A 267242-nucleotide genomic window follows, 5' to 3' on the forward strand; every position below is an offset into this window, starting at 1 on the left:
GTAGTAGTGTGGAGAAGGAGGAGAACAAGTGGTGCGGAAAATTTTGAGGTGTGTGGGTTGACCCGATATAGTAAGTTAAGCGAGAGGATGATGACTTCTTGGCACCTATTGTACCTTCTTTACGGCCAGCCGTATTCCTTTCTCGAACCCTTATTCATCCTCGGGAACTTCCCCAACTCAAAATCCTTAAACTGATGATATTGCGCACATATCCTAGTATACGATACTACCATACCACGTTATAGAATAGTTTGATCATATGGGATGGGAACCCCTCCAAGAGCCTTTTAGAGGACATTTGCGTGAGGCTGTGTTCACGCTCAAGTCGCGAAGGCCGTCGTGGACAGTGCCGCATCCCATGCCTGTATTAATAGTTGGTAAAACTTAGCTGTAAGCAGGAAAGCTCCGAAGAAAATTTTCACCGGTCTATGTTGCTTGTCTCAATCCCTGCCTTTGGCTTTCTATTATTTAGTAGAAAAGGCGACAAGGCTAATTTCTCCGGCTTTCCCCCCTCCTATCTGTCGCTTTCCGAATCTACAGACACAGACTATGATAATTAATGTCTTCTTCATCGGGTGTAAAACTAAGCGTGAATTTCTGTTATTTATAGCCCGTACCTTATGATACAAGGCTGTTATTGTAGCTTTTAGGGGCATTACTCACGAAACCCGATACCGACGAAGTCGTTCCAAGTACGTTCCGATCTCAAAGCTCACCAAAATCGGCGCGCACGACGGCTATGAGTTATGGCATTCATCACCTGTTATGGATTCTTATACGCTTGTCGATTTTTGCGCGTTCTCTGACATCTGGGGTCCCAAGATAAGATGGTATGAATATTGGCTCGTATAAACGAACTTAAGGATTGAGATTATTTGGTAGAGGCCTTAGTCACATTTTGGAAATCAGAAACGCGGATTGGGATAGTAGCTGAAGTTTGGATGACAAAGTTGTCCAAGCTTATCCTGGATGGTATAACGCCAACATTCATGGACTATGACTAGTTAAAGATTACAAATTCCCACTTCCTGTAGCTTCTTTAGGGCGCTACTGAGTGGATCTAGGGTATAGCCTTCAAACTCTCTTGCTAGAAGTGGTGAGAATGAAGAGGATGTTACATAACTTCTAATATGAATAAGGGCAGGCGATTGTCTTCTTCCGTCGAAAGCTAGCATACAGTACGAACAATGCCTCCTTTGACAAAGGCCGTTATATCCGAGTTTTTCCATCTCAGAACCAAGCCGATATCATTGAGTTCTGATCTTGCGGATAGATAGTCAGGAAGTCTTGGTTGTGTGCTGATCCTATTCGCCGTGGAGCCTACCTCAATGCTTCTAGGGACTTAGGCACATATTAGCTTTGAGTTGGCTGGAGACAGGCCTAGCATTAATTGTACCATAATCCTAAATCCCGTTCAAGATGTCCTTTCATCCCCTTGAGGGTACTACCGGAGCATATAGCAAGCTATTAACTTTCCAGCATACTCATCCTTCAACTGCCCCCCTCTCATCATCTTCAGGCCAGAGTCTAGAGTCCCACATGCTAGAGGATATTTCGCTAGATCCTCTAGATAACTCGAACAACAGCCGAACGCGTCAGAGCCGTTGGATGCCCTTTAAAGAACTTGGCCATTGTCTAGTACGGGGGATATGAATCGGCATTACGAAGTGCATTATATCGAATATTATCTTTTTTGAAGACGGTCTTCAAGGCCTTCTACAGCATTATCAGCCCGGTACTACCTTTTCATATGAAGAGGTATCACATTATAGGTAGCATCCATTAGTGCCTAGTGCTTGCTGCTGCCTTGGTTGAGAGGCGAGGTTGGACATTGCGGTACAGTAGAAATTATCTTACGGCTGGTATACTTGAATATTGTCTTCTAAAGTTAAGTTTCGATTTAGGGGGCGGCATGATCTTAGCAATGACAGTAGAGTCGCATTCCTACGGAACCTTTTGCATATTCGGACCTACCATGAACATTAAACAAGCGGGCTGATCTGTCGAACCGCTTGCTGGAAGCAAGGGGAGGGTTAACGGGATGCATATTTCTGTCCTAAATTCTCTTTACAATATTCCACCTCAAGTAACCGAATGCAAAAGATAGTTGTGATGCTGAATGCAAAGTTTGTATAGAGATCATGCCATCTATTTTTCGGGAATGGCATGTGAAGTCGCATCCCTATCATATTCGTGCCTTACCATAGAACATTAGCAGGACATATTTAATCAGCCACGCCTCTTGTTAGAGTCAGAAAGGATGTCAACAGGATGTAAATTCCTCTCTTACATTACCATAAATTAATGTTGTTGACGGACTTTGATAAATGAGCTGGTGCCACACATCGGCTCCGGCCCCCTTCTTTCCGAGATGTATGGCGCCACGGCAGGCTCTCACCCTTCCTTCAAACCCCGACGAGCAACCTCTTCACCACCATGAATGACCAGACCTCGTCCACGGCTCGGATCGAAGATGATACGCCCCCGTCACCAAAGCGCAAGAAAGTCCGGGCAAAATACGCGCCCAAGGCATGGTGAGTCGTGCATACCAGCTCGCACCCTTCCCGTCGCTAATTCCGACCGTTCCGCGCGCCGATACTAATGGATGCTTGCAGCGTGTCCTGCCGACGCTCGAAACTCAAGGTATGTCATTGCACATGAAATAGGAATGAGAGGTGCTGATGAAGCGCGTGTAGTGTAGTGGAGAGAACCCATGTTCGAGATGTGTAGACGGCAATCGCAGATGCTTTTACTCGGAGGACCAGACGGCGGCCGAGGCGCTGCAGAACCTCAGTCGACCCACACCCGTACAGCCCCCAATCAACCTCAACGGGAACGGAAATGGCGTGCAGCGGAGGAGCATCTTACCACGAAATGAGAGTATGGAGCGCAGGGCCAGTGATGCCAGTTTAGGGGGCATTTCTATGGAGGCGCGCATGGCGAGAATCGAGGGCATGATGGAGGCTTTGATCCAAGAACGCGGCGGGAGCGGCGTGTCGACGAGAGGCAGTATGGAGAGAGAAGATATGGCTGGCGATGGCTTCCAGAGCGATGCTGCGTTCCATGCACCCATGGAAACCTTCAGTGCGAACCTGGCCTCTGTCAGGCAACAACTTGGCTTTATGCAGGAGATGCCCACCTACACCGAGACCCGCTCCAGGCCCTCGGTATCGGCAGCTAGCCCCTCGGGCAATACTGAGTCTCTTTCCAGCGTCCGCGTCGGTTTACGCTGTCTCGCTTTTCCGAGCCCGGCCGACTTTCAGAAGTACATTGATTTCTTCTTCGCGGACATCAATCTGTGCCTCCCTTGTGTAAACGAGGCAGAGTTCCGAGCACGGAGCGAGAAGATGTTGATTTCAAGAATCATACACAACAGTGACATCAGCTTTCTAGCGCTGAATTATATCATCTTTGCTTGCTCAGATGTTCTGGTCGATACAGCACCATCCAGCGTAAATGGCAAGCCTGCTGGTTGGAAGTGGTTTCAAACCGCCGATGAGCTCGTCGGGAAGAGGAAGTTTTGTGGAAGGGGAGATCTGAGTCTGATACAGTTTCTTGTTTACGAGGTATGGCCAACTACCAGAGGGATTCTGCGCCGGACTCATGGTACTCACTTGTTGTAGGCCTTCTATCTCATCCATGCCGACAAACCCAATGCAGCTTATAATGTGATCGGTCTTGCCTGTAGGCTTTGCTTCCAGTTCGGCCTGCACCAACAGTCCTGTTGGGGAAATTGTAGTCCCTACGCCGTGCACGTGCGCCAACTTATATTCTGGACAGTATACTTCACCGACCGGCGCATAGCACTGAGCTGTGGGCGTCCGTATGGTATTCGAGATCTTGACATCGACGTTGAGCAACCATCCTGGATATACGACAAGGTACTCCGGTCAATTCGTTCCTATGGGCCGGACTGACAAAGCACTTAGGAACTCTACCCCGATCAGCCACTCCCCGAACCTAACGTTTCCCGCTCTTCTAACATGTACCTCACCTGTATGGTCTCGTGGGCTAAACTCGCCGGCGATGTCTGGGACCAAGTGTTTGCCCCTGGAGCCGCCCGACGCGGTGTAGATGGCGAGAACGCGGCAGTCCTCGATGCAAGGATCAAGCACTGGACTGAAGCTGTTTTGCCCACGATCCCGCTCCTTCCTACTGATCAGCCGCCAGAGGTCAGACATCTACGGCAACATGTCCTCGTCCACACGCGGTTAAATCATCTTAGGTTGCTGCTAAGGCGAAGGACGATGGTGAGATTGAAATACGACGGTAGCACAGGACGACTCTGCGGTGACCTAGCCATTGACATTGTGCAACGAATCAAAGCGCACACTCCTGAAGCCAAAGCCCCAAGCTCCTTCCGCTTCCACATGACAGCTTCGCTCGGTAGTGCAATTCTTATCCTTGCAACACTCCTTGTCCGTGACCTGGCCTCCATAGGCCTGCAAGACAAGCAGTCCGCCTACGCAGACAGCTTCCGCGACGGCGTCTCGATTCTCCATGATATAGCCATCTACCTTCAAGCTGCACGCCGCGTCGCAGACGATCTTAAAGATATCGTACATGTCGTCACGGCTGTCCTTAGCCAGCAGCAAGGACAAGATGGCGTGATTACGCAGAACGTGATTCCCTTGAATATCGATGATCTATTTCCCTACAGTACTCTTGATTTTGCGCAGCAAGGAGGCTGGGGCGAGTATCACGGTAGTCTGGGGATGGCGGGTTGGAATGGTACAGGGGGAACAGGAGCGGCTGGAGGTATGGATAACCAGATGACGAATTTAGACTCTTGGGATTTTGAGTTGCAGCCTCATAGCGGAGGGCATGGGGTGCCATGGATATGACGGGATTATGGGTAGTGCACTGAATGCTGGGAGATTTGCGGCCAGCGAATTTCACGGCGGCCATTAAGTGAGTCGAGTCGTTGTTCTATGGTTGCAAGATGTTAACCCACTCTTTTAGTGCAAATCACAGATTCTGGGTTCAGCTCAGGTCAAACCCAGAGAACGCACTGTTGAAATCCTTGCTGTCGGCATGCCTTTATACGGACGGCTTTATCCATGCCATAGCACGCCTCATCGGAATTCAGATCATTTAGACTGATATGGGTGGGTTCATGGGTGGACATTGCCAGGTATTTCGCGGAAGTCTATCACACAGTCAATCAACGAAGTAGGTCTGTCTGACGGGATTTAGAGAGATGTCACATATTTTTTAGGACATTATTATACTTATACCCTTCCTATATCCAATTTCATCAGATTTTCTCTAGCAAAGTAGCAGGGGTATGTCTGGGTGGACGAAGAATTGGTCAAATCAACCCCTATAGTTTGTGTCCACTCCGCTTGCCGAAAGTGCAATGGTTGCCCTAACCTTCTAGCTAGTTCTCTATCATATCTGGGTCTCTGAATCTCAGAACCTCCTCCAACTTCAAGTGTCTTGGGTCACATCCACTATGGCTGGTCCTTCTCCACACCCACACCAACAAATCCTTTCATTTCCTCCAGCTTCTATCCTCAGCGCTCCCTTAATCCCGAAGGCTCAGAACTCCGCAGCGGGGCTTTCTGTACTCCATTGCATTTTCCTCTTTCTTGCCCTGATCTAACCTAACATTCAACTCGTAATACCCGAAGAAACCCAACCGCATGCAGACACTGCGATGTTATTTAAACATCGCAAAACCCTCACATCTGATCGTTTTACAGACTTCGCCCTCGACATGTCGGATGTACTCAGAGCGTCCTCTGGCGTAACAATATGCAGTCAGATACCCATACCTACACAATATCCACTCTACTTCCAATATAGTACTATCTTCACATGTACGCCTCCAGAGCCTTGTGGTGAAGTAGCCGCAACCAGCGGACCTCCCTTCTAGCAAGGCTTTTTCTCTGCGGCCTGTCTGACTTACCATCCCAGAAGGGTTAAAATGGCGGGCGAGAGTCCTAAGGCAGCGGGCTGGGATGGGTCATGCCGCCCTCGTTCGAGCAGGCAACTTGAGACAGGTTATTTCGCAGAAAAGCTGTGTGCGAGGAGGCTCATGGTGTCGGTTAGGGCGGTGAGCAGAGCAATCCTGGAGAGTTTACGGCCAGGGGTATGAGCTCAGAACTAGGGTGTGGAGGGTTCTGATCGGTGAGAAAGAGGTAGCGAAGGGGTTTAGTCTTCTGGGGTGGATCTGGCGCATGGGGGTTCGGTTACTAGGATGGGAGTGAGGAAGAGGCGGTTGGGGAGGGTTGGGGTTGTGGTGGGAGGAAGGAAGCGAGTCTCGAGTTGGCGGGAGCTATTTTGCTCGGGCTTGCGTTGGAAGGGCAATCGAGTGGTTTAATCAGGGAAGTTGGGTAGTGTGACCCGGGTTCGGGAGACATGTTCGGCGAAGAGATGGTGGAGGAGGGACGGGACGCGACGCGACGGAAGCTATCTGACTCGGCTGCGGGCTAAAAAAGCAACGGCCGTTGCCCTATATCAGGGAAGCCGAGAGAAGGGGTGCCAGGAGCAGCAGAGAAGGTTTGAGATGGATATCGGTGTTTGTGGACGAAGGACCTCTTCCAAATGGAGAGACGTGGCGGAACCATATTTCCCAGTGCATGAAGAAGCAACCCTGCATATCTCAGGAAGCCCAGCGCTCTTGAAAATTGCTAATGCAGAATTCCATCACTCACGGAAGCTATCCAAGCCACGTCAACTGCCCCACCAACCCCATCAACATGTGGAAGCCTTCTCCGTCAGGAATCCCATGCTAGACGCCCCATAGTCGACACCACCGCATACTCGAGCGCCTCAGGCCGCCTTCTCATACTTCGGCGACTCCAGTACACCAGGATTCCAACTCTTTGGTCGTCTGGCTGGCTCACTGGGGCTATCGACTTCTAATTTGGGGATGTGATGCGATGTGATGAAGGGCGTGGGTCCGAGATCGGGTCGGGTTGTCACACCACCATCATGTTAATCCGTAAAGTCGGACTTAGTTTCATTACTAACCTCGGCGAAAGGATGAGCTTGCTGATTTGAACAAGGTTTTGAAGTGGAACAAGAGGCGAGAATTGTGGCGCGTGGGGTACTTGTGGCGGTTCGGTTGAAACCAATTTCATTGGAAGCAGTGTTGCGCGGTGCAAATGCGGTTGAGTGCTGGTTATCTGATTGTGAGTTGCTGGACCAAATTGTATCGATAGAAGTGGAGTGAGCTGTATCAGCCAGTATTCCCAGAAGAAACCTCCAGTCTCCAACTTCCTCGAGTTGATGGATGGCATGGAGAAGAGAAGAAAGGAAAATCACTCACTCATTCCTCAGGCTATTACTGAGGGACCAAAGCGTGCCAATCTCAGTTGTGTCTATATGGTATGGCTGGTATCTGAATGCATTTTTAGCAGCCAAATTAATAGAATCGAATTTCAACTTTTGAGGTTTTGTTGGTAAAAGGGAGTTGCGCACTATCCAAGAGGTGGTTGAAGGAACTGGTGTTAAAATTGCCGTTATTTGGCGAGTGAATAGCCCGAAAGCGGAATCAGAGGAAGGTATTGTAAAATGAATAGGGAAGGCTAGTAGAATACAGAGTTCTAGGTTAGAGAGATTGGAAGGGAGGTTCAATTCCTGCCTTAACGGCCATCAAAAAACTCCATAATGAAATGAGAGCAACATCTCATAAAATTTGATTTAGGATGTCATCAGAAGGCTTCCGTTATCGTTCCGTCCTATCCGACGATATTCAAGTGAAGGGGAATGGTTTGTAAGCCCCAGGAATACGCTAGCGTCGATCACAGTTAGGGTTTCTTTCCAATTCTGAACGTCATCACCGGCATACTTCTCCATTCGTAGACCCACTACCATAGCCATCCAAGCGATCTACCCCCTCTCTCCTGGTTTCGCTCTCTGTTCCTTCAGAAGCATATAGAGATGTAGCAGTGAGTCCATAAGAAGGCAGATCCGTTGGGCTTCTGACTCGCAGGCTCTAGACCGGCTCCCGACGTCGATATCAAAACTAAAGCGTCTACAGTAACATCTTAATGTAGAAAGTAGCTGCTAGATATTAAGGGGAAGTTAATTTTCCTTGTCGGTTCCGCAGTACAGCGCACTTTCCTGCACAAGGGGGAAATTCCGCTGATTCGGGAGGGAGTCTTGCGTTGCCTAGAGATATTGAGCTAATTCCACGTTTAGAAATACTTCTTCGATAGGATCCTCTTAATACAGAGGACAGCCGCATTCCATTTGAAGACCTAGAATCCAGTACGAGTTAGAGTCATTCCGACCCTGATTTTCCAAGCAACCTTTGGTCTGCTCCAGGAATAAGAATTGGAGCGTTATGATCTACATGAGGCTCTCAAGAAGCCCAATGGAACTAAGTGTCATGTCTCTCGAAGGGATATCGTTGAGGATGCTGAGGTTAGGTCGAACCCTAGAATTCGCTCTCCGACACCTCCAGAATGAAACTCACACTCGAACCCTGTGAATCGACCAGTTGTTCGTCAACCAAGACTATTTAGAGAGACGAAGCCATCAGCTCAGCAAGATAGGGCAAAGGCACCACTGCGTTAGCACGCTCAAGCACCTCGGAAGCGAGTTTCTCGTTGCGAAGGAGAATTACTATATTTGGGCTCGCGGATGTACTGAATGGGCTTGGTACGTCCCAAAACACCGTTGCGTTTCAGTTCAGCAGTTTGAACGGTAAAATTTCAGGCAGAGGTTCTTATCCGGCAGAGGCTGGGAGCAACGGTGTCCAGTGTGAATGTATAGACACGATAATCATGCACCTAATCAACCTGAAATGCCCATTCCAATCACTTCACACGCTGGAATCTTGCCCCCCCCCAGAATCTAGAAAAACTAGTCTATGCCATAGGCGAACCAAATTGGATATGCGAATTGCCACTTTATATGCAGTCTTCGAAAACCTGGCGTTAAACAACAGCTCTCTATAATAGGTAGGCACGGCAACTTTTCTGACTCTTTACTGGTTACAGCAGCATTATATACAAGGAAAATTCTGCACTCTCCGAGATCAGTATATCAGAGCCAATTCTTAAGAACGGTGGGGTAGTGTCCTCGTGAAAACAGCTGAAAGCTTCACCGGAATAGGACCGTGTGCAACAAAACCAGGCGTGTGGTTTCTTACTACAGAATGATGTACCATTTCCTGGACAATACGATTACATTTTGACTTTCGTGGAAAAACCTAGCATCCATTTTTGCAATACTGGCAGAGAAAAGGCGATACCGTTTGTGTTCCGCTGGGTTTCTTTCTCCTAATCTTCGTGCGAGAAAGAGAACTAGGTCTCTACCAAGTAACTGGTACACTCTACATTCATAGTTAGGGAAAATAGAAGGAATATTAGAGTTTCGTCCGCCTCTATTAAAGACCCAAATTTGGTGCTGCTCGGGTACCCTTTGCTTCTAACTTCCCCGACGAATCAACAAATGAGCATAATCTTTGAAGACCTAACCCGGAAACCACTACCTTCGGAGGGGTACTTAGTAAAGGAGATTAATGCAACAATTCACGCCACAGATTCTAGGAAATTGCTACGGGAGAAACCAGTTTGATAGATTCTCGTTTACGCCTAAGGGCTTTAGAAGAATCAAGAGTAAAATTCCAAGGATTCGCTCTCATTTGAAAACCTCAGAAGATAAGAAACGGGCCTCGATCATCAGAATAGTAACCTAGAAATGGCTTGATGGGCGATTTTCATACATTAGACTAACATTGTGGCTTCAGATTGTGATGCTTTTAGTTGATCTTTCTATCAACATGTTTCGATGCAGCCTTCGATCTCTACTTACCATTATCTCATTAATAGTAAAAAGGCTAAACGATCTCTTACCTACACAATCCTACAGCAGCTACTTCTAACAAGAAGCTACATAGGGTATGGGCGGTCGATCTCCAAACAATGCCTCATATAAAAAGTACAGGGAACCTCGAGCGGGATGCAAAAGCTGCAATTACCCTCTGGATCACCTCATACCCTTCCTTCTACCAACTCCTTACAACAGCCACCCAAATTCCTAAAAACTTTAACCAAGCCTCTGAACACGCGACCTCGGCACAACGGATCGCTCTCTGCTTAACTACCGACGACCCTCGGATCCTCCGAATCCCAAATCCAACAAACCCAAACCCAAACCCAAACCCAAACCATCTTCTCAGGGAATCAAACACAAACACGAGCCCTCGTGATGCATCCTTCTAACACCTGTCCGGCGTGTCAGCTGAGGCTCATGTGTCACGCCAGCTAACTACGCTGTCGTTCCAGCCCTGTGGTAAGGCTCAGCGAACTCCGTTCGTGGCTGCAGAAAAGGCCGGGTTCCGCCCTGGAGTTTAGAATAGCAGACTGCAGAGTTTGGAAGAAGGGAGGAAGGGAGGTGTGAGATTACGGCAGTGTTGTGTTGTATTGCATTGCCGCCCTCCACCATGCGCGCTATCATTTAGATGGATGGTCGAAGGCACAGCACAGCAGCTTTCCTTTACAATAAGCCGAGAACGAAGATAATTCGACGGTTAGACTACGTTTTGCTAGATGTGGAGGTGGATGTGGATATGGGGGTAGATATGCAGCCCTGAGTCGCGTCAAGGTGAAGCACCTATTGCAGAAGGAAGGAAGTCCAGCTCGAACATGGAGATGCTTGTGAGAAACCTAGCGAGAAGAAGGAGTCGCTTCCGACAGTTTGGAATCCCATAATGCGGCTTTCATTTCGAGTGCCCGGTTGAGTAAGAAAGCCTTATGAAATGGGTGGGTATATCCGGCGAACGAGTGCGTGGGACCTAGGCAGTGCAGTGTGCACGTGTCAGTGAAAGCACCGAATAGAGGCATTACCATCGAGAATAATGCCGAGAGAGGGCTGGTTGGAAGGTCGTCCGTGAGTATAACCAGGACTGGAGAAGTGGGGAGCAAATTCGGACCCCGGTGTTGGATTATACAACTAAACGCCGACGTCTTACTTGGAGTGCTCGCCGACCTGAACCATACCTTCCCCATAGAAATGCAGACCGAATTAGCGATGATTATAATCCTTCCTCTACGCCCTTCATTGAAGGAAGCCGTTATCGGTGAGGAAGGAACTGGTTCCCCTTCCCCCCGCCGCCACCGTCATCCTCGCCATCAAGTCAGAAAACTGATCACATCTGCCACCCCAATCACACTCTCCACGCGTCGCTCACTAATTCCCTTCACGAACGCACTCACTCTGATCGGTGAGGGAGCATCCGCAGCCCTTGGGTCGCCCCGAGACGCCACTTGAATCCTGCTCGGGTGAATCGGTTCAACTACCACCGAGTGCAAGATTCTGAGCGTCAGCATTTCACTCGTTTAAGATGGTTGAGACTTCCGTGCTGTGCCTCGTGACTCGATGCGAGCGAGCGAGCGAATCTGATCCACGAATGTCGTTCGCCACTGAGCTTACTCTCGTCTGCGCAATTTGCTGCACTGCGCCGTGCGGCACAGCGCAAATGTGCAAGATTGAGGCGCTGCGGCGCTTGCCTGCGAATCGCGGACTCGGGAGCCAGAAATCCGCAGATTAAATATGCTTTATCCAACCAACCACAGTGGCGCGCTGCCCTGAGAATTGATAAAATTGCATGTACGTAACAGGCTTTTGTCTCTTTGTATTGTTCCTTCTCTCTGTCCATGCATGGATTCCGGAAGCGAGAAGATATTGTTGGGGTATGTGACAAGAATAGGGCCAACGCATGGAAGAGGATCTAGAAGGTTTGGAAAGGCGCATGGCTGGCACACATGGGGACCTCAAGCCCTGTTTGAGCTTGAGCTTGAGTGATCCTGGAGGCATAAAAGGCTGGAGGGCTGCATGTAGTGGAGGACACGGACCGGGAAAGGGCACATCACCGTTGATGTTAACGCAGATGTTAAGGATAAGGGTGGTCCGAGTTCTCCAAGTCTCTGAGACTGAAAATCCTCGCTCTCGAGGCTATTTCGACCAGTGGTTAACCCAGATGGGAATATGCGGGTACTTAGCTCCGGTCTGTAAAGCGTAAAAGCGTGCGTGCGGAGTGTGAAGGCTGGTGTGGCAGCTGAAACATTCAGAAACGTGCTACCACAGATACAATCCAAGACAAGACCCCAATTCTCACGGCGCGTGATCTCTGTATCTGATCCCCAGACGGGATCAGCCCTGGCGATCTCGTTGCCTGCCCAGCCTTACGATTGTGGCGGTCAGCAACGAGGCTGATGCCACCCCATCTGATGGGTTCGCGCGAGCGGCCTTGAGCCTCAGGTTACACAAACAGGTCAGAAGATTGGAATCCTTACTGTCAGCAAAGGGCGAAGTTGGGACCAGGGTATGAGGAGAAAAGCGAGAACGAGGAGTGTAAAGGATCCGTTTTGAGGAACGCGACGGGACGGAGCGGGTGCTTCGCCGCTTCGCCCCGTCCCTTTTCTCACCGTTCATATCATAGCATGGCGCTTCAAAGATTTGATGATATAGCACGTCATGTGAAACGTAAGCAAGGTACATATCTCATTTCTCGACTCTGGTGATATTGCAATGGGTAGTGTAATATCATGCGTGTGATTCCAGAATTCTCAGGGTTTTTGGTTATCATTTGGTGTGTCATGGACGAGGTATAGCGGGTGGAGAAGAGCGCGGAACGGAGGGCGGTGAGATGCTATGGTTCGGAGAACCTGGGGTAAAGAGCGCGGAGTATACGGAAGCCTTCTGGATCTGATGCAGGAAAATGTTGCGTACGTGGTGCCAATGTGCCAATCAGGGATGCCCGGGAGGACTGGTGGTCATAGCAGCGCTATTATAGGAGGAGGTTGTGTTGAAGGAGGTGGCAACGGGGACAGCGCTGTTCATGACAGGTGCTTGGCCAGGTGGTGCTACGCGACATGCACTCTCGAGCAGTCAGCTTGCGGCGTGACCTAAGTGTGCCTCGCCAAAGCTACGTTGAGAAGAACGTTGAGAAGGTTGAAGGAGAAGGGTCCGAATCCTTTCGACACGGGTATATCCAGCCATCAGAAAGATCGAATTGTGAAAACCGGGGCTTGCGAAACGGGTGGTTGGTCGAATGTTATTCGGTAGGCTGATATGATGCATTTATCCTATCACCGGGGGAGCGATTCGCTAACTTCATTGGAGAGTCTCTTCGGCTCGGTACGTACTGTGAGATGCTTGCTCTGCCGCATCTGCACATCACTTCGGGCCGTGGCCGCATGTGTGGGCATCCATTGTGCCCGAGTGGTCGTGCTTGGAGAACACAACGGGACGAAGAGAGTAAGACGGGATCCGTTCTCTCGGGCTTCTCGAAATACTACGACGAATTTGAGAATACGGAAAGCGGTCAGGACCAGAGATTACAGAGTACGGCACGTTCGTGATGGCGCGAACCTGGTTTTGGGATGCGAATACACTACCAGCACGGAGGTCTCACTCTGCAAGATCCAGGAAAGCCCTGGGGAAGTTATTTCGGAAGTTGTTTATCCATATGAACAGAACGAACGGTGCTGCCACGCGGATAAAATTGGTGACTGGCGAACGTCAGCAGGGTCCGGAGAGTCGGGTTTGACATTCTGTGGTGGCCTATGATGCGTTGTGTCCAGTTGTCGGGGGTGACATTTAATATGGGAGCGGAGCTTATAGCCAAGCGCTGACCACCCTCTCGAATTCAAAGCAAGGAACGAATGTCTGGAACTTTTGAAAGAAATGCGTGTCCAAGGACTGAGTACAGTATATTGAGCACAAATGCGCAGCTGACGGATAAGCACGCAGTGTCACCAAAACCAACGCGAAGAACACGAATAGAAAGTGGTGAATGTTTCCTGAACGAGATTGTGCGGAACACAAATAACGAGCTGATTTGAAACCAGATAATGTATTTTTGAGACAAGAAAGGAAAACATGCGATGAATCTACGAGAAGTCATCTAACCTATCTAACTGCCGTGCTCTTCTTCGTGGCTGGGAGGAATCTTCACCGCTTCAACCGAGACAAGAGAAGGGAGCAATTGGACGGCAAAGAAAGCATTTACTGACAGCCCAAAGTGGAAGGAGCTCGATGGCGAGCTATTTTATCGTGACTGTGACTGTGACCTTTGAATGCTGTTAACGTAAACCGGTTTCTTTTCGCCTTTCCCTGAGCACTGTGACGGAGGCGTGCCAGACATGGTTGGGTAAGGGAAGCTGGAGACTTCGAGTCCTACCGCTACTCTTCGGATTCTTTAGCAAAAGAACCCATGGCCATCGAATGCATGAAGCCGTCAGCCGTTGTCGCGGAGATGCCCATCCCGCAGTTCGTGGGACACAACTGTGATAAGCACGTGGGGGATGCACACCTCCATTTTCGATGCCAAGCAGGGGCGTGTCCACATGAGCATCTGCCCTGGCATGCGACATGAGTTTCGTCGAATCCTGTTGGTCTCTGGCCACAACTCTGGGAGAGTTGGAAAAGAAACATGTTGGAGCCTTGCCGACACCATTTATTCCTGGTAGAGATGTCACCGCCATGTCACTCTCTACAGTGCCAGCGTGAGCAGCTCTACCCAACTCCGAATGTCCTTTGCCCTCGGCGACCGGGGATTCTCGCATTCTCCATTACCGACCAAACTGTCTGTGCAGAGGGGAGGTGAACGATGTGACTGTTGCCCCTGGGGAAATTGAGTGAATCCACGATGCCCTGAATGCTGGGAGGACCCGGGTCCACGAGAGCGGAAACGATTGCTTTTCCTGTCGCCTCGGGGAACTCAATCGGGGAACAGACGATACTTGGCGCTCAAAATCCACGCGACGAAGAAGAGCCTTTGGCCCCGAGACTCTGGCCTGGGAATTTGATTTGCCAATCGTATGAGCGCCGGAAGGTATGCCGCGTCCCGGTGGCAGGAAAGCATCCACTTCTGTCTCGATTCTCAAGACAACTGAGTCGCGCAAAATGAGGAGAGCAGGGTTGACACATGCTCTGGTGTGCGGAAGCCAGCATCGAATCCCCCCGTGCACTAAGCACCCAAAGGAGTACGCCTCACCGACGCAAAAGGAAGGCTTTCATCTCATGGCAAGGGAGGCTGGAGCCCAATTTCGGGCGCATGGCAACGGTCGCCCACTCTTCGGCAGATGGGACAGCGAGTCTCACGTCTCATGCGGGAGCGAGCTCGATTCATGCCGTCAAGCAGCCATGGCTGAAACGCCTCGCTGCACTGTGATGAGGGGGGTTGCATCTTGAGAGGGATCATGAGGGCCGACGAATTTGCGGTGAGAGGGGCATTTCCCTGCTGCACTGCGCGAATTTCCGGACTGATAGAGCCCAACGGTAATAATTAGGGAAGATGGAGCAGTAGATGGAGTGACCATTTCATGCTGCACGCGGCAGAAAGAATTGAAGTTGGTGATTCTGGCCCGCTCCGAAGAACAAGCAGCGACCCGACCAGCAGCCGCAACGACCAACCGAAACAACAGCGACGGGCTTCCGATCAAGCACCGCAGGGGCGTGGGGCGTGCGATTGGTGATGGTTGACGAGGGGTAAGCCACGCGATTCGTGCAGCGGCACACGTCCCGTCAAAGTCCCGTTCCCAAAGTGGCCAAGGCTGACGCCGGAGCCGTAGTGTCGGGCCCCTGGCGCTCAGCCAAGTGTCCGGTGGTGTGGCACTCTTACGCCGCGTTCGTGGGTGCACTCGTCCCCATGCTCAGCTGCGCTGCACCAATTTGTGGGGTGTACGCTGTGTCGCTGTGGTCGCTGTGCTGACGCGAAGCCCTGCAATCACATCCACATGTAGTGGCCGTCGTGAAGAAGAGGTTAGAAAACAGCCCGATTCAAGCCAGTCTGCACGCCTTCCTGCGCGGGGAATGTCTTCCGAAATGAGAACTCGGCCGCGATGACTAGAGGAGTGGATGTTGGTTGCGAGTTGGGTAGCTTTCGTCAGCAGAGGACACGATATCCATCTCACCCGATACTTTTTTACAGGAGCTGGTGAGATATGGTATTGTTGCACCCAATCTTACAAGACGACTTGTCATGTTTGAGAGGGGCGAGAAAAGTAAGCAACGAACCTGTCCGATCGTATCAATTTAATCAATAGCCCCATATCGATAGGAGAGCGGGACCTTGACGTCAAGCCATGAGCGTCCTCAGTGTTGAATATAGAGGAGGAATGATATTGATGGAACTAACATACCCTAACAGCAGCATTCTAGTAGCCATTCACCGCATGCAATTGACCACATCAAGATCTCCGCTGCACGACAAGGAGGTTTTGATCGTCATTTTGTGGAACACCAGATGCTTTCTCCAGCCCTCCAGCGCCAACAACGCATGCAAACTCTCGAACCCGGTTGTTCCGCAGCGAGCGCCATCGGAACCGTCACACATTCGGAGCTCCCTTTGACCTGTACTTTGACTCCCGACTGTGACGCAGCACATCGCTATGAAGTGACACGTTTGCTAACTGAAACAGATGCAAGGGCGCAATAGCAATAATACATGATTGGATGAACGCGGAACATGAAAGGCGAGGTCAAACACCTCAGGACGATCATGAATCCGGGGAAGCTGGGGTGACACCCGGTTTCCGCACGTTAATCGCTGTCCTTGCAGTCTTAACAGGAGTTCCAATTCGGGAACTTGCATAGAGTAAGAGTACATAAGGATTCATGTGCGCTGGAAGCGATTAACAGTACCTCGTCCATAACGAGTACCATTTTTGGACATCGCATGTGTCGATGGTCAGCTGAGGAAACGTGAGTACTTGTGGAACTTGGTGGAGTCTCGACCATGAGGCCCGTCCTATATGTTATCATGCTCAGCGACAGCCTTCAGGCATCCACTATGAAACCACGCGCTTTCTTTCTTGGAGTCAAGACAGAACAGCCATTTTTGGGGGCTGAAGTCATGTTTGTCGTTACCGGGTATTTGTGGGTTTGTGGGGAAAGACACACGACACTTCTGCCGGACCCACGGACCGTGAAACGGTGGGGAAATACTTTGTTCTGTCGCGAGTTACTGATGGCAACCAGCCTTGGAGGTTTGCAATTCCTACGAAATTCGGAGAAGGTCTGTCGAAGTTTTGGACGCTCCTAAGGCAGCAGGTAATGCAGCGGATCCGATGTCGGTCGAAGGGTAGCTACTTTGGATGAAGTCCTTTGATACATCGTGTGCTGGATCTCTTTAAACCCGGAGCGTGGTAGCGATTGTCAGGCGCAAGTGCTCAGGACGCAAGTTCGTTGGTAAAAATGCCACGCAGTGCTCCCATCACTGCCGAGCGGAGGTCATAGATTTCTTGCAATTTGTACAACACATGAAACCGGCTCATCACGCCGCTTCCAGCAAAAGAGGACGTCGCACATGATTCTTGTGCGGCACAGTGATTCGACGCAAGCCTTCAGATGACCTCGAGGAAGTCCCTTTGTAAACGCTTGACGTAGCAGTATTGCTAACCTTGCGGGTAACTCGAACGGCAACGGAGGCATTGTGCGCTACTGCCAGACAGAGTGACTCGACACTTCACCACGTCCGAGCTGAAAGCTGGGGAAGATTATCTTCAAGGTCGCTCTGTACGTACCGCATTTAGCCTTCCTTGTCCCTCGTGCCATGTACCCATGCGACCATCTCCACCGTGCAGAACATGACCAACAATCTTCGAATCTCACAGACGGTTGCACGCATACTGGGGGCAGTTCGTGGACAATTAAAAGCCCGATAGTAGCTGCTCGCTGGCTTTTGCTGGCAGTCCTCTGGACGTGGAGCATTTGGTGGCGGAAACAGCCTTCCAAATGGGGCATGTCACTAGAACCCGGACACTGCTCTGAGCGCCAGCGGAAAAAGTCGAGGACCATGTGATGCCCTGGCCCGGAGCGGAGCGTTTCGCACTAACAAGGCCATATGGAAGTGAGGCTCCCAAGGCCGTCAGGACTCAATACTCGATGATGCATACTCTGGTACCGATCGTCGTGAGGCTGTAGGTGTGTAGTTATCATATGGGAGTGGAATTGTGATGACTCGTCGCATCGCCTGGTCACAGAGCTTCTAGGGTCTAGAATTTCCGTGACGCCGTCCGGTAGTGACCAGTACTGCCGACGAGGCGACGAGACGCGTGCCCCATCGGGCTAGATAGGGTATTCACAGGGTTTCCGGAAGAAGCGAGAGAGGGAAAAAGAAATGCGGCGGAGAGGCTGGACTTAGAACCCCTGCAGGTCTCAAGAGTCAAGTCACATGCCCCCACAAGCGTGTATTATAACGGCTGATTCAGCGGTATTGATCCATGGGAGGCGCGTATTGCTGGAGGGCGAGACGTCCAGGTGACAGGAAGATGTGCGACACAGGCCGTGAACGGACGCAACCAGTCAACGAGCCGTCCGAGGGCTCACGGCGGTAACTCGCGCGCTCCATGGCAGATGGGCTTCAGCTCGGCCAGTTGTCGCGGCGATTCATAGGCATCTGGAGCGAGGGGCCTGACCTAGGAGAGTGACAGTGGGCGGTCGGTGCGACGAGTCAGCCTCTTCGTCGGGGGTTCTGGAAGAACAACCTTTTGGCAGCCCTCGTGATGTGTGCTTGTGTGCTGCTCCCCACGCCCAGACAGCGAGTCTGTTTGAGCCAAAGGTCGTTTGCAGGGGCTCCGTCGCATGCCCCCCGCTGCCACGCGCGGGCGCCGACGACTCAAGAAGGTCAGAAACGCAGTACTCACGGTGGCGGATAGGGTCACTTTCGGCGAGGGGACCAGTCTCTACTACACTGCCATCGATGCGGCGAGATGAAAGGGTCATAGCCATAGTATCAAAGGAGTTAGTAAAGCATTGTCACGGCCCACACGCAGAGAAGTTAAGTCGAGCGCGGAAAGCAAGGCGCCAGTCATCAATCACAGAAGAACAGAATGAGCAGAAGAGCAACGGGCAGATTGGGGGGCGTCCTCCGGCTGGCCAGGTTCGAGCGTCGGGCTGGGGCTGCTGGAGCGCTGCCGACCGACCCTCACCTGGGGGCGTTTTTCAGGTGCAGGGGTGAAGTCCCGACGTGACGGCTCGCAGTGAAGGGCTTGTGGACGTGGTGACTAGGGTGTGCCCCCCAGCAGCCAGAGGCCCAGTGCGTCCCACGGATTTATTATCTCACTCGCGCTGCCCCGTCCCGACAAAGGCCGTTTATACTGCTGGCCGCTGCCACACATACACACCCACCACCAAGCACACCGCTTCACCTGCCCATCCTCCCCAGGCACGACATTCTCCATTACGCTCTATCTCTACGACGACAGCAGCATTCCGCCATCCTCACCCCGCCGTCACCTATGTGCGCCGTCGACACCCGTTGTTGACCTCGCTGCGGCTCCGATCTGTGCGGCTGCTGCCGATCCGGTGTTGACGCAATCGCAAGTCCAGCACCGCCGACGAAAACGGCACCCCGACACAGTCTCCCCCCAGTTTCTTTACCACGACCGCAGCAACGGCGCTGCTCGCTGCTGCCATGCCTCTCCATACGGAGCGCCCAATTGTGCGCGTTGAGCCCGGCTCTATGCACACGATAGAGACGCGGAATCCGGAGAACTTGTTCGGCCTGTGGTCTGGTGAGTCTTCCCTGTGAGCGCTGTGGGTTCCATGTGCTCAGCAGCTTATGGCTGTGTGCACGCTCGCTGCCCTAAAGCTTGGGAGCCATTGTCACTGACGCAGCATGCATGCAGTCTTCTCCAAATGCTCTCCCGCAATGGAGGACGGAAAACGGTATGAGAATATGGCCTGGCGGCTCTGGTCCCGTGAGACCTTCTGCTGCGCCCCCGATCACATCTTTCCCCCTCGTTGGTCATTTGGACGGCGTCTGTCCAGCGACGCCGAGATCCCAGAGTTGTCTTCCAGCGTGGCCTCGGACGACTCTAATTCGGAAACTGCCATCACGGCAACTGCCAGCTCGCGCTCGAACTCGTCTTCACGTCCAGACATCCGCCGCCACGACTCCACGGACAGCAGGAATCGCGGTCGGGAAAAGCACATCACCCCCATTGACTTGGAGAAGGTCGTAAGCTCAATACAAGAGAAGAGACCCATCGAGCCGCTATCTCCCCTTCCACCACAGCTCGCCCAACCGCTCCCGCTTCACCAGAAGAAGCTCAGCGAAGACACCACCCCTCGCCCTTCCTCCCCCCCACCAACGGCAGCCCGCTTCGTTCCAGAATCATCAACTTCAACAGTAGCCACAGCGCTCGGCAGCGATAGCATGAGTCCGCCCGTTGGCTCTGATGCAAGCACGTCCACAGACCTGAGCTCACACAGCATCGTCCGTGGATTCGACTCCTCCCGTATCTCTACTTCAATGCGTTCCAGCACCAACCTGAACCCTACGCCCATCCTCAAAAACTCCACCCATTCTAAGCCTGAGCCCACCAAGGCCGAGCCAATGAAGAAGAAGCAGCCTATGTTCACCCTAGGTGGTTCGTCTGACGAGGACAACACCAGCTCGTTCGAAACGTCCATGTGCATGGCAAAGCGCAGCTCTCTATCAGATGGTTTGAAGAAGCCTGCAATTTCGCGTAAGACAACCTCCTTCAAGGAGGAGGTCACCACCCGGACCATCCAGGATGCCATTTCTTCTGAAGAGAGCGAGGAGGCCATCGAGAGCGAAAGCGAAGAGGAGGACTCAGACAATGCAATTGAGGACTCGGAAGATGAGGACGATTGGGAGGACGAGGACGTAAGTGGGCCATCCAGCATGACCGAGAAGGATGGTCCCATACATTTCCCAAGAGTGGATTCGAGGCCCGAACTCCGCTCCAACCGTTCCCTCCTGACCACGCTCATGCATGAAGGTGAACGCGCACAGGGCTTCCAGAGTGCAGCACTCCAGAATGCAGCCTCACGGTCCACTCCCCTTATTCGACGATCTCGAACCTCCAACGGGCCATCCACCGGTAACTCTCCCCAAGAAGATAGCGGCCTCATGATGAGGACCCAAGTAACTCGGTCGAAACCAATTATCATGACTACCTCCAATGTACACCCGCCTGCACTTTCCCCCCGTACCACACGCCGCAATATGCTGCAGACGGAGCTCACTCAGTCCCTTCGTCAAAACCTTCTCTGGGAACGGCAGCAGAAGAATGCGACGACCAACGCTGTTAACAAGCGTCAACACTCAGCGGTATCGATACCTGCCCTCCGTCGAGCTGCGACCACCAATGACATCAAGGGTCTCAACGCATTCCCCCAGCAAGGGGTGAACAAATCATTAACCTTCAAAGACGCCACTAAAAACAACAATTCATATAACGATTACTTCGACCAGGGCCTTCAGGAGTATCACCAGAAGGGATGGTAGCGGGGCCCGTTCTTTTAGCATTACATTTTCCAGCTTCAGCGGCATTTACGGATGGAGGCATGGGTCGTTTTGGCGTTTGGTCTTTGTTCAGTTTCTACTTCCTCCAGTTCCATCCTCGCACTGGACGGCCGACTATGGGTAATGTTCTCCTATAACCTTTTTGATACCACGCGGGCATCGAGTATGCCTATGAGGCTACGAGTTTCCTTCATTCCTCTTCATCACATCGGACACTGGGCGGTTTACTTCGGCTTCCAAGACACGTCACCGGCTCGCGCCCTGGTGGTATGGGTCTCACTTCTTCGTCGAGCATTACCCGTCCACGGTCTGTACTATTACCTGCATTGTACTTTTATGGGGCTTCTGCGTGGAGCCATTATACCCTGTATGGGCAGCTGACGCCTCAAGCGTCGTAGTTGCTGCTCTTTGACAGCATTACCTCACAATAGGTAGACAGGTAATCAGTTTAGGTACTTAATTCAAAACAAAAAACAGATTAGTTCAAAACAGCCATTGGCTTCGTTCATTCTGTGATGGTGACAGCCGGTGAGCGAATGCAACAACGTGGGATCATGACAACTGGTGCTCAGCCATTGTTTCCAGGCCTCATGGGCCTTCTCTTCTCATCAGCTGCGCCGGGATTTCAGTTCCCAACAAGATGCACGATTGATACGAGAGCAGGCAGCGTTCAGCAGGCCTCCCTTTACCGCTCTTCTGAATCATCTCACAAATTTGGATGCCCAGGAAGCGCTTATGCACGTTGTGCTGTAGTTTTTATGCATGGCCCGGCGGCACCAATGGCGGATGTTACTTAAGAGTGCCGGCTTATAGAGCAGGCGGACGGCGGCGCGAGGGGACCATTATTCTCGTTGCATCTGCCGCGAGTGCTTGATTCTGCGGCGAGGTCGTAGTGTCACGATGACCTTTTACATTTTCGCTGTTATTGCTGAGGCTGGACCGGCAAATGCAACGATATTGCTCAACCGGACGAGCCAATATGCCAATATAGCGCTCGTTATCCAGGCTCGTTTTGCCCTCTGCTTCCCTCGGGCCGGCTTCCAGTGCGCCATGAGCCTGTGATGGCCTGTGAATTGATGCGTGCCTGACGACTTGACGACGTGACGACGCCTCCTCATCACAAGGAGAGCCACGGCGCGGCGGTTGACCGAGGCGGGCCGGCCACTGAGGACATGGTGGGGATAGATTATTGCGCTCGTGAGACAGCTGGCCACTGGACTGGCCATATGCGTCGGAGCAGGCGTCGCAGCAGGCGTGGTCGGCGCGTCAAAGCCGCTGCATCGTGAAGATCGTCGTCAAGTGGTGCAGCGAGCACTCAGCCTTATGAATCAGGCATCGACACTCACAAATTCACACGTCCGTATCATTAGGTATCCACTACGAACCCCATGACATGCGCAGGAGTCTTGGAGTAGGCCTTATCGACATCCATTCACCATCACGGCTCTTCCTTCGCGGTGTTGAGGAAGCCGCCACCAATGCCTGTTTTCGCGGCCTCATTCTCTCCGCATCAGCTTTGCTCACCACCGTGCACTGCACACCACCTGACCACGGGAGTCCTTCGCCAATCTGCCTTCCGCGACATCTACCCCGGATTACCCAGCTTCTCAGCACCAGTCTAGGATCTGGAGCCCCAGTGTCGCAGCACAGAGCTGGTCCAGCGCGTTTGCAATCATCCCATCTCAGACTTCTAAAAACAACCAACCCTCACGCTTTCCCCGGCTCCTCAATGAGCGGCGACGCTCCATCAGGCACCGGCCGCCCCGCCCCCTTCGACCCAGTCGGTACGTCGAGTCGATGCGCTGGCAAGTTAGCGCTGCAAAAGGGTCATCTGCTCATGGCGCTCAGGGCTTTCCACCTGTGGTTTGGCTGCTCCTCAGCCTCATCAACAAGGAACTCCGCCACCGCGGAGAGCTCGCTGTCGATATTTTGGTCAAAAGTCCGGTAATATGCTGACGCCTCCTATCCTGTGATCACTGTGATATCGCGACTTTGCTTTCCGTCACCTAATTCTCCGAATCCCGTGCTTTCATTTGTTGAAGCCGTGGGGGTCTCCCATCACCTGAACCACCTTGCCTCCCCAAGCATTGTCACACCTCTCATTTCGCGAGCTGCAAATACTGACTTGTTCTTTTTCGCCAATGCTGCTAGGGTGCAGATCCGGCGCTGCCTGTCCTTTCAGACATGAGGCCATAGATACCGCCCAGCAGTCAACTGCCACCGTGCAGCAACAGCCTTCACGCAGATCCCCGCCCTCGAGACAACTCGAACGAGCCGTGGGTGCGGAAACAGACCCAACTGTCCCTTCTCGTAGCACAAGAGGGCGCCAACATGCTCCCGTCAATACTTCTCGCATTACCCAGCGCCCAGTTCCCCAGTCGCAGCTCGCAGATCCTAGGGAGTATCAGCTTTCCCAGCTTCGACGGAGATTTACTCCGGAAGAACACGACAAAGATAGCGCCACGATACTAACATTCCACCTCCGACCGTCTGACCCTGATTTCCCCTTTGATATGGACGCGCTGGACTGCACTTTACACGTTCCATTTGATTACCCAGATGGGGGCCAACCCACGCTCACAGTGACGAATCCTAGTATGGAAAGGGGATATCAAATCAACATCGAGCGTGGTTTCGATAAGATAGTTGCCACATCCGCATCCTTGAATCTTCTTGCTCACCTGAACTCCCTCGACAGACAACTGGAGAGTTTCCTATCGTCTGAGAAGGCGGACACTGTCAAGATTGTGTCTCACAAGCAGGCAGAGAAGGATGAAACCCAACGTCATCTTACTGTGGGGGGTAAACGCCAGGCACCACCCTCACCACCAGCCTCACTCCAGAGATCTGCGGATCCGCTCATTGTTCACACTTCTGAGCAGAAGTCACGAGCGAAACAGTCCCGCGACGCTGAAACGAAGCAGCTTGAGGCTCGCATGGGCAGGCTACCCCAGTTCTCTCGATCCTCAGATGGTCTCACCTATACAGTCCCGTTTGAGCCACGCAGGCGAGGAGACCTTCCTATCGAGCTCCAAGCTGTTAAATTGGTCAAGCTAGTTGTTCCCGAGAACTATAGCCTCTTGCCATGTCGAATTGAGCTGGTAGGTGTTACTGGTGACTCAGCATCAGCCGTGCAGGATTCATTCCTCTCCCGGGCTGGGAAGTTTCCTGAGATGTCCCTCCTCAGCCAGATGAATTATCTTTCACAGAATATGAATTTAATGGCTAAGCAAACGGCCGAACCTCTAGAGAAGCCCCACGTAATCAATCCTACTTTAGCACCAACGTCGCCAGAAGGGTTGAAATCCGGACCAAGTTTTAGTGCTCTTGAACCAATTCCTCTATCCAGACTACCTGATCGTCCACACCAGGTCACCATCCCAACGCCTCCAGAATGGAACACTGGTAACGAAAATGATGCTGAGAGCTCGGATAGTTCGTCGGAAGACGACGAACGCTTTACTACTAGCAACGACGCTAATAGAAGCGAGCATGATGCATCTGGGTCTACCGAAATGTCATCTACTGAAATCCCATCTCAGGAAAGGGGAATTCTAATTTCCTTTCCACATATTGATCTACACACCGTTGAACTTTTAGAGATTGGAACGCTAAACATTACAGTGAAATGTGACCGTTGCAAAGACACCAAGGATGTCGTCAACCTTCAGAACAACATCCAGGATTCCCACACAAGATCGGATTCCTGTAATAAATGTGCCAATCCGTTCACAATTGGTACACCTTGGCTACCCTAAGTCCCACTGCAAGACCCGCTAACATGTCGAAGGGTTTAGAGCAGACCTCATGCATGCCAATTCAGTTCGCGCCGGCTATCTGGATCTTGATGGATGTAGTGTCGTCGACATGCTACCAAGGTAACAATTACAACTGCACCGTCTTCACTCTCATCTAACTACAAACTCGCTTCAAAGTTCCTTCATCCCAACGTGTGCAGAATGTTCAACGGTCTACACACGGGTAGGAGTTATCTCTGTTAGGGGAGAGACGTCAATGGCGTTTTGCCGCGAGTGCCATCGGAAGATGTGTAGGATCACCCGCTGCTCAACAATCCGGCATTGTGATAGCCGGCTTGCTAATTCGTTGAATTTTCGAAGCTTTTCGGATACCAGAGATCAAGTTCTTGAGAATCAGCGCCAGTACAGGTAAGAGCGAATGACATCTGTTCTTTGGATGGACCAGCAGTCCGGAGTTGTCGCCGACCCATTCACCTCAACATTAAACAAGGAGACACGAATCCCTATGAATCAACACCAAAAATTTATCTGAGACGAAACTGACTCTTCTCTTCTCCAGCCCGCACCAGCAAAGCGCCCACGCGGAAAAAGGTGCGTACAGCTTTCCTAGGTGGGCTTACTTCGACACCACGCATCGATATGTGTCATAAGCTTGATTGCAGACAGCTTACCCCTGCTTCTCCTCATCACACCATGCTCTGACGAATCTGCCCAAGAGCTTCATCGGATGAGCGAATCCTTGACTGATGATGATAACAGAAATTGGAAAATTTAGGCATCGTGGTAGGGCAAGAATTGGCCAACCAGGGCAGATGCTCACATTACAAGAAGAGTTACCGGTGGTTCAGGTGCGTGGACGCCTTTCGTAATTGAGTGACATGTCTCAGTGCCTCACGCGCTCTGCTAGGTTTTCGTGTTGCCAAAAGGTGTTCGCATGCGATAGGTATGTAAGGCGCTCCCTCCCGCATCCGCGAAATAGCTTTATCACGGAGGATGCTCAACAATGGTACCCTTTCCAGAAGCTTGATTGTTGACGTCGGCGGCTGCAGGTGCCACGACCAGGTTGCAGACCACCCCATTGAGCATGCTAACAGGATGCTATGGTACGTGAATCTTGATCCCTACCCTTCGCATGTGAGCTGGAAGAAATTTATCATCACCTGTTCCACACATGTTGGTGGAGGAAGTTGGCCTTGTCCACCCCGCAGAACAACAAGCACTCGCTTGTGAATTGTGGTCAGATTCCCCGCTGTCGATCCCTGCACATGTTGCGCCTCATCAAAAACCTTCCGCATGTGCAACAACGGTTCATCGCTCCCCTTTGCAAACGGCCTGTTCTCGGGAATCATGCTGACTTTTGACATGCCTTTAGTGGTTTCTGTGAGTTGATATTGCCTCGTCTATTCTTGTTCGCGCTGCCCCACCCGGGTGAACGTGGACGCTGTGTTGTTCCGCTCTGTCATAAGAGTTTCATTGACATGTGAACCCGATAGGTTCCAGAGAGCAAAATTATCGTCCCAAAGATTGTGGGATTTGCCACGCCTGGCTTACCGTGAGACCTGGCAAAGGTTTTTGGGAGGGCGGTCAAGGTACGTAATGTTTCAATACTGTTAGGATCTGGTTCCTTGATTGCACATGTCACCTTCGGCCCGACTCTTTCAGACGAGAGAGCCAAGCATGTTCAACAAAGAAGAAGCTCCAATGGCTGCTTAGCCACATGGTAGTTGGCCTTATTGTTCGTCATGCCTACCAGAGTCATGAAGCTCGCAAAGTGACAGCCCAAGCTTGGTGCCTGAAGGGCGACGTCGGCCTATCCGCTTATCCTCCACCCCCTGTCTCAAGTGCTTCTCCACGATTCTGCACGAATCATTGCTTCCTAGCTTCCCCGACACGGCATGAAAGTTAATTCCAGCACGGAAACTCCTAAAACAGCGATGACTTCCCGGGAGCAGAAATTCGCGATTCGAGCCATTGTCAGGGAAGGCTAGTACTTGAAACGGTCATCTGCCTCGTGGAAATATCCTTTGCCCCGGATCGGCGTTGCGCATGTGGCAGTCGATTCGAAACATCCGGGGTAGGGCTGACACTTATTTCCTCGACTCGAGGTATCGGATCGACAGCTCTGTGCCTTTTGGAGTTTCCATGCCGAGAAATCCGGCACGCAAGCCCTAGATTTGCCGTGAATCCGCGATGTTTACGGCAATCTTCTCCATGGATTCCTCCCTGATCGGAAGGCCCCTTACCCGCATGTTGTACTGCATTTGGCGTGAGCATGACTGATGATCCACGTTTTTATGCAGGTACGAGGGACACGGCCAAGATGTCGCGAAAAGGTATCCGTCCTTATCTCCAACACTCTCTCGTGCATCACATCTTAAACACCATCGAAAGAATATCCTAACTGCATACAGACCCACGAAAATACAAACGTAGGAAGGGTCCGCAGTCACATGTGTAAGAGGAAATAGGGAGAGGTGGGTAGATGTTGTTAGCACAATGTCGCATGCCGAATTTTTTTTCTCTCGCAAAGTGGATTCGAATGGGGAGTGGGAAGACCTTGCGACTGAGTTTTGCGCACTAGTTTAATGAACAGATAACCATTGCAGCGATAATCGAGATCTATGATTAGATTAGTTCCACTATTGAGCCCACCAACAAACGGTACACATGGTTCACGTCGTTCGGAAACTAGTAGTTCACCAGCCATTCTCTTTTTTTGAAACTCGCCCCTTTCCCTTACATATAAGCGACCCTCTCCACATCTCTCTTCCTTTCCTATTCAGTGAGCTAATTTGAGAACAACTCAAGACGATCACTTCTCCGCCCAGCCTCTGCAAAGAATTCTCTAGAGTGCACACACGACCAGTCGTTTGGAACCTGATCCAGAAGGATCCTCCACGAGAGGAGAGGCTAAGCTTTGAAAGATCGACCGGTGATTCGCCGACTAATGCAGCATTTTCTTAATCTGGCAGTTCGCTGGACGATGTGCTAATTTCCGCATGTCATTCACATGTCGAATATTGGCACACCGACGGCGGACACCCTTCTCAACAATTGTCCTGTAATCAACACGTTTACCAACCATGCTTCTGAACAGAGCATCCGGAGACTGGTAGAATACGATAATTAAAGGTACGAATCATACGATGTAGAAATACTTTCAAAGGTGTGAAGGGGGTGTGAAAAGAGCCACGGTAGCTTGAGGAACATGCCGAACAAGCCTGCAGGACAACGTCGGGATTTCCACGTGCGAATTTAGCCTGTCTACTTGCCGGTGCCAATTAATACCCAACCAACACGAGCAGCATTCCAGCTTTTGGGCTTTTTTTTAAGCCTCCGACTGGGATACGGTTGCATTTTAAATATCCGGGATTTTTTTTGGGTCGGTTGCGCTTAGCTGCTTTACATGGGCGTGTACAGCGTCTACAGTTGAAAAGTTAAAATTTGTAAGGTGAAATGGAATGCAGCGAGAGCTGAGACAGAAACTGTTGCTGTAACTTGGAGGCGCCGATTTTCCGCCGAGTACTCCTTAATCGGTCGTACGTTTCTCCGCTCCTTCTCACCTCTCCATCCCCACACCAGCTCTTCGGCCGCATTCTTCTCGTTTGGCCGGTTAGTCATTCCTCACAGTCTTAGTTCTCCACCAAAGGCTTTCCCCGTGAATGCCCGAGATTATCCATGCTCACCCTGTCCACAAGAACTAGAGTCTTGACGATGGAGCGTCTGCATGCGTTGCTGATGTGCGGACCCGCCGGGACGCATAATGCGTTACTTAGCCACAGCACTAGCCTCGCGATCATGGAAGACATTGTCAAGGCAGCTCACCGCCATCTGCTTGCCACTTCATGTGAAATAGAGGTAGGAACTGTACCAAAGCTTGTGGTCTAGCGTCTAGACCTTGCATTTCTAGAGAAGTCCCACTTATGTTGCGACCGGCGAGAACGCTTCAGGGGTTGGGTTGTGGGCAAGACAGGATGAGTGGAGATGAGATGCGGTCTTGAGGTTATTGCTGTGTCGGCGTGGCTGTGGGTTTGATGGTGTAGCTTGGCGGGAAGATGGTGTTTGGGACCGAAGTGGTAGCGTTGTATGTAAGGTCCAGGTAAGTTACGCGATTTTTTGTTACAGAAAGACACGGTGGGAGCGGGAGACTGCGGGTTTGCTACTAGCTGATCCTAGGTCTATGGTGGACTTTCTTGGTGGTGTGGCTGCTAATGTGCTACAATGGCTTGGGCAGTAATTGGCAGGAAGAAGGGCCTTCCCTCTCAAGGAGAATTGTCAACTCTGAGACGCTACTGTCATGTTACTCAGACATCGTCCGAGTTATCCTTATTCCTGTCTAAAACCTGGACACCAATTCCTACATTTGCTTCAATTATCCTTGCAAACGATCGTGGGTTGAAACCTTTCTTTCTCTTGTCAAAGAATCTTGAATGTTTCTTGACATAGCGTTAAGTTGTCTTCCATCTCGAGTCTTGAGAATCCTGAGGTTGTCCTGCTTGTCGAATTTACTAGATCAGACGATTACCATAGTGCTAGACAATTAAACCCTGCGAATTTCTTTCCTCCTTCACCAGCAATTATCTCAACTAAGCTCCGCCCATGCATCCAATCTAAGTCTCCAACATGGGCAAACCCACCCATTTCCACTTCCACCCCGGCTCTTTTCCATTTCCACGTGTGTATCACCTCGCTCGTGGACAACGCAAATATTTCTTCCCACAAATCATCCCTTCCACCTGAATCCGTGCACCTGATGCGGGGCTCCGGACCTCCAACCCTCCACCTCGGTACCCGCAACAACATCCGCTTCGGCATCCTGACCCTCACCAGCACATCTCGTATACGGACGTCTTGTGTCAACTCTTTCCGAATTTCTCCGACCAAGCTTCCAAATCAATCATCCTCCGATCTTCGCCTCAGCCCAAACCCCGAATGCGAATTCGAGCTCTCTCAGAGTTTGATGCTGCCCCAAACCCTGCCCTGTCTGCCTGCGCCGATTGAGCAGCGCAGTCCCGGTTAGCGTGTGCATTTCCGAGTTCCAGCAGTACGGTAACGGGGGAGTGTGTTGTCTCTGCGCCTGTCTGTGCCTGCAGGACTTTGATCGAAGGGGAGGGTGCTGTCTGTGGTCGATGCGTTTGCGGATCTGGGGTCAACAGTCGTGGAGAGCGTCCGAGAGTTCTCCGGTCGTGAGACGGTCGGACTACGGACTTGTGGGGACCTCGAACCGAAGAATTGAATGGTTTGAGAGTGGATCGGGTGTGGTGGGGTTTGTATCGTGGTTGCGTTTGTTGATGAGTGATGGATGGGGAGATGTCTTAGTGGAGGTGGAGAAGATGGGGTGAGAAGGGAAAGCTGGGGCCAGAGGGAGTGCACGTGGAATCGTGAAGGGTTTGAACTAAGTTTTAAGAGCTGAGTGGGGTAATGGAAGGATGTGGGTGAAAGTTAGACCAATACTCGATTCTATCCTCTTAAGAAAATCTTGAGTTGATCACTTATCCTAAACCCCTTATCATCTACCATCTGTTCTTTCCTTCTCAAGTATACGTAGTGCAAAGATGCTCGACATTTATGACAGATCCCATTGGCTGGCCTGAACTCTAGGAGGGCAACGACCATGCCACTATACTACGCTGGGTAGGTCTCGAACGATACCATCGTGTTCAAACGTGGCTTGTCAGTACAATTCTCCAAATTCACTTAGATAATGCTGCTGCCATACAACTCCCTTCGCGTTGATATTCTCCATACCTTTTCCACCCGGCCCTCCCCCTTCCAGAAATGTACCCCCTTTTCTGTAGCAAGCTTCCCTTCCCTCTCTGCTCCTTTCCGCTCCCCCTCTCCCTCACCACTACACTCCCCTGTACTCCCTTTCACTCCCCTCTGTATAGCCCATAATTCCAATTTTATACCATCAAGGCCGTGAATTCCGTACAATCAGCCAGCTCCCCTTGATTCGTACAGAGCAAGTCGTACACACATCAACACCTCGTCTCTACCGATCTCTTGCCCTCGTCTTTCATATATCTCTAAGATCTACTATGCTCGCTCCCAGGCTATAGCTGCTCGAAATTCCGCTCGCTTACCTGTCCAATTTCTGTTTTCCGTTGTTCCTGCATCCAAGCGCCTCGTCCCCATTTGTTCGAAAGAGGGACTCAGGCAGGTAGTTGTAGGACACAGCTGCAGACTCTTACAAATTCACCCTCGGCATTGTGCTGCTTCCTAGATTGTATGACACATGATATAGCACAGTGCATAGACATGTTGTCGATATCCGTGGGTGAGAATTCAGGGTGGCGAATGTAACAAGGCCGACTTCATCTACCACTTTCTATCATGTGTACGCTTGCACGATTAATGACTTCATCTCTCCACGCAAAGGGGGAAGTCAGTACTGGACTTCACATCAGGCCATCCATATCTAATTCGTATCTCGTCCAACGCATCTGGGTACCCGCGCCTGGTTCCCTGTCCTATAGGAATAAACCTTAACTTCGGGATGCCTCTCTTAGGAAGTTCCAGACTCCGGCGCAGCGCAACGTTTTGATACTTTCAATTGTTTAGACTGCGTGCATAATACCAAACCCATTCTCTTATCTCATTGCAAAGTCTTTTTTTTTATTGTCTCTCCGGTCTATTGGTATCTTAGAAATAGCACAACAGCCGGCCTTCGAATTCCGACGATGCAAGCTATCTATCCACCTCCACGCCGAAATGTCTTACCCATCTCTGACGCATCGGTGCCCAGTTCGCATGCACTAACTCGGACCGGGCAAGCATTGAACTGAAAAGCTGCGTGGGCAAAGCAGATTTCCGGTGCCGCTAATTACATCGATGAAGAGTTCGGACGCGACGCTGTGCCACCACTCCCAGCGAGCCGGGTGTTTAGAACTCGTTTTCGTCGCTGCCGGCGATGATGACGTTGTTGACCTATCCGATTCGTTAACATTACCTCAAGTCTAACATGCAAGGAATATCAAAACTGCACGACATCCCAAAGCGAGCTAAGTACAACGAATTGCGAACAAGGGACACCCTCGTGAAATCCATACTCCTCGTAGTGTGCACACCCCCATCGTTCCCAATCGCACGGCTTGAGTTCACCGCAAAAGAACACGTCGTGTTTGCATTCCGGCTTGTGGAACGAATGACTTGCATCTTCGTGTGTATAACACTTGCAACCTAGCTTCCCCGCTCCCCGCATCAAGGAAAGCGTACGTGTGTCGCCGCCACAAACCAAGGCCTCCGGAAGGGAGGGTAGGAAGCGGGACGCAAGGGGAGCCGGGTGTGATGGATACTGGATGGTGGGACAGAACAGAAGGGGCGTGTGACCGAGTTGGGGAGTCCCAAGAAAGGGGCGCCAGATGTGAGGAAGGGAGGGAGATGTAAAAAAAAAGGGATGCGAGTGAAATAAAAAACAAGATGAAAAGGAAGAGTAAGCAGGGACACGTACCTTCAACACCATTCTACAAAGCTGTGTTGCTAGTAACAATTGCTGTCTCTTGGAGATTAACGGGTCGATAACGAAATGCTCCTTCATGTCTGTAATGCGTAACGAGTTAGCACACCGATCAGACGAGCAATTTCCACACCGTCGCATCTACAACGCGTGTGCAGTGACAAAACGACATGTGCTTCTTTTCCGTACTCCTCGATTCCCATCCTCGGTTGCGATTGTTAATTGTTTTGGTGATGGTCTAAAAAGCTTGACAAACGCGACGCGGTGATAAAGCGTGGGGGCTTGGACGTTCAGAGGGACACTAAGGCAAACGAAGGCGTGCGGCACGGGGACTCTGCATTGTGCGCAAGGTGCCGGCGTGCCGCAAGGCCCAACGGCGGTGAAAACAAAATCAACAAATGGAATCGCAAATAGTGATGTCGTGCTGATAACGGTGGATGAGGGAGAAAAGCGAACGGGAAGGAAGAGCACGGCACATTACATGCACACCGGTTTGGAGAGATCGACAACATAAGGAATCATGTACGATGTACATACCGTTACTGCCCGTTTGCATACAGTCAACGCCTAATCTCGAGTTCTTTTCTTTGGCTTGACGCGACTTGATGTTGGCTAGAGTTTCGATGGGGCTAAGACCTGAATTTTCAGCGAGAGCCATTGGGACACAGTCGAGAGCGTCAGCAAAAGCACGCATTGCGTACTGTTCCAGACCGGGACTCTGCAAGGTAGTTAGAATTTGTTGAATATGGAATTAAATGTCGGATGGAGGGGTAGCCGCTTACCTTGACGGCCGCGTCTTCCACAGCAAGCGAACATGCGATTTCTGCAGCTCCACCCCCGTAAACAATTCGATTGTCTTTAACGAGGTTCCGGACAACACAGAGTGCATCATGTAATGATCGTTTCGCCTCATCAATTATCTGTAAGGCATCCTGCGTCAGTAGTATTCTGGACCGTGCAACATGCATAGTAATAACCAATCCCAGGATTTAATGGAACAACACTCCAATGGGAAAAGGATATGGTATCACGTACCATTTTGTTGCTTCCTCGGACAAAGACAGTTACCGCCCGAGTGTTTGCGCACTCTTCAATGACCAGCATCTTATCTCGAGTTGTGCCAAAGCTCATCTCTCGAACGATTCCAGCTGTGCCCAACTTGTCTGCACTCAGATCCTCGAATCGTGGCACTATGCGTCCGTTCGTTGCGATAGCAATAAGCTCAATCTCGGGGCCTCCGACCCACCGCACGGCTGGGAGTTGATTTGTAAGGAGGAGATGGTTGGCCTCGTCATCGAAACCCCACTGACATATTACAATATTTGCTCCAGTATCTTTGATCTGCTCAATCATCTCGGTAAATTTGTTTTGTTCGTAATTTTGCAGCTTCTTGAATTCCTCGACCGAGGTGATGTCTAGCTTGTGCTTTGTCTTTGGCTTAGGAGGCTCGAAGGCGCAGGTGAGGATGGCGAGCTTTGCATCCTTGACCTCGGAGGGCATCTGGGGGTGGGAAAAGTCCTTGTCTATTATGACACCCTTCACCAAGAGGGTATCCTCTAATGAGCCACCCACCTTGCCATCGACCTTGATGAGTTCGAAGTCGACATCCTTGCGGGCGAGGTCTGCAACGGACAGAACGGCATCTACGGCGATGGTGGCGAAATGGTCGTGGGCCTTGGACACAATCTTGCTTCCCAAACTCGTCTTGGCCACCCTGAACAGCTCCTGCGTGTTTCCGGGAGAGAACTTGATCTCGTCACTGATCTCATCTAGCCTCGCAACGGCCACCTCGCAGGCCTCATCATATCCATCTGCTATCCTTATGGGATGAATGCCCTTGTCGATGAGGTCCGCGGCTTGTTCGAGGAGTGCTCCGGCGAGCACAACAACGCCCGTGGTGCCGTCGCCGATTTCGTCGTCTTGGGACTTGGAGAGCTCGACAAGGAGTTTCGCAACGTGGTTCGATATTTCCATCTGTGCCTCGTCAGACCAACTTATTCTGCCATGGGCCATTGTGCGCACCTGTGAGAGGATGGTGGCGCCGTCGTTTGTCACTGTGATGTCGCCATCGGGGGAGATCAGGATCTTGTCCAGTCCTCGCGGACCCTACATGTCAAATAAGCTTCTGTCACCCGCATGCAGCTCTGTGCCGTACCAAAGATGTCTTGACGATGTTTGCCACGGTCCTCGCGGCCAAGATATGTGACTTGACGGCGTCGTTGCCGTGCTGCCTCTTCTTCTTGCCCTGACTGCACACTTCATGAGCTCTCCGAAGCTTTCGAAGTTTGGGAGGGGCCTGCCACATACTCTCTCACAATGATAAACGGCCGTCCCGACTCATCCTTCATGACCTGGGCTGTATTTTTGCCGGGTTAGCGACTGGTGCGGCGGGGTTGCGGGGCGCATTCCGAGACGGAGGCCAAAGCGACGTACCGTTCGACATGTCGAGTTCTGTACGCTCAAAGCATTAGCACAGGGAGCTTTTCCAGGGCTGAGGAAGTATGAACGCAGAATTTGGAGCTGTGTTGGAGCCTGCAGCACTTACGCATCGCCATGCTGATAGAGGACCCCGCACTGGGGAAGTTCCAAGTACTAGAGAAAGCGAAGAAGCTGGTGCGAGGAAAAGGAGAGGTGAGAAGTGGTATTCAAAGCGGGGTCGTGATGTTGAACGCGTAAATGGGCGTCGTCGAACTTTTGGAAGTCGAAATTTCTAGACGCGAACTCTCATCGGTCGCCAAGGCCGAGCACAGACCAAGCATCAAACGCGCCTGCCCAGAGCTTCTCCAATCTACCTCAATTTTACCCACCTTCGCCTCATCACCACCGCTGCCTCTGCTGTCTCTGCTGCCTCCACTGCCTCCACTGCCTTACTCATTGCGCTTCGTCTCAATTGACCTTTCCTGATATTCATTCAGCTATCTCAAGCTATTACTACCATTATATTCGCGTCCACCAGCTCCCCAGACACTCTCCCGGCATGCCTCGTGAGTGCGCCCCTCGCCCGGAACCACCACTCTATGCGCGTCTTTACTGACACTTGCGCATAGCTGCTCTTAGCGACGAGGAGAACGACGCCTCTTCTGGCGAAGAGGAAATTCCCTACCGCGGGAAAGGCAAAGCCGCACCCGCCCAGGAGCCAGAGGAGGAGCAGGGCGAAGAGGAAGAGGAGGGCGAAGAGGACGACGATGAAGTGTAGGGCCATTGCCTGGATTTTGTCTAGCGGGCATCTAGCTAACAATGGGACAGATTTGTTGTCGAGAAGATCCTGGGGCATATGTTCAACGACGACGTAAGTGGGTCTGGAGCCAGGACGGCACAGCAGACTAAGAATTGCAGGGCGTCTGCATGTATGAGATAAAGTGGATGGGCTACGACCGCAAGAAAGACCGAACTTGGGAGCCAGAGGACAATCTGTAGGCCTGTTTCCACCATTCTAGCTTTGGGCCGAAGACTGACGCGACCATCAGCTCCGGCGCAACCGACGTTCTCAATGAATACTTTGATGAGATCGGCGGCCGCCCACAGCCCGGGGAGTCCGCCAAGAGCAGGAAGCGCAAGGGCCGGAAGTCCAACTTCAAGTCCGAATCAGGCACCCCCGCTGCCTCCAGCGCAAAGCGCCCGAAGCGAGAAAAGGACTGGTCGCCTCCACCAGGATCCTGGGAGAACGATGTTGAGTACGTTGACACTGTCGAGGAGAGTATCGACAACAAAACTGGTCAGCTAGCACGATTCGCATATCTGGTCTGGACCAACCAGAAGAAGACACAGCATCCTCTCAAGCACTGTTACCGCAAGTGCCCCCAAAAGGTATGCTTAGTTGTAAATAAATCCTTCAAATGAACATGCTAACCTTCCCTTTCCAGATGCTGGAGTATTACGAGAGCCACCTGTATGCCCCCCCCTCAACAGCTGGCCTCAAAAGCAAGAACGCATGACTGACAAACTGCGTAGAGTATTTACCACTCACGACAATGCCATAAATGGGGAAGACAAAGAGGACATGCTGATAAAAGGAGACGACATCTAATTTACCTTTCAGTGCTTGTCATTTTACGGCCCCGGAAATGCCACAAAACCCACTCTCTTGCTCACTTAGGAATCAACCTCGCCTCGGTCCCATCTTCTAGCCAACTCTTTTGGTTGCTCTGTTTCGGATTGTTTCATCTCATCCAGTGGAATTGCTTTTCAGCATGGCGTATGAGGCTTTACTTCCACGCACGTACGCTAGGTATGCCTTGAATAGGTAGCAATACGCGCATACGCAATAGGGTCAATTTCAAAAGCGGATGGCCTGGCCCTAGAGCATTCGGTCGGTCGATCGATCAGCTACGCTGGGGAAATACATGTATTCTAGAGGAAATTTGCGGGGCGTAATTTGAGTACTGTCTTGGCTGTGCGTGATAGTCCGTACGCTCGGTAATGTGTTTTGAGGGAGTGAATCAGAGCCTTTTATATATATATGGTGAGGAGCATTGATTTCCCTTTTCTTCACGTCGCTGTCCATTGCAGTGAACAATGTTTTGCAGATATTAGCCTTTACGGCTTCTCCTCAATGGAAGAACACCCATCTGACCATCTACCACTACTCAGCCTAGCCTCCTTGTAATCTAGCCGAAAATCGCACGCGACCCATCGCAACAAATGCAATAATTGCACAGGACAGAAAATGAGAATCAAGGGAGAATATGAAGAATTGGATCACGGGAAGCCGAGCAGAAGCTTTGATATTCGAGATGTAAAACGGAGCTGAGCTATATGTGTATTCTGTAAGAAGGTGAATCTGAACGCGAACGCGGATATGCGTTTCGGGTATCCAACCAGTGCGCAGACTATTCGTCTGAGTATTAACCAATGATGATGAAAAGCAAGAACGCCGAACCGCTATGCCATGCGAATCCCAACCCCAATCCCAGTCCCATCCTAGTGAAGGATCCTTTTTTCATATCCATATCCATATATACAGCGTGGGTATGTTCTCGATCAATCGTCAATCATGATGTTTCTTTCCATCGCCTTCTTCCCCTCGTATCTCTACTATATTAGAGAATACAGTTACACCTCTGTTATGTCTGAGACACTGGATGCGGTACCACCGACTGCCATTCGGGTTTGCAGGTAATAGATTACGTAGGCGATGAGGGCGATGAGGATGAAAAGGATGAGGACGATCAGGAAGATGACGATGTTGCGCTTCATTTTGGTGGATAGGTGGGGAGGCTGATGTTTGTGTGGATGACACGAAAGAGCTAGGCTGGTTTCGTGAGATGGAGATCGCGGTGGTGGTGGGAGTCGGAGCTTCGAGTTAGGTGCTGAAAAGCGAAGCACAAGGCTAAGGTTTTGTGAATCCTATTACAAGTTAGTGAATTGCTCAATTAAAAGCTTGCATAAGCTGTACATACCCTTTTAAATTTTCGTTTCCAAGCTCAACGGCTAGATATTCAAAGCGATCTTCTGCTGCGATTGAATTCGTGTTGATGAAACGAAGCGTGCCAACAAAGCAAACGTCTAAGCTCAAGCTCAAGCTCCTTTCGATCGGTTGGCTGGGCAGTGTCGCACGGATGATGTAAAATCAGGAGCTTGGGAGTGTGGTATGGATTGCGACTGGAGTAATAATATGTAGGTAGTATGAGAAGTGGGAATATGGTGTGCAGCGAGCGAAGAGTACTTTTGTAGCTGCATGTTGAATGCGTGGGGTTGGGTTTGGTGGGGAGGTTGGCGTGGTTTGAGTGGTTGGGGTTGTTGGGTGGCTGGGGCTGGGAGCGAGCGTCAGTGGCTGGGGAGAAACGTGATCATTGTATTTCGCGATGGATGATGAAGAATAAATAGAGCAATGTTCTCTCTTTTAGAGTCAAGATTAATACTTTATAAAGTATTGGAAGCTATATTCTAAGGTTGAACAAGGGCTTGGAGTCACGTGAGTTTCGTTTCTACCAACCCCCAAGACCCTTCTATGGTTGAAAAACATAATACCAACTCCATCATTTTAAACGACAATTTTATTCTTGTTCTACAGATTATTGACCCGCTGTGTCACGTGTTAGTTCCAGGACTTTGCATAACCACCAACCGATGCATGTAGCAGCCTGATGAGTGATTCCCAGCGTCTGCATTCCCTCTTCCCGCCACACCCTAGTTTTGGATACTCATCTTATATCTCTACCATCTTCTCTATGCTGTACAGAGATTACTCCTCCAATGTCTATCTACTACTGCTAATCAGGGCCTCGCTTGCGAATTCACGAATGTTGGCTGGCAAATTCTGACCTGAGGTTTGCCATGGCCGGAAGAGTACAGAACATCTTGAAATTATACAAACAGCCCTGGCCGGTCTCATTCCACTACGTACTGTGCGATCCGTGCGAGCAAATGATCGAGTTTACCGATAACCACGATTGGCACCTGCACTGCCCTACTTAGGAGGGTTCTTGTAACGGCTGCTAATGTTAGCTGTTGTATTGTGTATTACTGCTCGATCATGCGAAAGAATATGGAACATTGGAGGCTCAAGAATTGCTTGTTCACCTAAGGTTTGAATATCAGTTTGAAGAGTTCTTCTTTGATTAGCGAAATCTACATCAGGACGCGGGCTCTATTGTCGCGACATTGGCGAGATTTTGCCATCATACTAGTTGAGGGATCAAGCCAGCACCCACGCCATTACTCCTTCAAACGTGCTCCTACTGAGGTGTTTACCCTAACGCTGGGAGTATGTTCGTTGCCGCGCTTGCGTTATCCTGGTTAGACGATTGCTCTTCTCTCCATAAAGAATGCCTCGAACCCCTCCAATTTGTTATCCAACCTATGTGCTTAACCTAACTTGGGGAGATCCCCGCCTTGTAGCGTGGGATAAAATTACGAGCGGGGAGATTCCAGGCGCACCATATGAGACAATTGAGCGCTTTTTGGGGACCATGTCCAGACTTCGCATCCTTCAATCAGTCGAAGAATGTGTCCACGATTGGCTCATCATAAGACTGAGATGCGTCGTAGCTACAGGAATTGTTTCGTCATCATCTCTACTAGTCGTGCAGCAACCGCCATGGATGGACTCTACCCTCACTGAATTACAGTTCATATCAAACCTGCCATTATAGACAGGTGTGGCCACGTACCAATGCCATTGAGTTCGCACATTCCTGCGATCTAGATGTGGCATCACGAGATTTCGTCCATATACCCTTAGGCCATCATGGATAAATTTTCCAGAACTTCTATTATCACCACGGATTATCTATTTAGGCTCACCCACGCGTTTTAGGAGTGTTCTGGGGCCCAAAATCAATGCAACATCTTCCCAGCAAGTCCAAGTCTTCCGATGCTTAAACCCCCCAGTCCCCGCTTCGAACTACTCTCTGAAGATATGGCGTCTCTTATCTCGACCGAAGAATTTAATATACATTTCCTTTTCCGCCAATTCATAATGTCAGTGCTTGGAGGTTTTTAGATTTTCAAATCCTCCAAGTGGTATAGAGCTTCCACCAGGCAAAGATGGGGTTCACTGAGGTTGCTGCGGGGTTCAGTTTGGCTGCGAAGAGATCAACAAGGGCCCTTTGGCGGCTCCAGACCCAGGACTTTTATTGGCTGTATTTGGGAACGAGGTTAATAGTTGATGCCGTCACTGCCGAATATTATAGAACTGCTGTTGTATGCTGGATTCCTGAACGAAATAGTGCTGTTGGGGCTGTTTGCGGCGATGTTAGTAAATCCATATTGCCATCTCGGGACCCTATTGCTACTGCCGTCATAAGATAGACTTTGGCTTGTTGCCCGCTGCTGCACTTACCGTATAGCTAGACGTACATGTAACTGCTTGCTAGATGTTCAGCCTTGATGTCCAAATATATTCCAGGAGTTGTTGCCTGTAGCGCTCATGCGAAGTCTCTAATTTGAATGGCACTCTGGAGCCTGCAGGAATTAATTCTGTTGTGAAAGTATGCCACCCCACCTGATATGTATCTGTACCAGCAATTCTATGGAGGTTAAGTATAGTGTTCATGAAGGGAGATTATTTGCTCGAAGACAGTCTGTTCGAAGCCCCTTCTTTCAGATTTGATGTACTAAGGTTGATTGCAGTGCTAATGCTGAGGAGCCGGCTAAGTGGGGTGAATTACGGTTTGTGGCTGATGAATAGCCAGTGATTGTAGGATCGTCACCGACGTTTAATCGTCTTCTAAATGGAGTCCCGTAGGGATTGTATACAGGAGCTCAAGTACGTCGTGAAGCTCTAGGTTGATCATAGGTGATAACCCCATCCTTACCTATTCCCATGGTGTTTAATAGGGCGTAACTGTTACTGTTAGTAATGTTTTAGAGGCGTTACTGGCGGCAATAGGGTTTTGTTCTTACAGAAAGGGTGAATTAAAACAGCCTTACAGGCAGTAACAGTTACTGCTAAGTTAATTAATAGTAAAGTTACTGTTTAGTGCAGTTACTGCAGTAACTAGTGTTACTAGAGGCTCTAGAGGGCTTAATTTTAACATAATCTTGCTAATATAGTCGCGGAGATTGTTTAACTCTAAGATTGTAGAAGGCGATAGCTGCAATTAAGCCTTTTACATAATATCTAAGGCCCCTAGGTTTTAGCTAGAGGTCGCAAGTCTAGATATTGCCCTACTTAATGTTAAAATTTAGGGTGTTGTTAAGGCAAGAGTCCTTAGGAAACTTGTAAGAATAAAAACACTAAAGGATAAAGCCTTAATTATAGAGCTCTAAGAGTTCCTAGAGGCAGCCCTTAACTTCTTAAGATAATAAAAGGTTGTAAAGTATTAAACTAGCTACAAGCTGCAAGTGCTACATAGAGTTTAGCATACTTAAGGAGTTACTTTACTGTTCTGTACTAACAATAGATAGTATAGGCAGTTACTGCAGTAACTCTAGCCTCATTAACTGTACAGTAACGGAAGGCAATTCACTTTCGTTCTAACTGCCAAGAGATTGCTACTATCAGTAACAGTAGGAACAGTACTACGTTCTATTATACACCATGCCTATTCCAATCTAAGACGTACGGCTAGGCAGAGACGAGATTTTCTCCAGATATTTCATAAATGACTTTATGGTCCCCAGGAGACACTTCGCGTACTCGTCGATGTTTGTAGGGGCGGAATAGATTTCATCGATTTCTTGCAATGGCCAACCAGTCCGTCACCGAATTCTCTCTCCAGAAGGTTTGTTGAGTTACACGATTAACAAATACTCTGGTGGAGAAACTGGAGCTTTGCACAAGAATATTGTGGAGGATAAAATAGCCTGGCAGTAGCTGTTCAGAAGATCGGATGAAGTGACTCTGCTATCTAAGAGAGCTGAAGGCTCTCCTTATATACACCGAGCTTCGGAACATAATATCTCCAGATCCCGAGCTGCGTCCCAGGCTCTGAGCCCCCAGTCCCAGGCTCCGAGCCCCAGTCCCAGGCTCTGAGCCCCAGCCAAGGCTCTCAGTATACGCGACACACCCCCCAGGTGAGCTGCGCAGCAGCTCACCTGCGTTGAGCGTCAACTTGGCTTGTTGGAGCAGCGCTGCGCGTTTACCCTGTGTTTGTGCTCGTTGCCCCAGGCAGCGCGATGCTCGTTTCCCTAGGCAGCGCAATGCTCGTTTCCCTAGGCAGCGCAATGCTCGTTTCCCTAGGCAGCGCAGGTCACGTGCGTGCCGTGATCGCCGCAACAGAGGTAAATAAATTCTCCTGCTTCTTAAGCTTTTCTTCTATAAGTCTAACTAACATGCTGCGTGTAAGTTAATACTTTTAAGAGCTTTAAAAACAACTTTAACCTATCTGCAATCTCCTTATAGTTTAGGCGTTTTATGTTTTCTGTGTTTTTGCGCATCTTATGTATTAAATCCCTGCTTAAACTCTATAGCATAGGGGAGTGTCCCTGCTAGTAGATAGAACTCTTGTTCCTAAGCAGTGTAGAAATGTCCCTACTATTAATAATTAACACTTTCTCTCTTTAGAAGCTTGTTTGTGTGTCTTTAAAGTTAAGAAGCTGCTTAAAGTGCTTAAATTACTGCCTTAGTAGGTGCTTTATAAGCCTATCTGCTAGCATGTTACTTATTTTAATATAGCGCACTTTAAAAGATCTCTTTGTGTGCTCCTAGCGCAGCCACATGTTCTAAATATTAACATAGCGCAGGCAGGTAGTTATCTAGGCGTTCTCCTCTACTACTAACCTAATTGTCTGCTAGTTGTCACAGTAGATCTACTATAGTGTGCCTAGCTCTAGGGTAAGCTCTTTAAAGAAGTGTTTTAGAGCTAGCAATTCCTTTATAATGTGCGCTAGAGCAAGCAGCTTAGCCTTTATTATAGACGTAGTTACTGTTAGCTAGAGAGCTACTTTCTATAGAATTAGTCCTTTAAAGAGTAAGATAATATATCTATAGAATAATTATCTAGTCCTTATGTAATTAGCAAAAGACACGTCTCTACACATAATAAGTTACACACCTTCTAGTGCTCTATACTGTATACCTGTATACCTTATGCAGTATAGGTACACAATTGCCTAGTTTACTGCTTAGAAGTGCTGCTTTCCTAGGTTTGTTAGGTAGTAGGAGAGCTAAGATGCCGCAAACGCCACATTAGGGCGCACTATAATTGCAGTGTAGAGTATTAATCCTACACGCTCTTAGTATTTCTTAATTTTATGCTTTATTACTAATCCCTAGTTGCTTATAAGCTCTTCTAATAGTAAAAGAGTTCCTAGGAAAAGCGCGCTTTCTGTAAAGTTAAACTTCTTTACTACTTTCTTAATATATGTGTTATGTACTAGCTAGATTATTCTAGCCTTTCTATTCTTAATTATTTTAATCTTTAAAAACTATTTGCACAGCCCTTAATCTTTTAGCTTGTACATTTTCTTAATTACACTAATTAATTAGTAAGCTTTTAACTTATTATTATAGTAATAAATATAAAGTATATTATCTACATAAAAAAGAAGTAAGATATAGTAATTACAGTTAAAAAATAAGCATAGCTTCTTTTTAAATAAGATAAAGTTAAGCTTCTAAAAAGCCTATAAAAGCTTCTAGTACTACAAGATTAGTAAGTTGCGTAGTCTATATAGGGCTTAGAGAAGCTTAACGCATATGCTAGGCTTTATAAAGCTTTTTAGAAGCTTACATGTTACTTCTAGCTTACCTTTACAGTGCGTGTTTAGAAATGTGCTTATAACATTATATTACTTAATCTTTAGGTTAAATTAAGCTGCTATTACTATTACTGTTTAGAAGGATCTAGCTGCAAAAGTAGCAGCATAGGTTAACTAGAGCAAGTCCTTGCTCTAGAGATTACTGCGTACACAAATGCAAGCTTTGCATTTAGCAAAATACCTATCCTAGTTAAATTTATATGTAAATACCTACTTTAGTAAGAGCAGCTTAGATGTTGCTTTAGTTTATATAATCTCTTTCTAAGTACTTTTTTTAAGTAGGGTAGCTATCTCTTTCTATGCTGTAATCTTAAAAAAATTTTTATATAGGTGTTTATATAAATCTCTTTATTTTAAGAGTTTTTTTAAAAGCTTATAAGCTCTTAGTTAAGGCTACCTAAAAAAAGCAGCTGTAAAAAACACTATGTAGAGCATTTTAAGCGCTTTATTATTATAAGTAATAAATGCTCTAAGGAAGTTTATTTAGAGGTGCTCTAGATTAACTAGAGCTAGGCGTATACTGCTCCTCTCTAAGAGTGTTGTATATATACCTCTGCTTCCTGCACTCTTAGGCTTACCTAGGTTATTAGGATTTTGCCTCTATATTCTTTAGCTTATGCGTGTAGCTAGTCCCTAGCTCTTTTTATTATACATATGTTTAAAAGGTGCCTTACCTGCTTTAACTAGAGCTACAGAAGATAATGTCTTAGCATAAAAAGTAAAAGTTAATTTTTTAACTAGTAAGTTAGCTGTTTAACTTAACAAGCCTAGTAAATCTGCTTCTCTAGTTAAGTGCACTTGCTAGGGATTACTAGTATGCTTGTGCCTACCCTATATAGGGCGTGTTGTAGAGCTATCTACAAGCTCTAGCTTAGGAGTTAGCTCTAGGGTAATAAGTGCTATATGTTTATTAGGAACTGCGCAAATTCTTAGTAACTTACTTATTATGCTTGTTACCTACACAGTTACTTCTACCTTTAAGTGCTAATTCTCTAGCTAGCTAACCTAAGTTCTAATAAGCTTTTTAGTTTCTACACTTCTAAGCTTACACTTTTAGGGCTTCTAATTTAGTATATTACTTTACTGCTTATCTAACTTTTAAGGTAAAAGCTTAAAAGCTTTTTTTGCATTATAAATCTTACTTTACTTATTAAAAATTTTAATAATTTTAAAGGCTTTTTTCTAAGAAATTAGCTTATTACTTTTATTTTTATAAAAGTGTGTCTTATTAAAAGCTATGTTTTTTATAGTAATTACCTAGTTAAGCAATAAAACTTATATTCTGTAGATATTTAAAGCTCTGTAGCCTACAAGATATTTTATGTAGCCCTATAAAGTTACTTTAAAGCTTTGCTTCTAACGCCTAGCTGCTTACTCCCTATTAAGTGGGTAGGCGCGACAGCTGTATGTGTAGGTCCTGCTCTAATTAGGCTTTAGATTAGCTGTAGCACTCTTTACCTGCTCTAGCTTATAGTATTTAAAGTAGTTAGTAAACTACGCGTCTAAGACTTTATTTAGTAAGTGTAGGTTATGTGCGTGCAACAGGCTTATATTGTACAGCTATGTTGCTGCGTTTACTACTTCTAGCTAGAGCTTTTTAGGGAGTCCTGCGCTGCTCTTTATCTTAATAAACTTTATAATTATTTTTTATTTAGCTCTTTCTGCAGCTTTATTTAGCTTATAAGTGTATAGTAAAAAGCTTTTAATATTAATGCCTAACTTTTTTACTTAGAGCTTATACCTTAACTTTTTATGCTAAGGGAGCGTAGCAGCATTATTATTTTACTGTATTTTACTAATCTAGAGCTTATATTAATTAAACACTATGCTCTTAAAGTTCTTTATTACTTTTTAGATTTCTAAGAGTGTTTTTACTTAAAAAGAGTATAAAAAAATTTTACTACTATATTTATCCTTAATAATTATTATTTATAGAGCTCTACTGCGCCCTAATAGTATATTAAACATGTCCTATGTAATTCTCTAGAATAGGTAAGGAGCTTGCTCTTTTAGTCTTCTTAATATAACCTGCTTAGCGTGTGTTGTTGCGCAGTGCTTACAGCGTACTTACTCTATACCTGTTATTTATACGTTCCTTGCGCTTTTAACTAGAGCCCACAGAGCTTTAGGGCCTAGGTGTCCTGCGCGCGCATGCTAGAGCTCTTCTAAGTCTAAGTGTAAAAATATAGTCTATAAGCGTTAGCAATCTAGGAGCACACTTTACACTAGTAAGTAGAAAGAGACAGCTTTATATTTAACAAACATAAGGTTATGTTCTTAGTAAAGTGTTATAAGTACTCTATTCTTTTCTAGCGTGCTTATGCGCAGTGTATAGTTAAGTTTTAAATACTATAGTCCTTTTTCTCTTAAATAAGCTTTTAAGATAATATTAATGTAAAATCCTTCTACTATAACTACCTCCTATAGTGTAAGATCTTCTGTGCGCTCTTTTTATGCTTTATTTAACACCTTTCTAAGCTTTTTAGTTCCTGTTCTCTAGATTAAAAACAACTAGGTGCTAGCTTCTACTATGTGTAAACCTTAAGCTTTCTTAAATAACCTAGGTATAAGCAGCTTTATACTATTTACTAAGTGCGTAGCACTTCTATTGTCTAGAATTATGCTTATAAAGAGTAGGTAAGTGTTAAAATCTATAGTTACGTGCATCCCTAGTTTTACTAGAAGCGCTAGGTTAATAAGTGCAGCAATAATGCTTCTTAGAAATGCTAGCTTGTCTAATTCTTTAATAGCTTTTAAAGTAGGGGAGGCTTTATTTAGAATTATGTAGCCTTTTTTAAGCAGTACAGCTTTTACTTTCTTATGCTATGCTTACTTAAGCCTTTTAAAGATCTTTTAATGTGCAGTTTTACTAAGCTTCTTTAGCTTTCTAGTAACTACTAATATAAGGTCTCTGCAGTCTGCTGCTTTTTATAAATAAAGAGATTACTCTAGAGCTCTGCATAGGCACAGGTAGCCTAATTAGGCTAAAATAGATTAGGCTAAATTATTATCTAATTATCTACTAAGTGTTGTAAATATACCTATGCCTTAGTTGCTTACGCGCAGGAAGTGCTTTTAAAGCATTATTAAGAAGATCTTACTAATTTCTTAGATTGTTAGAGGTTTCTTACTAAGTACGCTAGCCTCTATAACCCTTTAGTGCATAAAGCGCGCCTAGTCTAGTGCAAGCTTTAGAGCTAAGGCGTCTAGGAAGTCTTGTGCGGCTAGCTAGCCTTCTACGTTAAGAATCTTGTAGGTCCTTGCCTTAGTGTATAAGAAGTGCTACTGCTAGTACTAAGCTTCTAGGGTTATAGTGCTATGCTTTACCTTAGTAAGGTAAGCTTTGTACTCTACTTATATAAGATTCTTTATGCTTGCGTCTATTAGTGCTAGCTCTTGTTTTAAGGCTTGTACAAGTGCCTATAGAGTGGATTAGTTCTCTAACATAAGCTGCATTATTGCAGGTCCTAGGAGCTCTAGTGCGACAGTTGCATTAACCTAGTTCTAGATTGTCTAAAGACGCGTTGCGCAGGAAGCCTAGTCGCTTAATTAAGCTTAGTACTTAGCAATATTAGTCTAGTACTGTACGTTAGCCTTCTCTAGGGGGTTCTTAGTAGTGATCACTCTAAGTGTAAGCATCTCTAGAGCGCTGTCCATAGGATTTAGAGCGTCTAGTCTATCTAGATTAATCATGTCCTATAGGTTTTTGCTAAGAGCATAGAACTAGAGCTAGATAAACTAGAGAGGCCAGCTCACATAGTCCTTAAGCTAGTATGCTCCTGTTAGGAGAGGAGCATCTTAATTAGCTATAACATAGGCTTTAAAGGTAATAAAAATTAATAAGGATAAGAAAAAGAGCTTCTAAACAGCTTTTACTAGCGCTATAGTTATACAGGGAGAATTATCCTAGGTTCTTAAAGCGCTAGGCCCATAACTATAGAGGATAAAATAGCCTGGCAGTAGCTGTTTAGAAGATTAGATAAAGTGACTCTGCTATCTAAGAGAGCTAAAGGCTCTCCTTATATACACCAAGCTTCAGAACATAATATCTCCAGATCCCGAGCTGCGTCCCAGGCTCTGAGCCCCCAGTCCCAGGCTCCGAGCCCCAGTCCCAGGCTCTGAGCCCCAGCCAAGGCTCTCAGTATACGCGACAAATATGTATTATAGATTGCTAAGTATCTAAGTCTAAAAAGGAGACGAAAATATTTGTATGCATCCTTGATAACACTCTTCGCTTAGTCTGTATCCCTCTTGAACTCCCCAGAAACCCCGAGAACTAAAAAATCGTTATCCCTTGTACTCTGGTAACAAAGAATCTTAAACCTCACGGGTCGCCCCCCTAAACGATCCAAATTCTTGCACGCCAACATAAAAACATCTCTCCTCAATCCACCCTCCTAACAACCCCATCAGCCCCTTTAACCTCACCTTCTAAAAGAATCTCATGCCCATCACCATCTCTGACAAACCTCGCCGCAACACTTCCTACCACGGCTACACAGGCCAACGTCCACCACGCTAATCCCACAACTCCGATATCTAATCCCCTGCCAAATATATAACCCCCTAGAATCGGCCCAAAAGTTCTTGTCAAACTACTTACCGACTGTCCTAGGCCATGCACAGTTCCGAGGACAGAAGGGTGCGGACAGCAGTTGTTGATAAGGATGGTAGCGCAAGGGAGGGCGAAGGTGCGGGCGAGAACTTGCAGAAATAGAACAACGGTAATGCAAAGCCAAATTAGGATACCAGAGACACCAGCGGGGGGTTTGGACCAAGTGGGTACGGTGCTTAAGAAGGGAACGAGCGTGTATGTAATCGGGAACAATAGTAGGAAGAGTCTGTAACTCTTCGCCGTCCCCAGTCTATGCGAAAGCTTCGGGTAAAGAAATAACTGTAGCGTGATACCAACGAAACCTAGGATCGCGAGGGCAAGACCTATTCGCGGAGGTGGAAGGGCTAGGCCACCTGTGAAGTGGATAAGTCCATGTGGTTTGAAGTTCTTGGGATGAGGGTGTACGGGGTCGTATCGTGGTGCCGAGAGGTAGATAAACCAGAGGGAGTTAAATGTTCCAACGTGCATTGCGAGGAGGCCGTGAGAAGATAGCGTCATGATTAGATTTGGAGTCCATATCCGGCGAAAGGGAAGTTTCCTTCGGATCAGTGGTTTGTCTGAGACTATCCCCAGGGTTTCTGGATATGCGGAGACGGGTGTTTGCTGGAGCTCTACATCCCCTGGTTCATCTACCGCGAGGACAGTATACCCGTCGGCGATGTTCTGGCGCAAAATGTGTCGTCGTATCCATCGTCCAACGCGGAGGCCATAGTCAGGCCTATGCTTCGCCATCTCGCTAGTCTCTTCAAGAAAGAGGAGAACACCGCATACGGATATTAAGAGGAAGATTGCGCTCATAAGGTTCGGCAGTGCGTAGGGCCATTTCCTCATCCACTCTACGCCATTTTTGCCCCCAATAACTGATCCTGGACCGAAGATGCCTGGATAACTTCCTACAGGGTCGGCTAATATACCACCTAAATTGAAGTTAGCAGTGACTAGGTGATGCCGCTAGCATCGATCCTACCCAATATTGGCCCTATAATGACTCCAATATTGAACGTCATTGGAAGAATGATGAAGGCTCTTGACTGGTATTTCTTCTCTTTGATGATCTCGGAGATCATTGTCCTCATAACTCCTATGTTGCCATTCAAGATCCCACCCATACATCTGAATAACACAGCAACGGGGAAGCTGTGGGAGAATCCAAATCCAATGACCGAGAGCATTGTCCCTAGCAATCCAATCCAGATGACTCTCTTGCGACCGCCATACTCGGAATCGGCAAACCGGCCCCAAAGAATGGCAGTAAGAAACTGTGCTGCAGGGAATGCAGCCTGAACAACACCTGCTTGGAATGATATCGTTGAATCCGGCGCACTCGGATCAAAAGACTGAAGCTGGTAGAAAAGATAGGCTCCCAGTGAGGTCTGCGTTAGTGGCTCTGAAAGACGTGATAGGGTCAAGATCAAGAGCTGGTCTTTCCGTGGTAGCGAGCGCCATGATATCGGCTCCTCCTTAGTGGCTTCGGTTTGCTCTGTGACATCGACCTGTGGTAAAGCCGTGCCAGCTTGTACATTGGTCGTGATGAAGAGCTCCCGTTCATGCCGATCTCGGCCCGAATATGTGAGATTGCGACCATTACTTGAATCAGGGACATTGTTTTCTCTAATTAAGAGGTCTTGCTCTGTAAATTCGAAGCTCTGGCTCGGGGATGTCTTCTTGCTACTTCCTATCGATAAGGCGACGTCGGAGTCGTCTGATGACGTCGAGGGGGACCTCGGTACATAGGTCTCGGGCGCATGGTTTGCGCTCATCAGAAGAAAATAGATAAGCAAAAAGCCGCTAGATCTAGCAGCAAATAGAAGTCTGTTAGGAGAAGAGACGATAGAGAAGCAGTCTTGGAGGGTACGGAGAGGAAGGGCACGCGACTTATCAGGCGTCAGAGAAAAGCGCAAAACCTAGGTTCTCAAGCCGGGGAGTTCGAGCGACGTGCAGACCAGGTAGAGAGAGGCATAGCCACGATGCCTTGGCCATCCTCATTGGTGTTGAGAGTTGCCTGACCGGGTTTCTTTGCCTTCACCTGCAGATGTTGGGGCGCGAGAAGCCGGTCGAGCCGCGCGAGGTTAGCGGGGAAAACGCCACAATGGCCAGGGCGGACATCGTGAAGCAAATCGGAGTTGAGATGATTGGAATAATGAGAGGAACGACTGCCTCGACGCGTTTTCGTATATAAGATGTATAGTGGGACATCGAGAGTATTCGAGACCTATCAAAAAGCGATAGCAACTATGAAAAGTCGGGGAAAGTGACTCTAAACTGGCTAATGTCTAGAATAGGCATGCCGAAGGGGGGCTGAGTCAGCATGACCTACCTCAACAATGTGCGTTCCTGTAGCAATTGAACGAGAAAGGGAAGCCTGTCATACAAGCACGATATTGTCTCTCCGGAATTTGTTCATCTTTTCAAGAACTTTGCTTTTCCGTAAGTCCTAGTATGCGATCCTCCTTGGTGCTCTAGCAAGCCTGAATTCTCGTCCTCATCTGCTCTCTTCCATGCACACAGTCAAGTTCCTTACCCCCAGTATAGCTACGAGAAATACTCCGTCCCGGGGCCTAAATAAGTCTTCCTTCCTGTCAAAATGGACCCAAGGTTGTGTCCACCTCCATGTCGCCGCAGCAAGTTCAATCCGATAACACAGCTCTTAGAAGTATTTCGGCATATTTAGATGGTACGAAGTGATTGGAGGGCGGTACAGGTTCGCCGATGTAGGAACTCAGTGGCGTTATTGGTGACTAGTTATCCGGACCGTCAATACCTTGGTGGTACCAGAACGTATCGATCGCAACATCTGCAGCAGCCTAGCTCTGTAGCAGGGCTCTGTATGTGATATTTTTAGGGTAATGCTAAGGTGTTCTATCCAATTTAATTCGCCAAAGAGGCGCAATCGGTAGGTCATGACTGAAAACCTAGCGATCTACTCGCAGTAAGGAGAAGCTTTCAACATACATTCAGTTAGGCCTTCAAACGCTGTGAATTTATCTTCGTCGGGCCGGGTGGGTTGGAATTCGGAATAAACGTCTATAAGCTTCCTCTAGTATCTAGATCTTTGAATAGTGACTCCTGGGGTCTCTTGCGAATGAGGGGTAAACGGACCCTTGTTCCCAAGAGGTATCGGGACCCCCCAAGGGAATTTTCACAAGCATTTTCCACAGAGAGGTCAGAGCGCTCCGTAGTGCTTGGTCCAAGCCGAAGATTAAATACCAATAGAGAGAGCATCCGTTCATGGGAGCTCAGCCACGGCACCCGGATGGATTATTCCGATGCACTTAGGGATGAAACTTAAAAGAAACGGGGAAAAATGTCTTTAACTCGGTCTAAGAAGGTGTCGGATAGGGAGCTTGATCGCAAAAAGAGCAACACGTTCTGGACTAGTACACCAAAGGTAGCCCTTGGTTGCCCTGGTTTGCGAGCATGCGCATAGATAGATCTCATTGAATTGACATTGTATAGAGCCAACTCTCTTTATTGCCATAGCCTAGTTGAATGATGCATTGTGAACCAATCCAAAGATGTGTAGTTCAAAGAGACGGACAAACTTGAACAGCGTTACGGAATTTGAAAGTAGATCGACATTCCGTATCCCCCATGTATGAATAACTCAGACTTCTTCACGGTAAGAGCGAGGAACAGGGGATTCGGGCCCCCAGTAATGATTCAGGGTGGCATAGTGATCAGAAAGTGCGGAAGATGATGGATTTAGGAGGAGCTGGAGCGGATAAGTTAGGTCGAGAAACCGTGGAGATTCGCACCCAAAATTTCCCGTTGGACCGCCGTTAGGATGAGTCTCTGGATATTTCGGGGGCCAGGGAGGAGTGAGTTGCCTGAGCGCAGACGCTACCTTGGAGGTAGTAGTGCTCCTATACAATAAACGCTGTAGATTGTCCTCGGTATCAAGCCCAAAGCTTCTCTCAACATTTTCAAGGACCATAGATAGAGCGAAGGCGAATTCATCCGGTATGTTGAAAATTTGAATTTGAGGGGAAAGGAGAGGAGGCAGAAGACTTCTGAATCATAGTCCCACCCCCACGTCGTGCAGGAAATCTTCGATTCGCGGCATAATCTAGCTCCGGACCCGACCATCTATCAAAATTGCTGCACAGTGAGGCTCAAGTAGAACACCTGTTTGTTGCGGTGGTTCAGAAGCTCTCCAAAATGTCGTGGTGGGCTCCCGACTCGTAGCCGACTCCGCCGACTATTGACAGGCCGTGCAGGCGTGACACACCATCCGGGACTATTGGAATCGGATTGATATGAATACCTCTGGCTTCTGAGGCCCGAGTGGGCTGGACTAAAACAGGAGCGTGGGGTTGAAGTTCGTAAAAACGGGCTGAAGCTTCCCGAACGTTGATATGCAGATACTGCCAATTCAGCCTTGGCCTTCGATCTCGTTTGAGCCCAGCAGCGAAGAATCGGGGCGCAGTACACTGATGATTTCACAGTGGATGAAAATGGTAGAACTGAGGACAGGGAAGTTGATCATTTGGAGAGGTTATAGCCGTACAGGGCGCCACCCCTACTCGAAAAACTTAGGACAAGTTGCACTGACGGAACTTCAGCGATGGTCAAAAAGATGCAAGTTCGATGACACTCATGATGACGCAATTCCAAATACGACGCCACAGCCGAAGCTCAGGTGGCCCAAGCTCCACGCCCCGCCTCACTGATTCCTCATCACCAAAACAGCCACCGTCTCAATTCCAATTTCCTGTCCTCGAAATACATACATATACCTCATACCTCCCTTCATGCGCATTTCATTCATTCCAACCCTTATTCGAGCACTCTTTACTGTCTCTAATACTTCTCTCCAAAACCCACCAAAAGTCGTCTTCCGCACTCTCTATCAAACTCCTCAGCGCCCAACTGTCCTCCGGTCTATGCCAAACATCCCTTTCCTTGGAGCACTTTTCGGTTCCAGTACCAAAAATATGGCGGATACGAACTTTCCCGTTCAGAAGACCGAGGGCGAGTGGCAAGCTGTCTTGAGTCCCGGTACATTTCCCTCCCACCATCCCAAGGGTATCCCAACAAACTGTTCTGACATCCATGTCCCCAGAGCAATTCCGCATCCTCCGCCAAAAAGGCACCGAAATGGCCGGCTCCGGCAAGTACGACAAACACTACCCTGACGCTGGCATCTACAAATGTACTGCCTGCGAGGCGCCTCTGTACAAAGCGAGCCACAAGTTCAACTCGGGTTGCGGGTGGCCTGCCTTCTGGGACGCGTTCCCCGGAGCCGTCGGTCAGCATACAGACCGCAGCTTTGGCATGGAGCGGACGGAGATTGTGTGCAATAACTGTGGCGGACATCTCGGACATATTTTTAAGGGAGAGAAGTTCGGGAACCCGAAGGATGAGCGGCATTGTGTAAATAGTGTTAGCATTAATTTCAGCACGGAGGCAAAGAAAGAAGAGGAAAAGTGACTGGATAAGTGTATTCAAAGAGGAAGAGAGGTGGAGTTGTGGGTATTATATGTGTGCTGATGATGATTCTATGAGGGTTACGAGAGTTAGAATGGACTTGTGCCTAAATTCCTTTTCGATTTTTCAGCCGTCGTCTTGTTGTAAGCAATACGGTCCGTTAGGATAGTTTCACCGATGTAGGATCTCTCTCTAAATTTTAGGTGGTTGAGAGGAGGGAAATGACATGATTCTTCCGTACGGCTTCAGATTTACCCTTTCACCCTTTCACTCTCTTCCCTTCACACGTTGTCGCGACTGTGCATCGTCCTTCAGACCTTCTCAGCTTTCCATTTTAGATCGGCATAGCCTTCAGCTACCAGAATCCGATAGAAAGCGTCGAACGCATCTGCAGTAGCCCTGGGTAGGTCTACTCTTCTGGTTTGAGTAGGTAGCGCAGATCCTCTGCGTACCTGTACGCCTCATGATTCAGGACCGTGCACTTCAGATAGATTTGGATGTTTAAAATTGTCGGTAAAAAGCCCTGGAGGTCTTTCCTTCATTGCTCTATTCCGCCTTCCTCCAAGCGAGAACGAGGATGTTGAGAGGGCGTCGAGGACGTTATTCGTGGTGTTGAGGAGCATCGTATAGCCCATTTTGAAGGAGACCGCTGTTTCAAGTGGGGGGCAACGTCCTCTAGAAGGGTCTCTTCAAGCCATTTCGTTAGCCTGGTTACACTCGGGCAGGCAGGGCTCTCCCATGTCTTAAAAGTGTATTAAGAAAGTCACCTGACCCCTCTTCTAGCTTTGTAATTGAGCGGTTCATGGCTTCGAACATTTACTGTATATCATACATCTTATTATCCTTCTTAGTAACCTCGTCCATGGTCTCGTGGTCGCCACTGGCAGCGGCAGAGGCAGCAGAAATGGATGCAATAGCCACTATCTAACTGATTTGAGCGATGATTGACGCGAGATCGGTGAAATATCTGAACATGCTAAGCAGACTAGATTAGATTGTGAAAACCATCTAGCTTCTGGATATCCATACTAATGTCCTTGATCCTGTCTTTGGAAAGATTTTTAATCTGCTGGGCGACCCGGAGAGATGTGACAATGTATTGCTGGCCGAAGGCCTAGGACTTCTCGATCATATAGTTCTGGGACCCATCGCTGCTCTCATGACCCTTGAGGACCTGCTAGGAAGGGAAGGCTTACTGTGAGGCTATCAAGAGCACCAAAGCTATGAGGAACTGAGTTGATTGGTCAAGGAGTGTACCCAGGGGGAGATGTATATACAAAGGGGCGAGCTGGGCAAGCAGCGGTTAATGGGTACGAGCAGGTGGTGGGAGCTCGGCCGAGATCCTGCGAGCTCTATAACTGCAAAAACTTACTAATCGACATCGAGAATGTCTTTCTTTATCACGATCTAATTACGCTTCAAGGTTGCCGCTGGCACTTGGCGAAACTCTAACTCCAACTCCAACTTCTAGCGGAGGATGTGGCTTAAGCCGCCCTACAGTTGAATCAATGTGCGTAGTCATGGCCAGTGGATGTCTCGATGCTAGCCTTTTATCGTGAGATATGGTGCCACGTCGCCTCCTTGAACACCGATAATTACGGACATTTCTTTACACCGGATGAGTGTGCTCAAGACAATTCAAGCCATTCTCCTGGCGATCTCTCCACCCCAGCTATTCAGCGCTCTAATGCATAGTGTATGTAGCACAATTGCAACTTCGCTCGTATATCCTCGCTCGAGCCTCTTTTGCACATGGATAGGATTTGATTTGATCTTCGCGTAGGTTACATTCTCAAGAATGAATTGTTTATCATGAATATCACAACCAGAGGTAGTGGCCACCTTAGACACCGAAATTACTCACTAGCCGCTCTCATTTCTTATTTCAGTGGCAGGATACGTCGTTCCAAGCTGAGTCATGATGAAGCCGCTCGAATTTTCGGTCTTGATAGAGGATCTAAGGCTACGCTAGTATCCTCTCCAAGAAAATCGGATTCACAGGCGACCTGTGCTACAGCAAGCTCGTAGGGTCAATTTTGGTGAAGACAAGAGATGCTTGATGTTAAATCCTCAGCACCTGTGACACGGGGTGATCCAGGGATGCAATATATATGCAGGGCGGTAAATTTCGGATACTTACCTGTACCATAAACCATTACTCCGAATTCTGACGTAAAATCACCTCTGTTTCGACTGTAGCAGGATTCTAACAAGCATCCTTGAGAAAGGTTTCTTCGAGAACACTTACCCAGTGAAGAGTGAAGTCTCAGTCTGCTCAAAAATTTATGAAGATGAGGTAAGAATCACATAGTCAACAACAAAATTTAAACAGAATGTTTCAGCTTTATACTTCTACATTTATTTATCTCCTGAAATAATTTAGGTGTTCCGTTCTCCCTACTCTCTACTTGAAGCGAGCCTACTACCACATCTTATGATTTCATTACGTCTGTATTAGCTGCCAAACTACCTTCTAACCCTCTTCTTCCTATCCTCTCCCGCATCCCAAACCAACTTTTCCAAGCTCATATCAATTTTACTTATCAGGAATCTCTCGCTCCGCTCATCATTCTGTGCCTAGCGCTGAGGAGGTGAGATATAACGTCTATTTTTGGGCCTCAACTTGCTCGGTGTTTGTAGCTCGGACGGTGACTTTTCCGACCAGGCTTCGGCCGTTCCCTGAGATGATACCTTTGAGGGCGCTGAAGTCTGCGCGCGGCTTCTTCTCGCGCACCACTGGCGGCCCCCCGGGCGAATCGTGAGTGGGCTTGGATTCTGGTGTGGCTTGGAATGGTAGATTATTCCTAGAACCTTCGGATTCTGGAGTTCTCGTGGGTGGTTTTGTGTGCGTATGGTTTATAAATGTGGGGGCTGGCGGTGACGAGGATAGTGAGAGCGATTGCTGACGTTTCCTTTTTTTATCGAGAAGATAGAGAGAAGGTTCTGCAGGATCTCCTTCTCCCGTACAGGCAACTGGCTGTGAAGATGCTAGTGGTCGTGGTGCGACCCTCGAGACAATGTCCGGGTTGTCAAGAATGATATTAGGAAGTATGACATCGCAACCTCTATCTGCTGATATGGGTGCATATCCAGGCGCAGCCGGCGACCGGTTCGCGCCGATAAAAGGAAGCTTGTTGATGCCTCTCAGATCAGGTGGAAACTGCATTGAATGCACAATCTTGTTGTCATCGGATTGGACGCGAAGTACTAGACCGGAATTCTTCGCATCACTTCGACGGGCGCCAACCATCATCGACGATTTGGCCTTGGCGAGCTTGATACCCTCGATTTTGTCATTAGGACACAGTGTTTGGAAACCAGAAGACTGATATTTCGAAAGAGTGGGCTTTGGTTCGACTATGCGACCCCGTGGGAGATGGCCGACAAAATGATCCGGGGCAATGTCAACACCAAACCGACCAATTGAATGTACACCCAAAGCGGAGTTAATGCCGCCACAGTAATCTTCCCAGTCTTTCTCATTATTGAGTGGTGCTGTTAGGAACCAGCTATGTTGGTAGAGAACCTCGGGTAGATAAGCTCTCTCGTCTTTAACCATTGTGGGATTGTTCTTAACCGCTATTGTGTAGCTTAGGATTGGTGCGATATTTCTAGCAGCGGTATGTGGAATGCCTTGCTCTAAAAATATGGGCTTCTCTTCTGTCGGTGCTTCAGTGATATCGTGTCCAGCCATGTTACAACATTCTTCATAGCTCATCATCGTAGTGTCCGAGACTGGAATGATATTCGTGCTAGGAGTGAAAGGATTGCGCCCCGTCACAACGACAGAACTCCCTCCTGTGGTCATTTCAGGAGTAGTGGCTCCTTCGGAGAGGGGGAGCGCGGAAGAACTCGTCTGCATTTCTTCTTTGGTAGAGTTCGTGTCCGCCTTAAGTTCACGATCGGAATTCGAGATATCGAGAGAGATATTAGCCTTCTGGGCGTAGGATATTTTTGTAACCCCCTGGCTGTCCTTGTGTGTGGAGGTCTTCTCTTCAACGTTCCTTTCACTCTTTCGTTCTTTGACGGGGGATACTTTAGCCACACCAGAATCGGCAACTTCCTCGGAGGAGTCGTGCCTCGTCGTTGCAATCAAGTCTTCTCCTACAGCCTCTTCCGATATTTTTGCCTTCGTGTCTTTCTTAGAATCCTAAGCTTTGGACTCACTGGGGCCGCCATCACTCACCTGTACTTCTTTTTGCGGTACCTGTACACGTGTCTCAACCATTGAGTCTTCATCATGAGCGGGGACTACATCGTTGATAGGATCATGCAGAGTGCTGCTTTCCGGGATCATCTGAGTGGCCTTGTCCGTACCAAGGATGTCATGTTGAAGGTCGATAGGGTCATGCATTGTGATGTTCTTCAACTTCATCTCAGCGGCCTTGTTCGTCTCGGGGGCGTCTTGTTGACCCTCGGCAGCCTTCACGGTGCTTTCTGCTTCTTGTTTGCGCTGGAGGAGTATCATAGGTTCCATCTCGTTTTGTGGGCTCTGAATAACTTTCAACTCTGGAGGTGGAGCTGGGATATTGTGGAATGGTAAGGTGAAGATCTTATCCTTGGCAGACGCTGTTGGGGTAGGAGCGGCAGGAACAGCAGAGCCGATGTATATCTTGATCTTGTTCGAATCGGCTCACAGTAAGGCGTCGTCGCCATCGCCGTGACTGCGTTTCGGCATGGTTGTGGAATGTTCAATATAAAGCATATGCAAGGGTACACATAGGTAGAGTTGGAGAATTGAGGATTGGTGTTAGATAGTATGACGAAGTGGAATTCAGGAAAGGGATAAGAAGTCAGTCGGAGGTAAGTTGCTGTTGCTTGCTGTGGCCTGTGCACCTACATCACGAAGCGGTGAATGTGTGATGTCGCCGTAATTCGCGTTATTCACCAAATATGCTTATGAAGGAGGAAAATGCCCGAAGCGATATGGATAGATTCTGTCCCGATTGTGCCTTCAATAGCCGCAGGCTCGGCAGGCAAACAATACCGCAATTTTTTAGAAAGCATTCTGCGAAGTCCTGGAAATCACGTGATATATTAATATACTTCAGTGACGAACAGGAGGATGGATTCTTCCGGCACCTTTATAAATATAGATCTAATTACTATTATCTAAAATTCCACTTATAATCATTCTGTGCAAGGAGTTGACACTCTTTACGCGTTCTCGTACATGCCTCTTTTCCAATGGCAAGGCATTTGGATGAAACGCCATTTATGGATAATTTGGGTTACCTTCTTTCGACTATACCAAATGCGATGACATCCGAGGCATATGCGATTTTTTAATGCCGATGAGATCGAATATGGACTCAGCCCCCGTGATTGCCATTTTGGATGCACACCTGCAGCATGCATTTTATATGCTCAACATAGTCAAGATTACTAGAAACATTTCTGTAATCGTGCCCTATTAAAGGAAATGCATATCCCCGTTCCAGATACCAATATCTATTATCTCGGCTCGCAACCTACCTTGCCGACAGCAAGACTTCGAGCAAGTCTTGCGAGACAATTCTAAAAGAAGAGGCTTGTCGTAGTGCAGTGAGATGGTCGCGTCGTGCCTTGGAAGCAAGCATTCGTTAGCGAGGATGTTGGAGAAATCCTCGACGTTGACGACTGCCACCCCTCTTCGTACCAGTCGTTCATGAAACCCTCAACCACGGGTGGTGAGAACAAATCATGCAGAAATGTGTACCGCAGTTCGACCTCTTCGACTGGCACCGGGAGCTAGGGAAGACGTGACTCAAAGGCACCGCGAACAATGCCGTACTCGTCACGGATGTGGATATTACTCTCCATGATGGAGGTATATCTAGGAAGTTCCACGCTTAGGAAAAGATCATCGCGTCCGTAGAAGGCCTCTGTATTCAGATGCCAGTTACGCCCCACCAGGCCCTGAAAGCTCTAAAGCGGTCGACGAACACGGGTGACAATGTCTGGTACGCAGGTCGTCCAGTCTTGCTGTCGTTGATGATCCGGAACATGGGGCCGTTATCGAACCTCGCTGGGACTTGCGATACCGGGAAATGGTAAAACTCGTCGGGGATAGACGACGTCAAATTCACTGACTCACCATGGTTCTACACGAACTTGTAAATGGGACTCGGCTCCTCAACCTTAACGGCTCGCTTGACTTGCTTCTGAGACGTGAACACGTGCCCCACAGAGTCGGGGGTTCCTCCCTCAGATTGAAGGAAGGAAGGAAGGGGAGAATGGGCCAGCGCGGGCCTGGATGATGTAGCACAGGATAGGGATGCTAGAATCCAAGTCCATCCAGGGTCTCGGAACGACTGTATACAACGAGCATCAACCACGGAATGATAGAGCCTACCAGCTGGGATAGGAACTTGAGAGATCTTCCGCTTCTCACCGGTTCCTTGGACAGCGACCTTGCCTACGAATAGTGTCAGCAACTAATAAGCCAGTTCATTGAAGGGAAGTCGGCATACCTGATTGAGGTTTTGAGCTCCTCGATTTTCGAACAGTGACAGAAATCGACGGTCCACTAGTTGGAATCTAACAGTCGCTGACTTATGCACAGTCTTCTTCGCCAATGCCCTTTTCTCTGAGATGGCGGCGAAGGATCTAGCCTTTTCAATGGTGCTCTTCTCACCGACAGAAGCAAAGGGTCGTACCTTCTTAACTGCGCACTTCATATCCGTGGCGAGGGGTCGGCTCATTCTAGCCCCATTCTTGACAGGAACCGACTTCGGTACATTTGAGATATTGGTGGGAACGACCCTTGTCGTTGTCCTCTTCTTCTCCAGAGTGGCGTTCATAACTGGTAGGGTCTTGGGAGGACTAGTTGCAAACCGGGAGGCTGGAAGGGGTTGGCGAGTCCTAGCCAATCGTGCCGCATGGCGGCCACCGACTGATTTCGTCGTCGTTGTCGTCTGGTCTAGCGCTCGTACCGGAATTGGGCGAAGTTTCTGGATGGAAATAGGGATCTTGCACACAAATGCGGAAGCAGCTGAGATGACAGAGGTGGTCGCAGTAAGGGAGAGAGGATTCAGCCTTGCCGTAGTGATGAAAACTAAATCCTGACTTAGCACGTATAAGGTCAGCGAGATGTTAATGGGGGTACAACCTGGCAGGTTACCTACCAGATACCGTAGGTATGAAGAAGAAGAGAAAGGACGCAGTAGAAGAGGCGGCTTATATCTCTGTACACCGTAGCTCCTCCCAACGGCGGGCAGAGTCGTGCAACCGCTTGGCAACGGGAATTTTGAAGGAGATCATGAACAGGTTTTTGTTGACGATCAAACAGTATAAAAATGAGACTAGTGATTAATAATTTGCCAAGGAGACTCAGAATGGTGATAGACGGGAGAAACTCACAAAACGAACGCGAGTTTAGAGGAAGCGTCATTCAAGGCTCAGTACCAAAGAAAAGCCTCGCCCTATTGGTGCTAGATCACCTACCGCGGAGCAAAATTAGAATACATGGTCTCTTCTTCGAATTTTGCCCAAGCACCTAATGAATCAAGTGGAAGCTATCCAGTGCTGATTACTATCACCGCCAATTCAATCAACTCACCACGGAACCTGAGGCTAGAGCACGCATTCTCAGAGAACATCGCCTATCTCTCGATCCTAGACTCCCTCCCTAGACACGCTAATCGTATACCTTGTGTTGTTTTTCACGCACATAACCATCTCACTGACATATGCGTTCCGGGAACGAACATATTTAAATCTGCTCTACAGAATTCTGCACTCCACCATATTCTGACTGTTCGATTTTGACACTCGAACCATTTTGATGTGCTTGGCTAAGTTGCATGTCCAAGCTTTGAATCGATTTCAAATCGTCGCACTATGAAGGTATATCATCAATCATGATAGCGCTAAGCGCAGGATTGCCTAGTCAAAGACAACTTTCTTCCCCTGTGGCTTCAGATCCATCTTTTTCTCCTTTGCAGCCTTAGCTGCTTGCCAACTCGGATGTAACTGACCTACATCATCTCTCCTCGTAGCCTTCCTCGGCCCCAATGGCAGGGCATTCTCGCCGCTCCTCTCGGGTCCTCTTCCACTAGGTTTCATACCACGTGTGCGGCCTTTGCCTGCGCTCCTGCTGGAATCCACGGCCCCCTTCTTGGTGTCCCATCCCTTGTTCCTTTCCTGCTTCTGCACATGCTTAGCCTTCTCGCCGAACTTCTTCTCCCAGATCTGCTGTCTTGCACGTTGGCCCCTTCGATTTCTCCTGGGTGCCACGTCGATGTCGAGATCAGAAGCTTCGGAATCGGTGCCAGAGTAATAGCCGCCCATAGTAAGGGAGGGTAGGAATGTAGATTTGGACGCTGTGCCATGATCCTTTGTTCTTGGTTTTGGTTTTGGGGGAGGCATTGAAGAGCCGCCTTCCGAATCTGAATCTGCGGATGAAGTAATATCGGATGGGGACACTGATTTTCTGCTCTCATCGTCAAGGCTTGCTAAATCCGAAAGTATTGAGTCTTCGCTGTTGTCTTCGGAAAAGTCGTCCTCACTGTCCTCAACACTTGGCGGACGATGACCCTCTGACAAAGAGTCATCGCTATCTTCTCCGGCCGATGATGGTGCAGCAATTCGAGCATCAAATGCAGCGAAGGTCTCCCCATCTTCATCACTGAGGTCATCAATAGACTCCTGATCCTTCCGTACCTTCTTCTGCTTTGAATCTACCTTATCTTTATGCGCATCAACCTGCGCCTTCTGAATGCCAGCCTCCACGCCCAAAATCTCTTTCAGATCATTAATCGCATCGTTCACAACCTTCCTCACGCCATGCACCTTATACAGCCTCGCACATACGTTCAACGCCACCTGCTCCTTCACTTCCCTATCCACCTCGCTCACACTCCTCGGCAATGCCTCATTATCCCGGATACTCTTTACCCTCTGTACCGTCTTCCGCAAATGCTGTTCCGCGACCTTCGCAAACTCTAAGCTCTTAAGCACCGCGTACTCGGCATCCAACCGCACTACTGCCTTCTCGTCGTTCTTATCTTTCGCAGCCTTGCGGCGTCGACTGTATTTTTGTCGTTCGAAGCCGGCGCCGAGACGGAGGGCGGATATTAAGGCTTTGGTAGAGGTTTCAAGTTGTTGACTGCAGAGCTTTTTTTGCCGGCTTATGAGGCGTGAAGGGGAGGAGCCGAGGGCGGGGAAAGAGGAAGTGCCTTCGCAGCGCTTTCTTTTCGGCATGTTGGGTAGTTAGAGGCGGGCGTGGCCGTAGTTAATGAGAGTGACGTGTGTGTGGATAATTTTGGAGAGGTGAGTTGCAAAAAATCGGGTAAAATTGCCATTCGAGATGTGGCCCGTGCATACATATCATGAACGCGAGTTACGCGGCTCCCGAGAGTCTTACTCTACTGAGACGAAGAGGGGCGCGTGCTGAATTCTCACTCTTTCAAGCGACTATCATCCAGCTTTAACTGCCTATATGGAATACCCCAATACTTCGTCTGCCAGCCAGTAGCTCGAACAATAGCTTGAATCTGTCGTGGTACGCTGGTGATGAGGTCATTGATCATTTCCTCAGGAATCTCTCTCCAAGCCCTCTGGGCACAGTCGACAAAATACTCTCTATCTACTCACCTAAATCCTTGATCCCCAAGCTCTGGATACAGTGCAACTGTCTTCTGCTTCAAGAGCCAGTGGAGATGTTCAATGGGGTTAAGATCTGGTGAGAACAGTGGCCAATCTATGGCCTCGGTTTCATAAGCAGCCGGCCATTTGCATGTTGCACCAGAGGTGGATTTTGGCGTGTTATCTAACTAGACTTCCGACTTTCCTCAGCTTTGTCGCTCAAATATTTTCCATTTTATTGTATCGCATAATACCTTGCGAGAGAAGTTGAGGTTCCTTGCAATCCGAGTCATGATCACGCGGTTTTTAACGCACTGCGCACGTGGGGAGGGAGCGCTTGCTTCGGCTGTCTGTTTCCTACTATGTCTAACCATAGACGACGCATTGTTACTTGGCTGAATTAAGACTAGTTGGCTCTCTGTTTAGGTAAACCATTTTAATTTTTAGTGGTGGGAAAAGTGTCACCAAACCAATATCTTGGCGCCGTAGTTGGCTCAAATTGCAAGTTTGGAGTAATTTGGTTCAAACCCTAGATCAACTTCACAGCTTGGCCGACACTTGTCCCGCGACGTCCGGCAGGCCGATGTTCACAACTCGCAATCTCTTCATTCAAGACGCATCCAGAGCAATATGTACCCCAGTAAAACCTTCCTCAGCTCCTCCCGACCCAAGAGAGCTTCCAAGAGCCGAGCTATGCTTACCAAAGCCTCTCGTCGAGAGCGACCGCCGGGGGTTCCGGCCAGTGCTGCCCCTAATTGAGGGATATACACTCGGCCTGGAATATACTCTCAAATGCGCGCCACCCCTGAGTGTTTGCCCGCCGGGATACATACCGTGGTTTAATTCGCCTGGATAGAAACGTGATCTGCCCTGCGAGACCACTGTTGCTCCCAGGCCAGTAATACCTACCTCTATAAGGGAGCGACTACTACTGCTGCTGTTAAAGCTGCCGAACTTTGAAGGGACGCAAGAGCCCACTGCGTGCAATGATGCGTAGGATGTCGCGTTCTCCCATTCTCCGGGCCATGTTTGCCAGTGTTTTGTGGAATTCGGCGCCGGATGATGTGCATGAGGACTGAACAGAGTGTTTGCTAGGAAAGTTGCCCGGGCCAGGCTACCATCAAAGGTGTTTACTCCAAGGTCTGCTGGATTTCCGCTACCTAGCCCTCCTTGAATCGGGATCGTGTATCTAGCTATAACGCCCTAGTTGCATTTCTGTGCTTTGAGGTATGCCTTGCCTCCTCTCGAGCCTCTATTATTGGGGGAGCCTAGGTCGAACATCTAAAATTGGTTGTTGAAATCAACGACTAGCAGAATTTTTGAGGGAATGCAGCAGCCCATATTCGGAAGTACAGTGGAATGAGTGAGCGAACGGAAATTCTAGTGAAGAGATAAAAGGTCGAGAATGAGAGGTCCCGAGGCCTACGCGGGAAGGTGTAGACTGCGATAAGGATTCCGAAAACGGGCATGTGTAATTTGGGACTTTCTTATTCCTTAGTGTATGGTTGAAGGTGGGTTCGGAGATGGTGTTTCCTTCGCCATCTGATAATTGACATTCAGTGGTTGCCTACTGTGAAGGCCGCTTCACGTAGTCTTACCTTCTGGGGACACGATCTTATATCTTTCCTCGTATGAAGGGTATCGTAACAAAGTACAAGAGCACTCTATCCGTGGCTCGATACGAAAATACCGATCCTATGCTAAGGGACTTCCAGTTCTGTGGGAATTCAAAGTGTTGGATGCGAGAAAGTGGGGCAAATATGGCAATGGCCATTTTGAGACTAGTCCAGTTTTCGTGGGAACCCGGATCCTGAGAAAAGAATGTTCTTCGAAGCTTACATCAACTTCAACTCGTACTGAATGGTACATCCTCGTTACAATGTATCTCCGTAGGCTTCGTTAACCCTCCCCATGTTTTCTTTACCCCTCGTCTTGCTCCCGAATACCACGTCGCTTGCCTGGGGGGGCAAAAAGGCCAAGCATCAGCATCAGCGTCGGCAACCGCACCCGGCACAAGAAATCAAATATTTTCAGTCCTGATAAAGCTCTACTAAGCAGCTGGAAAGAGAGGACTAACCCCTCTTCTGCTCGGAAGGAAGGCGATTATGTTGAAGACCGATTCAAGTTGGGAAACGGTCATCGTGGTCAGCTGTCACAAGGGGTATAAGTGGCGTAGCCGGACGGGCGGATTCCAAGGCGAGGTGTTCTCAGGTTTCAATTTACCCGCGAAGTACGTCTCGAGTTGCATTTTGATGAAGACAGCAGCCTTGGAGTAGTATCTCTGTATGTTTGGGTCGAACCTATAGGGATTGCATTTCCCCACATGGCACGGATCATGCAGGTCATTTAATCGGCTTGGCAAGATATCCCTCTTCCCTGTTTCGCATTTTATCGGACTACGGTCCTAGCGGCCGGCTAAAGAGACACAGGGTACGAGATTATTCCAACACCAACCTCCAATCAATTCTGAGCCACATCCAACACTAAGTCGTATTTCCTTTGTCACGTTCTCATCATCTTTTCCCTGATCTAGCCCTTTGGTCGAACTCCTCCGATTGCAACCATGAAGTGACTGTGTTCTTCATTTCAATTCTTGGCATGCATGTGTCCCCTTTGGTCGGGGCTGCGTTCATGTTTATTGCGGCTAATGCTGGGGACGAGCCGGTACGCGGGGTCACTTTGACTGCCATTTACCTGGGGACGATCGCTAAGTTCATCCAAATTTGTGGTCATCCCGGGACAAGATAGATTACTCGCGCGAGGCGCCAAGCAAGGATGGATTGTTTCCCGGGACAGATAAAGATGGAAGATTCCCCACCTTCTTCGAGCCTCCCCCTCAAGTCCCTGGCTTTCCTCGTTCGTTTAAAGGCCGTTCTACGACTTCGATAAAGAGCCCCCAGTGTACCCGGCGTCATGGCACCCGCGCAGACTGCCCACACGGCAGACCCAGTCTTAACCCGTTTGGTCCAGCAGGACACCGTTCCCTGGTATAAGAAAAAGAACCTCAGAGTTCTCTACTGTCTCTTGTTGCCAACATGTATCGGTATTGAGATGACATCTGGATTCGATTCGCAGATGATCAACACTGTGCAAATCTCCAGCAAATGGCAAAAGTGTGAGTACCCTGTGGTCTTGGTACATGACTGCCCCTAATCCTAGCAGACTTCAACCATCCTGAAGGATCTTTACTTGGTATAATCTCTGCAGCCTACAACTTGGGCGCTATTTGTGCCCTGCCGTTTGTCCCGCTCGTTAACGACAACTTGGGACGTCGGTGGGCCATCTTCATTGGCTCTTGGATTATGGTATTCGGTGCAATGCTGCAGGGGTTCGCCAATGGAGGTACGTTTCCAACGATCTTTTTGAGTTATATAAACCTGACAGGCTATAGCTGCTATGTACGTTATTGCACGTTGGTTCCTCGGCTTTGGAATCCCCTTCTGTATCATTGCCGGATCTTCCTTGATGGGTGAACTTGCTTATCCCAAAGAACGTCCCATTATGACTTCGCTTTTCAACGCTCTGTACTTCGTCGGCGCTCTTATCGCAGCTGGAATTTCATTCGGTACCCAGAAACTCAACAGCGATTGGGCATGGCGGATTCCCTCGCTTCTTCAGTGTGGGCCTTCCCTCTTCCAGATAGCCTTCATCTTGTGAGTATTAATTACCGTCAAATAAATAGCTGCATGTGCTAACAGACAGCAGCTTCATCCCCGAGTCGCCTCGTTTCTTAATCAGTAAAGACCGCGCGGATGAAGCTTTCCAGGTCCTGGTCAAGTACCACGCTGAGGGTAATTCTGAGTCTGAGTTTGTCAAGGCAGAAATGACCCAGATTGAAACCACCCTCAAGATTGAATTAGAAGTCTCAAAGCGATCATGGTGGGAGATGGTTGCGACGCCTGGAATGCGCAAGCGAGTCATCATTGGTTCCTTCCTTGGCCTGTTCACACAATGGTCAGGAAACACTTTGATCTCGTAAGTTTAGCTCCTCCCGACACCGATGTGTTACCAAAGAGGCTAATGATGTGACTAGATACTACCTGAATGATCTTCTTAAGCTAATCGGATACACCGACCCTAACTTCAAGGGCAAGCTAAACATCGGCCTTAACAGCTGGTCGCTGGTCAACGCCGTCGCCATTTCTCTCGTCGTCCGCCGGTTCCCCCGCCGAAAAATGTACCTCACTTGCACTGTCGCTCTCTTGCTCTGCTACATTGGCTGGACAGTGTCCATGCAACAATTCATGGCGACTCACGGAAAGGTCGCCGCAAAGGTCGTCATCTTCTTCATATTCGCGTATTCTCCTTGTTACAACATTGGATACAACGCTTTGACCTACAGTAAAGCCTCCCTAATCCCCTCAATATCTAATGAATTAGACTGAAATTATCCTAGCATATCTCGTAGAGCTCTTCCCCTTTGCCCAGCGTGCCAAGGGAATTACCATCTTCCAATTTTGGGGCCGTGGCGCTGGATTCTTCACCACCTTCGTCAATCCCATCGGCCTCAAGAACATCAAGTGGAAGTGGCTAGTAACCTACTGCTGCTGGCTCGCTTTCGAGAACGTCTTTGTTGTAAGTACTGCCCATGCCTGATATTTTACCAGCCACAAGCAACTCTGATGCCTGATGTAGTACTTCATGTTCCCTGAAACCTACGGCCGCACACTCGAAGAATTGGCCTTCTTATTCGAAGACCAGGCTCTAGCAGACCAGGCAACGATGACTGTCGAGAAACAAATCCACCATGATGACCCAGGCAGCCCACATGAAAAAAGCATTGGCGGACACATGAAGGAGCTTGTGTAATTACAAAAATTCGTTGGTAGTCACATCACGTCGGAAGTATGACGCCGGTGGACTATACATATGGTGGGACTTATGGGCTAAAATCTCACAGACCTGAAAGGTAGCTTGGAGAGGGAAGTAGTATGCATTGCATTTCTGTCCATATTTATCTAATTCCAACTCGGAATACTATGCGAACCTTGAAACTTTGCGGTCATTGGCTGGCTGTACGTGACAGGGATAGCCGTGGCAATAATTGCGAGATAGATGAATAGAGCTCAAGTTCATCTATGTTCAGCCTTGTGGATACATTGCCAAGCATTTCGATATTCCGTTTGCGAATCCGATATTGCGCTGGTAGCCCCCCGGAAGGGTTCAGATGACATGGACTCAGCATTGCCCATGGAGCCGGAGACCTGAGTTTCATATGCGCGTTCTGTACCCACGTGGACGGTGGTGCATGGTCCAGGGGTTGATCGCTTGAGGCCTAGATTTAGCTCGATTTGGCGCGTTTGAACTTCACTTGTCGTTCCACTGCCGTGCAAAGTCCAACATTTGTGACACCCACTTCTCTGAATTGGCGGCGCCTTCAGCATCATATCCCCACAGCCGCACCTAGCCCTAGGACCAGATCTATCTGCTCTATGCGTCTCCTTTGAGTTTGTAAGTAGGCGGGAGCTGCTATGAAAACTACCTCGAACTCCGTTAACGTAATCACCTCATGCATTCCTATCTATTTAGAAGAGGCCTTGGGCTTATTGCTAAGCAGGTGGAAGCGGGAACGAATGATTTTGATTCATGTGGAGGAAGGAGTGCTGTGATTTATTGCGTGACGTCCGCGTCGAATGCGGGCAATAGAATCGCATATCGGGTTCAGGAAGCTGTTTGCCTACTCATAATATGAAGAAGTAGTACTGTAGGCCTATATCCATCCACGATCTAATTAGCTCCCACACCCAACTTCAAATAATAACTTGAACCCCGCTCGGGAGTCTAAGGCTATGCACAATGCCTGCGCCATAATTAATCCCCCTTTCCGATTCCCAATATTGACTTCTTCTCCGCTTAAATTTATCTCCTTACCACATCTTGCACCCCCCGTAAACTGGATGGTAAAGGATAAGAATTTGCCCGATGCACGTCGGAGTTTCGTGAAGCCTGACCGAGCGCGAGAGGTACACTCTGTGAGCGATTGCTTGATTGCATCGTCGAGAACTAGCGTTGCGGGCGCGGCTGGAGGGCAAGATACTGAGGGAATTGCTGTTGACTGAGATATGGTGTGGTGTGGTGGTCGGATTTAGGATATTTCACTCTAGTAGGTTGCATCGCTAGCTCAGGGAGCATGGTATTGTAAGCTGGATACCTGAAGCCTTTCCTCACTCGATCAACGTCCAGTTTTTTTTTTCTAGCGATTGAGCTCATATTTTGACCTCCAGTTCCTCTCACACAGAAGAAACCATCTCTCATAATTCAAAAACTCTCTCCCGTTCGCATTCTTTCATACTGGAAATTTCGCAAACGCGTAGGACGAAGTATGATCGAACACTGAGAGGTGTAGTCGTAAATATTGTTCATTCAATGATGTTGCCTGTATATCTGATGCAAAAACGCAGAAGTGTGAGATAAATATCGAGGTGGTTGGCGGGCGATCAGCGGTGTGACTTTGTGGGGTTAGTGACTACCCAAAATTCACAAATTTCCGAGATTGTCGTAATCGAATAAAATAATTTCAAATTGGGGATTTTAGAAACAAAAGAGGTTAATACAGATATTAGGGAACTGCCAGGGCAAATGTCTTCGCGGCCTTAGACGCCGATAATCACTGAGCAACTATTTCTTGCAAAGCACTCCAAGGTGAAGAACCATGCTTGCATAGTGTACGGCACTTGTGCACACGTCTGAAGTAGTATGTATTTTTAACCCCCGATTTAGAACTCGAAACTCTACCATATCTTGCGAGGAGGTCGAAACGATGGTGTGCAAGTTTCTCACGCAACCATGTAGATTTTCTCATTCACGTATGGATCAACCACAACCGCATCATCTTTTCTCCTCAATTCAGAGGTTTCCGATAGTGCTAATATATAAGCTCAACCTGTCACTTTAGAGACATTAAGTGTTGCGCATGTGCACAGAAGAAAGACGAGTACAGGTGGAATGGAAGCTTTCCAGATCAAGAGACGAGTATGGCGTGAGAAGGGGGTAATGATGAAATCAATAGAAATCAGGATCTAAGAGAAAGTCTTAAAGATACTAAATGCGAACTAAAAGAGGCATTCTGCAGCCACCACCAGAGAAATAATGCTGACGACCTTCCTTAGGTCGAACAATTGCGTCTATCATGGGAGCCTCCAAACAACCTACCATGTAGGAGACCTTCCTTTAGACATGTGAATCCCTAGATCATAGTTTTAGGGTCCCATATAATTCACCTCTCCTTTACATCCACATGCCAATCCAACAATTCTCAACCCTGCCCCACTGAGTCAGTTCTCAGGACTCTGAATGAACGGCAGCAGTGCTTGCCTTGCTCTCGGTTGACCTATTGCATTAACCGTCGTAATTTGGGAAATTGGGCTGTAAATAGAGTGTGAGAAGTATTTTTTTTCCTAGAGAGTCTCATACCTAGTGTGGAATTCTTCTCGCTACCCTTGAGTAGAAGGGGAAAAGTGGATGAATTGGAAGTGGAAGAGTGAGAATTGGGCTCAGGTTTCTACCATGGTATTGTATGTAATGTTTGGTAACCACAAAATAGAATGGAGCTGTGTTCGGAGCCTTTCGCCTTCAGAGCATCTCATCCACTCATTTTGAGTATAGCTTCCCGGGGTACCCACTTCTGAAAAAAAAAAAAAAAAAACCTCCGTGAAGGACACGAGCTGTTCCTAACACATATCAAACCTTCGCGTTTCAGACTTGTAAGTAGGATCACCCATACGCTTAAAGTCTATCAACGATACACCTCTTGATTCGATATACAGCTACCCGCTTGTACACATTCATCACTCGCTGTGCCCTGGCCATTATGAGAAGAGAGAGGAGACTGAGTTTGGATGGAACATTCCTAGTCTGATGCATCGACTACATCTAGGCGACTTCGCCCATCTCTGATCTTCTCTCGTGAAGGGTGCCTAGTAACATGGCGATAATCGAGGAGCAAGTGAGTGGATCCCAGGAATATTTATTGTGGCTGTCCCATTTGGGTTTCTACTATTGCCTTACAAATATTTGTGCCATGGGTTGATAGTATTTACTTGATGGTAGGCATGGACCACCATGTCATTTCGCCCTCTCAGAATTCAATACAAAGTATTCACTGAAGGCGCTAGTTCATCCTTCAACGATTGATATCGAGTTTCAACAACTCGTGGTATCAGCGCTGGGAACCATACGGAAAGCATAGGTACGTCCCAATAAGTACGCGATGGCTAGTCATATAATGTGAAACACAGTGCAAGCAAATTCCTTTTCTGCCCTTGCGATATTCCCGTTACTCCATGGGTCCATCCATCCTTCCAGAAAACAGGTACCCAAGACTTTAGTCATCTCATGCTCGCCTCTAAGCGCTATTGGATTCGAGCATCCGTAAGCAAGGCAAATGTGATCTCCACAACGCAAATAGCTTCCCAGCGCAAATCGACCAGATCGTGTCATCCACAGAGTGCGGCCACGCATGACTTGCATCATGATGCGCTTTGTCGATGATACATTTTCTGTGGAATCGGATGGGCAAGGAGGAAGATGTTCATCGCTCAGTGCGCAACAGCCTTCTGCAGCGAGCACCTGGCACAGTCTCTCCATTGTAGGTATCGGAGCAAAGCTAAGGTCAACGGTGAATTCAGCAAGTCCAGTACTTTTACGTTTATGTCTTGACGCTGAAGGGTCTTTGTGTTCAACAGACCACTTTATCTTATTCCAAGCCTTGATGCAGCGCTTCAACAATGCATTGAGATGGGTCTCAATAGTTGTTCGAGATGATAGAGAGCCTATTTCGGTGTCGACATGGTCGAGAACAAATCCGTGAGCCTGTATCATCCGCTTCTCCTCACCAGCGCAGTAAATCGTACCACGATAGTATGTGATTTGAGTAGGGATGAATAGAGGACACAGCTTGGGGAATGATTTGGCAAGTTGTCGAAAATTGGTATTTGATCGTTTAAACGGCAAAACGAGGGGCTCTTCTCGGAAATCTGGCGTCCAGGTCGGAATTTCTACGTTGTATATTGTATGCTCCACAGCCCTGGGAATAACTTCGAAGAGATCCAAGCTACAGGTTCCCTCTATTATCGAGGTGGCGGTATCGATCATAGCCACCTCTAGGGAAGAACTATACGATGGTGTCAGATTGATACAGGTGTCGAAATTAAGCCCGAAGAACGCATAAAGTCGATCGAGCCGCTCTGATGTTTTCGCCCGGGGTGCCAAGAGAGATAACGTCTGCTCAATGGGCGAGCGAGGATGATCATTTTTTCTGTGCTGTTCACTACAACGACGATACATGAAGCGTATGGTGTCAACCACTGCGTCGGACCCATCTATACCCATAGCTTGGAGATTGACCATTGTATGAAGTTCCGAAAGAGATATAGTAAGCGCTTGATGCGGAAGCGTCGACATCGTGGCCAGGATGAACAGTGCTGACGGGGGTAGCACAACTTCCTGGAAGACCCATGCTCTTTGGAACCACGGTGACTGCAATATTTCAAGCCAGAAACTTCCTGTAGAGGATCCACCAGATCCAGCCACCTTGCGCAAACGATGTATGAGATGCCTCATGGTTGAAATTTTTGGGACCAATATGTCTTTTGATGATTGGCTCTGCTCAAGATCGTCTACGAAAGAAAGTTCAGCGTCGAATTTAGTCATTCGACCAAGCCATACAAGAACACGAGAACACGAAGTGTATATCTGACCCATAAGCTTAACTTGATGACCTCGCTCGTTCCTGTCGTCTTGGTCAATACAAATCTGATCGATCCACAGATATTCGGTTGAACATTGTCTTTCCACGAAAGCTAGAGCTACTTTCAATAGCTTTGTGATGCGTAGAAACTTGCCGTCCCTCAGTGTCACCACCTCACTCCGATCAGTCGTACCCCATACATAGGAAAGAGTCTCGTAAGGGGGAGCTTGATTGAATGTTGTCTGAATCAACGAGTAGTGGCACGGAGCGTTCGTGTCATCAGGACGTTCAATTTGCAAAAGTCGAAAGCTCAATGGTGTTTCCAGCCTCTGATAGTTATAGAACAGATTCTGTTTCGCTTAACACAGTCGCTTTATCTTGACATAGGGGTTGATTACCGGATGAGCCCACTGGTGGTTCACCAGATATGACACATGAGGATCTGGTGATCCGTGGTCAGGCTGGGACATGTTTCAGGAGAAGTGGCGGCAGCTTGCCCTCGATTCTTGGGGTGAAAGATGGTAATCTGGAGTAAGTCATGCACGTTGCTGTGCTGGAGTGATAGGTGGACTCGACTGCGTGACATGCTTGAACGGGTCAACGTCTGGGTAATACAAGAACAACGCCAAGGCACTACTGAGGTGGACCATGTACCGTAGCTTATCAGCTAACGCCTAATACTATTACCTAACGCCCGATTTTCCCACATCAACGCGTGCTCAACAAGTAAGCTCAGCTACCTCGAAGCTGTGCATACGAGAATGTTGCGCACCCTGCTAAATAAAGTACTCTGTACAGAAGATTAATTATTTTAGCTAGTTACGCTAGTAGTTGTCATCTAATACACATATTTGAAAGACTCTTAGCTGCTGCAGCCTTAGTAGCTATTTAATAGTATTTTCTAACTAGTTACAACTTTTTAGACCTCTATAGTCTTGAATTTATAAATAGCCTCTACTACTACATCTGCACTTATTAAATGCTAATTTAGGTTAATTTAACTATGTTTTTAAACTCTTATAAAGCTATAGCTTTGTATTTAATAGTAAATATGTTTTTATACAAATACTAGTTAATAGTAACGTTATATTTAATATACCTAAGTTAAACTTTTTATCTTCTTTAGCTTGAATTAGTCTACATAGCTTATAAATTAGGCATAAATATTTATATTAAGCATACTTATAGTTAACTAAAAGAGGAGATATATAAAAATAGTTGTAAGGCCGCTAGTCTAGTCCTTACAAAGGACGATAATGCATCGTAAGGCCCGAAGGGGCTTGTACGACGGTCCTTACGAACGACAGGTATATATACTATTCTGTACGCAGAATCAACTGTTGGTTGATTATTCGCATCTTTTAGTTGTATTGGAGCAGTGGTACAGAGCTCCGTCCTTATAATAGTTACGTTAAGCAAACTATAAGCTGATTTTACTATAGTTACTTAAAATTTACCTAGTAGTATATAAAAACCTACTAACGTTAGCACTGCTAGATATACCCTTAATAATAGACAAAGATATAGTATTAGACACTGAGCTGGTATTTGATTTGTCGCCATTGACGTTTACCGCCTCCCTTCCATCACCAAACAGCGCACCATTCGAGTGGTACCATTAACAAAATTCAGAAACATAACCTTGGGTTCGATGATATATGCCTTTCCCAAAGGCAGAGCCCCGTCCCGGAGACTCCAGCTAAGGACCCTAATTCTCAGTCCCCCAACCACAGCCTCGAAACACAACAAGCATCTTTAAAGCCCTGTAACTCCCTGGAGACGATTCCATTGAATAATGATGAGTTGGATCTCTTTCAGCATTTCACCCACGTTGTCAGCCCGATACCGGACCTTTTTGGTCCCTTAAGACTTTTCTCAACATTAGCGCCTCAGCTGGCTGTGCACAATGTTGGGCTTCTCAAATCTATGCTTGCTGTCGCAGCACGCCACAAGGCTCTACATCTCGACACCCTACAGCACCAACCCTCTAATTTCAATGTCTAAACTCCTGGGTCCAATAATAGCAACCACAATGGGTAAACCAACTGATCCACTATTATAGGCCGCAACACAGTACTATTACGAGACGCTCTAATACCTATCTCAGAACCTCTTATATCGTTCATATAGCCGATCAGCTGAGATTATAGGCACTGCCATATTGATTTCTACATATGAGATGTTTGATGCCAATGGCTCCGCAGAAACGGCGATTGGGAGAGGCACTTACGCAGAATATTTTGGATTCAAAGATTCCAAGACAACAATGGCCAATCGGCTCATGGGCTTCGAAGAATAGCGTGGTGGGCATGGCTCCGTCAAGACATCTGGGTGGTATTTCGAGAGAGTCGACCCACGCTAACAATATGGAGGCTAAGCAAACGGCTCATAGATCTCACCCCAGATGGGCTTGCTACCAGGATTCTATACATCACGGCACGATGTGTAGATTTCGCTGCGGTTGAGAAGACTACGACATGGCGAAACGAATGGAACAGGGGGACACAATCCTTCAGGCGTTTGAAGACCGCCACCGGATTTTGCCTCCTAATTTTCAGCCGATTTAGCCCCTGTCATACTCTAAAGAGTCAGGGTCATTTTCTCCGATCTGGAACCACCCGCCATCCTATGCTACCGCTACTCAAAGCTTTCATTTTGCTAGGATTGTTGTCCTCACCAACTAGCCTTCTGCTGATAGCATGAATGCTTTTCGACATAGGCAACGGCTTTTGTTCAGGCAGTGTATACCGGTAAGCTAATACCCTTCAAAGGCAAACGTTCCGTTATATGCAGAGGGCTGCGATACTGATCTCCTGCCCAGCTGGTCTTTGCGCCCAAACGCCGTCGAAACAAGCGACGATCCTACAACTTTTGGAAAGATTTTAAATGTGAGCAAGTTCCCACCGAAGACTTTGCTGAACGACTGGGCAAATTATTGGAAAGAGGAGCCATGAACTATTGTATCTTTCCCCATTCTCTGCAAGCTGGGCACCTATTTGAAAATGTCTAGATGTATAACGCTCCAATTCCCGTCCGTTAGTGTATTTCTCCCTAGTATCCCTACCAAAGTCAAGAGAGACCTTTGGTACTCGATATCATCCCGAAAGCGCGCCTAAGTCCCCTTACCATCGGAAGCAATCCGAAATTAGGCTCGAAGATCCTCAATCCTCGACCATTGCACCACAAAAGCCGCGACAGCAGACAAAAAGTATCAAAACATAGCAACATGCATGAATCATAAGCTTCTCCGCCACCTCATCGAATATCTGGAACTGAGTCGTGTTACGCATGTGGGAGAGTGTGCAAGTGAGGGTCGGACCGATGATCGAAATCAGGCCAATCACCAGGCTGAGATGCCTCGAGACGAGGGCATAGTTTCAAGCATCTGCCAGTTCCGAATGCGGCAAGCCGCGATTCCGTTGTCGGAAGGGTTCCGAAATGCATAATTATGTGCCGACATCACCTCACACCCAAACAACAACGGCTTTTCAACCTCTACGCAACTTACACAAGAATACCCGCACCAAGACGCAAAAACCCATTTCGTTTCGTCAGCAATGCAACCAAACCGGACACTCCAAATTCTGAACAAGGCAGCGAGAGAAAAATATGGAGTGCTTGCAGCAATTGCGTGAGCTTACTCTACATCCCTTCACAGCTATTAGAAAGCTTATATTACTCAGATACAACATCGAACAACTCACGGCCCTAGTCCGCGCCGCAGAATCGAAACGATCGCCCTTAATCCTGCAATTATTTCCTTCTACGCTCAAACAGCTCCCGACTCTTGCTCACGCCGCTGCGGTTGCTGTCAATTCCGCCACAGTCCCGATATCTCTACACATAGACCATGCCCAAGATGAAGTGCATATCAGAGAAATCCTGACGACTCTTCCAGTAGACTCGATAATGGTGGACATGAGCCATTATGAGAAAGAGGAAAATTTAGAAAAGACAAGAGTACTTGCAAAGGAGTGTCACGAGAGAGGAATTGCAGTGGAGGCAGAAAGCGGAAGAATTAATGGTGGAGAGGACGGGATTGCTGGTACCGGGAATTTAGAAGGTACGATCACCTCAGCTAATCGAAGAACAGTCGGTGCAGAGCAGGCCAGTGCTGAACTAATGTAGCTCTTTTCACAACCCCTGAAGACGTCGAGGACTTCATCAAAGCCGAAATCGACATCCTTGCCCCTTCGATTGGCAACATTCACGGCGATTACGGACCTCAGGGTCCAGCACTCGGTCAAATACATTTCGATCGCCTGGAAAGCATAAACAAGCAGACCAATGATCGTGTGCTGGTCTGCTTGCATGGAACGAATGACTTCACGGCTGAGATCATGAAGCGGTGTATAGAAAACGGGGCGATTAAGTTGAACGTGAATAAGTTGCTGCTGGAGGTCTGGAATGAGTTCCTAAGACAAAATGCCTCGAAGATGCCGCTAGTGAAGCTAATTGATATGGGAATTGAGATTTTGCAGAAAGAAACGGAAAGGTGGATGGATATTTGTGGGAGTAGTGGGATGGCGTGAGAGGCCGGCATGTTAGAGGGATTTGGCCTAGCTGGACAAAGGGTTGTGTGGCCGAAGTTCGATGATACAAGCAGCTGTAACATCAAATTAACATTAGGATCACGAAAAGGGTAGAAAGGTCTGCAAACGACAAAATTCCCTTGCACTACATGATCAGATCATCCAGCAAAATAACACTTACCACTTTCGTCCCCAGCTTTGGCTCCAAATAGCTCCCGTGTAAGAACAGATTAGGTATCTAATTAAATCCAGTCGCAATGAACATCAAATTCAGAAACAGAATCACCTTTTCGCCTCCGCTAATCTCGCAGCATTTATCCTAATCCAGGTCTTAACAGGCGCACAGACCACCTGGTCACATGATCTATGTTTCAACCCCCGACTCAGCCCCCCGAACTCCGTCACTAACCTAAAATAACGCTTATTGGCAACAATGACCGAACTGTGCATGATAGATTTTCATTCATGGCGTTGTTTTGCTCTTCTCACAGGCACAATGGTCAGGAACAGCCTGCACCCCACGTTTCAGCTGCCCACTCCGAAATTTGAAGGATCCATGATGTCAGGTCGTCTTGGCCCGATCGGAAGGAGAGCCTGTCCAACTAATTGAATCGAAACGAAGCGTGAGCATAGGGCAGGCAGGTGGCAGGGACGTGCGCGACGGAGTGAAAGACTGGAAAGTATTTTTGGAGGGCTCGCGGGATGGAACTTGACTGGAGCTTCAATTTCAGCTTCAGCCTCCTGTGGCGAATGTATAAAACGTAAGTAGGTGCCGTGGTTGGCTCAAACACCAGTAAACACCTCTGTCTTTCTGCAATATTGGGTTCTTTTCCCAATAGCCTCTCGTTTCATCTCATAATGAAGTCTGCGCTCTATGCTATTGCGTTGGCAGCAACTGCCTGCTCTCTTTGCTGTGCCCTCAGCATTCCACAAAATGACAATTTTGAAGTCCTGAAACGAGGTACCTTGCATTCACTTCTCACTTTCTCAAATTCTCACTCAGTATCCACTAGGCACCACCAATCTTGGTCTTCCTTCCAATGGCCTCACAACAAATTGCATCTCTATCGGGTTCCTCCCCTCAGAAGGCGACTCTGCTTCTCCGCGCTACACCATGTCCCAAATCAACGCGGCACTCGGCGCAAAATCATCCACTTACGGGTGGTACGCACAAATCAAATCCTCGTCCTTCGACGGGAGCCAACTTACCGCTATCATGGACGATGTGAAAGCCTCAGGGGCCGTTTTCGTTGCATCTGTTATGCCGTCCATCAACTTCAACCAAATCTCCACTAGCGTGGCGGACCAAGTGGCCGCTGTCATGAAGAAATTTACAGACGAAGGGATAGAAGTCTGGCTACGCTTTGGCCATGAAATGAACTGGTATGTGCAAGATGGAACATATCATGGTACAGCCGCGGACTTTGTCACTGCGTGGAAGAACATTTACAACGCGAATTGCAAAGGAAATAGCAAGGTGAAGTGTTTCTGGAGCCCGAATTGCGCTTCCGCAGCCTCCCTCTCCTCCTGGTGGCCTGGGAACGAATTCGTGGATATTGTGGGAATCGACTGCTACCCCAAGGCTGGTGCAGATGTCTCTGGGACTTCTCTCTTCCAGCAATTCTATGGCGACTTTTATAACACGTTTTCGAAACCGTATAATCTTCCTTTTGCGATTGGGGAAACGGGCGCCGGCGGATCGCAGAAGGAGGGGTGGTTGAAACAACTTGTGGCTCCGGGATTGAAGAAGCAATACCCGAATTATGTGTCTATGTCTTGGTTTGAGTTTGATAAGGAGGCGGATTTTAGGATCGTTATGACGGATGGCAATACGCTTTCACAGACTAAACAGACGTTACTTTCGGGCTCGGGGTCGTGTGGGGGAGGAGAGGAGGGGAATACTACGGTGACGGTGCCAGTGTCGACTGCGAGTGCCACACTCAAACCGACGACGACGAAGACTTCGGCCCCGAAGCCGAGTGCGACTTGTGATTGGGGGTGAGTTAGATTCGATCCATGTAAAGGAGTATGTGCTAACTTTTAATGTGTAGATGCTGGGGTTGGGATTGCAGTGCTTCGGTGCCCTGCCAGTCTCCTTGGACGTGTAAGGGCGGGTACTGCAAGTAGGCTTCTCAGCTGCCTTATCACAATCAACGAGCTTCCTGAAACCCGAGCATTTTCTTATCCATCCTCATTGTTAGCTTCAATTCGAATTTCTAGACTTTATTCATGTATATAACTCTATGTCTCTAAATCTCCCCCCTGTCTCAAAGTCTCGCCTCCCTCCCCTCCTCCACAACAGCTGCTAAAGTCCCCTCGCCCACTTCCTCTCCATCCTCTACCCCCATTACCCATGTCACCCTCCCACTCCTATGCGTCCGTACCTCAAGCTCCATCTTCATCTGCTGCACCACACAAACAACATCACCCTCCCTCACAACGTCACCCTCATCCACTAACACCTCGACAAGCTTCCCAGGGAACGGAATACTGACATGTGATGGATCAGACGGGCTGCTGCGACGGTGGTGTGAGGTTGCTGCGGCGGCGCTGGAGGTTGTGCTTGTGAGGGTGAGAGTGTAGGGCATTGTTCTTGGCTGTGTTGATGAGGAGGTAGACGGCGATGTGAAGAGAATGTCAGCGGAGAGGGACGTCGGGAATTCGTTGCGGAGGACGCGGGTGAGTTCGAGGTGGTGGGGTGGTACTTGAGTGCAAGTACTCTTCTGGTCGTTTGGAGATGCGAGCGTAATAGACCATGCATCCCCTTTCCTGAACAATGTATTCGCGGCTATAATTGCGGGAGCTGAAACCCCTCCTGTAGAATCTTGCTCGGGCATGCCAATTGAACTCCGTGATGCGGAGATCTGCAGGCCGGTGTTAAGTAGCTCTTGTTGTTTGCTTTCGAGCCACTGCGTATCACACTTTCCGTTCATGAAATCGTGATGTGCGACAATACCCTTGAGAATATCCAAATTGGTTTTGACACCGGAGATTTGTGTGTCGTCCAACGCCCTCTGTGCTTTCATTACTGCATCCGGCCACGACGATGCCGTGATGATAATTTTTGCCAAGAGACTATCGAAATCTGCAGAAACGACCGAGGGATGGCCGTTGATAAGATGAGTGTCTACTCTTATGCCATTCCCGGATGGAAATTGGAAGGATGTAATTTTGCCAATGGAGAGAGTCCAGTCGCTCTGGACATTTTCGGAGGTGATGCGGAATTGGATGGAGTAGGCGGATGGCGGATGTTCTGGTCTACGGAGGTCATCTTGGAGGCCACAATTTGTGAGGGTTGAGCCTTGGGCAAGGAGGAGTTGAGTTTTGACGATGTCAGTCATAGATATGGATTCTGTGATTGTGTGTTCGACCTGAAGGCGTGGGTTGACTTCTAAGAAATAGTATTCTTTCGTTGTAGGATTTAGTAGGAACTCAAATGTCCCGAGGGAGAAGTACCGGATCTAGATACAAATCACATCATATCAGCAAGTTCTCTTCCAAACTGTAGAGATGAGAGCTTACGTGTCTCGCCATCCTTAACGCATCCTCAATAACCCGGGCCACCAACTTCCGATCTCCCACCAAACTAGGCGCTAACTCCACGATTTTCTGGTACCGTCGCTGGATACTACACTCTCTTTCCCAGAGATGTGTCACACTACCCCGGCCATCTCCAATGATCTGGACTTCTACGTGACGGAATCCATCAACAGCTGCTTTCTCTGCGAAAAGTTGCTTGGAAGGACTTTCCTCGACGGCACGTTTGACAGCCGCAGGAAGAGAAGCCTCACTATGGATTAAACGTATACCTCGGCCACCACCACCATCGACAGCTTTTACTATGATAGGGTAACCGACTCTTCCGGCAAACTTCAGGACGTCTGTGGGGTTTGATGTAGAAGTCGACAATGCGGGACATACAGGAACATTACCTTCAATCCATTAGTTCCCACAGTCTTTACAACCATACATATCCCATGGATATCCCCCCCCGGAATAAAAAAAGAGAGGAAACACAGAGATACTCACACTCCGCAGCCAAAAGCCTCGCCCTCAGCTTATCCCCCGTACTCGCCAGAATGCCCCAACCAGGCCCGACAACCACAGCCCCAGCCTCCTCCCACATCCTGCGCGAGAACTCTTCAGATTCAGATAAAAACCCATAACCGGGGTGCACGGCATCGATTTGATGTTTCTTGACAAGATCAATGAGAGCTTGAATATTCATGAATGTTGCCGCGGAGGGCAGTGGGATGGCATGAGCGGCCCTAGCAGCAAAAGATGTATCGCCAGAGGTGTAGATTGCGTAGGTTTGGATACCAAGTTCGCGGGCGGAGGAGATTATTCGGGTTGCTATTTCGCCTCTGTAGTTTGGTTAATGGAAGAAGGTAGGGGTGGGATTGGGGAGATGGAGGACCTGTTGGCGACTAGAAGCCGCTTGATGGGTCGTTGTGGAGGTCGAGACATGTTATCGTTTATACTTCCTATGCTCAGAATACTTTGACGCCTTCGATGACAACAGATATACAACCATCAAATGTATAGATGCAGATAGATGACTCGCAAGCAAGACTCGCCAAGGCAGATATCCTCGAAACAGCACACGACAAACCCAGTGCTCAAGAGTTGCAAAGAAGTAGGAACCTCGGCTTAATATCAATCAAGCTTAACATCAATCCACATCCCTTTCACAGGCGAATTGTACAATATCTGTAATAGCATGATGAATTACCCCCTTACAGCGGAAGATGTCAAGTGGAACGAGGTCCGATGGTGGGGCGAGCTCCAAAGTGCCTCGGTTCCCAAGCTTCCCCAGACTCCACACTTCACCCTATTATTAGTATCCTCTACGATGTGAATTCCACCCAATTGCTCCCTTTCTGGAGCTCCAGTAACTGCCATCCCTAGTCCTAAGTCCCCTCAACAATGGCTGGCGACGAAGATATACCGTCAACTTTCAAGCCTCTGCCAAACTCGTCATCCAACTCCGCAAAAGACCGTCTCGCGCAAGTCTCGGGCCACATCTCGCCCACGCCCAACACGCCCAAACGTCGTCGGCGTAAAGGATCCGAGGAAGACCTTCCGGCAGACTACTCCGATATTCTCGGGCAAATTGCGACACTCCGCAAAATCGCAGCGACGCCTGATCCGGATAACAGAGGTTATGTGAGGCAGAAACAAGCTGGGAAGCTGTGGGTCAGGGAGCGGGTAGAGCAGCTACTAGATCCGGGGAGCTTTCAGGAGGTAGGAAGCGTGAGCGGGACGGTAACATGGAAGAAGCTGGGGCCCGTGAAGGAAGAACCGGTCGAGTATGTGCCGTCGAATAATGTGCAGGGTGGGTTCCACTAATGGCTATTGCTGGGAATTGCTGCTGATGCCGAATGCAGGATTCGGAAAACTCAGAGGTAGGAAGATCGTCTTCACAGCTGATGACTTCTCCATACGCGCTGGTCATGCCGATGGCGCGTTAATGGACAAAACCGTAAGCCTCTAGCCATCTAGCTCTGTCCATCCATACTATACTTATGATTTTCAAGGTGTACATGGAAAAGCTCTCCATAGCCCTCCAAATCCCCATCATTAAACTCGTCGACGGCTCTTCAGGCGGGGGCTCCGTCACCACGATCCGTAAAACCGGCTTCTCCTACGTCCCTCCACTCCCTTCCTTCACACAAGTCGTTCAGCAACTCAACATGGGCATTCCCAACCTCGGTGCCGTCCTTGGTCCAGCCATAGGTCTCGGAGCAGCGCGAGTAGTCGCCTGTCACTTTTCCGTTATGGCGGCCGACATTGGCTCCCTATTCAACGCTGGACCGAACGTAGTCAAGAATGCCACTTTCGAAGAAGGGTTGTCGTTTACGGATCTAGGAGGTCCAAGCATGCATTGCACCAACGGCACCATTGACAATCTCGCACCCGATGAAGCTGGATGTTTCGAGCAAATGCGTACCGTGCTGAGCTACCTTCCCGATTCCGGCACAAAACTACCACCTGTTGTTGAATGCACCGACCCTATAAACCGCACCTCAGAATCTCTCCGCTCGATAGTACCGCGGGCTAGAAACCGAATGTACAATCCTCGCAAAATAATCACTGAAGTAGTTGACGCGGGTTCCTTCTTCGAGATTGGCGCACTCTGGGGCACAACCGCTATCGTGGGCCTTGCTCGCTTCGGCGGCCGCCCCGTCGGCATCGTGAGCCTGAATTGCGAAGTTAATGCTGGAGCACTCGATGCCCTAGGGTCGCAGAAAGTAACACGGATGTTGAAATTCCTAGATGTATTTAACATCCCGCTTATCCAATTCGTCGATGTCCCTGGATATGCTATTGGAACGGTTGCGGAAAGAACAGCGACTATGCGTCATGGAGTCACGCTTGCCACGACATATTACAGCACCACTATGCCTATATTCTCCATACTAACCCGCCGCGTCTACGGCGTCGCCGGCGGCATCATGCTGGACTGCCGTGATCCCAGAATGCGCGTCGCCTGGCCCTCAGGCATGTGGGGATCGCTTCCTCTCGAAGGCGGCATTGAGGTCGGGCACTCGTTTGAACTAAAGGAGATCGAGCGGAAAGAGGGCCCAGAGGCGCGAGAGAAGCGGTATAAAGAGCTGGAAGATGATTACAGGAGGTTGATGAATCCGGTTCGGACGGCGAATCATTTCGGCGTTGAGGAGATCATAGATCCGGCGGTTACGAGGAGAGTCTGTGTGGAGTGGGTTAGCCATGTTTATGAGAGTTTGTTGCCGGAGAGGGTTATGGAGAGGGTGGCTGGGAAAATTAAGCCGAGCTTTGCGTAGTAACGTATGTAAGCGTACATTGTGTTTGACAACAAGCGAATAGACGTGTATGCAGGTTTCTGAGTGGTTCAATCGCTTCAAGGACTCTCCAGAAATATGAGAGTGTGACTGCAGCTACAAAGCTTAAAAGATCTCTAGAGCACATGGCGTTACCACGTCTTGGTTCGAGAGAATAGCAAGCACGGCACCTCCACAATTGTTTTTATATCTCGGAAAACGGGAATTGGAGAGAATAAAGACAGCGGCCTGGAGACTGCGGTAAAGAATGGGTTTCGGTGCTTGAAAGCTAGGGTGGTCGTCGTGACTGGTAGCATTAATCTTCGGTTCCTAAGCAAGGACAAAGTGATACTACCTGTGACTTGCATCGTATAAATGCCGAATATTGGCCATAGAGGCCTTGTGAGGCATGGGGATCGAGAAAATAGTGCACCCACTTAGATCCAGGAAAATGAGTACTACTTTCCCAAACGATGTTGGCAATACTACAGAAATAGATTTCTCAAATTCTACGTAGCGTCCAACCAGCCTGAAAAGATCCAACCTCCCCTGTATTCTGCTCGAAGGCCTCTCGTCGCTATCTATACACCGAAAGTTCGGTTTTGCGTCGCGAGTGCTCAGAGAGTAATTCCATAAGCCGAGAGCTGCGTATATTTCGGGTAGACTTGCAGAATTCCCTCTCTCGATTCAAGACTTGGTTTATCCTTGAGAGAGAGAGAGAGGTTGAGTGCATGCGACGTAAGTTACCTTGGGAATAATTGGCGTAACACTGTGCGGCACCACTAAATGAATCTACTAATATGGGGCTGGTTGGGTCCCAAGGTGTGGTCCACTACTCATGGTGAATGTTGATGGTGTCGGTGTCGCCATCATTGGCGTTGTAGTTCTAGTCGGTGGTCCATGCTGGAAACTTGTGGGGAGGAGAAAAGCTTCGGTCTTAAGACCAGGGCGCTGGGTCTTTATAGTGAAAAATACAAGGTTCCATTCTACCACGAGGCATTAGAGCCCAAAAAAATCCGTGCACGAAGGAGGCAAGGCGCCATCATCTGCGACCGATCAAACACGAGACAGGCTGCCTCAATGATTTGAGACGCTGAATTGGCGGGCCTAGAATGAATATGAAGAGATTCTAGAATGCATCAGGGAAGTGCTAGAAATTTCTAAAGGACATGGGTGTGTGGTCAGCACACCCGATAGCGAAGGGATGCGTCGCTGGTATAGACTCGAGAGAAGGAACAAAAGCAAGCACAGTGAGGAAACTTCGCTGTGAACAGCAAGGCCAAAGGTCGGCGACTGGGGTTTAGGGGAAGTAGTGAGTTTTAGAGGTTGCAGATGAGTTTTCTCGATCAAAGGAAGGTGCTACCTGCCACAGCTGGACAGGGCGATCACGTGCTCAACGCCATCGTCGCCGTAGGGTCTTCTTACAAGCAGCAGAGGAATTGCAGATGGTTCCTTATTGCGAGTCCTCCCTGGTTTATTTTTAGTAAATAATTAACCTCCTGTTGATATCTTTTTAATAGCTCCTAGTTTGCAGTTGATAGTAAATCAATGCCTCAAGGCAGGCTAATTTCACAGTAGCTAGGAATCCTGGGATCACATTTTCTCTACGGAAGGTGACTCATAGCTAGGTACCTATCGTTATGACTTAACTAGCCCAAACATACCGAGCTAAGCATTGATTCTCTCGATTAATAATCTATGGTTTTTTTGATAGCATCGTAAACCCCTGTGGGCATTAGCACCGACAACAAGTCTTGGGGAATGTCGCAAACTTACTGGTCACATCCGGAATGATAAACTTCTCAAATATAAGCCCTGTATGTGTCGCCCACCCCGTAACCCTCTTAACTGGAGCTTCTAACCTTAGGAATGCGTGTTCCTGTATAGTAGCAGCTACTTCAGCCCCAACACCTGCATTCATCATGCTCTCATGCACAACAATCGCCCTCCCCGTCTTCTTGACGCTTTCCAATACAGTCTCTCTATCCCACGGGTATATTGTCCGCAGATCTATTAACTCTGCGCTGCACCCGAAGTCCTTCTCTGCTGCTGCTATCGCTGCTGAACAGGTGTATAATGGTGTGCCGTATGAGATTATCGTGACGTCTTTGCCGGTCTTGAGGATCTCGGCCTTATCGAGCGGGAGATGGTATGCACCTACAGGGACTTGCTCGACGGCAGCACGGTAGAGGACTTTAGGCTCCATGAATATGACGGGGTCATTTGTTCGGATAGCAGAGAGGAGGAGCCCTTTAGCCTGGACAGGGGAGCGGGGGATTATGACGCGGAGACCGGGAATGTGGGTGAAGAGGGACTCGGGAGATTGAGAGTGGTAACTAAACACGCAGAGTATTAGTATGACCAGAGAAAGATTGTACAAGTGGTTCGGATTCTTACAGTGCACCATGCCCTACGACCCCGGAGGGCATTCGAATCACCAGTCCTCCACAGTTCACATTTGTCGTCCCCGCTCGGTACCTCAGCTTTGCAGCCTCATTCACAATCTGGTCGAAAGCTGGGAAGACGTAGTCTGCGAACTGCACTTCTGCTACCGGCCTCATGCCCTCACTAGCTGCACCGATTGCGAACCCCACAAGCCCCTGCTCGCTCAGCGGCGTGTTGAACACGCGTTCTGTCCCAAAGTCTGTAGCTAAGTTCATGGTACATCGGAAGACCCCACCAAACTGTATATCCTCCCCAAAGACAAGCACACGTTCGTCGGTTTGCAGGGCATGGCGGAGGGCTTCGTTAACGGCGGTGTAGAGGTTTATGCGCTTGGTCTGGCCTTTCCGGACTTCCGGAGGCAGCTCGGGGTTTGCAAGGGCGGACCTAGACGTGTGATGCAGGAGAGACGTGGTGTCATACTCTACGCTACCATTGAGACGTGCACCGGCCGCTGCGGAGGAGTAGGACTGGTTCTGTGACCGATTTGGACACCGTGAATGGAACGAGGCTTGCGGGCGGAGGAGGTAGCGCGATAATGTACGGATCGAGGGGGTCTTCGAGGGCATGACTAGGACATGAAGAGAAATGAAGAAATAGAAGCAAAGGCTTGACTGTGCGCGCGAATGTATGTACGGAGAGCGGGAACAGGAGGTGATGGATGTTTGTGGTGGGATTGGCTTTCGGCTAGCAGCGGCCATTGTTCCCCAGATTCACGGCGTTTACGAAACACATCTCCGAGGTTCACGCGCCTCACGTGCCAGGCAAGTCCCTGCTGCACGATGACGATCCCCATCGCCTTCGTTTGGTCCAAGGCGGAAGCGAATAATTAGCATTCCGCCGCACTGCACATGGAAGAAAGGCTGCGCGCGGGCCATTCACTCTCTCTCAACAAGCAGAAATCTTGGCCTCCAGAGCTGAGTCCCTGACGCCAGCGGTTCCTTTCTGAATTTTCCTATTTCAAGAATCTGCGGATGTAGCATGAAGTCTAATAATAAATACTAATATAATAATAATAATAACGAGACTCTCTAATGCGCTCAGAGATAACAGGGTGCGCTTAAAGAGCGGGCTGCAGACCAATTTTCCTTGATGTCATAGTCAGCTAGGTTAAACCCTTCTGTCCAGGCGCTAGAAACTGTAAGTGTGAAGAATCGGAACGACAGCAGAGTGACAGATGCGACAAAGATCATTGCTTCTTGGCAGATACGTTCGTGCGCCCGTGTGCAGCATCTCTGGCCCGAGCTCCCAGGTTCATCCCGCCGCGCTCAAGCCGCGTTTCGTCTACTCCCACTCTCTCTCACACAGCCAACCCTTTCCTAGGAAACTGTGCTCTTGTATCGTCTACCCAGCCTCATTTCAAGGTGCCTCGCTATGGCGGACGCTAATTGCTGCGTTCCCTTTGGGGTCGGCAATGGCTTGTTTTCTCTCAACGGAGCTCGTTTCGCCCTCATCTTGTCAACGCTTCTCACCACTTTTGCGTCCCTCGTTAAAGCCATCCCCGTTCAACACTCCGAAACCATTCTGGTAGCTGCAGAGCCTCCGAAGCCCGCAGGCGACCTAGGCCTGTGGGCATATCTGGGCACTGCGGTCGCTCTCGTTTTACTTGGAGGGGCTTTCGCCGGCTTGACCATCGCGTTCGTCCTCCTACTCTCTCACCTCTGCCATGCGACACGCTAACACAACACTTTGCGCAGGTTGATGGGACAAGACGAAATCTACCTCCAAGTCATTGCCACTTCGGGTGAAGGCCCCGAGCGCAAGAATGCAAAGAAAGTCCTCAAGCTGCTTAAGAGGGGCAAGCACTGGGTGCTGGTGACACTACTTCTGAGCAACGTTATCACCAACGAAACTCTCCCTATTGTACTGGACAGATCGCTCGGAGGCGGTTGGCCTGCTGTTCTCAGCTCTACCGTCCTTATCGGTTCGTCTTTACTACATCTTCTTAACTCACGTAGAACAAAAACAGGATGGAGCCTATCTGTTGAACCTCTTGCTAGAATAAGGAAGAGCGTCAACTGGATACCAACTTCTGTCCTGACCCTACTCCCTATCATGTTCCACGTTATGTGACAAGATGCAGTGTTCTCACCATGTCGCCATCGTGTCTGCTGACATCTATAGTTATTTTCGGCGAAATCGTGCCTCAATCGATATGTGTTCGCTACGGATTGCCCATCGGTGCTTGGATGTCCCCCCTCGTACTCGGCTTGATGTGGATCATGGCTCCTGTTGCTTGGCCCACCGCGAAACTGCTTGATAAGCTTCTAGGCGAGGACCATGGAACAACATACAAGAAAGCTGGCTTAAAGACCCTCGTTACGCTACACAAGACGCTAGGCACGAGTCCAAACGACCGTCTAAACCAGGACGAGGTCACCATCATCACTGCAGTGCTGGACTTGAAAGAGAAGGCTGTTGGCAGCATCATGACGCCCATGAAGGATGTTTTCACCATGTCAGCCGACACTGTGTTGGATGAGGATATGATGGACACGATTCTCTCAGCTGGATACTCTCGGATACCCATTCATACACCGCAGAACCCCAAGAACTTTGTCGGCATGCTCCTCGTTAAGATGCTCATCACCTACGACCCTGAGGACGCCCTCCGCGTGCGAGACTTTGCCTTGGCGACATTACCCGAGACACGACCTGAAACCAGCTGCTTAGATATCATAAACTTCTTCCAGGAGGGGAAATCACACATGGTGCTCGTTTCGGACTATCCTGGAGAGTCCTATGGCGCAGTCGGTGTTGTTACCCTTGAGGATGTTATTGAGGAGCTTATCGGAGAGTAAGTGATCACATAAACGTGGAACATTACCAGCACAGACTTCACCTGTTATATCTCTTGTTGTGATCTGGTGGACTGTCAAATGATGCAGATTTCTGCTTTGAACAACTCCCCTGGATCTTATTTCACACCAAGTCACATGATACAGTAATTCTAACTTTCCCAGGGAAATCATCGATGAATCCGACGTCTTTATTGACGTTCACAAAGCTATCCGCCGCATGGCGCCAGCGCCTCGGACCCGCATCCCCAAAGGCGACATTATCGCTGATAGTTCCCGTCCATCTGAACTGAAGCTGGAGGCTGAAACTACGAACCTGCTTCAGAAAATCTCAACCGCGCCCGAATACAGGAAGTTGTCAGTCCCAGAAAACACGAGCGATGGAAAGATACCGACCACGTTCCTCATGCGCCGTCGTAGCAGCGGCCAAGGGTCCATCGACCGAGGCACCGTCGTTTTTCGAAGCGACGACCCTGAAGTCATGCAGCACCTAAAACATCTAGGCCCATCCAACGCAGCCACTAGACCAAAACAAACACGAATCAACACGGTTAAGATCAAGCCGGGTCTCGTCAACAACATACCGAACACCATTCCAGAGAATACGCAAGCTCAGCTAGAACCAGTGATCGTTACTCCATCCCATGCCCCTCAGGGCGGTGCTGGTGAGGGGCTGCTCGACTCTGCAGGTCGCGATGCCAGCGATGGTGTGCATAGCCTCGCCGTGGGGTATGGCACTATGTCGACCGCCTCCAAGGGAATGTCGTGGGGATCACCAGACTCACACTCAAAGACTCAGAACAAGGAAGAACGGACGTCACCAAACTCCCAATCCGCCAACCAGAACAACCAGAATGGGAAGATTGTGATCGATCTTCGTCCGCAACAGGACCGTCCACCGTCACCGAGCACAGTTGGCTCATTGCATTCCATTCGCTCCGCATCTGCACCTGCACCGATGAAGAGGCACACGGCGCGTAGCGGAAGCATCTCAGAGAACATTGTGGATCTCAATGGAGTCAAAAAGATCGTTCTTGAGACTACTAGTTCGAGCGAATCTGAAGACAAGACTACTGGCGGCGAAGCTGACGTTTTCCAGGATCGCCGAACGGACGAGGGGTTTGATGGCAAGAGCGAGGACAAGAAGAGCGGCAAGAAGAGGCGCAAGAAGAGGGGTAAAAAGAAGCCCAAGAACGGTGCTGGTGAGAGTAGCGAGTCGCAACCGCTGCTTGGGGGTGACAATCATTAAATTAGGAAGACGAGGGACAGAGTTGAGTTGAGCATGCTTTTCTTGTATGAATACAGCCTAGGCGTTTTTGGGTGGCGTCTGCCTCTCGGCTGGAGGGTACTGTTTAGCAGGAGTTAAGTTGCAACGAGGCGAAAAGCGGCGGTATTCTAGGTACTTAATTCCTTAAGCAGTGTATAGAATAGCTTCTCTCTAGTGTGCAATCGAAAGTAGCAAAGGCTCTTCCTGTCCCTCTGACTGAATCTACAGCATGTTATTATATAACGACGATGGCTAGAACGGAGTCTATCTGTTAAACCTCTTGTTAGAATCAGAGAAGATGCCCACAGGGTGCATGCTTCTATCCTAGATAGCACTTGCTTCAGAGGTATTGAGATGCAGGAATGTGTACTGTACCGTATTCTATGTTTTTCTAACTGGTGCAGACAGCTTAGCCGATTAAATGTACACTATGCTATTATGCAACACGCAGGATGATAAGAATAGTATCTGCTCATTAAAAATCTTTCTGGAATCGGACAGAGTGTCAATACTAGTCTAGTAATAACACGACCCGCCTCCTGAGATTTTCTTGGTCCACCCACGTGACTGTGGGCTTGAAGTCAAGCTTGGACCACATCTCTTCTAGAGGGTCTAGTCGCCTGTGTAATTTTTAGTGCGCAGATAACTGCAGAATTAAGTTACATTTAAAGTATCTTAACTTACAACACAAGTTTACATGTTTCCTGCTTGTATACTATTTTAGCATGCCCTTTAAGAACATTAATAATTTATAGCTTTTTTTCTTTAATGTAGAGAACCTTTAACTAGTTTCTATTTTCTAGCTATTATTAGCTTAACAGTAGTAGATAAGCTTTAATAACTAAACTTACACCTACTTTTTAATAAAGCTATTACTCTGCTTAAAAACAGTACTAGTTATAACTTAAAGCCTAGTTAAAAACAAGCCCTTAAGAACTTATATAATAATTATAATAGTATACTTATTACGCAAACTAGGTATAAGAAGACGCATGTTATTATAAGGTATTATGCAACACTAGATCCTTAGTTATAGCCTATTACTTTTATTATAAGTTCTTTAAAGGCAATTAAATAAGGACAGGCATAAGAGGCTTATAAGTGCTACTATAGAATTAGTGTTCTTTTTTTTATTCTAGACAGCAATAGCAATACTATAAAACACTAGCATAATATTGCCTAAAGCAGATATACTTATGTCTAGTTATTAGCTAAAATTATAGTTAAGGAAGCTCTAAATAAAAAAAATGTTAATTTATTAAGTAATTTTATAGTTAGCTATGCTTTTATAGGGTTTGCATAAGTAACTATAAGTTTACTTAATAATTTAGCTTTTTTAACTAATATATAGACTTTTTTACCTACTACTTTACATTCTTAGGATTTATAGGTAAGTAAGGCATGTAATTTACTAGCTAGCTACGCTAATAATTAATAAGTGTAGCTATCTATTAATTTCTACTTTTCTTTATAGCTAATTACTTTAGTGTCTTTAGATAGCACTCTAACTTTTTATACACTAACCCTTTTAACTGCATTAATGTTTTAGCCTACTGCTCTAACTACACTAAACACTAGTTATTATAGAAAAAGCGCGTCCACCTGCGCATGTAAACTGCGTGCGCAGCGCGTTACAGCTTTACTAGAGGTTCTAGAGGAGGTAGTCCCTAAGAAGCCTAGACAGACTAAGAATGTACTAATAAAGGTAGTAGTTATAGCTTAAAAGACTACACTAATAAAAATGTTTAATAACAGCTATGTTAATAAAGGGAAATTTAAAAGTGTAATTAAAAATTTTAAGTTTAGGTAACACTACTAGCTAGTTACTATTAATAAGCTACATCTTTATGCCTATAATAGCTAAGAAGGGGGCTTCTGTTCTTATTATAGGCAGATATCTAAGCTATAAGACTAACTTAAGGACTATACTTGCTAGTTTAGTACAACAGCTACTCTTACACACACTAACTTCTTAGATGTATTCTAGTCTACAGGCTTCTATTATCTCTGCAAAGGCGCTCTTATTTAAATAGAGGTATATTACAGTAATGTTTTTATAAAGCTAGAGCTTACCTTCTTAAGTAAAATTTATTTGCTCTACTATAAAGTCTTTTATACTATAGTTAATAACACTCTAGCTTGTTTTAATTATATGTTACTAAAAATAATATTTTTTATCTACTTTATTAAGAACGCTATAGAACTAGTAGCTAGTATTACTTACTAGTTAAATAATGCTAGTTACACAAACACTATAAATTAAATTATGTAAGTGTATTATAGATAGCTTATGCTAGACACTTATATTAATATTAAGTGTTGTTTTAATAGTAGTAAGCTCTACATACTTATTACTACATTTATGTATGCGCTAAGGGTTAACCTACTAGGTGTAAAGTATGTTACTTAGTTTAGTTACTGCTCTCTTAAGAATGCTTTATAGAAGCTTAAGTAGGCAAACTATAGCAACACTTTTAAAGAAGACAAGGCTGTCTTTGTGTAGGCACTTAGTAATAAGGTTATTTGTCCGTACGCAGCAGCAGCGTCGCGGCCTGGATACGAACGATCGCGCACGAGCAGGATCACGTATCTATGTCACATGATGCTCGTGCGCGAACCTCTGTGCGCGAACATCTAGATATCCCCTTTTTCCTCTGTACAGAGAAAAGACAAGAGCAATAGAACTAGAAACATGTTGCCCTTACCTTACCTACCTTGTACGCTGTGCACACTGTACACTACTCTTACTTTTACTACTTAAGTGCTTATACTATAAGCAGCTAGCTGTTAAAGCCTATTTAACACTAATTAGTAGTTAATTTAATTAACTATAAATTAGTAAAAGTAATAATAAAGTACCTATGCTTTATAAGGTACTTTGTTTTATTACCTATCCTTTAGAAAGAGTAACAGCAGAGTACCTACGCCCTATAAGGTACTTTATTTAGTTACTTATCTCTTAAGATAGCAGATTAATCCTTTACATTATATAGTAAGCTTTGCTACTATACAAAGTAAAAAGAAGATAGTGTAAGACGCACACTAAAGCTACTAAAGCTGTACAACCTAGTAGCTAGACAATAGCACATTAATCCTTTACATTACACAGCAAGCTCTGCTACTGTACAAAGTAAAAAGAAGATAGTGTAAGGCGCACACTAAAGCTATTAAAGCTGCACAACCTAGTAGCTAGACAACAGCAGTACCTGCGCAATCTACTAGAAAAGTAATTAACTATACTATTATAATAAAATCTTATTAGCAACTAATAACTTTGCGTAATAATAGGAAGAATAAGAAATAATTTTTATTATATAAATAACTTACAAAGAACATAAGGATATTAGAGGTAACACTATAAAACAAGACTAGCCTAGAGTACTAGAATAATAAGATTAACATGTTAGAGGCTCTAACAAGCCTATAGACTTAATTATACATAAGTTGCATAATTACTAATCTACACATAATAACTTAGAAAGGCGCTACTTTTCTAAGTGCGTACATAGAGAATTTTAAAGAATAGACACTATAAGACTTCTTAGCACTTAGCTGCGCGTTTAAAAGGGAGCTTATATAAGTGCTAAAGGATAAGAGAATTACACTATAGCTAGGCACTAAAGGTACTTAAGCCTAGAAGCTGTATAATATAGCATAAGGAAAAGCAATTACACTAAAAAGGCTTTATATACAACCCCTATTACTGTATAAGGCTCTGCACAGAAGCAGACTAAACACAATGCTGCTATTAACACTAAACGTACTAGCATCACCTGCTCCTACACCTTAGCTAGCACTACACCAATCACCGTACGAACAATACATGCCACCCTACCCAACGCCTGCTCCACACCCTTAATCGTACACACCACCGCCTGCAGTAGTGTATGCACCACCAATACCACCTGCACAATCTATACTACATTATAGCCTGTACAAACTTCCACTCTAGAGGGAAACTGCTAAAGAAAAACTCTTAGCAGATAAAATTATATAATTTTAAAAGGCATAAAAAAAAAATAATAACTATATAAGTTAACTATATAATATTTTTATAAATAAAATAAAGATTTTTATTAATTTATGTTAATAGCTAGATATTTAGAAAACTTAGTACACAGACATCTTTCTAGATATTCTAGAAGGCTAGGTAAATATGTACTATATGCACAACATAGGCCCTAGATATAACTAGAAGCATTTATATAACACCTTAAGCAGTTACTTTAACACTAATGTAAACTATAGCTAGTACTAGATAAACTAGACAATAATAACTTTTATATAATACTAATAAAAGAACTTTAATAAGAGTTTATATAAAGTTTTTAAAATAATAATTAACAAGCTTACACTTATATAAAAGGCACTAAAAATAAAATTCTAAGAGAATGTTCTACTACACACTACTATTATATAAGCCTATTAAGGATAACTAGAACTAGAACATGCTATGTTTACTATTAAGCTTTTATGTAAAGCTTTATTTAGTAACTTATAAGCATTACTTTAAGTTACTATAGACTAAAAAGTAAACTAATACCTCTAGAAACTGCCTAATGTATACTACATAGACTGCTAATACAACTCTGCATAATAAGAGTCTACATAACAAGAAGAAAGCTTCCCTTTATGTAAAAGAAGATAATATAGAAGATTTTTATCTAAGTTTAGGCTACAATCTAAAGACAACTGCATGTAAATAAAAAAGTGCTTTATCTGCTATAAAAAAAAATGTTAGTTATTAAACTACCCTTATAATAACTATATATAAGCAAAGAACTAGTATGTTGCCTTATATAAAAATTTTTATAATAAGACCTTATTACATAAAGCTATTACCTTATATATTTAAAACTTTAAAGGTTACTTTAAGAAAGAAAATAATTTGCATAATATAAAGAAAATAAAATAGAAGAGTAAAAATGCTAAAAAAGCTGTTAACTACCTTACCTCTACTGCCTATTTACACTGTGCAATAGGAGAGGACATCTACAGCATTAAACCTAAAGAATATGCTAAGCAGTTTATCTTTAATAACTAATATTATATAGTATACTAAGGCAAACTATAAGACATAGGCGTAGTAAAGATCTCTACTGTTAGTAAGTTTTAACTTAAGGTGTATATATAAAAGAACTTATGTATAAAAATTAATTAAACACTTAGCTAAACAGATATTAGCTTTAAAAGCTAAATACTAAAGGGATTAATTAGTACTATATAAATCTAGAACCTAATTAGTCTAGTTACATACTACATTCTAAAGACTCTAACACTATTTCTGCTATTACTAGTAGATGCTAACTAACTTAGAGTATACTTTAACAACATTTTAAATATTATTATACATAAAGACAAAACTACTATACTTATTATATAAAAATAGAGACACTTTTTTTTTAATATTAGTAAGAAAGAATTTATGTCTTTTTTTACTAAATTAAAACTTTACTGCTTCTACTGCTAATTTAGACACTCTTGCATAGAGAGACTCTAAAAGATGCTAACTAGCGCTAGCTACAATGTTAATGCTGTAGTGCTAGAAGAGATTAAGAAGTTCTGCTACTTTTGCTAATTATATAACTAGGCCCTATAAAGATTTAAGTTTATAATTAAGAATAACACTTACTTTAACTATAAAGTTATTATTAATGTTATATAAATTAATAATAAAGATGTCTTACATGTTATTAATATAGACACATTATTTTAGGCTGCTATATTCTTAAAATCTATGTCTACACAAAATACCTAGAATGCACTATGTAAATGCTAGATTAACACTTATTAAGGACCTCTAAACTATATTATGCATAACTCTAGTATAAACTTTGCTTTAAAGGATTTTTAAGCTTATGCAAAGATTATAGAAGCTACATGTAGGCAGATGCTAGTAGAAGCACATTAGGTAGTTAGAAAGGTTAAGCGCGCGCACACACCTCTCTAACAAGTGTTTAACATCCTAAAGACTAAGCTAGGTAACTATATAGATAATAAGGCTATTCTGCAGATAGCAGTTAAAGCTCTAAATAACATAGCTAGCCTACATAGTTTAGTACCTACACTACTAGTCTTTAAAGCATACCTAAGAATTAACCTAAACTCTCTACTATTACTAAACATTATTACATAAGTAAGCGCTGTACAAAAAGTAATAAAGATACTTTAAAAGAACTATGTAAAAGTAAACATTAATTATATAATTAATACTTATAATAGCCCTATAATATATAAAGTTCTTAACCTCCCTCTTAGCTTAGAGATTATAGCATAGAGAGAGAAGAAAGGCTAGACTAGCCTATACAAGATTAAGAGTATTAAAGGAAGAGACATTATTATTAAGAGAAAAAATAGCCTACTAAAGCTCTAATGTACGCAGGTTAAACTATACTATAAAGAAAAAAAGAAAGATAACCTACTTATAACAGATAACCTAGATAAACTAATCCCTATATAAAGGGATCCTCTAAAGAAGAGAAAGAGAGGACAGCTTTATAAAAATGTTATAGAGGCAGAACTAGAGCCTACTACAAACTAAGCCCCTTAGGATAGCAATGCCGCACTAGTGCAAAGGGAAGATATAGATACTAGAAGAAGTAAAAGGCAAAGGAAACCTGCATAAAGTCTAGACTAGGTATTCCTAACCTAGAAGAAAAAGGATAATTAGGCCTTATTTATTAAGCTTTATATAAATAGTGTAATTACTACACTTAAAAAACTATTTAAAAAATTAGACTATATAGAGATAAACACTCTAATTACTAACAGCACTTTTAAGGTTATAGCATATAACTTAATAAAGTATAAAAGTTAGATTTTTAACTTTTGCCTTATATAAAAAGTAAAAGGCAAAACAACCTAACTATATAAGAAATCCTGCCTAGTGTTTACTAGCTACTTAGATAAAGAAAAGGAAAAAATTCTTACTTAGTTACTAACTATTTAGAGAATAAGCTAAAAACTACTTTTAGCTATAAAAGCAAGCCTAAAAGCTACATATAGAATGCATTTTAAACTATGTAATATTACATAAGTATACATCTAATTAACAGATAAGCTTATGCACACACTATATACAAAGCTACTAAAGAAAATGCGCTAAAGCTTTCTACTAAATATAATACTCTAGGTTGTACAACCCTTATATAGAGCTACTAAATTAGGACTATATTAGTTTAAGACATATTATAACTACTATAAAGAAAAGCTACACATGTACATCTTTTTATATAACCCCTACCTCTTAATTACTAATAAAGAAAAGCACACTTTTAGTATTACTAGCTTATAAATAGATAACACTTTAAGTATTATAACAAAGAATTTTATGTAAAGAGAAAAAAAAAAACTGCAGAAGGTAAAGTTTTATATAAAGAGTAAGACTATTTTAGTAAAAAAGCAGCCTATTAAGTTTAACAGCAGAAAAATTAAGCTTATGCATAATATAGTAGTTTTTACTTAAAAGAAATAAGTAAGCTACTTTTATATAATTAACCTAAAAGACAAAGATGCTGCATAATAATATGTTAAGTAATATGTAAAAGAGGTATACATTGCATCTATATGTTAACTAAAGGCAGCATTTAACCTTTTTATTACTGCATAAACTATAGACCTTTTACATAATAACATTAATACACTTAACATATAAATCTAATAGCAGATAGATAATAGTAAGTGTAGTCTTACCTTTCTACTATTACAGCTTAATTATGCAAAGCTGTTTATCTTTATAGATAGATTATTTACTAATAATAAAAACTTTAGCTTATAGCTAGAATTTTTAATTATATTAAGTAATAAAGACTATATAAAGTAAAGCAACTACTTTAAAATACTAGGTAATATTATACACTAAAATTTTACTAAGTGTAAAAGAGTAACTAGAAGTGTCTTTACTAGTAAACTATATAGAATAGTTAGAGAGTTTAATAATGTAATTACTTTTAGTATAACTCTATAGTAAATTATATAAACACTTAAACTGCTACTAATTCTAGTAGTAATCTATATAAATTTAAGGTTTCTGTACAATTACCTTATTAAGCTAGGCACTACTAGTAAAAAGCAACTTATAATTAATATTATGTTACTCTATAAATTATACAAGAAAAGGGAAATTGCTAAGATAAAGTAAATTAATAGTAAAAACAACTTAGTAGATGCATGTATAAAAAAAACACTAAACTAGGCTTTTTAATTATTAGTCCTAACTAACTGCCTCTCTGTCTAGATAGAAGCATCTGTGGACTAGCTAGATTCTATGCGCAAAGATGCCCTAGACTAACTAGACTAATAATGCCTTTATATAAGGCCTATCTTTTTTATTTTTTTTTTATACGCACTTATTTTTCTTATTACAAGATTAGAAGAGAAGGATATATAAAAAAGATAGTCTATTTGTCTAGTATATAGAAGAAGAAAAAGCCACCACCCCTTACATATAGTAGTTATAATGCAGACCACAGCTCTACTATACGCATAAGGTGTAGGCATTAGCCTAGAAGTTAGCTAACACATAATACTTAACAAAAAAAAAGGCACTAGTAGTGCTACTATAATAATAAGCACATAAAGTTGCTAGGACCTAACTGCAACTTTAGACTAGGACTGCACAGAAGTACCTTTTACAACGCACAACCTTTGCTGCCTACAGCTATAGATTAGTGCTAGTAGGTAAGACAACATTAATATTATAAAATAGTAAAGCTACTACATACTGCTTTTTAGCCTATCTATAATTAGCATTTTATATAAGAAAGAAGTAGAAAAGCTAAAAGATTTATATGTTTATACTAAGATGCTAAATAAACTGCTAATTAGTAGTAGAACTAGTTAGAAGGGTAACACAGATGCGCCCTAGGCTGCTAGACTGCACAAGGACGTTAAAGACGCCCGCACTAACAGCGCTAGAGGTAGAGGAGGAAGGCTAGAGAGACATCTCTCTCTCTCTCTCTCTGTGTGTGTGTGTGTGTGTGTGTGTGTGTGTGTGTGTGTGTGTGTGTGTGTGTGTGTGCAGGCGGGAGTATCTGTCACTGTTAGCACTGTACAAAAAGAGAAAAGAGCTAGGGAATAGTACAGTAGGGCTTAGAGAGTAAAGGATAAAGAAGAGAAGGTAAAGGAGGAGGGGAGACCTTATTATATACACCTCCCTACGCACCTGCCTACGCAAAGATCCCACACCATTCTGGCACAAAACCCCGCATAAAACAGTTTGTACACTGCTAAATTACTTATAAGGCAAGCGCACAAAGGCTAGATAATAATAGCCTAAAACGCTCTACACTATTTATAGAGCTATCTACATAGCGCAACTAGCCTATCTTAACGTACAGCATTACTAAGGCAAGTCCTAACAAATAGGGTAGAGTAAAGGCAGAACATAATTAGATAGACCTACACAGATAGAAGGGAGGTAACACGTACAGAAGGCAACTCTTTAGACAAAAAGAAAAGTTGCCAGTGTCTGTACGCAGCAGCAGCGTCGCGGCCTAGATACGAACGATCGCGCACGAGCAGGATCACGTATCTATGTTACATGATGCTTGTGCGCGAACCTCTGTGCGCGAACATCTAGATATCCCCTTTTTCCTCTGTACAGAGGAAAGACAAGAGCAATAAAACTAGAAACATGTTGCTTTCACCTTACCTACCTTGTACGCTGTGCACACTGTACACCACTCTTACTCTTGCTACTTAAGTGCTTATACTATAAGCAGCTAGCTGTCGGAGCCTATTTAACATTATTAGTTTTTTTTAGTATTAAATCTTTATTAAATAGTAAACACCTATGCTAGCACTATATTCTTATTAGGTGTAGGCTTTAAAGTTTCTTAGTAAACTTTTTTTAGTTAGTGTTAATAAGCTTACTAACAGCTTTTTTATTAATAGTAGGCAAAAGCTTTACCTACTTAATTATAAAAAGCCTCTGCCTAAGAATGCGCCTAATAGTATTTAGTATAAGCACTATTTATTAGCATCTAAGTATAAAGTTTATAATAGTAGCTACTATTAAAACATAATTTTAAAGCCCTTTAAAAAGATTTACACTAACTTTTATAATAACTATTCTAGTTATGCTCTAGAGCAGCATTTTATTATACTATTAAATAATATTAAGGATAAGGACACTATTAATTCTATAATAAAGGCTAAAGTTAAAGATGTGCTACTTAGTCTTACTATTACACTTAGAAATAAGAGGGGTACTAGTAGCTAGCTTTAGTCTATCTGTCTAGATCTAAAAAAGTGTGTTCTTTAGAAGAAAAATTATAATTATATAGCATCTTTATACTTATAGGTTGCAGAGGGTAATTTGTTTTAATAAGCATAAGTAAAAACATATAGAAATTATGTTATCTTTATAACTTATGCTACCCTTAGGATAAAACCTATTACGCCTAGTAATTAACTTTTTATAAGGAAAGCGCTAGTAGTTTTTATAAAGTAGATTGCTATTTATCTACTTACTACTTTATTAGTTGCCTCTTTAAGCACTATAGCGCAGAAAGCGCCTTTTTAAGCTATAACTCTAAACATTAAGCTTACTGCCTATAGTGCGCTATTAGTAGTTAAGCATGTTAAGAAACAGCGCAGAAAGCGCCTAGCATTAGCAAGTAATTAGAAGAATTGTACGCTAGCACATAGAAAGCAGGTTAGTGGCCAGTTTGTTGCAGCACATAGTGCATGTTAATATACTGCAGTAATATGTAGAGCAGCTGCGCTTATATTTTATTAGCGCAGGTAGCTGCTACATTCTGCAACTACATATATATGCATACCTGTAGAGTTTTGTTAAAAGTACATGCGTAGTTAGAAGCTTAATGTACATGTTAACATAAAAGGTCTATTCTTATATACTATAGCTAGTAGTAGAGAAGTTTGCTTAGTGTATAAAGCATATTAAATTAATATTATCTTATAACCTTACTTTTTTGCTGCGCTAAAATAAGTAGTCTAGCTGCGCACATAAAATATGTGCGCAGCTAGCTGCAGAATTTAATATATAACTAATAATACATAAATATAATATCTATATAGTTATAGCTTATTATTTTATTAGCTTATTAATTAATAAGTAGTAATATAGTAAGTAAGTAAAACATAAGGCATTTACAGTAAAAAAGTAAGACATAAAGCATGCATTTATGTGTTAATATATAGTTAGCTGCGCTTATAATATGTTAGCATAGGTAACTATAAAATTACTAGGTAATACATGTAAGCATATATATTACTAAGTAGTGTAAAAAGATTATTATTAGGTAAAAGCTTTATATTATTATACATAAAAATTTAAAAATATAAACATTAATAATTTTAATTACTAGAACTAACCTTTTTTAAGTAACTATATAAATTCCCTGTCTTTCTAGAAGTTAGTAGCACTAATAGTTACTTAAAAGCTACTAAGTAAAGCTTTCTAGCACAATAACACTTTACACACTAGCCTTTTATGTCTTTTTTAGGGACACAGAAGCTGTCTAGGTAGATAATGCAGCGCAGAGGGCTACTATAATAAGTAGCGCAATAAGTACACAGCTCTGTGCAACTAACTCTATAGTACTTGTAGATTAGTTAAGCATAAGTAAGGCGCTTATAGTAACTTTCTAAGAGTTACACAGCACTACTACTAGCCCTAGGTTAAGAGTTATTAGCTTTAGCCTACTTAAGGTTATATCTTTATTTACTAACTATAGTGTTATAGTTAGTTGCTTATTCTAACTAGATCTTCTACTAAGCAATGTTGTTGTCTAACATCTAGGGGGGGAAACCTTTAGGAACGTTAGCTAGTGTTTTTTAATGTACCTATATATATGTCTTATAAAATGTTAAGTAAAGAAAGATAAGTTTAAGCCCTATAACTAATATTAGTAGCTTTATTATATATTATTACATAAATATAACAACTTACTAAGTAACTAGAGCTAGGCCTGCTAGAGCAGAAGCAACACTAGGCACTAGCGCCAGCGCTAGCTCCTAGTCAGCAAGGGCAGAATTAGGGCTACATAAGTGTTAATATAAGGCATACGCATAAGCAGCATAATAGACATACTTAGGGAGGGAGAGGGGCGTGCAGGGCGGGGAGGACCCCTAGTTAGGAAGCAGAGCCCTCCTCTTATTATTATTATTATTATTACTGCTAAAGATAAGCTAGCTAGACTTATTTTTAACTATAATGTTATTATAGTTATAAGAAGAGAGCTAGCTAGGCTTCTTTTTACTATTCTTACTTTATAGCTTAAAGGCTACTAGCTATTTAGGGTGGCTAGGCCCTAGGACTTAGGCAGGATCTACTGCTATATGTTAGTTACATGCTTATTTAACATATACATACTCTAAAAATAGTAGGAAAACTTTAAAATATAATAAAAATAAAGCTAAAAAAATTATTAGTCCCCTACGCACATAAATTATAAGTGTAGATAGACATTAAATATACTAGCTTCTAACTAAACATAATAAAAGACATAATAGATTAAAAAAAGAGTAAAACATAATGTTTAAAGTAATAAAGATTAGTATATATATAGATTTTTTTAAAAAACTTTTACTAATTATACTTACTAGCTAAGACCTAAGAAGTAAGTTTAGAATATATATAAAAAAATAGTGCTATTATGCAAGAAGTTTAAATACAAGACTTACTATATAAATCTAAGTAAATAGTTCTTTTTACTATATTATGCTTAACTGCTGTTACTATAGTAATAATATTAATAATAATAATACATTTACCTAGCAACTATAACTATTATAATTAGGCACTAACCTACACTTGCTATTAACGTGTGTAGGAAGTAACTCTATTTTTAGTACTAATCTTAACACATGGAGGCGCAGATGCATGCCTTGCTAGAGATATTGTGCATTATAAGTTTTTACGCACAGACTATAGTGTTAGAAAGCCTACCTCTTACATACCCTAAACACAGTGCAGACACTGCATATATATACAAATAAAACTCTACAGTAAGCTGCGCACACAAAATATTAGCACAGCTGCCTAGTAAATTCTACTTATAACTTTATTAAGTGTAAGTAAAAGAAACTAAGAGTAAAAAGTAAAAGTAAGCAGAAACTTTTACTACTACTATATAAGCTATAATGTAATACTACATAGTAGAAAAACATAACTTAGATGCTATAACTTTTATATATAAAAATTATTATATCTGTACATTACCTACGCATGTAAATTACGTGCGCATTTAACTTCTAAATTACACTAATAAAAAGAACAGACTTTATAGCATAACCTTAATATTATTGCACTTATTAAAGAACTTATAATTAACTTTTAGTAAATAAAGCTACTTACTAATTAGCTTAGGGTTAGCTATAATATTAAAGACTAGAGCTATAACATTATTAGTAAATTTAATAGCTACTACTATCTTATTCTTAGCATTTTTATCTGCAGTATATAAAAACTTATAATTTAATACATTTATAGACTTATATATTACTTTTACAGCAGTAGTTAGATTAATGTTAATACTAAAAATAGTAGCATTCTTTTAAGATAGATCTAGAGCTATTGTTGTACTTAATGCCCTTACTAGCAACTAAATAACAGCACTGCGCTAGACATAGTTATGCTGCCCCTAAGCGTTTACACCCCACATTCTATAAAGCGCACACCTAAGAGGCGTAAAAAAAATAGTGTTAAAAGTGTAGTACTTAAAAAAATTATAGACAGAAGTAGTTAAAGTGCGCTTATTACTTTACTAGTTTTTTATATTATAGTTAAAGAACTTATTTATAAAGTTAACTAGAAACTAACTACCTTTCTAACTAGTTAAATTAATAAGTAAAGTAAAAGCTATAGCTATGTAAGCAGCTAAGCTGCTATAGTTACTGTTAATAAGGCGCTTTAAGTATAAAAACTCTAGGGTGTAAGCACGCTTTCTAGCGTAAGCATATAGTTATAAGACCTTAGGGATAGCCACCTTTAGCAGGCTAACATCCCTATATTTAATAGCCTAAAAGAGAAGCTTATACGCATAGTAGTTCTAGATAAATATAAAATTAACCTAACACTTATAATCTTTTATATAATTCTTAGAATTTTATAGTAAATCTACTGTTTTCTTAACTAAACTAGTAAACACTTTTACTATTAAGTTATTTACTACTTTTACTATTACACTTAGTAGAGACTGCTAGTTTAACCCTAAGCTATGCTATTAATAAGTAATTAGATAGTAATAAAACTTAGTAATAATTTAAGCTTTATAGTTATCCTACATAAATGTTCTCTTATAAGTGTATATAAAGGACTTTAGCGTAATAAACTTTTAGGCTATTTTACTAGCAGAATATCTTAGTGTAGTAGGGTAAACCTAGTTACCTGCTGCTAGCTTATCTCTAAAGTATAATTTAAGTATAGCTCTAATGCTATGCATTTAGGCGTAGAATAATCTAGGCAGAGGTACTACATAGCTTAGCTTGTTGTACGCAGTTATATTCTCTACAGCGCTAAGTTTAGCAGACTACATCTAATTTAGCGTCTTATTATTACTAGTAACTAGAAACACTAGCTTATCTTTTATAAATAGCTTATTAGTAAGACTTATCTATAACTAAAAAAAGTTTTAAAGTATTTTAATATTATTTACTACTATACTTTTATCTAGCTAGATAAGCATTATTAAAGTTAGCTTCTAGTTTCTTAGGGGCAGCATAAGTAAGTAGTTAATTCTTAGCATCTTTAAGCACTTCTTAAGCCCTTAACTAATAGTAATAAACTTATTAATAATAGCGCTATAAGCTTTATGTATAATGCTAATAGTTTACACAGTATAAAAGGCCTTTATAATATTACTATGCTTAAAAGAAGGGTTTATTTTGCCTATGTCTAGTAGGATTGTGCTATTAAAGTTTAACTAACGCAGATAGTAACACCTCTAATTAGTTATAACACTATAGAATCTATATATTAGCCTAGTAGTAATTAAAAAGGTTATACTTTTTTTTATATAGCTTTACTTGCTAACACTAAGGTGCATATTATAGTTATTATATACTAAAGCGCATAGTGCTAAAAACTAGCAATAGCAAATAACTTCTTGCGCAGTAGCCTTAAGCGCACTAATTAAGCGCTGCGTAGAGTTATATAACTCTATTAACCTTAAGAACTGTGTTACTTTAAAAACATGTTGTTTTACGCCTATAGAGTAAAGAAGAAGAGATAGTAGAGATAAAAAGTAGTTTAATAGCTTAAAATGCTATAAAAAGTAGATGTTTAAGATAATAAATATAATCTATAAATAGTTTTTATTATTAAGTGTTCTTATACTTAACTAGTATAACTAGAACAAGAGATTAAACAGGGTGCTAGCATACTAATAAATAAGCGCTGTAATGTTAGACTAAGTACACTAGATAAAGGCACTTAATGCTTATTAAAAGTATTATCTAAACAACATTATTTTTAACTGTAACATATTAAGCTTAGCCTTAAGCTTTATAATGTAGTCCTAGATAGCAGCTTTAGGTGTTATAATAGACTATAAATGTAGCTTTATAGCACTATTCTTGTCTACCTTTTTAAGCAGCATAGCTTAATATTATAAGGCTTAGAAGGCAAGCTTAATAAACTTAAAGAATAAGCCTCTCCTCTAGCTATTATTATAGCAAACTCCTTTAACTATAGTTATATATAAAGTAAATTACTTTTACTTCTTTGCTATAAAGTCTAGCTTTAGTAGATCTTACTATGTAAGTATAAACTTTAATAATTTTAAACTTTTAGGCTGTCTAACACTATGTACTAGCAGCCTTAGTGTAGTAGTAGCAGCAACAGGTAATGTGTGCTGCTCTGTTTTATAGAGCTCTGTCTTATAGGAGAAATCTACGTTAAATAGCAGCAAAGAATGCATATTAGTATATAATGTTAAAGTAACATTAGCTGTACATAGTTAGCAAAAGGACTATGCAGCTTAAGTATAATTAAGAATATAACAGCTACCTACGCATATAAAACATAAGTGCAGCTAAAAGAGGCTTTTAACTAGGCCTTTTATAACGCACTTTATAAAGTAAACTAAACATAATACAGCATAAAGTAAAAAAATATGCTAAAAAGATATTTAGCTAAAGTATAATTATAAATATAATAACTACCTACACATATAAAACATAAGCGCAGGTAAGGGAGACTTTTAGCTAAGCCTTTTAATATTACTAAGATAAATTAAAATACTATAACTAGCTATATATATAATTTATAAGTGCAAGAAGCTAATAAATTTATAAAGAGTTTATTATACCTTATATATGCATAAGAATTAAGGCAACGCGCGTAGCTGTATTATTGTCCTTATATAGTTAAGTTGCTAGGGGTGTGAGAGAATCTATCGCACAAACGCTAGGCCCCTAAGGTAATTAATTAAACATAGGGTTATCTCTGTAACCTATAGTGCGATTTTGCTAAAAAGTATACTAGTTAACGCAGAATTAAATAAATTAATTTATTCTTACACTAAGCTAGGTAATAGAAGCAATAGAGAGATAGTAGGTCGCGTTAAAGTTAGAAGAAGGTGGATTTTCCTATACAAATCTGGGCCCCTAAGCTACCAAAAATTACACGGGCGACTAGACCCTCCTGCGGAGGACCCCTCACAACACGTGACCCCTCACGGCACGTGATCCGGGCACGTGACCCGTGACTCGGGCCAAGACAGGGGGGTTGGTTATTACTAGACTATGTCAATACGATGAATATTTCTACTCTAAATTAGCCACTTTCTGATTGGTGGCCATCGATTGCGGACCCCGCGATGTCATCCTGCAACCCGCAACTCCAGGTCAACCTCACAAGTGCTGACGTGAACTTCGACGAGAGAGAAGTCACTTCAGCATCTGGGTCTTGACTGGCGAATAACAGATGATGGAATCTTCGGAATCGGTGATTTGATTAGTGAGTGCAGACGTTGATCTGACGACTTGGGTGCGACTTTATAGGAGACACTTTCATATACTGCAATTCCTCTCAAACTCACTTACGTTCAACCAACTCCGGACTTCGTTCAAGATGCTGCTCTTCCTCCATTCGGTCCCCGTTCTATTGGTCAGCTCAGCGGCAGCCATTCTTCTCGGGACGATCGTATACAGACTCGTCTTCCACCCTCTCGCGAACATCCCAGGACCGAAAATCGCAGCAATCACGAGAATATGGCTGGCATACCACTCTCGGAAGGGAAATAATCATGAATTTGAACCTGCGCTGCATAGAAAGTATGGGCCGGTTGTTAGGATCTCGCCGAATGAGGTTATGGTTTGTTCGGAGCAGGGGGTGAGGACAACTTATAGTAGGACCTCTTCTTCTCTCTGGCCTTAGGGTTCCCCTACGTTCTAGATTTGCAGATTCTAGCTGGAGGTATAGTGGAGGGTTTAATTGGTTCGAGTTCAGGTGATCTGGATGCTAATACACGAATCCCACAGGTGCAGGAAGCCTCTTCATAAAAGCACCCTGGTACCAAGTCTGCGCAGCCCCTGATTCCCGCCGCAAAGGCGTCGAGCGCTTCGATCTATTCACCGAAATGGACAAAGAGCGTTACCGTTCTCAACGTCGAGCTATCGGACCTGCATATTCGATTGCCGGCATGGAAAAACACGAACATCTCCTCAACACTTACCTTGCCAAATTCCTCGCCAAGATGAGAAGCTTGAATGGAGACTGGATAAGTCTGTCAGAATGGATGCATATTTTTGCTCTGGACGCCCTATCTACGTTTACGGTGAGTAAGAGTGTTGATTATACCAGTCAGGGGAATGATGGTGAGAATATGGTGGCGAGTGATAAACATTGGGGGTATTTCACTGTTGTCGGCTTATTTCCATGGATCGTGTATATCACGCAGCGGATTCCGAGATTTAGCATGATCCTCATGGTACCTGTCAGCTTGGTACTAGGCTTGAAGATCCCAACTGGCTTGCCTATTTTCCGCTTTGTCGTCCCTAATATCATCACCAGACTCTCGAAACTCGAATCCACAGCTAGCGCGAGAATGCCGGCTGATCGTCCGGGCTTGGAAACTTCGAGTTCTGTTTCTGAACCTATAAGTGGAAAGCTCGTGGAGGAGAGCATGGAAGACGCAGAGGGAGGAGGCGATGGGCCAAAAGATTTGCTAGCCAGTCTAATGCAACTTCACACCTCTAAAGGAGCGCGTTTCCACCCATCCTGGGTACTCGGCATCGCAATCACCAACTTCGGCGCTGGACATGACACCATGGCCATCACCTTATCTTCCTGTGTTTACCAAATTGCCTCGAATCTCGTTGCGAAGGAGAGACTAGTAAAAGAGCTCCGCGAGGCGGGAATTGGCCAAGGTACTGGATACACCGAGACCGTAAACCGCATCCCATACCTCTTGGCCTGTGTCAAGGAAGCTATGCGTATGAACCCAGCCATCGGCGCCTCAATGCCTCGAATTGTCCCTGAGCCTGGGGTAACCTTCGCCGGCCACTACTTGCCCCCTGGTACCACGGTTGGTGTGAATCCTTGGGCGTTGCACTACGATCCCACCATCTTCTCCTCACCCGAAGAGTTCCAACCGGAGCGCTGGCTCTCCAATGGCACTGAAGATGACAAGAGCAGAATCGGGCGCATGGATGCTTGTTGGTTGGGCTTTGGCGGCAGGAGTCGTAGTTGTCCAGGACAGTATCTTGCGAGGTTTTTTGTGGTCAAGGCGCTTGTAGGGATGTTTGGAGTTGGCGGGTTTAATGTTGAAGTTCGCGGAGAACCAGAGTTTAAAGGGTGGTTTAGTGTGCATATGAATGCAAGGACGGAGGTCAGGTTTGCGGTGAGGAGATAGGGGTGAATTTTTGGAATTTCGGATGCGTGTGGACTGGGGAATGGTGATACCTGGACAACTCAAGGCAAAGATATTGAAAGGCGGAAAAAGGTTGTCAAAGCTTATAGCTTATAGCTTTAAGCTAATAATTGTGATTTGTTCCACGCACTCACTCCTAGTACTCGACTGAATTTCTCGGTCCCCCACTGCGTAGAATTCAGCACTAGGTTACTCACCCTAGTCTACTTTCGAACTCGGAAAAGTTTGGGTTTCCTTCGTCCCCTTGCGTTTCAAGAGCCTCATATATCAGACATCAATTGTTTCATGACGTCATGAAGGCGACCTCTCTTCGCTTTTCGACCACCTGTCCTTTGTAAACAGTTCGCCGCAGACGTTTAGTAGAAGTCTATCTTTCGAACCCTCATCCGGTCCAATTACTGGTTCTATATACTGCACCCTCGTATCCTCCTATTCCCAAGATGTCTGCTTCCGCTTCCACTGGCTCGCCAACCAACTACCTAGGAACCATACTCTTTCTTTCCCACATTATTATCACCTTGCTATTCACGACTCATATCACCCTATCTCTATACCATCAATACCAATCCCACAACCCCAAAAACGCCCGACCGATCAAGCCCCTCAGATCCCTCATCCTCCTCTCTGGAACTAGTTTCGTAACCCTCTCATACCACATGCTCATGTTCCTGATAACATCGTACCAAAACTGGGACGCGAATTCAAGTCTACAAGACTCCGAGAGCAGAGTGTCCGTGAAATCAATTTGGAATTGGATGCTCTCATCCGAACTCTTTGGCGACTTTGCAAAAGAGCTTGTGAGCGATGGGCCGAGTGTGTTGTGGACGCAAATTGCAGTGCTTGGAACATGGTTTTGGGAGATCTGGATTGCGGGGAAAGGTATGCTAAGTCCTATTATTCCTCCTCACAATCTCTCATATCAATCGTGTTTGAGAAAAGTTGGAGTGGTAGCATTGCTGATTACTAGATATGTAGCACACGAGAGTGGACTATCTCCACGAAAGATGTTTCCATTTTTAATTTTAGGGCAGATGTTGCCGATATCTTTTACTGCCACTCTCTTTATTCTCCACCTCCGCCTTCGACTTTCATTCCCTCTCGGTTCGAAATTCCAGCAACCCTCGAGATCACAACGACGTCATCAATCCTCAAAAGCCCAGAAATTCCGGCAGAGCCCCTCAAACCCCCAAAATCCATCCCAGTCCTCACCTAAACCCTTCGCAATCCCCCTCACAATCCCAACCGCTTTGCTAAATGCCATCCTCCTTCTCCTCCCCTCTCTCCTACGCTCCCGACACTATTCTCACTTCTTCATTCCGGGTCTCCTTCTCACGCGTTTAATTCTTCTGCTCCCTTATTCTGGTTTCGTACTGTTGGCAGATGAGGATATATTAAGATGCATGTTACTCTCAGGAGGCTTTGTTGTAGCAAATATGAATATTTTGACGAAAGGTTATGGGATTTGGGATTTGACGAAGGGATTGTGGGAGAGTGGGTATGCGGTTAGGGCGATGGGATGGGATGCTGTGGTTGGGGTCGTAGTTGCAGCGGTCGTGACAAGGGGCTTCTACGCAGGACGATAGAATGAAGACGGGCATAGAGCGGTAGATATAGCCGTAGTGCTTAAGTAAAGTGATCTATATTAAACGGGGTCCTGGCACAAAGACGTTCCTCGCATTCTGCCATATGGTATTTCCGAACTGAAGTAGCCCAGTCCTAGGGTCGCATATCGAGCACCAGGACCACTACATACAGTAGCATTTCGATGAAGTTGCCAAACGATTGCAAGGATCCTACGCGGCCCATGCACTCAGTCATTCATGCGGGCCATTCTTAAAGAGAGCATAAATCAGCGACTTGGTCTGAGCTTCAAGTCAAACCCATTGAGCTACCTCGGTCCCAACCTTCCTCATCAGAATCCTCACTGTCACAGACAAAGTCACTATCCGAAACCAGATCGATCTCACAAAATTTCTAACCTTATAGTAGCAACTTCGACTAGAATCCTCACTCATCGCTCGTGGAACCGTCGACGGAGTCAAGCCTATAAAAGGACTGAAGCACAACAGTAACATCAGTTCCCTAACTATACGAAAGAAATGGATTTCTAAAGCACTTAGAAGCTCCTACTTTCCAGAGTTGTCAACAAGCAAAACAATCAAAATTTTCAGCTCAACTTGATACGAATTAACCAGTAGAATTAACTTAATTGACTTGATAGATTTTAGAGCTGTATTTAATTGTAAATTGGTTATTTGATTGATAACTAAATGCCAAGGAGATCAGGTGTAGTACATATTACAAAACGTTCATATCCTAGCCGCATCCTAACATGTGCACGTGTATCACGTGATACCATACCCATACACTGAACTATTCACCAATTAAGACTAGCTCCTTTCTCGTACAGTATACTGAGGCGCTTAAGCAGCGGCTGCAGTGCTGTTGCAGAGATGCTTAAGGTCCGTACAGACGATATTACTGTATGCAACCCAGCATAGCTCCAGAACGTCTTTCGCTATCAATTATTCAATCAAGTCAATCAAAATTCTGAGCGCAGCTTGACTTGATTGAATTGGTAACAAGCCATCAAAACAAGCAAAAGCTATCAAGCTTCTTGCTTGTTGACAAGTCTGCTGCTTTCTTGTAAGCCTCGTCGAGAATGTATGCGGTCATTGCTTGCAAAAGGTTCGTTTCGGCATTGATTACCCCTCCCGATAGTGAGGTGTAGTGCATATTTTGCATTACTCCAGTGCCACGGGTTACGTATGAAGTTTGGTAGAAGGGTTTAAGATGCCAAAGTACATCCACTAAGCCTATGTTGATGGTATCTTTCAGACGGTGAAGACTTGATGCTTCAAATTTATCGAATAGAGAGGTAATTTCCGGGTGGGAGAGCATTGCGCGGAGAAGCGCGCGGGATAATTGTTGTGCTTCGTAATTCCTCCGAGCGTAAGATCTGATGCATTAGAAGGCTAACCGTAGAAGCGTTCGTTTCGCCCCTGAAATAGCCGCTTCGCGTTCGCTAGCTTAAGGAATGATAACTAAGCTACGATATTCCTTATCAATCTTAAGACTGACATCATTACCGTCGTTGGTGGGTAATATTAGGCAGATTCTCATATATGTAGAGCTAGGAAGGAGCAGAGTTGGTATAGTAAAGGAGCCAAGTGGGCTTGCAACAGGATTCCTCTAAAATGCGGATCAAGCACGAGAGCTTTTTGGGGCTCAATAAAAGGGCATGATTGAGTTGTGCAATGAACCCGGGGATGTCAATCTTATGTGACAGTTGGGAATTGTAAGTGTGAGATTAAGATCCAAGTGTTGGGTAGCACAGCATCCTAAGCAAGAGGTTGTTGTGGGTGGGGCTGAGGCGTCGAAACGCCTGGAGTACAGCGAGAGACGGCTAATCATAGGATAGGGTATCCGGGAGCGATAATACTTTTGACGACATTTTGGTTGTCGTTCGAATTGGTCAAGATCATGGCCTCGCCCAATATGGAGCTTACTCGAGGGGTGACGAAGATGCAGAATAGGCCTGCATGTCACTAAAAAGAGACTTGAGTGTCCATCCCGAAGAATGACAGGCAGGGTCGTACGCCAGTGCACCAGTCCAGAACTTCTGTTACAGAGATGGGGATGGAGACTGCGATAATATTAAAAGGAATTTCCCGCCGGTACCACCTAGCTAGCTTTGGCTCCATCCATCTCAAGTGGTCGCAAAGGCCGTCCTGACTCACACCATAAGCCATCAGTAACTGTAGAAATGAGTTTATACAAAATTTATGCATCTAGAATAGGGCTGAAGCCAAGGTCGATATTCTCCTTCAAATTTGGACCATTCTTGTCGCACGGTTCGAAGATTCCATGGGCGAAACTCAAAGGTGCCGATCCAAGGTAAGAATTTTGAATTGCCCCAGCATGAGGGGGTCTGAGACATGTGTAACGTATTGGAAGTGAGGACCGGTTCCACTCGCAGTACCTCATCTCTTGGAACACTATTGTGCAACACCTCGGGAGTACGGCTGAAAGGAAATTTGACCTCATACGATTTTCTCGGCTTTATCATGACCCGTGGCAAACTAATGCGTGGAAACTTTGACCAGCTACACTTCAGAGTCGGAGAAGGAAAGATATGTGTTTGCATTTACGGAGCTTTCCGAGCTCCACCACCTGCTCGTATTCATCTACCACTGCCGCCTACCCTAGTTATATGCTGCATATTTGGCATCACGGTACCTCTCTCACTCTCTCGGGTACATTTGGTCCACAGGCACGCTCCTTTAGCAATTATCTCGGTTCCTCATGATCATAGCGCTCCTCAAAGCTTCATAACATACAAGGCATATTTCTGCAATCTCGAGGTCCGTAGCAGCTAAGCCAAAATGAGCAGATGATAGATTGTCGCCAACTTTTTGAGGAAACCCCCAGCACAAGTATTGCTGAACGATATAGTGTGCCAAGGCAATCCTCTGTGGTCCCTGTGGTAGATTGCTAGATTGCCAGAAATGGTAATAAGTTTTCGGCCTGCGTTGGATGCCCCGCGCTTTGAATAAAGGTGCTTATTAGTATTCCGTAAACCGACTGCCTCTTCGAAGCTCATCAATGCGTAATGGGCGTCGAGAGCGTATCATCCACAGAAAAACTTAATCAGGATTTCGACCTTACGTGCCCCACTTGGTCTCTTGTAAATCTTCTAGAATAGTTGTGAATAATTTTCTTCCAAGGGTCTCTGAAGATGGCGTAGAGACCTCCGAACCACATCCTCAGCCAGGGCTTCCAACGAGGCGTAGTACTGTACGATTGGGCGATTTTGAGGCCTGTACGGGTGAGATTTTGTGTACGTTCGTATGACAGGGAGGAGGAGAGGTAGGTGTACGTATCGTAACTGTTACAGCTCACGTGATCTGTACAAGTAGTACAATTTAATTAAAGTACGCTGTACTCTAGTTAAAACAGCTAAGACTATAGGTCTCTAGAGACGCAAGATTAAGGTCTAATTAACTATAAAATAACTAGTTCTCCCTAGTAACAAGAGCAGATAGGACTAGATAAGGCCTGTAAGGCAGCAAGAGGCGTAGTGTAAGGGGTATTAATTAGGAAGCACAGGTTACAGAGAGGGAATGCAGGATAGGGGGTAACAAGAGTAAACCTTAGGGTTAGAGGTAGAGGTACAGAGGCCGAGGAGCCTATATACCCCGTGCCAAGCCTAGAGTACTTAGGGGTTGGATAGCTGTAACATAACTGTGTATACAAACTTCCTAAAAGGGTAATACAATCTGTACTACGTACTGTACCTAGGGCATCATTAAACGTACGGTACGGCTCACGAACTCGGTATGTTCGTACTGAACACGTGACCGTTACGGTTCACTTTGTACGGACCGTAGTACGGCCCGTTGGAAGCCCTGTCCTCAGCAGGCGCCTTGCAAATTCTATCGAGCCTGAACTAATCCCAGAGAAGCCTTAAGAAATCAACAAGTCAGCAGTAGACTATTGACTGCACTCAATGACTACTCATATTCTATTGGCTCCATTATTAGAGAATCTCTGATCTCTTACTTCGAGGATAGGCCTATTTACGCAGTACTTAACTTTGCCGTCGCTATTCAAAAGTTTATTCAACACATAGGGCGATACTCCTCTCGGCAGGTCCAGTGAGCAAGCCACTACTTACATACTACTTTAAGCTCTCTCTTATCAGTGGCCCCTTACTACGACTAGTCTAAAAATCTTGGTTCGTAACTATTCTGAACTTCATTATCAAGGCTTAACCAACTTAATCCAACTCATCCATCCCACCAAGGAGGTCAAAGATCTTTAGGAAGTTCCTAACCAGGCGAGAGAGAAACTCCAATTTTTTCCGATATCCGAGGGCTTCGACCTCACATCCTCAAGTGGCTGTTGAAAGTCTCGTCGAACCGGTCAAGGGGAGGGAACTCTAGAAATTGTTTAGCAAGGCTTGCGGTCGGATACGCTGAATCCAGTGATGCCTGGTCGGCGAAATCGCAGTAATAAAAGCATATTATGGACTTCAGTTCTTTGGGTGGTGGCCTTAGATCGTCGATTAAACTCGTTACTAAAACAGACATTCTTGATTCGGGATTTTATAGGAGTACAAGAAATTAGAAGCGGGAGATGAAACTAAAGTTTGAAGGCAGTTTGTCAATTTGATTTCGTAGCACCGTACAGCTTCTATGATATATGCAGGGTCAACCTATTCTTGATCCTTTTCTGGCGCAATCGAAAGCTGGATTAGTAACCATCGAAGTTGTGAAGCTAGGAGGAGCACCAGAGGCATGAGGAACTGGATTGATTGCTAGAGGAGTGTACCTAGGGTCTATATATATGTAAGAAAAGGGGTAAGTTTTGGCAACATGAGATCATCGTGTGAGCAGGTGACTATCCTGTGAGCCATGCGTGAGAGCCATGTGTGACTACGGCATACAGAAAGGCTTCTGTATTCATATACGAGCAATTGATTCAGGCACTAACATTCATAAGTACAGGGTTCATTGCCTAATTTCGAAATCATCTAACCTAGAGTCATCCTGGCTCGAACAAGCAAGTCCTTTGCTTGATAACAGGATTTTAAATGTCGAGGCAATGATCAGAAAATGCTTGGAGAAGCGGTTCATAATTGCGGAAATGGCTTTGGTGGATACAAAACTGAGGTAATGTGTTTGCAGTAGTCACGCATGGTTCACACTATAGTCACATGCGTCGTCACCATGGTCGTATTCATCTCACGATGGTCTCATGTTACCAGGACTTACCCACTTATTTCGCATATATATAGACTCCTACGAGCACTCCTCTAGAAATCAATGCAGTTCAGTTTCTCTCATCTCTGTACCCCCACAAGCTTCACAGTTATGCGCCCGTCAACCGCTTGCTAGTCAATCGAGCTGTTTTCAAACCTATACCAGGGGGAGAGCTCCTTTGACATCCTACGTACGATTGTGACCTCTTTGTCACGCCCGAACACCTCAAAGTCGCTCTTTTGCAGCACTTTAGGTATCTTTCAAGACCAATCGGTCACCAATCTTGACCTCGTGGTCCAGAGAGGCGACTCAGTCTCTACTTTATCAGTCGCATCAATCGCAACCTCTACAATCTCCTGGGTGCGCTACCAGAGCTCTCAGTCGAGTACCTCAAGGACAAACCTGCCCACCACAAGGACAAACTCGTCCACCATTTGCAGTTAATTACGACTATCCATAGACATAATTGTGACAACCGTCGACGAATCATGCCATCAACATGACAGATTCTACCGACTTGCTAGTCTCAAAGACTACGATTATACTCAATACAACTAATAACTAGTTCAACTAGTTCGTCTCCTAGTCTCTTCACCTCAGCTATTGTGAGGTCTAGATTGCAGTATTCCCAGACAAACAGATGCTCCGCGGTCAACTTCTAGAGGTAGATCCAGTTGTCCCAGTCATTAGTTGACTTGAGTATAGTCGTAGTCTTTGAGACTAGCAAATTGGTAGAATCTGTCATGTTGATGACGTGATTGGTCGACGGTTGTGACAATTATGCCTATGGATAGTCGTAATTGACTGCAAATGGTGGACGAGTTTGTCCTTGTGGTGGGGAGGTTTGTCCTTGAGATGCATACGACCATGGTGACGACGCATGCGACTATCGTGTGAGCCATGCGTGACTACTGAAAACATAATGCGTCTCCGGCGAACTTGTCCACAAGTTTTTTTCGAGACTTTCATAATTCGCTTACAATCTTGCAGAGAAATTCGCAGCAATATGTCTGGAAGAAAAGCACCTCAGAAGTAGCACCTCATACAGGAGTTCTAGGTGAGAGGACTCTCTGGACTGCTATATCAATAGGATTCGCCTTTATGGAAGATGACCTGAATGCTTCCCTAGACTAGACACATTATCAGCCCATAGGCGTTCGAAAAACACATATAGCGCTTTCCCCGTACTCTCCAATTCTATTTACCAGGGAAGAGATCTTTTCCTGCATTGCAAATGTTTGGCTACCTTGAGCTTGCTTTTCTGAGTCGCACTCGCATCAGAGAATAGGCTTTCTAGCGTTGCACCTTCAAATTCCCGTGCCCCTTTCTGATGATAGACCCTCAAGGAACTTGTTCCCCGCGGCCTCCTAAGGCTGGGCTGGAAATGGTAGTCTCGTTCAAATCGCGCTCATCCCGGTGGATTTAAAAACATACTGGTATCAGGAGAAGCATTTAGTTTTCCACAGGAAGGTGAAGAGCAACCTTCACAGGTCGCTGATAGTTACGAGGAAGCGATCTGATTATCTAGCAAGAAAGAGTACGTTGTTAAGTCCACCTTATGGGCATCCCTCATAAGGCCGAGATTATTGCCTCAGTTTGCAATATCATGTGCAAGCCTCATAAATCCTTTACTAAAAGTGAACCTAGCAGTAAACACAACCACCTAGATGCTCGCATGCAGATCTACAATCTTTAATAGCTAGGTCACTCTTGTAGAATTTGATACCAGTATGCACCAGCGACAGGGCCTCAGGGCTTTATGTGCTTTGTGAACTCAGCCCTGATTTGATTCCACTCTGTCTCATTCTCACTCTGTTTTGCCCACTGGCGCACTTTATCAATGCCAGCCAGATCCTCCCCCATATGCTGAGTGGATGTCGTCCCATTTAACACTACGATATCAAGATCCATAACCAGAGCGTAGAGTGCAATAGCTTTATTAACTTTCGCCGACTCCCCTAGGGTGTTCACAGGCTGCGATCTCAGTAGCTTCGGATTTCCCGTCAAGGTCCAGAATGACTGATACATGATGTCATGCTCCAAGCAGAAGGAGCGAAGCGGTACGTCATATGAAGTAGCCTGATAGAACCTGTTTTGCACTACAGAGGGCTTGACATTGGAGTGTTCGTAAATGGCTTCGAGAATGGGTAATGTGACGTTGGATACTCCAAGAGCCCCTACCTTGTTGGGAACATAGGCTTCGAGGGTCTTCCAAGCCTGAAGGGTTTCCTCTATCGTAGGAAGAGGGGAGTGGAGGAGAAGACAGTTGATGAAGGAGTCTTCTTCCGAGCCCTCCTTGTGGCGTAAATTATTGAGCGATGAAGTAACGGAAGCCCTGATTTGGGTTTCCAATGGGTCTAGAGGGCAATATGGCATGTTGTTTACATCCTGGCCCATGGGGGCGGTATATTTAGTTTGCACCTGTCGCCTATTAATCGTATAACAAGGCAAAATTCGGTTAGATTTACATATATATCCTCTCTCTTAACAATCCCCTCCTCATAAGCTTCGCGTAGCGCCTGCCCAACCAGATTCTCCTGATAATGTCTCGGCTGGGCTGCAGTATCAACACTTCGGAAACCGGCAACGAGGGCCTGCTTCACTAGTCTCGTAGTGTGATCCTTCTTCCAAGCTGTCCCATAGATGAACAAAGACTTCGTATGTTTAGAAATCAGCCTTGAGGATGCCGCGGTTGAAGACGCCATTGTTCGATTGGTTGATAATTAGGAGCCAATGCACCATGCACGACGTATAGTAGCCAGCGGGAGCTCGCTAGGGGAACTCGACCCGGAAGAAGCACAAAGGTTCTGCCAGGGGTATCCCTATGCATGAGCTTCATCAAAAGTGCAGTGACAGCGTGAATTGCATGATGATCTGTGCCTGTGCAGGTTGACAAAGTAGTGACGTCTGGCAGAAAACGGGGCCGCTTAATAATAACTACTGTTCACCGCCTCTGCCCCACTAACCAGATGAGCACGAGCTTCCGCCGGAATTCCGACCCTACCTTGGAAAGTGCTGGAAGTCATGGAAGCCTAACTCGAAGTGCAACACCAAAGTTATCATCGCTAATACAAGAGCGCATCCATCCGCGGAACTCCCCCAGACGCCTCGTCCAACTTCCCCAGAATGGCCCGCCCCAATGGACCCCGCGATCCAATTGCCGGCCCTGATACCCCGCAATCACCGTTTCCGCTTAAGTTACGAGGGCCAGTCATTAAAGGTTTTGGAAGAGGAAGCAAAGAGGTATGAAACTTCAAGTTACGTACATCCTTGTGTCGTCTATTCAAGAACACATGGCATTCTCTTATCTTCCTTGCTATTCTGAAATGCCAGACTACGTGTCAATTCACCGCCATTGGTGCCCGCAAAACCCAGCTTTCCTCCCATGCTGCATTTGCATTCTTGATACACGATGCAATAGCTGACGTCCAATACGCCTAGTAGCTCGGCATTCCAACTGCCAACATACCCATCACGGGTCTTAACATAGGTGGCCATGAAAACCTCTCCTCTGGGATCTACTACGGCTTCGCCTCGCTTGACAAATCCACTATTACGCAGAACACGTCCGCTTCAACCGACACTTCACTTCCCACACGCTCCTCCAACCATGCAGTCGCAGACCTCGAACCCCCTTCCTCTACCCCCTCCAGTGCCGCTCCATCCCGGCCTCTAACCCCCTCCCAGGACGCGGTCCAAAAGCCCCCGAGAGTCTACCCAACCGTGTTAAGCATAGGCTACAATCCCTACTACAAAAACACGCACAGATCCATAGAAATACACCTCTTGCATACCTTCAGCGCCGACTTCTACGGCGCCACACTCTCGCTGGTAATCCTCGGCTTCATTAGACCGGAATACGACTATGTGAGTAAAGACGCATTAGTCGAGGACATTCGACAGGACATCCGGGTTGCTCGGCGAAGTTTAGAAAGGCCTGCGTATGAAACATGGAGGGAGGATACGTGGTTATTAGGCGGTGAAGCCGGGGGTGAGGAGGCTAGGTCGAATGGAGACGTCACGGGCATGAGCACGGGCGGGGCAAAGGCGAAAGAGGTTGGACAGACGGATGGAGTGGGGAAGTGCGAGATGGAATGAATTTTTGCGTGAATTAAATCATTGTGCGTGAATTCTTTGTGGTAAAGTGTTCAGGGGCTGTTGGCGCGAAGGAAGCTGAAGGTTGAGGCGGAGGGCGGCACAATCCGACGGTCGGGAGAATTCGGAAGGAGCTGAACGACGAGGCTGAGGCACACCCCCCAATAGCCATGATCACAAACACAATGTTGGAACGCACATACGATCTCCCTTGAGTGTCACCTTCCACGTGAAACGCAAGATGGGTAGACTTAACATCACGTGCAATGGATCAACCTACTAAGACAAACTTCAAGATTCAGATGCAATAAACATATTGTGACTAGTCGCATAAATCCTTATGTTCGCCAGACCATCCCATTACACCCCAAACACCCACCCCATTACCCCATTACCCCAAAATAAGCCATTCAATCGGTATGCTATCGTCTGTAAAGTACTCTGTAGCCATAGGTGCTTCTGATGTAGAAAGAAATCCTAGAGTATGCCTATCATCCATCCACGATCACTCTAGGATATGGTTAAGCTCAATCACAGCGTACAAGTACAACTGCTTGCCGCTCTCCTATTTTCCATCACCGCGCTGAGAAGTAAAAGGAGAAATGAAAGCAACCAGATGCCGCCTAGGTGCTGCCTTGCTGCAGTCTTGGAAGAAAGAAAAGAAACGACGAAATCAAATAAAACCCATATATGCAAATGCAAATGATCCAACCACTGAAAAGAAAATTTTTATGCGTTTCCAACGTCAGCTCATCTCTGCAGTCTCATGGTGTAAATCTTCGTTCAACCGAGATCCGTTTAAATAAATGCAATGCACAATCGTAGGAAATAAAGATGACAGAAAATTGGGTGTCCGAGATAGGACAGGGAGAGTTCGAGGGGATTCATAGGCCGAGGTAGAAAGTGGCTGTGGCCGTTAGAGGTGTTTAGCGGCCTGACGTCTCATGCGAGAACAGGAAGAATCTAGACATGTGAATAAACAAGACGTGAAGCTGCGGCGACAGATGGTACCTACATTCATAACCACCAGCATCGGCATATCAAAATTGTCCCTTTTAATATGCCAACAAATCATGCAATCCACCATACCATCCCTCGCCCCAAGCATCCCAATTCCAGCTTCAGCATGGATTGCGTTCTCCATTTTAACTTGTGGCTCAGGCTGGCTAGGCTTGCCATTCGCAACCGCATTCGCCTTGATCTCTTCAAGCTTAGCCATATCCTCTTTGGTGCGATACTTGAGCATCTTTACTCGGCGAGTCGTAGTTCCTCGTGAATTATCGTAGGCTAGCTCTGAGAAATCTTCAAACCACTGAACGACGGAGTCTTCATCCATGAGATCGACAATTGAGACAGGGTGTGGGCCGGTATCTGGCTCTTGGCCCGTCATCATGGGCGTGGTGCTGGTTCGAGAGGAGAGACCACTGTCACTTGAGGGGTCGCGCGTTGAGGGAATGTTAACGTTCATGTTTGTCTCTTTACCAAGAAGAATATCGCGCTTCCAACCGGTCAGAATGCTAAACTCCTTGCCAGACAAAACGACTTCTCCAGAACGCCGGCACACCAGGACTGGAGTGCCGGTTTCCGCAATCATGTCTTCGAGTGTGAGCAGTGAACGTTGGAGGTTCTTCTCTTGGTGTATGAGGTCGGGCGTATCCAGCTCTGTGGCAGATTTCAAAAGAACCGGTCTGAACTTGCTGAGATAGTATCGGACCTTCCTTGCCTTCTCAGCGGGATACCGTCTCTGGACAGAGAGGGCGAGGCGGTGGAATGCTATTGAATGATCGTATGGCTTTGTGATCCCTTCGTAAATGTAGCTCGTATCTCGGCGACGTTTTCGAATCGCATTCGACTGAATGGGTTGAAGTGCAGTGTTTGCGAGAGCTCGATTTTCAAGCTGCAAGCGACTTACCGTTGGTGAATGTTGGGCCTGGGGTGGATGTGCATTTGCAAAGAAAGCTGCAGCAGACATTGGGTTTTCGTTGTCGTACCCTGAATCAATGCCAGTCGATGCGGGACTGGCGCTCGAGAGGCTGCTGGGGCCCTGACCGATAGCATAGGCATGAGGACCATTCAGGCTATCGTTCCGGTGTCCATTGTGATCTATGGTAGTAGTAATCGGAGTGTTGTGAGGGGTCTGGATCTGAAGGCTCCCATGTCGCGAGTGGGCACCTGCATTTTGCCATTCGGCGCTAGGTAAGCCGTCCGGTCCAAAGGACATGTTCGGAGGTATGGCGGACGGGTCGCTGTAATGCCCAGAAGGCATCTGAGGGTTGAACACGTTAGCAGCTTGGTTCAGAGGATTCAGCAAGCTACTGTCGCTCGGTGGTGTGTCAGCGGCACCAGAAGACATGTGACCAAGTATTCCCATCTCTAGCGCACCGTAATGATTGCCAAAGTTCAAGCTCGAGATATCGAAGTTGAACAAGGCGGGGTCGCTAGGGTCAAAGAGAGGCCCGCCAAATTGATGCATTTGTGACGGACCTGCTTGCGACACCGTGCTTGGAACATTCGAGATCGAGGCCGGGTTCGTTTGACTGTAAGGAGGCGAAATAGGTGCTTGTTGGTTGTTGAACGCATTCATGACAGGGGCTTCTTGGACTGTAGGGGGAATTTGGGCTTGGGTTGAATTCTGCGCGTAGTAGGTTGTCGAGGGAGCCTGGGTATAAAAGCCACCTTGTTGGGACATAGAAACAGCACCAGAATCCTGAGTAGGAAGACTCGTGGCGTGGCCTCCATTCAGATGAGAGTAATTACCACCCACTCCAGGCATAAGTGCGCCGTCAGGAGCGTCATGAAGATATTTGGCCTTCTTGCGGACGCCATCCATGCAATGATCTTGAAGACCGCGCTTGATACATCTGTGGCAGGGCCGTTCGTCGCCTATATTTCTCAAGTTAAATATGTTCCAAGCGGCAGCGTTATGAAGTCTCCACGTGAGTTTCCCCCCGTAAAAGCTTGTAGGAACGAATTGTATACTCACCACATGTAAGGTGCGCCCGCTGACAAGCAAAGCACGCTCTCCTCGCCTTTTTTCTCCGCGGTCTTAGCGGGTCTTTGGCGCTTGAAGCGGGTTTCTGGCCGTTTCCATTCCGCTGTGAGGGTGAAGCATCGTCCTGAGACTGCTCAACCTTCCGTTCGGCCATGTCGCTATCGCCGCTGTAGTCCGGCGAGGGAGCAGCATCGTTGGCGTCTGGGGTGGTCATAATATCCCTTCTGCGATACACACGCACAGTACCGCAAAGCACGGATCCTATTACTAGCTATGGTACGGCTGCTGTAGACGCACGTTTATTCTGCGTGCAGCCTTCAATGTTTCCTTGGACACTCTCCCAACGCAGTGGCTCAACCAATGTGAGTAGAGCACCGGCTAGCAACGTCCCAGCTGCGTGTTTCGAGAGTGCGATCACGCGTGCGCTGGCTGCTCGAACGGGCGCTGTTGTGGGACAGTGACAGCTCCAATGGCGGTCGGTGATGCGCGAGCCCAATGGATAGTGGCGCCTTGACCTGCTTTCAATCCGGCGCGCAGGAATGGATCAATGCAGTTGTGATACAGGGCCGGAGTCCATGCAATCGAGGGAGCATTCCAGGAGCGCGCACACTCATCATTGTAGACGCAATGAAGGCCCTAGCATTCGGTGCTTCCCATGCTGCCGGAGGCGAGCTGTAGGTGCAAGGCGGCGAGGGGGCAGCCGAGACACGGCTACTATCAGAGAAGGCACGAAGGCACGTCGGGGAGCTCTTGCAGCAGAGAGCAGGTAGGGCAGGGCCGACGAGTGAGCGAGGTAAGAGCGGGCAGGCAGGCTCTAGCAAGCTCTGGCAGGCGCTCTCTCGTAAGGCAGGCGCGAGGAGCTAGAGGGGGGGGGAGGGGAGGGCGAGAGCCGGAGACGCAGAGCCTGATGCTGTGGTACGGTGCTGCTGAGGGCTGCGTGTCTCTTCTGTGTGTAGAGGAGAGGCCGAGGAAATGGGCCGGGCGAAATCTAAGCGCACAGCGGAGATGCTGCAGCGGGACCGCACTGTTTGATAGCCGCAGGGTTTGCTGCCGAGATGGGGGAGATTTGCACGTACACGATGAGCCTCGCTCGATGTGTCTGTGGTGGTGAGTGCGCGCAGCTCCTGGCGTAGCCCCGCAATTGATGGTGATGCTTGTGCGAAAAGTTGGAGCCAGACCTTCGCACGGTGGATGTCTACGCCTGCAACTGCTCCCTCGGTCAGCGCAACCCTGATTGGTTCCCAGGGCCGATTTACCGAGGCGCTCCGACCAGCGATCTAGCCAGCGCGCCATTTGCCCTGCACCCCTGTCCTATCACAGCCCCTGCACCCTTTCACTGCTGCCGTCCCTCCACACTCGCTCCGAACCGATCACTTTCTGTCTCCAGGGCCCACTTCGCGTTCGCATTTTGCAGGACCAAAAAGCAAACATCGTCACAGAGACAATATCTCTGGGCTTGCATGCAATATGTGATCAGAAACGCTTGGCAACCCTCTTTTAGCTCTCCTAACCCCTCGCTTTACCTGTCCTATTGTCTATCATCATTAATCTCTTCGACCTCTCCATCAGCGCCGCCTGTAAGCTTTGTGTTTGTCTGGCTGTCCGGCCACGTTCCCTCACGCCGGCGCTGCCTACCCAGCCAACGGTATCATCCGCAACCACTTCCATCTTGTGCCTCCTGTATCCCTCGAGCTGGCGTGGCTTTCCTCGTGGCGTTCTAGCCTGGTCGTACAGAAGGATTGACCAGTGTGCTTCAGGTGGTATCACGTGTGGAAAAAAAAAAAAACTTGGATTCAATAAACATGATAGAATGCAAATGCTGTGCAACCACCCTCTAAACTTAGCCTCTTCCACTCGAATCCGCCACAAACTGCCCTTCTGTCTCGTTTCTAATTCACGCTGACGCAAAACGACTGTTACCCCTGAGTCTTTTGCCGTATCGATAGAAGAGAATTGGAAACCTGTCGTTCCGCCCCGGTTAGTGACTATCACGACCAAACTTCTGGGACCATCTTACGGGGCCATGACTAGTGCTAGAAATGCTAGTAATGTTGATGCCCACTGGTAACCCAGATCTATCATCATCATCATCATTATCAGTGACCGCCTTTTTAATATGACATGCGGTTTTAACGCACTGTTGTACATCTGTACACCAAATAGCGGGAAGGCCGCTGCAAAGTAGCTCCTGGCAAAAGAATTGGCTGCCAAGGCTGAAGCCGCATACAGGGGGTACTAAAGCCAGAGTCAGAGCCAACTATTCACTTATCCAGGAGGGCCGATCTCGGAGTACTCACACAATCAACGAGAAACGTGAAGACGCCGCTATAGGTCCAGATTATGCTACGTCAGAGATAGTGGTCAGCTGGCTGTGAGTTTTACGGCACCTCCGCACCAAGAAGGGGCATACCCAATGCCAAAGATAGTCGAGAAGATTATTGGAACTGCGGTACCAGGTGATCAGCTATTATTACCAATTGATTATATGCGGGTTTGCTGCCGTACCTATCCAATGCACCTACAAGGACCAGGTTAGATCAAATCTGAATCAGCCATCTTGTAAGATCCATATCTCACATGGGAGTACGTAGTCCATCCAAATCCTGCAGGGATTATGGTAAGAAGCATGCCAGCCGTCAATTCCTGTAAAGACTTACCAAACAGTGCAATTGGAACGAGGAAGGCGCCAAAAATCGTTGGTGGGAGCCGAAACTCCGGTTCAGTGCCACCAGGTTCCCCCCCTTGCACCTCCCGTTGCTGCACAAGCCTGTTGTAATTCATCTTCCATAGCGGGTCGCTTGAGATCCCTAGGAGCATGCCAACAAATAATCCTAGAAAAGCAAGCCCGACCTGGGAAATGGTAAAGCCATGATTGTTCTGGAACACTAGAGGGAACGCACCAAAAAATAAGTACAGAATGCCTAAAAGAATTGCAGACAGTATGCATAGGTTGAGACACTAGCGCCGATCAGTTAGTCCGCCAATCATTCGAACCGTTCAAGGAGGTCTTGCCATTGGCTCCCAGAAGAGGAGTTGGAAAGGGCGGATGCATGACCACAGGACCGTCTTCGTAATCGATCTCGATAACTTCTCAATTGGCGCTATCCACCTTGGATTGCTCGTTTCCTTTCGTAGCCATCTTGCTTTGTTGCGTAGAAGGACAGGATGATACGTCTCGGGGACGAATAGGACGATCAGGGCCAATTGGACCCCAGACCAGATCAAGAGGACGTAGAAACACCTATCAGACATGAGCTTCTCAGGGGAAGAGTGAGATCTTGCATCTCGGTACTAACCATCTCCAGCTTGTATTCTGCACGATGAAACCACCAACGAGCGGTCCGATCTCAGGTCTTTGGCTATTAGCTCCTGAATGTGTATTGGGAACGCTTGCAGGACAGTACCCAATGAAAGGACTCGCCGTGTAGACCATCATCGGTGCGGAGAGCTCCTTCGATCACGTCAAGAGTTGAATATGAGTTTTAGCTGCATTACTAACGTGCTTGGCGAACATATCGCCCACTGTGCCTCCAGCCTGCGAACGGTTACGGTTAGCAGTTGCGCACAGTTGTTGTCTTAGTTGGCTTCGGGAGTTTCTCACGTACCACACTCAAAAATGCGCTTCCAGCGAGGCCATCGAGGAAGCGTGACACAAGCATAGTGGTAGTGTTGCGGGCAACTGCGCATGGGATAAGCCAGATAAGAAAAAACGAATACGAATAAATATAGACCGGTCTGCGTCCGTAGAACTTGTATACGTTAATGATGTCATTCAGAGGCTGAATGAGATTTTGCTTATCTCCATTTGCTTACCTCTGAAAGAGGACTGAGAACCATTGGGCCAGTCCCAAGCCCAGCAACAAATAGGGATAAACCAAGTGTGCAAATCAAGCGTGAGGTATGGAATTCAGGTATCAGCTGACTATAGACACTGGTGTAAAGCGATGAGGTGCATGTTCTGGTCCCAATCTGTCAGCCTCTGTCATGTGGGTTTTTATCTAGTACACTCACACACAGAGGGAGCTAGCAGAGACGATTACTAGTAACGTCAGCCCATACATTCAAGAGTTCTTAACCGGCCTACTCACGAACTATCGCCCAGCGTCTAGCCATTCCCATAGATCGAGGATTTTCTGGGTCGCAGTCCCCATCCCATGTCACTAGGAACTCCCCATCTGCATCACCAGCAGTGTCAACGGGGATGTTCGGTCGTTCGTCATTGTCACTGAAGCAAGTATACCCGTCTCCTCCAGCATATGAGCGGTGGCTGTGGAGTGAGCGCAAGCTTTTTGAGTGCGGCAACGTGCCATTGTTTGAGTGCGTTCGACGGGCAATTGTGTTTTTGAGTTCCAAGTATTCAGCACCGTCGAGCCCTAAGACTTTCTCTTCATCCAGGTCCGTGGCGAGCGCCTCTCTTTTCTCGAAATCTGCAGAGTCAACCTCTTGTGCTACGTCATGACTCGTGCTGGAACTCCTTCTTGCTAAGTTATTCATCTCGAAGTTGTTTTGAAGCCTTTTCCAGATAGTTTCTGTTCAAGCAGTAGTGTGCTTTTATATAGAGGAGTGACTGCCTTCATAAACTCTAAACTTCTTTAGCTCACTTTAATCGTTCGAAATTTTCAGAAGTCTCCACACGGACTTAGCCAGCTAGGGCCGCAGATGGCGAATATTCGATGACAAACGATATCGGGGTTGACCCTTGAGTCGATCGAAGTTCCTAAATCGTACGCGGATATTTTTTCCGGAGACGCACCACTCCCAATCTCACTAAATCGAAATGAGAGCAAGGAACTGAAAGACATGGCGCGCGAACAATGGATTTCGTAGCATGCGGCGAAAATTTCCAAGTAGGTAAAGAATGCGGCAAGTCTGGCGGATGAAATCTTATCATACGCCCATCATCGGCAACCTCATTTGGTCTCACGCGGCTCAATTCCGTCAACACCGGTCCCATCCGACATCTCCATGCTCTTATCCGAAAAACATCCTCTTCCCACCTCCACCGCACAATACTGTGATATTTCTCATGCTCACATAACCTGCGCCTAAGCCATCGCTTCGGGTTAAGGAGAGTGAGAGTGCCTTAGTACCGTCTTCGCGGCGGGGAACCAATCAGGGTATCATGCCACGCCGAATTGCGGCCTCTTTCGAGCAGACCCCGGCCATCACTAGAGAGCTAGATCGTCAAGTGGACTATTAAATGACGAAAAACAGCTTAGTTGAGAGTAGGTTCTCCGATCAGCTTCCCTTTACCCCCTTTGTTGGGACTCTCCTCCATGCGATTCTGTCTTGTTCTGATATACGTCGACCGAAGACTCCTTTTCATTTCCCCCGAAGCCAAAATTGCTCCCTTTGTGTGTTTTGAGGACGTTGGGATGACTGGTAGTACGAACGGCGGGACGCGGCGCCTTTCCACGTGGATATTTGACTTTAGCTAGCGATTCGGCAGCCGCTCATTGCTTCTTCGACGTTTCACTTGGCGATTACGCTTGCGCTAGACTATCTCACAAGGCTCGGACCGTTTGCAATGCGGATGCATGGCTTTCTCCATTCGTGGGTGCGGATCGTTGGACCAACGACTATGGTAGCCGACTTCGCGCAAGCGATCGCGCATACCTGGCGCTACAAGTAGTATTGGACAACAATTTAAGCTCATTCGCAAGCTTACAGCCAGGTTTGGGTCAAATTTCATCACCATTACCACGTTACTTCAGCAATCGGTGCCAACTTCTAGCCGAAACCCTTTTTTTAACCCAGGCAATTCCATCCAGTCTCCAATCCGCACTTCCCCGACACCTAGCTCCTCACGTTGCAGATTAACAGTCGATTATTGAAACCCTCTCTCTACCGCAATAGCATCTCTCCCACAGTTTGGCTTTTACTTATTTCACTGACTTGCTACATTCAATAGCCGATCTTGCATGCTATTATGTTCATGATTAGCGGCATGTCTCCTTCACTTTGTCTCCTTCCCAAAAGCCTCAACTGGCGATTTCTGCCCTGGTAATTCGGCTAAGCATTCTGTACCCCCGGCTTCCAAATAAAACGCATGGCGATAGGGACGACGAAAGTATTCATCTCTACTCTCATCAGTGACTGTTCGCTGGCCCACGCTCTTCCTTAATCGTCGTTTTCTAAGCCTCCACAACACGAAACCCAACGTGACGGTAAGGAAGACAGAGAGACCGGTACTAAGTCCTATGATCAGATTCTTTCGTGTTGGCTGTCCATGATCTAAAGGGAGTTGTGGCGGGATAGTAACAACACCTGTCTCCTTTGTTGATGGTTCGGTTTGTGGTGGTAAGTTCAATGGTTGTAAGGTTAATGACGTCGACATCACCCTCGTTTCCGGTGTCGTTAAGTAGCTTGTTTGTACAAAAAGCTGCGCAAATGTATACACAACCGGTTCCTCAGCCTCAAATTCCAGGTTGCTGATATTACAACAAGTCGTATTTATTCTGTGCTCTGGATAAAACTGCGGGTTGCCGGTCGCACAACACCACTTTCGCCGTCCCGGACACTGGAATATAAGATGATTTGGTTGTGCGGAATCGTCTGCCTCTATTACTCTCATTATTCCCTGTCTTTTTTTTCCCGCCCTTTCAACCTAGGACTATTAACTTACCAACATCTGCGCAATACTTAGGGCAAGTAGTGTCCTGAAAAGTTCGATCTGTACATCCTACCCGCCACCACTCATTGACGCCAGACATATCTCCCCCATACTGACACATGCCATTTGTTAAGCATTTATCGCCCGGTGCACAACATGCGGAATTCTGGCCTTGCATCACCGCCGTCCAGTTACAAGGGATGTACGTGAGAGGGTCATATGGCGAGAGCAGGCCTTTAAGAGAATAACAAGAGGAATTCATTGTTCAAGAAAAGAGATGAGAGTCATAAATCTGCACAAACAGGAAGATAAATAGGATCCAAGGGATTTAGATCTTCATCGCTTTGTGTATTCCTCATTCCTTTGCCGCCGTCCGGATATCGATCGTTGTCCGCACATCGGAGCCGCATCCCTTTCGCATTACATTCGACCCGCTTTAACGTTCGGAGATATTGATGCTGTGACACTGTCAGCATTGTTTGTGGAACTCTCCCTTTTCCCTTACTGGCGAGTATGGTGTTTCTGACACGAAGGATTGCGATGCGAACGACCCCTAACCCCCATGCGGAGATCTATCTAGCCACACCAAACGAATCCTTTCCGCTGGCGAAACTTTAAAAGGAATTCTAAGATCGCGAAGACACGCGATAGATCATGCGAGATTGGTATTTGACACCTGGCAAGATGGATGGTTTCGCTGATTACCTATTCACTAAACGCGGGTTCAGCAAATCTATCAACGCATTGACTTCTACCATCAATTCTCTTCGCCTGAGAGCAAAACCACGACAAGGACCCCTTTATACTTCCGGGACCCCCCAGTCTCACTTATTGCAACCTGATGAAGATCCTACGGCTCGGGCCGCCGAGAAGGATCTATAGCCGTCTGTAGTCTACGTCCTCGTCATCTAGCGTCTCAATGAATCTGCACCAGAATCCTCTCACTATCAAGCCTGCTACATTGGAGATGGCTGTATGGTGACCTGTGTAGCTTCTTGGCAACCTTGGAATGTATCATGTATCCATCGCTTTCCTGGGAGGATTGCCAAAGAGCACTCCCCTGAGACTTTGATTTTAATTTTGGATTTGGAAACAATTCTCTTACCATGTCTCTACTACTATGAACTAGCAACTTCAGCGTCAATAAGCCGCCGAGAGCGAGAGTGATTTTAGAAGCAAACCACGATTGCTTTTCTTTTAAAAACGAAGCAGGAAGACAACTAGTTAGGATCAGACCCAAAGTAGAAATCTAGTTACTCCATCGTCTGATGCTCGTTTCAAGGAAAACGCATATCCCATTTCTAGAACTATTTTAACTATTCATTGTGCAGACAGTCTCGTCACCCAAGAACAGTGGATCCGACTACGAAATCTATAAAATCTCTACCTCGAATTAACAACTGAAGTGAACAATTCGGTCTTTGATGTGTGTATAGGCAACCTAAACTCCATATAGCCATTAATCTCGATGCTGTCCGCCATCCACTTTGTCCTGATCGACCTAAGTATAACAGAGGTCTTGACATAACCCTATATTCCCAAAACGCCTTGAAGGGTATGATCTAAAAAAAAAAAGAAAGGAAAAAGTGAAAACAACGATTTGCACCGAGTACATTTGCGCGCATTCGCTCGGTACCGAAAGCGAGCCCTAAAACAATGAACGCCTGAATATATGTGGTATAAACCGAATATCATTTAGCCATCCTATTCTCCGGTTCCTCTTCTTCTACGTCCAGTCTTTCGCCACCATTTTCTTCTTCCGCCCACCCCCACTTAGGCTCGTATCACACTTTTAAACCCGTTACGCCATTCCACTTTCCCCACTATTTCCCCCTCCTCCCCGTCCATTTCCCCTCTCATATTTCCCGTCATAGTAATCCGAGCTCGGTGCTGAAATCGCACCCCTCCTCCCACGACCTAGGTTGTAGGTCCCATAGATCTGGCCGGTGGCGTTCAAATATGCGATAGGGGAGATATCTTGGCCAAGAAGCGCCGAATAAAGATTCGTGGAGCGAAGAGAATGGATGGATGATGTGGTTGTGGATACCGAGTTTTGTGATGATGTTGATGAAGAGGAGGAAGACAGGGTTGAGGTTGTGAACGAAGGACGTCTGGACGCTGAAGATTGTGCAGAAATCGAATTTCCAGGTCTAGAGGCCGCGTCGCTGCCTTGACGGGATGTATGGGTCGAAGTCGGAGTGTTCTGATTCGTCGATGACCGACAGTTTTCCAACCCCGTGATCGAGTGTAGGGGTGATGATGGTGAGTGCATGGGAGACGGTGGTGGCGTTGGCAATCCTTCCGCTTGGTCTTGATTTGCTTCTGGTCTAGATTTCTTGCCCATGTTTCAGATCTGGAGTTTGCTGTAACTTCGTTGATCTGGGGTTTTGGGACAGTAGGCTGTTGGCACTTTTAACCGAAAAAGGAAAAAAAGCCCAAATGCTGCAGATGACCTCCCCAAGCGCGTATCGCGGAGCTTAAATAAGTTTTGTTGTCCTCCTATCCATGTACTGGTAAGGCCAGGATATTCAGCCGTGGCGTAAGGTGAGTTGTGCCTCAGACCTAGGTTGTGGTGGCTTGTTGGTTGGACAACGTCAACGAATAATCTCCCAGACGTGGACGACTGCTAAATAGGCGACTCAGAGTTGGGTTACACCTTGCGTGGGTGATTGTACGACAGCTGTGAAGTAGCAAACACGCGGTTCATATAGTTCCCAGAAGGCTGGATGGATCGGGAAGGTGAAGGGGGCTGTGAGATCGAGCAAGTTAGCCAGGTGCACATGGAAGGTATGAGTATGTTCGAGTTAGATGGTGAAGTGGATCTTATACACGGGTTTTTTTTAGACTGGCGAGACGAGGGTCGAAGAATATGCAGATTGTTTTAGAAGCAGAACGGAAGGCTGGGCTGAGCTAAGAGTGATTGAGAGATGACTGGCTCTGAGACAGGCAGCTGCGAGGGTCGTGCGCTGGTGCCTGGTGCATAGCTCGGATAGGACTGAGCGCTGAGCCAAGGTCTATGTACACAAGAGTACACGAATAATTAGTCGTTTTTATTCACATGTTACGAGTGTTGAAAAATTTATGGTGCAGAAGAGAAGTATTCCTTCTCCCTGAGTACGCTAACACGATAGAAGAAAAAGAGCAACAATACGGCAATCCTACACCTCAAAGCTAGCTAACCAAATAATACTAAAACCGCGCATGCACTCGGAAGGTAGTTAACACTCACCGCGAGGCACTTCCCAAAAGTGACTCTCTAGTACGGCTTCTCTCCCGCATACCTCGCACCCGTCACGCAGCACTCGGTGAAAGTCACCATGCTGTCTGAAGCAATACAGACACAACGGATGATCCTTCCAATCCTCGCCATGCCTGTTCATGTAGATTGACTTCTCTTCGTCGACGAGATGAAGGGGTCTTAGCCAGCTTGGTGTTGTGATGGAGCTTTGAGATGGACTCGTGAAATTACGAGCAGATGTTGCAGAGGGGGGCGTGCCTGGCGGGATCGAAAGACTGGATGTAGAGGGTAAAGTGACAGAAGGCACAGTGAGAGGAATGTTAGACGCTGGAGACGACTTCTGAGTGGGCCCGAGAGAACATAGCTTTGAAGAAGAGAAGGGAGGAAGCCTGTCGGTAGAGATGGGGAAACATGGCGAGGGCGAAGTGCTTTCAAAACTATTAGACTTAGGGATGGCAGGTACGGAGTCCGAATAAGAGGACCTAAAGTGTCTACTGGTGAAACCGGAAAACCTTTCGAGACAGGGTCGTTTAGAGATCTGTTCGGGAGACAGCGGTGGGCTGTGGACACTCTTGCCGACTAGAAGTTGACTCTATTAGATTCCCGTCAAGACACTTGTTCAGTTCTTGATGTGGACGCACGGCTGATTTCATCTGAATCTACAGAATGTGGAGAACTAGGCTTGGCGCTTGAGGATGGACCAAGCTCCTCGCTAAGGACTGGTGCAGGGCCTGGCGCTCTCCAGATACTGCATCGACGAGTAGCATGTTGGAGGCCGGTCTGTGTAGAGTGTCGCCGAAGCAATAATTGTGCAGGAGCTTCATCTCGCTTGCTAGAGCTGCTCCTTCGAGACCTGTTCTTCAAGCGGGCTTCATCTGCAGCTCGCAGATTATCCCGGGCATCTTCATCTATAGAACCCCCTGCCACCCAGACAGAGCTGGAACGAGACCGTGGATGAGGCAGGTTTTGAGAAGTCGGCTGAGGGCGTCGGCTAGTTGGGGCTATATCCAAATCATGAGAAGCGGACTCTGTACCATTGATTTCCTCAAGGAGCTGCTGCAGGACAGACTGAGACGGGCCGCGGTGGGTAGGGTGAAGCTCGTTGCGCCTCGGGGGGGTATTCATGCTGCTATTGAATGCAGAATGTAATGCAGAATGTAATGCACAAACGAAGATGCTCGGTAGGCAATGCAAGTAAAACGATGCAGAGAAACAACCTGTGATCTAGTGCATCGGTGAGGTGAGAGGTGGGGGGATTGAACATAGCGAACATGGCTCAAGGCCTTGAAGCTCGAGTGTTCAGTGGAGGAAAGCGCGACTGTACGGAGGAAGAAGGAAAGGAAGGGAGCTGTAAAGATCGGGGCCAATGGCTGAAGAAATTGCGAGAGCACGAACACGTGAGAGAAAACACGAGAACATGAACGGGAAGGTAGGATGTGGATGTGGAGAGCGGCGGACGTGGGCCCATGGGTGAAATTCTGTTCCAAAAATGCTATGAGAATCTCACCTAAAACGGTATGCTACAGGCCGCTTGACCGGTCTACGCCAACGCCTTTGCCACCCGTAAGATACAAGTTCTATCACCTGTGATCATCATTCAGTCATTTCCGTATCCTCGGCCTTGGCCAGGCCGTGCTCTTTCAACAGAGCATCAATCTCATCAGCTCCCCAGAGGTGGTGGTAGATGGCGCCTGACTTCGTCTTTCCCACCGTTGCAAACTCAACTAGGGCAATGTTAGCTAGCCCAAGCGGCTGGATTTCAAGGCGGAGCATACTCTTCTCGCTGCTCAGCTTTGTCGAATCCATGGTCTTGCTCAGCACCTTCACGGCAAGCCCGCAAGCCTCTTTGAGATCGCACTCTTCCTTGTAGTCCTGCTTCAGCAGACTCTGCGCCGAAGCGTTGTTGGCACCGACACTCGTTGCTTTCCAGCCACCGTAGTTCCCGCTCGGGTTGCTCTGGTACAGCTGGAACTGTCGCTGAGGATCCCACCCCGCGTAAATGAAGGAGACGCCGAAGGGACGGAGACCCCCATGTTGCGTGTAGCCTTGCTTGAGGTCGCACAGACGGCGCACAAGCTGTTCGCAGGGGATGTCTTCGTTGTAGGTGAGGAGGTAGCGCTGCGCGGCTTGGCGGGCGTAGTTGATGAGGATGTTGGCGTCGGCTGTCATTCCTGCTACGGCACAAATCATGTTGCTGAAAGCAAGGGATTAATTTTCAGCTGGTACGATGGAGGGAGATAGATATTGAGGCATACTCGTTCAGAATGTAGAGCTTCTCCGCCGACGTGTCCTGCTCCAGCAGTTTGCTAGTTACCTTCCTCTCTGCCGCAAGCACGATGCCATCCTGCGCAAGGATGCCTAATGCAGTTCCTGCATGTGAGATGGCTTCCAGGGCATATTCGACCTGGTAGAGACGTCCTTCCGGGGAGAAAATGGTCGTCTAAGAGCCGGGTTAGCTGCAGTCTTCTCTGAGGTTTGAAGGTGTGGGTGACCCTAGAATCGTATCTCCGAGACATGGCTGCGAGCTGCTTGAGGTATAGCAGGAGGTTGCAGGGTAAGGGAAGGGTAAAATTTGGGAGTGGCAGTGGGTTGCGGAGTTGGAGATGAGCCGGAGGTGAACTGGAGGTGAACGCAAGGTAGAATTGGTGTTGATCAAAGCTCCAGGCACAAGCTTCATACGCGTCGGCGAAAGTCAGTGCCAAGCCCGACTAACTTTTGCCATGGACAGAGCCGCAACACCAACAGGACATCACCACTCTACTTCGCCCAGCAACAGCGTGCTGCACCCCGGGCCGGGTCGAGCTGAGATGGCCGATTTACCAGCACGACCAACCCCAGGGCTTCCGCCTCTAGCTCCAGGTTGGACGGAGCACAAAGCACCTTCAGGTAGAGAGCTCAAGCCCGCAGCTTCCAGCCGAACTTTGCTAAGGTGCACCATAGGTCATATGTACTATTACAACAGGGAAACTGGAAAGTCTACCTACATGCGCCCGATCCTCGAAATAAATTCCTTCAACAACCTACTCGCCGCACCAGCTGTTCCTCTCGGTCCCCCAGGCACGTTTGCAAATTACCATCCCTTCGATCCCCTTGCTGCGCCGACCCAATTCAATCCAGATCCACAGCAACAATTTTTCCAACATGGTGGACATCAACAACACAATTTCCCCCGCGGCGGGTCACATCACCGAGGCGGGCACCGAGGAGCCCACGCCAACTTCCCAGACAGGCGGCGGCAACCAGACGATCGACCAAAGCACCGCCAAGACATCCCAAAGTGTGCGCCTTGGGTTCTCGTAAAGACGAAGCTTGGTAGGAGATTTGTATGGAACAGGGACACCAACGAGAGCTTCTGGAAATTTCCACCGGACGTCATGAAAGCCGTGGTAGATTTCGATCGCATAGAGCGGGAAAAGAAGGAACGGAGGGCGCGTGGAGAACCAAGTGATGACGAGGATTCCACAATGGTGGAGGCGGAGGCCGAGATTGCTGCTGCTGAGAGAGATATTGAGGTGGAAATGGCTGACGCTGAGGGTGATGCGAACATGGAAGGCGATGACGAGTATGAAGAAGTGGAAGTCACCGATAATGAGGGAGACCATGTGGAAAGTCCTTCCAAACGACAGCGAACCGAAGAACCACCCGAGGACCACCCCTTAGAGATGGGCGAGGATGACATGGCTTGGCAATTAGCCGCAATGGAAGGTGACTATGAGGATTACGATGAGGAAGAAGAGGGACTGCCTTTGACAGAAGATGACTGCAAGGCGTTGTTCATGGAATTGCTAGACGACGTGCACATCAACCCCTACACCCCATGGGACAAGATTCTTGATGATGGTATACTATACGACGACGAACGCTACAAGGCCCTGCCCAACATGAAGGCCCGCAAAGAATGCTTTGGCGAGTGGGCCAAACAAAAAATGCAAATCCTCAAGGAACAAAAGGCAAAGCAGCAAAAACAAGACCCAAGGATACCGTACCTGGCATTTCTGCATCAACTTGCCAACCCAAAACTCTACTGGCAAGAGTTCCGTCGAAAGTATAAGAAAGAGCCGGAGATGAAAGATCCCAAGTTTTCAGACAAGGATAGGGAGAAGTTGTATCGAGATCATATCAAGAGGCTCGGCCTTACGCAGCAGGAATTGAAGTCAGACCTCTCTGCCATGCTGAAGGCGCAGCCACTTGCTGCACTCAACCGTTCTACCACGCTCGCTTCTCTCCCACCATCAGTTCTAACAGATCTTCGATTCATCTCTCTCCCAGCATCCACTCGTGACCCTCTTGTAGAGACATATATCTCGATGCTACCGCCCGCTCCCGAAGGAGCTGCAGAATCTGCCGAAGAGGAAGCGGAGGTTGCGAAGAAACGAGCCGAAAGGGAGAGGCGAGAGAAAGCTCTCGCGGAGCGCGAAAGGAGAGTTAGGGAGGAAAAAAGAAAGCAAGAGCGCGAGCTGGCGTTTGGTAAGGGTCGACTGCGAGAAGAAGAGATAGAGATAGAGCGAGCAATGAGGGTGGGGAAAGACGGGCTTAGAGGGCAGCTAGATTCATTCGAGGACGATAGACAAGAACGATAAAAATGCAAGGCTCAGCGAGACTGAATCACGATTGTCTCGCTGAGTCTTCAACCTAACAGGTGAAAAATCTCCAATACCCGCATAGGCACAGCATCCATGATTCTCTCTAAGCTCTATGTTTCCACTACAGTCTTCTTTAAAGTCCCTGTGTCTCATACTAACAGCATCAAACTATCGAGCACCCTAGGACATGTGTCACTCTTCGCTTATCTCGGAACAATGATGTATGCTGCAATGTCAACTTCTTCGCATTTCATCAAGACGTTAATTGCCAGCCATGCTTTCAGCCACCTTGGGATCGATATTCGCTAGAGTGCTCATCACTGCGGCACTAGCAGCGGCTCTTCTCGGCAGGGAGTCAGACAAAGAAGCTATCGTCTAAGATATAAAAAGGAAACATTTCTCCCACTTCACTGTCGCTTGCGAGCCCAGCGCTTCCAACGAGCCGTAGTACTGTATGATCAGGCGATTTTGATGCCTGTGCGCGTGAGATTTTGTGTACGTTCGTACCGCAGGGAGGATGAGAGGTAGGTGTATGTAATGTAACTGTTACGGATCACGTGATTTGTACAAATAGTACAATTTACATAAAGTACGCCATACTCTGGTAAAAACAGCTTAGATACTTACAGGCCTAATCTAATTAATTAGGTATCTCTGTTGTCTGCTTTGCGCAGTCTCTTACCCTGGCTGCAGAAGTTAAGAGCCCTCTATACTGCGTCTCTTGCCTCGTCATGTGGTAGTACGTTGTCTATAGCTGAGGACTAATCGCAGCAGGGGAAGGTAATCCACCTCTAACCCTACTCGCTAGAGCCCTCCTACTCCCCTAGAATCGCTCTACATCCCTCCTAAGAAGGTAATATGATCCGTACTACGTACTGTACCTGGGGCATCATTGAACGTACTGTGCGGCTCACAAACTGGGTATGTTCGTACTGAACACGTGACCGGTACGGCTCACTTTGTACGAACAGTAGTACGCCCCGTTAGAAGCCCTGTAGGAAGCCGCCCAAAGGCAAGGCCGATAATGTCTATTTCCCTTAGACATTGTCGTCCAAATGAAGACCAAATGCATCAGGGGGCTCGCACAAAAAGAGGAGCCTGAAGAATGGGTTACGGGATTGTTCGATGGTGTCATGAATGAGAAGCTGCTCTCCAGTTGTCGAGGTGGAGTTCGAGAGTTCCTCCTTTAAAACACATGAGCGACAGGCTAGTCAGGAAGACAGAATTTGGTTATTCTACCCCGTACACAGACGCCTCCAGGTAAGCGTTGCTGTAAGAAGTTAGGCAAATATTCAATCCTCCAGGAATCCTCCAGGAATCCTCGCTTAGATACTGCCCAACGTCATCTAGGTTACTAATTTCAACTCCCGGGTTCTCTTCCTGGTAGTGCTGACCGTGCGAGCATCTTGGCACCCTTGTTATAGGCTGGTTTGTACAACCTAAATCTCACATCAATATTTGTGAGTTCGGACCTCGCTTCCAGCTCATGCCATTCTACGAGCAGTTTCCCGTGCCCCGCTGCGGCGAAGGAATTGAAGAAAATTCAAGTAGGTATAAAAATTCGACTATTCCTTCCTGCAGTTTCAGAGGTCTTATCACTATTAGCCAGACGAGTCCTTAGCTTTTAATCCTCAATCCTAGCTATTTCTCTGTTATTCCTCTCCCCTCAATACAAACATGCATTGTTGCCAAGCCACTATAATTAGCGTATTTTTAGCATGGCTCCTCCCAACTTCTGCCTTTGCAGACAACTCCCTAACCCTCGATCCTACATACTTTAAACCTGCGGATGTCATAACTCGCGACGTTGCTATCATAGGTGGCGGATCCTCCGGCATATATTCTGCCATCAGCCTCAAAGACAAAGGGAAAAGCATCATCGTAGTTGAGAAAAAGGGCAGGATTGGCGGGCATACTGAAACTTACATCGACTCGACCACTGGTACTCCTATTGATATCGGCGTCCAGACCTGGCAGAATATTTCTCTCGTCCGGAATTATTTCGCTCGCCTCAACATTCCAGTTATCAAATTCGGGTCTGATGCTGATCCCAATTCGCCCGCGCAGTTATCCGCGAACTATGATTTGAGGTCTGGGAAGGAAGTCAATGTGACAGCGCCGAGTGCACAACAGGTGTATACTGCATTTGCTGCGTATGCCGAACAGTTGAAAAAGTACCCGAGATTAAACGATGGCATGTTTCTCCCGAACCCCGTTCCAGAGGACTTGTACATGCCATTTGGAGACTTCGTCAAGAAATACAAGATCGAGGATGCGCTAGTAACGATGTTTAATTACAATCCTGGCTTGGGGGATGTGCTGACGGTTCCGACGGTCGAGCAGATGAGGGCGTTCGGACAGAATTTAGTGGAACAGCTTTCAACGGGATTTCTAACTACAAGACATCATAATAACAGCGAGTTATACACCAACGCTGAGAAGGAATTACTTTCCTCTTCAAGTCTACTTCTAAATTCCGAAGTTATCCAGGCAGAGCGTAATGACGGAAACGCTAAGTCCGAATCTGGCCGCATCAAACTCCTAGTCCGCACACCCAACGGCACAAAGCTCATCCGCGCGAAAAAACTCCTGATCACCATTCCCCCGCGCCTAGACTTCCTGGCCCCATTTTCCCTTAGCCAAAAAGAAAAGACCGTTTTCGGAAAACTGATCGACGCGGGATACTACACCAGCATTGTCAAAAACACCGGAATCCCAGATAATCTCAGCATAACCAACATGCTGCAATCCTCGCCCTACAATCTCCCCGTCTTACCAGGGGTCTACAGCATTGGGACAACACAGGTCAAAGGACTCCATATTGCCTTCTATGGCACGCCGAGGAGTTCGAAGACGTTCCCGCTGTCAGATGAAGATGTTAAGGCCGATATCATTGCCTCTATCAAACGCCTGCAACGCGCCAATCCGGACAAGTTTAATCAGACGGAACCCGAATTCGTGGTTTATAGTTCGCATGCACCTTTTTATTTGCAAGCGAGACCAGAGGATACAAAAGACGGATTTTATAGGGAATTATATGCGTTGCAGGGAGGGAGGAATACGTATTGGACCGGAGCGGGGTTTAGGTCGCAGGATAGTAGTAATGTTTGGAGGTTTTCAGAGGATGTGGTTTTGCCTGAGTTAGTTAAGGGGTTGTGATTAGTGTGGGATATTATGAAATAAGATGAGACTTCCCTCGTTTTTACTTAGCTGCTGCTAGCAATGAGGAGGTGGAGGTATAGGGTTGGACAATAAATGGTGAATCAAACATGTCAGATTTTGTATGACTGAAAAATACAGGAAACCGATCTCTTCATGGGTATACGTAAACACTAATAGCTCAGAATACTAGCACAGCTAACGATGCTGCCTCTATTCCCGTTTCCGCTAGCTCAATCCTTAGCGCGAAGAACGGTGAACGACTAGTTGCGGCTTTACAGTCAAACCTGAGGTTTGAATATTATACCTGCACTACATACGAAGTTCTGGTTTCTGTACAGAACGTTGTGTTCCGCTACGAATATGTGAAAGCCCTCACGTGCCTTTGTGAGCTTCTTTGGAACATTTTTGGAACAAAAATTAGGAAGGAAATCTAGCCTGGGCAGTGTGTGATACCAGAATCATTTTTAGTCAGAGGAGCTCGAACATAGTAGTTTAATGTAGGTACATTTGGAGTAGCTACTACAGTATAATCGTATCAAGCTCTTTAACTGATGAGTTCCAGGGCCTTTGACAGTAGTGAGGACAAGAAGACTGAAGATGGAAGAATCAAATAAGTTACAACGGGAAGTGGAGTTGGGGTCAGTGGGTGCACTAGCGTAAGTTTGACAATAAGAGGCTCGTGTACGCGGATTCCAGGAGCCTCTTTTGTCTCACAAACATGCACAACACAGGGTTGTGCCATATATGAGACTTGGCTTGCGCCTTTCTCTAGATCAAATGCTGGAAGCCAACGTAACCCGACGCTCTGGGTGGCATTCCATCTAGTGTGGCCTGCAGTACGCGACTTCCGCTCAGAGTGCTATCCTTTTTGGCTGAATACATGATGCTTGTGACCAATCATCAATAGCTCCAACATCGGGTTACGATTTTGTCAAACCCTTCGTTACTACTTAGGGTTCCAAGGAAAGGATCGGCATAGTACCACCCTTTGAAACGCCTCGAAGTAAACACCTTAGGCTAAGTCCACAGCTCCGAGGCCCCATTCTGAAACAGTTCCTTGGGGGGCAAAGTAAAATCTGTCACTACGAAGCCATGCGAAGGAAGCAGGAACTTCTTAACATAATATGACATGAAAAGTCGGACTTTTGAGTGGATAATCTACTCTGTTCTCCCTCTAATCGACAACTGCATATTTAACTCAGAACAGAGGGAAGTATATTAGAAACTACAAACTAGAAACTATAATCCATTTACGAACGTTGCGAGTGCGTAATTCTGGTATATCCACCCACACCCCTTCCAAAAATAATCAAACATTTCTTGAATCAGTTATTCTACAAAAAGATGGCCATCATAGCAGCAACGCCCCCCAGGGCACCAGTAACCTTCAAGCTCGTCGCCCCACCAGTAAAATAAGCTACCGCGCTCGGCTTGACGCTTGTCGGTACAAGATTGATCGAAACGCTCGAGGGCTTGCCGGAAATGCTCGAGGGCTTGCCGGAAACGCTCGAGGGCTTGCCGGAAACGCTCGAGGGCTTGCCGGAAACGCTCGAGGGCTTACCGGAAACGCTTGAGGGCTTGCCGGTGACGCTCGAGGGTTTGCCGGAGATGCTTGATGGCTTGCCAGAAACACTGGAAGGCTTTCCGGAAACACTTGGTAACTTGGCGGGCACAGAACCAGTGGCAGTGCTGTGTGGAACCGTAGAATCACCCTTACCAGACGGCGCAGTGGTGAATGTAGCAGGCTTCCCTGAGGAGGGAGCTCGAAGGACCGACACTGTCACAGTGCGGCATGAAGCCGAGGTAAAAGCAACAGGATTGCCTGTTGCGGGGACTCCGTGAACGGACACTGTCACAATCTTTGTGACGGTGCTGGTGACTTTTAAGGTAGCGGGAAGAATGTATGACACATCAAGCTTGTCATACGCATCAATGGGATCTAGGGGATCAACGGGGCCGGGAGCGTGGGCGGTTGGGTGGGAAGCACCGGTGGCGGTGCTGCTGCGAGTGGTGTTGTATATGCTGTACAACGGAGAAGCATGGTAGGTAGGCGGGCTAGGGCCAGTCGGCTTATGTGTGAAAACGGTAACGGGGATTGTGACGGTTACGGTGGTAGGGTAAGCGCCGCAACCAGACGCGCAGTATTTCGCAGTCACCGTGAAGCCTGGCGGGCAGGAAGCGGCGGGAGTGGTAAGAGGTTTGCCGGGAGTGGGCAGTGGCTTCCCAGAAGAAGACGCTGCGTGGCTGGTCGGCAGGGGATAGGTTACGGTAAGGGTTGTTGAAATTGTGGTATAGCCCGTGGAACAGACGTCGACATAATGGGTCGTGATTGTCGTCGTTTTATAGGGGTCAGTGGCAGAGGATGGGTGAGAAGCGCTGGCTTGCGTGGTCGCGGTTGTCTTAGACGAGTGGAGAGAATATTTAATCGTATATTTCCCGTTACCATAAGCATGAATGGGAGTTGGCGAGGCCTTGGACTTGGTGCAAGGGGTACTCGTGGCATTCTTGAACCCATACGGTGCTGCAGACGAACCATAGGCGCCAGCAGAAGAGGAGGGGCCGGGGTAGTAGGCGGAAGGATCTGCATAGTAGGCATCCGCAGTCATGGAGCTAACGGGCGTGGAGACAGAGGCAAGCACGGTGGATGAAAGAGCGCACAGAACGGCACCCGCCTTTAGAAAGAGTGATGAGGAAGGCATCCTGAATAAATGAAATGAGTGACTGGAAAGGAAGTAATGAGTGTACGTAGAATGATCTACAATGTGATGAACAATCTAAAAGGTCGTTGAAGGAAGATTGCAAGAGACGGGGACTGCCCTTGGGTATATTCATGAACCCCTAATTCTGCATTGTTCGTTCCTAGCTTAATTCCAGGGCTGCACATGAGCCGCCGACGGCGTTGACTATGTTTACGCACGCCCAAGCTCAAGATCCGAGTGGGATAAGGCCTTTTAGGGACGAATCACTGGGGTTTTTGATATTGGTCTAGACTTCCCATGGAGAATTTCTTCGCGTGGGTCTTACTCAATACCTATTTGACAGACTTATGCTTATCCTAATTTGGATGGTACGGAATTAAGCGGCCGATGTCCTGAGGACTTCCTGAATATTGGAGGTTATTTGGCGAGACAAATGTGCCTAAGCATCATGTGTTAGTGCAATGAAATCTTGGATCTACGCTATGAAAGCGTTTACGCCTGTTTGGACGTCAAAAAGCATTCATGGCGTGCTGCAAGGGGCGAACGGCGCCTCGAGCAAGTAAGGGAACAGAGATGCGTAGATTGTGTGGAGCCTGACTTGGATGTCATTGAACGAGAGACATTGGAGGAGACTATTGGTTTAGCTTGCCGCGGAGATACGATGGGGAAACCTCGGTTCGATGCTACGCCTCTGTTGCCTTAGCAGAGTGTTAGCGAACGACTACGCGACTGAAGAGAGATTGGCTCTCCAGGTGGTTTGGATGATGTTGCGGATGCGAGTAGATAAATAAGGAGTGAGCGATGGAGGCTGATGACAGTCGGTGGTCTCAACCTACCTTTAAGCTGAAGCGTGCCTGTATCGTATCAGGAACCAACAGTCCTAAAAAGACTCAAGCAACACAGGTCTCGAGAGCAAGCAGTCGGGTTTGTCGTGGAGGAGGGATCGCAGTTGTGCAAGATGTCACTCGACTTGCTAATTTCCACTGTGGCTGTTGAGGTAGCGAAGTGGGACCCTGCGTGAACGAGAAGTCTAGCGGACATTACCTATCTGGGTAGGAGCAATTAGAAGGGAATCGAGCATCGTAGAAAATCTACCTGGCAGCTGTTCTTCACAACTGTCAAGCTGGAGAAACTTTCCAGTCATCCGTCGAATCTCTTCTCGGGTAGAAAAGGATATTTTTGCCCCTAGGATCACGGACATTACTGTCTTTTTCAACTGAACGAACAAGCGTTGGAAAATAAATTCTAGAGCACAATTTTCTATGGCTTCGGTGAGCAAATCACCCCGTTAGCCAACTTAAAAGTTTGTGGAACACTGCTGGACATTTTTTGGCAGCCAGAAACCGTCGAAATGGGTTATACAATTTCAGCACAACCACTTCAACGCTCCCGTACTAGTGAAGACAACTGTATGACTGATGCCTTGTACATCTCTATAGAGCTTACCAATCATGTAACACTTCTCCTATCAATTCCTTTAATTTCGGACCTGAAGGAGTCGCTCTCAGCGTGTAGAGAGCAGTACAGCCTCCAAATGCAACAGGTGCACGACTGCTAATGAGCTGTCAATTCAACATGGTAACTATTTCGGATCTCCTACACAGTCAGGAAAGTTTAGAGAGACCACTCGTCCGTCGAGTCGTCCACACCTTCAACCATCAAACCGCCGAGACTGCCTAGGTATGATCAAATTCAGAGCTTCGGCGCCCCCACCAATATCGCAATCTCCCGCTTCATACACCTCACCATGATAACAATCATCCAATCACCCAAACAGCCCCTTTCCCCTTCTGGCAGGTTTGCAAAAAAAAGCATCGATCGCAGCGATGACGCATAGAAAAGCTTTCATTCGCTCACTTCAAGCCCCCACCCACGCTAGACTTCCTGTTTAGGCAACTTCCGAAATCCATCGAACACAGCGCACGTTTTTCATATCCCTAGGTGCTCTTATTGGTTTTGGTAATCTACTGTTTCAGGCAGGTTTTGAGCGATGCCTCCAGAAAACGAGGGGAGGGGGGGGCATTCAGCTCTTGACTTCATCGAGCATGTCCTTGCGAAAAGCGCCAATCGCCGGAGCAGCTCGAGGCTCCAGGATTCCCTACCCAATCGAGCAAATAAGGAAGGCTGTTGAACGCAGAATGCATCAGGGCATTCGGTGTCGTGTCTACCCTCATTCCCTCAAACTTCCTCATGAAGAAATTCTCGAAAACTATCGAAAATAGTAGGATTCATACAACTCCCTCAATAATGGCATAACAAACTTGTTCATCGCTAGGTATCCTAGATATCCGTGTTGTGGGACGAAGAAGGAGGTTTTCCGAGAGAGTTTGGCTATTATTTGCGGGTCCGACGTATTGCGCAGGGACTGCTATGGGGCTGTGATGAGGGCTTTGGAGGGGGATTCACCGATGTGAGATTGGCTTATTGAAAGTGTTATTGATGGCCTTGTGTTGTGCTCGTGTCTGGTGAAGGGGAAGGGGCAAGATGGATTGTGAAATGTTTGATCGAGGTGCGGTTGTCGTGATTTGATGCGACCCACGATACAGCAACATGCAATGAGCAACGAATTCCTGCACAATCTCTCTACCCTAGATGGTCACAGGGCAAAATTTAGCGATGATAGAAGAAAGATTTGAATTAGAGGATCTTTGTATTGAAGAAGGGTTCCACAAGAAGGCTCAGTGCGGCTTCATGGAGGTACAGAAAAAACCTCTCCTATAATTCGCGGAGCTGGCAACAAAAGTCGCAGCGCCGTTTCGCAGGTAATCTCTCCAAGCCATTCATCCATATCTAGTAACCATCCACATCCCATCCAAAATTTTCGACCTGGGTATCAAGGCTGAACAAAGCGAGCGACCGCAGAAGAAGAACAAGAAGACGAAGTAAGCCGAAGCAATGAGCCTTTCAAAGGTTCCTCCATCCCCGCAAACACCATGGCTGACGCACTCCCAAAACCGGAAGGTGGTCCAAGATCATAACGAAACCACCGGCCGTATTGACAGTTCTAGTCGTCGTCCATCCTCAATCTTCCCTCGTGAAACTTGAAACAAGTGGGCCCAAAGACAAGCCGATGTGCGCCGCAACCCACAGTCCCTCAAATCGGTGTCCATCGGTGTCGCCCTCTCTCTACCCACTTCCTTTTGCAAAAGATGAAACAAGAACAGAATCCAAGAACTATTGGACGTACAAAGCCAAGCGCTGCAACTACCGTTCCTTCTAGCCATCGACCACCGCCCACATCCATCTCCACCCCACTGCCTCAGTACCAAATGCTCACACCCATAGAACACGAACTTCAAGTACAGCAGGCAAGGTAGGCATGACAGGGCATAGAGAAAACAGTTTGGGAGGACTAACCGTAAGAATTTTGCTCGACCCCGGCTGTACTCTTCTTCATTAAGTGCTCTTGAAAAACGACCATATCCGTTCGTGCTGGGGGCACATCGTCCAATATCGCCTTCAAATTCCTCAGGATCTCCTCTGAAACGTTGCCTGTAAACTGGGTAAGAAGTTGGACTACGGTCGGCGCATCAATGTGTGGGCCTAAGATTTCCACGGCCTTAGGAATCGCATGGTGTGGAGACACGTTGGGCATGGGGGCTTGAGGAGGAAAGCCGTTGTTGCCTTGAGTCGGAGGGTACGGGCTTCCATAGTTGGGGCCTGAGGGGAAAGATGAACCGACAGGCGAGAACGCGGGACCATGTGGATTTGTTTCTGGTGGAGGAATGGGCTCGTTTTGTTGAGCCATTGGCGTTGCTGGTTGACCTGCTACAATTTCACCAGTAGGGTAGCGATTGAAATGCTGCGTCGGAGGTAGCGAGCCCATATTCTCCGGTAATTTGGCAACAAGAGCGAGCAGGATCGTATGGTTCGGACGGGGTGTTTCGATCGTGCAATATTCCAACATATCAAGGAAAGGTGGGAGATTACTGCCACCGGCCTCCACTGGAATAACATATAGATCCCGCATGGCCTCATTACCCAGCTTTTCCACTGGTACCACTCCCCACCTGTCTTTAGGATGGAAGTAATTAAAGAGGCGGTCCATTACCAAGCGCCCGTCTTCATTGAGAGGAGTGACCGATAGCACCGCAACATCATGGGTGGCACCGGCTGCCAAGCCATTTATGTAGTCATTGCCTTTCGCACTCTCAATACGTCCTTGAATGGGTAATGTAGGGGATAAAAGGTCCTTCCATGGCAAGATTTGTCCAAAGTCTCCACCGGCAACAAAGCGCGCAACAGCCTCAAAAGGCCCCAGCGACTGCATGCTGAGGGTTCCTTGCCAGGCCACAGTTGGATCCGGCATGTAGTCGGTCATTGTAATATCATTATCGTCGTCCTTCAGTAGCCGGTCAACATCGGCATCATCTCCTGGACCTTCCGGTGGCCTCTCTGGCACGACGATTGAGCTCTGACGTCGCAGGAATGCGTGCTGATCCTTTTGAGGAGACCGCACCTTGTCGAACACAGAATTGATATCAAAATTTGTTGATGGTCGGCGAATCGATGAGGACTGGGCTCCTGATGTATCAACCGCAATTGGGGCGCGTCGATCAATGTCTTCTGGAAGCTCCACAAGATTTGGGCTGCCTTCACGCTTGGGGGATGGAGGTTCGATGTTTCTCTGCTCCTCCTGGACGCTGTCGCGGTGATTGCGTTCATTTGGCACGAACTCTTGATCAAGGGCGTCCTCCTCCCCTCCCACTATCTCCTCGCCCTTGTGAGTCTTCCGTAACCGGGGCCCAGACTCTTCGGTGAGGATCATTTGCTTCTCGTTCGCCTCTCGCATAGCAGCCCATTCCCGTTGTTTCTCCTCACTGGCCATTTCTTCGGCGCTCATGGAAAAGAGCCCTTCGACCGTCAAGGAGCCGGAAAGGAGGCGATCAAGAAGAAGGGTGTTCCTCTTAATGTTGTATAAGATACTCCGAAATTTCTCGACATAGTCAGAATTGTTGTCCGTTGGTTCACCGTAACGAACAAGAGCAGCATAATCCATTTGCAATCCTAGACGGGTTGCAACTGAGGTAGGCGTATCCCCATCAGGAATGCGATAGCCTCGAGAGTCAGAAGCATTCTTGACCAAGGCGGTGATGTTCTTGATTGCCGCATCTACTGACGATTTCTGCTTCCCTGTGAGATCATTTACATCCTTAGCCATCATTGGCTCTCCTGCTGCTTTGCTGTGGTGTTGTGCACTTGATTTTCGCCGCTTAGTCATATCGCCACCATCTTTCTCGGCCATTGTGTCCCGCCGTCTCTTCTCCCCAACAGGGGACTGTGGCTGGCTCTTGGGCGCTTCCTTCTTGGGTTGCTGTAAATCCGCTTTAGCGATATTCACGCGAAGCGGGTGTCCTCTCTTGCTCACCTTTGGTTCTGTGTGGCCATTCGATACCTCTACAGGTGGCTCTTTGGCTACTGGAGCTGGAGTAGCGGGAGTAGCAGGAGCAGTAGGAGCAGGAGGAGCAACTGGTGGGGTTGCTTTAGCAGGAGTTGATGTCTTGCTCTTCTCTGGCTCAATGGCAGCGTTGAAATCACTGGGACGAGCCTTTGGTTTTGCCTGCTTCGAACCTTTCTTCCGGTTCCATGGCTTCTCTCCCCGCGCCATAGCTGCCAGTAGATCGGCATGGGCCTCCGGCTGACATTGCTCGCACAAGTATATCTTGTTCTCGTCATTCCACTCGTCTCCTTCTTGCAGACCTAAGCATTTGACATGCTGCCAAGCGTCACACTTCTCACAGCATATCATCTGCCGGCCTCGAATGTCTCGCTGGTCGCCACAGACGCATCGAATGATGGCTTCGGCCTCTGCTTCGGCTTCGGCTTCGGCTTCGGCTTCGACATCGTCCTGCTGCTCTGTCGACTGTGCTGAGAGCGAGCGCGCAGCCTGGACCTGCCCGTGCGTCAGTCCCTTCTTGTCGGGTTTGGGCTTCGGTTTGGGCTTCGCAAGAGGCTCCTCGAGCACATCCTGGTTCTTCGTGTGGTGCCCTTTGTTGGCACGGCCAGAGCGACGGACTTCGTCTGCAAATTCGCGATTAGCATGTCTGCGTAGACTCAGGGAAGTGCGGTGTGCGTCTCCAATGTGGGGGTCGGCATCCGAGACATACGCACACGAGCAGAGTCTGCTTACCAGCCATGATTGGGGGGGGGAACACGTGTATGGGCTTTATTTCAAGGTCAAATGAAGGCGCTCAATATGTTCACTGGCTCTCTATGGAAGCTTCAAGTCGGAAAGGCTGGGCTACAGCAACACAATATGCGGGCTGCACTGAAATATAGCTAGAAACCAGGCGCGCCCTGTCAACCGCTGCCAGTAGCCACCTGTCTGCAACGGGTGGCGCGACAAAGTCGAGCGACTGCCGGGGCTAGGCCGAAGCTTCCTTCGCGCGACAGAACCTTCTCCAAGACTGAGGCCCGCCGCGACGACGACGTGCGGGGGGCGAAAAGAAGCTGTAGTGAGCAGTGGCGCGCAGCAAAGCGCACCTCAGGACAAGCGTTGATCCGCCGGAGAAAGCTGGGATGTCGCGCAAGGTGTCGGTGATGTCGAAGGGGAGAGAGTGTCGTGTGGTGTTGACGGAATGGATGGCGAGAAGAGGAGGTGCGCGGCTTTAGTTTCTTAGCGCCTTGGCGGGACTACATGACGGCAACTCCAGCCCACCAGCCCTCTAGCCCCTCCAAGCCTAGCGCAGTCCCCAGCGATGAAGACAGCAGCCGCGAAGTGAGCGGCGCCTGCCAACACTCTTTGCTATTCACACTGCAACATCCCCCCGCGTGCCTTCGCTCTTTCCTTGCCTCCACCCTCTGATTAGGCACCTCACTAGGCCGCACCTGTGCCGTCTCACCACTATGGCAGACGTGCGGTCGATGCTTCGCCAGGAGCGAGCAGCCCGACAGCAGACCGGACGTCTACAGAAGCAATCGGCAGCACCCGCAGCCGCGCCCACATCGAGGAAGAGAAAAGCAACGGGTGATTCTGGGGAAGAGAGAAAGCGTACAAGGACAGAGCAAGCAAAGGGGGTGCCAACGGAGTCCCTGGACTCTCTGAACGACCCGCCAGTCACGCAAGCGAGCACTCCCAATGCCGCAGACGTCGCGCAAACAAGCGTCGCGGAAGCTGGGCAGCCGCCTATACCTGAAGAGCTTACATACAACCCTCCACAACCACAACTTACGACCGCCGATGAGGACGACCTAGACGCATTCATCAAAGAAATGGAAGAAGCGCCACTGCCACAGCATACATTACCGGGGTATTCTGGCGCGGTCATCGAAGGCGCCCCCATGACAGCTGCAGAACTTGCTGCGCAAGCACGAGAAGAGCAGAGCGCACAGCGTGGCAGGAGGGAGGAGGAATTGGAGGCCGAGAAGGAAGATGCAGCGCGGCAGCTGGAAGTCGAATTCGAGGACATGGACGAGCTGGAGGAAAGGGTTAGGAAGTTGCGCGAGAAGAGGGAAGCACTGCGGAATGCGCAAGCACAGACGGACATGGAGGGCGTGGTAATAGTTGTGCCGGAGCCCGTGAATATGGAAGACGAGAGCGACTCGGACGACGAGGATTGGGATGATTGGAGATTCCGCTTGGCTTGAGGGCATAGTCTTGCAGGAACTCTCTCCTCATAGTTCGGCTAGATGCTCTTTCATAAGTATGTACTATTACAATCATGTACCATTACCACGACCTAGATACCAAGGTCACTCGGCCTTTTCGATACCCATCAAATCGACCGATATTGGATACTGACGCCTGCATCACGTGGGCGTTTACTAAATATGGAAATTTGCAGTGTTTTTGAAATGCTTTTGACGATTTCGCAGCCTGTTTTCAAACCTAAAGCTTGATCAGACGACAATGATGGCTGAGATTCAAGATTCCCGCAGTTCGGCCAATCAATGTGGTTTTGGGGAGCTATTCTGACGGTGCCAAGACTTTGGGCCCTCCCACCTGCCTGTGACACCCAAACCAGCGTCGAGATTCACGGCACATCCCACCTTACCCTGTCTTGCACCCCCTCCTAATCTACTGGCGGCCTCGCCTTCTCACGGACCTAATATCTCTCTCTCCCCTTCCAACATGTCGCGGCGACCCAATCCCGCCGCTGATCGAGCCGAACAGAATCGCCAAACTCTCAAGAGCCTGGTGAAACTCGAAGCCAACAAGAGCTGTGCGGACTGCAAGAGGAATAAACGTATGAATTCTCCATTAATGCCCGCTCCAGATTCATCCACAACTACTGACCCTCGTGCGCAGACCCGCGATGGGCTAGTTGGAATCTAGGCATTTTCGTCTGCATACGGTACGCCGACTTTATCGCCCCTCTGTACTCACACCTCCATACGCTGACTGCTTCTCCAGATGTTCGGGTATTCACCGTGGTATGGGAACACATATCAGTCGAGTCAAGTCCGTTGACCTTGACTCCTGGACCGACGAGCAGCTTCAGAGTATGCTGAAGTGGGGCAACGCGAGGGCCAACAAGTCAGTGTCTGCCCCCTACTTGCCGCTCAGTGTCTAACAGGCACAGGTACTGGGAAGCCAAACTGGCCCCTGGACACACACCATCCGAAGCGTATGCTCTCCTAGGGTATTTGCAAGTCGCGCGCAATGCTAACACCGATGCAGGAAGATCGAGAACTTTATACGTACCAAGTATGAATCGAAGCGATGGGTCATGGACGGCGGCATACCAGATCCTTCAACCCTGGATGTTTCAGACGACGATATGGTTTGTAGCACTGCCTCTTGCTGTCGGAAAGTTGGCTCTGACAGATCCTCATAGCCCCTGAAGAAGGTCCAAGAGAAAGTGCAAATTGAGCGGTCCGCTTCACAGCGCCTCGGATCTGTCTCCAGACAGCCTCCGCCGGTACAGGCCAGGGCGCAGCCAGCGATTGACCTATTCGGCGATGATCCCACCCCGGCACCCCCACGACCGAGTACAGGCCCTCCACTTGCGAGAGCAGTCCCCCCGAAATCGGATCCGGCGCCTCCAAAGCAAACAAGGGCTGGAGACTCGCTGTTGGGATTGGATTTCTTGGGGGGCGGTTCGTCTACCCAGCCAGCGAGACCCTCCAGCACGGGGCCAGCGGCCGCCGCCTCGTCGCGGCCAGATTTGAAGCAGTCGATCTTGTCACTGTATGCATCAGCCCCGAAACCACCTCCGCAACCGCAGATACAGCATGGCCGGCAAGAGTCTTTTGGTGGTCTTACGTCGCCAGGCGCCTCCCAGTCACAGCAATCTCCTCAGCAGTCTAGTTTTGGTGGACTGAACGATGCATTCAGCAGCTTGTCATTTAGCTCACAACCCGCGCCTCCGCAACCGAAGCCCTCTCCGTTTTCTGGCCTAGATAGTTTCTCGAGTACGCGATCGCCACCGCCAGCTTCGTCATCATCCATGTTCGGCGGTGGAGGAAGTTTCTTTGATTCTACTCCCAGGTCACCACCGGCTCCCCAATCTCAGGGTCAAAAACGGGCTACTAGCACATCAGGCTTTGGAGACTTCTCAGCCTTTACCTCACCAGCGCCATCCGCACCGGCAAAGCCTGCAGCTTCTTCGGGCATGAACGACCTTCTTGACCTTTCTATGCCCGCTCCTGCCCCGCCCGCTCCCAGCAACCCCATCTCTTCCCCTCCAATTTCATCCCCACCCATCAACTCGGCGTTTAATTTGTCATCACCAGCCGCACCAGCCGCACCAAAGCCTGCGCCAGCTGCAGCACCTCCTGCAGCAATAAACTTTTCCGGTTTCTCGAACATGGACGCGTGGGGTAGTACAGACGCTTGGGCATCCTCCGCACCAAGTCAACCTGCTGCTCCGACCACCACCTCACAAACCCAGCCGAAGAGCCCTGGTGGTTGGGGGTCGCATACTAGCCCTCATATAACACAAGACGATGACTTTGGCGGCTGGAGTAGTGCTCCTCCTCCTGTGCCTAGTGCTACGACTCTTCCGCAGACTCATACTCATGCACACATGCCGGGTTCTACGCCGAGTGCGAGTAAGCCGGCCGGTGGATTTGGGGGCGGCGATGATTTGTTCTCAAATGTTTGGGAATAAGACGAAGTCTAACGAGGGAAAGTGGCTTGTTTGAGCGTGCTTGGGCATTGCGTAGATTTACGAACCTTGGGAGGGCAGGAAACGCACCGGAAGTTCCGAAACGGAGTCTGCGGTGTACGGATTCGCGTGCAAGCAGGTGCACAGATGAGAGAATGAAATGATGATAAACGATGAGTAGGCATTTCCTGTAGAGAAGGACGACACAGTGCAGCAGATCTCGAGATATAGACATGTAGACGATGAAGAAGATAAAACGCTCAGTTTGCTCCAAACGCCATATACCCTCCTCCGGGATGACCCCAATGCACCCGAACTATGCAAGTCTCTAGACCCTTTACTTCCCACATAAAAGAATTATACACGCGCCTTATCAGAAGTCTCAATCCTCTCAGATCACACCTTCCGGCAGCGCATGTAGCCACTCCGATCGGATATCCCTCGTTCGCAATCTCATCCATAGTCCCCCACCTCGTGTACGAACAGCCTCAGGCTCTCTAATTCTATTCTGTCGTTCCCGTGGGTGTGCTTTGTGTGACATGGCAGCGCCCCTCCCAACCCTTAGAACATCAAGTGCCAGAGCCAATACAAGATAAGTATGGCCGCAACAATCATCCCCGCAAGCTTGAATATCGCGACTTTATTTCCAGACTGTGCCATTCTACCTAGGCGGGTTGCGCTACCTTTTAGGGTCGTTGTGAAGGTCGAGAAGGTCTCAGACTAGAGGTATTGCATGTTAGCAGATGGGGAGTAAAAAGTTGCGGAAGTTGTGCGGGACTCGCAGTATGGGTAATGAGCAGAGGTAGACGTACGGTGGAGTCGATAACATGCTGGTCTCGCGCGTTGTCGTAGATGTCTATTGTTACGCCACGGAGGGCGGTGACTTTGGAGGCTAGTTCATCGAGGCGGGAATCGTTCTGTCTAAAAGAAAAGGTGTCAGTGAGGGATTAAATAATTAGCGAGGGACAAGACTAAAGACAGAGTGAAAAGCAGAGCCTTGGAGAAGGCGGAGAGGAGGAAAACCGTACCGCTCGCGCTCGTAGGCTTCCGACATTGTGGCAGTTGTGTAAGAAAAATAGGAGATGCACTAGGGGTTCTCGGTGGGGGTGAGCGACTTCCCGTGTTAAATAGGGCCAGAAGAGCTACTCTGAGGAGGTTTGGAAGGTTGTGTGAAGGAAGGGTGGGTATTTATCGCAAGTCGTTCCTGGAGGTTAAAGTATGGGTGACGAAGGCAGCTGCGACTGCCAAGATTGGCTACTCTGTGACTGGCGGAGCCCCCCTGTGAGGCTGAGTGTCGATTTTGCGGGGAGGGAGAGGCCACCAAGACACCTCCGGGACCCTTTCAAAACCTCGGGATCTAATTCTCCACCCGGGCATTCCAACATCGCTCACCGGGCACGTGTAATTCTTAGCACCCAGTTGAGTTTCTTCTTTCCTTGACTTCATGAAACTCACATAAAGACATTGAAGTAGTGACTTGTTCATTCATTACCTCGACGACTTCATCGTCGGTTCTTTCCATTGGTCAGGAAATTTATCCCGAGAGGCTCCAAGGTCTACCATGAAAACACCAAAAACGCCTTGCTTGCCTGATATTTCCCCAATGTTCTCGAGCGACTCTACTAACTCCAAACCAGAGGATGCACTGAAAAGAAATGAAATGTCAGTCTCGACAAGCTCCTCACTAACGACTACCACAACGTGTAGCCGCCGTCAATGATGATATTCGAACCTGTCATAAAGGTTGAAGCGTCTGAGGCCAGCATAACGGCCAGGTTGTTGAGCTCGTCAACATCCCCGAGACGCCCCTGTGGAGTCCGGTCCGTCCACATCTTCTTCTGGGCATCGAGCTCCGGGACACGGTTCAGTGCGGTATCCATGTATCCTGGAGATATCGCGTTAACCCGGATGCCGTATTTGGCCCACTCGGCTGCGAGGGATTTCGTCATCATTATGACTGCCGCTTTTGAAGCGTTGTAGCAGTTCTGCTCTTGCGGATAATTCACCACGCTGCCGGACATCGATGCAATGTTGATGATGGATCCGTGGGTTTTGGTCCTGATCATTTCTCGAGCAACTGCTTGCGCCACCGCAAAGTTGCCTACTAGGTTGATGTTGATGAGGTTCTTGAACTTGCTAAGATCGTAAGTCTCTGCTGGCATATTTGAACTAGTGAGTGTTAGACAAGGTCCTTTGGAGTGGGGTGAAACAGGGACGTACTCGGCAATACCGGCTGAGTTGATCAAGATGTCGAGACGGCCATAATGATTTACTATATCCTGGACTGTTCTCTGCACGGCGACATCGTTGGTGATGTCGACAGGGTAGAAGCGGACATCGACGCCTGTTTGCTCGGAAAGCTCACGAGCGGCTTGCTCGCCATCATCTTTGAGCAAGTCTAGAATCGCGACGCCTTTGATGCCCGCCTCAGCGAGACCTTGGGCCATATTGTAGCCCAATCCACGACCACCACTGTCGTATCCTTAGCTTGTCGCTCGGGTTTGGGATCAAAGTGAACTTACCCAGTGACGATTGCAACGCGATCAGTCAAAGTGAACTTCTTCAATGTTGGAGTTAAATGCTCTCGGATCGCAGGATCAAGTGGCTGCGCAACCTTCTTGACATCTGCTCCCGGCGGTGTGACCACCGGTGCATTTGTCATTGGGACCCTGGTAGTCTCCATTGACGGTAGCAAGACACTAGCATTGTCGCGCTTTAGAGCATTGGTGAAGCTCCGTGCACCGGCGACTGTGCCTGGTAAGACTGCCCGTCGGGCCACGACCCTCGGAACAGTTCTCGTGAGCATTACGATGATCAAGTGTTGGTGCTTGTTGAGTAAGGAGTCGGGATATATGGTTTCGAAGTGGTGAGTTGTAATGAGTTGGAGGTATTGAGGATGTTGGTGGTAAACTTAGACTCGGGCAAGCTTGAAGTGGCAGTTGTCTTCGCTTGTTGCTGAGAGCCAATTGTGGTGCTTCGGTGGTGAAACTAGATGATGGTTTGTTGGTGAGGCTTGGCTTCGATCGCAGAGGGTATTTGGATGTCAAAGATGTCTCTCAATGAGTTGATGTTCCCAGAAGGGGGTCCGCAAGCTCTTATAAAGGCCCCGGTAAGGCGTCAAGTATTTCTGGATACAAGACCTGGTCAGCGGATCAGAAAATGAGGGCTTTGACGATAACGCTATCTGTCATTTGGGAGACGAACAGATTTTTGATTTGCAGGATCCTGTACGATTCAATAGTCCCGATGATAATGTCCATGCTCAGATGTTCACGTTCTTGGTGAAGGTCCCACGCGCCAAAATAACCAGGTTCACTCCCTACTCCACTCCACCATAGAATTTGCTCTGTATTTCACCCACACATCTTTCAATGCCATATTCAATACTTCTTGCATCGGAACCAATTTTCGATGTTGTTATTGCACCCCTTTCCAATTATTTTGCCGACGATGAGGGCGGACGATTCAGCAAATGAATGAGCATTGTGGCTGAGGAGGTGAATCGTGCGTGGAAATTTTGCAGCTTTCCGATCAGATGACAAAGACATCCCACTGGAGTCACGGCCCCAACACCACATCACACATTCTAGAATTGCCACCATGCGGGTATCTCCTCTCTCCGATGCAAAGCCGGTGAGAGCTCTTCTGCCTCGATGATGCCTGCACAGTCGCGAAAGCTGGCAGCCCGTCAGACCTAGGACACTTTTTGCGAGCCAGATGAAGATAAAACCCCTATCCCAACAGCTTCCATTCACAAGCTCGACCTCTCTAACATCTTGTCGCATCTTCCAGAATTCATCCCAGCCATTCGGTGCCTCAGCCTCAAAATACCATCAGGCAGGAGCACCTGGAGCCCGATGCAGTGCACAGACCATCTTCACGATACTTGCCCCTGACATCGCCTGTTCCCGTCTAAGCGACCTGCGTGCTTCTCCCACACCTCAACACCTTATTTCAACGAGCCTTCACCCCTGGACCGTAGGTTCTCCCCTCGACCCAAAAAGTGACCCTAACGACACGAAACGAATATCGAGGTAAAAAGCGCCGTCGTTTCTGCCCACCATTTCCCCTTTTACGTATTTTTGGTAAGGGTCACGGGATGTGGGAATCAGGCCATCTGGTAGAGTATTCATTGCGGCGCTGCCACGACGCTGGGTAATCGGCGGAAGTGGATGGATCGTGGTGCGAAGCTCACCGCTGGATTCTGTGAACGCTTTGTTGGAGGTGGCTGTCGTCGGTGAGCCTTTCCTGTCCTTCGTGTAAATAGTGCTTACTCTATGGGAGGCAAGGTGGTCGGTACACATGCAACAGAGACATGTTCTATTGGCTTTGGTCAGTGTTTGTGTTGCATTCTTGGACACGAGGTGAGTACAACGACGGCTTTTGGCGGCGTCGGCCAAATTTCTGCATTTTCTACCTAACTCCAAACCTCACCAAGTCCACATGGCTTCGCAGTTGATCCTCAGTCTTAAGCTCCGTGTATCCCCACCCCACCATACTCTAGACCAAAGTTGCGACCCTTCCATTTCTTGCAGATGAAACGGGCCAATGAGCGAATGAATCAAAGGATTGTCATTCAACGTGCTCATCAGTATTCGCTCCAGCATCCAACGAGGGCACTCATTCGCTTCATTCAAAGACCCCAAACTCATGGTAATGGCACAGCCTTCCAGCACTGTATCCTACAGACTCACGATCAAGATCGGCAAGCTGTTATAGCCACAACCAGCCGACAGAAGTCTACCTCGAAGTGGGCTTTGAGTTTGGGGCATTGTGCCGTACGCAACAGGAATCTGCTCTTGTCGATGGTGTAGAACATGTAGAAATTTTGATCAGCACACCAATTTATCCTTTCAACCACTCATCTTCCTCCTCTCCCTCTTTCCCACTCGTATTCAAAATATCGGTTCTAAGATAAATGAGCTCTCTGGCTTCCCTTCAGATGGTGTTCATCCCACCCAAGGGCTATAAAACTAACCGTCGCCCTCATCCTCCTCTCCCTTCTCGCCCACGCCCAAATCCCGAATTACTTTACTCAAATCTTCCGCTAGACCAACTGCACCGAAGACTGTCCGGCAAAATCTGTCCCCATCCTCCCATACGGCTCCAAGAGCCGCAACGAAATGCTGACCGATAACATACGTTGCCCCTAAAAGACGCAATCTCTATTCTACTGTCCCGTATTAGCCATCCTGCCCGCGTGTCTCTAGTACGGCCATTGAACTCGGGTGCATGCTTTCTTAGATGTGAGGCTAAAGACACCAAAGCCGGGGCAATTTCAGGGGGTGCTTGCTGCATGGTGGATGATGCGGTCGTGCTATATCTAGGCACAAGTAGCATAGCACATCACCGGCATGCTCTAAGGGGGATCAGAGCAATATGCCGATGCATGTTGATTGCAGCAAAGGGTATCCAAATTTCATTATAGCGTCGAATTATAGATATGGAGGCGCAGAGGCGTAATTCTGGTATATAATACTCCATTCTGAGTTTCCCCAGAAGTTCGGACGTCCAGCTTAGTCTTAATGTGCTGGGGCTAGGTGCGAAGAGTTTTTGCTGCCGTGATCCCTATTCTAACACATTTAGGAATTGTGATTAGTATCACTATGAGAGGCGACTATCCAAAGAGAAGGCGCGGGGGCCGTCTTGGTCTCAGGGGGCATCGAATTGTTGATATAGTAAGGGGATTGTGAGAAGGGGGATATGTCGGATTGTTGCAATAGAGAGCCGCTGATCTAATTAACACTATCACGAATTCTTCTTAGAAGAAGACTCAGATTCAAATCTTGGACGTGGGAAGGCGCGCGCATAACTGTGACTTCAGAGGTACAAGCAAATATAGTTGGCTAGAGAGTTTAGGGACCGTATTGCTAAGGCTCCTTCTAATGAGAATCATTGGGTTAGATCTTCTTTACAGAGAGTGCTGGACATTATGAAGTATCCGGAAATATCTCTATGGACGACTTTTAGGGAGTGCTGCGGAAAGTAACAACAGCCACTTGAAACGCGGCAATGAACTATAAGTAAAAGGGCTTTTTTATTGCAGAAGAGAGCAATCATGGATGCAGTTGATACGCCGTACCGGATGAACCAAGGAGCACCAGTAAAATTACAGAGGCCAGAGCATTCATAATCGCACCAAACACACTCGACCCTTACGCTTCAAGCCTCGAGCTTAGCCACTCTTCCCACCACCGGCTTTCGGTGCACTGCCCCCGCCGCTCGGTTTCGTCCTTGGACTTCCCTGTGCCCCACCCTCCGTATCGCCTCTCGGCTTGCTAACTTCGGGGTTCGCAGGGCTCACTTCGAGTGGATTTCCGTCACCCTCCTTGCCAGCCGTGCTCTTCTCGTGCTCAGGACTCGTCTTGTTGGGGTTGAAGGCAGCATCTTCGCTTGCAGCTGCAGCATCATCGGAGCCAGATTTGGAGTACTCGGTAGACGTCGGATTGAGTGAGTCTTTGTCTTGAGTATCTTTTCGGGCGTAGAGGTGGGGAGGACTGGAGGAGAGGAAGCGCGATGTTAGAGGGAGCGAGGACGGGTGGCTGGCATGCGCTTTGTAGGATGTTGCGCGGAGGAGATGTCGGCGGGAGGTTTGACGCCGAAACAGGGCCATTATAGTTGCTTCTGGTCTGGAGTACTTGACCAAGGCGCTCGGACAATGGATTAGATGCGCGCGGTGTGCTTCGTTGAGGGGTGAACGAAAATTATGATATGGAAGACTTTCGAGAGGACGAAATTCAGAGCGCGACTGAAAGAAGAGTAGAATTAAAAGCACAATTGCACAATGAGTGAGGGAAAGAGAAGAGGTTGAGGTGTAGGTGGTGTTGATGTTATGAAGGGAAGACTGTATGTGGGTAGAGTGATGTTATAGCGTCGGTAAGTTGAGTTGAGGCTTGGAGGTCTATCGTGGATGAGTTTTCTGATGGTAAGTTAATTTTGATGGTATCTCTATTGTGTTAAGTATGTAATAAGAATGGGAGAGGTTGTTGTAGACTTTGAATATTCGTCTATAAATGCTGGTTTAAGTTTAAAGTTCTTTCTGCTTTTTGTGGGGATTAAGTACTATACCATGATAGATAGGCGCATTCTCAACACTGGGTAACCATATGATAGTCGGTCAACTCTTTTAATTAAGGCTTGCGATTAAGAGATATGCGGGGTTTGGGCGGTTTCCAGAGAGTTCACGCAAAAGATTCGGCCTGGTTCGAAAACGATGGTGGTGTCTGACTTATCCGAGCCAATTCCGACCTTCCTTTCGATCATCGAGCGCATCGAGGATGGGTGTGCCATCTTTTACGCTGCGCCCGAAGTATCGCAGTATCCACCACGCATTCTGCTTCCCTGAGGATCGGAGGAGAGCACTCTTAAATCGGCTTGGAAATCTGGTCCAGCTTCCGTACTTTTTTTGAGGCACCAAAGTTCTACCGAAGGCAAATAGTAAAGATGTGCTACTGACAACGTCCACTTACTCTTCCTTCAGGGCTTCGTTAAAATTCTTCATCATTCTATCCTAAGTCTAGACCTATATTGTCATAAAGGTCTATCTCAATGCACCTCTTTCAAGATATGCACACACACCAAAAGTAGGGCCGGATTAAACCTTCAGTCTTATTTGGATCATTCCTTGGTATCGTGCAGAATTATCCATCCGTATCCCCTCTGAGCTTAGGCCAGACTCTCCAGTCCATGGCATCGACATGGCCATCAACGATATCTTCTCCCCGCCACCACTGCCCTGCCCGGACTCCCTCAAAAGTCCGCCTCCGTTCAAACCCCATCCACTCCGCCAACTCCGCACTGGTAGAATCCAACCCGCCTTCAACGTCCCTGAACTCACCTCCGCAATCTACAAGGTCCCACTCCATGGCCCCCAAGAAATCACCAAATCCGGCATCCCCACCGACGAACAGGCCTTCATTCCCCATGGCACCACCGACAGAGCTCTTCTCCACTACAGCTCCTCTCACTATCCTCTCTGGAAGTCCGAATTGCCGCAATCCGCACACCTTTTCAATGCCGGCGCATTCGGCGAAAACCTCGTCAGCGATGGGCTAGATGAGAAAGCCGTATGCATCGGTGATAAGGTATCTATCGAGGAAGTTCTCCTTCAAGTCGCGGAACTGCGCGAACCATGCTACAAGTTAAACCACCGATTCGAGGTCAAAGACATGGCGAAGAGGACACAGACGCTTTTCCGTACAGGGTGGTTATACCGCGTTTTGAAAACCGGGCTTGTGGCTCCTGGAGATACGATCACTTTAGTTGAAAGGCTGCACCCAGAATGGACTGTTGCCAGGGTCCAGTATTATCTTTATCACGAGAGGGATAATGTGGAGAGGATGAGGGAGATTCTGGAGGTAAAAGAGTTGAGTGGAGCTATCAAGAACGTATTTCGGAAGAGAGTTGGGAAGGGAAGACAGGAGGATCAAGACCAGAGGATGCTTGGGGATGCAGGCTTGGCCATGAATAAGTGGAACGGGTATCGCATTGCGGAGAAGAGGAAGGAGACTAGCAGAGGGGATGCGAATGATGATCCAATTGTCGAGCCTGGGAGCCATGTGCGGCTGAAACTGGGCGGAAAGCTAGTACGGGCATACTCCGTCATTGGGGGCACGACGAAACGTTTTGAGATCGGCGTTGCGTTGGAAGCTAAAAGCCACGGAGGCTCTAAGTTCCTCCACGAAGAGGCGAAGGTTGGAGATGTCCTGACAATTAGTCGCATTACCCCGAGTTTCCCACTTGCGAAAGACGCAGCCAAGCATATTATCATAGCGGGAGGTATTGGTATCACAGCATTTCTGGCAGCTCTAAGATATCTGAGGGAATCGAGACTAAGCTACGAGCTTCACTTTGCAGTCGCAGGAGAAGTTCCACTCGAGCGATACATCGCTTCTTCCCCTGAGCAGGTAAAAATTTACAGCAAGTCGCAAGGACAGGGGTTGGATTCATCCAAAATCATAGCCCGCGCCGACCCCAAGACGCATATCTATTGTTGTGGACCACAACGCCTTATGGACGGCGTTCGAGACACAAGCAAGGAATTCGACGTCCCCGAGTCTTCTGTTCACTTCGAGACATTCGCGATCATGACTGGAGGCGACCCATTTACAACTAAGCTTCGAGAGAGCAAGAAGACCGTCGAGGTTGAAAGCTCCCAGACGCTGTTAGATGCGCTGAGAGAAGTGGGTATGGACATCAACAGCTCGTGTGAGGCTGGAAACTGCGGGACTTGTAGGGTTAGTGTATGTAGTGGGAGAGTTGAGCATAGAGGAACGGGATTGCTGGAAAGGGAGAAGCAATCGGTGATGCTGAGTTGCGTATCCAGGAGCATAGGACCCATTGTGTTAAATTTGTAGACAGAAAGACCATAGTGGAAGGTCAAACGGCGATGCGGAGAATGAGACAAGTGACGAACAGGTATAGAAACTCATAAGACATAACTGCTTAGGATTCCGGACTCTAAATTCGGTATGGTTCCATAACTACTGTGAAGGAGGTGGGTTTGTGGCCTACACTGTCAAATTCGAAAATTTTTGCAGGTTTTCGCGAGTGCACTAGACCTTCCCCATCGGTGTCAGGTCGCAAAACGCTGTCGGACTTTAGAGCCTTCACTGCACTCGAGGTGCTACTGTAGCCGAAGCCTATGAAACAAATTTTATATTCTCTCGATTGGTCCTGCAAGACAGAATTTGTTGGGTGTGCATTCTGAGAATGGCTTGCGCCGGCCGCATCTTCTAGGCGTATTGAAAAAGGCCACGCTGTGTTTAGTTACGTTGTAAAGATGCGTTTCGGAAGTCCATCACGGCAACCATAGTGAAGGGTTCAACCACAACAGATCAAAGGCTCGATAGTGGTAAGGCATTTCGAACAAAGTGGTGATTGCATAGAGATAAGCCTCTGCTTGGCGGCTGGCTCATTGAACTCTCCGCGTGAAGATGGTGTGTTGGGCCGTTGAGGCTCTCCAATTGACTGGTCTTGAACTAAATGGGCTAGATTATTAATGAAGAGACTGGAACTGTTCGATCTCAAATCTATAGCCTCGATCGACAGGGCGAGATATCACCGGGGCCAGACATCTTGGTTCCGGAGTATAGTCCTGACACTTTCGGATGAAGTCAAACCGGCTTTCTAGAAAGGGCCCCTTGAATGATAAAGCTGCAATGTGTGCGGGGCCGAAGTGCAATTGGCAAAAAGGCTAATCTGGATTGAAGGACTGCGTTTGGTGCATAGAGAAGACAGTACATAAGAGACGAGGCGATTGAATCCAGGTTCGGGAGCGATCCTCATCTTGGAAATAGGAATGCCAAGCAGCATGCACTGATTGTGTGGTCCCTCAAATGGCCTCCTTAGGCATTGTGGGAAAAAGACACCAGCGGCTCTTTCAGGCCCAGTGAAGCATTGTTTGGCGATTACCGAATCGTCTTTCGCAGTTCCAGAGTGTTGGCCTGAGCTTGGCATGGATATAGCGGTTTATGCAGAGAATGGCTTTGGTGAGGCCACAAGAACAATGCGAACTTACGGCAGTAGTGGAAGCAGGGGTAGGTGTGCACATCATCAGGAGTGCCAGTTGGGATGGCCTTGCTCTCACAATCAATTAAGGAAAAAGTCATATTAGCTGGGTGTGATTGACGGGCGTCTTTCCAACAACGTAACGCCACAGTAGGCCCGAATCTGGAGATAATTGCTCAACCTCCAAAGAGGAAAGGTAGCCATGCGTGATGTGTGGCTACACGATAACAGCGCGTGAGCAAACGACGCGCAGTCTTGAAAGAATCTGCGGCTGAAATTGATTGGAGCGATCGAGGCCTTTGGTGTGATAGCATCGCCTAGAAGGCGTATGCTTGGTAGCATGCGAGGCGTTGCCGGATGGAGTGACAGCGAAGAAGGTTGACATAGGTAGTTAGGTAGTTAGGAGGTGTGTGATGGTCTTGTCCAAAGGGGGCCAAATGTTTCGGAGGATTTTCAAGTCCCGTTCGTGGGGCACTAGCCGAATGTGGGGTAGCCAAGAGCCCATGTGAGATCGCCTGCAGCCAGGCCTCATCTCTCCACACACTCCAGTCCTTCAGTCCATCAGAACCACCCCTTCCTCATCCATTACAACGTGTCTTAAGGATCCACTATCAACTGCCGCGGATTCACTGCAGATTCCGTGCACCATTTCTCACTTCCCTTTCAGGCGATTGAATAATTCATCAACTTGTCCAAAAGATTCAGATTCACACCTTGAACATCGAGGACCCCCAAATTAGCCCCTGTCGTCTGACATGTTTATTATTTATCGCAAACCCACGGGAGATGCTCTTCCGCTGCACGTTGGGCTCTGCATCTACATGCTCACTTCCACGGGTGAGTTTCTGAACGTCGACTTCACGTGAAACAATTTTGGGCTCAATGTCCACACGGGTCAGTGGGGTCACAAAATTTTCTTCCATTTTAGTCTATTTTTCTCCCATAGCGGTCAACGTCTTAACTTTCTAGTATCGCCTCTGTGCACATAGCTGCAAATCATCTCCTGTCAATTAATTTCACCCTCCAGGTCTGGCCGTAAGCGAAGTGGAGCCTTTCATTCAAGATTCTTCCTGCGACATGATTTAGGCGGTTGAAAGGAAATCCACTACCCAGGTTGTCGGGGCACGCTTAATCAACGATTTCCCCGAAAGCTTAGCCACGGCCCGCATATCATGCCAATGCCGAAATCTAGCTGCCGACCGTTTCCCTACAAGGCAGGCCAGCCTCCTGATAGAACTAACCACCCTTTCCACCCAATCAGTATGCCTTCAAAAAGCCACCAAAATTTATAGCAAGCTAACTCCTTGCTTTGAAGACTAAGGTGGACAGTTTTCCAAGAATGCCATGGAGCTTGGAGAGATAAGATCCTGCACTAGCTGATCCAACACATCCCTCCTCCTATCCGACAGCAATATCATGGAAAGGAGCTGATCACATTGCATGCTTGCGTCACAAGCAATTGTTTTTCATTTCATTGCCACGGCGGATTGCGCTGGCTCGAGCATCATGTTGCAACTGTCGAAGACACCCACAGCGGGCGCGTATAGCGCTAAGGTAGAGTGTATATAAGAACAACCTCATGCTGTTCGTATTGTGAAGCCCAAGCGACCCTTTTTTTTTTTTCCTATTCTCTCTATCATGGAGTCGTCATCTGTGGACTTGCCTAAATTGAGCGAGAAACCTAAGATTGCGTACATTGAGACGATCGAAAGAATTGAGACGGCTGATACACGATGCCGAGGACCAAATACGTTTCTCTCACAGGATTTGAAGGTCTCCGCCAATGAGCCAACCGAAGAATATGAAGGTCGGCACCGTTACGATCCAAACTTCCATTGGGAAGCTCTGGAAGAGAAAAAGATTGTGCGAAAGGTATGTGGAGTTTCTGAGTAGGTGGTAATATGTAATTGTTGACATATCTGTAGCTTGACAAAAGGGTTTGCGTATGGACCTGCCTCGCTTTCTTCTGCCTTCTTCTCGACCGCAGCAACACAAGCCAGGCCATTGCGGACAACCTACTAGACGACTTGAAGATGAACACGAATGACTATAATTTCGGTTCAACGCTCTTTAATATCACCTTTCTCATCGCAGAGATTCCAATGCAGTTGCTCGCTAAGAAAATCGGGCCCGACCGATGGCTACCAGTCCAAATGGTGGCGTGGAGCATCGTCGCCAGCTGTCAAGCATTCCTAAAAAATCGGACTGGTTACTTGATCTGTCGCTCTCTACTCGGTATCACAGAAGGTATTTCATACCTGAGTAGCCTGAGGTCCTGGTAGTCAGTGCTAATAGGCCATAGCTGGGTTTATTCCAGAAAATGTATTGTATTTGAGTTACTTTTATACCGGCGCTGAAATGGCGTACCGCATGACGTTTTTCTGGATTGCATTTCAAGCCTCCCAGGTCATTTCCGCTTTAATGGCCTTCGGTATTCTCCACTTGAGGGGTGTGGCTGGCCTTCCCGGATGGCGATGGCTCTTTGGCCTCGAAGGTTGCATCACTGGAATAATCGGCGTGATTGCAATCTTCTTCTATCCAACTTCTCCCACACAGCCATCCATATACGCTAAGCTACGAGGTCCAAAGTCCTGGTTTACTGAAAATGAAGAGAAGGTTATGGTCAACCGGATACTCCGCGATGATCCAGCCAAAGGAGCTATGCATAACCGAGAACATATCTCATTTAAAATGATGTGGAAAGCCACCACAGACTGGCACATGGTTCCAATGTACATCCTATCCCTTACATGGACGGTACCTTTCTTGCCAATGACCATGTACATGACGCTAACCTTGCGCGGCCTTGGCTTCACAACCTTCCAGACCAGCCTAATGTCCATCCCTGGTGCCACTCTTGTCGGCCTGCAACTTTTCTTCTGGGCTTGGGTATCACGGAAAACAGGCCAAACTCTCCTCCTCGGCGTCATTGGTCAGCTGTGGGCAATTCCATTCCTTCTTACGCTGCTCTTCCTGCCACGACATCCTAATCCTTGGGTCAAGTGGGTCATATGTTTGCTTCTCGTCGGTTACCCTAATATCCTGGGTATCATGGTGTCGCTTGTGAGTCGGAATGCTGGATCCGTACGTACGAGGGCTTTGGCAGCTACAGTGTTTAACATGGGTGTTCACGGAGCGTCGATTATTGGATTTAATGTAAGCCCGGTCTGTATCTGGCTCCTCGCCGATTTTGACGCTGACATATCTATGAAGATTTACCGGAATGATGACAAGCCAGCTTACCACCGGTGAGTGCTTTATACAGGCCTTTCCTAGTACATATGCTGACCCAATCCTACAGAGGCAACAAAGTACTCCTTGGCTTCGTGTGCTTAAATATTCTCATGTTCATTAGCGCTAAGATGTTGTACAAGTGGGAGAACGCGTGAGTCTCTTCCCCTCACGTCATCTGAGACGTTATGCTAAATGCTTATGCAGCCGCCGCGACAAGATATGGAATGCGATGACCGATGACGAGAAGATTGAATACCTGACCAATACGACTGATGAGGGGAACAAGAGGTACGTTTCTCCACCATCCATCAAGAGCTGAGCTACTAAGAGTTACTGATTGGACGAAAGGCTGGACTTCCGCTTCGACCATTAGTCGCGATGAAGGCAAACCTACAGAGTCGGTTCGTTGTTTGATGTATTAGTCTTCACTTTCGCTATTGTTATCTAAAGCAGATTAGCGCTCTTTTATTGCGTATCCCCCTAGCCCCTGCACTGTGCACCACACTCTTTAGACCGCTTTTCAGACTCAGACTAGAAGTTCAATTTTGAATAAGAGGACTGGGGGCTGGCTCCTGTAATACAGTCTTTACTTATCTTATGAATCATCTTACGAATGTCCCAACGCCAAAATTTTTGTGCGAAAACAGCTAGACGCTGCTGTGATGCTTGTGATGTAATGAATCGAGATAATAAAATTAATGCTTAGGTATAGTCTGCTCTATATGACCAAATCGCCTGTATCATAGATCTGTCATTAGAGGTTCTAAATCAGGCCCAGGAAAATCATGTGTCCGTAATGACACCTCCAATGTATCTACGCTGTGAACCAAGATTACCACCCAACCATTCTAACACCGAGAGACTCGCGAGATGGAAGGTAATAGGAAGGAGAAGGTTAGGCATCATGCAGACCACAAAGTTCGACCTGCCGCTGCAAAATAAAAGCCGGCTAGTGGGTCCCGCAGTCGAGTGTTATCAAGGGAAGCTGGAGTCATCCGGCATAACAAATCCCTTCGCATCAAAATCCTGCCGTAAAAAGTCGGTCAAGGCGTCAATCTTTTTCCGTTGGATATGAAGGACGCCGGTTTTCATGTCCTTCTCTCGTTGGCTCATGCGGCTGGAGATAGACGCGGGTTTCCTCTTCTTCTCGCCGGTCTCCACTCCGGGCAACAAGGAGCGTTCTACTGACGATGGGGGTTCATCAGGCTGGTTGGAAGAAGCCTGCCCGACTTCTGCGGCGTCATTTTGTGGATACCTAGGATCGCCGTATGCTTCGGGGGTGATTTTAAACATAGTTCTTCGCGATGGAGGAACTCCACCGACAAGGACTAGGAGGAGCTTTGGTTGGATGGCGCGGATGATGATATTGTTGTGTTGGAATTCTATTGTGAGAGTCTCTAGGGGCGATGTGGTAAAGGAGTCGTCTGATCGTGCCGCATCCGCTCTCCGCTTTGCTTGCAGGTTGGCCTCGTGCTCTTTCCACGCCATTGAGATTAGGGCGGCCTGATCTCGAAGGTCCTTAATATCGACAGGCGTTGAGTAAGCCATTAAGGTGCCATTGGGAGACATTACACTAAGCATGTGAGCAGGGGGATTCAGCGGTAGGGCGCCTAAGAAATGCTTACAACATGCGCGGGTAGAGGTTAGGATCAACATTCTTGGCGAGAAACTCGCTGAGTTTTAATGCGTTGAGCATGTTGGAGTGTAGGGACTGCCTAGATCAGTATGTAGTATGGAGCAGGGAGTGTTTGCATAGCAGGGAACAGCGACAAATGATGGTAGCTGAAACATGTACCGAGGTGGGTGGAGAAAGAGTAATAATAAAGTGACTAGGAATATACGATGACGATCTGTAGACTTGAATGAAAGTGTACCCACCGAGATGCTGCAAAAGGCACGATTTCACCCAACCGCAAAGTCCGTGCTCTACTGTCAGAGGCCCGCCACGTCCGTAAAGAATCGTTGACTGTTATGATGTCAAAAGAGGCGAGCGAAGTTCTAAATCGAGTGGCATTATCGAATGCTGAAAGGGCTCATGACATGTGGGCCATGGTGTTGGAGTGCGAGATGACCGCGGCACCGTGGCCAAAGCTTATCTTGGCTAGCTCCGGAACAAGGATCAGCGCTCGCTCCAGGCCATATGCCGCATCACGTGGGGCTCACTGCCAGCCCGTCTTCCAAGGTCGGTGCATTTTACTGAGCTTACGGTATGGCGAAGGTCGAGTTGATGTTCTTGCGGACCTTGAAGATGCAAAAACAAAAGTGGAAAACTTAGAACCCGCTGTGGCACCGCAACTAACAAATACAGCTAGGGCTGTGGTTAGAATCTTGGAATTTACCCGCGATTCCGACAGTGCTCTCCCGAAGGACAGCCGAGGGGTGGGTTTCTGGAGGGTCGTGATCACCTCTTAGGTTTCTCCTCTTCAATTGCGCCATTCCATCACCACTCCTGCGGTGGATGTTCCTCTTGCTCCCGAGCTTGTCATACACTCCCAGAATTTTAACTTCTCCTATAACTTGGGCAATCAAAAATAACAAAGCCTGCCTTCGCCCCATCAGAGCACTTGCGGCCATGGCGACTGACCCTACAAAATACAAGCTCAATCATTCCATGTGGGTATTCCATCATTTCTGTCGTCTGCGCCACAATCTCACTCCAAGCTAGTGCTAATCGACTTCCTCCAGGCTCCGTGTCAAGGACCCTAAGCGGTCGGTCGAGTTCTATGAGTTCCTAGGAATGAAGCTCATCAACAAGCTCCCAAATCCCGACGCAAAGTTCGATCTATACTTCCTCGCGTTCGATAGTCCCAGGGCAGTCTCCCATGGCAATCATTGGACGGACCGGGAGGGTATCGTAGAGCTCACACATAACTACGGGACGGAGAACGACCCAGGCTACAAGATCGCAAATGGCAATACTGACCCCCGAGGATTCGGTCACCTTGCTATTTCAGTAGACAACATTCAGGCTGCGTGTCAGCGAATAGAGGATGCAGGTTACAAGTTTCAGAAGAAGCTGACGGATGGGAAGATGCGCCACATCGCCTTCGCGCTGGATCCAGATGGCTACTGGGTCGAGGTCATTGGACAGAAGCCGCTAGAGGAGACTGAAAGCGTTAAGGAGACAGACATTTCAACATATCGCATGGTAGGTCGTAAGGTGACTATGAGGGTCATGACTAACATACATAGAACCACACTATGATTCGCATAAAGGATCCCGAAGTCTCCCTCAACTTTTACAAGGATGTTATGGGCATGGGGCTGAAGCGTACGTCGGAGAGCAAGAATGGAGGCTTTAACTTATACTTCCTTGGCTACGGCCCGTCAGCTCCAGAGGCCACTGCAAACGGCGTGAACCCTGTCGCTGACCGAGAAGGATTGCTAGAGCTGACCTGGAACTATGGGACGGAGAAGGACCCGAACTTCAAGTACCACGACGGCAACGCTCAGCCGCAAGGGTTTGGCCACATCTGCATCGCTGTCGACGACTTGGACGCTGCTTGTGCGCGGTTCGAGGAGAAGAAGGTCAACTGGAAAAAAAGGCTCACAGAGGGCAGGATGAAGAACATTGCCTTTGTGTTGGGCAAGTATTCGAAGACTCGGAGGGTGTGACCTAACTTAGCTAACAAGCCAAGCAGATCCTGACGGCTACTGGATTGAAGTTGTTCAAAACGAGAAGCTCAAGCCGCGAAGCAATTGGTGATTTCGATGGCTCTCTCTTCTAGGGCCCCCGGCTTCGATGTGAGTGGCACACGGGACATATCCCAGATCTCACCATGCGAACTCTTCCAATTGAGTGGCACCGCCTTTAAACCTGCAGCGTCTTACGGCATACATCATCTCATTGAGTATTCCAATTATTGCTTTTAGCGTGGCAATATCCCGCCGCGGAAATACGACTCATTCAATATTCAACGCCTTCGAGTGTGCTCCAACTCACTGTCTGCCAATCTACTTCCTCGAACCAGCACTGAATATCTCACCATTTGTTTCAACTATTACTCTTATCTCCAGGAGTTCTAAAAGTTCTCCTGGCGTATAGCACCGCTGAAGCAGTGGTTTCCCAGTGACCATGTTGACAGGCCAGTGGCGTAATCGCGTGGGGTACGGCGGGAGCGGGGTATCCATCTAAGCCTGAAAGGGCAAGTCCGCCTCTGACGGAAAGACGCAGCTGATGAGGCATGTCCGATAGCGGCCCATCTAATTGTCCGGTCAGCTAAAAAGCACAAAGACTGACTCCTTCCTCAGTCTGGATTTCAGTTTTCATTTTGTCTTCTTTACAGCAGTTTAGTCCTTGAATTAATATGGCTATCCTAGTGCACGCACCCAAGCCGCGGGTCCTGATCCCTGAGAAGGTGTCTCCGGATGGCTTAGCTTTGTTGAAAGGCCAGTTTGAGGTAGATGAAAAGAAGGGTTTGAGCCCGGAAGAGCTGAAAAGCATCATCGGCAACTACGAGGCGCTCATTGTACGCTCAGAGACTAAAGTTACAGCAGAGCTGCTTACTGCTGCCACCAAGCTTAAAGTTGTTGCCAGGGCTGGTGTAGGTGTCGATAATGTAGATGTCCAGAGTGCTACGAAGCAAGGAATCATTGTTGTGAACTCTCCTTCCGGAAATATCAATGCTGCGGCAGAACATACCATTGCTCGTGAGTGCTCGAAGTTCTGTCTCCCGGCTGCTCTTACAGACTTCTGACTTGTAACAGTCATGATGGCGGTATCTCGCAACATCGGTGACGCAGATGCTAGTCTCAAATCTGGGAAATGGGAACGAAGTCGTCTTGTGGGCGTTGAAGCGAAAGGAAAGACGCTAGCCATTGTTGGTTTGGGCAAAGGTACCATTCAAAAGGGTCGATCCAACACGGCCAAATACTAACTAGATACAGTCGGTCTTACAGTTGCCCGAATTGCGAATGGTTTTGGCATGCGCCTAATTGCATACGATCCATATGCCAACCCAAACTTGGCCGCCGCTGCATCTGTCACTCTGAAGCCCAGTCTCCTAGATATTCTGAAGGAAGCTGATTTCTTGACGCTGCACACCCCGCTCATTGCCTCGACAAGAGGTATGATCGGAGCTGCAGAATTGGCCACGATGAAATCAACTGCCAGGATATTGAACGTAGCAAGAGGAGGCATGATCGATGAAACCGCTCTTCTTGAGGCCCTCACTGCCGGAACAATAGCTGGCGCTGGTATCGATGTCTGGACGTCGGAGCCGCCTGAACCTGAATCCCCAGCAACTCGTCTTATCGCACATCCGAAAGTCGTTTCTACACCCCATCTTGGTGCTTCGACCAAGGAGGCGCAGGAAAATGTCTCGATTGATGTTTGCGAGCAGGTCGTTTCGATCCTGTCCGGAGAGCTTCCTCGATCAGCCGTGAACGCTCCTATCATCCTTCCCGAGGAATATAGGACCCTCCAACCTTTCGTAACCCTTGTCGAGAAGATGGGCTCTCTTTATACGCAGCACTACAGCTCTCATTTTACAACATCGGGGAAAACTGCTCAGCAATTCCGTACCACATTCGACATCACATACGAGGGTTCATTAACGAATCTCAACACAACCAAGCCCCTCTTTGCAGCTCTGGTGAAGGGTCTCCTCACCCCATTCACCTCTTCAGATGGCCTCAATATCAACATTGTCAATGCTGAACTCCTTGCCAAGGAACGTGGAATTCTGATCAATGAGAGCCGAAGCCGCGAGAATATAGAAGACAAGCCGTACTCCTCCTTCGTTACGCTCCGCGCTCGGGCTTCCCGGTCTCCATCACATCAGCGTACTGGTCTCAGTCGCTCGAATTCGCCGGCTACCTCAAAATCCATTAAGCCCCAAGAGCAGGAGGATCAGGTCATTCAGGGTTTCGTGTCTGCGAACAAGTCTTACATTTCGCGGTTGGATCGATTCAAAGGCGAATTTGTTGCACGTGGTACCCTCCTCATTTGTAGAAACTTTGACTCCTGCGGGAAGATTGGCTTCGTGGGCTCGGTACTTGGCAAGGCGGGCGTGAATATCAAGTCCATGAGCGTTGCGCCGCTGCATGAGGAGGCTGAAGAGGTGGACGGAGACGTAGAAGGTAACGAGGCTCTAATGATATTAGGTGTTGATAAGCCAGTTGACGAGAGTGTCGTTAAAAGGTTGATTGGGGAGCAGGGTGTGTTAGAGGCCAACGTTGTTACTCTCTAAGTGGCGCTGGGTGTTTCTGGACGAAGGCGCTCGTGGCTCATCTGGCATTTTTGGATACCATGAAAACACGGGTTTAAAGAAGTGTTTCGACTTCAACGTCGGCGAAATAGGAATCTCTTCAGGACATGGACGTGGTGGTTGGATAGCTCGTCTAATTCTGATTGGTCAATGAGACCTGCTGACGCTAACAAAACTGCTGACGAAGCTGCACTTCGCTGAGCATTCACCTTGGCAGAGCCCTTGCTTCTCCAAGAAACGCTGCTGGATAAAATCTGTGCTGCTGCCAATATACAACCTCGCTTTTTATTGATCATAGAGCCATGAGGCGGAATTAGTAATGGGCCTCGGCATGACGAAATAAGGAAAGGGATGTCTACGGACGAAAATCATGGCCTCAGCAAGCGGCCGCATCGGCCTAGGAATTCGACCGACTCTTGGTCCACCACCCTTTATAATAGTCACTTACCTCTCGTCCTGACTTACAGTTACAGCACACCTAAATCTACAATTGCCAGTTGAGCGAACATCGTAATAATAATAATGGCAACCGCAGCTCTTGTGGGAAGCACCGGGCTTGTCGTACGTCTCCCCACGCCATATCTCTCTCCACGACCTAACAATCCAAGGGCTCGAATATCCTGTCTCAACTCCTTGCCCACCCCTCCTTCTCGTCCGTATACGCCTACACGCGTCGCGAACTTAGTAACCCCACTGCCAGCACGAAGCTCACGCCACTTTCCTCAACCGATAGCTCGACATGGCCGTCTCTCTTCCCAACTGCACCCACGCCCACCATCTTCTTCTCGGGCCTTGGGACTACGCGCGGACAGGCCGGCGGCCTCGAAAACCAGCGCAAGATCGACCTCGACCTGAACTACGACCTTGCAAAGGCTGCGAAGGAGGCCGGATGTGACACATACGTTCTAATATCTTCTGCATCTGCGAGTTCTCAATCCATGTTGGCATACTCTAAAATGAAAGGCGAGCTAGAAGACAAAGTCAAGGACCTCGGGTTCAAGCACACCGTCTTCCTGCGCCCTGGGTTGATTGTGGGCACGAGGCAAGATAGCAGAGCTCCCGAGGCTGTGATGCGGGGTTTAGCTACCGGGCTAGGAAAGCTGAGCCCAATGTTAAAGAACAGCTGGGCTCAGGATGCGGATGTGATTGCCAGGGCGGCGGTGAATGCAGGCCTGCAGTGTGTGGATGGGAAGAAGGAAGAGGGGGTTTGGGTGTTGGGGCAGAAGGAGATCATACGGTTGGGAGAGGAGAAAAAATGAGGGGCTACGGGTTACCGGGAGGGGGGTGCTGAGGAGAGGGGGAGAACTGCCAGCATCGACCTGCCGGAGCTTGGGGGATGGGATTCTGAAATGCCATAGCAAATGGGGCTGATGCGCTGGAATTACAGTACTACGATCCCCTTCATGCATACAGCTTGGCGATGGTGATACAGGGGCAGATTGAGATGGATTCCTGACTTTGGGCCTTGTTGCCCTCGAATATACCCTTTCCTACCTTTCCAACCCCAAATCATCCAATTATTTAGCAGCAGGAGTGACAACCCGAACCAAGTGCTTCTCCTTAATCACCCACAGGCGCTCTGAAACTGTGACTTGCTGATTCTGTGTGGGTCTTAAAATCATCGTCATTCACCCAAAGTGCTGCCCATCCTCCAGCTTCAGCCAATCAAATCATCCGATTTCCATCCCTCTTTCGCTCCCCCGAGGACAAGTGCACGCCACTTCCGCAGATGGGGTGTCAGTAGTCTTCATCCCTTCGACCCCGTTGCTCGCCGAATGACGGTGCTCTGGGTCAGGAGACAATGAGCTCAGCACGTGGCTGACTCATGTCATCGGCGGGTACCGAACCAGACAACTCGCGCTTTCCCTTGAACATCACACCATGGTCGAACGACACCATGCCAAGCCCCACCAACATATCACGAAATCGCATCTCAGGCGACGCTGAGTGGTCCAGAGCTATGTGAGAAGCAACTCGAAATGGGAAATTTGAGTTCGACATGTCTTCACTGCTTGGTCAGTTCCTGCGGTCCCCGAATGTCTCATGAGGAATGGGACTGCAGAACGTGACTTTCCCACTAATTCGTAAGAACCGTAACCGTCAGGCCCAGAAATGCGCTTCTTTGGGCTCAGCTCACCTGATTTTGTGTGGCCTGAGCAGACGTGTGCCAGGTTCTTCCGGAGTATTTCATGGTGGCCTTCTGCTGGTCGTATATAGCTCACCGTACCTGCGCGCAGTGCCACTTTCGTTCTCTTCCATCTCCTCTCTTATTTCCTTAAGATTTAATACGAGAAACAAAGAAACTTCCATTGGTCGGACTCTCCATTCCACAGTACATATCTCAACTCCACGGCCTCATCTCCTCTTCGAACAGATCGCGATTTGATTCAAGAAAATCATACTCTATTTTAACGAATAAAAAAGCATTTCTGCATTCGCCACTGCTAGTAAATTTGGTCCTAGTTTGGGTCTGGGTCTGATTTATTCGACGGCTTTCAACATTGGGAAACAATAAGACTGTAACGGCGGTTACGATATACAAACAAATTTGAACCGAAAATGCCTTCTCCAACACAAGCCCGTGGCTTCTTTCGCAGCGCTGCCCGCTACCTCTCCGAACCTCATCCGTTCGCACGCAATCCTGTGACTGTGGCTTCGCACTCGGTTCCGTATGGCGTTTATGGCAAGCGGTTATTAAGGAGCTCTGCTTTGTATGTCTATTCACTCATCGCATCCAGACTTTCTTCATAGTAAATGTACTAATCCTACATCAGCTATTTCCCGACCTTCGCTGTTTTCTTCGGTTGGCCTATCGCTGGCATGTACTACTTGAAGAAAACCGGCTTGTGACTAGCCAAGGGCATCGTCATCGCCGTCGACGGAATGGGTCCTTCGGATAAACACATCTCGGGTGCTTGGGAAGTTACGAATATCGATAATTTGGAGCAGATCGAGAGAGAGAGGACTCAGTCGGATGATGCGAGGGAGATCGTGGATTTAGTTCTAGGGATGGAGTGGGATGGTTGATGATGCAAGTTTGGCGGTTGGCGATGGCGGTGTCCGCAGTGGAGTCACAGAACATGAGGAAGGCTTGGGCGATGGTTGTATGTGGGACTGACTTCGATTCTGTGTATATTTGTTCTCGCTGGTGGTTTGGGGTTGACGGGATGCACAGCGAAGGGAGTCTGGAGTCTTGCCCTGGGTGGCCATTTTTCTTTTCTTTGCACAGATCGGAAAGCATACAGTACAGCTTGAACGCATTAGATTGCACCAGCTAAGTTTCCATGAATATGTGCTGTACTCATTTCGACTAGACATTCATGTACTTGCTAATCTCTCACGTGCTCGGGGGCAACTGAGCATTCAGGTATCATCATTAAGAAATCTCACGTCCGCAAAAGGGAAGAGTAAAGAAGCCTCGCCATATATACGAAATTCCACTCTACCACCTACATCTTCATCTCTCTAATGCCTCGCAAATCTCAGTACAGTTCCATTCGAAAAAGTACTCCCAATTTCCCCGCTTCTGATATTCGAGAAGACCACCTTTGCATCTGGATACTGCTTAATCAGCTCCGCCGGCCTCCCACCCGTCACTGGGCACGGGCCGCGTCCAACGCCTGGGGTCGCTGCATCAGCATCAGCGGGATATCTCTCCTGGTCTAACCACCCCATGTACGATCCCGAATCATCCCAGATCGACAGCGCGAGAACCATGCCACGACCAAGTGCATCGCCCATAGTTTTGAGGCCACCGAGTTGCGTGAAGTGGTCTGTGCCGCCGAGCACCTTTTTGTTGGAAGCACAGTACGCGTCTGTAATGGAGCCCTCGGTGGACATGCCGGCAATGCTGACTTTGGCGTTTTGAATAATCTTGCCGTTTTGGATGTAAAGTCTACGGATCTCCTTGAGAGTTCCCGTAGCGGTGTTATCGGTCGTGTAGAATTGGGTGACAACGGTAAGTTTCTTCGATGTGTCGACTGTGTAGTTTGTGCCAACACCATAGTATCTTTTGTCACCCATGCGATATGGGTTGTTGTCACAGCCATCTTTATCGCAAACACCTTTGTACCGCGAGTCACCGTTACCGCATTCGGTGCCGGAGCAGGCGAAGACCTGATTGGCGTTGCAGGGATGGGGAGTGTAGGCGGTGGCGGCATTGTTAGCCTCCCAAATGTCCATTTCGTTGCAGCAGGCGCCGTAAGTGCCGTTCAGATTGGCCTTGAACCTCAATTAGCTAGCAATTCGCCATGTTAGGTGGGCTTACTTACTCGGCCCTTGATGAAGTTCTGCGATGGGCATTGAGCATCGCAGTATCCTGTTCCGTACTTTGCACCAGCCTTGTTAAGCTCATTCGCATCTCCCTTAGCATTCATCTCCGAGAAATACAGAGCACCATTGATGCCACATGGGACTTTCGAGACATCAACATCGAACGAGAACTCGGCATTCAGAAGCTTGAAGTGGTCGAATGTCTCATCATCTGACATCAAGTATACTCTCGGGCTTGACAAACTCGTCACGTTGGTCGCTGGATCCGTCTTGTAAATATTCAGGGTCAAGGCATCGCCGCTAGTGCGAATACCATAGCTAGCATAGTCGACACCCTCGAGGGAGCAGGTCTTCGCGCATGTCTCGATGTCAGGGCAGAAGTCCTTGTTGAAGCCGGTGGTAACACAGTTGGTGTAGCCTTCCTTGTTGTGGAGCCAACGGTAGTTGGCATCAAGAACGATCCCGCTTTTTTGAGCAACACAACCCCCTGCTTTGGTGCATTTGTAGGATGTAATGGGTGGATGAACCTCAGGTGTGAGGGGGCCGGGGACTTGGGCCCAAGTAGAAGCAGCGAAGAGAGAGGCCGTGAGAATGGACCGTTGGTACATGACTGATGGAGAGGGCTGGAATAATCCGACACAATGACGATTAAGAAACAGAGATGGCGTCGCAATGGACATGAATTAAAGGATCTTGTCTTTATATGAGAACCATGGCAAGCAATTGGCTCAACCAAGCTCGATAAGGAAAGTAATGCCCTCGACTATCGCTCAATATCATCGGGTATACTGGCCCAGACCACAAACATCTTAGGCTCATCGATGATACTAGACCTAGGGAGCTCGAGATTAACAATTCTTGTCCCCTGAGGCTCTCGAGAAACGAGTGGGGTTCACTGGAGTATGTACCTGCAGTAAGCCATCCGTGCCAAAATGCCTAGAGAGTAGATCGTCTTCGCTCAATCTTCTAGAAGATTAAACTACCAATGTGTCTTAGTGGTGAAGTTCGGGCCGGCGGACCTATGGCCGCAATGGCCCACGAAACAATATCGAAATGTTCTATGCGTCTTCTGGAAACTAAACCAAAATGGCTGATCTAATCTACGGGTGGGGTCGAGCCCTCACGGTGGTTCGAATTGACTAGGTACCAGGTTTCTGATAAATTACACCCGAAAGTTGAGACAGGAAAATGTGCGATTGGCCAACAGACGCGGTATCCTCGAAATTTCTTAAAGGACTCTATGAAGACCCAAAAGTGAGCGGTTGTCTCTGTAATGCACAGAATGCGAAAAGATAAATTGATTGAATGAGAAAGTGAAATGATGGAGGGGAAAAGAAAACGCGCTAATCCAAAAGCGGACACTAGCACCATCACTCTACGACTTTGCCTGAGGATGTGCTCATTTAAAACAGCTCTCGCTCTCTCCTGCTACCCCTCAAAATCTCCAACCTAATCAACGCGGGCTATGCGATGCACCTTAAGGGTATCTCTCGAAAGCGCAAACGCTAGTTATGTGTCTTGCATCCTCAGGCAGAGTGAAATCGAGTGGTGGGCCCAAGGACACCGTCAAAGCCTGAAAATATTCCGGGTTTATTTAATCTAGTGATGTCTCTAATTTTCCAAACTTCTTTATCCAAATATTATGATGCTCTTCCCTCCGTAGTTAGCCAAGCAGTTTCTGGGTCGAGAAATAAGCCATCCAAGCTAACTTTAACGATATCGACCTCCAAGGACAAGGTTCAGGGGATGCAACGAGCGACGTCCTAGATTGCTTTATTCGGAGTAGGTATATCACGGCGAGAGCAAATCTGGATGTTTTCCGAGTTTTGTACTTACTAGAGACCTGCATTCTTTTCCCGCGCCTTGACAGATCGACTTGAATCGTGATCACCAAAATGCCTATGCGGATCCGAAAGAACTAAGTTGAGATTCAAGTAGCTATTGCTATACACAAGAGCATACGATGACACATCTAAATTCTGCTCGATCTTGAGTTCTCGGACAAGCTGGATGAGCTTCATCTCATCATTGACGAAGGTTTCTTCGTTCTTCGTCTTGCTATGAAAGACGCACTCAGGGTCGTGAATCGAGTAATAGCACACCGCTTGAGTTCACCCCCAATCCTGTACCGGAATAGAAGGAGATGGAAATGATAAGGGGGAAGCCCGCCAGTGCGAGGGCGATACGGACAAGATTGTGTTCCAGAGAATCCGTCCCAGCTGGATGCATCGACGGTTTTTAATTCCGTAGCGTGTATGACCGCCATAGTAAGTGTACGAAACTCGAAAATCGTAGCTGTGAAAATGTGTAGCTGGATTAAATCGGCTCAGGTATATATATTTGATGAGAAATCTGAATTGGGCGAGGTCTTCGGTTTCCTGAATTCATCACCAACCATCAACCATTGGTTCGCGAGGCTATGCAAGCGCATTGCGGGACAACGTAAAGGAATTATAGAGCTGAACATGCTGCTTCCCACGGAGAGCATTTTGCAACAATGGGGCGGCGTTCAGTGTGAGGACACATTAGCGAAATCCGGACTAGAGCCTGTCACGAGAGATATAGAATTATTGAATAATTACAAGAAGTTAAGACAATTAGATCCTCAAAATACCAACTCCGGCGCAAAGAGAGTGGCCATCATTCGATTGTGATGGAACTACGGGTTATCGATGCAGAGTAACGCACAGAGTCATACCGGAGAAATATACCTCCGACTCCGAATTGCGTGCTTTGCGCTAGGGACACTTTTTGTCCTCGACAACCTGCACAAGCAATTTATGAGGGAAAATGGACCAATGGCTGCCGTCTGTCGCCCACCGCATTCCAAATCAGCCCTCGGCTTGCTCTTTCTGCCGATGTCGCTTTATCAAATCAACATCTTTTTCCTTCCCTGCTCATCACTTGTCGGGTTCCCAATTGAGGCCGCAGAGAAAAGCTGACCCGAACTCCTCCCCTTCCCATCCCTACAAAGGGTCGCCCCATTGATTCCCTTGCTTGCTCCTCGTCGTTCCCTCATCTAAAATGCATTTCCAGCAAATAGAGTCCGCCGGCCCTGGTGCCGAAGCGCAAACGTTAAAGCCGCTCAAGACCTTCACGGAGAAGTCGTCCAGTCTGCCGTTCGGACATCATCTGCCCTTGGAATCGATAAGCGGGCCTACCTATCTTACGGCCCAGACGCTCGTCCAGCAAGTTGCCTACACCCTCTCCGACAAAATCTTCTCTTACTCGGCCGAGACCTTCGATTTGGACATCGCAATAAAATACTGGACTGAGCAGAAAGAGAAGAATGCGTTTGGATATCAGACAGGGGTTTCCTCTTTGGAGGCGAGGACCGGTGCAGGATCTATTGCCCTGGGGTACATGTTCTCGAGGGACTTCGACCTCAAGAAACGCCACATTCCTCAGTCCATCATAGCGTCCTCGTCAACCCTGCACTACCTTCGACCCGTGCTGGACCAGCTCTCCCTCTTGTACTCGGTTGCAAACCCGTTGATCGCCCATATTGCGGCTGTCGATTATACCGCCGATTCTTCAGCGGGGCTGGTCTCTGACTATGTCTCCTCTCTGACACTTGCCGAGGACTTGGGCATGGGTCTTGTCTGCAGTCCGTCGGTGTTTGAGGCCCAGCACATGTCGCTCTTTGCAACCTTGCTCTCGAGCGTTCTACCTACCATCCATACGTATGACGGCATTAGCGTCGGACGAGAGACTGCTAGGCTGGTAGATACGTTAGACCAGGCCAGGCTGTACAACAGCTACCAGGCGGTTATGGAGGCAGTTTCCGAAGTGGACAAGAAACATTCGGACAACGAGGGGCGTGTCGTTCGTCTGCTTCAGGCCTTCAACGACGAGTTTGGAGAGGACTACAAGCTCTTTGACTACTATGGGCACCAGGAGCCGGAGAGTGTCCTGGTCGTTTTCGGCACTGTAGAAGCCTCACTTTCTGCTCAGGTAGCCAACGCGCTTGCAAGGGATGGCGACAAGCTGGGTGTCATCAATGTCCGCGTCTATCGACCTTTCGTGGAGGAGGCCTTCCTTGAAGTCCTCCCGAAGAGTACACAGACTATCGCTGTGCTTGGCCAAGTGAAGGACGAGGCCGCCGTCTTCGATGCAGCCGAATTTTCGAGACTCTATTCCGATGTCATAGCTGCTGTTCAATTCGCCTTCGACAGGAACATGGAAGTCATTGATATCAAATACGCGCGCGAACAAGCTTGGACACCAAGCAACATCCTCGACGTCTTTCAGCAAATCTATGGCGAGAAGACTCAGTCCGAGGAAGTCCGCTCTTACGTCGATATTCTCAACACCGCAGACGTCCGCCAATACACGTTCTGGAATCTGGACAAATCACCGGCTGCCAATGCGCCTGTCGCACTTGGAAAGCTTCTCTCCTTGGACTCAGCCAAAAATGTATTTGTTCGCTCTGGGCATGACAACCTAGTCCGCGGTGGCGCTGTGCGACACGACATTCGTAATGCTGACTACACGATTGAAGCACCCTACTCAGTCGAGCAAGCTGATGTCTCTTTCGTCGGAGACGAGACCCTTCTGCACGAGTTCGATGTGCTTAACAGTGTCAAGGCCGACAGCTCCTTGATCATTAAGCTTCCTGGTGCGAAGGATGAGGATATTGAGAAACGTCTGTCGCCCGCTCTTCGAAAGACAATTCTCAGCAAAGATGTAGAGCTTTTCGTGCTCGACCCTACTCTTTCTGAAACTCTTACAGAATACCCCACCCTTGAGACATATCTCACCCAACTGGCATTCCTGAAGATTGCCCGTGAAGACCTTTTGGTGTCTAGCCTGCCTAAATTAGCTGCAATCAATGGGAGCTCCGAGATCCTCGAAAAGCTTGCTGGAGAACTCCACACCACTCTTCGTGAGATCGATGTGCCTGTTGCATGGGGCACTGTTGACGAAGACGTTCGGCCACTTCAACTCCCATCCGATATCAACATTAACAGCTTTGCTTCCTTCGACACCATCGAACCGGAGCCGCCGTCGCTGCTTAAGTCCTGGGTAATTGCTGCCAAGGGGTTGTCATTCAAGGAAGCCTATGGTACCGAAACGGTACTCCGTCCGGATCTAGGCATTAAAACATTTGTTGCCCATGTCAAGGAGCATCGCCGCCTGACCCCACTTTCGTATGACAGAAACATCTTCCACATTGAGTTCGATCTGGGAGACTCGGGGCTCAAGTACGCCATCGGTGAGGCTTTGGGCATTCACGCTGAGAATGACAAGACCGAGGTGGAGCAGTTCATCAAGTGGTACGGCCTCAATCCTGAGGAGATTGTGGAAGTACCATCTCGTGAAGATGCTAACATCCTTGTGAACCGGACCGTCTACCAATCTCTAATCCAGAACGTGGACATCTTTGGTCGGCCACCTAAACGCTTCTATGAAGCTCTGGCTGAGTTTGCCTCTGATGAGAAGGAAAAGAAAGAGTTGTTGACCCTCGGCGGCCCTGAAGGAGCAGTCGAGTTTAAGCGTCGTGCTGAAGTGGACACAATCACCTTTGCCGATATCCTGCTTGAATTCCCATCCGCGCACCCCTCCTTCCATGACATCGTTCGCATTGTTAGCCCGATGAAACGCCGAGAGTACTCAATTGCTTCGTCACAGCACGTCACGCCTAACTCTGTTTCCCTCCTTATCGTTACTGTGAACTGGGTTGACCCCCAGGGCCGCGATCGCTTCGGTCAAGCTACACGCTACCTTAACGGCCTGAATGTTGGCGCTCCAGTCACCGTCTCGGTCAAGCCATCTGTCATGAAGCTACCGCCCAAAACCACTGCCCCTATCATCATGGCAGGTCTCGGCACTGGTCTCGCCCCATTCCGTGCCTTTGTTCAGGAAAGAGCCTTCCAAAAACAGCAAGGTCACGACATTGGCGAGGTCCTTTTATATATGGGCTCTCGCCACCAACGCGAAGAGTACCTCTACGGCGAGGAATGGGAAGCTTATCAAGACGCCGGGATCATCACATTACTCGGCCGCGCCTTCTCGCGTGATCAGCCACAGAAGATCTACATTCAAGATCGCATGCGACAAACTCTCTCAGATATCCGGAAAGCGTACTTGCGAAATGAGGGAAGCTTCTATCTCTGCGGTCCAACGTGGCCAGTGCCGGATGTTACGGAGGTGCTGCAGGAGGCGGTCGAGGTGGAGTACTTGGCAAAACATGGCAGGGGTGGTAGGAAGGTAGATAGTAGGAGGGAGATTGAGACCCTCAAGGAGGCACAGAGGTATGTGCTTGAGGTCTATTAAGTGGAGTTCCGGGCCGCGATATGCAAACACAAGATTTTAGTGTACATAGGCCTGATTTCAATATCAATCCGTGAAGTAGCCTATCAACATGATAATCAATCCTTACAAAGCTGAGTTCGTTGCCAATGCCTTGCCACCAAGGACTCTATCGTGACCAGACTTGAGCGAAGTCGGGGGAATCGTGGAGGAGTGATATGGCGAGATCGTGCCAGAAGCTTTTGTCGATTAGCGCGGTCCACCCATAGGCACTTGCATGAACGTGGAACTCGGGGCCAGGTGTTTGTTCAACTTTCATGGCAAGGCGTTTCATAGTATAGCTGTTGATTAGTGGGTTATTTAGGTCGCGTGTCTGTAGCTTTCATAGTTTGTGATCTGTTCACAGGTAGTTCTATGAGACTTCATCACCGCGAGAAGGCTTTGTGATGAAAAAGATGCTAGATAGCCTTGTTTTCTTTCAAGGTATACCTTTAGTCCTTTTCTACGTTTTGAACGCTTTCGTCAATGCCCATAGGCATTGGTGTCGCACATGACAATTCTTGGGGTCGTGCTTACCTCTATCAATGCAAGTTTCCAGCAAATAGTACCATTAACCGCCAATAAGGGATATCAACGCATTTTAGACCTTAGCCCCTCTAAGTTAGAAGTCCTTTCAGTAAGTGGGCCCACTCTGTGCGATAGACAAGCCCATTGTGATGCTGGTGTGCTCAGATCTTCCCAATGAGCCAAAATCTATCACGGATACCCCTATCACACCTCAACCATGATGCATCACACCGCCAGATCCAATTTCCCATGTCTTTCACGCCCTTCCACCGCCTTATTGTTTTGCTTAATATCCTCCGCTAAATTTTGCTCCGAAAACCTATAAGGCTGCGTCCTCCTCACCTTCCTAACTAATCCTATCCTCAACGGTGCTTAGCAATACCACTCAGGTTTGAACCAGGTGGAGTAATTCACTGTTTAAGTGACTCTGTATGGCATTGGAGGCTGATTCACCACTTGTTCTGATCACTCCCGCCGTCTACTGTGCTTCGGGCTTGGCCTACTGTATTAGGCCAGGTAGAAGGTAATATGCATATAAGGAAAACTTATGAAAGTCGCTGTTGGGATTTGTGTTCTCTTTCTTCCTCATTTTGCTGGCAATAACCGGTAGTGTTGGCATATTGCTAGTTAATAAGCTGCTGTAGGTATTTACCACCTCTATCCTCATCGCTTCGCTGATTATAATCTAATTTCGGCTTGCACTTGGCTTGAATACGAAGTCTAAGCCGCTTGCAACTTGGTCTTAGAGTCCGAGAGAAGGTGTTATGTGTTTGGATGCGGGCACCATTGTCGCCAGCGATGGACCGGCCGATCATCCAAGCTCGAGTTTCTTTTCATTCTGTCTCAAGCTTGTCTGGGTGCTCGAGGAAGAAGTCTTCATCGCTAGTAGCGGGTGAGTTGCTATCTTGTGTGGGTACCATGAAGGAGACGTTGCGCTCCGGACCTAGGGCGATGGTGTTGTGGTCGCGCTAGTCACCCGTAGTATTTTCCACTGTGGCGCTGGGTTTGTATCATAAGTTCACCCATTTCTTTTCGGATTCGTCAATCATTCGTCAATCAAATGAATTTAACGACCACAACAGCTATCCAAATCCTTCCATTCCACTTCCTCTCACCTCCCGGCAGGGCTTTCAGCATCTGTACTCCTAGATCCTCCTCGCCGGGTTTGGCTGGGTAAGCTTGGTTCCCCCGACCATCTCAAATCAGCAGCGCATTATTGTATGCTCTTCACCTTTCGTCTCTTTCGAAGCATTCTGCTGCTCGTTTCATTGAGACTCACCTATTTTTCCATAGCTATTGGGGCTTTCACGGCCATATCCGTCTCCAAATATCTAATCCCTCTCAAAATCGTCCCCCTGACGTGTCCACCCGACGGAGTGGAATTGACGCCTTTGTAGAAATTGTCTTGTTGCGTAGCGTTTGGAATGAGGTCCTTAATGTCGTCAGACTACCTGCTATTAGGTGGTGAGTAGGAATGTATCTTTTCTACCCCCGATGGATTTACTGAGGCGAGGGAGCTTTATCGGGGTATCATCTGAACGCAATTGGTATGGAATTTAAACTCTCGCGCTTTGAGCGGTTTCCGGGGTATGTATCTTAAAGAAACGACCTGAGGCTTGGTTGAACAATAGTGCGGCATGGTTACATAAGGCTGAACCCTGTTGTTAGTGACTGTCTGTATGGATTAGACGCATCCCTACCCATCAGCATTACTTTTTCTTCTCAAAGGTTCGTTTTACTAGAAATTTATGGTCGCAGGGCAAGACTCCAGCAGCTATCACGCCATGGAGGCCACCACTGGCATACGGTTCGTCACTTTAGTAGCCATCACAGAGCCGGAAATTTTAAAAACAAATCAAGTGGTTCTAGTAGGGAATGAGGGAAATAGGTGAAGAATATGAACAAGAAATACAAAACCCCAACACACGTTTTAATCTAGAGACCTATGTGCATGAAGAATGTGCCTGCGCACATGTAACCAGCAATCCCGAAAAAGCCCCAGGCCCAAGGATATGGATGAATCCAGTCTTGACAACTTTTGGCACGAAAGTCTGAAATCAAAGGAATCAACCGTCATCCCACCGGTCAGGGAGACAACGATAGAGGAAAATTATGGCTGCCGCCACTCTCACGCATGAATCCACTACACACCGTAATGGAAGCCCCCTTGGCATTCAAGAGAGCTACTCAAGGTTCATCGGGTTTCTTGCCGTACCCCTGCGCATAAGATCAGTACGTATCTTGACACTCCCGAGCAGTCATCCAACCTACATGTTCTTCATACGCTTACGTTCAAGCACCTGCAACTTCAACTCTGCCCGCTTCTCCTTCGCCTCAGCAACCTCCAGCTGCGCCTTCAGAAACTCATCGTCGTCATCTACAGGTTCACCGAAGCCCATCTTGCCGTTAGAGTAAGTATTCTGGATAGGAGGAATACCAGTCTTAATATATGTGTCTGGAGTAGGAAATTTTTGATTCACGTGGTCTTGGCTGAGAGAAGAGCTACGAAACTCGGGCTTGATGTCTAACTTTCCAGGGGGGTGTTGGACAAGTAGAAGGGGGCTTGAAGGGAGCTCATATGGAGAAGACTGGACCTGGAGACGACTCATGGAACGGGTGGATGATGATGGTGATGGTGGTGATGATGATGATGAGAGGCCGTTTTGAGGTTGTAAAGTATACGGGTACTCTTGGTGCTGCTGCTGGTGCTGCTGAGGCTGATGATATTGATGCGGAGTTGTATGGTCTCGATGAGAGGAACTGCGACGCCTCTCGCTAGAAGTATTGAAGCTCTGAGGGGGAGTGACTTGGTAGTTTCCCTGGAGATGAGCTCGACCGTATGGATTGATGTACTGCGTGGGCTGATACTGGAGTTGAGGAAGAGGCTGCTGACCCAGAGCTTGCATCTGTTGGAGGTTCGGCTGGAATGCTGACAGCTCGTGGAAACCAATCGAATCGTCATCATTGAAGGAGTCACCATCTTCAATCTTCTCGGCATCTTCGGCGTCGTCACTAGCATCAACCAGTTCTTGATCTTGACCATCACCCTCCTCCTCTAAGTCGAAAGATCGACCTCCCGTGAGGTGCTTGTAACGGACACTGAAGCTCTGTGGGATAGTCCAGCCCTTTTCGATGACATCTTCAATGACATCAAAGTCAGTGGTTACAAGTTGCGGTTTCAAGTTGCCAGTATGCTTAATGCGATATTCCACCGCTTCATTCATTAACCTCCGAAGCCTAATCTTATCGCCACACTTCTGCGCAACCATGAGTACAGCCTTGAGCACGGCTGGCTGCCAGTACTTGGGATCATTCTGGGGGTAGCGTTGAGTGTCCTTACGTTTTGGGCCAGGAGGTCGTTTTACTAGCGGACGCCGAACCTTCGGGACATATTGACGGATGAAGTTTGTTCCCCAGAACTTCTCAATTTCTCTAATCACACCTTTCTTCGCCTCTAGGTCGTTCTTTTTGATTGGAGTGTTCTTGTAGGACTTCGACCCCGGCTTTGGGCCTGGCTTCTTGCGGGCCTTCTGGACCGGTTCAACTTTCTCCAGCTTAGGGCTAGAGCAAGTGCGTCCAAGAATGTTGTCTTGAGAGCTATGCCGTAAATTATAACCACTAGAAGCTGGCGGCATGACGTTGATGTTGTTCGGGTCTCCATTTTTAAGAAGCTGGTCGGAAATGGAGGTGTCTCCGATATCACTCATATTCATCTACTGAGGTGTTAGTGGAGGCCTCCATGTGTGACTGGTGAGAAACCTCCGTATTGGGGATTGGAATGGACGAGCCCGGATCTAGTGCCAACGTTAGGCTCAGCAGAGTTGGAGCTTCGTTGATAGTCCACGTTTGATGCTCCAAGCTCTGGAGTTGGGAGGCGTTCGAGGCGTTCTGGTGAGTACCAGGCTCCTCGGCGGTTGGCAAAAGATTCCGCAATCCTGAATGTCGGAAGGTCATCAAAGCCTGCCAGGTTAGCAAGAACCAGCGTGGCATATAAATATGGTGTTTGCTGAACGAAGGTAGTGGCCAGTTGCGTTGTTGGTGAGCGCGACAGCAAAGCTTGATTCAAGGTTAAAAGTAGGTAGAGGGGCGGTGAGAGAAAATTGAAGCAATGTCTTGCACCCCGAGGCCATAGAAGTGTAGAGAGGAGACTAGGGAAAGGCTGGCGAAGTAATAGTTGAAATACTTATCGTGGCCAAATCTAGGAGGCCTGAGAGGGGGAGAACAAAACCCACGTGGTTGTAGAGAGACGGAGGGTGACAGGCAGGTGATATGGCGGGGCGAATGAGAAGTCTAGTAGCAGTAGTAACTTAGTGAATGTGTTCTGTTTTCCGAGCAACAACACTATTAGCTATGAGAACTATCGCCCTTGATTGATGAAGAATACCGCGTAGGATATTGGCATTTGGGAATTCACACTAAACAGCTCTTCATCAACAGATTACCTGGAAATCTACTGCGGCTATGTCTCGAGGCTGTCTCACCTGTGGATTGAAGCCATGCCATCACCAACTGTCCTTCTAGAGGCTTCTAGATAATTACGCCCGGAATTCCATTCGGAGAAGAATTTTCTCGGAAACCGTTTCGAAATGTTCACTTCTAATTGTGAGACTTTCAAAGACACCTGAAATTACGTTTTCTTTCGGCAGCAGAATTACTTTTATCTCAGCACTAAGAAATGTCACCCACAGAAATATATTAAGTATTCTACGTCCAAATACATTTAATTTGGCTTTGCTGTAACTCAACGTCGCGCAGGACCATATAAATACTAGTACGATAAAATCCGTTCATGCCTGGAGGAGAGTACATATACAGAACATACTGTTGACAAATACGGAGATGCGAGGAGTTGTTATAAGATATTAAAGAGGCGTAAACAACGGGAAACGAAGCACTACATCTTATGAGACAATTTGGTAAGTGCAGAACTTCACCCTAATCCTAGCTCTTGCACAATCCAAGAAGTTTCCTCTTTGATCCAGTCCGATCTTTTCCTACGGATCAGTTCTGCAGGAGCGTTCGCGAACCTAAGAACTGTTCTATTCCGTGGGAGGCGAGTGACAATAGGCGCCTTCCCAAGCCGTTCTCAGGTGTCCTTTTTGAGACACGAGCCAGGACTTTATTAGCGGGTCTCCCCGTGAGAACGAGATTGATCTTAGGCAGGAAGAACGGAGGTGGTAAAGACTCATATATTGCGGACTCTGTGAGCACAGAATCTTCTCGCCGCGGTTGTTTCATCACGTCCTTCGGGATCTTGTTGACCGCCTGTACTGCTCTTGCGACGACTGAATCATCTAGAGTTTGTTGCTGAAATCGTTCGTCTTGGACTCCCAACGTCTTCGCACTGTTCAATCAGCACTCGTATCATTTTGTACCCAGTATCAGCGTGTCAATAAAGATACTACTGAGCTTTTTTCTTTAAGGTGTGACGTTAGGAATAGGTATTCCTCATATTGGGGTGGTCGATACTAATTTCCGTGTGCATTCGAGTCGCCACGATGCGTGGCAGAGATTAGGGATTCAGTGCGGCAGATATTGCATCTTATCACCAAATGTGGAACATGACAGGGGTGCAATTCAGGACAGGAATTGGCAACCTGTTGAGTTTCTTTTGGAATCCAGCAAGAGGATTAAAAGATAAACCCGACTCTGGTCATGCTCCACGTTAGGTGTCAAGGTGTAATAAATGGAATGTGCTAAGACGGTGATCCGGGCCCAGTAGCTATTCCAAGATTACCTACAAAAACGACTAGAACGGCAGCATATCTAGGGACGGATCAGCGAATGCCGATGGATCGTGGCAGTGTGTACCTACGCTGCCGTGGCCGCATATATATCCACTTTCCTCGCATTTGTCAGTAGCCCCACGCTGCCCGCGAACATAGTCGTAAAAGCTGCAAGCAAGCCGATCATGTTGGATGGCTTCTTAACGAAGTATAAACTCGTGATGGCCCCGACAAGCAAGGCAGCAGCAAGCAGGACGCTCGTGAACGACACAATGTGCTTTATGGTAGTCTCGGGGAAGTAGTACATGCCTTCCCAGTCGAGCGGATAATCTTTGTTTGTCTTTCGGTGTCGGAAAAGGTAGCCCAGGTAGTTTTGCAAGAACATGGTCAACCGATCCTGGTCAGCCGGGGTACGGAGAGCCACGGTATCGTACTTTGCTTTTCCGTTGAACATGTCTTTGGAGTGGCCGACGAGCGGCTTGTTCAAGTCAAACCAGCCTGTCACAGCGCCTCGGACTCGCGGGTTTGGATTCTCCAGGTTCAGGAGTGTGCTCTGGCGGATCAGAGCGTCCTCTGCACATGATCAGCAATTGAGGTATGTGCTCGCAGGTTTGATGCTCAACAGACGGTACTCTGCCATGCGTTCACGAATCTCTCGGATTAGGCGCATTCGCTCGCGTTCTTTTTCCTCGCCCTGCTCCGCTTTTTCCCTGAAGATTTCCCAGCACCTGGCATTCAATTTGACCTCCATCCATCCCCCCCCGTCTTCTTCGGCATTAGCAATCTCCAAGTCCTCGGCATCGAAGTCATTTAACCTCGTCTCCAAGTCTAGGATCTCGGCCTGCAGGTACAGCAGGTTGCGCGAGGCGAGGCGGTTGAAACGGCGGTAGACCTGCAGGTCGGGGTCGGAGGCAAGAAGCGCAGAGAGGCTGGGGAATCCCTCGAGATATCGCCTTGCGGTATCTGGGGCTTGTTCAATGTCGCTGCTGCTGTTTTGGGCTAGTTTCGACACCTGCGTGAAGGGTTTTGGGAGTCGCGGCGCGGACATCTCAGGAGCACAAAGGCGCAATCAGACAGCACGTGAAAATAAGCAGGTCGGCGAGTCCCACACATTGGCAGAAGAGCAATGAATAGAGTTTTTCTACTACACCTGAAGGATGCGGGGAAGTGCTGAGGCGGAGGTCACGACTCCAAATTTAGAGGAACCCTGCCAATGGCAAGCTCCATAACCCCTGCCGGTGGTTTCAGAGTATCGCCCCGCAACCACACAGCCCGCCCGCGCCGCAGCAAATAGATAAGGTACGCTGTTGCTCTGTGTCTTCATGCTCACTTCTCACCGTCAATCCTCTGTCTGAATTTACTTTACCAAATAATGTCCTGCATCTTCAAGTCGTGCTTTGGGGGATGGCGATTCCCCAAGAGCGACGGCTATGGAGCCAGGGATAGCAAGTTAATGTCTCGACGCGTGCTCGTAAGAAATTCAATGGAAAAGGAGAACGAGTCATTCTCATGCCATCGGAGCTTTGCGAGGACCTCAACAGCTTATAGCAATGAGAAATCTGCCTTGAACGAGCATAACAGTCCTATGGACGACTGCGACGAAGATGCTGAGGAACGTTCCACGTACATATCCGAGAAGCATTTTGAAGCTGGCCCCGACGGGGCTCAGGTGGCTGAGGAAATGCTCACTCAGGAGAGACGCTTGACAAGGAAGAGTGTTCTGTTCAGACCAGGGAAGAAGAACTCTGGGAAGGGTGAGTAGCCACCACCTCGTCCTTTCCCCACCCAATCTAATACATGTAAGGCTCTCCCACTCCTCTTTCTCCACATAATACTGGCGATGAGCTCCATCGCCGAGCGCAATTTGCAATGGCAGTCAAGAGAATGGACGAAGAGAACGCAGAGCGAGCATGGGCGGCCGAACAAAAGCGACGCAACCAGTGGAAGAACGACAGGAAGAACACGAAGAAGAATTAACATGCTCATAAACATTATAACCTGGGAATGGTGTACAGGAGCTCTTGGATCGCATTTTGGATACCACAATAAACTCTCTCGTCGGCCTACAGCGGATTCTCCTCTTAGCAATGCATTCAGCTGTGTCTGTTCTCAAATAAAATTATTTTCCCTGTGTTTCCACCACTTATCTTTCTACTCAAATACCCAGATTTACTGCATCTTCTATCTATGGTGGAACATGATCAGGGGAAAGTATCAATGAAACCTCTTGCTAGAATTGGGGAGAACCTTAAAAGATTCAAATCTCTATCCTGAATTACCTCTGTCGTGTCCTACGAGGTGACAAGATACAGTGTGACTTGCACGTGACCTCACATGTATCCCCATCCTCATATGTTCGATCAAGCTTCCCACCAAGGATCACCAGAATATTCCCAGGGCCATGGGCCTTCCTCGCTTGCATTCCTCTGACTTCTTGAGATATTCGCGCAACTCTGCCTCATGGAACACCATAGGGCCTAATTTTCTCGCATTCCTCGCTCTGAGATTCGGTTCCGGCACAGCCCACTGGGTCAACGAGGGCTAGATCATTGGCCACCCCAGACAGTACACCGACGAGGCTCAATTCATTTCTCAACCAGACCAACGGCCCAATCGCATCTTCGCGGAATAGGTGTATAATTCTCGTATAGATTCGTAGGTAACGACTAACGAGGTATGAACTCCTCCAAAGCATGGTGTATAAAGTATGAAGAATTGCAGCTATATTCATGTCTTGAGCTTTCGCTAGATCAAGGCGCCCCGCCTCCTACAGCACCATGCGTTACTTAGATGCTTTCGTATCGTATCTTTCCTCCACATCTGTTCTCGTCACAAGATATCCGGATGATTGTAAATGCGTGAGTATTACACATCAGTTTTCCGTCAAGAACTAGCGCTAATACTGTTGAGACTCCTGATGCTACTTGTTGGCCTTCACCGATAGAATGGTCTGCTCTCAACACGACTCTCAATGGCCATTTGATTCAGGCTGTACCCCCTGGCTCCGTCTGCTACCCATCCCAGCCAAATTATAACGAAGCTCAATGCGAAGCCGTTCGCTCGCAATGGTTCAACTCCACATGGCATGCCGAGAATCCTATCAGTATCGACTATCCCATCTGGGCTAACAACTCGTGCAATCCAATTTACCCAAATGGTACCAGCTTGACCGGAGATGTACATGCTGGAAAGAAAGGTTGCTCTATTGGAAATTATCCTGTGTACGTCGTAAATGCTACGAGGGCTGAGTATGTGAGCAAAGCCTTCAAATGGGCAGAAGTGAAGAATGTGAGGGTTGTAGTGAAGAGCACAGGACATTCGTTCCCGGGAAGGTATATATTCATTCAGAGCTCCGCAAGCTTGTGTGCTAACAAATTCCTAGAAGCACTGGCTACGGCAGTTTATCGTAAGCATTTAACATTTTATATTTGGAGAAGAGTCGCAACTCACAAGGTCCAGTATTTGGACCCATAACTTCCGTGGCATCGAATACTTTGAGTCCTTCAAACCAACATCTTGCCCCGTCAACGGCACTCTAATGGCTGCTCGCATCGCTGCCGGCCAAACAGGAGTCGAAGTCCAAGCTGAAATGGCCAAACACAGGGCCATCGTTGTTACGGGCGCAAATCCAGACGTTGGTGTTGTTGGCTGGCTAACCGGTGGTGGTCATGGCATGCTCTCCACTACATACGGGATGGGCGCAGACAATCTCCTTGAAGTCACCATCGTGACACCAGACGGGAGAATACTTGTAGCCAATCCCTGTCAAAATCCGGAAATCTTCTTCGCTATTCGTGGCGGTGGTGGTGGAACATTTGGTGTCGTGCTTGAAGTCGTCGTGAGAGCGTACCCAACGCCAAAGACTACAGTAAATACCCTTTATGTCGGATCACTCAACCCAAATATCACAACCGAGTACTGGGACATGATTGGATTCATCCACGCTGAGATGCCAAAGCTTAAGGAGGGAGGAATGCAAGGGTACTATTTCATCGTTGGACCGCCTTCTGTCCCTACACTCTCGTTCATATGGGTCTTCTATCTTTACGATAAACCGGTTGGCACAGTGGAGAAATTGATTTCCCCGATTGACAAGTATCTCAAAGAGAGGCCTGCAATATTTGCATACCAATCAAACATTACAACAACGCCGACATACTGGGATTCCTGGAGCACAGCATTCTCGGACGAAGACGTAGCGACTGGGGGTGCGGCATTCGGCTCACGACTATTGAGTCCGAAATCGCTATCGAATCCCAGCATCACAGCGAGGGTATTCGCGCAAATCGGACCCAGTGTCGACCTTAAGAAGCCTAATGTAATTCGCCTCCACCACTTCCTTTTCTACGCTTGATAAAACTAACGAATCAGGGTGTGTTCGCCAGCCCTATCCTGCTTGGCCATATGATTGCATCGCCTAAGCCCCCTGATTACTACCCGGAGGTCATCTCCATGCATCCCGCATGGCGCAACACGCTCGTGCATCTCATCGCCGTCGAAGGCTGGCTTGATGGAATCGCGCAGTCTCGAATCAAGGCTGTCTACGACGATATTACGTACAATAAGACCGAGCCATTGCGCAAACTATCCCCGGATACAGGTGCGTATTTCAACGAATGCGATGCCTTTGAACCAGAGTGGCAGCAAGCGTTTTTTGGTGATAATTATGCGAGGTTGAGAAAGATCAAAGGGAAATATGATCCGAATGGGATTCTTTGGTGTCGACGCTGTGTAGGAAGTGAAGATTGGATTGAGCAGAGAAATGGAAGATTATGTCGTGCGGGCCATAATTATCAGCGCAGAGATGCTAATACGGAGGTTGATGGAACGGCGGGAACTTAGCAGAAGAGGAATCTCTTGGGTGACCTCGGATCTAACTAATGTCAGAGAAGATGGGTATGACGGTCAGATCGCCTACTAGCCAGCTAGCCAGAAAAGAAAGAAGCATCTTAAAAACAGTGCGTATTAAGGGGTTGAGTTAGATGAATTGTGTCGCCATATCTTCCAAAATGTCGTGTGCCCATTCTGCGGATTTTTTTTTTTGCAGTTACGGAGCTCTCAAAGCTCTAGTCATTTGTCACTACTTTCATCCTGCTACTACCTAAGCTAGAGATAGCTTTAGGTCACATGACAGGTTCACCTAGTACTATATAAACCCGTAGTTACCCCCCTTTAGCAATCAATCCAGTTCCTCATGCCTCTGGTGCTCCTCCAAGCTTCACACATTTTCTTTTATCCGACAAGATCAACTTTGATAGTCGATATCAGTTGAAGCACTTGTAACTTCACCTCTTCGCTCTGCAGCCCCTATAACATCCCCGTCCTCCTTTCGCCTCTCTTCTTTCTTTCGCTATAGTAGTGCCTTATTTAACTGCCCCTTCGGATGAAAGGACGACCTTGACTTCTGTAGCTCCGGTTCTGGAACTGGAGGCAGTGGCGTAGGAGTGCGCCCGATGAGCTGTCTGGGATATTCTGGCCTCCATGGCTGGACAGATGGCAGCCCTCCGGACTACCTGGGCACAGAAACGAGCTGTCAGGCAGGCTTGTACTTGGGTGTCGGACTAGCTGCTCCTTCATGAAAGCTTCATACTTTTCTGCCTCTCACCGTAGTTTGCCGCGGAAGCTTTTAGTGGACCTTTTAGTCCTCTTCTTCTTTACGTCTTCTATATCTTCTTGCTCTCTCGTTGCCTTACATCTTCACGTTTTCCTCATCAGCCCATCTCTCCTTCTCTTTCTCCTGACCCAACATCCGCACACATCTAGCTTCCTCGGATTTCTTCGTAACCTCCTGACTGATCTTGTAAACTACCCGCCAGTTTTACTTGGCTTTAGCCTCCTCCAACCTCGCCAGTTCCATCTCCAATACCTTCTCTAAGGGTTTCAAATTCTTGGGCACGATCGAACCTGTATTACATGGAGCTAGTGTTTGTCTTCGGATCGAGCCTGTCGAGAGTGCTGTGCTTCCTCTTCTTCCTTCTTTTGTTGGGATTCGCGCACGCGCTACCCCCCTTCATGTTCCCAAGCGTTTCTCAATCCGGTGGTGCACTTATTCGAGCTCGCGAGAACTTCAAGACGTTCTTTTGCCCTCTTCATTTGGACAACCTTATTCATGAGTTACTTTTTTTGACCTGAATCGGGACTTCTAGTATCCAATTCCTCGTATTCGTCTGTTTTCCTACTGACGAAACGCCTTCAGCGGAACCTTCTTCTTTACAAGTACCTCCTTCTGAATCCACGGTAATTCAAGCAGATTATGTCTATTGGTTACAATCTCGCGCCCCCTCCATACCACGTTGCTGTGACATGTCTCAAACCCTCCATTTGCGCGCTACTTGATTCTTGTTGCGTTCCACATGAAATCTCGCTTGATATGCTCGTAGGATCAGAATCTTCGATATCTCCAGCCTTGCAAGTGGCATGAGTTATGGAGGAAGTGATGTATTGCGGGACGCCAAGCCTAGAGTTGATTGGGAAGGACATCGTAGAGCCCTCGGGTTTACAGTATCTCTCTGGGATATGGGCTGCAGTTACAAGGGAGGGGATGGATGACAGCTAGGGATAGTGTAGATTAGTGAGGAGAATCTAGATTGGAAGGAGAGGGGGAAAGCCCTCGGTAATCATAGAATTCTGATTACAAACGATCAGTCGATATCTACACTAACGGGGACTAAATATGTCATAAATCGGTTGAGGTCGATAATGGCACTAGGTCTCTGAACTCACATCAACAGGCACGACCTTCGGCTTCTTGGCCACCTACTCGTGAACTACGGCATCATCTTCACCACCGACCCTGGCACGCTTTCGCGGCTCATTGCTAACCCCAGATTAGAAAGCTCTTATTGGACCGATTGAGCACGTGGGTGGAACTTAGGGAGCTAGACCCTACAGAGAAGACGCAAGGGTTATTTACAAGGGCTTTGCACGTGTTTGGTTGCACCATTTGGCCACCCTTCAAATTTGGAGAGATTAGAATGCAGGGTAAGCTGGCCCATAGGGATTCCGGCCACATATAGATTCCGACTATTCCACCAAAAACGCGTACCTGCCAACCAACGCAATTTCCACCAGCAATATCCACTAAAAATGAATCCCAGGGAAACTGCTATAAAGAAAGCTGTCTATGGATATACTGGTCTTTTTACAAGCCAGAGAGCCGCAGCTAAGGCTTATGCCCTCGTCCATCTCGCTCTTATTTTCATTAGCCATTCAAAGTAGGGCTGCGTGCTTAAAATTGACACGGGGTGTTTTGAGCAGCGCCCGAAGACCTAAAGGTAAGGTTGTACCTGTACTTAGGGGATCACCAGTTGATGGATATGGCTTCATTAGTGGGCAGCCTGAGGTAAACAATGAAAGAAGTCAGGTTTCAATGAACCTTTAGATTGCCTAAATGGCCAACCGTAGATGTGCAATTCTTGAAACAGAACTGCTTATAGCTAACCTCGGGAAATAGGAAACGACAATAAAGAGAAGGGAAAAAGGTGGCGAAAGTGCATATAGCCTATTTGCTCATCCCTTTAAGGACGTGGTGTCAGAAAGACGACACTAGAATAGAAGAAATATCTGTGATGTGAGTCAGATTATCGCTCGGCCAGTCGCTCGGCCTATTGCGTGCACGGCGCCCGCGTTGAAAGCAATCCCAAAGTACCTAAACATCAGAGCAAAGAGCTGCCTATAATGTTGGAGAAGGACAGGGTACAAGCGGAGTTCCAAGCAGTCAAGGTAACTTAATGGAATAATAAAGATGTCGGAATAAAGTATGGACGCCCAATACCTGAATAGCAATTTACACTTTAAAAAAGCCTTCTTTCTGCTGCATCCGTCGAACTGCCTCTGGCGAGGCCAGCGTAATGGTCATGGAGACTCCGATGACAAAGCTCAAGAGGGCGACCAGAACAAGGTGAGCCGCTGATATCGTATTCATTGTCCTCGGGGCCTTCGGTGCATACGGTCCGACCATTTTCTTCAGTGGGGCGACCTTGTGTTTGTGCGCATACTCATAGCCTCTTTTCATTCCGGGAAGGCCGTCAATGCTGAGCTGAGATTTATATGCCCAGTACCTACCCGTCATCAGTCTGCAAATACCAGGAAAATTAGCCAGCGTTCGCTTCGTACTTATCTATACTCTCCTCCACCTTCCCATTCAGATACGCCTTCTCCTTCTTCTCGAAGAAATCATTCAACGTGTTCCTCCATCCTCTGAAGTCATAATATGGGACTGAAAATCCGCAGCTGGTAGCAACCTGATGGATATCCACAATGATGATGCTTCTGGATCCTGGAATCGTCTTGACGCTATTGAGCTTCACAAACTCGTCAAATTCCCGGGATCCATTCTCCAGCACGATTCCCCTTCCCCAAATGCGGACAATTCGGGGTGGACCGTCGAAAGCCATGAACATGACACATATACGCCCATTGCCTGGTTCATGGAGATGAGAAGTCGTTTCCACGCCCGAACCAGTCAAATCCATGAACCAGAAGGTCCGCTCATCGATGATACTAAAGTACTGGCCTCCCTTAGGTGAGATGTTGATGTGACCATCGCCTGAGAGCGGGGCTGAGCCAACCCAGAACAGCTTTTGGTCGAGAATCCATGGCTTGAGAGAACTTGGAATCGTTTCGTAGAAGACGCCCATGATAGCTGACGTGTAGCAACTTTTAGAGCTAAAAATACCAAGGGAGTAGGGAACGAGGTACAAAGGGGATGGGAGATCGATCATCGATGAGTTGAATAGATGGATAAACTCCAAAGTTTGATGTTCGGAGACTTCCTAGTCGTGATTCATTGCTTCCATTTCCGATCTAGCAGCCATGTGCACCCGAGATCGGAGCTACATAGCTCACCCCGTCTCTCGTACCTGTGAGCCAAGTCTTGAACTATTCAAGGCACACGAGCTGGGAGTTGGCAGGCACGTGATACATTCAAATGAGAACTTGAAAGCGACAGCGTTGGATTTCTCGGCGGAATGGCGCTGCAGGGCGTTTGGAGGGAGTCATTCCTCTTTACGTAGCACCATTCAGATCACACATTGAGTTGGAGGGGTATTGGGATTGGGGAACATTGTGTGTATTTGGTTTTAAACCTCCAGACAAGCGGATATAATATAACACGCCAGTAACAGAGATTTTGAAAGATTGAGTGTAGACAAAGACGCGGCGGCAATCCCAAGAGCGAGTAGTTTAAGAAGAGCGAGACTACGGTTGCCAAGCCAAGAGAATCAAGCACGTTCCCTCATATAAATCTATCAATGAAGCGCTATCTAAGTCCATATCTTATCAGAAGGGACCGTCTGTCTGGGTATGTGCATGTACAAAAAGAAACCCCAACATTGACCGCAAATGTGACCTCACATGCCGACTGCCGGTCGTGCCGTTGCCGATCGTGAACGGTCCTGAGGTGCCGCCGCCGGTGCCTCATTGCCAATCAGTCAGGTTGATTATAAAACACTAAATGAATGCCGATGCTACCGCGCAGAGTCAGGAGTGTATTTAAAGACTGTACCGCCCAGCCGCCCCTCTTTATCTTTCGCTCCAAGAGCATACCTCCCAAATGCGACCAAGGAACGCCCTGACTCCAAAGACAGACGATCGGACGGGCATACGAATAGCAACGCTAAGTATAGCCCACCCCAACCTCACCCGGAAACGAAGCCCAGAAATCCTGCGTTGCGTTCATCATCATTGCCTCCATATCGGCGTTCGAGAAATCGAAGTCAAGATCAAAGGTTTCCTCTGTCTCTAGGGTTGGGATAGAAGCTTGGAATGAGTTTGCATAACAATTCGGAGTCGAGGTTGGTGGGGATATCATCGGCCGAGGTGGCACATTTTGGGGATGCTGTTGGAGGTCAGCGATGCTCATTCGATTCGGCATGACATGACTGTCTCGAACAATTGTGGCGTCGGGCTTGGAGTCGACAGGCTTCTGGACGGGAGACGGCTGCAATGCGCCATAGTCAATCATTGCACGTCGAAGGGCCTGTCGCTCATCAGGCGAGACTGGACCATCCTCCGCATGCACGGTACGGTAATAAACCTGCATGCGCTTGATGGTCTCAAACTGTACAAAGTAAGCGATCCAGCAAAAGATGCAAGAGCAGGAACTTACCCATGTCTCTGCCATCGGCCACTGGGTCTTCATCTCTTTTAGAAAGACGCAGCCCTGAACAACGCGCTCTCGAGCCTTTTCGGCGATGCTCGGGTCGTCGTCACCGCTCGGAAAGTTGAAGCTGTAGAGCATCACGCCCACCGCCGTGTAAATGGTGAAGCCGATCCACGGCACTAGGCCGCGGAGGAAGTAGACGCCAAAGGTCCGCATCTCCTCGAGCATGTCCAGAACCATGGTCGATTCCTTAAACAGCTCCATGCGAGACGTCTTCTGCCAGCTCTTCCACATGTCCGTATGCTCATTGTACGATCGCGGTGCCTCATCGGTGCCGTTCTGCGGGCCCAGAACTGGCAGATAGGCGCGATGCATGAACATGTATGACATGAAATAGATAGAATGCATGTAGCAGTACGCTTGTCCCTGGTCAACGGCGTTGTGCGAGTGCAATGAGAACAAGTCGTACTGCAGGCGCGGGGGTAGCGACTTCTTCCACGCTTCCAGATTGTAGGTTAACTGCTGGAATTCCGACGACGGCGACCACGGAAGCTCTGTGTTGACTACGTCGGAGCAGGCCCAGCGGGCGACCTTGCCCCAGATGTTGGCGGCGCGCATGCTGTATGCGATGATGCCCAGCTCGCCGACGGGCTGTGAAAGGGGAGGCATGCGCAGGCTCCCGTCTAGGCGCTCGGTGCAGACGGGCTCTCCGAAGACGAAGCTCTCGCGCTCGCAGGGCAGCTGGATGGTCATGTCGCCGGCATCGAGCGACCGCTTTCGCCCCTTGCCGCCGCTGAGCAGCGAGTCCATGAGGAAACAGGTCCAGGCGGTGCGGCGGCGCACTTCAGCGTCGATGAACTCCTCACACGTCGGCGGCCGGCTCTGCGGCAGCTTTGGCTCCTGGCAGAGATCCATGACCTCGACCAGCCTGATCGCCATTCCCAGATAGATCCACGCCCTCCGCCCATTGCCGGCGCCCCAGTCATGTCCAGTCAACATCAACAGCGCCTGCACGCGACTGATGCTCGGGGTCTCGAGGTCTGACTGCAGGATCTGGCGCGCATGGGCGGCGAAGGCGTTGCTGGCCTCGGTCTGTGTCTTGAAGGGCGCTGGAGGTTCTTTCACGAAACGGATGGCGAGCGCCAGCATCGCCCACGCCATCCAGATCTCCAGCGTGCGGTCGCGGATGCGCAGCAGCAGCGTCGGCGTGTGGTGGAAGCTCCATTTGTACGCGCAGCGAAGGTAGCTATTCTTGACCTCGTCGGTGAGCAGCTCGAACGGGTCGAGGCCGTCGAGCAGCGATGACGTCGAGGCCGGGCTATGCGTCGGCGGGCCGTTGGGATTACTTGGAGGGCTGATGCCGTTGGGCGCATCGCTGCGACGATACTGGTGCGTAGGGCTCGCCGCAGAAATTGCAGAGGCGGAGGGAGGTGTCAAGCCCGAGTCCTGTCGCGGTCGCTTTGGTCGTCGATGGATGGCGGATGTGCCTGGCGGGGGGAATTCGCAGAGATGGGCCCTGCCCGACGCCTTGCACCGATCGCATGGCGGCGCGTCGTTGTGAAGGCATTTCTGCTTCGCGCTGCGGCACGAGACGCAGGCCACGGGGTTCCTCATCGTGCCGGCGTGCAGACATGCAGCATAGCAGCAATGATAATGAAGCCGCAGGTTTCTCTTAGCTCGTTCCAAGGGGTGCAAGGCTGTCCCTTCCGGCGCCGATCCGATCAGATAACACTGGTCAACTCCAACATCCACGCTTCAACCAACTTCACCCAACTTCATTACCAAAACACCAGTACAAATGCACCCCTCGGCGGTTCGGTGTCCCGATTTGTCAGGAGTGGTGGAATTCCACCCCAGCGGACTTCCACCGAAGCAAGCACGCAGCCGCGACCCATCCATATAACCAATACCGAGTATAAAAACATAGAAATGCATTGCCAGAAAATACATGTTGATGTTGTCTGACCTCTCTCTCTATATCCCCTTTCAGTATTCCTTTGGCCTTCAGCTTGACACTTCTTCTTCGCCAGTTGTACCTGCCCACGCAGAATGACCGTCACAGAACTCGTCTTCCCAGCTTTCAAGCCCGAATCCGCTGAAGCCGGATTCGCTGCCCTTCTGAATGCAGCGAAAACACTAGATATGATACAAGAGATCGTATTCCATGGCATTGGGCATGTACTAAGGAATACGGATGCCCAGGTAGAGAAGGAATTGAGACCGTTTGCATGTCTTGGTAGGACCTTTAACCAGTGATAAGCAAGCATCTTGGAGCGTTCTAACTTTATGGTCCCAGTTTGGGACAATACCCAAAGCTTTCATACAATTTTCCCCAATTCCTCAATCTTCAGAGAGTTTGTGGGCCCGATGAAAGTGTTTCTTGCCGCGCCACCCGCTCCGAGATTATTCGAACCTGCACCGGGGTACGGGTCCTCAGCAGAAGTCTGGAAAGAGAAGGCCTTCCACATCTTCGTTGGAGAGTTTAAGGAGAGGAAAGAGGAAGTTGGGGATATGTGGAAGAACTTTATCGATGGCTTGAGAGGGAGTGCCCAAGGAAAAGAGATGAAAGAATGGATGGGCTATGGTATTGAAGGAGAGGGTGGGAGGTGGCTGGGTATATTAGGATTAAACAGTATTGAGGGAGTAGATGAGGCTATAGTTAAAAGGCTAGGGGAGATAGAGACCTGGATTGTTAAAAATGTGGATTGCTGATGATTCGAGTGGGCCAGTACATGAAGGTCCAAAGTAAGGCTACAAGAAATGGCCCAGAGTCTCCACTCAACAACAGCATAGCTTCTTACAGTAAGCGTAGATGCTTTCTAAGCCCTCGGTATATGAATGGATTTTTGCTACAACATCTTGCCACCTAACGTGGAATATAACGGGGTATAGTGGATTAGAAATTAACATCTTACGAATGTTCTCCTTTTTTCTAACAAGAGATTCAACAGAGAGATTCTCCTGTTATGTTTCACCTTATGGAGTACGGTGCTGCAATATATATTACATACAGTGAACCAATTTTACCACTGTACACATGCACACCTACAACGCTTAGCAATGCAGCGCAGCTTGGGCAGTTGAAGTTCGTGGAGATGGAACGTGGCTGCTCTTGAGCTATAGAATAAAGGTAGATAAGATGAAGTTCTGACCGGTAGCAAAAAGTGCGGTGGTCTATAGCGGGGAAATATCTCGACATATTTCTGCAGGCTGTTGGCGTTGCCCTTGATTCCAGCTCTCGCACTGAGGCCGGTTTTAAATAGCTCCAAAACAAAACGACATCAAACTAAGTGCCACATACCCCTCGCACCTCTATCAAGCATTATCATATTATGGAGGCTCTGTCAAAAATACCATTCTAATATTCCAAGGACATCTATATTACCATTCAATTGAACTATTGTGTACCAATTGTGCAATTCTCCAACTAATTCGCACCCAATGGATGTAACCTCAGTTCGTCGCTTCTCAACTATCAGCGAAATCTTCAAAGTCCGCAATAGTACCACAAAGACAGACTGATATGGCACCATTGCGGATGCTGCAGAACATGAAGCCATGCTTGGCGAGGGCGAAGTTATTGTCTCCACGACAAAGGGCGCAGAAGCAACACTGCTGTTCTGGTACTCGGTACCGTTGAATTTGAAGTACCTGTTGCAATACAATTTATTCCCGTAACAATTCTTGTAGGGGGCCGCATTAGGACGAAGGAATTAGGGGTGGTGACCCACCATGGCTGCGAATATCATGGGTTTAGCAGATTCTGAATGGCTAGCCACGAGTTACTCTTCCACGCATTTGAAGTCGGTTTCGGGACTTAGCTGATCTCATGTAGCCTTGATACTTTGTAGACACAAGCATACGGCCCAAGCCATAAGCATCAAATTAGGATCTATTTCCAATAGAAGATTTTCTCGTGTTGCTTGCCGCCATCCCCATTGACAACACCTGGCTCTGCTCAAGCCGGATCCTGTCGGCCCTTGTTCCGGGAAATGAACTCGCATAACTTGCTGGACGGTATCTCTAGACCTTACTAGCGGGAGCACCTCTGTACGCAATTTTCGAAGCAGGGAAGATATTCACGTAGGCCTAGGGATTATTCAATGCGAGTTTATTCGTGCTTCTAATATGGTCCCTGCTAACGTCGTGCTGAATTATGTGCTGGTCTTTGTCCTGGACTGGAGATTGACAAAGAGCAGGCTCCAGGCATCTGCCCCAGAACGAGCCTCTTTGCTTGCTTTAACATTCCGACATCTCAACTCCGAGCTCAGAACATTGGGAACTTAACAGTCTGCAGCGAAGCACACTTCCCCTCTTAGGAATCCAATGCCTCCACTTTCCACTTTCAGGATTGTTCCCTTCGCCAAGTTATTCCCCAGTCATGAGTAATCCTCCACCTCGTGAATAAACCTTCATGAATCGCGGCTCCGCCGGAATACCCGCTTCGGGGAAGACGCTTAACTAGATCGATCCACGAAGGGCCAATCAGCCTTCGACGTCATCAATGCGCCCCCGCACTCCCACATTTCTAGTCCCAACGCTCAAGGTTTTCTTATTTCCGTTGCGACACGGAGAGAATGTCGACGTTAAGAGATTGGAGTGGTACGATATGGTCTGAAAAGGGGAGGTTTACCCACCAATTGCCTATCGGCAAGCCGTGTGCGAGCATTCGACGAGACAGCTCGGTTTCGAGTAGGGGATAGGATTAATGAGGGCAGTCATGAGTAAAAGCGTCAGCATCAAAATTATATATGTAGGAGCTGTGGGTGGGCGTTCGACCTTCCTTAAGTCCTTTCCCTTCCATCTCCCCTTTCTAAGGCTCTCAGCATTCATCATCGGCGTAGCGTGCTCGTCCTAACCACTGGAGTCCACCATGTTTAAAACACCACACTACGATTGGTATGGCAAAGGATTCAGACTCCGCGCGGCCATCACTATTGCTTGTCAACTGGCCTTCGTGCTATTTGGTTATGATCAGGGTGTCTTCAGTGGTATTGTGGGTAATCCAGATTTCCTGGATACCTTTGGCCATCCTTCAAGTGGCTTGGAGGGCATCATTGTTAGTATTTATAATTTGGGATGTTTTACTGGATGCATACTTGCATTTTATTTTTGCGAGAAGACGGGGAGGAGACTGGCTATGTGGATTGCCATGGTGTGGATTATTGTAAGTCGATGTCGCTATTAGGACTATTAACGACCACGGATATCACACCCTAGGAAGTGGGGACCAGCTGATGGTTCTTAGGTCGGCGCCGTCCTTCAAACCACAGCTTTCAGCGTTCCACACATAATGGTCGCGCGATTCATCACCGGAATTGGAACGGGAATAGAGACATCGACTGTTCCCATGTATCAGTCCGAGCTCTGCGAAGCTGAAAAGAGAGGACGCCTCGTATCATCCGAGCCTTTGTTCGTCGGTGTCAGCATTGTAATAGCCTATTGGTTTGATTATGGCATGAGCTTTACCACTGGCTCAATTGCGTGGAGGCTGCCAATTGCTTGTCAGATGATATTCGCATTCGTGAGTCTCGAGATTCCTCCAAATCCTTCTGAGGTTAACCACAAACGGCACAAGTAGATGGTCATAATCATCGTATTTGGTCTCCCAGAATCGCCTAGATACTTATACAAACATGGCCGTAGCGAGGAGGCGCTCCAGATTCTTTGTGATGTATACGATGGCACTCCGGAGAGCCCGAAGATTGCGAAAGAGAACCGAGATGTTCTCGAAGCGCTCAAGGTCGAGCAAGAGCATGGAGAGTACAGGTGGTCGCAGCTTCTCAAACGTGACGAAGTGCAGACAGGAAGACGTGTTTTGCTTGCCTATGGCATGCAATTCATGAATCAGATGGGTGGCATTAATCTGGTCGTGTGAGTACCCGCCTAATTGCAATTTAGCATCATTTCTGAAAACGCCTAGTTACTACATCACCTCTGTTCTTCAACTCAATGTCGGCCTCTCCCGCAACCCTTCACTACTTCTCGGTGGAGTAATAAATCTCATGTTTTTTATAGGGTCTTTGTATCCCACCTTCTTCCTTGACCGCATCGGGAGACGAAAGCCCATGATGTGGGGATCCTTCGGACTTGGTCTCTCAATGATGCTTATCTCCATCCTCCTAAGCTTCCAAAACCAAGGAGGAAAGTTAGCAAAGGATACATCGTCCGCTAGCGTGGCTTTCTTTTTTACCGTAAGTCTAACATTTGTTTCCAAAGGCGGGTGATACTGAGATTATACAGTACATGCTTATCTTCGGTGCCACCGCGAATTGCATTCCCTGGGTTTACGTCCCCGAAATCCTGCCATTGCATGTCCGCGCCAAAGGCACGGCAGTCGGAATCAGTTCGAACTGGTATGTTTTACCTAGCTGTTATCTCCAGGCTTTTGCATCACTTACAATATGATCAGGATTTGGAACTTCTTTGTTGTGATGATTACTCCGACCATTATCAACAATCTTCAATGGAAAGCTTATCTCATCTTTATGTGCCTAAATTTTGCGTTTGTTCCTTTAGTGGTAAGCCATGATTCCCGACCGTCTCAGCTCTCCCGGCTTTCTCTGAGTTTCAGACATTGACGCGCAACCAGTTCTTCTGTTACCCTGAAACATCCAACCTGACTTTGGAAGAGATCGACTGGCTGTTCCTAGAAAGAAAAGTGGTTCGTAGAAGTCGAAAAGTCGCAAAGGAAGGATGGGACCGCGAAACTGGTTGGGGGAGCTTTGCTCGACAAGGCGACCCAGGCCCACCTCCCGCCGCTCTGGAAAGTAGCAGTCTCCAGAGCCAAGAGAAGGATGCAACTGTAGAAAAGCACGAGAAGAATGGCGTATCACCATGAGACCACTGGAGGCGTTCGCACACACATCTGATGGGTTGATGTTATCTTAACGTTGACTGAATCTATTGAAAGCTCTGACCTTGGCTGAGACTTTACCTCGTGGCTTCGTCGACACTAGCTCAGTTATCGGGATAGAGGCCCGGGCTGTTGGCCACAAAAGCACTCGTTGCACTAACAATTACCGAGTGAAGGTCAAGTGTCGTGATCGCTTCCTAGGTGCTTTGATGCGCGTGGCCGAAGACTTGGAATAACAGGCGAGCGGGCCAGTATGACCGGTCTCTCATTTCGCCCCCGATGCTCCTTACATCTGCCTCCGGGTAATTGGTGAGATGTTGCGCCTCTGGGCAGTGAGGGATGTAGCATCACGTGTGGACGGGTGGCTGAAGTGTTTGTTCCGTCTTGGCTCACGGCATGAAACGCCCAAAAACGCCACTCGATGCTTCGCAACCGTCTTTCCGATGAACTCCAGCCACCAATCTAGTCTTTTTCTCCACCCGATCTCCATGACTTGCTTCGCGACCAATGCCTACCTGCCATGGCTTGTATACAGCATAGATATTGTCACGCGTTGATTCACGCTAAGCGCTCACCGTAAACGCTGACGAGAGACTCGTCGATAGCCAACTGCTGCCGTGCCCACGAGCCGTGACATAAAACCATCACACCTCCATCAGGGTCGAAGACGGCTCCTCGTCCCGTTTTCCCCTGCACGTGGGGACGAGATGTCGGGGCCATGTTCCAGAAGAGCACGTATCGAAGCACCCAAGGATTGCGGCGACAGCTGGGCATTCGCCTTGAGTCGTACGACTCAGGAACTAACGAACAAACCTGGGCAGACGAGATTGAGTGAGATCCAACATCCAAAATTAATCCCTTTAGCTATTCATTTCCAGGTTTCCCAACCACCACATTGCTGGAGATGCTGTGCCAGGAGAGGCCGCTCGCAATCTACAGCCTGCGTGTCGACTTTGGAGTTCCTTTGACCCGGGAAGTGCTGTCAGGGCGGAATCTCTGCACTCCTCTGATCTGGCTCGTATCAAACGCCTATTTCTGAGCGATATGCAGAAAGCCATCAGGCTGGCCAGCCTTGCATTGCAGGCGTCCTTGTGGCGATCTTGATCAGAGTCCGAACCTTTGACCATTGAATTTCGACAACGACGCCACAATACCAATTTACCCGGGTTTAACCATATCATCCTCTCGCTACGAAGGTTACCCCCATTGGATTTTACCCCGGTAGTCAAACGCTGAAGCTTTGATCCTTCCTCTGCATGCTGAACCGGGCGGGGATGCTTGAGAGCTTCCAGAATGAATTGGAGTATCTCTCGTGATGGGCTAGATCGTTCACGGATAAACTCCAGCATTGGCTAGACCCAAATGCGTGCACAGAGGTACTCCAGTTTAGTTTATATGAAGCCTAAACCCTCCCAGCTCGAGGGTTGTCAGCTTCGATTCAAGCCCTCGTCTGTGGTGAACGATCCTCCATCTTTACTACACCGACTTATCCTCGGTCAATCCAAGGTTCAACAAGAGCCATCATGGCTGATACTTCAGTAACGGCAGGCCACTTCAAGGTCTGCGGAAAAGAGTTCCCTCATGTCTCATGGTGGAATTTGAAAAACTTGAGGAACACATACCTCCTCCTATTCTTCGTCGTTTTGACATCCGTAAGTTTTGCACCATCGAGTGAGGATATCTGAGCCCAATTGACCATGTTATAGGCGACCAACGGCTACGATGGTTCCATGGTCAACGGTCTCCTCTCTTTGAAGCAGTTCAAGACCTGTAAGTGTAACATGGGAAACAGTGGCGAGCAGTCCACTAACGGGCTTAAAGATATGCACGACCCTTCCGGATCTATCAAAGGTCTCTTTTCTGGAATCATGTTCCTTGGTTCTCTGCTCGCTCTGCCGATTACCCCTTACATTGCTGATGGCCTTGGCCGACGATGGGGTATCTGCATTGGTTCGACCGTCATGATCTTCGCTGTGGTTCTTCAGAGTGCCTCTGTTAACTTCCAGATGTTTATTGCAGCCCGTTTCTTCCTAGGGTTCGGTGTTGCGATTGCCCATGGTTCGGCTCCTTTATTGATTACTGAGCTTTGCCACCCCCAGCATCGTGCTATCTTTACAACTATAGTAAGTTTTGAATTAGAGTGCTCACTGATTTAGAAAACCCACGATTAATAAGATTCACAGTATAATACGACATGGTACATTGGCTCCATTGTTGCCGCGTGGCTCACCTTCGGTACCAACCATATTGACTCGCAGTGGTCCTGGCGAATCCCTTCCATCATCCAGGCTTTCCCGTCTATCCTTCAAATTTCCTGCGTGTGGTTCGTACCCGAGTCCCCCCGTTGGTATATTTCCAAAGGTCAGCCTGAAAAGGCACTCCAAGTTCTCGCCCACGTCCATGCCGAAGATAATGCTGAGGATGAACTCGTGCAACTCGAGTACGAAGAAATCAAGGAAACTCTAGCCATTGAAAAAGAGGCTGAGAGCACTGGCTGGCTCGAGCTTTTCAAGACGAAAGGCAACCGCCACCGGCTCGCGATCTTGCTCTCTGCAGGCCTCTTCTCGCAATGGTCCGGTAACGGACTCGTCTCTTATTACATCACGGGAGTGCTTGACGGCATTGGAATTACAGATCCCAACACTCAACTCGTCATCAACGGCTGCTTGAACATTTGGAATTGTATTGTCGCCACAACCATGTGTAAGAGTAATCTCGAGTCCATTAATGATAGAGCAGAACACTAATATTTGCCAGGTTTCTTTGTTGATAAGGTGGGCCGTCGTCCACTCTTCCTTATCTCTACTGCGGGCATGATGATCTGCTTCGTAATTTGGACAATCTGCTCGGAACGCTACAATGCCACCAAGGTTCATGCGAACGGCAGCGCTGTGGTCGCCATGATATACCTCTACTACACCTGCTACAACACGGCCTGGTCTGGCCTTTTGGTCGGCTACACCGTGGAAATTTTGCCTTTCGGTATCCGCGCTAAAGGGATGTGCTATATGTTCGCTATGGTTGACGTTGCCCTCTTCTTCAACACATATGTCAACCCCATTGCACTCGACCATATTGGTTGGAAATATTACATAGTCTACGTGAGTCTCCGACTACCTCCTGCTTTACCAAAATCATGAGCTAACCTATACTAGTGCATCTGGCTCTGCGCCGAACTGGTCTTCGTCTTTTTCTTCTACATCGAAACACGTAACACTCCTCTTGAGGAAATCGCTCGCCACTTCGATGGTGATGCTGCTTTGCTTGGTGGTGCTGCTGCGACGGAGAAGGGCCGCATCCTCGAGCAAGAGATTCATAAGAGGGAGAAACAGATTGCGACTACTGAGGTGCATGAGGACAAAGTGGGTCTCTAAGCACTTAACTTACCTCCAAGGATGCGACGGGAACTGAGTTGAGCGGGGAAGTGGAAGGGAGATATTTGATGTTTTGTTGAAGCTTCTCTTGTTGCTAGCTGTGAAGGAGAGTGTTCGTATCTATTAAATGATGTTTCCCTAGAAGAATCCGAATGCAAAGATGATGTTCTGTTCAAGGTTAGTCACACTCTCTGCGACTACATCTCCCCCTGCTTTCGTGTAGTGTTGTGCAACAATGCGCCCCCAACCACTAACCTGTACTGCAGACCTGGCAAATATTTCTGATTCCTGTACCTCAAAATCTACGAGGTCAATTTCCTTGTCATGTTTTCTTTATTCGCTTGCCTTCTGTTAAGATTTCTCCAGCAGGGGTCTGAAGGTGTGGACGACCTGGGCAGGGATCTTTTCGAGCCGACGGGAACCCCACAAGGAGGCCCACCCTGTCGATCCGCAAGCCTGAGATGAACCTTTTCGCTATTTCTGCGCTGCGCTACCCAATGCCATTACCATACCTCGCACAAGATTACTACCTAATTGTCACCATTACTTTTTCCTGAACACCGAGTTTCGTGGCTATCAACGCAACACGATAGCGCCAAACAGGTCCCGTCCACAAAACGTACATTGTTCACCTAGCGTAGCTGCCAGGACCAGTCGGGCTCGGGATAGGGGGACAAGGATCCTTTCAGATGCGTAATATACTCGGTCCGCTCCGACCTTAGAAATGATTACCCAATCCACCCATCTACCGGGATCAGAACTCAGTATATCTGAGGTGCATTAAGTATGCAGTGAATATTAAATTCAGAAGTATGCAGACAATGTCGAGGACTACATGCAGGTGGGTTGGTTGTTGCATGATTTGGAGAAGGAAAAAGGTGGGCAACTTGGGGAAATTCCACTCCGCCGATATGCAGGTTGCCGGCAGAATTTGGAGGGATGAGGAGAGAATACAATCAGGAGTGTCATTTCTTGCTTGCTTCTAATGAGGCTTTTACATACAACCGAATGTCAAATTTCTAATCTTGCCCACGACGAAACTGAAGACGGAATATGGCAGAGATTAACCTCTGCTGAATAATGTCTCTATTTCTTGCAAGAGGTTCAAGAGATCGAGTTCACCCTCGCGATTTACCTTGGCACGCAATGAATTGTTGCATAGGAAATGAATAATTTTGTACATGCTATTTAAGTCAAAGGCAAAAATGGAAAACCCTCTTGATAACCCCGTTAATTATAGATCAACATACTCCCATCGTCTAATATTCTTACCATTTCAATCCTTCAAATATTTTCCAGCCCGCTCCGCCATACTCTCTGTTGTATATCCGAAATGTTGGTAGATATACTTTCCAGCCAACAAATGCCCATATCCCGTCATAGTCACATCTCAGTCCACCCACCGCCCCATCCAAGACTAACAGACGGTTCGAATTACTATTACAGGGATATTCTTGATCCACGCCAATACTTCTTTTTAGTGTTAAAGCGGGAGTTCGTAGAACAACCGGCCAAGGGACCTTACGACTCTCACTTTCACACCTCGGCGTTGCAACTCTTTCGTAGCATTGTCCTAGAAGCCCAACTCTGCACCTAACACACCATTTTCTTCTATCAGCACATATGCTCCATTCGCAACCCCACCTTTCACCAAGCACTTTGGGTTGTGACATCGCATGCCTACAGACAGAAATCATACTTGGCCCACCATTATATTTAATCGCATAGATTCGCGCTCTGCCACTTCCTCACAATCTCTTTGCTAGATTTATAGCATATTTGGCATATATCCATACAGTGCAGCTAATCTTACGGGTTAGTGTATAGGCCCTTCTTCACCTGCGTCGATGGAATCGTGCGTTGCAACATGTATGGCGTTCTGCTACTGTAGTGAGTCCGTGTGGACTGCTGGTGCAGTGTAGAGATAAGAAAACATGAAGAGTATTCTTGTAATAGGGGTTATGCTTCCCGGGTTACAGTCTAAGAGACCTTTGGTGGTAGGAGCCATATCCTGTTCGTGGATTCCATTGTGGATATGGCGATCTTGATAGCCTCTCGCGCCAGAGGTTGGTGCGAGATCCGATGGTTGGAAATCTCGTAGTCTTTGTCGATGAAATTGATGGATAGTGTGAGATCCGCAGTACGACCATGAATGTAAGGATTTCAGAGACCAATTCTGAGATTGCTAGATTGTTCGCTTTGAAGGATGGTGTGAGGCCTTCTGGGAAAGATGTTGGCATCATGGACTCCCGTTTCTGTGGAAGCTTCTGTTCCATGCAATCTTTGAAAGTTCCTGCCAGATCCAGGTACTATTTTGTAGACGCCTCAAGGAGTTGATTCCACCTTTTGACGTACGCATCGCCAAGTTTTAGGGGATTCATATAACTTCTTGGTTTTATCGGGTATGATGAATTTCTCTCTAAGGTCACATCCGTACGCCTTCTTCATTTCGACCACGTTGTTTTTCCCTAGTAGTATGCCTTGTGCAACCACCTTCCCAGAAACCGCAAAATTAGCCCTAATAATACTGTGAACATTAATAAAATAGCGGCTTCTAGTGTTCCCATTCTCTCCTCTTTTCAAGTGTAGCGACGATGGCGTCCAAATCGGTCATACCTTCCTCAATGTCAATGACTTCTTAGCTATAGGCTTCTATATTCCCGCTCAGTTTTTCGGCGTTTCTGAGATCAACAAACCCGCCTCAAGTGATTTGATTATTATCATAAACAACCGTCCCATTCACTCGTTTCAAGTGGCCGGAATAGCTAAACATAACATGCTAACCCTTTTTGCAAACACCCATCGCCAACAATATACCAACTACGATTATCTACGGAGGGGTATCCAAGCAGGTTAAATGTCGAGGAGATGTTTTCGAAGCCGTGGCAAGTGCAACTGCGTTCGTGATGCCTTGGCCCAAGGGACTAGTAGTGAGCTTATTGCTCTCGTGTTCAGTTTCGGGTGCCTGGGACAGAGCGAATCGGGACGCTGAGAATGATAAGGGAGGAGCTCTTTCCAGGTCATAGGATCGTAGCTGAAAAGGGGAAGATTCGTGTATTGGAAGAGACCTGCGTTTCCAAGACTATAGGAGAGATGTGAGGGAATAGAGGGAGGGGGCAGAGAGATCATTAGAAGGGACGAATCAATCCTGGTTGGAGAAGTCTAGTTAGTGTGGATCATATTTGATACCGCATTTCCAGAACTCAACACTGATGTTAGCCATCCCAATAGCGGAGCCTGGGTGCCCTGGGTTCGAACCATCGAGACTCTGTCCCCCCAGCCTTTCAAAGGCTTTGGTCGTGGTATATGGCAGCGTTATGTACCGCCCACTTCTAAATATCACGGTACGTGCCTTAGTTGGAGTTAATCTGTTACACGTGTCGTCCTAATTAGGGAGAGCGTTAAGAACAATAGGTGAGAATTTCCTCTATGCGGAAAAAGGGGGTAATGAGGGCGAAGAGATAACAAAACCAAATTCCGTACCCAGGCCGAATTGCCCACAAAGATCTGCCATTAGCCCCGCAACACACTTTGCCTATCGTCTTGGCTTGTCTTCACCGGAGTGGATGGTTTGGTTTCTTTATTCAAGATATCATTGGGTCATTGCCTCGTCATATGCCGTAAAGCCACTAACATGCCATTCTAGGATGAAGAAATCTATCTACATAGTCCAAAGTCTAAGAGATAACAGGAGATGAAAGAACCGCTCAAACTTGAAGTGAGTGGTATTAAGGAAGCAAGACGAAGAGAAGATGTATTCTACAATCGACGACTCGTAAAGCTCTTCGGAGCCACAAGTATGAGAGATATTCCGGATTACAACTTTGGGAATGACATTAGAACAATGGGTCAATGAGATCCATCCCCGCCAGTACGGAGAGGGTCAAACGCGCGGCTAGGTCTAATGTTGGGTGCTTTCGATTTCTGGTCTCGGTCCGACGTCCAGGATGTAATTCCGCAACAACCCTTTGGTTTCTTGAGGGAGCGAGGAGCAGCATTCTTAACAGTTCGTAGTACTAATGGTAGTTACAGTGAACTACGGATCACGTGTGAAGGCTGTACGTAGTGGATTTGGGTACTGTAGAGTACGTAGGAGATACCAAATTGTGTACGGGTACTACGTCTATATATTTAGTGTTAAATAAGGTTAAACCTTAGCTTTGTTAAGGTTAATCGCTAGGGAGTAGAATGCCTTATCTTCCTCGGTATTGTAATAGCCTTTTAGCGCAGTGTAACAGTGGCTCTAGAGGTGTAACAAGCAGAGTTTCCTACTTACTATTAAACCTGTTATACTTTACTATTTTGTTAGCTATTGGTATCCTTGTAGAGAGCATGATTGTAAGAAAAGTGATGTATTATAGACTAAGAGTCTAAGAGGCTAAGGAGTTTATATAGTGTGTGAAAATAATACGCCTATAGGTGAGTATCCAGCCTACTATAGAGCTCTTAGAATTACACTATTGTTAAGCAATAAGGGAATATTTTGCTCAGCGTAGTTCCTAGCGCTTTACTACCTCTTGGGCGTCTAGCAGCAGCAGCTAAGAGAAGGCGCATTTTACAACTTGTTACTTTGCTGCCTCTATAAAGTTTGCCTAAGCTTCTACAATACCTAGATTATTAACGTATTTGTTGCACAAAGAAGCCCTATTCGTTTACCTTTCACACTTATATCCTATGAGTATTTAGAGAAAAACTTAAAGAAAAACTTTGCTATTATAGAGATTAAACTTAATATCAACTAGAAGTATGTCTATTACAGAGTTCTTAACAATTAAGCTAGCTTTTAAGCTAGCTTAATAGGCTTAATATATAAGCAAGCAAGCAACGCAAGCTAAGAGAGTAAATTAGAACAAGCAATTAAGCTAAAAAAAAACTCTAGCTTATTAAACTTAGCTTATAAAAGGTATCTATAAAGCAATATAGCTTTTTTATATTCTAAATTTTTTTTTTTTTAAATTTCTTAGTATTTTAAAAAGATGCTAAGCATCTTATGTAACTTTAGTAATAGTAACTTTTTATTTGCTTATAACTACTTTACTTTTAAACTACCATTTTTTTAAACTTTCTACTATAAGTAATAATAGCCTATTATAGATTAAAACCTTTAAAATACTTATAAGCAGTGTGTTTAGCTAGTAGAGTTGTAAGACTCTAGTGTTAACATTTCTTTAAGTAAAGCACTAATGTGTAACGATTCTCATGAATCGTTCCATCTCAGGTCGCTTAGAACCTATCCGAAGGGTCCCTTTATTAGCCCTGACCATGACTTAACCCTGTTCCCCGCAGTTACCCCTATTCTCTTATGTATTTAGTTGCACTTCTCTCCTTAGCTAGCTTAGTAGTTTTCTAATATCCTTTGTACAAGGCCTATAGGTGTTAATAGCAATTCCTAGGTTCTAAGTCCCTACGCACTTCTATATGCCTTTAAGTAGATTTCTACTGCATTTAGACCTATTATTTTGCCTATGCTATTACATTATATTAAAAAACTTACTTTTACTAGTAATAGCCTTAACGTACTTCATGGGCGAGTTGCTTACACACCTAAGTTGCTTACTTTTGCTAAGACCCCACCCTAACAAACTCTATTATAGCCTATAACAACCCGCTCTAGCACTATATAGTACAGTACAGCCTAGAATATTATTTAGATACTACTTTTACTTCTTACTTACACATTTGCGCGTTATGCCTAGTCTAATTACACTATCTGCAGCGCCTTTAGAATAGCTTACCTACTTTAGCTTACACCTGCTTCTTTGCCTTCTTTCTATTACTGCGCGCTCTAAACTCTTTTAGAGCTGTTAAGTATAGGCTTTTTTAAATTATTAAGGTTTTTTCTACTTTAATTTACTTTTTTTATGTAATTTATATTATATAGCAGCCTTATTAGCTACTTAAAGCTTAGTAATTTCTTATTACACTAACACTAGCTTATGTGTAATTATTACTGCCTTTTTTAAAACTTTTTTAAATACTTTAACTATAAAAGTTAGTAAACTATTTATATACTTTTAAATTTTTATTTTTATAAGCATTAATTATAACTTAAGTTTTAAAGTATTACTTAGAGTTTACAACTACTAAAGCTTATTATATATAAGTAGTAGTAGTAATAGAGTGTGTAACTTTATATTAAGGCCTATTATAACTTATTATAAGTTAAAAGAAACTAATCTAGCACTTTAAAACTTTTTTTAGATATTACTAAAAATAATTATAGCATTATAGGCTACTTTAAAGCATAGTAAAAACTTTATTTTTATAATATAAGTAATTTAGTTATATATAAAGTTTTTAGCTTAGCGCTTATATGCTTTTTTTAAAGAAGTAAAACAATCTATATTAAGTAGCTATAAAAAGTATAATAAGTAAAAATGTATATAAATAGTAATAATTTTATTATTTTTATAGTATTACTAAAAATAAAGTAAGTTATAGCTTTTATAGCTGTTAATAACTAGCAGACAGTAGCTGCTAATAGTACACTTTTTTATATGCGCATTAAAGTGCTTTAACTAGTCTAAACTAAGCTAATTAGTAGTTTAGCTATGCTTAAAAATTATAATAACTTAATTTTAAAGTAAATTTTTTTTATACTAGTTTAAAAAGTAGTTACTACTTAAAAAGATAATAAAAAGTAGAATAGCCTACTTTTTAGCATTAATGCTCTAGATAGCTGTTGTCTACTTCTAGTTACCTAGCTAGACTACTTTTAGCTATCTTTATCTCTCTAAACTTATAATAACTACTCTAGTAAATATCTAGCCTATTATAAACTTTATCTTATTAAAGTTATATATGTTATTATTTTAGATGCTATACTTAGCTTTAATATTCTTTATAAAGTTAAACTAGCTTTAAATTACTATAAAAGTTTTATAAAAAGCTTTTTTATAGTTATACTTATACTTAAACTTTACTTTAAGCTTTAAGTAACACTTAATAAATATATTAGGCTAGTTTATGCTAATATAGCCTATATTATACTTAGTGTGTAAAAAATTAGCTATATTAGCTATAGCTGCTAGCTAGGGGGGAAATCCTTATATATCTAGCTTAAGTATGTGCTAAATAATTACTTGCTTCTTATTATTATCTAGCTTTTATAAGTTAGCTATATAATTAGCTTAAAAAGGTTGTCTAGTGCATTAGTTACTTATTATCTTTTAAAAAACCTTATAGATAGCTGCAGTGTGTTACTTAAAAAGTGTTATATTTTATTTAAAAGCTTAAAGTATAAGCTGTATCTAATGTTCCTTTAACATGTTTAAGTAGTATTATTAGAAATACATTAGTGTAGAAAAAGTAGTGTAGTAGGGTCTTAGCAAAAGTAAGTAACTTAGGTGTGTAAGCAACTTGCCTATGAAGTACGTTATTAATAATATTATATTAATTATTTATTTAACTATATTTAACTTTAAAAAGAGTTTAATTTAGTTTAAGTTATAGTTTTTATACACTATTATATTAAATTATTTAGTTATTATAAATAAAAATTTAAAAACTTTTTATTAACTAAAGCTTTTAAGTTTAAAACTTTTTATCTTTTATAATTAAAATTACTTTTAAAAAAGTTATAAAAAGTATGCTAAAGTAAAAACCTAAAGACTACTAATAACTTATTAGAATTAAAGATAACTACTAATGCCTAACTCTTAACTACTTTTAAACCTTAGTATAAAGCTTGTAACATGCTCTAGCTACAGCTAAGGCAAGATGCCTACTACTAGAGCTAAATAACTACTAACTTTAATAGCTAAAAACCTACTAGATTTAAAGTTAAACTTTAGTAATATAGCTTTTAAAAACTAAGTTACTTAATTAAGAGTATAAATTAAATAGCTAACTAAATTAAAAACTATTAGTTCTAATTAACTTTTACTAACTACTAAATTACTTTTAATAATGCCTTAAATTACTTTTACTACACTAATAGTAAAAGACTTTTTAGGCACTTTTAAGCTTTTTTAAAGCTACTTTACTAAACATATGCTTAAAATTAAGAACTTTATAAATAGCAAAAAACTAATGTTTAAATAATAGTAAGTCTTTATTATAAATAAACTTAACATTAATTTAGATTATTATTAGAGTAAGTGTGCACACATAGCGTTAGTATATAGACACACTGCTAGTATTATAAAGAAATACTTAGATCCTAGATACCTAGCTAAATTAAATAACTTTTAGTTTAAAAATATAAAAAAAATAATTAAGCTTTTATAAACTTATTTTATTACTAGTAATAAAAAAATAAAGGTGTAATAAGCTTTTTAAACTTTGAAAATAAGTATAAAAAAACGTGTTTTTAGCCTTTAAAGCTTACTTTATTAGTACTACTATTAAAGAGTTTATATTAGGGTTAGAATAGTTTTTTTACTTATAAAAAAATACTACTTAGCTTAAAAGTACTAAACTTAGGTTTTAAACACACTTAAAAGAGCTGTTTTTAGATAATAGTAGCCTACTTAATAGCTTATAATATAAAAAAAAGAAACACTTTTACTATTTTAAAGTAAACTATTAACTATACTTAATATTTTAATGTTAAACCTAGTATAAATTAATTTTAAAAAGTTTCTAGTAATACATCTAAGGCAGTATACTATTCTAGTGCACTCTAACCTACACCTATGTTAGTACTCTAGTCCACCTCTGTTACCTATAGACAACCTAGCTAGACACTTTCCTCTAATAAACAAGTAACTTCTAGTAACTATTATAATTATTGTAAACTAAAATATTTTACTAATAATTATCTTATCTCTAGAGTATAGGAAATTAAGGTAAAGTAATAAAAATATAAAATTTTTTTATAAATGTAAATAATTATAAGTTAGATCTTTTTTAAATAAGAAATAAAAATGCCTAGAAAAACTTTTTATTTTAAGCTTAAATAAGTATAATCTAGTAAATATTAACTTATTACACTTATTTAAAGGAAAACATTTTTAAGTTTTTACTATTTTATACTTAAAAGGTATTTGTCTAAATAGCAGTATTTAGATACGCGGTTAGGCGTTAGGCGACATAGTCTTGTGTCACAGTTGTACGCACAGACAGATAAATACCCCTTTCCTTTGCACAGACTTAGAATAAGAGGAATTAACACTAGTTACCTGCAACCCCCCCCTGCGCGATGTGTACACTGTGTAAACCTCTTTGCTTTGCATAGCTAGCATAAAGCCTATTTAACACTAATTAGTAGTTTAAATGCTGTAAGACAGAAAGCTCTTCTTATACCTTTCTGTTTAAAAGATTATATATAAAAGAAATTCTTTTCTTTACTAATTTAACTATAAATTAGTAAGAGTAAAGATGTAACAGCGCAGGCAAGACAATGGGTCCAAATGCGGTGGGAATCCACTCAGAGGCATATGGGAGTGCGTGGGGACTCTGAACCTAGGAATGCCATTAACACCTATAGGCCTAGTACAAAAAGATATTAGAAAACTACTAAGCTAGCTACAGGGGCAAGGTGCGACTAAATATATAAGGGAATAAGAGTAACTGCAGGGGACTAGGTTAAGTTATAGTTAGGGCTAATACAGGAACCCTTTAGATAGGATCTAAGCAACCTAAGATAGAATAATTTGTAGAATTATTACACTACTCCCCCCTTTATAGGCTAATAGTCTTTATTTATAGTGTTTAGAAAGTGTTTAGAACTACTTTAAAACTAATTTAGATAAAATATAATAAGTATAACTATCTTAACTAAAATTTCCTGTTACTAAAAAATAGACTAAAAACCTAATACTAATATAATACTTTTGTTATAATGTTTTTATTTAGTAGTAACTAGCAGTGTAGTTGTTATTAATATAGTAAATTTATTATTTATAGCAATAAGTGTTTACTTACTTTACTTATATAGTTTAGTTAATGTTGTTAGTTTCTTTTTTAGCTATTATCTAAATCTTACTTTATAAGTATTATTATACACTTAACATCTTATAGCTTAGTTTACTAACTAATTATAGTATTAAAGAAATTTACTATGCTACTCTGCCCCTCTTCTAGAGCCTTTTTAGAGGCCTTTTAAGTTATCTACTTTTAAGCTGCCTACGCCTTAGCCTATAGCTTTTAAGTTAAGTTCTTTTTTTAGTCTTTTAAATTAAAAAAATGCAAGTATTACACCTTACATAATAAAAAATGCAACTTTATATAAATATAGTTTAATATAGCTAGAGTATAGTTTGCTAACGCGCATGTAGGTTTTTTTATATTACAAAAAAAAATTCTAGTTCTTTAGAGCTATTTTAAGCTATAAGTAGCAGCCTAAAACATAGAGAGTAAAGAAGATAAAAAGAGGGCCTTTAAAGCTATTTTAGAGTTTACTTAGAACCTAGCGCAGATAGCATAGGTTATAAAAAGTTAAGAAGCTAGTCTTTCTATAGCTAGTGTTTAGGTAGCCTTATTCTACTAAAACTTTAAGCTACTTTATTAAGTTTTAGCTCTAAAGGCTTTAGTGTTTAACCTTTAGGTAGACATTACAGCGCTCTTAAGTAGCTAAAGATAAAGTAAAGAGGGTTTAAAAGGAGTCTAAAAAAGAGAGAGAAGGGGAGAGAGAAAAGAAAGAAGGGTAGAGGAGAAGGTAAAGAAGAGTTTAGAGGTGTCTAACAGCTTACTATTAGACCTTTCTAGCATAATGTTTATAAAGTTATAATACTATTATGTATAACTATAAATTTACTTTTTACTTTTATACTTTATTATTTACTAAGTAATTTATGCCTTTTACACTAGCTTTAAAAGCCTTAATTTACTTACATAAAGCCCTTAAAAGTCCTAGCTAATTTAGATGCTTATTATAAAAGGCCTTTAGTTAGTAAAAAGAACTTATAAAATTTAAAACCTTATACTAGACTAAATTAGAGTTGTGTTTTACTTATTTTACTTAGTACTTAAGTGTTTTTTAGTAAAGCTTACTAGTAAGTATTTTCTTTACTTCTTACTTCTCTACTTTATTAATAGTAATTTTAGAGAGTTTTAAAGGTTCTTATTTTAAGAGCAGATTTTAAAGGTCTTTATAAAGTATGTTTAGTGTAAAGATGTTATATATCTTTAACTTTAAAAGTAGCTTTAGGCAGTATAAGTTTCTAACTTATTTAAGTACTTTAAAGAGGCTTTTTTATTATTTAGATAGTTTTTAGCTAGGTCTTTAAATAGCTAGGTTTTTAGTGTCTAGGTAGACTATGTTACTAACCTTTTAGTTAACTAGCTAGTAGTAGCAGTTAACTATAGTTTGCATCTAATCCTAGGCCTTTTTTATATAGAACTTAGCTAACGCCTAGGCTGCGTGCATGCAGGTTACTAATGCTAGGGCATCTTTATAATTTAGCTTATCTATAGCTATAATAGGTTCTGTAGAATGTTTCTAGTCCTAACTTTAACATAGTTTAGAGCTATATAAGACTTAATATAAAGACATTTTAATTATTACATAAAGTAAGGTTATCTAAGCCTAATTAATTAGGGGCAGTAAGAAACTCTAGTTATTTTAGTAAAAAAATATAAAAGGCCTTAGTCTTTAATTAATATACTTATTTATAATCTTTATTTAGCTATCTGTTTTCTTATAATAAGTAGTAAAAAGCTTAACTTTTATGCCTAAAATTTAACAGAATTTAGACTAGAAACTAGATATAAACTAAGGTCCTTAGTTAAAGATAATAGTTTTAAGTATGTAGCTAAAATAGTACACTTATTAAATAAATAAGGCAGCTATTTTTTAGGCGTTAATTATTTTATAGTAAAGAATAAAAATAGCTTATTTAAATATATAATTATTTATAACTATAATTTAGTTATAACTAAACTTATTTTTAAAGAAATTCTTAAAGTTAATACATAAGTGCTACATTAGTTAATTAGAGATTAAAAGAGAGTAGATAAACTCTAGAGTTTAGGTCTATTTTAGATAAGCTTTATAACAAAAAAGGTAATTCTATACATATTATTTACAAGTAGCCTTTATACTTTTTTAGTAGTACTTTTAGGACAGTAACTAATAAGTCTTAGTAGCACTAAGGTGTGCTAAAGATACTTAGTTATAGACTTTTTAAATAAGTTAGGTACATAGTAGCAAGTCTGCTAAAACACATAAATAGTTAGTATAAAGAAGTAGTCTATTTTTTATCTAATAATAGTAAAGTAAAAGTTTTTACTTTTATATAAATAAAGCTTAATTCTTTTAAAGTAATATATTAATTAATTTTAAAGAATCTAAAAACAGAACCTAGTTTAGTTCTTTTATAACATTTAGTAAAGTTACTTAAGTTGTTGTTTAAGTAATATAGTACTAAGCTAATTTCTTATTAATTTAAAAGTAAAGTTAGTGTAGTTTAAGTAGAACCCTTAACTAGTTATTAGTTTAAGCTACTTTTAAATTTTCTATGTCTTATTTACAGTAGCTAAGGATGTCTGCCCTAGCGTTGTTTTTACTAGGGGTGTACTTAATTTAAAAGTAATACTAAGCTAACTTTTTAGCTTAATAAACCTAATAAGTATTTAGCCCTTTTATTATTATAAAGTACTTTAATAATTAATAATTAGTATATACTAAAGTGCTTATTATTACTAATATAAGCTTAGCCTTTTATTATTTAAATATAGTAATAATTGTAAATAGCTCTTTATTATATATTTTCTAGTTTAGCTCTAAACTAGATAGAACCTTGCTATAGAATAAAACAGGGCACTAATTTCTATTAGCATGTTCTTAAAATAGAACTTCTGCTACTACCCTATTAAAAGCGTTAGTTTTAATTTTAGTTTATAATATAAAGTTAAAATAGTAAAGCGTAGGTATTCTTAGTAGCTTAGACTTTAGCTTTTTAAAAGCTATATTACACTCTAAAGTTTATATAAAAGAAGTAGTTAAACTTTAAAGTGTAATAATTAATTTTACTATATAAAAGAATTTTAAAATAAATTATTAATAAAATTTAGTAAAGCTTAAAAAAGATTTTACACTTATTATAGTAGTAGGCGCTTACTAGTTATGTAGCACCTCTACTTTTTATAAGTTAACTTTTAGTCCTTTGTTTAAAAGTATATAGCTAAGATACTTTATTTAAGTAATATAAAATTTACTTTTTTTAATCTCTACTTATAATTCTACTTATTATAGCCTCTTTAAAACTTTTTTAATATATAGGATATAAGTTACTTTATTTTTAAAGTAGATAAGAATGTTATTTAAATAAGTAATATAAAAGTTATCTAAGTAGTTAATTAATATATTATTTATATAGCACTAGTAAGTTACTAGGCTATTATATAATTTAAAAAGTAGAACTTTATACTTATATATTTTATATTATGTCTAAAAGGTAGTACACTTTTTAGAGCTTAGGTTTATTCTAATCTTATTAAAAGCTATATAAATATTAAACTTTATAAAAATAGCTGCCTTTATAAGTCTTAACAGAAGTTTGTTTATACATAGTATTAGATATATATTTTTATAAGTAATAGCATTAAGTTTATAGTAATTAACATAAATATATAAGTTACTATTTAGTTTCTATATATAAAAAATAGAAGATGTAAAAGAGCTTTAACTTTACTTAATAAAGCTATATTTTAGATTATCTATAACATACTTCTTTATTACCTCTAGTTTCTTAACGTTTTGTTTATATAAGAGGCTGTAACTATTAGAGAGAGGTTTTATAAGAACAATCTTGTAGTTATATAAGCACTATGCTAGTAATTAGTAAGCTATAATATAGCTAAATATATTTTAGTACTAACAGTATTTAGATAGTAATTAAAGGTTTACTAATACTTTAGTTTTACATCTATTATCTAATAGTAGAGCTTACTTATCTTTAATTAAACACTTAATTTTATAAATAAAAGTTAAAAAAAACTTATTTTTTTATGTTAAAATAAAAAGCATTTACTAAAATAAAGGTAATAGTAGAGAAATAAATGTCTTTTAGACTTATTCTAGACTTTTTAACAGATAAGTAGATTAATAATTTAAGTGTCTTTAAACTATAGGTAATAAAAGAGCTGTTGAATGGGCTCCGACAGCTAGCTGCTTATGGTATGAGCACTTAAGTAGCAAGAGTAAGAGTGGTGTACGGTGTACACAGCGTACAAGGTAGGTAAGGTGAGGGCAACATGTTTCTAGTTCTATTGCTCTTGTCTTTCCTCTGTACAGAGGAAAAGGGGGATATCTAGATGTTCGCGCACAGAGGTTCGCGCACGAGCATCATGTGACATAGATACGTGGTCCTGCTCGTGCGCGATCGCTCGTATCCAGACTGTGACGCTGCTGCTGCGTACAGACAAGAGCAGTATAATTTTAGTAGCCTTAGTAAACTCTTAATGTAGTTAATTATTAGGCTATATAACTACTAAATATAGTTCTTTTTCTATAGTGTGTTGCGTTGTTTAATATCTAACTTTACTTTTTTATTACGCGCAGGCTAGTTTAATTGCATAAGTAAAGGCAGTAAAAGTTTATAAGTAGTAGAATACTTATTAGGCTATATAATCTATTTTTTTTATATTTAAATAAAGTTTAAAATAACATAGCTATTTAATGCTAATAATACAATCCTATTAGCTAAAGTTTATAATTATAAAGAGGTAGTTCTAGATGCTTCTACTATTAATTTGCATATGTAGGCAGATATACTAGTAGACAGAAACTTAGATTTAGTCTTAAAAACCCTTAACTATAACTTTAAAAAGTAAACATTAGATAGAGATGTAAAGGCATTAAAATAAAAACTTAGTAGTTATTAAGTTAATAAATAAAAAACTATATGCGCTAGTATTAACTAAAGAATTTAATTAAACTTTAATGCCTTTTAAGCATAAAATAGTAAAGACTTAAAAATGTTTTTCTTTAAATAAGTGTAATAAGTTAATATTTACTAAGTTATACTTATTTAAGCTTAAAATAAAAAGTTTTTTTAAGCGTTTTTATTTCTTATTTAAGAAAGGTTTAAGTTATAATTATTTATATTTATAAACTTTTTCTTAAATTTTTATTACTTTACCTTAATTTTTTATACTCTAGAGATAAGATAATTACTAGGAAAATGTTTTAGTTTACTATAATTATAATAGTTGCTAGAAGTTATCTGTCTTTTAAAGGCAGGTGTCTAGCTAGGTTGTTAGTAGGTAGCTAGGGTGGATTAGAGTACTAACATAGGTGCAGGTTAGAGTGTACTAGAATAGTATACTGCCTTAGATGTATTACTAGAAACTTTTTAAGATTAATTTATAATAAGTTTAATATTAAATTATTAAGTGTAGTTAACAGTTTACTTTAAAATAGTAAAAGTGGTTTTTTTATGTTATAAGCTATTAAGTAAGCTTGTCTAAATAGCAGTATTTGGATACGCGGTTGGGCGTCACGTGACATAGTCTTGTGTCACAGTTGTACGCACAGACAGATAAATACCCTTTCCTTCGCACAGACTTAGAACAAGAAGAATCAACACCAGTTACCTGCAACCCCCCCCCCCGCGCGATGTGTACACTGTGTAAACCTCTTTGCTTTGCATAGCTAGCATAGAGTCTATTTAACACTAATTAGTAGTTTAAATGCTGTAAGACAGAAAGCTCTTTTTATACCTTTCTATTTAAAGGATTATGTATAAGAGGAATCCTTTCTCTTACTAATTTAACTATAAATTAGTAAGAGTAAAGACAAAGTCTAATTTACATGTAAGTAGCTATAAATCTCTGTTTAGTTACCTAACAAAAAGCAGAAAACCTGTCTATATAATACTATTTAGAGGTATTATATAAATAGTAGTGCTTGTTTAACGCTAAGAGGTCTGTTTTATTTTTTTGCATAAGGCTATTTAAAGGCAGTGTACAACAAGAAGTAAGACAGCGCGTAATAACACATAATTAACTACTATAAAGCAACAAGCAATGCTAGCTTTATTTATAACTAGCTAACATAATATATTAACATATAACTAATACATACCTTTTATAGGCATTTCAGTAAAGACTCTAGTAAAGTAGATAAACATTAAAAATTAAGTAAATAAAATTAAACTATTAAATAATATACTTAAGAAAAAGCTTAATTTATACATAGCTAACTTAATTATAGAACTCTACATGTTAAGTGTAACAGACATATGTACACTTAAAAACTTTTAGAATAACTTTATAAAGTAAGAGCTTATACACTTTAAAAATCTTAGCTAACTATTTTTATAAGAACTAATTACTACCTTATAAAATAAAAGCATTAGTTTTAAGAAAGACAAAATAGAAGCTATTATGCTGTATAAACTTATAAAAAAAGAACACACTTTTACTATTTTATTAGACTATTATACTAAACTATTACTACTAGTGTTAGTTTTAACGCTATAGAGGATATCTTTATATAAATTACCTGCAGACCTAATACTTCCTCTGTAATTAGTACAACTACCTTATAATAGCTTACTATATAAGAGCATAACTAGGCAGCTACATATTCCTGTAGCCACAGCTCTGCATAAGATTCCCTAAAGCTTGTACCTACTGCATATAATTTAATTACTATACAATTTATACTAACTTCTACCTACACAAGATATTACAGCAGAGAACCTTGCGTCTAAGAAGGTTATATAATTTTAAAAGGCATAAAGAAAGAAGAACAACTATATAAGGCAACTATATAATATTCTAGCTAATAAGGCTATAGTATTTATTAAGCTCTGCTAATGCCTTACTATTTATAAAGCCTTATATATAAGCATTTTCCTTAATATCCTTAAAGGCTGTGCACACATGTTCTACCTTTACAATATTAGCCCTAGGAAGATGTAGAGGGTCCTGTACAAATAGCTTAGTAATTACTTTAATACTAACATAAATTATAACTAGTATTAGATAAATTAAATAATAATAAGCTTTATATAAATTAAGTAAAAAAACTTTATAAAAACTTTACATAAAGCTTTTAAAGCTATAATTAATAAACTTACTCTTATGTAAAAAGCTCTTAGTTTATAATTTTAAAGTAAGATACTACTTTACACTACTATTATATAAGCATGCTAAGGATAACTTAAACTTAAATAAGTAATGTTCTTAATTAAGCCTACATGTAAAGCACTATACAGTAACCTCTATTTAGCACTTTAGGTTATAATTAACTAGTAGAATAACGTACTTTATAGGCGAGTTGCTCACACACCTAAGTCGCTTACTTTTGCTAAGACCCCACTAAACCACCCTTCCTACACTAATGCATTCCCCACAACACTACTTAGACGCGCTAAAAGAATGTTAGATACAGCTTACACTCTAAGCTTTTAAATAAGACATAAAACTTTTAAAAAAATGTGCTATAGCTATGTGTAAGGTCTTATAAAAGATAATAAATAACTATAGCGCTAGACAACTTTTATAAGCTAATTCTACAGCTAAATTACAAAGGCTAGGTAATAAAAAGGAGTAAGTAATTGTTAAGACTATACTTAAGCTATATGCGTGAGGAATTTCCCCTTAGATAGCATTTATAGCTAATATAGCTAATTCTTTGCGCGCTAAGCGTAATCTAGGCTATGTTTACATAAACTAGCCTAGTATGTTTATAAAGCGTTATTTAGAGCTTAAAGTAACATTTAAGCGTAAGTATAACTATAAGAGAGCCTTTTATAAGAGTCCTAGAGTAATTTAGGGCAGGTTTAGCCTTATAGAGAATATTAAAGCTAAGTATAGTATCTAGAATAATAACATGTACAACTTTAGTAAGACAGGGTTTATAATTAGCTAAATATCTCTTAACTATACTTACACTTAAAACTTTACTTTAAGCTCTAAATAACACTTTACAAACGTACTAGGCTAGTTTATGCAAACATAGCCTAGATTACGCTTAGCGCGCAAAAAATTAGCTATATTAGCTATAAATGCTATCTAAGGGGAAATTCCTTGCGCATATAGCTTAAGTATAGTCTTAATAATTACCTGCTTCTTTTTATTACCTAGCCTTTATAATTTAGCTGTAGAATTAGCTTATAAAGGTTATCTAGCGCTGTAGTTATTTATTGTCTTTTATAAGACTTTACACATAGCTATAGCACATTTTTTTAAGAGTTTTATGTCTTATTTAAAAGCTTAGAGCATAAGCTGTATCTAACATTTTTTTAGCGCGTCTAAGTAGTGTTGTAGGGAATGCATTAGTGTAGGAAGGGTAGTTTAGTAGGGTCTTAGCAAAAGTAAGCAACTTAGGTGTGTGAGCAACTCGCCCATAAAGTACGTTAACATATTTCTAAATAAACTAAAAGACATGTACTACACTAATAAAATATATAACTTCTTTTATATAATTAGCTTTTAACAACATAGAAGAAGTTTAAAGAAATATAAAGGATTATCTAGATTACACTTTTTTATATAATTAAAGTAATGCTTTATTTACTATAAAGAAAAATATTAGTTAATAAATTATCTTTATATAGATTGTCACAGTATCCTCCCCGGATCCCAGACATAACTGTATTGGACGCGTACTAGAGTATTATTAGTGCACGTCTGACACAAACACAACACAACATAGATATAAACTTAAGCATAAACTGCTTTAACACTAACTAAACCTAAAACAGGCTTAATTTATACTTAAAGCGCTTAGACTTTTAAGCTAAGTATTTAATTACTAATTTCTTTCTAAACCTTCCTGTTTCTTACATAACATCTTGTACCTACTATAATACCTTATGTAGTAATTAAACTAGACCTCTGTAAAGCTCTATAACCTTACTTGTGCATAATTATAACATTATGTTATGTTAAAACTTTAGCTAAAAATAGCCTCTAAATTTAATTTAATAAGCTTAGTACTTATATAACTTTAAGCTATTAAAGTAAGCTAAAAAGCTTTCTAAAAAGCGCTTACTTTATAAAAAAGCTGCTACATTATAAGCTTTAAAGCTTTTTAAAAAGACTTTAAAAAACAGCTTTACGTTATTAAGTAGTCTATTTCTGCCTTAACTTTTGTTATAGTAGTAGAAACTAAGAACTTACTAGCCTTAAAGCTTACTTAGAAGTCTAGAGATAGCTTAACTTTTTTCTGCCTAACACTACCTACAACTTATAACCTTTTTAACTTAGTAATAAAATCTAACTAACTCTCTAATCCCTTACTATTTAACAGAAAATAGAAAGACCTACTTTTCTTTTTATGTAAGCTCTAATATAAACTTAAAGAAAACATAGACTAATTCTTCTTTAAACGCTCTTAGTTACTATATGCTTACTTTTAACTTAACTATAATATAACAGCCTTAATTAACTTACTAATAAATAAAAATATTATTAACTTAGATTAATTTATAGCGTTTCTATAAGCAACTTATAGAGACTTAAATAAAAAGTTAACAGCTCTAAGTTGCTTAAACACTTTATAATAAAAAAAAAAAAGCTTTACTTTACACTTTACTAAGTTCTACTAACTTACATTTAATATAGGCCTAAATAAGATAGGTCTAATTATAGCCTTATATAACTCCCTCTTAACTAAACTATAACGCGCTATAGTAGAAAAACCCCTCTTAAACAACCTTAACGCGTATGCAAACCTAATTGCTACCTATAATAATAACATAAGGTTCCTCCCTATACAAGCTTTAATACGCCTCTAAACTAGCGCAGTTGTAAATAAGAACCTTAATGTAATAAAAATTAATTTAAATTATGCTTTAGTTAGTTCTAGAAAGCGTAAAGATTATAAGAAAAAAAGTTAATGCTTTAAGTGTAGTAAGTATAGTTATATCTTCTAAAACTACTCTATTCCCCTTCTTTAAGTCTACGCAAGTAGTGCTGCTAGCACTTATTAAAGATTCTTACTATTTTAATTTTATTTTTATAAGAGCTTTAACTTATATTTAAGCTTTAATCCCTCTTACTACTCTTAACATAGCCGCAGCTATAGCAGTAGAAGCCTGCAAAAAGGCTTGTCCTAGGGCTAAGTTACCTCTTAGGACTAATTTAACACTAGATCTTTGCTAACCTATAGGCTAAGTCCCCTACTAATAACTAAAAATACTAAGTTAATATTCTTATATATTTATAATAAGAAACTATATTAGCTCTAATATAAGCTCTTATTAACTTAGAAGTAAACAGTATAAGTTATATTAATAAAAAACTAGTGTGTAAACTAAATCTCTAATTAACACTACTTACCTAAATAATTTACCTAACTAGATTTAATAGAAAATAACTTAAAAAAGGTTCTATCTTCTATACTATAACTATTATAATTACTTACTAACACTATAAAAAGCAGATTAAGCTCTATGTAACTAACACAAGATGTTATAACCTAATCCTAGAACAACTATAGCTGTATTAGCATAAAGTTGCCTTTAATTACTAAAAGTAAGTTCTAAACTTTAACTTTTTTTAATACTAAAATGTATACTTACACTTATACCTAAACAACACTTAAATAGCACTTAATATAGAAGGTCTTTAGACCTACTTTTTAATAACCTAGAGAAGAACTACCTAAGTAAGGCTAATAAGCTAGGCCTTTTACTAAGATAAGCTATATAAAATAATTTAATAACTACTTAAACCTAAAGAAAAGAAAGCTTTTAAGAAACCTTTACCTACCTAATTTAGACATAAACTAGGACTTAAACAGTAAATAGACATCTACTACATAGGACTTGCTCTATTTATAACTCTAGCTTAATAACTAGATTATAAAATCTACACAGTTATAATTTCTAATATAGACTAAGCTTTAGCTCCTTAAAAACACACTAACCTAAGAATAATAGTCCCTTAAGACTACTATAACTTGTTGCATGTCTTTTTCTAAGACAAGTTTAATAAGCTTCTAATATAACATTTATATAATTACTAAATAACCCTTAAGCCTAGTAAACAACCTAGTTATAAGCTACTATATAGAATGTTACTAAATAAATTAAAAGTGCTCTAAAAATACTTTAATAAGAACTTAAAAAAAGGTTTATTTAAGCTAGCTTTTTACTAGTAGCATTACTTATACTATTTATAAAGAAACCTAGGGGTAAGCTTTAATTCTATATTAACTACTAAGGACTAAACACTATTACTATTAAAAACTAATACTTAATTCCCTTTTTATAGAAAACTCTAAGCTAACTAAGTAAAGTAAAGTATTTTATAAAGTTAGATATTATTGCTGCCTTTAATAAGCTAAAAATAGCAAAAGGTAATAAGTAGCTAATAGTGTTTTAGACCTAATATAGACTATTTAAGTACCTAGTAATGCCTTTTAGCTTAGCTAACACGCCTAGTACTTTTTAACATTTTATAAATAACTTGCTCTAACCCTACTTAGACGTGTTCTGCACTACATATATTAATAATATTCTAATTTATAGTAATAGCCTTTTAGAGCACAAACAGCATGTACACCTAGTGCTAAAGGCTATAGAAGAAGTAGGTCTGCAACTTAATATAGACAAATGTAAGTTCTACTAATTAAAAGTTATGTATTTAGGATATATAATCTTTATAGATAGCATCTAAATAGACCCTATTAAAGTTTAGACTATGCTAGATTAGCAATACCTAAAGGACATAAAGGACATTTAAGCCTTTATAAGATTTACTAACTTTTACTAATAATTTATTAATAACTTTTTGCAGCTAGTAAGCCCTATAATTACACTTACTAAGAAAAAAGTTTAATTTAACTTTAACTTAAATTACTAATAGTCCTTTAACTAGCTAAAGAAAGCCTTTACTAAAGCTCTAATACTCTACTACTTTAACTTTAAACTACTAATACTTGTAAAAGCTAATACCTTAGACTACATAGTAGTAGGAGTTCTTTTCTAGACTAAGCTAGATAAGACTATTAGGCCTATTGCATACTTCTTAAAAAGAATAAGTCCTATAGAAGGTAATTATAAGATCTATAATAAAAAATTGCTTACTATAGTACACTACTTTAAACAATAGCAACCTAAACTAGAAGGTGCAGCGCATCTAATATAGGTTCTATCTAACTATAAGAACTTATAGTACTTTATAACTATAAAATAACTTAGCTACTAACAAGCCTATTAGTTTAAATACCTATTTTATTTTAATTTTAAAATTACTTATTATTCTAGTTAAGATAGAGGGAAACTAGATGCTTTTATAAAGTAATTCTAAGACGTCCTTACTTAAAAAGAAGTGTAAAAGGCTTAACACTAAACTCTACTTTAACTTAAGCTATTTTTAGACCTTAACTTAAATAAAATAAATTAAATAATTAATTAAATTATTACTAATAAGTATTTAAATAATAAATTTATTTAAGAAACCTTAGACCTGCTCTAAAATAGCGCTAGTTAGTTAAAGAAGGTAACACTAGCTAACTATAAAAACTAAAATAGTAAGCTATATTACTATAACTAACTTATAATCCTTAATTCTAATAAACTAAGAATTAAACTACTCTAAATTATACACAACTTGCCTATTAAAGGACACCTAGGCAGAGAAAAGACTCTTAACCTACTACAGAGAGAGTACTACTAGCCCTACATGTTCTATACTGTACGCTAATACATATTATGTTGCTATACTTACTGTAAAGTAAAGGCCTCTTAAAAAAGGTATAATAGCCTACTTAAACTACTTCTAATCCCTAAATAAGCTTAAAAAGACATATTAATTAATTTTGTTATAAACCTACCTCTATCTAAAAGGTATATAAATATTATAGTAGTTGTTAATTACTTAACTAAGTATTAACACTTAATACTATGTTCCTTTATAACTGCCTCTAACATAGCCTAGTTATTCTACTAATATGTATAAGTTTACTATAGCCTGCCTAATATAATTATATTAGATAAAGGTACACAGTTTGTCTTAGCCTTCTAGAACAAACTCTATAAACAGCTCTAAATTATCCTCTATCTATCTACAGCTTTTTACCTAGAGACTAATAGCTAGACTAAAAATGTAAACACTGTAATAAAATAAGTCCTATAAGTGTACACAAACTACTAGTAGGATAACTAAGTAAAATAGTTAGCTATAGCATAGTTTAAAGCTAATAACATAACATCTAAATTAACATAAGTATCTCTGTTCTTAGCAAACTATAGATACTACTCTTAAATAGAATTTAAACTACTTATAAATACTTTCTAACTAACTTATTAATTTATATAAGTAATAAATGTAAATAGACTTATTAATAAAATCTAAAACATATTTAAATATGTTTATAAAAAGCTTATATAAGCTTAAGCTTTTTAATAAGAGTATGTAAACTAATTCTAAACCTCTGCCCCTGCGTATGCAGCTAGTAAGAAGGTCTAGCTAGACGCTAGAAATATCTAAATAAACTAATAATTAAAGAAACTTAATTAGAAGAACCTTAGCCCCTTTATAGTAGCTTATATAGTTTTATTACACGCTTACTAATTAATCCTACCTAACAGCATAAAGATACACCCTGTGTTCTACATATTATTGCTGCGCTAAGCAGCCTCTAAATCTAACTATTTACTTAGACAGCTAAACCTGCTACCTAAACTTATTATTATAAATAATAAACTAGAATATGTTGTAAAAAACATTAAATAGATTTAGTTTAATAAAAAAAATATATTTATAAATACCTTATAAAATAGACTAGATACAACAAACTGTTATAGGAACCTATAAAAGCCTTATAAAAGAACTCTGCAGTAACCTAATTCTACGCCTAATACCTATCTAAACTAAACCTGTACTCTAATAAAAACAACTTAATGCTAGAACTACTAATGTAAAGGATTCCTTTTCTAATAAGGGGGGGAGTACTGTCACAGTATCCTCCCTAGATCCTAGACATAACTATATTAGACGCGTACTAGAGTATTATTAGTGCACGTCTAACATAAACACAACACAACATAGACATAAACTTAAGCATAAACTATCTTAATACTAACTAAACCTAGAATAGGCTTAATTTATACCTAAAGCACTTAGACTTTTAAGCTAAGTATTTAATTGCTAATTTCCTTCTAAACCTTCCTATTCCTTACACAACGTCTTGTACCTACTATAATACCTCACGTAGTAATTAAACTAGACCTCTGTGAAGCTCTATAACCTTACTCGTGCACAATCGTGACATAGATTAATCTTATACAAAACACTAGTACATCTCTTTATATAAAAGATTTTATAATAAGACCCTAACATGTAAGAAAGTAAGCGTGTACATTTAAGAATTTAAAAGTAAACTAAAGTAAAAGGAAAAAAAGTTATATAATAACAACTTAAATAAAAAAGAAAGTAAAGAGATTATTAACTACTTTACCTCTGCTGCATTTCTCTACTGTGCGACAGCAGAGGACATATACAGCCTAGAACCTAAAGGTTACGCAGAATAGTTTATTTTTAAGAATTAATATTATATAGTATACTAAGGTAAACTATAGAATACTAGCACTGCAAGAATTTCTACTATAGGAAAGTTATAACTTAAAGCATACTTGTAAGAATTCTCTTATATAAAAGTAAACTAGACACTAAATAAGAAAAGTATTAGCTTTAAAAAATAAAGATTAATAAGATTAATTAGTACTGTATAAATTACTAATCTAGTTAGTAGTGTTACATATTACATACTAGATACGCTAACACCCTTCTTATTGTTTCTTACTAACATAGACTAGATAAATGTGTACTTTAATAATGTATAAAATATAATTATATAAAGTAATAAAATTAAAGTCTTAGTTATATATAAATAAGGTTACCTATTTTTTAACATATAAAAGAAGGAATTAATGTCTTTTTTTATAGAACATAAACTCTAACAACTGCATAAAAGGTTTAGCTATCTCTGTATAGAACAGCTTTACATAATGCTTAAGAACGCTAGACACAACGCTAATCCCTTTATACTTAAAAAGATTAAGAAGCTTTGCTATATGTGTTAGCTACATAACTTAGCACTATAAAGATTTAAGTTTATAATTAAGAATAATTTATACTTTAATTATAAGATAGTAATTAATATTATATAAATTAGTAACTAAGATGTACTACATGTAATTAACGCAAATACATTATTCTAAGCAGCAACCTTTTTAAAATTAATGTCTACATAAGATACCTAGGACGCGCTTTATAAGTGTTAGATTAACACATATTAGGGCCTACTTAATTATATTATACATAACTCTAGTACAAACTTTGCATCTAAAGATTTTTAGAATTATGTAAAGATTATAGAAGCAACATGTTAACTGTAAGGCCGAGATGGTGCTTACGTGCGACGGGTATATATACTATTCTGTACGCAATAATTAACTGTTAGTTAATTATTTGCACCTTTTTAGTTGTATTAGCAGAGTAGTACAGAGCCCTGTCTTTACATAATAATTAACTAACAGCGGGGTACAGTTAGTGTTTAACCCCTACCTTAGTCAGCTTTAAGCTAGTTTTTAGACTAAAACGTGAGGCGGCCTCTTCTAGCGCCACGTTGTTGCTGCTGGAAGGTCTAGTGTATATGGCTTAGCTGGCGTGGGCCACTAAGTGTTGCGTCGTGTTTATCCCGCGCCTCTGGGCCGCAGGTGGTCAGCCTCTGGCCGGTAACCGAGACATGCGCATAGGCGCCTCTGAGCTGCGGGTAGGTCATGTGACGCCTGGGACATGCGTCTGCTAAGAAGGGGGATAATGTAAGGCTAGGATGGCGCTTACGTGTAAGGCCGAGATGGTGCTTACGTGCGACGGGTATATATACTATTCTGTACGCAATAATTAACTGTTAGTTGATTATTCGCACCTTTTTAGTTGTATTGGCGGAGTGGTACAGAGCCCCGTCCTTACATTAACAAATGCTAGTAGAAGCCTATTAGGCTATAAGGAAGATTAAGCGCGCGCACGCACTACTGCAACGTGCATACAACATTCTTTATGCAGAATTAGATAATTATATAAACAATAAATTAGTGTTATAGATAGCTATTAAAGCTTTAAATAATATAGTAAAACTAAATAGTCTTATACCTACATTACTTATATTTAAAATGTACCTAAGAATTAACATAGATTCTGCACTATCCTCTAACATTACTACGCAAGCTAACACTGTATAAAAGGCAATAAAGATGCTTTAAAGTAAGAGAGTAAAAGTTAATGTTAATTATATAATTAACACTTAAAATAGCCTAACATTACATAAAGTCCTAAATCTCTTACTTAGTTCTAAGGTAAAGACATAGCAAAAGAAGAAGGGATAGACAGGACTATATGTAGTAAAGAGAATTAAGGCCTTAAATGTTATTATTAAGATAAAGAATAGTCTAGTAAAACTCTACTGCACATAAGTTATACTATATTATTATATAAAGAATAAGGATAAACCTGCACAAGAACTGCTAGATCTAGATAAACTAGCCCTAGTACAAAGGGATTCTTTATAAGTATAAAAGAGAGGTTGTCTACATAAGCAACTAACTTTAATTAATAGACTGCATAAAACAGCTCCATAAGTAGTATTAGATTTATTGTATAAACTAGAACTATAACTAGCTAAGAGAGGCTATAGAAGACTATATAAGAATTCTATATAAAACATAATGTTTTTAACTTAGAAAAAAAAGAATAACTACACTCTAGCAATTAAGCTTTATGTAAATAGTGTAATTACAATACCTAGAAAACTATTTAAAGAATTAGACTATATAGAAATAGAAAGTCTAATTATAAGTAGCATATTTAAGGTACTCTTATATAATTTATTAGTTTATAAAGGATAGATCTTTAACCTTTGTTTTATATATAAAGTTAAATGGAAATTAATATAGCTATATAAAAAATTAAGACTAGTATTTATAAAACATTTTAATAAGAAGAAGAAGAAGATTCTTACATAGTCCTTTATAATTTAAAAAATAAGTTAGAGGTTAATCCTAGCTATTAGCTTATTACTAATAGCTTTATATAGTATGCACTATAAGCTATATAATATTACTTAAGTGTATGTATAGTTAATAGATAAACTTATATAAATATAATTTATATAACTACTAAAAGAACTTTAGAAGAGCTTTTCTCTGCGCATAATTTTTAGAGTTGTATAACTACTATATAGCGCAGCAGAATCTAGCTTATATTAGTTTAAGACATACTATAACTACTATAAGAATAAACTTTACATAGAAACCTTCTTATATAATCTATGCCTATTAATTATGTATAAAGGCATAAAAATGTTTAAAGTTATAGGGCTATAAACAGACAACACTTTTAGTATTATTATAACTAATTTTGTGCAATATAAAGAAGAAGAGCTGTAGAAAGCTAAGTTTTGTATAAAACTTAAGACAATATTATTATATAAATAGCTTATAAAATTTAATAAAAAGAAGATTTAGCTTATATAAAATAAACTATAATCTTGTTAACTTAAAAAAATAAGTTAAAAACCTTTATATAGTAGACCTAAACATAGAGAACACTACGTAGAAGTACATTAAACAGCGCGCATAAGGTGCCTATATTGCGTCTGTATGTTAACCTAAGGCAGCATTTAACCTATCTACTGCTGCTTAAGTTATGTTACTGTTATATAATAATATTAAGGCATTAAATATATAAATCTAATAGCAAATTAATAACTAGAATTAAGAATTATTATATGTACTACTTAATCTTTTTTATATAAAGTTGTTTATCTTTACTAATAAATTATTTATAAATAATAAAAACTTAAGTTTATAGCTTAGCTTTTTTATTATTCTTAAAATAAAGCAGCACACTAGAAACTTATACAACTTTAAAATTATAGGCAATATTATACACTAGAACTTCTTTAAGTGTAAACAGGTTACCTGCTCTATACTAGCTAGTAAATTATATAGAATAGTAGAAGGATTTAACTACATAATTACACTAAGTATAATAATTAACTAGATTATATGTATACTTAGACTACCTCTAATACCTATTGTACTATGCACAGACTTAAGATCTCTGTATAAATGTCTTATAAAGCTTAGTATAATAAATAAAAAAAGGCTTATAATTAATATTATGTTAATTTAAGAATTATATAAGAAAAGAGAGATTATAGAAATTAAGTAAATTAATAAAAAGAACAACCTAGTAGATGCTTGTACAAAAAAGGTGCTAAACTCTGCCTTTAAAAAACTAGTTTTACATAACTAACTAACTATTAGAGTTAAAGCGTTAGTTAATAGGCTTAGGCTTATACAAGACAATAAACAGGGCGCTGTGCTGTAAAGGCTTTAGTAGTATAAGCAGAGCAAACTAGGCAAGGTCTGTATAAAGGAAAAAGAAAAAGTTGCTAGTGTCTAAATAGCAGTATTTAGATACGCGGTTAGGCGTCACGTGACATAGTCTTGTGTCACAGTTATACGCACAGACAGATAAATACCCTTTCCTTCGCACAGACTTAGAACAAGAAGAATTAACACCAGTTACCTGCAACCCCCCCCCCGCGCGATGTGTACACTGTGCAAACCTCTTTGCTTTGCATAGCTAGCATAGAGTCCATTTAACAAAGCTACTATTAACTTAAAAAAGCTTTTTTAAGTGTGTTTAAAACCTAAGTTTAGTACTTTTAGGCTAAGTAGTATTTTTTTTATAAGTAAAAAAACTATTTTAACTTTAATATAAACTCTTTAACAGCAGCACTAATAAAGTAAGCTTTAAAAGTAAAAAATGCTTATTTTTTGCTTATTTTTAAAGTCTAAAACACCTGTTACACTTTTATCTTTTTATTACTAGTAATAAAGTAAGTTTATAAAAGCTTAATTATTTTTTTTATATTTTTAAACTAAAAATTATTTAATTTAGCTAGGTATCTAGGCTCTAGGTATTCCTTTGCAATACTAGCAGTGTGTCTCTATACTAATGCTATGTGTGTGCGCTTACTTTAATAGTAATCTAAATTAATATTAAGTTTATTTATAATAAAGGCTTACTATTATTTAAATATAAGTTTTTTACTATTTATAAGGTTCTTAATCTTAAGCATATATTTAGTAAAGTAGCTTTAAAAAAGCTTAAAAGTGCCTAAAAAGTCTTTTACTATTAGTATAGTAAAAGTAATTTAAGGTATTATTAGAGGTAATTTAGTAGTTAGTAAAAAATAATTAAAACTAATAGTTTTTAATTTAGTTAGCTATTTAATTTATGCTTTTAATTAAGTAACTTAGTTTTTAAGTGCTATACTGCTAAAGTTTAACTTTAAATCTAGTAGGTTTTTAGCTTTAGGTTCTATAAAAAAAGTTTAGCTATTAAGGTTAGTAGTTATTTAGCTCTAGTAGTAAGCATCTTACCTTAGCTATAGCTAGAGCGTGTTGTAAGCTTTATACTAAAGTCTAAAAGTAGTTAAAAGTTAGGCATTAGTAGTTATCTTTAATTCTAATAAGTTATTAGTAGTCTTTAAGTTTTTACTTTAGTACACTTTTTATAACTTTTTTAAAAGTAATTTTAATTATAGAAAATAAAAAGTTTTAAACTTAAAAGCTTTAGTTAATAAAAAGTTTTTAAAATCTTATTTATAATAACTAAATAATTTAATGTAATAGTGTGTAAAAACTATAACTTAAACTAAATTAAACACTTTTTAAAGTTAAATATAGTTAAATAAATAATTAATATAATATTATTAATAAGGCTATTACTAGTAAAAGTAAGTTTTTTAATATAATGTAACAGCACAGGCAAGATAATAGGTCTAAATGCAGTAGAAATCTACTTAGAGGCATATAGAAGTGCGTGGGGACTCTAAACCTAGGAATGCTATTAACACCTATAGGCCTAGTATAAAAGAATATTAGAAAACTACTAAGCTAGCTACAGAGGCAAGGTGCAACTAAATACATAAGAGAATAGAGGTAACTGCAGGGGACTAGATTAAGTTATAGTTAGGGCTAATACAGGGACTCTTTAGATAGGATCTAAGCGACCTGAGATGGAACAATTCGTAGAATTGTTACAAAAGATAAAGTTTAATTTATATATAAGTAGCTATAAATTTTTATTTAGTTACCTAATAAAGAGTAGGAAATCTGTCTATATAATACTATTTAGAGGTATTATATAAATAGTAGTGCTTATTTAACGCTAGAAGGTCTATTTTATCTTTTTACATAAGGTTGTTTAGAGGCAGCGTATAATAAGAAGTAAGACAGCGCGCAACAACGCATAACTAACTACTATAAAGTAATAAGCAACGCTAGCTTTATTTTTAACTAGCTAACATAACATATTAATATACAACTAATATATACCTTTAGTAGGCATTTTAGCAAAGAGTTTAGCAAAGCAGATAAATATTAAGAATTTAGTAAATAAAATTAAACTATTAAATAACATACTTAAAAAAAAAAGCTTAATTTATATATAGCTAACTTAATTATAAAACTCTACACATTAAGCATACTAAATATATAAACTTTTAAAAACTTTTAAAATAACTTTATAAAGTAAAAGCTTATATACTTTAAAAATCTTAGCTAACTATTTTTATAAAAACTAATTACTACTTTATAAAATAAAGGCATTAGTTTTAAGAAAAATAAAATAGAAGCTATTACACTATATAAACTTATAAAAAAAGACACTTTTTGTCTAAATAGTAGTATTTAGATACGCTGTTAGGCGTCACGTGACATAGTCTTGTGTCACAGTTGTACACACAGACAGATAAATACCCCTTTTCTTCGCACAGACTTAGAAAAAAAAGAATTAACACTAGTTACCTGCAACCCCCCCCTGCGCGATGTGTACACTGTACAAACCTCTTTGCTTTGCATAGCTAGCATAGAGCCTATTTAACACTAATTAGTAGTTTAAATGCTGTAATACAGAAAGCTTTTCTTATACCTTTCTATTTAAAAAATTATGTATAAGAGGATTTTTTTTTTTTACTAATTTAACTATAAATTAGTAAGAGTAAAGATAAAGTTTAATTTATATATAAGTAGCTATAAATCTTTATTTAGTTACCTAATAAAGAGTAAGAAACTTGTTTGTATAATACTATTTAAAGGTATTATGTAAATAGTAGTGCTTATTTAATGCTAGAAGGTCTATTTTATCTTTTTACATAAGGCTGTTTAGAGGTAGCGTACAAAAAGAAGTAAGACAGCGCGCAACAACGCATAATTAACTACTATAGAGCAACAAGCAACACTAGCTCTATCTATAACTAGCTAACATAACATATTAATATATAACTAATACATACCTTTTATAGGCATCTTAGTAAAGACCCTAGTAGAGCAGACAAACATTAAAGATTAAGTAGATAAAATTAAACTATTAAATAACACACTTAAAAAAAAGCTTAATTTATATATAGCTAACTTAATTATAAAACTCTGCACATTAAGTATAATAGATATATAAACTTTTAAAAACTTTTAAAATAACTTTATAAAGTAAAAGCTTATATACTTTAAAAATTTTAGCTAACTATTTTTATAAAAACTAATTACTACTTTATAGAATAAAAGTATTAGTTTTAAGAAAAATAAAATAGAAGCTGTTAGACTATATAGACTTATAAAAAACACTTTTACTATCTTAGTAGACTATTATACTAAACTATTACTACTAGCGCTAGTTCTAACACTATAGAGAATATCTTTATATAAATTACCTATAGACTTAATACTTTTTTAATAATAAGTACAACTACTTTGTAATAGCTTACTATACAAGAGCATAACTAAACAGCTACATATTCCTGTAGCTACAGCTCTACACAAGATTCTCTAAAGCTTGTACCTACTATATATAATTTAATTACTATATAATTGTAACAATTCTGCGAATCGTTCCATCTCAGGTTGCTTAGATCCTATCTAAAGGGTCTCTGTATTAGCCCTGACTATAACTTAACCTAGTCCCCTGCAGTTACCTCTATTCCCTTATGTATTTAGTTGCACCTTACTTTTATAGCTAGCTTAGTAGTTTTCTAATATCCTTTTATATAAGGCCTATAGGTGTTAATAGCATTCCTAGGTTTAGAGTCCCTACGCACTTCTATATGCCTCTAAGTAGATTTCTACTGCATTTAGACTTATTATCTTACCTACACTATTACATTATATTAAAAAACTTACTTTTACTAGTAATAGCTTTATTAATAATATTATATTATTTATTTATTTAATTATATTTAACTTTAAAAAGTGTTTAATTTATTTTAAGTTATAGTTTTTACACACTATTATATTAAATTATTTAGTTATTATAAATAAAATTTTATAAACTTTTTATTAACTAAAGCTTTTAAGTTTAAAACTTTTTATCTTTTATAATTAAAATTACTTTTAAAAAAGTTATAAAAAGTGCACTAAAGTAAAAACCTAAAGACTACTAATAACTTATTAGAATTAGAGATAACTACTAATGCCTAACTTTTAACTACTTTTAAACTTTAGTATAAAGCTTACAACATGCTCTAGCTATAGCTAAGGTAAAATGCTTACTACTAAAGCTAAATAACTACTAACCTTAATAGCTAAACTCTCTTTTATAAGACTTAAAGCTAAAAACTTACTAAATTTAAAGTTAAACTCTAGTAGTATAGCTTTTAAAAACTAAGTTACTTAATTAAAAGCATAAATTAAATAGCTAACTAGATTAAAAACTATTAGTTCTAATTATTTTTTACTAACTACTAAATTACTTTTAATAATACTTTAAATTACTTTTACTACACTAATAGTAAGAGACTTTTTAAGTACTTTTAAGCTTTTTTAAAGCTACTTTACTAAATATATACTTAAAATTAAGAACTTTATAAATAGTAAAAAACTTATATTTAAATAATAGTAAGCTTTTATTATAAATAAACTTAACATTAATTTAAATTACTATTAGAGTAGGCGTGTACGCATAGTGTTAGTATAAAGACACACTGCTAGCATTATAAAGGAATACCTAGAGCCTAGATACCTAGCTAAATTAAATAACTTTTAGTTTTGTTAGTTAACCTAGGTTTAATTAAACAAACGTACGCCTAAGGGGCGTACTAAGAGGTGAGTAAGCAAAGATTTTCTTATTATTAACTACTACCCTCTCTCTTTATACAAAGAAAGAGGGCTCTTAAGTACACATAGCCCCTAACACACAGGCTAGATAGCTAACGTTTTAGGTAACCTAATTTAGCTATACACATGTACAAACATAGCTATACTTATGTACAAACACTAGTAACTTTTTACTTTTATAAAGTTACTTCTTTTTTTAAAGCTAACCCTTAATACCTTTTTTATTTATAATATCCCCTAGCTTCTTAGCCTGCGTACAATTTACCTTCCCTCTAGGATAGTGCTTATGCTCTGCGTAGGCAAGCAATAGCTTTTGCCTAATTGCATAGGGGAGAAAGTTAAAATTATGTGTTGTCTATTCTTAAAAGTTATTATTTTATAGTGTGTACTCTCTTTTAGCTATCTTATAACACATGTTAATTAAAATGTATACTATATATAAGCATTATTATAGTTATATAAAGTTTATATTTATATTAAGATAATTATTTTTTATAAAGTAAAAGTCTACTTTTCTATGTAAAACTATTTTTAATATATAAGTAACCTCTAACAACTCTTTATATAACTACAGAGGTTCTATGGCTAAGGTAGGGGGTAGAAGGTGTGAGGTGTTGGGGGTGCCCTTTGTGCGGGCAACTAGAGGGGGTATTAGTAGTAGACTGCCTTTGTGCGGGCAGTTAGTCCCTAGGGTAGAGGGGAGGTGTGTTAACTAATTAATTACCTTTTATGTAGGCAATTAATTAAGAGGGTTGTTAATTAATAATTGCCCTCTGTGCAGGCAATTAATCCCTAGAGGGGGAGAGGGTGTTAGTTGGTCGCCTTCCGTGCAAGCAACTAATTAAGGGGGGGGGGTGTTAACAAGGCAGGCTGCTAATAAGAAGCCTTCTCTGCGTAGCTACGCACGCAGTAGGTTTCTAATTATGCAGCCTGTATTATCTCCTCTGCGTGGCTACGCACGCAGTAGGTGAGTAGTTGCACAGCCTATGTTAACAGGAGGCTCTAGGGCGCACAAAGGCTTAGCAGTAAGCCCTCTCTATGTAGCTACGCACACAGCAGGTTGCTAATCTTGCCTTTGTGTAATTAGTTAATTTAGGGGCGCGCATAAGGCTTACTTACCTCTCTCTATGTGGCTACGCACATAGTAGATGTAAGCTTCTTTATACCTTCTCTGCGTAGCTACGCACGCAGTAGGTGTAAGCTTCTTATATAGTAGTAGTTTTATTAATTTTTGCAAATCTGTCTATTAAAGATAATATCCTCTGCGTAGCTACACACGCAGTAAATAGTCTATTAATAGACTAATTAGTGTTAGTTAACCTAGGTTTAATTAAATAAACATATACCTAAAGAGTGTACTAAGAGGTAAGTAGGTAAAGATTTTTTTATTATTAACTACTACTCTTTTTTTTATACAAAGAAAGAGGGCTTTTAAGTACACATAGCCCCTAACGCACAGGCTAGATAGCTAACGTTTCAGGCCACCTAATTCAGCTGTACGCGTGTACAGACACAGCTGTACTTACGTACAGACAAGTTTAGAAATATAAAAGAAATAATTAAGCTTTTATAAATATACTTTATTACTAGTAATAAAAAGATAAAAGTGTAATAAGTGTTTTAAACTTTAAAAATAAGTAAAAAAAAAAGCATTTTTTACTTTTAAAGCTTACTTTATTAGTGCTACTATTAAAAAGTTTATATTAAAGTTAAAATAGTTTTTTTACCTATAAAAAAATATTGCCTAGCTTAAAAATACTAAACTTAGGTTTTAAACACACTTAAAAAGGCTTTTTTAAGATAATAGTAGCCTACTTAATAGCTTATAACATAAAAAGAAGAAACACTTTTACTATTTTAAAGTAAACTATTAACTACACTTAATAATTTAATATTAGACTTATTATAAATTAATTTTAAAAAGTTTCTAGTAATACATCTAAAGCAGTATACTATTCTAGTGCACTCTAACCTGCACCTATGTTAGTACTCTAATCTACTCTAGCTACCTACTATTAACCTAGCTAGACACCTGCCTCTAAAAGATAAATAACTTCTAGTAACTATTATAATTATAGTAAACTAAAACATTTTACTAGTAATTACTTTATCTTTAAAGTATAAAAAATTAAAGTAAAGTAATAAAAATCTAAAAAAAAAGTTTATAAATATAAATAATTATAACTTAGACTTTTTTTAAATAAAAAATAAAAATACTTAAAAATACTTTTTATCTTAAGCTTAAATAAGTATAACTTAGTAAATATTAACTTATTACACTTATTTAAAAAAAACATTTTTAAGTTTTTACTATTTTATGCTTAAAAAGTATTAAAGTTTAATTAAATCTTTTAGTTAATACTAGTATATATAGTTTTTTATTTATTAACTTAACAACTGCTAAGTTTTTATTCTAATGCCTTTATATTTTTATCTAATGTTTACTTTTTAAAGTTATAGTTAAGAGTTTTTAAGACTAAATCTAAGTTTCTATTTACTAGTATGTCTACTTATACATGTAAATTAATAGTAGAAGCATCTAAAACTACCCTTTTATAATTATAAACTTTAGCTTATAGAATTATATTATTAGTATTAAATAGTTATATTATTTTAAACTTTAACTAGATATAAAAAAGAATTAAATTATATAGCCTAGTAAGTATCTTACTACTTATAAACTTTTACTACTTTTGCTTATGTAATTAAACTAGCCTGTGTGTAATAAAGAAGTAGAGTTAGATATTAGATAACATAACATACTATAGAAAAAAGACTATATTTAGTAGTTATACAGCCTAATAATTAACTGCATTAAGAGTTTACTAAGGCTACTAAAATTATACTACTCTTTTATTACTTATAGTTTAAAAACACTTAAATTATTAATCTACTTATTTATTTAGAAGTCTAAAATAGGTCTAAAAGACATTTATTTCTCTACTATTACTTTTATTTTAGTAAATGCTTTTTATTTTAACATAAAAAAAGAGTTTTTTTTAACTTTTATTTATAAAATTAAGTGTTTAATTAAAGATAAGTAAGCTTTACTATTAAATAATAAATGTAAAACTAAAGTATTAGTAAACTTTTAATTACTATTTAAATACTATTAGTACTAAGACATATTTAGCTACACTATAGCCTACTAATTACTAGCATATTGCCTATATAACTATAAGATTGTCTTTATAGAACCTCTTTTTAATAGTTACAGCTCTTTATATAAATAAAACATTCAAGAACTAGAAGTAATAAAAAAGTATATTATAAATAATCTAAAATATAGCTTTATTAAGTAAAGTTAGAGCTCTTTTACATTTTTTATTTTTTATGTATAAAAACTAAATAGTAACTTACATATCTATGTTAATTACTATAAACTTAATACTATTACCTATAAAAATGTGTATCTAATACTATGTATAAATAAACTTTTATTAAGACTTATAAAAGTAGCTATTTTTATAAAGTTTAATATTTACATAGCCTTTAATAAGATTAAGATAAACTTAAGCTCTAAAAATTGTACTACTTTTTAGACATAATATAAAATATATAAGTGTAAAGTCTTACTTTTTAGATTATGCAACAGCTTAGTAACTTACTAGTGCTATATAAATAATATATTAATTAACTATCTAGATAACTTTTATATTACTTATTTAAATAACATTCTTATCTACTTTAAAAATAAAGTAACTTATATCTTTTATGTTAAAAAAGTTTTAAAGAGGCTTTAGTAAGCAGAATTATAAGTAGAGATTAAAAAAAGTAAATTTTATATTACTTAAATAAAGTATCTTAGCTATATACTTTTAAATAAAGAACTAAAGGTTAACTTATAAAAAGTAGAGGTGCTACGCAACTAGTAAGCGCTTACTACTATAATAAGTGTAAAAAATTTTCTAAGCTTTACTAAATTTTATTAATTATTTATTTTAAAATTCTTTTATATAGTAAAACTAATTATTATGCTTTAAAGTTCTACTACCCCTTTTATATAAACTTTAGAGTGTAATAGGGCTTTTAAAAAGCTAAAGTTTAAGCTACTAAAAATACCTACACTTTACTATTTTAACTTTATGTTATAAACTAAAATTAAAACTAACACCTTTAATAGAGTAGTAGTAAGAGTTCTATTTTAAGAACATGCTAATAGAAATTAGTGCCCTATTTTATTCTATAGTAAGGTCTTATTTAGTTTAGAGCTAAACTAGAAAATATATAATAAGAAGCTATTTATAATTATTATAGCATTTAAATGATAAAAAGCTAAGCTTACATTAGTAATAATAAGCACTTTAGTATATACTAATTATTAGTTATTAAAGTACTTTATAATAATAAAGGTGCTAAATGCTTATTAGGTTTATTAAGCTAAAAAGTTAGCTTAATATTACTTTTAAATTAAGTACACCCTTAGTAAGAATAATGCTAGGGCAGACATTCTTAGCTATTGTAAATAGGACATAGAAAATTTAAAAGCAGCTTAAACTAATAACTAGTTAAGGGTCTTACATAGACTATACTAACTCTACTTTTAAATTAATAAAGAATTAGCTTAGTACTATATTACTTAAATAATAACTTAAGTAACCTTACTAAATGTTATAAAAGGACTAGACTAGGTTATGTCTTTAAATTCTCTAAAATTAATTAATATATTACTTTAAAAGAATTAAGCCTTTTTTACATAAAAGTAAAAACTTTTACTCTACTATTATTAGATAGAAAATAGACTACTTTTTTATGCTAACTATTTATGTGTTCTAGTAGACTTACTACTATATACTTAACTTATTTAAGAAGTTTATAATTAAGTATCTTTAGCACACCCTAGTGCTACTAAGACTTATTAGTTACTATCTTAAAAGTACTACTAAAAGGGTATAAAAGCTACTTGCAAATAATATGTATAGAATTACCTTTTCTATTATAAAGCTTATCTAAAATAAGCCTAAACTCTAGGGTTTATTTACTTTTTTTTAATCTCTAATTAACTAATGCAGCACTTGTGTATTAATTTTAAGAATTTTTTTAAAGATAAGTTTAGTTATAACTAAATTATAGTTATTATTAATTACATGTTTAAACAAGCTATTTCTATTTAACGTACTTCATAGGCGAGTCGCTCACACACCCAAGTCGCTCACTTTTGCCAAGACCCCACCCCAACAAACTCTATTATAGCCTATAACAACCCGCTCTGGCACTATATAGTACAGTACAGCCTAGAATATTATTTAGATACTACTTCTACTTCTTACTTACACATTTGCGCGTTATGCCTAGTCTAATTACACTGTCTACAGCGCCTTTAGGATAGCTTACCTACTTTAGCTTGCACCTGCTTTTTTGCCTTCTTTCTATTACTACGCGCTCTAAACTTCTTTAGAGCTGTTAAGTGTAGGCTTTCTTAAATTATTAAAGTTTTTTCTACCTTAATTTACTTTTTTTTATATAATTTATGTTACATAGCAGCCTTATTAGCTACTTAAAGCTTAGTAATTTCCTATTACACTAACACTAGCTTATGCGTAATTATTGCTGCCTCTTTTAAAACCTTCTTAAACGCCTTAACTATAAAAGTTAGTAAACTATTTATATACTTCTAAATTTTTATCTTTATAAGCATTAATTATAACCTAAGTTCTAAAGTATTACTTAGAGTTTACTACTGCTAGGGCTTATTATATATAGATAGTAGTAGTAATAAAGTGCGTAACTTTACATTAAGGCTTATTATAACTTATTATAAGTTAAAAAGAACTAATTTAGCGCCTTAGAACTCTTCTTAGATATTACTAGAAGTAATTATAGTATTATAAGCTGCTTTAAAGCATAGTAGAAACTTTATTTTTATAATATAAGTAATCTAGTTACATATAAGGTTTTTAGCTTAGCACTTATACACCTTCTTTAAAGAAGTAAAATAACCTACATTAAGTAGCTATAAAAAGTGTAATAAGTAAAAAGGCATATAAATAGTAATAATCTTGTTATTTTTATAGTATTACTAAAAATAAAGTAAGTTATAGCTCTTATAGCTGTTAATAACTAGCAGACAGTAGCTGCTAACAGTACGCTTCTTTATATGCGCGTTAAAGTGCTTTAACTAGTCTAGACTAAGCTAATTAGTAGTCTAGCTGCGCTTAAAGATTATAATAACCTAATTCTAAAGTAGATTTTCCTTTTTGTACTAGTTTAAAAAGTAGTTGCTACTTTAAAAGATAATAAAAGGCAGAATAGCTTACCCTTTAGCATTAATGCCCTAGATAGCTGTTGTCTACTCCTAGTTACCTAGCTAGACTGCTTTTAGCTGTCCTTGTCTCTCTAAACCTGTAATAACTGCTCTAGTAGATATCTAGCCTATTATAAACTCTATTTTATTAAAGTTATACATGTTATTATTCTAGATGCTATACTTAGCTTTAATATTCTCTATAAGGTTAAACTAGCCTTAAATTACTATAAGATTCTTATAAAAAGCTTTTTTATAGTTATACTTACACTTAAACTTTACTTTAAGCTTTAAGTAACACTTAATAAATGTATTAAGCTAGTTTATGCTAATATAGCCTATATTACACTTAGCGCATAAAGAATTAGCTATATTAGCTATAGCTGCTAGCTAGGGGGGAAATCCTTGCGCATTTAGCTTAAGTATGTGCTAAATAATTACCTGCTCTTTATTATTATCTAGCTTTTATAAGTTAGCTATATAATTAGCTTAGAAAGGTTGTCTAGCGTGTTAGTTACTTATTATCTTTTAAAAAACCCTGTAGATAGCTGCAGCACGTTAGTTAGAAAGTGTTGCGTTTTATTTAAAAGCCTAAAGTATAAGCTACATCTAATGTTCCTTTAACACATTTAAGTAGTGTTATTAGAAATACATTAGTGTAAAAAGAGTAGTGTAGTAGGGTCTTAGCAAAAGTAAGCAACTCAGGTGTGTAAGCAACTCGCCTATGAAGTACGTTACTACTATAAAATAATTAACGCCTAAAAAATAGCTGCCTTATTTATTTAATAAGTGTACTATTTTAGCTACATACCTAAAACTATTATTTTTAATTAAGGACTTTAGTTTATATCTAGTTTCTAGTCTAAATTTTATTAAATTTTAGGTATAAAAGTTAAGCTTTTTACTACTTATTATAAGAAAACAGATAGCTAAATAAAAATTATAAATAAGTATATTAATTACAGACTAAGGCCTTTTATATTTTTCTACTAAAATAACTAGAGTTTCTTACTACCCTTAATTAATTAGGCTTAGATAACTTTACTTTATGCAATAATTAAAATGTTTTTATATTAAGTCTTATATAGCTCTAAACTATGTTAAAGCTAGGACTAGAAACATTCTACAGAACCTATCACAGCTATAGACAAGCTAAATTATAAGGATGCTCTAGCATTAGCAACCTGCATGCACGCAGCCTAGGCGTTAGCTAAGTCCTATATAGAGAAGGCCTAGGATTAGATGCAAACTGTAGTTAACTGCTACTACTAACTAGTTAACTAGGAGGTTAGCAACATAGTCTACCTAGACACTAAAAACCTAGCTGTCTAGAGACCTAGCTAAAAACTATCTAAATAATAGAAAGGCTTCTTTAAGGTACTTAAACAAGTTAGAAACTTATACTGCCTAGAGCTACCTCTAGGGTTAAAGATATATAACGTCTTTGCACTAAACATACTCTGTAAAGACCCTTAGGATCTGCTCTTAGGACAAGAACCTCTAAAACAGCCTTAAAGGCTCTCTTCTTGTCCTTCTTACTCCCCACGTTTTAGGCCGCCGCCTATAGCTTAAGATAGCTCTAAAGGACTAGAAATTCCTCCTTGCAATATAAAAGGACCTACATGCGCGTTAGTAAACTATACCCTAGTAGTATTAAACTATATTTATATAAAGTTATATTTCTTATTATGTAAAGTGTAATATTTACATTTCTTTAATCTAAAAAACTAATAGAAGAACTTAACCTAAAGGCTGCAGGTAAGGGCGCAGGCAGCCTAAAGGCAGATAACTTAAAACGCCTCTAAAGAGGCTCTAGGAGGGGGGCAGAGCAGCATAGTAATTTTCTTTAATACTATAATTAGTTAGTAGACTAAGCTATAGAATGTTAGGTGTACAATAATACCTATAAAGTAGAGATTTAGATAATAGCTAAAAAAGAAACTAACAACATTAACTAGACTATATAAGTAAGGCAAGTAAACACTTATTACTATAAATAATAAATTTGCTATATTAATAATAACTACACTGCTAGTTACTACTAAACAAAAACATTATAATAAAGGCATTATATTAGTATTAGGTTTTTAGTCTATTTCTTAGTAATAGGAAATTTTAGTTAAGATAGTTATACTTATTATATTCTATTTAAATTAGTTTTAAAGTAGTTCTAAATACTTTCTAAACACCATAGATAGGGACTATTAGCCTATAAAAGAAGAGGTAGTGTAATAATTCTACAAATTGTTCTATCTTAGGTTGCTTAGATCCTATCCAAAGGGTCCCCATATCAGCCCCAACCATAACTTGACCTAGTCCTCTGCAGTTACTGGAGGCCGCACTTTACGTGAAAAGGGCGCAGAATTTTGCGATAGAAGCTTATAAGGAGATGAGGAGGAAGCAGTTAACAAAGAGTGGAAAAGTAACCCAGAATTGATTCAGTACATTTCATGATAAACTTACAGCGTGTGATAAGCATAACACAGAACATGACTAGAGTGAAGTCTATCTTTTAAACCTCTTGCTAGAATCGATGGTAATATCAACAGGATATATATTTCCGGCCCGTTTCATTACCTGGTCTGGTCTGGGCCTGTGGCTCCAAGCCGTTCACGCAGAGGTCGCGTTGCATGATGCTGCAAAGAAGGAGACTTAAGCAACCGGCGTCTGATGGCGCGTCGAGGAAGCGAAATCCTACTGTAGAGCATCACAGCGCCTGTGAGCAGTGCCAAAGCTCCGGCTTGGTGTGCAGCAGCCAACCAGGTAGGAACCATATAGATGAGAGTGCCAATGCCAAGTGCTGCTTGCATCCAAACAAGATGTACCATTCCCATGACGCCTTTCTTCGCATTCTTGGGAATCGTAGCGCGCACAGTGCTAGAGTACCGAGTGTAAGTGAGCAGGGCCATGATGGCTGTGAAGGTTGTGGTGGCCAATATTCGGTGATCAAGTTGGACAAGCGAGGGGTTTTCGAGCATGTTCCGCCACCACAGGTCAGAGTGGTCGTTGACGTGGCTGTAGAATGGGTCAAAGAGTTCCTTCTTAGGTGGAGTCAGGCCGATGCCCATGTACGGAAACTCGTTGTAGATGAGGCCGGCGTCCAGGCCGGCTACTAGCGCACCGGACATGGCAGTTGCGAAGACAAGCAGGGCAAGCGCGACTACGGAGCACCGGAACAGGCGCAGCTTCGGATTCATGAGCAGTGATAATACCTTGCGAGCCTTTTCTGGGCGTGCGAGCAGGCGGCGTTCTTTGAGGATGGAAAGGCCGGAGAGGAGCATCGAACAGTAGACAGCGAAGGCGGCACCCAGATGGGCCGTCAGGCGGTACTGGCTGACGCGGGGGTGGCTTCCCGGAGCGAAGAGGTCGTCACGTAGCCCGCTCTTCACCATCCACCAGCCGAGGAAGCCCTGGAATCCGATCAGGCCGCAGATGCTTGCGAGTTTCCATGCCATCGAACGAGACACACGGCGCCGCGCAATGAAGTAGGCTGTGGGTAGCAGGAAGGTGACGCCGATGACCCTGCCCCAGAGCCGGTGGGTCCACTCCATGAAGTAGATCTGTTTGAACTCGGGGAGCGTCATGTTGGCGTTGAGGAGGGCAAACTCGGGTGACGACCTGTATTTGGCGAATTCGCTCTCCCAGTCGTCCTGGTTCATGGGTGGGAGCGAGCCGGTGATGGGACGCCATTCGGTGATGCTAAGTCTGCACATCGTTAGCGAGTGCCTACCTCGGTACACCCGAGCACCAATTGAAGCACAACGTACCCAGACTCGGTGAGGCGTGTCAGTCCGCCGAATACTACGATGCCAAAGACACTGGCCGCGCTCCCCAGCAGCCAGTATGCCACGCTCTTGCTGCTCTCCATCGGGAAGAAGTTCCTGCTGCTCTTCTGCGGGAAGCTTTTGCGGCTACTTTGGGCCTTCAATACAGCGGCCACCGCCACCGGGGCTTCTGCTGTCGACTTCCATCTCACGGCTTGCAGCACTGACACTTGAGGAGCAGATGCACTTGGAGCTCGAATGGGCGAGGGAACTGGCGAATTGAGACACGGCCGATAGACAAATAGGCGGCGCGTGAGCCGCGGGGCAACGCTCCGCAACAAGGGGAACGTCTGGAATATTGAGGCCATCGCAATGGCTGCGCGATGGGAAAGAGACGTCCGCGAGGGTTGAGGCGAGTTTTCAGGTGGACTGACGACTTGGCGGCTCTGCCGCGCGGAAGCACGGCGGACAAGCGCCCAGATCGCGGCTTGAGCCCTGCGCCGCCACCGCCGTAGCAGCCATGGAACTATGTAATCTTCCAGCGCGAACCGTATCACAATGGCGCATCATCATCCGTCACCGCGACGACCAATCCCGATGACCCTCACTACTCACCTGTTCGCTGGCTGCTGCATTATTCCCTTCTCCATTCTTTCAGCACACAGCGTTAGCGTCTCATTCATGTCCATATATCCCCTCCCGTTCCTCCATTGAGGTCCTGCCTCTGATACCCTGCGGCGAGCCCGCAGCCTGTGGAGTATACCTGTGGAGCATACCTGTTAAGCTTGATGTCCTGAGATAGCAGCATGAACGAAATGCATCACTCTCCGATCCATGACGGTCACGAGTCCAGCGAGGATCCGGACCATGTGTCGTCGCCCGACGTCGACGAGCCCGGGAATGACACGGCATGGAATCTGGACGGAGCCGTTGATGAGGCTGCAGACACCCATCATACTAGCCTCTTCTCGCCAGGGGTAGCAACGGTCGTATCGGAAATGTCACCTAACTCTTCGCGTCCGCTCGCTGTGCTGGCCAGCTCCTCGGCCATGATGAAGCGGACCGCCCGACTAAAGGTCTTGGACGAGCAGCCGACGACGGCTGCCCAGATAAACACAGGCATCGAGAGGGCACAGAAGGACGCCGACGACCCCACCACACCCGTCGACAGCAAGAAATCGACTGCGCGCGGTAGAGACTACACGACACTCACTTTGAGTCGATTGTTTGCCGGCGATGCGACCTTGCCCAGCTCACGAACGCCGTCGTACAACCAGGCAGCGGGGCCATTGTACTTGCGATGTCAGTCCCCGCTTCCAACCCGAAGACCTCAAGAGTGCAGGTGATGGAAAGTGCTGACCACTGTACCCGCAGCATCCGAGGCCGTATCCCTCCCCGACCACCTCTACATGCGCGGCCTGCTTGAAGGACGCCATTCGGACATCACAGTCATCGCCTTTGGCCAGCGCTATGCCCTACACCGCTTGATCTTGGACCGGGCCCCCTTCTTCACCACGGCCTTGTCGGAGCCATGGATAGAGAGCCAGTCCAAAGAGGTGGCGCTGCATCCCGAGGAAATTGACACCAGCATCACACGGGCTGCATTCGAGCTTGCAATAAAAAAACTGTACGGATGTGACATTGCCAAAGAAGGTGATACCGAGGCCATCGGCCTGTTCGCCACCGGCTGTTGGCTCGAGATGCAGGACATGATCGACGCATCCATAGAGTCTATCCTTCGCCAGATGAGTCTGGAGACGCTTTCGCCCCTCATCAGGCTGGTCACAACAAACTACTACGGACGCCCCGGGGACCGCATCCTAGCATCAGCCAAATCCATGCTGCATCGCAATGGCTGGGAGATGCCCCTGCGGTATTGGGACGGCATCCCGGGCGACATCATCCGGGAGATTGTTGCAGGTGATGGCTTTTTCGTCAACAGCGAGTGGGACCGGTGGGTGCTCGCTAAGCGTCTCCTTGACCGACGGCTTCGGGAAGCGGCCATCGACGCCGAGCTGATGGAACCCGGCCAAAGACCCACCCCGAAAGCACCCGATTCCATGGGCCTTATGGCCCTTCGATTCGACTCTGTCTACCGCCAGAACTTCTTAACAGTCAGCCAACCAATGCCCGATAGCCACGCTCGATGGTTCGCTCTTTACACGAACCCAGATATTGAGCGCATCTTAGTCCTTCTCGATGAAGGCATTCACTACATTCACATGGAGTACGAGCAGCTAGACTTCATCAGGGCCGCACGAGATGTATTTGGCTTGCTCGTCATGCCCGAGAGAGTAATTTCCAGCGCCTTATGGCAACAGCTGGCTCTACGGCAAAGGGTCTTGAATGCAGACGAGAAGGACCAAGAGCTAGGCCTCAGCCAGATTATGCCAGAGCTAATGACAACGGTCACAATGACCAAAACTCAAGGCCGGGCATTCGCTAACGGTGAGCGGAAGGCAAGCGTCTACACTCCTGACAAAGAATCCGAGATGGAGTCTGGCAGCTGGGATGGAAACGGCAAGCCTCGCAAGTTCTGGATTCCTAGCACCGACTGTAACATTGTGCTTGGTAACGGTGCTGAACCAGTGGTCACAACCTCGAATTCCTTCCAGCGTCACGCAAATCGCCTGTCGGCCACGATACAACCAGAGGATGCCCAGTGGGCGACGGACTTCGCATCTACTCCATCAACCATCGCCAATCCGAACACGCGCGCCGATCATCCGGCGAGGCCAGTGTCCGCAAGCGGAAGCAATGCCGGCCAGCCAAAGCCGATGGCTTACACCGAATTCCCTCCTTTCCGATTCTCTGCTGAATTCCCAAACCCGCGCTTTCTAAAGGAAAAGAAGAGAGTGTACTCACGCACTGTGTCATACGCAGGCTCACTATGGAATATCTACATTCAAAAGGTTCGCTCAGCCAAGAACGTTCAATTGGGAGTCTACCTGCACCGCGCTAAGGAGCGTGAGATAGACGAGACCACCCCTAGCAGCACCCTTAGCCAACGAAACGTGGGTTCTGTTGACGAGCGAATTGGGCAGCTTGAGAGAGAAATGTTACTCCGCAGCGAACGACGCGAGCGTCGACGCAGCAGTCGTGTTCCGACCACCGACCAAACAGGTGAGGAGGATACAAGTGGGAGCGGGGGCGACGTAGATGCAACTCTCGTTTCAACAGGTTTGCGGAACCCTCTCTTCACGACCAGCAGTCTCGGTCGGCGTCGAAAGGCAGACCGATTTCCTCGACCTGCTAGCAACGTAATCCATAACTTCTCTTCCTCGCCCCAGTTTCAACACTTCCAATCCCTATCTACATCGCCCCCAGCGGATTTGGGAGTGGTTGAATCTCCACCTTACCACTTAGCCCTACTGTCTCCATCCGAGCATCCCTCCGACGACTCGGATGACGAAGGACCAGAAACCGCATACCCAAACCCCAGCCTCTCTTTCCCGGTGCCCCGAAAGTCCCGCGCGGCCATCGCAACTCTCTCTCCCTATGTCGATGGTCGTCCGACGATCAAAACGTACTTCAAGATTTACAGCCCTTCAAAAGGCGGCAGGATGCTAAGTATTTACGAGAGCGCCCCCGACCGCTTCAACTTCAGTCAAAGCTGGGGATGGAAAAGCAGCACGTTAATGTTAGATGAGATTGTATTGAATGGAAATGGGAGTGAAGAGACGGCGATGGGGGAGGGGGAGGGAGCTGCGAGGAGAAAACTTGGGGATGGGAAGTTGAGATTTATGGTCGTTATCGGGAATTTATGAGTGGAGCCATCAGGCAGTTGTATGACGAGGTAGTTGTACCATACGGGGCACTGAGGGGTTGCCAACGACAGAGGCTACATGCTTGGGTTTTCCTTGATACCTAAGTGGATTGCTGGTGTGATCTTGGGACATGCACAGGGATCATCAACGTAGACATAAGATCTAGACTAGGGAGCAATCTTTCCCACGGACAGATTACATCATGAAATCATGAATTACGAAATGCTTCCTGTTAGCAGAAATTAGTCTCTTAACACCCTCTCTAACCGTAGGAAAGGTTTAAGAAGAGTAACTCTACCCTCGTGCTATTCCCTGGTTTGCAGTGACACGTTGAACAATCAACGCTTTGACAACAAGAACGCTTCTTCAACAATGATGGGCTCCGCAAATTCAGACTCCTAGCCTTGGGAGAGTTTCTAAGCGTAGTCGCGGTCGCAAATGTTTCGGATCCGATCCTACGAATGTTCCCTTTTTAGGAAAACGTCACAATACTAGCGTACAATATGTGAGGCTCCCATCCCCATTAAGCATTGTCCTACGTGCTTCGAAGATCAACCTTTGGACAGAAGTGAACGTGTTCAGTCACGTGGCTCACATTCCAGGATCAGTGCTATTTAGATTGCCAAGGTCGGAAACCGGTGATGACGTAGGAGAAGGAATGCCTCAACACTAGGGACTAATCTAGAAAAACTAGTCGAGATTAAGCATGCTTAGAAATTCTGCATTAATTTCAAATCTCCTAATTTAGATAACAGAGAGGAGTGTCATCTGCAATTAATTCGTGTGGGAAAACAGTATAGGATAATGTAACCTCAGATGAGCATCAGTTATAAGAGAAGTGATGTATTCTAGACTAAGTATCTAAAAAGCTAACGTATTATACAAGCAAGCAGTCTACACAAGCGAACAGTCTACTTTAATTAACAATGCATCTACTAGTTAACTTTTAATACACAAATAAAGAAGTTTAAATACTTTTAGCCTTTTAAGTAATTTTAAAAGGCTACATTTTTAAGCATTTAAACTATAATAGTAACTTATAAAGTCTTTAAAACTATATATTTAAAAATTTTGTAACAACTAGCTATCTAGGTATGTCCTAGACCGACATAGCCTAGCCTAGACCGCACTAGGCAGTCTCGGACAACTCCCGACCTGTGCCGTTAACCCCGTACTTTCTAGAGAACGCCTACCTCGCCTAAAACTAGGCATCCTAGAAAGGTAATACTTTAAACTTAGCCTACAGCATACTAGATTTGTTGCTACTAGCGCTGCTATACCTAGCTCTCTAAAGAAGTATATAGCTAGTTGTCGCGTAAGAGAGCCCATGGTCCTGGTGTCGCACCTGTGTTTCGGACGAGCAGCCTGAGACACTTGGCGCCGGAGCTCCCACTACATAGGCAGGCTCCCTATGAGCCTCTCATAGTCAATAGACTTGCTCCTCATTGCTCCCTGATCAGCGGTTGCGACACTAGTTATAAAAACTCTCTTTAAATAGCAAAAATTACTTTAGAGATTAAGTAAGTACTAGTTATACTTTTATGTTATAGTTACACCTTTGTTAGTTAACACACTTTTTAATTTTAAAGTGTATACTCTATTTTTATAATAAAATACTACCACAGTTCATAAATGATCTGTAAAAGCAAAGCTTGCTTAGAGCAATAGTTAGCACATTAAGGTAGGTGTAAGGCGGGATGTCCTAGAGCGGGATAGTATAGCCTCCCCTAGCCTGTTTAGAGGTCACATAACCTGTGCTTTGTATATAAGCATAAATCCTAATAAGCAAGGCTTAGTAGTAATTTATCTTTTTTATAATACACTTTTATTTTTCTTTAAAAGCTTGCTTTTAGTGCTATCTATGCTACCTACTATTCTATCTTTATAGTAGGTTATTTAGGTTAAAAAATAGTTTATAATAATTTTTATAAATTATTATATCTTAGGTTACTTAAAACTTATTTAATAGGTTTTTATATTAGCTTTAACTATAACTTAACTTTATTCTTTATAGTTACTTTTATTTTTTTAAGTATTTAGTTACACCTTTTTTCTTAGCTAGCTTAGTAGTTTTCTAATATCCTTTATATAAGGCCTATAGGTGTTAATAGCATTCCTAGGTTCTAAGTCCCTACGCACTTCTATATGCCTTTAAGTAGATTCCTACTGCATTTAGACCTATTGTCTTGCCTGCGCTGTTACATAGTTGTAGCATAATGCTTAGCAAATTAGTATTAGACAGGTAATAGACACATAATAATAATATTTAACTAGTACATGTAAATAATTATAGCCTATAACTAAGTATAGCTAATACTAATCTCTAACACACTAATATAGCTAAAAAATATAAAATAAATATAGCTAACTATAATTTAAATATATTTTATATAACATATACTAAAGTAAACTACATATAAATTAATATTAAAGTATACTTATATTAAGTATACTTTTTTGTAAAAAAAATATATATATAAAATATATAAACTAATAAAAAAAATTATAACTAACTAATTAGTGTGTTTTAAAAAAGATTTTACTTAACTTTATAGTTTATAAACTTAAATATATTAAGTATAGTAAGCTTTACTAATAACTTACTTTATTTTTTATAATACTATAAAGATAGTAAAATTATTACTATTTATATACTTTTTTACTTATTACACTTTTTATAGCTATTTAATATAGGTTATTTTACTTTTTAAAAAAATATAAGCGCTTAGCTAAAAACTTTATACATAACTAAATTATATATTATAAAGTATACTTATAAGTAAAGTAATACTTAAAAGTAAATAATAGCTAGCTAATTTTTAGCTTTAATTAAGTTAGTAAAATTTCTTTTTTAAGAACTAAAGGTTTATATAAATTTAAGATTAGTTATTATCTAAATAAAAGTATTTAGATACGCTGTTAGGCGTTACATGTTATAGGCTTATGTTATAGTTATATATATAAACAGATAAATATTTCTTTATTTTGCACAGACTTAGAAGAAGAAGAATAATTAACACTAGTGTTACAGCCAACAGTCAGACCGTAATAACCCAACTGGCTGTCCCACACAGCCCGAACGACGTCGGATGGAAGGCGCTTAACCCCACGTTGGACGAATCACGTGACAGGACGGATGAGGAATGGCTCCGGCTTTTAGACAAAAGCCTCGCGGAATGCACCGTCCAATAGAGACCTGAGCACTGCAGGCAATGCAGGCATTGCAGGTGGATGCAGGCAACGCATGCAACGCCTGCAACGCATGCAAGCGCATGCAAACCCTATGTATATAGTCTTGATCACAACTATAGTTAGGAGGTTGTGATTACTATTAAGTCTATTTTATCCCCCCCCTATTCTATAGACTAAGAAGCTGTGCTATTTAACCTAAAAAAGACACTGCTGCCTTGTATATCTTGCACTATATATACCTCTATTTCTATCCCTACAGATTAGGTTTACTAGCTCTCTATACAGCTGCTAGGTTAAACCACAAGCCTGCCTACCCTTTATCCTGCGCTACCCTATACTCTGCTTAACAGACTGTACACCTAATCTAGCTAAGTCCTACCCCTTTTAATAACATATTATTATAGGCTAACGTACTCCTAAAAATACTGTTTTGCTAGAGTAAGGATTGTAACAGTAATCACCACCCCTGCAAAGTATAGCTACTACCACCTCAGACATCAGCATGACAGGCGCTTCAGCCGCTGGCACTAGCTAGACCCCTACAGCAACTAAGGAAGCACAAAATTAGTAAATACTCTATCTCTAAAATAAGCTTAAACAGCTTAAATAACACCTCTAGCTTTAAGCATAATAGAGACTTTTAAACATCTATTAAATCTAAGCTTTATAGCTAGAAGTAGCTAACTTTAGAAATATTACTTAAGAAAAAACTAGTATTAAGTTAAAAAAGACCCTACGCTTAGCCCCCTTTAAGGCATTTAATAGTTCTGCTAAAGACCTAAAACCTTTCTTTACTAAATGCTACCTTTACATGCAATATAATAAAGGCGCCTTTAGAATAGATAAAGAAATAATTTTTTAAATAAGCCTACACTTAAAAGAATTGCCTGCTATTTAGTTTTAACTCTATGCTAATAATTAAATAAACTATAAAATAACTAGTAAACCTTTACTACTAGAAATATAAAAAGTCTTTAATAATATTAACTTATTTAAAGCAGCTCTAACTATAATCTATAGGCTAGTTAACAAAAAAAAAGAGTAGTTAACTAAATAGATACTCTCTAATAGGGTAACAGCTCTGTCTAATAATACGCAGCCTGCTTTAGGGAATTGCTAGCTATCTGCAGATGGACAGACAAAAAAGCTGTAGGATAAATGTTCTATAAAGGACTTGCAGATACTATTAAGAATAAATTTACTTATAATAAAAAGCCTAAGAGCTTTAAGAATTATGTTAAAAAAGCACTTATTTATAATAAAAGACATGCTAAGTAATATAGTAAAAAAAAGAAAGGCTAGACAACTGTAAAACCTAACTAGTTTTAGAAAAAAAAAGAAGTTCTATAGACTAACACTAAACTTATAGACCTTAGTTACGCTAAACATATGTGTAGCTTCTCTAAGAAAAAGAGCAGTACCTTTAGAAATATAAAGCCACCTTTAAACAAGGAATAAAAGAAATAGCTTAAAAAAAAGGCATGCCTTAATTATAAAAAAGTAGGTTACTTTTATTAAGAATGCCTAGACTCTAAATAACTAGAGAATAAAGATAGCAGCTTAACTATAAAAGCAATGCATATAGTATAAGGTCTAACAGGACTAGAAATTCTAGAAAGACTAGACAAACGCCTCTGCTAGTAATGTAGAGATAACTACAAATCTAAAGAGTGCCTTATAGAATATTAGGAAGTTAAAGTATAAAATAACAATAAAGTCTTTAAGGCACTAAAATAAGCTGCTACCTATAAAGGATAGTAAGGCTACACCTAAGCTGTGACATATATTGTAAATGTTAAAAAAGGGAAAGAAAAGTTTCCTTTAAGGCAACTAATAACAGGAATCTCTGCTTAAGAGCTAAGATATAGATTTACCTATAAAGACTGCTAGAAGTGTAGCAACACACACTATTAAAAGAACTACAAAAAATTAATATATAAAGTACACATTAATAATAATGTTAAAACTTACAACATTTTAAGAGAAATTACTAGAACACACTACATAGTTATAAACAGAGAAGAGCAGTAGAAAATGTTTAAGAAAATCCTTAATAAGGGAGAAGGCCCTAAATAGCAATGTACGCTACTAATAACGCCTAAACTATGTTAAGAACAAGCTAACACGCCCCCCCCTGCGCTAGCTATTACCTGCAAAGACTTAGAAACCTAACAGAACAAAGGGTACTGCATTTCTTGTAGAAGCAAGTAACATAACAAGTTCTAATGCACCTATTAAAGCCACCTGTTACAAATTGTTAGAACTAAGGAATACCCTAGATAGACACAAGCCTAACTAATACTAATACTAAATAACCTTAAGGAATGCCCCTACACTTAGTACCTATGCAGCAACAAGTACTGCATTAAACACTGGCTAACTAAACATAGGGCTGGCTAGTGGCCCTATAAAACACAAAGCACACCTAATAACAGCACACTTGCTAGCATAACATCTACCTGTGAAATGCCACACTGCCTTCATTGCAGAAACAGTACTAACTACAAACAAGAACTATAGACAGAATGCAATAATAAGTTAGCATGCATGTTTTATTATTTCTAATAAAGGGCACACTAACAAAACAATTAAACGCTATACTATTATAAAATAGAAGATGCTTAATGCACTGTATTAGAATGCATAATACTAGAATATTAAGAATATAAAATGCAATTAGACTAGATTATAGAATACAAAGACGCAGCTACAGCTGTTAAAGAAGACAATAAAATAGACTATAAAGAAACACCCTATAAAGTCTGCGTTCTTATTGCAGTAGGACAAGGACCTGGCTAAAGCCTAACAACTAAGATTATCCTTAGTTACTTAGGCTAGAAATAGGAAGGACTTGCTCTAATTAATAGTAGATGCACATTTACAGCAATTAATTTAAGATAGGTTAACTAAGAAAACATACTCTTCTAAAGTAAAAAAAATCCTTTTAAAGTATCCCTAGCTAACGCCTTATTAATAGAATATAGAGTAGGATAAATCTAACTTAAAACAGAGAAACTTATTACTAAAGCAGAAGGCACAGAGGACTAGATATCCTTTAACATATTGCTACTAGAAGGCAAATACTAGGCAATATTAGGTTATAACTAGCTTTACAAACATAATTTTGCAATTAATTAGCAAACTATGTCCTTATCCTACTAAAATAACAAAGAAGCAGTGTGACTAGCGCTTTACAAGAAATCTAATTAAATAAACCTACAGAAGCTAAAAATGTTCCCCTGCTAGAAGCCTAAAGCTTAGGCTGTCTGCCTAATAAAGAAAGAACTAGAAGAAATCTCTTTTAAAAAATTTAAAAAAGAATAAGATCTTAACTAGATTAGAATCTACTAAATAGTTTAGAAAATAACTAAGATACCTAAAGAATATAGAGACTACAAAGACATGTTTAAAACCCTAGAGAACCTAGAAGAACTGCTGCTACATTAACCCTAGGACTACGCTATTAATCTTAAACTAAACCTATAACTAAAAACATATAAACTATAACTATTAATAAAAGCTTAAAAAGAAGCCCTGTAGGAATACATAGATAGGATGTTATCTTAAGGACACATTAGAGAAAGCAACAGTCTAGTAGCATTAGCAGTAACCTTTACAAAGAAAAAGAATAGTAAGGTATAAGTGTGTTAAGACTATTAAACTCTAAATAATAATACTATAAAAGACTAATACCCTTTACTAATTATTTAGGACATTATAAATTAACTTAAAGGAACTAAACACTTTACTAAGTTTAATATCTAAGATAGATTTAATAAAATAAAAATTAAAAAAAGACATAAATAAATAACAGCCTTTTAGACCCTAAAAGGACTATATAAACTTCTTATTATGCTATTTAGACTAACTAACGCACTAGTAACCTTCTAACAAGTTATTAACACAGCACTTAACCCCTACCTAGATATATTTATACTTGTATATCTAGACAATGTCCTAATATATACTAAAAAAGATAGAACAGACTACATATCTAAAGTAAAACTTATACTTAACTAACTCTAACAGTACAGACTTTACCTATAATTAGAAAAATGCAAATTTAATGTATAAGAAACTAAATACCTAGGATTTATTATTAATAAAAAAAAGATAAAGATAGACTCTGCTAAAGTAAGCAAGGTATTAGACTAGCTAACACTAACTACTATAACAGAAATTAAAGGATTTCTAGGCCTTACTAGCTATGTACAAAGAATAATTAAGGATTATTTAAAAATAGCTCTTCCCTTTACTAATGCTACCTTAAAAGAAAGAGCAACCTAGAAATTCTAATAGATAGTAGAAATAGAAAAGGCCTTTTAGAAATTAAAGCAAATAATAACAACCTACTCTGTTCTTAAGATGTACAACCCTACACTAGAAACAAAAGTACACACTAATGCCTTATTAAAAGCAGAAGAAGCAGCACTTTTATAGAAATAAGAAAACAGTTAATAGCATCTAGTAGCCTATTACTTAGCAAAGTTTACGCTACTAGAGTAGAAATATACTATCCCTAACAAGGAACTAAAAGCTATAGTAAACGCATGTAGAAGCTAGAAAGTAGAACTTTAAGGCCTTAGTTAATAATTTATAATCTATACTAACTATGTAAACTTTATTACCTTCTTTACTACTAAAAAACTTTTACTAATGCATGTATAATAAGCTATAGAACTTGCTTAGTTTAACTTTGTTATTAAACATGTAGTAAAGAACAGCAACTAGCAAGCTAACGCTCTAAGTAGGCGCACAGACTATTTTAAGGTAAATAAACAGAACTTAGAGGAATTTATAATCTTTAAGAAAACCTCTAAAGGAATAGTCTATAGAGGGCTAAATCCTAAAGAACTACTGTGTTCCCTTATAATAGTTAAATAAAGATAGAAGAACCTTATATAGGAATATTACAAAGCTCTAATGTTTAGACATCTAGGAATTAGGTCTCTACAGAAAAAAATTAAGATTGCTATACTCTACAAAATACCCTAATTAAAACACTTATGTACTAAAGTTTTATAGAAATGTAACACCTATAATAAAAATAACCCCTAACGCTACAAACTTTATAGATTGCTCTAATTAATTACAGCGCCTAGTTAACTATAGACTATAATAACTATAGATTTTATTACTAGACTACCGCTGTTATAAGAACCTGGTACTAAAAGATTATGCAACATAATTACACAAGTTATTAATAAGACTACTAAATTTATTTACTTATAGCTATTAAAAAAAACATTACAGCTAAAGAATTTATGTTTAAACTAAAAAAAAATGTCTTTACTACTTATAAATACTTTAAGACTATTATCTCTAACTATAATAAACTATTTACTAGCAAATTTTAGACAGCCTTAGTTAAGCACCTTAGAATTAATTATAGACTCTCTACTGCCTACCACCTATAAATAGACAGATAAATAGAAAGAGTAAACGCAGAAGTTAAAAAACTCCTATAAAAATACGTCTTATATAAACAGACAGATTAGGCAAAATAGCTGCTAATAGCATAATTTGTTATTAATACCTTAGAATTAATAATAACTAAGGAAACGCTATATAAAGCTAATTTTAGATACACTCTATAATATAAACCCTATAGCTTACAACTAACTAATCCTCTAAAAGCTATAGACTGCACAACTAAACTTCTAGAACTATATTAGAAACTTACTAAAAAAGCTTAATTAGCTAAAGAGGCTATAGAAAAAATAGCAAACTAGAAAAAAAAATTAGCGCTAGAAATACACCTAAATAATTATATATATCTAAACATAAAAGATCTTAAGACACTACAACCTTCTAGAAAGTTAGCAGAAAAATATATAAGACTATACTAAGTAATATAAATGCGCTCTAGTATCTGCAAGCTTAAACTTCTAAAGAAAATGTAAATACACCCCTAGTTCTACATCTCTAAACTTAAGCTTACGCTAAAAACTATTCTACTTACAACTACTAGATAGAAAGAAGAAGAAAAAGAATATAAAGTAAAAAGAATTTTAGACTATAAAGAAAATAAGTACTTAGTAAAATAAAAAAAATAGCTTACTAGTAAAAACATGTAGAAGCCTCTTAAGAGCCTGTTAAACACTCCTTAGGCCCTTTACAAATACTTAGAGTCTCTTCTAAGCAAGACTATTCTAGAGAAAGTTCCCTAAACTAAAAAGCACTATTATTAGTTAAAACTGCAGCAGCATTGCCTAGCTACAATGTAGAAAGCCTACAACCCTTTAACATAGGTTAAAGAGAAAAAAGACCTACTACTTTTACCTTAAGCGCTTTAAGCTTATCTAGTAATAAGAGGTCTTTTTTTAAATACTTTGCCTTTTAATTTGCTAAAACCTTTAACTGTTTTTAAGC

General features: G+C 44.4%; 72 protein-coding genes across 72 annotated transcripts; 36 read left to right on the forward strand and 36 right to left on the reverse strand.

Annotated features, from left to right (window-relative positions):
• Window positions 1-119: 119 nt before the first annotated feature.
• Window positions 120-2189, reverse strand: BDR25DRAFT_353487 (uncharacterized protein; the record flags this gene model as incomplete). Its single annotated transcript, XM_033695180.1, has 15 exons — window positions 120-191; window positions 236-308; window positions 346-434; window positions 486-534; window positions 664-711; window positions 761-843; window positions 896-994; window positions 1026-1087; window positions 1183-1331; window positions 1397-1444; window positions 1485-1574; window positions 1643-1716; window positions 1858-1944; window positions 1975-2015; window positions 2072-2189. The coding sequence occupies 15 exons, from the start codon at window positions 2187-2189 to the stop codon at window positions 120-122; spliced, it is 1182 nt and encodes a 393-aa protein (XP_033549306.1).
• A 231-nt stretch (window positions 2190-2420) lies between these two features.
• Window positions 2421-5185, forward strand: BDR25DRAFT_302638 (uncharacterized protein). The gene is made up of 6 exons (XM_033689840.1): window positions 2421-2534; window positions 2616-2643; window positions 2697-3566; window positions 3624-3881; window positions 3930-4911; window positions 4963-5185. Exons 1-5 carry the CDS (start codon window positions 2437-2439, stop codon window positions 4842-4844), a joined length of 2169 nt encoding a protein of 722 aa, XP_033549307.1. The 5' UTR covers window positions 2421-2436; the 3' UTR covers window positions 4845-4911; window positions 4963-5185.
• Window positions 5186-12448: 7263 nt separating this feature from the next.
• BDR25DRAFT_302643 (uncharacterized protein) lies at window positions 12449-13623 on the forward strand. The gene is made up of 2 exons (XM_033689841.1): window positions 12449-13022; window positions 13084-13623. The coding sequence occupies exons 1-2, from the start codon at window positions 12834-12836 to the stop codon at window positions 13528-13530; spliced, it is 636 nt and encodes a 211-aa protein (XP_033549308.1). The 5' UTR covers window positions 12449-12833; the 3' UTR covers window positions 13531-13623.
• Window positions 13624-13788: 165 nt separating this feature from the next.
• Window positions 13789-14664, reverse strand: BDR25DRAFT_14622 (uncharacterized protein). The gene has a single exon (XM_033683898.1). It carries the CDS (start codon window positions 14526-14528, stop codon window positions 14046-14048), a length of 483 nt encoding a protein of 160 aa, XP_033549309.1. The 5' UTR covers window positions 14529-14664; the 3' UTR covers window positions 13789-14045.
• A 4464-nt stretch (window positions 14665-19128) lies between these two features.
• Window positions 19129-21223, forward strand: BDR25DRAFT_283908 (DUF1752-domain-containing protein; the record flags this gene model as incomplete). Its single annotated transcript, XM_033688086.1, has 3 exons — window positions 19129-19481; window positions 19596-19927; window positions 20018-21223. Exons 1-3 carry the CDS (start codon window positions 19382-19384, stop codon window positions 21221-21223), a joined length of 1638 nt encoding a protein of 545 aa, XP_033549310.1. The 5' UTR covers window positions 19129-19381.
• An 847-nt stretch (window positions 21224-22070) lies between these two features.
• On the reverse strand, window positions 22071-22512 carry BDR25DRAFT_14644 (uncharacterized protein). Its single transcript, XM_033683899.1, has one exon. The coding sequence runs from the start codon at window positions 22465-22467 to the stop codon at window positions 22150-22152; it is 318 nt and encodes a 105-aa protein (XP_033549311.1). The 5' UTR covers window positions 22468-22512; the 3' UTR covers window positions 22071-22149.
• An 870-nt stretch (window positions 22513-23382) lies between these two features.
• On the forward strand, window positions 23383-28202 carry BDR25DRAFT_333299 (uncharacterized protein; the record flags this gene model as incomplete). Its single annotated transcript, XM_033692824.1, has 10 exons — window positions 23383-24979; window positions 25032-25119; window positions 25177-25289; window positions 25360-25407; window positions 25775-25847; window positions 25907-25942; window positions 26049-26106; window positions 26504-26588; window positions 27300-27332; window positions 28174-28202. The coding sequence occupies 10 exons, from the start codon at window positions 23383-23385 to the stop codon at window positions 28200-28202; spliced, it is 2160 nt and encodes a 719-aa protein (XP_033549312.1).
• A 3304-nt stretch (window positions 28203-31506) lies between these two features.
• Window positions 31507-35138, reverse strand: BDR25DRAFT_283915 (uncharacterized protein). The gene is made up of 10 exons (XM_033688087.1): window positions 35001-35138; window positions 34889-34906; window positions 34763-34811; window positions 34611-34704; window positions 34478-34561; window positions 33491-34429; window positions 33238-33375; window positions 32993-33173; window positions 32450-32538; window positions 31507-31926 (listed from the first exon to the last, which is right to left on the reverse strand). Exons 1-10 carry the CDS (start codon window positions 35008-35010, stop codon window positions 31882-31884), a joined length of 1647 nt encoding a protein of 548 aa, XP_033549313.1. The 5' UTR covers window positions 35011-35138; the 3' UTR covers window positions 31507-31881.
• A 120-nt stretch (window positions 35139-35258) lies between these two features.
• Window positions 35259-36900, forward strand: BDR25DRAFT_283918 (uncharacterized protein). Its single transcript, XM_033688088.1, has 7 exons — window positions 35259-35439; window positions 35503-35647; window positions 35702-35744; window positions 35792-35868; window positions 35923-36262; window positions 36319-36344; window positions 36407-36900. Exons 1-7 carry the CDS (start codon window positions 35433-35435, stop codon window positions 36480-36482), a joined length of 714 nt encoding a protein of 237 aa, XP_033549314.1. The 5' UTR covers window positions 35259-35432; the 3' UTR covers window positions 36483-36900.
• BDR25DRAFT_392866 (uncharacterized protein) lies at window positions 36548-40451 on the reverse strand (the record flags this gene model as incomplete). The annotated part of the gene is made up of 26 exons (XM_033698228.1): window positions 36548-36636; window positions 36709-36752; window positions 36799-36951; window positions 36996-37062; window positions 37112-37284; window positions 37328-37430; window positions 37534-37801; window positions 37851-37980; window positions 38012-38228; window positions 38354-38428; window positions 38478-38597; window positions 38663-38719; window positions 38753-38800; window positions 38836-38864; window positions 38950-39044; window positions 39082-39118; window positions 39149-39267; window positions 39312-39384; window positions 39412-39663; window positions 39701-39773; window positions 39802-39884; window positions 39935-40003; window positions 40075-40136; window positions 40181-40214; window positions 40256-40314; window positions 40353-40451. 26 exons carry the CDS (start codon window positions 40449-40451, stop codon window positions 36548-36550), a joined length of 2628 nt encoding a protein of 875 aa, XP_033549315.1.
• Window positions 40452-47661: 7210 nt separating this feature from the next.
• On the reverse strand, window positions 47662-50088 carry BDR25DRAFT_258843 (MFS general substrate transporter). Its single transcript, XM_033686555.1, has 2 exons — window positions 49183-50088; window positions 47662-49132 (listed from the first exon to the last, which is right to left on the reverse strand). The coding sequence occupies exons 1-2, from the start codon at window positions 49973-49975 to the stop codon at window positions 47985-47987; spliced, it is 1941 nt and encodes a 646-aa protein (XP_033549316.1). The 5' UTR covers window positions 49976-50088; the 3' UTR covers window positions 47662-47984.
• Window positions 50089-52909: 2821 nt separating this feature from the next.
• On the forward strand, window positions 52910-53880 carry BDR25DRAFT_258848 (SelR-domain-containing protein). Its single transcript, XM_033686556.1, has 2 exons — window positions 52910-53213; window positions 53278-53880. The coding sequence occupies exons 1-2, from the start codon at window positions 52967-52969 to the stop codon at window positions 53643-53645; spliced, it is 615 nt and encodes a 204-aa protein (XP_033549317.1). The 5' UTR covers window positions 52910-52966; the 3' UTR covers window positions 53646-53880.
• A 2367-nt stretch (window positions 53881-56247) lies between these two features.
• On the reverse strand, window positions 56248-58298 carry BDR25DRAFT_313001 (uncharacterized protein; the record flags this gene model as incomplete). Its single annotated transcript, XM_033691349.1, has 3 exons — window positions 56248-57771; window positions 57829-58211; window positions 58280-58298. 3 exons carry the CDS (start codon window positions 58296-58298, stop codon window positions 56248-56250), a joined length of 1926 nt encoding a protein of 641 aa, XP_033549318.1.
• A 1427-nt stretch (window positions 58299-59725) lies between these two features.
• On the reverse strand, window positions 59726-61090 carry BDR25DRAFT_313002 (uncharacterized protein; the record flags this gene model as incomplete). Its single annotated transcript, XM_033691350.1, has 5 exons — window positions 59726-59935; window positions 59977-60039; window positions 60095-60689; window positions 60749-60925; window positions 61068-61090. 5 exons carry the CDS (start codon window positions 61088-61090, stop codon window positions 59726-59728), a joined length of 1068 nt encoding a protein of 355 aa, XP_033549319.1.
• A 379-nt stretch (window positions 61091-61469) lies between these two features.
• BDR25DRAFT_258850 (Bud-site selection protein) lies at window positions 61470-62866 on the reverse strand. Its single transcript, XM_033686557.1, has one exon. The coding sequence runs from the start codon at window positions 62823-62825 to the stop codon at window positions 61509-61511; it is 1317 nt and encodes a 438-aa protein (XP_033549320.1). The 5' UTR covers window positions 62826-62866; the 3' UTR covers window positions 61470-61508.
• Window positions 62867-63022: 156 nt separating this feature from the next.
• BDR25DRAFT_220729 (uncharacterized protein) lies at window positions 63023-63394 on the reverse strand (the record flags this gene model as incomplete). The annotated part of the gene is made up of 2 exons (XM_033685008.1): window positions 63023-63206; window positions 63249-63394. Coding segments are annotated over 2 exons (330 nt in total), but the record flags the coding sequence as incomplete, so codon positions are not given.
• A 2728-nt stretch (window positions 63395-66122) lies between these two features.
• Window positions 66123-68018, forward strand: BDR25DRAFT_220234 (hexose transporter-like protein; the record flags this gene model as incomplete). Its single annotated transcript, XM_033684996.1, has 7 exons — window positions 66123-66324; window positions 66372-66551; window positions 66601-66862; window positions 66915-67184; window positions 67243-67550; window positions 67606-67784; window positions 67845-68018. The coding sequence occupies 7 exons, from the start codon at window positions 66123-66125 to the stop codon at window positions 68016-68018; spliced, it is 1575 nt and encodes a 524-aa protein (XP_033549322.1).
• A 149-nt stretch (window positions 68019-68167) lies between these two features.
• Window positions 68168-68596, reverse strand: BDR25DRAFT_353505 (uncharacterized protein; the record flags this gene model as incomplete). The annotated part of the gene is made up of 2 exons (XM_033695181.1): window positions 68168-68274; window positions 68308-68596. The coding sequence occupies 2 exons, from the start codon at window positions 68594-68596 to the stop codon at window positions 68168-68170; spliced, it is 396 nt and encodes a 131-aa protein (XP_033549323.1).
• Window positions 68597-68680: 84 nt separating this feature from the next.
• Window positions 68681-71397, forward strand: BDR25DRAFT_353506 (uncharacterized protein; the record flags this gene model as incomplete). Its single annotated transcript, XM_033695182.1, has 19 exons — window positions 68681-68814; window positions 68856-68880; window positions 68945-69181; window positions 69237-69274; window positions 69335-69391; window positions 69434-69614; window positions 69651-69707; window positions 69807-69851; window positions 69905-70061; window positions 70140-70188; window positions 70292-70364; window positions 70400-70587; window positions 70627-70689; window positions 70753-70823; window positions 70874-70912; window positions 70976-71061; window positions 71086-71114; window positions 71156-71186; window positions 71242-71397. The coding sequence occupies 19 exons, from the start codon at window positions 68681-68683 to the stop codon at window positions 71395-71397; spliced, it is 1716 nt and encodes a 571-aa protein (XP_033549324.1).
• Window positions 71398-72626: 1229 nt separating this feature from the next.
• BDR25DRAFT_366492 (HET-domain-containing protein) lies at window positions 72627-73465 on the reverse strand (the record flags this gene model as incomplete). The annotated part of the gene is made up of 2 exons (XM_033696956.1): window positions 73296-73465; window positions 72627-73247 (listed from the first exon to the last, which is right to left on the reverse strand). Coding segments are annotated over exons 1-2 (693 nt in total), but the record flags the coding sequence as incomplete, so codon positions are not given.
• Window positions 73466-76386: 2921 nt separating this feature from the next.
• On the forward strand, window positions 76387-77593 carry BDR25DRAFT_341874 (fructose-bisphosphate aldolase). The gene is made up of 3 exons (XM_033693650.1): window positions 76387-76528; window positions 76581-76960; window positions 77026-77593. The coding sequence occupies exons 1-3, from the start codon at window positions 76455-76457 to the stop codon at window positions 77427-77429; spliced, it is 858 nt and encodes a 285-aa protein (XP_033549326.1). The 5' UTR covers window positions 76387-76454; the 3' UTR covers window positions 77430-77593.
• Window positions 77594-78287: 694 nt separating this feature from the next.
• Window positions 78288-79537, forward strand: BDR25DRAFT_324355 (glycoside hydrolase; the record flags this gene model as incomplete). The annotated part of the gene is made up of 3 exons (XM_033692153.1): window positions 78288-78390; window positions 78443-79335; window positions 79481-79537. The coding sequence occupies 3 exons, from the start codon at window positions 78288-78290 to the stop codon at window positions 79535-79537; spliced, it is 1053 nt and encodes a 350-aa protein (XP_033549327.1).
• A 159-nt stretch (window positions 79538-79696) lies between these two features.
• Window positions 79697-81941, reverse strand: BDR25DRAFT_333308 (uncharacterized protein; the record flags this gene model as incomplete). The annotated part of the gene is made up of 4 exons (XM_033692825.1): window positions 81847-81941; window positions 81459-81793; window positions 80952-81361; window positions 79697-80890 (listed from the first exon to the last, which is right to left on the reverse strand). Exons 1-4 carry the CDS (start codon window positions 81894-81896, stop codon window positions 79697-79699), a joined length of 1989 nt encoding a protein of 662 aa, XP_033549328.1. The 5' UTR covers window positions 81897-81941.
• A 335-nt stretch (window positions 81942-82276) lies between these two features.
• Window positions 82277-84332, forward strand: BDR25DRAFT_392871 (ClpP/crotonase; the record flags this gene model as incomplete). Its single annotated transcript, XM_033698229.1, has 4 exons — window positions 82277-82764; window positions 82817-82911; window positions 82967-84199; window positions 84276-84332. The coding sequence occupies exons 1-4, from the start codon at window positions 82356-82358 to the stop codon at window positions 84330-84332; spliced, it is 1794 nt and encodes a 597-aa protein (XP_033549329.1). The 5' UTR covers window positions 82277-82355.
• Window positions 84333-85749: 1417 nt separating this feature from the next.
• BDR25DRAFT_283940 (thiamine diphosphate-binding protein) lies at window positions 85750-87325 on the reverse strand. Its single transcript, XM_033688089.1, has 3 exons — window positions 86627-87325; window positions 86006-86565; window positions 85750-85955 (listed from the first exon to the last, which is right to left on the reverse strand). Exons 1-3 carry the CDS (start codon window positions 87238-87240, stop codon window positions 85918-85920), a joined length of 1212 nt encoding a protein of 403 aa, XP_033549330.1. The 5' UTR covers window positions 87241-87325; the 3' UTR covers window positions 85750-85917.
• A 651-nt stretch (window positions 87326-87976) lies between these two features.
• Window positions 87977-90916, forward strand: BDR25DRAFT_258868 (DUF21-domain-containing protein). The gene is made up of 4 exons (XM_033686558.1): window positions 87977-88308; window positions 88369-88595; window positions 88796-89468; window positions 89635-90916. The coding sequence occupies exons 1-4, from the start codon at window positions 88046-88048 to the stop codon at window positions 90716-90718; spliced, it is 2247 nt and encodes a 748-aa protein (XP_033549331.1). The 5' UTR covers window positions 87977-88045; the 3' UTR covers window positions 90719-90916.
• Window positions 90917-107759: 16843 nt separating this feature from the next.
• On the forward strand, window positions 107760-109560 carry BDR25DRAFT_220738 (cytochrome P450; the record flags this gene model as incomplete). Its single annotated transcript, XM_033685009.1, has 3 exons — window positions 107760-108054; window positions 108188-108787; window positions 108854-109560. Coding segments are annotated over 3 exons (1602 nt in total), but the record flags the coding sequence as incomplete, so codon positions are not given.
• A 458-nt stretch (window positions 109561-110018) lies between these two features.
• BDR25DRAFT_220259 (uncharacterized protein) lies at window positions 110019-111161 on the forward strand (the record flags this gene model as incomplete). The annotated part of the gene is made up of 3 exons (XM_033684998.1): window positions 110019-110457; window positions 110554-110679; window positions 110734-111161. 3 exons carry the CDS (start codon window positions 110019-110021, stop codon window positions 111159-111161), a joined length of 993 nt encoding a protein of 330 aa, XP_033549333.1.
• A 59-nt stretch (window positions 111162-111220) lies between these two features.
• On the reverse strand, window positions 111221-115879 carry BDR25DRAFT_353515 (uncharacterized protein; the record flags this gene model as incomplete). The annotated part of the gene is made up of 28 exons (XM_033695183.1): window positions 111221-111387; window positions 111436-111466; window positions 111504-111520; window positions 111578-111633; window positions 111709-111844; window positions 111886-111905; window positions 111960-112034; window positions 112061-112096; window positions 112175-112522; window positions 112559-112592; window positions 112632-112711; window positions 112762-112795; window positions 112842-113086; window positions 113128-113309; window positions 113357-113638; window positions 113691-113765; window positions 113813-113872; window positions 113919-114105; window positions 114160-114176; window positions 114256-114466; window positions 114909-115027; window positions 115080-115091; window positions 115141-115222; window positions 115368-115409; window positions 115468-115571; window positions 115612-115657; window positions 115698-115795; window positions 115871-115879. 28 exons carry the CDS (start codon window positions 115877-115879, stop codon window positions 111221-111223), a joined length of 2805 nt encoding a protein of 934 aa, XP_033549334.1.
• A 76-nt stretch (window positions 115880-115955) lies between these two features.
• BDR25DRAFT_353516 (uncharacterized protein) lies at window positions 115956-116958 on the forward strand (the record flags this gene model as incomplete). The annotated part of the gene is made up of 7 exons (XM_033695184.1): window positions 115956-115966; window positions 116004-116235; window positions 116293-116430; window positions 116478-116615; window positions 116645-116819; window positions 116849-116865; window positions 116929-116958. The coding sequence occupies 7 exons, from the start codon at window positions 115956-115958 to the stop codon at window positions 116956-116958; spliced, it is 741 nt and encodes a 246-aa protein (XP_033549335.1).
• A 1012-nt stretch (window positions 116959-117970) lies between these two features.
• BDR25DRAFT_341879 (aldo-keto reductase-like protein) lies at window positions 117971-119219 on the reverse strand. Its single transcript, XM_033693651.1, has 2 exons — window positions 118811-119219; window positions 117971-118763 (listed from the first exon to the last, which is right to left on the reverse strand). Exons 1-2 carry the CDS (start codon window positions 119045-119047, stop codon window positions 118092-118094), a joined length of 909 nt encoding a protein of 302 aa, XP_033549336.1. The 5' UTR covers window positions 119048-119219; the 3' UTR covers window positions 117971-118091.
• Window positions 119220-119468: 249 nt separating this feature from the next.
• On the forward strand, window positions 119469-120695 carry BDR25DRAFT_333314 (riboflavin kinase; the record flags this gene model as incomplete). Its single annotated transcript, XM_033692826.1, has 3 exons — window positions 119469-119585; window positions 119787-120333; window positions 120495-120695. 3 exons carry the CDS (start codon window positions 119469-119471, stop codon window positions 120524-120526), a joined length of 696 nt encoding a protein of 231 aa, XP_033549337.1. The 3' UTR covers window positions 120527-120695.
• A 616-nt stretch (window positions 120696-121311) lies between these two features.
• On the reverse strand, window positions 121312-123863 carry BDR25DRAFT_14791 (uncharacterized protein). Its single transcript, XM_033683901.1, has 3 exons — window positions 123421-123863; window positions 121453-123320; window positions 121312-121400 (listed from the first exon to the last, which is right to left on the reverse strand). The coding sequence occupies exons 1-3, from the start codon at window positions 123641-123643 to the stop codon at window positions 121380-121382; spliced, it is 2112 nt and encodes a 703-aa protein (XP_033549338.1). The 5' UTR covers window positions 123644-123863; the 3' UTR covers window positions 121312-121379.
• Window positions 123864-124576, forward strand: BDR25DRAFT_14790 (uncharacterized protein). Its single transcript, XM_033683900.1, has one exon. The coding sequence runs from the start codon at window positions 124085-124087 to the stop codon at window positions 124538-124540; it is 456 nt and encodes a 151-aa protein (XP_033549339.1). The 5' UTR covers window positions 123864-124084; the 3' UTR covers window positions 124541-124576.
• A 747-nt stretch (window positions 124577-125323) lies between these two features.
• Window positions 125324-127923, reverse strand: BDR25DRAFT_333316 (MFS general substrate transporter; the record flags this gene model as incomplete). Its single annotated transcript, XM_033692827.1, has 15 exons — window positions 125324-125390; window positions 125447-125504; window positions 125568-125664; window positions 125727-125772; window positions 125840-125873; window positions 125935-125947; window positions 126007-126387; window positions 126442-126670; window positions 126726-126782; window positions 126834-126880; window positions 126929-126964; window positions 127035-127178; window positions 127243-127387; window positions 127441-127468; window positions 127518-127923. 15 exons carry the CDS (start codon window positions 127921-127923, stop codon window positions 125324-125326), a joined length of 1788 nt encoding a protein of 595 aa, XP_033549340.1.
• Window positions 127924-131843: 3920 nt separating this feature from the next.
• BDR25DRAFT_313018 (uncharacterized protein) lies at window positions 131844-132386 on the reverse strand (the record flags this gene model as incomplete). The annotated part of the gene is made up of 1 exon (XM_033691351.1): window positions 131844-132386. One exon carries the CDS (start codon window positions 132384-132386, stop codon window positions 131844-131846), a length of 543 nt encoding a protein of 180 aa, XP_033549341.1.
• A 2348-nt stretch (window positions 132387-134734) lies between these two features.
• BDR25DRAFT_258881 (proteasome subunit alpha type-4) lies at window positions 134735-135919 on the reverse strand. Its single transcript, XM_033686559.1, has 4 exons — window positions 135773-135919; window positions 135536-135720; window positions 135056-135474; window positions 134735-135004 (listed from the first exon to the last, which is right to left on the reverse strand). The coding sequence occupies exons 1-4, from the start codon at window positions 135794-135796 to the stop codon at window positions 134874-134876; spliced, it is 759 nt and encodes a 252-aa protein (XP_033549342.1). The 5' UTR covers window positions 135797-135919; the 3' UTR covers window positions 134735-134873.
• A 121-nt stretch (window positions 135920-136040) lies between these two features.
• BDR25DRAFT_341885 (uncharacterized protein) lies at window positions 136041-137860 on the forward strand (the record flags this gene model as incomplete). Its single annotated transcript, XM_033693652.1, has 2 exons — window positions 136041-136166; window positions 136221-137860. The coding sequence occupies exons 1-2, from the start codon at window positions 136088-136090 to the stop codon at window positions 137858-137860; spliced, it is 1719 nt and encodes a 572-aa protein (XP_033549343.1). The 5' UTR covers window positions 136041-136087.
• A 1474-nt stretch (window positions 137861-139334) lies between these two features.
• Window positions 139335-141105, forward strand: BDR25DRAFT_14815 (amine oxidase, flavin-containing superfamily). The gene has a single exon (XM_033683902.1). The coding sequence runs from the start codon at window positions 139541-139543 to the stop codon at window positions 141020-141022; it is 1482 nt and encodes a 493-aa protein (XP_033549344.1). The 5' UTR covers window positions 139335-139540; the 3' UTR covers window positions 141023-141105.
• On the reverse strand, window positions 141066-143857 carry BDR25DRAFT_353523 (uncharacterized protein; the record flags this gene model as incomplete). The annotated part of the gene is made up of 11 exons (XM_033695185.1): window positions 141066-141174; window positions 141226-141295; window positions 141336-141455; window positions 141531-141701; window positions 141740-141830; window positions 141866-141897; window positions 141940-142022; window positions 142053-142183; window positions 142280-142344; window positions 142404-143635; window positions 143694-143857. The coding sequence occupies 11 exons, from the start codon at window positions 143855-143857 to the stop codon at window positions 141066-141068; spliced, it is 2268 nt and encodes a 755-aa protein (XP_033549345.1).
• Window positions 143858-147076: 3219 nt separating this feature from the next.
• On the reverse strand, window positions 147077-149861 carry BDR25DRAFT_313023 (uncharacterized protein; the record flags this gene model as incomplete). The annotated part of the gene is made up of 2 exons (XM_033691352.1): window positions 147077-149745; window positions 149855-149861. 2 exons carry the CDS (start codon window positions 149859-149861, stop codon window positions 147077-147079), a joined length of 2676 nt encoding a protein of 891 aa, XP_033549346.1.
• A 610-nt stretch (window positions 149862-150471) lies between these two features.
• On the forward strand, window positions 150472-151449 carry BDR25DRAFT_302661 (uncharacterized protein). The gene has a single exon (XM_033689842.1). It carries the CDS (start codon window positions 150571-150573, stop codon window positions 151309-151311), a length of 741 nt encoding a protein of 246 aa, XP_033549347.1. The 5' UTR covers window positions 150472-150570; the 3' UTR covers window positions 151312-151449.
• Window positions 151450-151695: 246 nt separating this feature from the next.
• BDR25DRAFT_14845 (ArfGap-domain-containing protein) lies at window positions 151696-153905 on the forward strand. Its single transcript, XM_033683904.1, has 6 exons — window positions 151696-151910; window positions 151973-152018; window positions 152078-152200; window positions 152247-152291; window positions 152345-152447; window positions 152502-153905. Exons 1-6 carry the CDS (start codon window positions 151796-151798, stop codon window positions 153774-153776), a joined length of 1707 nt encoding a protein of 568 aa, XP_033549348.1. The 5' UTR covers window positions 151696-151795; the 3' UTR covers window positions 153777-153905.
• Window positions 153906-154304: 399 nt separating this feature from the next.
• On the reverse strand, window positions 154305-154927 carry BDR25DRAFT_14832 (uncharacterized protein). The gene is made up of 3 exons (XM_033683903.1): window positions 154802-154927; window positions 154586-154694; window positions 154305-154493 (listed from the first exon to the last, which is right to left on the reverse strand). The coding sequence occupies exons 1-3, from the start codon at window positions 154825-154827 to the stop codon at window positions 154335-154337; spliced, it is 294 nt and encodes a 97-aa protein (XP_033549349.1). The 5' UTR covers window positions 154828-154927; the 3' UTR covers window positions 154305-154334.
• A 537-nt stretch (window positions 154928-155464) lies between these two features.
• BDR25DRAFT_324369 (NAD(P)-binding protein) lies at window positions 155465-156435 on the reverse strand (the record flags this gene model as incomplete). The annotated part of the gene is made up of 3 exons (XM_033692154.1): window positions 155465-155942; window positions 155994-156245; window positions 156296-156435. 3 exons carry the CDS (start codon window positions 156433-156435, stop codon window positions 155465-155467), a joined length of 870 nt encoding a protein of 289 aa, XP_033549350.1.
• A 3552-nt stretch (window positions 156436-159987) lies between these two features.
• BDR25DRAFT_161451 (uncharacterized protein) lies at window positions 159988-160356 on the reverse strand (the record flags this gene model as incomplete). Its single annotated transcript, XM_033684049.1, has 1 exon — window positions 159988-160356. A coding segment is annotated over one exon (369 nt), but the record flags the coding sequence as incomplete, so codon positions are not given.
• A 1114-nt stretch (window positions 160357-161470) lies between these two features.
• On the forward strand, window positions 161471-163129 carry BDR25DRAFT_366511 (3-chlorobenzoate-3,4-dioxygenase reductase subunit; the record flags this gene model as incomplete). The annotated part of the gene is made up of 1 exon (XM_033696957.1): window positions 161471-163129. The coding sequence occupies one exon, from the start codon at window positions 161471-161473 to the stop codon at window positions 163127-163129; it is 1659 nt and encodes a 552-aa protein (XP_033549352.1).
• Window positions 163130-165920: 2791 nt separating this feature from the next.
• Window positions 165921-167889, forward strand: BDR25DRAFT_324371 (MFS general substrate transporter; the record flags this gene model as incomplete). Its single annotated transcript, XM_033692155.1, has 7 exons — window positions 165921-166154; window positions 166208-166529; window positions 166585-167438; window positions 167496-167530; window positions 167584-167667; window positions 167721-167804; window positions 167865-167889. 7 exons carry the CDS (start codon window positions 165921-165923, stop codon window positions 167887-167889), a joined length of 1638 nt encoding a protein of 545 aa, XP_033549353.1.
• A 327-nt stretch (window positions 167890-168216) lies between these two features.
• BDR25DRAFT_302665 (uncharacterized protein) lies at window positions 168217-169562 on the reverse strand. Its single transcript, XM_033689843.1, has 3 exons — window positions 169395-169562; window positions 169142-169227; window positions 168217-169089 (listed from the first exon to the last, which is right to left on the reverse strand). Exons 2-3 carry the CDS (start codon window positions 169210-169212, stop codon window positions 168492-168494), a joined length of 669 nt encoding a protein of 222 aa, XP_033549354.1. The 5' UTR covers window positions 169213-169227; window positions 169395-169562; the 3' UTR covers window positions 168217-168491.
• A 526-nt stretch (window positions 169563-170088) lies between these two features.
• Window positions 170089-171222, forward strand: BDR25DRAFT_324373 (lactoylglutathione lyase-like protein; the record flags this gene model as incomplete). The annotated part of the gene is made up of 4 exons (XM_033692156.1): window positions 170089-170129; window positions 170202-170664; window positions 170709-171102; window positions 171158-171222. 4 exons carry the CDS (start codon window positions 170089-170091, stop codon window positions 171220-171222), a joined length of 963 nt encoding a protein of 320 aa, XP_033549355.1.
• A 255-nt stretch (window positions 171223-171477) lies between these two features.
• Window positions 171478-173753, forward strand: BDR25DRAFT_14946 (phosphoglycerate dehydrogenase). The gene is made up of 3 exons (XM_033683906.1): window positions 171478-172166; window positions 172224-172352; window positions 172404-173753. The coding sequence occupies exons 1-3, from the start codon at window positions 171824-171826 to the stop codon at window positions 173705-173707; spliced, it is 1776 nt and encodes a 591-aa protein (XP_033549356.1). The 5' UTR covers window positions 171478-171823; the 3' UTR covers window positions 173708-173753.
• A 390-nt stretch (window positions 173754-174143) lies between these two features.
• Window positions 174144-175225, forward strand: BDR25DRAFT_302667 (NAD dependent epimerase/dehydratase family protein-like protein). The gene is made up of 2 exons (XM_033689844.1): window positions 174144-174286; window positions 174334-175225. Exons 1-2 carry the CDS (start codon window positions 174248-174250, stop codon window positions 174982-174984), a joined length of 690 nt encoding a protein of 229 aa, XP_033549357.1. The 5' UTR covers window positions 174144-174247; the 3' UTR covers window positions 174985-175225.
• A 973-nt stretch (window positions 175226-176198) lies between these two features.
• On the forward strand, window positions 176199-176763 carry BDR25DRAFT_15007 (uncharacterized protein). The gene is made up of 3 exons (XM_033683907.1): window positions 176199-176436; window positions 176500-176578; window positions 176733-176763. Exons 1-2 carry the CDS (start codon window positions 176285-176287, stop codon window positions 176573-176575), a joined length of 228 nt encoding a protein of 75 aa, XP_033549358.1. The 5' UTR covers window positions 176199-176284; the 3' UTR covers window positions 176576-176578; window positions 176733-176763.
• Window positions 176712-177166, reverse strand: BDR25DRAFT_302669 (uncharacterized protein). Its single transcript, XM_033689845.1, has one exon. It carries the CDS (start codon window positions 176933-176935, stop codon window positions 176729-176731), a length of 207 nt encoding a protein of 68 aa, XP_033549359.1. The 5' UTR covers window positions 176936-177166; the 3' UTR covers window positions 176712-176728.
• A 24-nt stretch (window positions 177167-177190) lies between these two features.
• On the reverse strand, window positions 177191-178605 carry BDR25DRAFT_313034 (cellobiohydrolaseI; the record flags this gene model as incomplete). The annotated part of the gene is made up of 2 exons (XM_033691353.1): window positions 177191-177946; window positions 177997-178605. The coding sequence occupies 2 exons, from the start codon at window positions 178603-178605 to the stop codon at window positions 177191-177193; spliced, it is 1365 nt and encodes a 454-aa protein (XP_033549360.1).
• Window positions 178606-180782: 2177 nt separating this feature from the next.
• On the forward strand, window positions 180783-184370 carry BDR25DRAFT_302670 (sulfite reductase flavo protein component). The gene has a single exon (XM_033689846.1). It carries the CDS (start codon window positions 181022-181024, stop codon window positions 184271-184273), a length of 3252 nt encoding a protein of 1083 aa, XP_033549361.1. The 5' UTR covers window positions 180783-181021; the 3' UTR covers window positions 184274-184370.
• A 2713-nt stretch (window positions 184371-187083) lies between these two features.
• BDR25DRAFT_366515 (uncharacterized protein) lies at window positions 187084-188598 on the reverse strand (the record flags this gene model as incomplete). The annotated part of the gene is made up of 1 exon (XM_033696958.1): window positions 187084-188598. Exon 1 carries the CDS (start codon window positions 188527-188529, stop codon window positions 187084-187086), a length of 1446 nt encoding a protein of 481 aa, XP_033549362.1. The 5' UTR covers window positions 188530-188598.
• Window positions 188599-190463: 1865 nt separating this feature from the next.
• On the reverse strand, window positions 190464-191590 carry BDR25DRAFT_366519 (uncharacterized protein; the record flags this gene model as incomplete). Its single annotated transcript, XM_033696959.1, has 3 exons — window positions 190464-190582; window positions 190632-191115; window positions 191170-191590. 3 exons carry the CDS (start codon window positions 191588-191590, stop codon window positions 190513-190515), a joined length of 975 nt encoding a protein of 324 aa, XP_033549363.1. The 3' UTR covers window positions 190464-190512.
• Window positions 191591-191867: 277 nt separating this feature from the next.
• On the forward strand, window positions 191868-192567 carry BDR25DRAFT_302671 (uncharacterized protein). The gene is made up of 2 exons (XM_033689847.1): window positions 191868-192296; window positions 192347-192567. The coding sequence occupies exons 1-2, from the start codon at window positions 191915-191917 to the stop codon at window positions 192517-192519; spliced, it is 555 nt and encodes a 184-aa protein (XP_033549364.1). The 5' UTR covers window positions 191868-191914; the 3' UTR covers window positions 192520-192567.
• Window positions 192568-193295: 728 nt separating this feature from the next.
• Window positions 193296-195472, forward strand: BDR25DRAFT_283997 (FAD binding domain-containing protein). Its single transcript, XM_033688090.1, has 5 exons — window positions 193296-193400; window positions 193453-193874; window positions 193925-193948; window positions 194002-194860; window positions 194914-195472. Exons 1-5 carry the CDS (start codon window positions 193320-193322, stop codon window positions 195382-195384), a joined length of 1857 nt encoding a protein of 618 aa, XP_033549365.1. The 5' UTR covers window positions 193296-193319; the 3' UTR covers window positions 195385-195472.
• Window positions 195473-198328: 2856 nt separating this feature from the next.
• On the reverse strand, window positions 198329-199283 carry BDR25DRAFT_283998 (uncharacterized protein; the record flags this gene model as incomplete). Its single annotated transcript, XM_033688091.1, has 2 exons — window positions 198658-199283; window positions 198329-198602 (listed from the first exon to the last, which is right to left on the reverse strand). Exons 1-2 carry the CDS (start codon window positions 199263-199265, stop codon window positions 198329-198331), a joined length of 882 nt encoding a protein of 293 aa, XP_033549366.1. The 5' UTR covers window positions 199266-199283.
• An 875-nt stretch (window positions 199284-200158) lies between these two features.
• Window positions 200159-202258, reverse strand: BDR25DRAFT_324380 (uncharacterized protein; the record flags this gene model as incomplete). The annotated part of the gene is made up of 2 exons (XM_033692157.1): window positions 200159-200602; window positions 200651-202258. The coding sequence occupies 2 exons, from the start codon at window positions 202256-202258 to the stop codon at window positions 200159-200161; spliced, it is 2052 nt and encodes a 683-aa protein (XP_033549367.1).
• A 159-nt stretch (window positions 202259-202417) lies between these two features.
• BDR25DRAFT_341901 (uncharacterized protein) lies at window positions 202418-203356 on the forward strand (the record flags this gene model as incomplete). The annotated part of the gene is made up of 2 exons (XM_033693653.1): window positions 202418-202880; window positions 202941-203356. Exons 1-2 carry the CDS (start codon window positions 202694-202696, stop codon window positions 203354-203356), a joined length of 603 nt encoding a protein of 200 aa, XP_033549368.1. The 5' UTR covers window positions 202418-202693.
• Window positions 203357-203610: 254 nt separating this feature from the next.
• Window positions 203611-204401, forward strand: BDR25DRAFT_353545 (uncharacterized protein; the record flags this gene model as incomplete). Its single annotated transcript, XM_033695186.1, has 6 exons — window positions 203611-203733; window positions 203803-203896; window positions 203965-204057; window positions 204102-204146; window positions 204192-204318; window positions 204362-204401. 6 exons carry the CDS (start codon window positions 203611-203613, stop codon window positions 204399-204401), a joined length of 522 nt encoding a protein of 173 aa, XP_033549369.1.
• Window positions 204402-204426: 25 nt separating this feature from the next.
• On the reverse strand, window positions 204427-205805 carry BDR25DRAFT_392887 (uncharacterized protein; the record flags this gene model as incomplete). The annotated part of the gene is made up of 9 exons (XM_033698230.1): window positions 205324-205805; window positions 205213-205288; window positions 205142-205172; window positions 205042-205105; window positions 204897-205002; window positions 204788-204854; window positions 204679-204733; window positions 204508-204641; window positions 204427-204465 (listed from the first exon to the last, which is right to left on the reverse strand). Exons 1-9 carry the CDS (start codon window positions 205478-205480, stop codon window positions 204427-204429), a joined length of 729 nt encoding a protein of 242 aa, XP_033549370.1. The 5' UTR covers window positions 205481-205805.
• On the forward strand, window positions 205224-207523 carry BDR25DRAFT_333332 (putative Myo-inositol transporter 1). Its single transcript, XM_033692828.1, has 6 exons — window positions 205224-205811; window positions 205893-206168; window positions 206226-206518; window positions 206568-206838; window positions 206888-207000; window positions 207057-207523. The coding sequence occupies exons 1-6, from the start codon at window positions 205518-205520 to the stop codon at window positions 207223-207225; spliced, it is 1416 nt and encodes a 471-aa protein (XP_033549371.1). The 5' UTR covers window positions 205224-205517; the 3' UTR covers window positions 207226-207523.
• A 1291-nt stretch (window positions 207524-208814) lies between these two features.
• On the forward strand, window positions 208815-211050 carry BDR25DRAFT_15125 (hexose transporter protein). The gene is made up of 6 exons (XM_033683908.1): window positions 208815-209152; window positions 209207-209270; window positions 209322-209623; window positions 209684-210203; window positions 210258-210601; window positions 210656-211050. Exons 1-6 carry the CDS (start codon window positions 209024-209026, stop codon window positions 210872-210874), a joined length of 1578 nt encoding a protein of 525 aa, XP_033549372.1. The 5' UTR covers window positions 208815-209023; the 3' UTR covers window positions 210875-211050.
• An 835-nt stretch (window positions 211051-211885) lies between these two features.
• On the reverse strand, window positions 211886-213322 carry BDR25DRAFT_353548 (uncharacterized protein; the record flags this gene model as incomplete). Its single annotated transcript, XM_033695187.1, has 9 exons — window positions 211886-211914; window positions 211943-212058; window positions 212147-212407; window positions 212461-212531; window positions 212563-212617; window positions 212688-212713; window positions 212761-212782; window positions 212864-213183; window positions 213218-213322. The coding sequence occupies 9 exons, from the start codon at window positions 213320-213322 to the stop codon at window positions 211886-211888; spliced, it is 1005 nt and encodes a 334-aa protein (XP_033549373.1).
• Window positions 213323-213350: 28 nt separating this feature from the next.
• Window positions 213351-214940, forward strand: BDR25DRAFT_353549 (uncharacterized protein; the record flags this gene model as incomplete). Its single annotated transcript, XM_033695188.1, has 9 exons — window positions 213351-213403; window positions 213464-213714; window positions 213755-213777; window positions 213830-213946; window positions 213982-214039; window positions 214075-214218; window positions 214268-214542; window positions 214566-214722; window positions 214747-214940. 9 exons carry the CDS (start codon window positions 213351-213353, stop codon window positions 214938-214940), a joined length of 1272 nt encoding a protein of 423 aa, XP_033549374.1.
• Window positions 214941-252350: 37410 nt separating this feature from the next.
• BDR25DRAFT_284009 (electron transfer protein 1, mitochondrial precursor) lies at window positions 252351-254316 on the reverse strand. Its single transcript, XM_033688092.1, has 2 exons — window positions 253915-254316; window positions 252351-253852 (listed from the first exon to the last, which is right to left on the reverse strand). The coding sequence occupies exons 1-2, from the start codon at window positions 254277-254279 to the stop codon at window positions 252721-252723; spliced, it is 1497 nt and encodes a 498-aa protein (XP_033549375.1). The 5' UTR covers window positions 254280-254316; the 3' UTR covers window positions 252351-252720.
• A 593-nt stretch (window positions 254317-254909) lies between these two features.
• BDR25DRAFT_220715 (uncharacterized protein) lies at window positions 254910-257678 on the forward strand (the record flags this gene model as incomplete). The annotated part of the gene is made up of 2 exons (XM_033685006.1): window positions 254910-255213; window positions 255286-257678. 2 exons carry the CDS (start codon window positions 254910-254912, stop codon window positions 257676-257678), a joined length of 2697 nt encoding a protein of 898 aa, XP_033549376.1.
• Window positions 257679-260716: 3038 nt separating this feature from the next.
• On the reverse strand, window positions 260717-260952 carry BDR25DRAFT_353556 (uncharacterized protein; the record flags this gene model as incomplete). The annotated part of the gene is made up of 2 exons (XM_033695189.1): window positions 260717-260777; window positions 260813-260952. The coding sequence occupies 2 exons, from the start codon at window positions 260950-260952 to the stop codon at window positions 260717-260719; spliced, it is 201 nt and encodes a 66-aa protein (XP_033549377.1).
• Between the last annotated feature and the right edge of the window lie 6290 nt (window positions 260953-267242).

The sequence above is a fragment of the Lindgomyces ingoldianus genome (genome assembly GCF_010093535.1).
Source record: "Lindgomyces ingoldianus strain ATCC 200398 unplaced genomic scaffold BDR25scaffold_11, whole genome shotgun sequence".
In the NCBI taxonomy this organism is placed as follows: Eukaryota; Fungi; Ascomycota; class Dothideomycetes; order Pleosporales; family Lindgomycetaceae; genus Lindgomyces; species Lindgomyces ingoldianus.

Coding starts and splice junctions, on each gene's coding strand:
- BDR25DRAFT_283940 (XM_033688089.1), bottom strand. CDS start 87,240: ATGCCCTCGAAGACCCCCTCGATCCGTACATTATCGCGCTACCTCCTC. Junction 86,566..86,626: donor GTCGTAGGGCATGGTGCACT/GTAAGAATCCGA, acceptor CTGCGTGTTTAG/TTACCACTCTCAATCTCCCG. Junction 85,956..86,005: donor TATCATTCCGGATGTGACCA/GTAAGTTTGCGA, acceptor TAATGCCCACAG/GGGTTTACGATGCTATCAAA.
- BDR25DRAFT_14815 (XM_033683902.1), top strand. CDS start 139,541: ATGCATTGTTGCCAAGCCACTATAATTAGCGTATTTTTAGCATGGCTC.
- BDR25DRAFT_302670 (XM_033689846.1), top strand. CDS start 181,022: ATGCATTTCCAGCAAATAGAGTCCGCCGGCCCTGGTGCCGAAGCGCAA.
- BDR25DRAFT_258843 (XM_033686555.1), bottom strand. CDS start 49,975: ATGAGCGCAAACCATGCGCCCGAGACCTATGTACCGAGGTCCCCCTCG. Junction 49,133..49,182: donor CATTATAGGGCCAATATTGG/GTAGGATCGATG, acceptor ACTTCAATTTAG/GTGGTATATTAGCCGACCCT.
- BDR25DRAFT_284009 (XM_033688092.1), bottom strand. CDS start 254,279: ATGGCCTCAATATTCCAGACGTTCCCCTTGTTGCGGAGCGTTGCCCCG. Junction 253,853..253,914: donor ACACGCCTCACCGAGTCTGG/GTACGTTGTGCT, acceptor AACGATGTGCAG/ACTTAGCATCACCGAATGGC.
- BDR25DRAFT_14644 (XM_033683899.1), bottom strand. CDS start 22,467: ATGGCCAGTCCAGTGGCCAGCTGTCTCACGAGCGCAATAATCTATCCC.
- BDR25DRAFT_333332 (XM_033692828.1), top strand. CDS start 205,518: ATGTTTAAAACACCACACTACGATTGGTATGGCAAAGGATTCAGACTC. Junction 205,812..205,892: donor TTGCCATGGTGTGGATTATT/GTAAGTCGATGT, acceptor GATGGTTCTTAG/GTCGGCGCCGTCCTTCAAAC. Junction 206,519..206,567: donor GGTGGCATTAATCTGGTCGT/GTGAGTACCCGC, acceptor GAAAACGCCTAG/TTACTACATCACCTCTGTTC.
- BDR25DRAFT_258881 (XM_033686559.1), bottom strand. CDS start 135,796: ATGTCTCGGAGATACGATTCTAGG. Junction 135,721..135,772: donor CTCGGAGATACGATTCTAGG/GTCACCCACACC, acceptor CCCGGCTCTTAG/ACGACCATTTTCTCCCCGGA. Junction 135,475..135,535: donor AAGCTCTACATTCTGAACGA/GTATGCCTCAAT, acceptor CCTTGCTTTCAG/CAACATGATTTGTGCCGTAG.
- BDR25DRAFT_302667 (XM_033689844.1), top strand. CDS start 174,248: ATGGCAACCGCAGCTCTTGTGGGAAGCACCGGGCTTGTC. Junction 174,287..174,333: donor TGGGAAGCACCGGGCTTGTC/GTACGTCTCCCC, acceptor TAACAATCCAAG/GGCTCGAATATCCTGTCTCA.
- BDR25DRAFT_283915 (XM_033688087.1), bottom strand. Junction 33,174..33,237: donor TGGAAGACGCGGCCGTCAAG/GTAAGCGGCTAC, acceptor ACTACCTTGCAG/AGTCCCGGTCTGGAACAGTA. Junction 32,539..32,992: donor TATGCAAACGGGCAGTAACG/GTATGTACATCG, acceptor TACGCATTACAG/ACATGAAGGAGCATTTCGTT.
- BDR25DRAFT_14845 (XM_033683904.1), top strand. CDS start 151,796: ATGTCGCGGCGACCCAATCCCGCCGCTGATCGAGCCGAACAGAATCGC. Junction 152,201..152,246: donor GGCAACGCGAGGGCCAACAA/GTCAGTGTCTGC, acceptor TAACAGGCACAG/GTACTGGGAAGCCAAACTGG. Junction 152,448..152,501: donor ATGTTTCAGACGACGATATG/GTTTGTAGCACT, acceptor AGATCCTCATAG/CCCCTGAAGAAGGTCCAAGA.
- BDR25DRAFT_15125 (XM_033683908.1), top strand. CDS start 209,024: ATGGCTGATACTTCAGTAACGGCAGGCCACTTCAAGGTCTGCGGAAAA. Junction 209,271..209,321: donor TTTGAAGCAGTTCAAGACCT/GTAAGTGTAACA, acceptor ACGGGCTTAAAG/ATATGCACGACCCTTCCGGA. Junction 210,204..210,257: donor TATTGTCGCCACAACCATGT/GTAAGAGTAATC, acceptor AATATTTGCCAG/GTTTCTTTGTTGATAAGGTG.
- BDR25DRAFT_302665 (XM_033689843.1), bottom strand. CDS start 169,212: ATGCTCAACGCATTAAAACTCAGCGAGTTTCTCGCCAAGAATGTTGAT. Junction 169,090..169,141: donor AACCTCTACCCGCGCATGTT/GTAAGCATTTCT, acceptor TCACATGCTTAG/TGTAATGTCTCCCAATGGCA.
- BDR25DRAFT_302671 (XM_033689847.1), top strand. CDS start 191,915: ATGTCCTGCATCTTCAAGTCGTGCTTTGGGGGATGGCGATTCCCCAAG. Junction 192,297..192,346: donor GAAGAAGAACTCTGGGAAGG/GTGAGTAGCCAC, acceptor AATACATGTAAG/GCTCTCCCACTCCTCTTTCT.
- BDR25DRAFT_14622 (XM_033683898.1), bottom strand. CDS start 14,528: ATGCGAGAATCCCCGGTCGCCGAGGGCAAAGGACATTCGGAGTTGGGT.
- BDR25DRAFT_283918 (XM_033688088.1), top strand. Junction 35,648..35,701: donor GAAGAGGACGACGATGAAGT/GTAGGGCCATTG, acceptor ACAATGGGACAG/ATTTGTTGTCGAGAAGATCC. Junction 36,263..36,318: donor ACCGCAAGTGCCCCCAAAAG/GTATGCTTAGTT, acceptor TTCCCTTTCCAG/ATGCTGGAGTATTACGAGAG.
- BDR25DRAFT_302638 (XM_033689840.1), top strand. CDS start 2,437: ATGAATGACCAGACCTCGTCCACGGCTCGGATCGAAGATGATACGCCC. Junction 2,535..2,615: donor AAATACGCGCCCAAGGCATG/GTGAGTCGTGCA, acceptor GGATGCTTGCAG/CGTGTCCTGCCGACGCTCGA. Junction 3,567..3,623: donor TACAGTTTCTTGTTTACGAG/GTATGGCCAACT, acceptor CACTTGTTGTAG/GCCTTCTATCTCATCCATGC.
- BDR25DRAFT_341874 (XM_033693650.1), top strand. CDS start 76,455: ATGCAACCAAACCGGACACTCCAAATTCTGAACAAGGCAGCGAGAGAA. Junction 76,529..76,580: donor GGAGTGCTTGCAGCAATTGC/GTGAGCTTACTC, acceptor TATATTACTCAG/ATACAACATCGAACAACTCA. Junction 76,961..77,025: donor TGGTACCGGGAATTTAGAAG/GTACGATCACCT, acceptor GAACTAATGTAG/CTCTTTTCACAACCCCTGAA.
- BDR25DRAFT_258868 (XM_033686558.1), top strand. CDS start 88,046: ATGGCGGACGCTAATTGCTGCGTTCCCTTTGGGGTCGGCAATGGCTTG. Junction 88,309..88,368: donor TTCGCCGGCTTGACCATCGC/GTTCGTCCTCCT, acceptor CACTTTGCGCAG/GTTGATGGGACAAGACGAAA. Junction 88,596..88,795: donor CAGCTCTACCGTCCTTATCG/GTTCGTCTTTAC, acceptor TGACATCTATAG/TTATTTTCGGCGAAATCGTG.
- BDR25DRAFT_258848 (XM_033686556.1), top strand. CDS start 52,967: ATGCGCATTTCATTCATTCCAACCCTTATTCGAGCACTCTTTACTGTC. Junction 53,214..53,277: donor GCAAGCTGTCTTGAGTCCCG/GTACATTTCCCT, acceptor CCATGTCCCCAG/AGCAATTCCGCATCCTCCGC.
- BDR25DRAFT_14832 (XM_033683903.1), bottom strand. CDS start 154,827: ATGTCGGAAGCCTACGAGCGCGAGCG. Junction 154,695..154,801: donor GAAGCCTACGAGCGCGAGCG/GTACGGTTTTCC, acceptor CTTTTCTTTTAG/ACAGAACGATTCCCGCCTCG. Junction 154,494..154,585: donor AGCATGTTATCGACTCCACC/GTACGTCTACCT, acceptor CAATACCTCTAG/TCTGAGACCTTCTCGACCTT.
- BDR25DRAFT_258850 (XM_033686557.1), bottom strand. CDS start 62,825: ATGCCGAAAAGAAAGCGCTGCGAAGGCACTTCCTCTTTCCCCGCCCTC.
- BDR25DRAFT_302669 (XM_033689845.1), bottom strand. CDS start 176,935: ATGGCCACCCAGGGCAAGACTCCAGACTCCCTTCGCTGTGCATCCCGT.
- BDR25DRAFT_341879 (XM_033693651.1), bottom strand. CDS start 119,047: ATGGCGTCTTCAACCGCGGCATCCTCAAGGCTGATTTCTAAACATACG. Junction 118,764..118,810: donor TTAAGAGAGAGGATATATAT/GTAAATCTAACC, acceptor AATAGGCGACAG/GTGCAAACTAAATATACCGC.
- BDR25DRAFT_302643 (XM_033689841.1), top strand. CDS start 12,834: ATGCACTCTCGAGCAGTCAGCTTGCGGCGTGACCTAAGTGTGCCTCGC. Junction 13,023..13,083: donor GGTTGGTCGAATGTTATTCG/GTAGGCTGATAT, acceptor ACTTCATTGGAG/AGTCTCTTCGGCTCGGTACG.
- BDR25DRAFT_283997 (XM_033688090.1), top strand. CDS start 193,320: ATGCGTTACTTAGATGCTTTCGTATCGTATCTTTCCTCCACATCTGTT. Junction 193,401..193,452: donor ATCCGGATGATTGTAAATGC/GTGAGTATTACA, acceptor AATACTGTTGAG/ACTCCTGATGCTACTTGTTG. Junction 193,875..193,924: donor GGACATTCGTTCCCGGGAAG/GTATATATTCAT, acceptor ACAAATTCCTAG/AAGCACTGGCTACGGCAGTT.
- BDR25DRAFT_14790 (XM_033683900.1), top strand. CDS start 124,085: ATGCTGCCGGAGGCGAGCTGTAGGTGCAAGGCGGCGAGGGGGCAGCCG.
- BDR25DRAFT_15007 (XM_033683907.1), top strand. CDS start 176,285: ATGCCTTCTCCAACACAAGCCCGTGGCTTCTTTCGCAGCGCTGCCCGC. Junction 176,437..176,499: donor TTATTAAGGAGCTCTGCTTT/GTATGTCTATTC, acceptor ATCCTACATCAG/CTATTTCCCGACCTTCGCTG.
- BDR25DRAFT_302661 (XM_033689842.1), top strand. CDS start 150,571: ATGGCAGACGTGCGGTCGATGCTTCGCCAGGAGCGAGCAGCCCGACAG.
- BDR25DRAFT_14791 (XM_033683901.1), bottom strand. CDS start 123,643: ATGACCACCCCAGACGCCAACGATGCTGCTCCCTCGCCGGACTACAGC. Junction 123,321..123,420: donor GCGGGCGCACCTTACATGTG/GTGAGTATACAA, acceptor TGAGAAATATAG/GCGACGAACGGCCCTGCCAC. Junction 121,401..121,452: donor CGATGCTGGTGGTTATGAAT/GTAGGTACCATC, acceptor TCACATGTCTAG/ATTCTTCCTGTTCTCGCATG.
- BDR25DRAFT_14946 (XM_033683906.1), top strand. CDS start 171,824: ATGGCTATCCTAGTGCACGCACCCAAGCCGCGGGTCCTGATCCCTGAG. Junction 172,167..172,223: donor GGCAGAACATACCATTGCTC/GTGAGTGCTCGA, acceptor GACTTGTAACAG/TCATGATGGCGGTATCTCGC. Junction 172,353..172,403: donor CATTGTTGGTTTGGGCAAAG/GTACCATTCAAA, acceptor AACTAGATACAG/TCGGTCTTACAGTTGCCCGA.